Here is a 288,358-nt window from a genome sequence, read left to right as displayed (position 1 = left end):
GCTGCAGCTTCATCAGAAGAAGGGATATAGTTAAGGAGGGAAGATTAACCCCCAAACTGCTTGTGCTGTAGCTATTTCCACAGTCCAACACCACCTTTTCTTTGCAGGAACAGTAAAGGCTATATTTTTGTGCATCAGCTCTGTAGCTTATTAGGCTGCCTTATAAGGCTCCCTTATAGCTGCATTGCTGTTTGAACGCTACTGTGCAAACCAACTGCTTTTTTAAAAGCAAAAATCCTGTTGCTCCTTTCTGCACATTTATCTTGTTTATTTGTCCACACTTTTGTGTGCAGCAGGACTTTTTATTGCTGCCATACTTGTCCTGAGATCATTGTAGGGAGATTGAAATTGTACTACAGTCCTTGTATTTTTTCATATATCTTCCAGCCACTTTCTGCCACTTACATTGTGTTGTTTTATGCACAGGGCCTGAGTTTTGGTTCAGTCTCCCCCAAAAAAGGGAGATTTAAATTCTCACAAAGTGGATATACATCAGTCCTGTTAGTTTGTAGTATATCAGCCAGCCACTTTCTGCCACTTACATAGTGTTGTTTTATACACAGGGCCTGAGTTTTGGTTCAGTCTCCCAAAAAAAAGGGAGATTTCAATTCTCACAAAGTGGATATACTTCAGTCCTGTTAGTGTGTGGTATATCAGCCAGCCACTTTCTGCCACTTACATAGTATTGTTTTATATACAGGGTCTGAGTTTTGGTTCAGTCTCCCCCCCCCCAAAAAAAAATGGAGATTTTAATTCTCACAAAGTGCATATACCTCAGTCTTGTTAGTTTGTGGTATATCAGCCAGCCACTTTCTGCCACTTACATAGTGTTGTTTTATACAGAGGGCCTGAGTTTTGGTTCAGCCTCCCAAAAAGAAAGGGAGATTTAAATTCTCATAAAGTGGATATACCTCAGTCCTGTTAGTTTGTGGTATATCAGCCAGCCACTTTCTGCCACTTACATAGTATTGTTTTATATACAGGGCCTGAGTTTTGGTTCAGTCTCCCAAAAAAAGGGAGATGTAAATTCTCACAAAGTGGATATACCTCAGTCCTGTTAGTTTGTGGTATATCAGCCAGCCACTTTCTGCCACTTACATAGTGTTGTTTTATACACAGGGCCTGATTTTTGCTTCAGCCTCCCCCAAAAAAGGGAGATTTAAATTCTTACAAAGTGGATATACCTCCGTCCTGTTAGTTTGTGGTATATCAGCCAGCCACTTTCTGCCACTTACATAGTGTTGTTTTATACACAGTGTTAGGGCTAGCGGAACGCACTGAGTAAATATAGAAGTTTTACTGCAATAGATGCTTTCGCAGCCCGGGGTCCACCGTGCAGGAGAACCTGCTGCTAGCCAACGGCGGAACTATATGGCGATATGAGCTAACTCTGTTACTTGACAGAGTAGCCATGAAATCAATGCACTGCGCCCTGTTTGACTTCACAGAGGCACAGGCTAACTACCCAAGTGAGAGCAGTCAGTGGTCATGCATGCACACAAAACTCCTTGCCGGAGGTACCAGCATTCTATGGGCTTATTTCAGCCTGGTCCCTGAATAAATACACATAAAATCTCCTCGCCGGAGGTGCCAGCATTCTAGGGGCTTATTTCAGCCGGGTCCCTGAACACAAACTCTCATGACCACACTGGCGCAAAGCACATAACATAGAGAGATACTAGCGCATGGCCGTGCAGCCATACGAGCCTTAAATAGTTGCAGCACATACAGGACCTTCCTAGAAGGACCAATGAGAGGCTGCTACAGAGCCTGCGCACCTACAGGACCTTCCTAAAAGGACCGATAGATTTGGCTGCAGTATCTGAACATGTGACCCTCGATCTCCACTGAGAGATCTTACTCTGGGCATGCTCAGAACGAGAAAAGCAGGACTTAGTCCCAGAAGCGTCTGCTTGCCGCTGCCCAACACTGGCTTCAATGGCAGAATTATTATTATTATTGTTATTATTATACATTTTTATAGCGCCATTTATTCGATGGCGCTTTACATGTGAAAACTGGGCAAATATAGACAAATACATTAAACATGAGCAAATAACAAGGCACACTGGTACATAAGGAGGGAGGACCCTGCCCGCAAGGGCTCACAGTCTGCAGGGGATGGGTGATGAAACACTAGGAGAGGGTAGGACAGGTATTAGTATTTCTATTTAACCCCTTCATGACCCAGCCTATTTTGACCTTAAAGACCTTGCTGCTTTTTGCAATTCTGACCAGTGTCCCTTTATGAGGTAATAACTCAGGAACGCTTCAATGGATCCTAGCGGTTCTGAGATTGTTTTTTCGTGACATATTGGGCTTCATGTTAGTGGTAAATTTAGGTCAATAAATTCTGCGTTTATTTGTGATAAAAACGGAAATTTGGCGAAAATTTGGAAAATTTCGCAATTTTCACATTTTGAATTTTTATTCTGTTAAACCAGAGAGTTATGTGACACAAAATAGTTAATAAATAACATTTCCCACATGTCTACTTTACATCAGCACAATTTTAGAAACAAAATTTTTTTTTGCTAGGAAGTTATAAGGGTTAAAATTTGACCAGCGATTTCTCATTTTTACAACGAAATTTACAAAACCATTTTTTTTAGGGACCACCTCACATTTGAAGTCAGTTTGAGGGGTCTATATGGCTGAAAATACCCAAAAGTGACACCATTCTGAAAACTGCAACCCTCAAGGTGCACAAAACCACATTCCAGAAGTTTATTAACCCTTCAGGTGCTTCACAGCAGCAGAAGCAACATGGAAGGAAAAAATGAACATTTAACTTTTTAGTCACAAAAATGATCTTTTAGCAACAATTTTTTTATTTTCCCAATGGTAAAAGGAGAAACAGAACCACGAAAGTTGTTGTCCAATTTGTCCTGAGTACGCTGATACCTCATGTGGGGGTAAACCACTGTTTCGGCGCACGGCAGGGCTTGGAAGGGAAGGAGCGCCATTTGACTTTTTGAATGAAAAATTGGCTGCACTCTTTAGCGGACACCATGTCACATTTGGAGAGCCCCTGTGTGCCTAAACATTGGAGCTCCCCCACAAGTGACCCCATTTTGGAAACTGGACCCCCAAGGAACTTATCTAGATGCCTAGTGAGCACTTTAAACCCTCAGGTGCTTCACAAATTGATCCGTAAAAATGAAAAAGTACTTTTTTTTCACAAAAAATTTCTTTTCGCCTCAATTTTTTCATTTTCACATGGTCAATAAGATAAAATGGATTCTAAAATTTGTTGAGCAATTTCTCCCGAGTACGCCGATACCTCATATGTGGGGGTAAACCACTGTTTGGGCACACGGCAGGGCTCGGAAGGGAAGGCGCGCCTTTTGACTTTTTGAATGGAAAATTAGCTCCAATTGTTATCGGACACCATGTCGCATTTGGAGAGCCACTGTGTGCCTATGCAGGGCCGGCTCCAGGTTTTTGAGGGCCCCGGGCGAAAGAGTCTCAGTGGGCCCCCCCCCCCCCCCCCCCCCCTTTAACACATACCCGATTTATGATGCACAGATACGGCAGAGAAATGTATAGTACAATGCCAGATTTCACTTCTTACATGAGTGACAGCTATTGTAAATTCTGCAGTGTATATATACAGGAGGAAAGGTGCTGTGCAGTGTATATATACAGGAGAGGTGCTGTGCAATGTATACATACAGGAGGAAAGGTGCTGTGCAGTGTATATATACAGGGGGAAAGGTGCTGTGCAGTGTATATATACAGGAGAGGTGCTGTGCAGTGTCGTGAGCAGGGCGTTGTTGTATCAGAAAATCTTTTCTGTTTTGAGTTTTTCTATGAAACAAAGACTTTTCTACATAAACAACGTTGTTTGGTTTTGCGGCCCTAACAGATCTGTGCTACAAAGTAACATCGCTCGGGCATTAATGATGCTGAATCCTTTCCACAAACCCTAATGACCCAATTAGTGCCCCGTCATTAGAAGCTCATTAAACGCCTCCCTGTCCCGAGCAATCATGTACAGTATGGGGGGATCCTGCAGCCCACCCGTGACTGCTCCATACCATACACTGCCCTCTGTCGCTCTCACTATTATCCTGTGCATTTCTCCTTCATCGTTACCCCATGTTACACTTGTCACCCCCCACTACAGAGTAGCAGGGCAGCCAATGTCACCCCCTCCCGGACCCTAATGGCAGCAGGAAATGTCTGCTCCTCTATTGGGTTGGAACCTGATTTAATCAAGGAATAATGTGGATTTGTTGCCGGTGGCTGCAGGGGAAGGGTTAAGTGATGCCATGTCCTTGGTGGGAGCAGTGGCAGCTGCTGGGACCTGGACAGACACAACCAATGTTGCTGTGACTGCACAGTGTGACCTGGAGGAGAGAAGCTGAGACTCCGGAGCAGAAATCACCCACATGCCAGCACTGGGCAGAGTCCCTCCAGTCACCAGCATGGGGCCACGGGGCCCCAACCTACAGCCCACAGCTCAGATTTATCCATGGCAGCAGCTCCCCTTCCTCCTGGCATCTGGTTAACCCCATTTATGCGGGTCAGATTGTTATATTTAAGGTTTAGCAATAACCTTCATACAGATGGGAAGGGGTTAAGCTTCTTCCTACCCCACTGGTGCAGGTTTGGTGCAGCATGCATGTATTCTGGGGTTCTGGGAGAGCTGGGTGGCTGCAGGCTGCACCCCACCAGCTGCTCCTCCAGACATCACCCACATTTTTAGGCAGCAGAGACATACAGCAGCAGACTGAGCCACAGGACCAACTGCAATTATTGCTGGATACCTTTGCACTCTGGTAGGACTAGCTCCCCCGGAATCTTCCTGATAAGTTCAGCTCAGCAGCACTGTCTGCAGCCACCCAGGGGGGAGAGCAGAGAACTGCTCTCTCCGCCCACAAACAGTCACGCTGGCTGCCTTCTCTTAACCCCTATGTGTGCCTGCCTGGCTGCACTGACTGAGTGAGAAGATGCTTGTATCAGAGCTGGCACATAGGGGGTTAAGAGAACGCAGCCAGCAGTGACTTTGTGGGCGGAGAGAGCATGTTATCTCCTGTTCTGCTCTCCCAGCTGCTAGTGGGCCCCCCTTTCTTCCCAAGGCCCCGGCATTTGCCCGCTGTGCCGGGTGCTGACGCCGGCCCTGTGCCTATGCATTGGAGCTCCCCCACAAGTGACCCCATTTTGGAAACTAGACTCCCCAAGGAACTTATCTAGATGCATACTGAGCACTTTAAACCCCCAGGTGCTTCACAGAAGTTTATAACGCAGAGCCATGAAAATAAAAAATAATTTTTCTTTCCTCAAAAATGATTTTTTAGCCTGGAATTTCCTATTTTGCCAATGGTAATAGGACAAACTGGACAACAACATTTGTGGTCCAATTTCTCCTGAGTACGCAGATACCCCATATGTGGGGGTAAACCACTGTTTGGGCGCACGGCAGGGCTCAGAAGGGAAGGCACGCCATTTGGCTATTTAAATGGAAAATTAGTTCCAATTGTTAGCGGACACCATGTCGCGTTTGGAGAGCCCCTGTGTGCCTAAACATTGGAGATCCCCCACAAATGACCCCATTTTGGAAACTAGACCCCCAAAGGAACTAATCTAGATGTGTGGTGAGCACTTTGAACCCTCAAGTGCTTCACAGAAGTTTATAACACAGAGCCATGAAAATAAAAAAAAAATTCTTCTCTCAAAAATGATTTTTTAGCCCGCAATTTTTTATTTTCCCAAGGGTAACCGGAGAAATTTCACCCCAATATTTGTTGTCCAGTTACTCTTGAGTACGGTGATACCCCATATGTGGGGGTAAACTACTGTTTGGGCACATGCCGGGGCTCGGAAGTGAAGTAGTGACGTTTTGAAATGCAGACTTTGATGGAATGCTCTACGGGCATCATGTTGCGTTTGCAGAGCCCCTGATGTGGCTGAACAGTAGAAACCCCCCCACAAGTGACCCCATTTTGGAAACTAGACCCCCAAAGGAACTTATCTAGATATGTGGTAAGCACTTTCAACCCCCAAGTGCTTTACAGAAGTTTATAACGCAGAGCCGTGAAAATAATAAATACGTTTTCTTTCCTCAAAAATAATATTTTAGCCCAGAATTTTTTATTTTCCCAAGGGTTACAGGAGAAATTGGACCCCAAAAGTTGTTGTCCAGTTTCTCCTGAGTACGCTGATACCCCATGTGTGGGGGTAAACCACTGTTTGGGCACACATCGGGGCTCAGAAGGGAAGTAGTGACTTTTGAAATGCAGACTATGATGGAATGGTCTGCTGACGTCACGTTGCGTTTGCAGAGCCCCTGGTGTGCCTAAACAGTAGAAACCCCCCACAAGTGACCCCATTTTGTAAACTAGACCCCCCAAGGAACTAATCTAGATATGTGGTGAGCACTTTGAACCCCCAAGTGCTTCACAGACGTTTACAACGCAGAGCCGTGAAAATAAAAAAATCATTTTTCTTTCCTCAAAAATTGTTTTAGCAAGCAATTTTTTATTTTCTCAAGGGTAACAGGAGAAATTGGACCCCAGTAATTGTTGCGCAGTTTGTCCTGAGTATGCTGGTACCCCATATGTGGGGGGAAACCACTGTTTGGGCACACGTCAGGGCTCGGAAGTGAGGGAGCACCATTTGACTTTTTGAATACAAGATTGGCTGGAATCAATGGTGGCACCATGTTGCATTTGGAGACCCCCTGATGTGCCTAAACAGTGGAAACCCCTCAATTCTAACTCCAACACACCCCTAACCCTTATCCCAACTGTAGCCGTAACCCTAATTACAACCCTAACCCCAACACACCTCTAACCACAACCCTAACCCCAACACACCCCTAACCCTAACCACAACCCTAATTCCAACCCAACCCTAACCCTAAGGCTATGTGCCAACGTTGCAGATTCGTATGAGATTTTCAGCACCATTTTTGAAAAATCCGCGGGTAAAAGTCACTGCGTTTTACCTGCGGATTTACCACGGATTTCCAGTGTTTTTTGTGCGGATTTCACCTGCGGATTCCTATTGAAGAACAGGTGTAAAATGCTGCGGAATCCGCACAAAGAATTGACATGCTGCGGAAAATACAACTCTGCGTTTCCGCGTGGTATTTTCCGCATCATGGGCACAGCGGATTTGGTTTTCCATATGTTTACATGGTACTGTAAACCTGATGGAACACTGCTGCGGATACGCAGCCAAATCCGCACCGTGTGCACATAGCCTAATTCTAAAGGTATGTGCACACGCTGCGGAAAACGCTGCGGATCCGCAGCAGTTTCCCATGAGTTTACAGCTCAATGTAAACCTATGGGAAACAAAAATCGCTGTACACATGCTGCAGAAAAACTGCACGGAAACGCAGCGGTTTATATTCCGCAGCATGTCACTTCTTTCTGCGGATTCCGCAGCGGTTTTACAACTGCTCCAATAGAAAATCGCAGTTGTAAAACCGCAGTGAAATGCGCAGAAAAACCGCGGTAAATCCACTGCGGTTTAGCACTGCGGATTTATCAAATCCGCTGCGGAAAAATCCGCAGAGGACCAGAACACGTGTGCACATACCCTAACCCTAGCCCTAACCCTAGCCCTAACCCTAGCCCTAACCCTAGCCCTAACCCTAGCCCTAACCCTAGCCCTAACCCTATCCCTAACCCTACCCCTAACCCTACCCCTATCCCTAACCCTAACCCTAGCCCTAACCCTAGCCCTAACCCTAGCCCTAACCCTAGCCCTAACCCTAGCCCTAACCCTAGCCCTAACCCTAGCCCTAACCCTAGCCCTAACCCTAGCCCTAACCCTAGCCCTAACCCTAGCCCTAACCCTAGCCCTAACCCTAGCCCTAGCCCTAGCCCTAGCCCTAACCCTAACCCTATCCCTAACCCTACCCCTAACCCTATCCCTAACCCTACCCCTAACCCTAACCCTAGTTCTTACCCCAACCTTAGTGGAAAAAAAAAATATTTATTTTATTATTGTCCCTACCTATGGGGGTGACAAAGGGGAAGGGGGGGTTATTTACTGTTTTTTTTATTTTGATCACTGTGATAGGTTTTATCACACTGATCAAAATTCACTTTGGAACGAATCTGCCGACCGGCAGATTCGGCGGGCGCACTGCGCATGCGCCCGCCATTTTGGAAGATGGCGGCGCCCAGGAAAGAAGACGGACGGACCCCGGGAGGCTCGGTAAGTATGAGGGGGGGGGGGGAGATCAGGGCATGGGGGGGCATCGGAGCACGGGGGGGTGGATCGGAGCATGGGGGGTGGATCGGAACACGGGGTGGGGGATCACTGTGCGGTGGGGTGGATCGGTTCACGGGGGCGTGGATTGGTGTGCGGGGGGGTGGATCGGTGTGCGGGGGGATCGGAGCGCGGGGGGGTGGTATTGGAGCACGGGGGGTGGGATTGGAGCACGGGGGGAGCGGACAGGAGGATGGGGGAGCGGAGCACAGGACGGAGGGGGGCGGACCACCGATCGGAGGGCTGGGGGGGAGATCGGTGGGGTGGGGGCACATAAGTGTTTCCAGCCATGGCCGATGATATTGCAGCATCGGCCATGGCTGGATTGTAATATTTCACCAGTTTTTTAGGTGAAATATTACAAATCGCTCTGATTGGCAGTTTCACTTTCAACAGCCAATCAGAGCAATCGTAGCCACGGGGGGGGGGGGGGGGGGGGTGAAGCCACCCCCCTGGGCTAAACTACCACTCCCCCTGTCCCTGCAGATCGGGTGAAATGGGAGTTAACCCTTTCACCCGATCTGCAGGGACGCGATCTTTCCATGACGCCACATAGGCGTCATGGGTCGGATTGGCACCGACTTTCATGACGCCTACGTGGCGTCAAAGGTCGGGAAGGGGTTAAAGAAAATTATGGTACATGAGGGATTTTCATTCTTGACAGATGAGAGTATTTGGATGATTGCAACTGGTCAGGGGGAGTGGTTTTCGGGGGCTATGCTATCTATTGCATGCAGGATAGTTTGAGGAAAAAGAAAGGAAAAGAAAAGATTAAGGGATAGCAGGGAGGGGAATTTTTCTCCTAATGAAAGGAGAGTGGCGTCCGGCATGTCAATGTAGAGAAAGCGAATAGGATCCGGAGACCAAACAGAACGTTTAACTCTGAGATGTCTGAGTGCCTAAATATTCAATAAGAATTTTAATTGTTTATAATATTTAGGTACCCGTCGCTAATTTGGAAACATTTCCAAGGGGCCCAGGTTGTGAGGAATTTATCTTGTGAGAAATAGGTGTATGCGGTTATTTCTTCAATATAATAGAGTTGATCTACCTTGTGTGCCCAGTCCGAGAGGCTCGGACAACTTTTGGCCAGCCAAAGAGAGGGGATAAGAAGTTTGGCTGCCGCCAGCAGAAACGCTAGTAAGGATTTATTTTTATGTTTGGAGTTGTCTCCTGTCCAGTTCAGGAAAATAAGTGTCAACGACTGAGGGTGTCGTAGTTTGCAGATCTTGGACGTATATTTTAGTATTTCTTTCCAAAAGACTTGTATTTTGACACATGACCACCACATATGAATAAAAGTCCCAGTATCATTAGAGCATCTCCAACAGGTTGATGTAGAGTTAGGATACCATAGGTGGGATAAGGTCGGGGTGGTATACCATCTGGTGATAATTTTGTATGAATTTTCTTGTACTCTGATGCAACTTGATGGTCCGTGTGAATTTTTATAAATTTGTTCTACTTCCCAGTCTTGTAATTCAAGACCTAGGTCTTTTTCCCAATTAGAAAAGTAAGCCTGTTTAATTGGGGTTGTGTTAATTATGATTTCTTGATATATTTTGTTCAGGACTCCTTTTGGAGGTTTCTGTTGGGTTAGGAGTAGTGTTGAGCATTCCGATACCGCAAGTATCGGGTATCGGCCGATATTTGCGGTATCGGAATTCCGATACCGAGATCCGATATTTTTGTGATATCGGGTATCGGTATCGAATCAATAGGGATGTGGAAAATAAAGAATTAAAATAAAAAATATTGATATGCTCACCTCTCCGGCCGCCCCTGGACTTCACGCTGCTATCCGGGAGGCTTCTTTGTTTAAAAAGCGCGCCTTTCGGACCTGTGAATGACGTCCCGGGCTTCTGATTGGTCGCGTGCCGCCCATGTGACCGGCACGCGGCCAATCAGAAGCCGCGACGTCATTCTCATTCACAAAACTGCTAATTATAGGAATTGAGGACCTGCGAATGACGTCGCGGCCTCTGATTGGTCGCGTGCCGGTCACTTGGCGGCACGCGACCAATCAGAAGCCGGGACGTCATTCACAGGTCCGAAAGGCGCGCTTTTTAAACAAAGAAGCCTCCCGGATAGCAGCGTGAAGTCCAGGGGCCGCCGGAGAGGTGAGCATATCAATATTTTTTATTTTAATTCTTTATTTTCCACATCCCTATGGATCCCAGGGCCTGAAGGAGAGTTTCCTCTCCTTCAGACCCTGGGAACCATGAGAATACCTTCCGATACTTGATGTCCCATTGACTTGTATTGGTATCGGATATCGGTATCGGCGATATCCGATATTTTTCGGATATCGGCCGATACTATCCGATACCGATACTTTCAAGTATCGGACGGTATCGCTCAACACTAGTTAGGAGTTTCTCAAAAGTTTTTAGTTCCCTGTAGAAGGAATCTCCACTAAGGTAGGATTTTACCGCAGTCCTGAGTCTGCTGTATTAAAGAAAATTTAAGTGGTATTGCGGAAATCTTGATTGTAACTCTAGTAATGGAGGGAGGCTGCCATCAAACATCAGACACTCTAGGATTACCTCTCCACCAGTCAATTATTAGAGAAAGTGTTGCCGCGGTGTGACATTTTTGGGGATCTGGAGCTCCCAAGCCTCCTTTTAATTTGGGGAGCGAAAGTGTCGTGTAATTAAGTCTAGGTCTATAGTCTCTCCAGATATATTTCCCAAAAATTGAGCGGACTCTTAAAAAGAAAGCATTGGGGACCGATACTGGTAACATTCTTGAGATATAGCTGAATTTTGGAAGAATGAAACCTTTTAACAAATTTTTCCTCCCCATCCAAGAGACAAAGGGGGCTTTCCACAATCTTATTAGTTCTAGTGTGGCATTGAGTAGTGGGGTATAGTTGAGTGAATAAAGTAAATGCCAGTGTGGACTCAGTTTGATCCCTAAGTATTTAATAAATCTCGAGTTCCACTTGATGGGAAATTTAGATTTAACATCAAGGATGATCCTATGATCTACATTTATGCTCATTGCTTCGGATTTATCTAAATTGATTTTGAAGTTCGAGAGATTTCCAAATCTCTCGAATATTTCTAAGACCACTGGGATTTCTTTATTAGGGTTAGTCAGTGTCAATGATAAGTCATCAGCAAAGGCTGCTGCTGTGTGAGCAGTCCCCTCAATTCGAACTCCTATGTCTGGATGCTGTCTAATGTTTTGGATTAGTGTTTCAATTGATAAGATAAATAGTGCAGGAGATAGGGGGTAGCCCTGTCGCGTACCATTTTTAATTTCAAAAGGAGAGGAAAGGTCTCCATTCACTCTCACCTTTGCGGTGGGGGAATTTTATATTTGGAAAATGGCAGTAGTCAAAATTGGGGGGAATCCAAAGCGCTCGAGGGTCGCCTGCATAAAAGTCCAGTCCACCCTGTCAAACGCCTTCTCGGCATCTATGCCCATCAAAACTAATGGCTTGTTGTGGGTGAGGGCATGTTGCAATAAGTATAGTATTTTCAGCGACATTGAAGAGATTTAATTTCTCACAAAGTGGATATACCTCGGTCTTAAGCTGGTTTCACATTTGCGTTTTTTTTTTTTTGCGCTTTTGTGCCAAAAAAACGCATGCGTTTTCCCCCCCCATACTTAACATTAAAAACGCATGCGGTTTTTTGGCATGCGTTTTGATGCGTTTTGACGCGTTTTGACGACGCATGCGTTTTTTTGCACAAATCCGAAGTGGCATTGGACAGAGGGATTTTATGACCAGGTTGTGGAGTGATTTCGCAATGACCACTGACACGACAGGTACTGCTGCATCGATTCAATGTGACAGGAGACAGCATATGTATGAACCCTGTACCTAGCTATGCCACCTGTTTATTTATGAACAATTTTTTGGCAGACATTTAGCCCACTTTATTATTTGGGCCTACTAACTGTGTCTGCCACTCATTACAGTTTTCCTCCACTGAACAAAGCAATGTCGCCTGTTTGGTCCTGTTACCAATTTTGAACTGCATTTAGCCTACTTTAGTATTTGGGCCTACTAACTGTGTCTGCCACTCATTGCAGTGTTCCTCCACTGAACAAAGCAATGCCGCCTGTTTAGTCCTGTTACCAATTTTGAACTGCATTTACCCTTCTTTATTATTTGGGCCTACTAACTGTGTCTGCCACTCATTACAGTTGTCCTCCACTGAACAAAGCAATGCCGCCTTTTTAGTCCTGTTACCAATTTTGAACTGCATTTAGCCTACTTTAGTATTTGGGCTTAATAACTGTGTCAGCCACTCATTACAGTGTTCCTCCACTGAACAAAGCAATGCCGCCTGTTTAGTCCTGTTGCCAATTTTGAACTGCATTTAGCCTACTTTAGTATTTGGGCCTACTAACTGTGTCTGTGACTCAGGGGTTTTATGACCAGGTTGTGGAGTGATTTTGCAATGACCACTGACACGACAGGTACTGCTGCATCGATTCAATGTGACAGGAGACAGCATTTGTATGGTTACGAACTACTTTTCCTCCCTTATCGATGTTCTTCCTCACAGGTCATTCCCCTTTGATTACTGGGCCTACTACCACTGGCTGCTACTCAGCAGAGGAGCCCACCCCTGTACCTAGCTATGCCACCTGTTTATTTATGAACAATTTTTTGGCAGACATTTAGCCCACTTTATTATTTGGGCCTACTAACTGTGTCAGCCACTCATTACAGGAACAAAGCAATGCCGCCTGTTTTAGTCCTGTTGCCAATTTTGAACTGCATTTAGCCTACTTTAGTATTTGGGCCTACTAACTGTCTCTGCCACTCATTTTAGTTGTCCTCCTCTGAACAAAGCAAGGCCGCCTGTTTAGTCCTGTTTCCAGTTTTGAACTGCATTTAGCCTACTTTACTATTTGGGCCTACTAACTGTGTCTGCCACTCATTACAGTTGTCCTCCCCTGAACAAAGCAATGCCGCCTGTTTAGTCCTGTTACCAATTTTGAACTGCATGTAGCCTACTTTATTATTTGGGCCTATATCTGTGTTTCCTCCTCATCCTGCCCATTGCCCAGCCACTGCTAGATGAGTCTGCTGGTACATTGACCCAGACCACTACATTCCCCTTGCACTCTACACAGCCAGAATCTGACCCTGCTGAAAATCAGGTTCCCCTTCATGCATACTATACCACCTTACACGGGGACAAAGACGAAGGTGCAGATGAAAGTGCTGGTTCCTGCATCAGGAGGGGGGGGCATACTCGTTGGCGACGTCACTGCCACAGGACCCCTCATAGTATGCAAAAGTGTCTCTGGCAGTGGGAGGCGCCACCCGCCGTCAAACACACCGCCGTACTATGAGGGGCCTTGTGCCAGTGCCAACGAGTGGGCCCCCCTGCTTGCTCAGGATCACAGCACTTGCAATGTTGAAATACTTACCTGATGATGTATTCTGCATTTCCTGGGCCCACGAAAATCTTGAGCCAGCCCTACCCCCCCACAACTTTAGCCAAATGACCCCCAGTTTTCAATGCATAACTATTACTATAAAGGAAACCCGACTCAATCCGAAAAAAGCAAAAGTCGCTCAACTCTATCCATCTCCATTACTCCATTTTTATCTGTTTACACCCCAGTATATACATATACTGTATCTGCTTTAAGATACAAAGATGGTTATATTATTTTTTTTTAAAATAAGCATCATCTGGACCCCTGCATTTCATGACTGTCTGCTATACAATGCTTGTAGGCCAAAACAAGCAACTCATCAAGGACTTGTTTTTTATTCTGATGCATTTTTAACTAATGCCAACTTCATTAGATTTAATAGAAATTGTTAAAATCATCTAGTCAACATATTGAGATGAGCAAAACTTTAAAAATTTCAATTTGGCAACTTTGACACATTTTTCCCAAATAAATACTCCAAAATTTCCAATTGCCCTGTTTGGGAGCATCTTCAGGTTTATTTACCTTGAGCAGCAGGTGTGCCAGCAGCAGGGCCGGTTTTAGGCAAAGTGGGGCCCTAGGCAAAAGTTTAAAATGGGGCCCCAAATGCTAACATATTGCACATCACAAAAAAAGCATTTCTGTTGTATTTACATGCACTGAGTTCAGGCCACTAAACGAGTGTGATTGACAATATTGAAGTCGTTTGCTTGTTTCCCGGCCTCTTTACACCAACTGAGACTGATGGGAACATAACAATCACTATTTGATCAATATGTCCCCATACAGTATCATGTTATCAGCAGCACATCTACAGTTTACACCGGCAATGTGCTGCTGAGAACAATGATTTTTGTTCCCGCATAAACATTTGTCACTCGATGAATATGCAGCATTTTGCTTGTTTAGTATAATACACCCCATAGTCCTCCATATATTATAATGTGCACCACAGTCCTCCATATTGTAAAATGCACACCCCATAGTCCTCCATATAATATAATGTGCCCCATAGTCCTCCATATAGTATAATACACTCCTCATAGTCCTCCATATATTAAGATACACTCCTTAGTCCTTCATATAGTATAATATACTCCTCACAGTCCTCCATATATTAAAATACACTGCTCCATATTGTATGAAAAATATTTACTGTCTGACTGTCTGTGCCTGATGAAGAGACCTGAGTAGTCTCGAAAGCTTGCAATTTGTTACCATCTTTTCAGTTAGCCACTAAAAGGTATGAACCACTGAGAACTCTCAATTCTAAATATTTTTCTATCTACTGGCTAATACGGTACCAAGAAATTTATCTTTCCTGTACCACATTGTATGATACTCTCCATAGTCCTCCATATAGTGTAATACACTCCTCATAGTCCTCCATATATTAAATTACACTCAGTCCTCCATATAGTATAATACACTCCTCAGTCCTCCATATAGTATAATACACTCCTCATAGTCCTCCATATATTAAAATGCACTGATTAGTCCTCCATATAGTATAAGACACTCCTCATAGTGCTCCATATAGTATAATACACTCCTCATAGTCCTCCCTATACTAAAATACACTCCTCAGTCCTACATACAGTATAATACACTCCTCATAGTGCTCCATATAGTATAATGCACCGCCATAGTCATCCATGTAGTACAACTCACTTCCCATAGTATAATGCACCCCATAGTTCTTCATATAGTATAATGTATTCCCCTTACTCCTCGATACAGTATAATGCAGCCCACATATAGTATAATGATGACACCCCACAGAGTATAATGCAGCCACCTCACAGAATGTAATGTAGCCCCCTGAGTATAATGCAGCCCCGCCATACAATATAATGTAACCCACAATAGAATATAATGCAGTCCCCTCATATAGTATAATGCAGCCCCTCCATAGAATATATGGTAGCCCTCTCAGAGTATAATGCAGCCCCCCATAGAATATAATGCAGCCCCATAAAATATAATGTAGCCCACAGAGAATATAATACAGCCCCCCATAGAATATAATGTAGCCCCCGAAAATATAATACAGCCCACCTCACCATAGAGTATAATGTAGCCCCATCAAAGAGTATGAAGCAATCCTCCCTCCTAGAATATAATAAAGCCCCCCGTAGAATTTAATGTAGCCCAGAGAATATAATACAACCCCCCATAGAATATAATATAGCCCCCATATAATATAATGTAGCCCCCAGAGAATATAGTACAGCCCCACATAGAATATAATGTAGCCCCCCAGAGAATATAATACAGCCAACCTCCCCATAGAATATAATACAGCCCCCATAGAATATAATGTAGCCCCCAGAGAATATAACACAGCCCCCACATAGAATATAATGTAGCCCCCCAGAGAATATAATACGGCCGACCTCCCCATTGAATATAATACAGCCCCCCAAAGAGTATGATGCAATCCATCCCCATAGAATATAATACAGCCCCTCATAGAATATAATTCAGCCCCTATAGAATATAATGTAGGCCCCCATAGAATATAATACAGCACTCCCCCATAGAATCTAATAGTCCTTCCCCAAAAATCCAACACAGCCCTCCCCTGTAGAATATAATACAGCCCTCCCCCATAGAATATAATACAGCCCCCCATAGAATATAATACAGCCCCTTATAGAATATAATGCACTCCCATAGAATCTAATACAGCACTCCCCCATAGAATATAATACAGCCCTCCCCCATAGAATATAATACAGCCCCCTATAGAATATAATACAGCCCTCCCCCATAGAATATAATGTATCCTAGCATTCACATGGTATGTTCATGCGCCCAGCTCTCCAGCCTTGTCTGTCTATGAAGTGAACATAGTACATCACCCAACTTTCCACACAGACTTTCCTCTGCTCCTAGCATTCACATGGTATGTTCATGCGCCCAGCTCTCCAGCCTTGTCTGTCTATGAAGTGCACATAGTACATCACCCAACTTTCCGCACAGACTTTCCTCTGCGCCTAGCATTCAAATAGTATGCCTTTCAGCTAACCCCAGTGTTATTTATGACATTGTTTACTCAATGCTTGATTGTATGCATCTGGTCCACCCTTAATTCTCTGACCAAGATGAGCAGAGACCACTCCTCTGCTTCACACCTGAATGCACTTAGTTGTACATATATTGCATAGAACAAGTCTGCAATGACTTTAGTTTTTAAATCAAGAAACAGCTGACCGCACCACCAAGAAACTGAGTAAACGAGCACATAAGCTGTCACTCTATAACCCAAAAGAACTCATAAGGAAGTAAAACGCCCAATGTAAAATCAATCAAATTTTATTCCAATATAATCACATAACATTAACATACATATAAGAAGGAACATAGACAAAGAAACTGCCAACACTGGCATGCATCAGAAAATACCACCTTTACAATATAAGTTGATGTTCAGTATACATAAAAAAAAAACTGTATTGTAAATAAATCTACCACTATTATGTCAAACAAGAATAGGAACAATAAAGTGCATAAAATGCTACAAAATTCCATAAATAGCCATCATGCTTAAATATAAGTACACAAGCCAAGTGCTTCATAAATAGTTTATCTACATGGGTATAGTAACTTATTGAAAATACATAGGTGGGTAGATATAATTAAAGGTTCATTATATGTAGATCAAATATTCATTAAGGCATATATACCCAATATAGCATTGTCCTGCCTAAGTCTGCCAAAGTGCTTAGTGCTCCTATAAGTGTTTTCTACTAACCTGCAAGGTGTCTAGTGCATACGTGCTTTATAGCCTCACAGCGATAACAAGTGCTTAAGTGCAAGATATAATAAGGAGCAAGTACAGGCATACATACATGGCGTGACTAGTAAAACAGAGGGCTTAAAGGGCCACTGTCACCCCCCTCCAGCCGTTATAAACTTAAAGAGCCACCTTGTGCAGCAGTAATGCTGCAGTCTAACAAGGTGACTTTTAGTTTTTGTTGCTGATATTCCCACAATAAAGGTATTTATAATTTTGCTCAAATACCTGTCTTTGTACCTGGAGGCGGGTCTGAAGCCTCCTCTTTGAAGCGCCCAACTGCCACCGTCAGTCATCTCTTCTGGGGCGATTGTCGCCGCCCCCTCAGCACTGTTATTGTCCGAAATCCGGCGCCTGCGCTCTGCTCTTCTGCCTGGAGCAGGAGCATAGGGCAGCGGCCGTCCTAGCTCTGATGCCGGGTTCCGGTCTGCGCCTGTGAGGGCAGTGCGGCCACCCTGTTACTGAATCCCCGCCCCGCACTGTGTTATGCATTATTCACAGTGCGGGGCGGGGATTCAGTAACAGGGTGGCCGCACAGGCGCAGACCAGAACCCAGCATCAGAGCTAGGACGGCCGCTGCTCTATGCGCCTGCTCCAGGCAGAAGAGCAGAGCGCAGGTGCCGGATTTCGGACAATAACAGTGCTGAGGGGGCGGCGACAATTGCCTCAGAAGAGATGACTGACGGCAGTTGGGCGCTTCAAAGAGGAAGCTTCAGACCCGCCTCCAGGTACAAAGACAGGTATTTGAGCAAAATTATAAATACCTTTATTGTGGGAATATCAGCAACAAAAACTAAGAGTCACCTTGTTAGACTGCAGCATTACTGTTGCACAAGGTGGCTCTTTTAGTTTATAATGGCTGGAGGGGGTGACAGTGGCCCTTTAAGGTGCCAAACAATACTTGACCTGTGCATGCAGCTGATCCCCGACGTGCGTTTCGCGACTTGCTTCTTCCTGGGGGTTATCGTATAAAGACTGGTGACCCTTGTGCGCTTTATATTTATGCTCCAGCTCATTAGCCACAGCGGCATGATGACGGCGCTTCCATTGTGCTGTTCCGGATGTGAAGTCTCTTCAGCTCGGCGTCCCACGCGGCAGGTCCATTCCCCCCTCTGACGCGCCAGAGAGAGGGCGGAGTCTGCAGCGCTTACACGCGTTGCCAAGGAGATCCACAAACCGGGAGACTCGGGAAGCGCTCAGCCACTGTGGTATAGATGGCCTGGCGGACTCATTATTTTAACCCTACATGCCCCTGATGTATTTTAAATAGGAGACTATGTAACCACATATGGAGATAATAATCTTATTACCCCTAATGGGTAAACTAAATAATAAACTGACTGTGCTAGTGTGCTTTTGTTATCCTATATTTTATGTGCAATGTTTAGAAAACAGTTACATTAATATTAATATGTGATATACGTAATAGGTGAACTGCTATATATACTACTAAACAATTAACATACATTTAATAGTGTAAACTATTATGTGACTCGTATCAGATATAAACCAGGGTCTGAATTTATCTTTCAGGCCAATCTTTTTATATATTATTTATGACCCAAAGTGTTTTTGTGATAACCTATCTGCCATATATTAAACACTACACACCAAGATATATACAAACAATACTGAGTAAAAGTGATGGGACGTGAGCCCGAGTCCAATTCATCCTTCACGCCATTGAAGACCAAGCCATCCAGAGTAGGCAAAGAGCAGGATACACAGAACTAAAAAAGCTAAAACATAACATTGATTAAAACATGAACAAAAGACCACACACACATCTAAAAAACTTTAAAAGTACTGAGAAGGACATAAAAGAAAAACATCAAAGAAATGGGGCAAAACTCAGAACTTCATTCAGCCCATATGGTTGAACCGAATTAATTTTGAAAATCCATTTTGCCTCTAACTGGGCCAGATTTTTCCGCCAGTTTCCTCCCCTTTGATCTATATAGACCTTGTCGATTCCTGTTATTTTTAAGAGCTTCGCATTACACTCATGCTTAAGTTTAAAATTTCTTGCAACAGGTTTTAATGTTGCGACATCACTGATGTCCTTGGAGTTGAGTATATCTCTATAATGCTCTCTGACGCGTATCTTCAAAGGTTTTGAGGTTAGGCCCACGTAAATATTGTTACAAAGACATTTGGCGTAGTATACTACACCAATGCTGTTGCATGTGATATTTTGTGTGATGGTATACACATGCTTTCCATCACTGGAATCAAATGTGGATACCTTGAACATATTAGGACAAGCTATGCAGTCATTACAGGGGAAGAAGCCCCATTTGGGACCTCTTGATCCAAATGCTCTCCCTGGGGTCTGTCCAGCATGGTAGGTATGGACCAATAGGTCCTTTAGATTATGAGATCTTCTATATGTGATAGATGGCTGCTCATTGAGATATATATTTCTCCAGTGACTGTCTCACTAAATATAAATCTCACCTTGGAGTCCACAGGAGGTTTACTTTTTGGTTTCAGCAGATCTTCTCTTCTTGTCGAGTTTGCTTTCTCCATCCTCTTTTTATACATCGTTTTGAATAGCCTCTGTCCACAAATCTATCCGAAAGAACCTCAGCCTGTGCTTTAAAAGAATCATGATTAGCGCAAATCCTCTTAATTCTCAAGAACTGGCCGGTTGGTATACCATTAATTAATGGCTGAGGATGTGATCATGAAGCATGCAATAAAGCATTAACGGCCGTCTCTTTCCGATGCACATTGGTCTCAATCCGATCATTCATTCCTTTATTAATGACGACATCCAGAAATTCAACACTTGTTTGACTGTATTTGCATGTAAGTTTGACATTTATCTTGTTGTCATTCAAGATATCAAGGAAAGCAAGAAGGTCCTGTTCTGTACCCTGCCATAACAAAAAAAATCAATAAATCATGTCCAGAACAGGACCTTCTCAATGAACGCAATGGGTCTAGTGAAAAAGATACTTCTTTCCCATGACCCTAAAAATAAATTAGCATATGAGGGGGCAAACGCCGCCCCCATAGCCGTACCCTGATTTTGTAGATAAATTGTCTCCTTACAAATAAAATAATTGTGGGTCAGGCAGAAATCAAGAAGAGTGATCAAAAAATCTATGAATTCTGTACTATGGTTTGTCATAGCCAAACTAGAAAACCTTGTACTTAGCCGATACTGAATAAAACTACATTTTTATTTCTTCACTTAAAGGGAACCTGTCACCTGAATTTGGCGGGACAGGTTTTGGGTCATATGGGTGGAGTTTTCGGGTGTTTGATTCACCCTTTCATTACCCGCTGGCTGCATGCTGGCTGCAATATTGGATTGAAGTTCATTCTCTGTCCTCCATAGTACATGCCTGCGCAAGGCAAGATTACCCTGCGCAGGCATGTACTACGGAGGACAGAGAATGAACTTCAATCCAATATTGCAGCCAGCATGCAGCCAGCAGGTAAGGAAAGGGTGAATCAAACACCCAAAAACTCCACCCATGTGACCCAAAACCAGTCCCGCCAAATTCAGGTGACAGGTTCCCTTTAAAATACTGAACACACTCACCATACAGACAACCGTGCTTAGCTAAAACATAACCCTCACACTGTAAATATTCTAAATTTCCCTGCCTATGCAGCGGAGGTTGGCACCCTAAGATTATTTGAGATTGGCGCCCCCGCTCAACGGTGGCTGTCCCTCTTACTCCTGTCCAGCCCCTAATAATAATGTGATACAGTTGAACTCCAATCTAACATGACAGGAAAAAATGAAAAAGACAGTGATTGCCTTTAAACGTTAGTCATCCATGGCAATCATATAGACAGTGTGAGGTAGAGTGAATGACAAACTTAACCAGATGCAGCATTGCACTTTAATTATCTAAGCCTCCTGATGATCCAATCGGTGAAACGCGTTGAGGCATGAGGAACTTATCCTCAGAACATCACAAAACGATGAGTACCCTATTTGGCTTAACTGGCATCTTTTTTATAATATAACATGAGTGCACAGTGTTCATCCAGACTGTGCTCTTCTCTGTTGATATAGATGAAATCTATCTTGTGTCTATAACTGTGGTTGGAAATTGGCTATATGTCCATTATATTATATACAGTTTATTTATAGGGCCACTGGTAGGGTGAGCCGTCGAGGAGTGGGGCTGCCGTTTCCGCTGTACAGCAGGGTGCCAACCTCCACAGTTAGGTAGGCTGCCAGAGCAGGGAACAGTTATAGAGAGGTACTCTTTGTATGTTATGCACTTTTTTGCACTTTAATTAAGTTTGTCATTCACTCTACCTCACACTGTCTATATGATTGCCATGGATGACTAACGTTTAAAGGCAATCACTGTCTTTTTCATTTTTTCCTGTCATGTTAGATTGGAGTTCAACTGTATCACATTATTATTAGGGGCTGGACAGGAGTAAGAGGGACAGCCACCGTTGAGCGGTTGCGCCAATCTCGAATAATCTTAGGGTGCCAACTTCCGCTGCATAGGCAGGGAAATTTAGAATATTTACAGTGTGAGGGTTATGTTTAGCTAAGCACGGTTGTCTGTATGGTGACTGTGTTCAGTATTTTAAGTGAAGAAATAAAAATGTAGTTTTATTCAGTATTGGCTAAGTACAAGGTTTTTTGGTTTGGTTTTCTTGATTTTGAGCCTTGAGTGTCCAATCAAAAAATTTTCTGTCTATGGTTTGGCATAGCCAAGAAAATCTTGACTGCTTCAATGCCATCATTGTGATGGATGGACGTGTACAGAGATTCTACGTCCATTGTTACAAACCATATATCACTCTCCAATGGTATGCCTTCAATTTTTGACAAAAAGTCTCCTGTGTCCCTGATATATGATGGCAATGTACAGACCAAAGGTTTTAAATAAAAATCCAAGTACTTACATATAATTTTGCAGAGGCTGCCATTTCCCGAGACGATAGGGCGTCCAGGTGGGCTGGTCAAAATTTTGTGAATCTTCTTAATGAAGTATATGCATGACATCTTCGGGTATACAGGAATTAGGTTGTCTCTAAGTTGTTTGGTGATAATACCCTTGGTAAATGCTTGTTCCAAAATCTCCTGTAATTCACCAGAATAGGTTGAAGTGGGGTTGAAGATAAGCCTCTTATAGCATATAGGGTCTCTTAACTGTCTATGAGCTTCCTTTTCGTATTGTTTTGTTGGCCACACAACTACGTTGCCCCCCTTGTCTGCTGGCTTTATTACTATTTCTTTTAAATCCTTCAGTTTTTTCAATGCCTTTCTCTGATCTCGTGTGAGGTTATCATTCCTCAGTTGGTGAAATTTTCTGAAGCTCATTACCCACCATTTTAACAAAAAGTTCTATATTTGGGTATAGATTTAATGGGGAAAATTTCTTTGAGGTGGGAGGAACACATTTTTTTATACTCACAGATGAATCCTGTTCATTACTCAAATCCTCCAGGATGGCTATAGACTCCAATTCTTGTTCTGTCCAATCTTCTCCAGAGTTTGGTTTTTCATGGAGTTTCTTCAGTACTAATTTACGTGCGAATAAATTTAAATCCTTCGTTACTGAAAAAAGATCAAATGAAGCAGTTGGTGAAAAACTTAGCCCCAAACTTAACACTTCAATCTGTGATTCAGTTAGTACAATGTCCGACAAGTTTATCACCTGTAGTTTCGAAGTGGAAGGATTGGCTGTACGTTTTTCCTTCTTTTTGTAGTTATTACCTCTTTTTCTATCAGAATTATATCTGAGATTGTAAAAGCGGCCTCCCATTCTACTGTAATTTTCTTCCTCTCTAGAGGATACTGATGAGAGGGAGGAAGACCTCGTCACGTCATGATTTCTACCAGTGGTCTGTTGCCATCTATAGACCGTCCCATTGTTAAAATCTTGGAGGTCTCTTTGAGATTTTCTCATTTCTGTGTCTTTGACCTCCTTTTCCCAAATAACAAATTGATTGTCTATCTCCTTGTTCAGAGTCTCCATCTCTGCTGATGTCAAAGTCTCAGATAATTTTTTCCTTGTACTCTCAATTTCACTATCGAATTTATCCAGGCTCTTCTTGTTGTTACCAATTAACAGTTCAATGAATGATTTGGAACAGAGGCTACACGCTTCTTCCCATTTTGTTTTAAAAGGGATATCCTCCACCACTTTTCTGATAAGCTGTCACTCTGCTGTATATGCACCCCGAGCCGTGAAGATTTTACTGCAATAAAGTATTACCTGCTTTGAAGATTGGTGAGTGCTGCCGTCGTCTTATCTACTCGCAATGACTTTAGTCTGCTGTGTGATTCCTATAAGTGTGTCCTAGAAGTGTGAAGATTAATTTTAGAATTAAAACCAGAATTGAACCAGAAGGGAACTGAATGTAACTGGCCAGTCACTGTAAACAATGTTTCTGTTTGTTTTCACTTTCACCCCTATAATTCTTCACTTTCTGCAAACTCCCCTAATCCCTACTCCTAGTAAAGAACTGTTCATCTCCTCTTCAATCCTCCCCATCCATCTACGATCTTTTTGTTACTACCAAACTTTCCTTCCTCGCCATCATTGAAATCTGGCTCACCCCTTCTGACACAGCCTCTCCTGCTGCACTTTCCTATGGTGGCTTCCACCTTTCTCACACACCCCACCTCAGCAGCAAGCATGGCGGAGGAGTTGGTTTTCTCCTATCAGATAACTGCTCCTTCACCCCAATCCCACTGCTACCCTCTGTTACCCTCCCTTCCTTTGAGGTGCACTCTGTGCACATCTATGCCCCGACTGTTGTGAATTCTGTGGCTGAATTCACTCCTGTGGTCACAAGTGGTACTGCAGCTTCTGAGCTTCCTCCCTCAGGTGTTCTGGTGAGCTCGTTAACTGCTTCATTACTTAACTCCGCCTGATGCTGCTATCCTTGCTCCTTGTCAATGTTTCAGTGTTGGATCTGAGCTTCTCCTGATTGTTCCTGTGACCTGCTGCTCTGTATAGCTAAGTGCTTTTTGCTTTTTTGTTGCTTTTTTTCTGTCCAGCTTGTCTTTTGTTTTGCTGGAAGCTCTGAGACGCAAAGGGTGTACCGCCGTGCCGTTAGTTCGGCACGGTGGGTTTTTTTTGCCCCCTTTGCGTGGTTTTGCTTTAGGGTTTTTTGTAGACTGCAAAGTTCGCTTTACTGTCCTCGCTCTGTCCTAGAATATCGGGCCCCACTTTGCTGAATCTATTTCATCCCTACGTTTTGTCTTTTCATCTTACTCACAGTCATTATATGTGGGGGGCTGCCTTTTCCTTTGGGGAATTTCTCTGGGGCAAGTCAGGCCTATTTTTCTATCTTCAGGCTAGCTAGTTTCTTAGGCTGTGCCGAGTTGCCTAGGTAGTTGTTAGGCGCAATCCACAGCCGCTTTTAGTTGTGTTTAGGATAGGATCAGGTGTGCAGTCTACAGAGTTTCCACGTCTCAGAGCTCGTTCTTGTATTTTTGGGTATTTGTCAGATCACTGTGTGCGCTCTGATCGCTAAGCACACTGTGTTTCTGGATTGCCTTCATAACACCTGTCATTAGCAAACATAACAGTACAAGGAGCCCAAACTAATGATTCTCAATAGAGGGAAAGAAAAAGTTCTGACATCATTTTTTTTTTTTCTGCTCTGTGTTCACTTTTTTTTTTTCCCCTAGACATTTGGGTGATTCTGGACACAGGTGTGGACATGGATATTCAGGGTCTGTGCTCTTCAATGGATAATCTCGTTATAAATGTACAAAAAATTCAAGATACTATTGATCAGAAATCTATGTTAGAACCAAGAATTCCTATTCCTGATTTGTTTTTTGGAGATAGAACTAAGTTTCTAAGTTTCAAAAATAATTGTAAGCTATTTCTGGCCTTGAAACCTCATTCTTCTGGTAATCCTATTCAACAGGTTTTGATTATTATTTCTTTTTTGCGCGGCGACCCTCAAGACTGGGCATTTTCTCTTGCGCCAGGAGACCCTGCATTGAGTAGTGTCGATGCGTTTTTCCTGGCGCTCGGATTGCTGTACGATGAGCCTAATTCAGTGGATCAGGCTGAGAAAAATTTGCTGGCTTTGTGCCAGGGTCAGGATGATATAGAAGTATATTGTCAGAAATTTAGGAAATGGTCAGTACTCACTCAGTGGAATGAATCTGCGCTGGCAGCTTTGTTCAGAAAGGGTCTCTCTGAGGCTCTTAAGGATGTCATGGTGGGATTTCCTATGCCTGCTGGTTTGAATGAGTCTTTGTCTTTGGCCATTCAGATCGGTCGACGCTTGCGCGAGCGTAAATCTGTGCACCATTTGGCGGTACTGCCTGAGGTTAAACCTGAGCCTATGCAGTGCGATAGGACTATGACTAGAGTTGAACGGCAGGAATACAGACGTCTGAATGGTCTGTGTTTCTACTGTGGTGATTCCACTCATGCTATTTCTGATTGTCCTAAGCGCACTAAGCGGTCCGCTAGGTCTGCCGTCATTGGTACTGTACAGTCCAAATTCCTTCTGTCCATTACCTTGATATGCTCTTTGTCGTCGTTTTCTGTCATGGCGTTTGTGGATTCGGGCGCTGCCCTGAATCTGATGGATTTGGATTATGCTAAACGTTGTGGGTTTTTCTTGGAGCCTTTGCGGTGTCCTATTCCATTGAGAGGAATTGATGCTACACCTTTGGCCAAGAATAAACCTCAATACTGGGCCCAGCTGACCATGTGCATGGCTCCTGCACATCAGGAAGTTATTCGCTTTCTGGTGTTGCATAATCTGCATGATGTGGTCGTGTTGGGGTTGCCATGGCTACAAACCCATAATCCAGTAATGGATTGGAATTCCATGTCGGTATCCAGCTGGGGTTGTCAGGGGGTACATGGTGATGTTCCATTTTTGTCGATTTCGTCATCCACCCCTTCTGAGGTCCCAGAGTTCTTGTCTGATTATCAGGATGTATTTGAAGAGCCCAAGTCCGATGCTCTACCTCCGCATAGGGATTGTGATTGTGCTATCAATTTGATTCCTGGTAGTAAATTCCCTAAAGGTCGATTATTTAATTTATCCGTGCCCGAACACGCCGCTATGCGCAGTTATGTGAAGGAATCCCTGGAGAAGGGACATATTCGCCCATCGTCATCACCACTGGGAGCAGGGTTCTTCTTTGTAGCCAAGAAGGATGGTTCGCTGAGACCGTGTATTGATTACCGCCTTCTTAATAAGATCACTGTTAAATTTCAGTATCCCTTGCCATTGTTATCTGACTTGTTTGCTCGGATTAAGGGGGCTAGTTGGTTCACTAAGATAGATCTTCGTGGTGCGTATAATCTGGTGAGAATCAGGCAAGGAGATGAATGTGAAGGGATCAAAGTGTCTCTTCGGTGTGCAGAAAGTTTCATTTTTGGGGTTCATCTTTTCCCCTTCTACTATCGAGATGGATCCAGTTAAGGTCCAAGCCATCCAGGATTGGATTCAGCCGACATCTCTGAAAAGTCTGCAAAAGTTCCTGGGCTTTGCTAATTTTTATCGTCGCTTCATCTGTAATTTTTCTAGCATTGCCAAACCATTGACCGATTTGACCAAGAAGGGTGCTGATTTGGTTAATTGGTCTTCTGCTGCTGTGGAAGCTTTTCAGGAGTTGAAGCGTCGTTTTTGTTCTGCCCCTGTGTTGTGTCAGCCAGATGTTTCTCTTCCGTTCCAGGTCGAGGTTGATGCTTCTGAGATTGGAGCAGGGGCGGTTTTGTCACAGAGAGGTTCTGATTGCTCAGTGATGAAACCATGTGCTTTCTTTTCCAGGAAGTTTTCGCCCGCTGAGCGTAATTATGATGTGGGCAATCGAGAGTTGCTGGCCATGAAGTGGGCATTCGAGGAGTGGCGTCATTGGCTTGAAGGAGCTAAGCATCGCGTGGTGGTATTGACTGATCATAAGAACTTGACTTATCTCGAGTCTGCCAAGCGCTTGAATCCTAGACAGGCCCGTTGGTCGTTATTTTTTGCCCGCTTCGACTTTGTGATTTCGTACCTTCCGGGCTCTAAAAATGTGAAGGCGGATGCTCTGTCTAGGAGTTTTGTGCCCGACTCTCCGGGTTTATCTGAGCCAGCGGGTATCCTCAAGGAAGGAGTCATTGTGTCTGCCATCTCCCCTGATTTGCGGCGGGTGCTGCAAAAATTTCAGGCGAATAAACCTGATCGTTGTCCAGCAGAGAAACTGTTCGTCCCTGATAAGTGGACTAATAAACTTATCTCTGAACTTCATTGTTCGGTGTTGGCTGGTCATCCTGGAATCTTTGGTACCAGAGAGTTAGTGGCTAGATCCTTCTGGTGGCCATCTCTGTCACGGGATGTACGTACTTTTGTGCAGTCCTGTGGGATTTGTGCTAGGGCTAAGCCCTGCTGTTCTCGTGCCAGTGGGTTGCTTTTGCCCTTGCCGGTCCCAAAGAGGCCTTGGACACATATTTCGATGGATTTCATTTCTGACCTTCCCGTTTCTCAAAAGATGTCAGTCATTTGGGTGGTCTGTGATCGCTTTTCTAAAATGGTCCATCTGGTGCCCTTGGCTAAATTGCCTTCCTCCTCTGATTTGGTACCTTTGTTCTTTCAGCATGTGGTTCGGTTGCATGGCATTCCTGAGAATATTGTTTCTGACAGAGGTTCCCAGTTTGTTTCAAGGTTTTGGCGAGCCTTTTGTGGTAGGATGGGCATTGACCTATCCTTTTCCTCGGCTTTCCATCCTCAGACTAATGGCCAGACCTAACGAACCAATCAGACCTTGGAAACATATCTGAGATGTTTTGTTTCTGCAGACCGGGATGATTGGGTGTCCTTTTTGCCGTTGGCTGAGTTCGCCCTTAATAATCGGGCCAGCTCGGCTACCTTGGTTTCTCCATTTTTTTGCAATTCTGGGTTCCATCCTCGTTTCTCTTCAGGACAGGTTGAGTCTTCGGACTGTCCTGGTGTGGATTCTGTGGTGGATAGGTTGCAGCAGATCTGGACTCAGGTAGTGGACAATTTGATCTTGTCCCAGGAGAAAGCTCAACTTTTCGCTAATCGCAGACGCCGTGTGGGTCCCCGACTTCGTGTTGGGGATCTGGTTTGGTTATCTTCTCGTCATATTCCTATGAAGGTTTCCTCTCCTAAATTTAAACCTCGTTTTATTGGTCCGTATAGGATTTCTGAGGTTCTCAATCCTGTGTCTTTTCGTTTGACCCTCCCAGACTCCTTTTCCATAGATAATGTATTCCATAGGTCGTTGTTGCGGAGATACGTGGCACCTATGGTTCCATCTGTTGAGCCTCCTGCCCCGGTTTTGGTGGAGGGGGAATTGGAGTATATTGTGGAGAAGATTTTGGATTCTCGTGTTTCTAGACGGAAACTCCAGTATCTGGTTAAATGGAAGGGTTATGCTCAGGAAGATAATTCCTGGGTTTTTGCCTCTGATGTTCATGCTTCCGATCTTGTTCGTGCCTTTCATGCGGCTCATCCTGGTCGGCCTGGGGGCTCTGGTGAGGGTTCGGTGACCCCTCCTCAAGGGGGGGGTACTGTTGTGAATTCTGTGGCTGAATTCACTCCTGTGGTCACAAGTGGTACTGCAGCTTCTGAGCTTCCTCCCTCAGGTGTTCTGGTGAGCTCGTTAACTGCTTCATTACTTAACTCCGCCTGATGCTGCTATCCTTGCTCCTTGTCAATGTTTCAGTGTTGGATCTGAGCTTCTCCTGATTGTTCCTGTGACCTGCTGCTCTGTATAGCTAAGTGCTTTTTGCTTTTTTGTTGCTTTTTTTCTGTCCAGCTTGTCTTTTGTTTTGCTGGAAGCTCTGAGACGCAAAGGGTGTACCGCCGTGCCGTTAGTTCGGCACGGTGGGGTTTTTTTTGCCCCCTTTGCGTGGTTTTGCTTTAGGGTTTTTTGTAGACTGCAAAGTTCGCTTTACTGTCCTCGCTCTGTCCTAGAATATCGGGCCCCACTTTGCTGAATCTATTTCATCCCTACGTTTTGTCTTTTCATCTTACTCACAGTCATTATATGTGGGGGGCTGCCTTTTCCTTTGGGGAATTTCTCTGGGGCAAGTCAGGCCTATTTTTCTATCTTCAGGCTAGCTAGTTTCTTAGGCTGTGCCGAGTTGCCTAGGTAGTTGTTAGGCGCAATCCACAGCCGCTTTTAGTTGTGTTTAGGATAGGATCAGGTGTGCAGTCTACAGAGTTTCCACGTCTCAGAGCTCGTTCTTGTATTTTTGGGTATTTGTCAGATCACTGTGTGCGCTCTGATCGCTAAGCACACTGTGTTTCTGGATTGCCTTCATAACACCTGTCATTAGCAAACATAACACCCGACCAACCTCCAACTGGCTGTCATTTACTGCCCCCCAGGGCCAGCCACCACCTTCTTTGACCACTTCACCACCTGGCTACTTCATTTCCTTTCTGCGGACATCCCCACTATCATCATGGGCGACTTCAACATACCCATTGACACTTCCCTTTCAGCTGCCACTAAACTTCTATCTCTCACTTCCTCTTTTGGCCTCACTCAATGGTCTTCTGCAGCCACTCACAAAGATGGTCACACATTGGACCTCATCTTCACCCGCCTCTGCTCCCTATCTAAACTCTCTAACACACCTCTTCCTCTTTCTGACCACAATCTACTCACATTCTCTTCCCTCTCCACTCCTTGTCTACAATCCTCACCCCACAAACTTGCACACCCTTGCAAAAATCTTAAACACCTACATTCACTCTCTGAATCCCTCCTCCCTCTCACAGACATAAGTTCCCTACACAATGCGGATGACGCTGCCGCTCTATATAACACCGCAATAGCTGCAGCTTTGGAATCTCTTGACCCTCTCACACATACCAAAGCTTGCCAAATCAACAGACAGCCCTGGCACACCAGCCTGACCAAAGAACTGAGGCGAGCTTCCAGGGCTGCAGAGCGGAGATGGAAAAGATTCCACTCCAACGAGCACTTTATCACATTCAAACAGTCCCTCACTACTTTCAAGACCACACTCGCCACAGCTAAACAAACCTACTTCTCGTCTCTCATATATTCCCTGTCTCACAACCCTAAACAGTTATTTAACACCTTCAACTCTCTCCTCCGTCCCCCAGCACCTCCTCCCTCCCCACTCATCTCAGCTGAAGACTTTGCCTCATTTTTCAAGCAGAAGATTGAGAACATCAGAGACAGTTTTAGTCGACAACCCCCAGAGCCCTCCACCTCCAAAACCAATTTCCCAATAGGGATTATATACATTAGATAGGACTGCTCTATTATTGGTATACCTTGGCGATTGGTGGAGCAGCTTAATATACATTTTTTTGCAAAAAAACGTATTAACTAAATACCCTGTATTGTTTTAATTTTTTGACTAGCACTTGCTCATTTACTGTGACTTCTTTACAACAGAGTATTTTTGACCTCGCTGTGCTCTTTTTGTGTCTTCAAGCTTTAAACATGCCTCAATCGCACCTATCCTTAAAAAGCCCTCTCTTGACCCATCCTCTGTATTTAGCTATCGCCCTATATCACTTCTCCCCTATGCCTCAAAACAACTGGAACAACACGTCCATCTTGAACTGTCCTCCCATCTATCTTCCTGTTCCCTTTTCGACCGCTTACAATCAGGCTTCCGGTCACACCACTCCACTGAAACTGCCCTAACTAAGGTCACCAATGACCTATTATCCACCAAGAGCAAGCGACACTACTCTAACCTCCTCCTCCTGGACCTGTCCTCTGCCTTTGATAAAGTGGACCATTCCCTATTACTACAGACACTCTCATCCCTTGGCATCACAGACTTGGCCCTATCCTGGATCTTATCATACCTAACTGACCGAACATTCAGCATCTCCCATTCACACACCACCTCCTCACCTCGCCCCCTATCTGTCAGAGTCCTGCAAGATTCAGTTCTAGGGCCCCTGCTCTTCTCCATTTACACTTTTGGCCTGGGACAGCTCATAGAATCTCACGGTTTTCAGTATCATCTCTATGCTGATGACAAACAGATCTACATCTTTGGACCAGATATCACCACCCTACTAACCAGAATCCCTCAATGTCTATCCGCTATTTCATACTTCTTCTCTGCTAGATTTCTAAAACTTAACATGGACAAAACAGAATTCATTGTCTTCCCCCATCTCATGCGACCCCCCCCCCAAACGAACCTATCCATTACAGTAAACGGCTGCCCACTCTCCCCAGTCCCACAAGCTTGCTGTCTCAGGGTAATCCTTGACACTGATCTCTCCTTCAAACCGCATATCCAAGCCCTTTCCACTTCCTGCCGCCTTCAACTCAAAAATATTTCACGGATCCGTACATTCCTAAACCAAGAATCTGCAAAAACGCTAGTCCATGCCCTCATCATCTCCCGCCTCGACTACTGTAACCTCCTGCTCTGTGGCCTCCCCTCAAACTCTCTCGCACCCCTCCAATCTATTCTAAACTCTGCTGCCCGACTAATCCACCTGTCCCCCCGCTATTCCCCAGCCTCTCCCCTCTGTCAATTCCTTCACTGGCTCCCCATTACCCAGACACTCCAGTACAAAAGCCGAACCATGACAGACAAAGCCATCCACAACCTGTCTCCTCCATACATCTGTGACCTCGTCTCCCAGTACTTTCCTGCACGCAACCTCCGATCCTCACAAGATCTCCTTCTCTACTCCCCTCTTATCTCCTCTTCCCACAATCACATGCAAGATTTCTCTTGCGCATCACCCCTACTCTGTAACTCTCTACCACAACATATCAGACTCTCACCTACCATCGAAACCTTCAAAAAGACCCTGAAGACCTACCTCTTCCGTCAAGCCTACAACCTGCAGTAACCACCGATCGACCAAACCACTGCACAACCAGCTCTATTCTCACCTACTGTTTCCTCACTGGTATTGAGCATTCCGATACCGCAAGTATCGGGTATCGGCCGATATTTGCGGTATCGGAATTCCGATACTGAGTTCCAATACTTTCAGTATATCGGATACTGGAATCGGAAGTTTCCCTAATTCTAAGAGCCCGAATTCAGCCAATGAGGATTGATTAGAAGTGTGGGCACATCCTGTTCTGCATGGTTGGCATGTAACTACTGACATGGCTGTGATTGGCTGTTGAAATGATGTCATGATGCACTATAAAAGTCGCTGCCGCCATTTTGGGCTCACACTGCTGTGAATTCAGTTAGGGACAGGACACTGTGTTCTGACTGAGGGCCAGTTTAGAGATAGCGATTTGCTTCATTGTGCTTTACCCAGGCTAATTTAGCAACCGCTGTGTGAGAACCTTGCTTTTGCCTTGCAGCGCTGTTCACAGCTGTCTGCAAGGTCTCTGTGGGTGTGAGTGCAGCTCACTCTGTAGTCTGTCCGCAGCCACCGCTGGTTGTAGTCAGCTCATGGTGCGTCACTGCCTCATACTGTTCAATCCATTGTCCTTTTTTGCAATTAGTGCAGCCTGCTGCACATTTTTTTCAAATTTATCCTATTAGTGGCTTTCCATCCGTATCCTGCTAGATTGTGGAAAAACACTATATAGGATTACATAGAGGAGCTTGTTTTGGCCTTGCAGCCCTGTTCGCGGCTTTCTACACGATCTGTGTGTGAGTGCAGCTCGCTCTGTAGTCTGTTCTACTGCCACAGCCGGTTGTAGTCAGCTCAGGGTGCGTCACTGCCTCATACCATTCCATTGTCCATTTCTCAATTAGTGCAGCCTGCTGCACATTTTTTCAAATTTATCCTATTAGTGGCTTTCCATCCGTATCCTGCTAGATTGTGGAAAAACACTATATAGGATTACATAGAGGAGCTTGTTTTGGCCTTGCAGCGCCGTTCACGGCTGTCTGCACGGTCTGTTTGTGAGTGCAGCTCACTCTGTAGTCTGTCATGCAAAAAAAAAAAAAAATTATAAAGGTTACCAAACACCACTTTACAGTTGTGTAGGCCACATTAGCTCATATAAAAGTCTAGTCCACACTTTAGAAAATTAGTGTTTCTTACTCCTGTTAGGAGCTGTTCAGGAATAAGCACACTAAGCCCTTAGTACTTTTCTGCCTATCTTTATCAGTCTACAAAGATGAAGACGGCAGGGAGTAAGGCACGTGGGTGTGGAGCAGGGAGAGGATGTGGGGATTCTGAGCTTGCTGCGGGCACCAGTGACTGATCATCACCCAGTTTCAGCAGGGAACAGTCCTTCATGCGCAGCTTTGTAGGAGATCGCTGTACCCCGCTGCTGCGGGAAGAACAAATTGAAGCCATTGTCGGATGGATGGCAGCTAACGCATCGACTTCAATTAGTGCCACATCCTCTCAGGCACAGAGCACTGAAGAGCAACCATCTGTCTCTTCACCACCTGCCAAATTGCCCAGGCAGTCAGAGAGCCCAGGACAGGAGCCATCTCTACTTCTGTTCTCTGAACCTCTTGGCTTGGAAAGAGGGGGCCAGCCAAGCAGCATTGGAGAAATGGAAGAAGAGGCAGTATGCGGTGATGCCCAACAGCTTTGTCTCTCTGACTCTGAAGAGGCGGGTGGGCCAGTGCCTCCGGTCAGCACACCTCAGTATGCATCTGATGATGAAACTCAGGTGCCACTTTCTGGTGCGTACTGTGCTGCCGAGACTACCCAGGAAAAGCAGTTGGTGGAAGAGGGTAGTGTAGATGATGAGGTCCTCGATCCATTGTGGCATGAGGTACAGGAAGGTGGTGGGAGCAACTCTGAGGAAGAGATTCCTCGAACGGCCCAAAGAGGGAGGGGGAAAGACTGTGGTACCTGTAGCCTCCACTTCAGCACACATTAGGAGCATGCCTCCTCCAAAAACAAAACAGGCGCTCCCAAGACTTGCAGTGCCTGGTCCTTTTTTGACACAGTTGCAGATGACATTTGCTTAGTCAAATGCAAGGTGTGTCACCAGAAAGTCAAAAGAGGGAAAAGTGTCAGCAACCTCAATACCACAAATATGTGGAAACATGTCCGGACCAAGCACGCGGTGGAGTTACAAAAACACACTAAAGACCTAGGCCAACCTACAGTGGTACCTACCACCTCTTCAGCTCATGTTGTTGCCTCTTCCTCCAGCTCACACACAGCTGGTTCGGCTTCCTCACAGGATCGCCATGGAAGAACCTCTGGCATTGTTGTCCAGAGACCCAGTGTAATTCCACCAACATCACCTTGTTCTTAGTCATCCTCACACTCCCAGACCAGTCTACAGCCATCTACAGCACAGGCATGGGAGAAAAGGCGACCATTCTGGGCAAACCACCCCCAAGCTCAGGCTCTGAATGCTGGCATTGCAAAACTACTGTCCCTTGAAATGCTGTCATTCAGGCTGGTGGAGACTGACACCTTCCGTAACTTAATGGCATTGGCAGTCCCACAATACAATGTGCCCAGCCGCTTTTATTTCAGCAGGCAAGCCGTCCCTGCCCTGTAAAAGCATGTGGAGGGACAAATAAAACACGTGCTACTGAACACCGTCAGTAGCAAGGTCCACCTCACCACCGATGCGTGGACCAGTCACCATGTACAGGGGCGATAACTTTCCCTCACTGCCCATTGGGTTAATATTGTGGAGCTGGGTACAGATCGTGCGAGTGGCGCAGGACATGTTCTGCTAACTCCAAGGATTGCAGGAATCCAGTCTGTACACATTGCCTCCTCCTCATACTCCAGTTCCTCAGAATCATCGCTGCAGGAGCCGTCATGGTCTACCTCCACCTTGACCCGTGAACGCTTACCTGTTACGACCGATATGAGCACAGCCGTGGCCAAATGTCAACAGGCTGTACTGAAATGAATTTCTTTGGGGAATTGAAGCCACACAGCGCAGGAGCTCTGGAATGCCATCAAGCAGGAGAGCGACGTGTGGTTTGTGCCAGCGAATCTCCAGCCAGGCATGGTAGTGTGTGACAATGGCCGAAATCTGGTGGCAGCTCTGGCCCTAGGCAACCTCACTCACATCCCATGTCTGGCACATGTGCTCAACTTGGTCATGCAGAGTTTTTTGAGGGACTATCCGGATCTTGATGCACTGCTGCACAAAGTCTGCCTAGAGTGTTCTCACTTGCGGCGTTCAAGCATGGCAAGATCGCGCATTGCAGCTCTGCAGCGCCGATTCCGCCTTCTGGAACATCGCATCATATGTGACCTACCCACCAGGTGGAATTTCACGTTACATATGTTGGAGCGGTTGTGTGAGCAGCAGCAAGCAGTAATGGAGTACCAGCTGCATCAGGCGCAAAGAAGTCGCACTGCGCGCCGTTCAGACTTCACAACCACTGAGTGGGCCACTATAAAGGACGTCTGCCAGGTTTTGCGTGCCTCCGATGATTCCACGCGGATGGCAAGTGCAGATGATGCAATAGTCAGCATGACTGTCCCCCTTATCTGCCTGCTTGAAAGAACACTGCAAGCGCTAAGGGATGATGTTGTGGAAGAGGTGGAGGATGAGGAGTCACCAATTCCATCTGCTTCTGGACAGTCAGCGCAAGTGGTTCCTCACAAAGGCCTAGGCAGGGGACACTTTGTGAGGAGAATGAGGAGGAGTCAATGGAGAAGGAAGACATCTTTCCAGAGGAGGGAGTAACACAATTCTCAAGTAGTCAGTGTGTAGAGCGAGGGTGGGGTGATGCAGAGCATGCAGAGATCATACCTCAAGCAGGGGACAGTATTTCTTGGCCAGTTGGCAGTCTGCAGCACATGGTTGATTTTATGCTGCAGTGCCTGAGAAACGACCGCCGCATCGCCCACATTCTCAACACGGCTGATTATTGGGTGTACACCCTCCTAGATCCGCGCTACCAGGACAACTTACAAACCCTCATAACGCCGTTGAACCGGGAGCGTAAAATGCGGGAGTACCAAGACACACTGGTGCATTCCATCATCTTCTCCTGTCCAACTGAGAGCAGTGCTGCTAATGCTTTACAAAGCAGCTCAGTGCATCGAGGCAGTGGAGGAAGGTCAGCACAAACAGGGATCAGAAGCAGTGCCTCAGCACAAGGCAAGACCAGTATGGCCCAACTGTGGCAAACTTGTGTGCCTGCCAAAAATGTCTACACCATCACAGACGGCTCCAGTCAGTAGAAGGCAGTGCAGCGCCCCAGAGTCCTGGTCATTGCAGTAATGTCGTTCTTCCACCTGGGGGAGCGATGTTACGTCTGATGGCACCAAAGGAGTTCACCCTGCCAGTTATCACAGCTACACACACACACTTCACACGCCAGCCACCAGGGGGAGCAAAAGGTTCTATTAGGCCACTCCTCACACTTGGGTAAAACTGTGGGTTTGGTTAGGAAGTTAGGCAGTTGGAGACGGAAGGAGAAGCTGACTGGAGGGAGAAGAAGACAGTCAGGAGGAGAGGAGAGGAGCAGACTGGGCTCGGCCCAGGAAGGGAAAGAAGGACACGGAGCTGCGGCTGCAACCCATGCGGCAGCCTCCAAGGAAAGGACAAGAAAGGAAGTGTGCCATAGTGAGTGAGCACAGAAGTCGTAGCAACAGGAGTATAACACCAGTAGGAGACCAGCTAGAAGCAGGCTGCCTCCCACTGAGCGCAGATCTGGTAGCCGGAATACCGAGGGAGTAATAGACTCTATGCTTTACTTCAGAGACCGGCAGGACAGTCGATTCCAAGTTGGCTGCCCGACCTAAGAACCTAAGCAGACAAGGTGGCAACGCGGAGGAGGGGTGACGCTAGGGTCCCTATAAAATAGCCTCAGGCCACCACCGTCATACGGGTTGGTCCTATCCATCTGGGGGACCGAGAGAAGAGTAACAAGAGTGAGGACTAGGGTTGAGCGAAACGGATCGTTCATTTTCAAAAGTCGCCGACTTTTGGCACAGTCGGGTTTCACGAAACCCGACCCGACCCCTGTGTGGGGTCGGCCATGCGGTACGCGACTTTCGCGCCAAAGTCGCATTTCAATGATGCTAAAAGCGCCATTTCTCAGCCAATGAAGGTGGACGCAGAGTGTGGGCAGCGTGATGACATAGGTCCTAGTCCCCACCATCTTAGAGAAGGGCATTGCAGTGATTGGCTTGCTGTCTGCGGCGTCACAGGGGCTATAAAGAGGCGTTCCCACCGACCGCCATCTTACTGCCGCTGATCTGAGCATAGGGAGAGGTTGCTGCCGCTTCGTCAGAAGCAGGGATAGCGTTAGGCAGGGTCCATTAACCACCAGACCGCAGTCGCCCAACCACTCCATCCGCAGCTGCCACTGTTGCACACCAGGTGTCCCATTATGGGGCAGCTACTGGCAAGCGTCAGCAGGCTGTATTGGCTATGAAGTGTTTGGGCGACAACAGACACAGCGGAAGTTCTGTCCGAGTTCTTGCAGAAAGAAACGCAGTCGTGGCTGAGCACTGTAGATCTTGAGGCAGGCAAGGTAGTGAGTGATAACGGAAGGAATTTCATGGCTGCCATCTCCCTTTCCCAACTGAAACACATTCCTTGCCTGGCTCACACCTTAAATCTGGTGGTGCAGTGCTTCCTGAAAAGTTATCCGGGGTTATCCGACCTGCTCCTCAAAGTGCGCGGACTTTGCTTGCATATCCGCCGTTCGCCCGTACACTCCAGCCGTATGCAGAACTATCAGCGGTCTTTGAACCCTTCCCAGCATCGCCTAATCATAGACGCTGCAACAAGGTGGAACTCAACACTGCACATGCTTCAGAGACTGTGCGAACAGAGGCGTGCTGTTATGTATTTGTGGGAGGATACACATACACGGGCAGGCAGTAGGATGGCAGACATGGAGTTGTCAGGTGTGCAGTGGTCGAAGATACAAGACATGTGTCAAGTCCTTCAGTGTTTTGAGGAATGCACACGGCTGGTTAGTGCAGACAACGCCATAATAAGAATGAGCATCCCCCTAATGCGTCTGCTGATGTAAAGTTTGACGCACATAAAGGAGCAGGCGTCTGCAGCAGAGGAAGAGGAAAGCCTTGATGACAGTCAGCCATTGTCTGGTCAGGGCAGTGTACAGGACGAGGTAGCGGGCGAACAGGTGGAGGAGGACGAGGAGGATGATGGGGATGAGTATTTTTTTTAATGAGGAAGCTTTTCCGGGGCCACTGGAAATTGGTGGCATGGCAAGGCCGGGTTCTGGGTTTTTGAGGGACACAAGTGACGTAGATTTGCCTGAAACAGCCCCTCAACCCAGCACAACCGCAGATTTGACAACTGGAACTTTGGCCCACATGGCGGATTATGCCTTACGTATCCTCAAAAGGGACACACGCATTACTAAAATGAACGATGACGATTACTGGTTGGCCTGCCTCCTTGATCCTCGCTATAAAGGCAAATTGCAAAATGTTATGCCACATGAGAACTTGGAACTAATGTTAGCAACCAAACAATCAACTCTTGTTGACCGTTTGCTTCAGGCATTCCCAGCACACAGCGCCCGTTATCGTTCTCACACGAGCTGCAGGGGCCAGCAGACCAGAGGTGTTAGAGGTGCACAAATCAGAAGTGGCGTTGGACAGAGGGGTTTTCTGACCAGGTTGTGGAGTGATTTTGCTATGACCGCAGACAGGACAGGTACTGCAGCATCAATTCAAAGTGACAGGAGACAACATTTGTCCAGTATGGTTACTAACTATTTTTCATCCCTTATCGATGTTCTCCCTCAACCGTCATTCCCATTTGATTACTGGGCATCCAAATTAGACACCTGGCCAGAATTGGCAGAATATGCATTGCAGGAGCTTGCTTGCCCGGCAGCTAGTGTCCTATCAGAAAGAGTATTCAGTGCTGCAGGTTCAATATTAACCAAAAAAAGGACTCGTCTGGCTACCCAAAATGTTGATGATCTAACCTTCATTAAAATGAACCACAACTGGATTTCGAATTCTTTTGCCCCACCTTGCCCGTCTGACACCTAGCTTTCCTATGAAAAGGTCTTGCTTGTGGACTACTCTGACTGACTTTTCCAATCGCGTAATTTGCAGCAGCTGATTGTCCAGCATACGACATGTTTACACCTCCCTAAATGGCCAAACTCCCCCCACGGGGCCGTGGTCTCGCCACTTGGCGCAAGCACCCGTGAGAGTGCCGTTTGTCTGAAGAGGTGGGTGTGCCCGCTTTTGGTCGACGGCACTGCCACTGGGTCCCTCATAGTACAATAAAGTGTCTCTGGCGGCGGTGGTGCGCACCCAACGTCAGACACACTGTTGTAACATGAGGGGCCCTGGGCCTGTACCGCCGGCCACAAGAGAGTTCCCCCCCCAGCTCAAACATTGCTCTACCACTTGCACAATTATCTCACAGTTCCACCAATGTTTAGTCTATGGGCTGACATCATTCAATGCCTGGCACTGACTATACCATTGTGTTGACATGTATGATGGTACTTAACATAGTCAGGGGCAGTGTCCTATATTTACACCAGTAAATAATTAGCACCAAATTACTAGGTCTAAAACTCAGTAGAGGAGCCCACCCCTGTACCTAAGTATTCCACCCTTTTGTGTTTTGGTTTTGTTGTAATGCGAGACATTAACATCTATTTATTTTTTTGGAGTACTAACTGGCAGACACTCATTACAATCGGCCTCCGCTGACAACACCAATGCTGCCTGTGTACCCCTGCAAGAGAATTGCAAGTGCCTACAGCCGAATTTTGTTATGTTAGGCCTACTACGCCTGTCTGCGGTCCCTCCTTCCACTAGTCCTCCAGTGACCTGTCCACTGCTGCCCGTGTACCCTTGGAACCAATTTAAAAGTGCCTACAGCCAAATTTTGTTATGTTAGGCCTACTACGCCTGTCTGCGGTCCCTCCTTCCACTAGTCCTCCAGTGACCTGTCTACTGATGCCCGTGTACCCCTGGAACCAATTTTAAAGTGCCTACAGCCAAATTTTGTTATGTTAGGCCTACTACGCTTGTCTGCGGTCCCTCCCTCCACTAGTCCTCCAGTGACCTGTCCACTGCTGCCCGTGTACCCCTGGAACCTATTTAAAATTGCACAGAGCATCCTTTTTTAATAGTAGGCATACAATCTCTGTCTGTGGTCCATAATTGAAATTGTCCTCCACTGAACAGACCAATGCTGCCTGTGTACCCCTGTAACCTTTTTTAAACTGCATTGAGCCAAATGTTGTGTTTAAGGCCTACTACCTGTGTCTGTCTGCGCCACTCAATACAGCTGTCCTCCTTTTAAAAAAGCTGAGCGTCAATAGTCTGGTTTTCAGCCTAAAGGAATTTGAAAACTGCATTGGGGCTACTACTACTACTTCGGTAGGGCCTACTAACGGTGTCTGCCGCTCCAAGGTGTTACCCAGGTTTCCTCTCCATAGCTTAGAGCTTCTAGCTCTCGTTTAGTAGTTGTTGAAAACAACACTGCATTCGGCCTACAAGTTGGGTCTGGGGTGTAGAGACGGTGTGTTCCACTCCAAGGTGTTCCCCAGGTTGCCTCTCCATTGCTTCAATCTTCTGGCTCTCGTTTAGTAGTTGTTGAAAACAACACTGCATTCGGCCTACAAGTTGGGTCAGGGGTGTAGAGACGGTGTGTTCCACTCCAAGGTGTTCCCCAGGTTGCCTCTCCATTGCTTCGATCTTCTGGCTCTTCTTAAGTAGTTGTTGAAAACAACACTGCATTCGGCCTACAAGTTGGGTCGGGGTTGTAGAGACGCTGTCTTCTGCTCCAAGGTGTTCCCCAGGTTGCCTCTCCATTGCTTCAATCTTAAAGCTCTTGTTTAGTAGTTGTTGAAAACAACACTGCATTCGGCCTACAAGTTGGGTCTGGGGTATAGAGACGGTGTGTTACACTCCAAGGTGTTCCCCAGGTTGCCTCTCCATTGCTTCAATCTTAAAGCTCTTGTTTAGTAGTTGTTGAAAACAACACTGCATTCGGCCTACAAGTTGGGTCTGGGGTATAGAGACGGTGTGTTCCACTCCAAGGTGTTCCCCAGGTTGCCTCTCCATTGCTTCAATCTTCTGGCTCTTGTTTAGTAGTTGTTGAAAACAACACTGCATTAGGCCTACAAGTTGGGTCTGGGTCGTAGAGACGTTGTCTGCCGCTCCAAGGTGTTCTCCAGGTTGCCACTTAATCGAAGCTGCATAGAGCCTATTTTGTAATTTTACGCCTACAAAGTCTTTCTGCGGTCCCTCCTTCCAATTGTCCTCCACTGCGCACAACAATGCAGAACGTGTACCCATGTAACCTTTTTTAAACCAGCGTCGAGCCAACTTTGTGGTTTAAGGCCTACTTGTAGTGTCTGGCTGCGCCACTCAATACAGCTGTCCTCTTTACAAAAAATGACCTACAATTATCTGGTTTTCAGCCTATCGGAATTTTAAAACTGCAGTGGGCCTACTAGTTGGGTTGGGGCCTTCTATCTGTGTCTGCCGCTCCTTGCTGTTCTCCTACAGTGAACAAAGCTGTGCCGCCTGTTTACTACTCTTGCCAATTTTGAACTGCATTTAGACTACTTACAGATTTGGGCCTACTCTGTGTCAGCCTCTCATTCCAGTTGTCCTCCACTGAACAAAACAATGCCCCCTGGTTAGTCCTGTTACCAATTTTGAACTGCATTTAGCCCACTTTATTCTTTGGGCCTATATCTGTGTTTCCTCCTCATCCTGCCCATTGCCCAGCCAGTGATAGATGAGTCTGCTGGTACATTGACCCATAACGCAACATTCCCCGTGCACGCTACACTGCAAGATTGTGACCCTGCTGAAAGTCAGGTCCGCCTTCCCGCATACTTTGAGGGGCCCTGTGCCAGTGCCAATGCCAACGAGGGGGCCCCCCCTGCTTGCTCATTATCACAGCACTTGCAAAGTTGAAATACTTACCTCTCCCTGCTCCACTGCCGTGACATGGTCCAGATTTACTGGGCCCACTAATTACTTGAACCGGCCCTACCCCCCACAACTTTAACCAAATGACCCCCAATTTCAAATGACTTACAATTATTATAAGCTAAATTAAGATTGACAAGCTTCAGTAACAAGAATGGGTGTTTTTGCCATTAAAATGGGCTCTGTACATGTTTTCCTGTCCTCTACTCACTGCCGACTATGCTCCCCCATTGACTTGCATTGGGTTTCGTGTTTCGGTCGATCCCCGACTTTTCGCGATAATCGGCCGATTCCACTCGACTCGACTTTTGAGATAGTCGGGTTTTGCGAAACCCGACTCGACTCTAAAAAGGTCAAGGTCGCTCAACCCTAGTGAGGACCCTATGGGAGCTAATGCACGTAGGGACCTACTCCGTTACTGTACGCAAGGGGAAGGCTACTGATTTCCACCTGGATAAGGGGACTCTGGAAGTGCCATCAGACTGGCCGGATTCTGGCTTCCCTGTCATCCGGCACCCTGGACTGTGGATGCTGAAGCCTTCAGTAAAGGTAAAGAGACTGCACCCATTGTGTCCTCATTATTCACCGCGCCTTGCACCATCCACCATCACCATCTACACTTCTTGGAAGCCATGGGGACATACTTCACCTGTGGGAAGGTATACCATCTAGCTGCCATTCCATCACCCCAGCGGACCCCTAAGCAGCATCGGTCACCCTGACTGAATACCACAGGTGGCATCACGAACACTACCATTATCTACAAACTCTAACCCCTTTTATTGGGCGCCCCTCATAGGGCCACGGTCCGGGTCGGGCCACCGTGACATCCCAGCTGAGGGAACTGAAGGACCCGGTACCGAGTACCCCATTGCCCTTACGTAGGGGCGATCCAACTTTTAGCGTCACGAACAGGATCTACTTAAGCCTGAGAATTCGGGTCATGTGTGCCTTAGGACTGTGTCAGAATTGTGCTTGAACTGTGATCTGCTTAAGAACTGTGTATTGCTGGTTACCGGAAAGATTCCTGACAAAACCGCCGCCATTGCAGCACCATGTGGTGTGCTGGAGGAGTGGGGCATGTCATCGTGGGCGTCGCATTGAAGAACGGCGCGAAAGTCAAGTCGGCCCCTCACAGATACTACTATGTCCGGGAAATATGCCCGTCAATGGAGAAGATCCGCCTCTTAGTCTGGGATGGCGGGGGACGAGGAAAGAACCGCCCTCTGGAGGAGGAGGAACAAGAACCGCTGGACACCATTCGGCAGAACCAGGCTGGCATCATGGCGAGTGGAGGTTGTCCGGAAGAGGGGGAGAACACCCGTCACTGCTCCAGCCAATGGGAGCCGAGTGGAACCCTGCCAGGACGTACAAACCAGGAGGTTCTGGGAGCGGAAGTCGATGAGCTGTGTCGGCAGCTCCGGAACCTGTACCAGCGTGCAACCGCCGGCCCTGAGAAGCAACCATGCAGCCAACCATCCGAGCCCCAGGAGGAGATCAGCACTGGAGACGCCACGAAGGCAGGTAACGACACCGACCCTGCCCCGGTAGCCGAGGGATCCCTGCTAGTGGACATAGATTCACCCCCGATTTGTAGTCGCTTTGAGTGGGAGAGGCCATGGGAAACTATGAAGACCTCGGACCTTCCGCTGCAGCCCCTCAGGCAACAAGTGGACATCCAGGGGGAGGTGATGACCTTCAAATGGACCCGCGCCACCACCAACCTGATCGGGTTCCCTGGGGGGGGACCAGTCAAAGGAGAAGAGTCTGGCAGAGATCGCCCATGAGGAATACCGCCAGCGGTTGCGTCAGCAGGAGGAGGAGTGGGCCAGAAAGAAGGAGATCCGACGCCAGGCTGAGCGGGAGAAGGATCTGCAGGCCAAAGCGAAGGCCAGGCAGGTGGCTGAAGAGGAAGTCTTTGTGAATCGGCGTGATGTGGAGTCGCACCTCATTGAAGGACACCCAGGCTGGGATTTGTATCCAGGCGACCGAGTCAGGTACACCCGACATTGGGTAGATAAGGGGTGGTACGCCCTCCACGTCTGGAAATATAAACCGGAGATCACCATTTTGTCACCCTACTACCCCACACCAGAATCGGTGACCCCTGCACCGACCACCACGTGCTCCAAGTGTACTCAAACCTTCATTGCCAGGAGAACTGTGAGTACACAGACCCCCATTTAAAGTGCAGATGCGCTTTATGTAGTACCCAGTGGCAGCCGGTACCCAACAGGCCTGCCCCCACCGGTGCTACCCCCTGAGTTACAGCATTAAACCTCGAAACCCCGAAAACTGTACATAGTTAACTGTTTCTTTCTTTGCTGCTTTGAACCTGTTCAGGGTTAATTCTTAAAGGGATCCCTTAGTTTACCCGGGATCCCTATTTTGTTCCAGTTTTGCACAAAGTTCATCATGGTTTTAAAGGAATATTGGAATCATGGATGGTGAATGGTTCCCGAGCTGTCCTCTGTAAATAGTTAACACCTTCTTAAAGGTGCTCTCTACTGGTTTTACAAAAAAAGTCTTTGCAAATAAACTGTTCCTGATAACGACGTGAAAGTTTCTATGGTCTTAAAGTTTATAACTGATTTGGTTATTTGCACTACCTCAGAAAAGACTGAGTTTTCCTCTTAAAGGGAATGTTTACTTGTTGCACTTTGATAATGTTTACGTAGCTGATAATATGTAGTTAGATAGTGATAGAATGTTTATGACGTACTTTAGATAAAAGTAAGGTTTTAGGAAGAAAAATGCAGTAGGCCCGTAGGGGTAGACAGATAGTTCTGCATGTTAAGAAGAAGAATAAAGAAAAGGTTATTGCTGCACAAGGTGGCTCTTTCAGTTTCAAACGCCTGGGGGGGGGTTAAAGGTTCCCTTTCAACTTGCTTCAATTAGGCCTCTGCCTACACTCTGCTCCTCCTGGATTCCCTGGGCTCCAATACTGCCAGTTGGTGCTCGGAAATGCTGGCTGCACAGAGAAAAACACTCACCACTGTGTCAGTGGGGTTCAGTAATGCCAGCTGTTCCCCTGCTGTGTAGTCGGTAACGTGTCCTGCAACCACCACGCAGACACAACAACAGACATCTGCTTCCAGTGCAGGCCTCGGCCTACACTCTGCTCCTCCTAGATTCCCTGGGCTCTAACACCACCAGTTGGTGCTCGGAAGTGCTGTCTGCACAGAGAAAAACACTCACTCATGTGTCAGTGGGGTTCAGTAACGCCAGCTGTTCCCCTGCTGTGTAGCCGGCAATGTGTCCTGCGACCGCCATGCAGACACAACAGACATTAAACTGCCTCCAGTGCAGGTCTCGGCCTAAACTCTGCTCCTCCTGGATTCCCTGGGCTCCAATACTGCCATTTGGTGCTCAGAAGTGTTGGCTGCACAGAGAAAAACACTCGCCCCTGTGTCAGTGGGGTTCAGTAACGTCAGCTGTTCCCCTGCTGCGTAGCCGGCAATGTGTCCTGCGACCACCACGCTGACACAACAACAGATATTAAAGGGAACCTGTCCCTCCCAAGGCGTTTGTAACTAAAAGAGCCACCTTGTGCTGCACTAATGCTGCACAAGGAAAAGGTGCCTCCTGCTTAATGACCGGGTTCCAGTAACACCAGCTGGTCCTCGTTAGTTCCATTAGCTCTTGTACCTTCGGCTAGCCATCCGGGTTCCAGTACCGTCTGCTGGTTCTCGGCAGTGTCTTTTGCTCTTGTACCTTCTGCTACATTTCCAAGTTCAAGACCCTAAAGATGACGACCCTGAAGACCGAGAAGCAGAAGAACAAGAAGCTGCAGAACAAAAAGCTGAAGAACATTAAGCATAAGACTAAAAATCAGAGCAAAAGATATTAGTGAGTTTGTTCCTCCTCGTGGTGCCCCTGAAAAAAACCTGCTGCTGCAGGCCAAACTGAACGCGGACAAATCCTGTTGTAAATCTTTTGTGACAGACAGAACAGAAGGTGTAATCTTCAAACTTTTATAGATAACAACTACAGGAAGGCCTGGCTGTCACAAATAGGAATATGATGAAGAAGAAGAAGATGAAGAAGTTGATTATGAAGAATAATAATAGTTGAATAAAAAGAATATGGAGAATGTGAAAAAAAAATAATACGAAGAAGGTGAAGAAGAAGAAAAGAAGAAGATGAATAAGGTGAAGGAGAAATGATGGAAAAGATGATGCTGCTGAGGATGATGCAGAAGTGTGGGAGAAGTTAAAAAGGTGAACAGCATGGAAGTAGTGAAACATAAATATCTGACTAAATATAAAAAAATCGTAACAGTCAATAGCTTTGTAACTCCGAATGTCTTAAAAAAAATAATTCCTGCTATTCCATTTGATTGGGCTAAACCTCTATGCCTTTAATGTCTCCTCCACTTCGCCCAATACATCCTACATTATTCTTAGTCGTTTTCCTTCATGTAGAATTAACCTACAAGGAAAGAAAGGGTTTATTTGAATTACGATATTTTGGTCCCATTGACTTGCATTGGTATCGGCGATATCCGATATTTTTTGAATATCGGCCGATCCAATCCGATACCAATACTTTTGGAAATCGGAAGGTATCGCTCAACACTAATCCTCACCCATCCCTTGTAGATTGTGAGCCCTCAGGGGCAGGGTCCTCTCTCCTCCTGTACCAGTTGTGACTTCTATTGTTCAAGACTATTGTACCTGTTTTTATTATGTATACCCCTCCTCACATGTAAAGCGCCATGGAATAAATGGCGCTATAATAATAAATAATAATGATAATGTATCCGAACCCCCATCCTGGAGAATGGCCCCACAGTCCAGTAGTCACTCATTGATATATAAAAAAAACACACAATCCTCACCACTCCTCATTCCCTGCGCTGCTCCCGGTGCTCCAGGCTCGGCTCCTGTCTTAGTGGCTGCAGTCTGCCCGACACACAGCGGGTACGCGATGATATGATGTCATCGTGCACTCGCAGTGCCAGAGGCAGAGGGGAATGATGGGAGAGTGTTATGATTCGGTGACCTTGGAGCAGCATGAAAACTGATCCTAACACTGCAACTAGAAGTAGCCGTGGAGTGTACCTAACAATCCTAGACACCTCGTCACAGCCGGAGGACTAAATACCCCTAAAGATGGAAATAGGAATACTATCTTGCCTCAGAGCAGAACCCCAAAGGATAGACAGCCCCCCACAAATATTGGCGGTGAGTCGGAGAGGAAAAAACATACACAGGCAGAAAAACAGGATTTAGCACAAGAGGCCACTCTAGCTAAAATAGGACAGGATAGGACAGAGTTCTGTGCGGTCAGTATTAAAACCCTTCAAAAATATCCACAGCAGAATATACAAAAACTTCCTCCATCTAACTAAAGACGTAGGAGCGTATATCTGAAACTCCAGCGAATCCTACATACAGAGCAGGAATACAATCAAAAACAAGCACACAGCCTGTGTGCCACAGAAAAAGAAACAGACACTTATCTTTGCTGAAATGGCAGCCAAGCAGGAGAAGCCAGAAAGAGATCCATCATATCCCAAAAAAACAATGACAACTGGCAAGGACTAATGAGTCCTGCAAGCCTAAATACCCCAGTCAGAACTGCAATTAGCAGATACACCTGTCCAAGACTGCAGCCCAGGAACAACTGCATTACCATCTGCTACCACCAGAGGGAGCTCAAAAGCAGAATTCACAACAGTACCCCCTGTTGTGAATTCTGTGGCAGAGTTCACTCCTGTGGTCACAAGTGGTACTTCGGCTGATTCTCTCTGGGATCTTCCGTTTGTGGAGGAAAGTGGTACTGCAGCTTCTGAGTTTCCTCCCTCAGGTGATCTGGTGAGCTCGTTAGCTTCTTCTCTACTTAACTCCACCTGATGCTTTGATCTATGCTTCCTGTCAATGTTTCAGTGTGGGACTTGTTTTTTCCCTGGATCATTCCTGTGGCCTGCTGCTCTGCAAAGCTAAGTTTTGCTTATGTTATTTTGTTGCTACTTTTCTGTCCAGCTTGCTTTATTGGTTTTTCTCGCCTGCTGGAAGCTCTGAGACGCAGAGGGACCACCTCCGTACCGTTAGTCGGTGCGGAGGGTCTTTTTGTCCCCTCTGCGTGGTTTTTTTTATAGGTTTTTGTGTTGACCGCAAAGTTATCTTCACTATCCTCGTTCTGTTCAGCTAGTCGGGCCTCACTTTGCTAAATCTGTTTCATCTCTATGTTTGTGTTTTCATCTTACTCACAGTCATTATATGTGGGGGGCTGCCTTTTCCTTTGGGGAATTTCTCTGAGGCAAGGTAGGCTTATTTTTCTATCTTCAGGATTAGCTAGTTTCTCAGGCTGTGACGAGGCGCCTAGGTTCTGGTCAGGAGCGCTCCACGGCTACCTTTAGTGTGGTTTGATAGGCTTAGGGATTGCGGTCTGCAGAGTTCCCACGTCTCAGAGCTCGTTCTATTATTTTGGGTTATTGTCAGTTCACTGTATGTGCTCTGACGTCCATGTCCATTGTGATTCTGAATTGCCTTTCATAACAACCCCCCCCTTGAGGAGGGGTCACCGAACCCTCACCAGAGCCCCCAGGACGATCAGGATGAGCCAGATGAAAGGCACGAACCAAATCAGCAGCATGGACATCAGAGGCAAAAACCCAAGAATTATCCTCCTGGCCATAACCCTTCCATTTGACAAGGTACTGAAGCTTCCGCCTCGAAAAACAGGAATCTAAAATCTTCTCAACAACATATTCCAACTCCCCATCAACCAACACAGGGGCCGAAGGATCAACAGAGGGAACAACGGGCTCCACATATTTCCGCAATAAAGATCTATGGAAGACATTATGGATAGCAAAAGAGGCCGGAAGTGCCAGTCGAAAAGACACCGGATTAATAATCTCAGAAATCCTATAAGGACCAATAAACCGAGGCTTAAAATTAGGAGGAGAAACCTTCATAGGAACATGACGGGAAGACAACCAGACCAGATCCCCAACCCGAAGCCGGGAGCCAACACACCGACGACGATTAGCAAAATGTTGAGCCTCCTCTTGAGACAACACCAAATTGTCCACCACATGAGCCCAAATCTGCTGCAACCTGTCCCACACAGAATCCACACCAGGACAGTCAGAAGGCTCAACTTGCCCAGAAGAAAAACGAGGATGAAAACCAAAATTACAAAAGAAAGGCGAAACTGTTATGAAAGGCAATTCAGTACCACAATGAACATAGCGGTCAGAGCACATACAGTGATCTGACAATAACCCAAAATCATAGAACGAGCTCTGAGACGTGGGAACTCTGCAGACCGCAATCCCTAATCCTCTCCAAACAACACTAGAGGCAGCCGTGGATTGCACCTAACTCTGCCTATGCAACTCGGCACAGCCTGAGAAACTAACTAGCCTGAAGATAGAAAATAAGCCTACCTTGCCTCAGAGAAATACCCCAAAGGAAAAGGCAGCCCCCCACATATAATGACTGTGAGTTAAGATGAAAAGACAAACGTAGAGATGAAATAGATTCAGCAAAGTGAGGCCCGACTTTCTTAACAGAGCGAGGATAGGAAAGATAACTTTGCGGTCTACACAAAACCCTAAAGAAAACCACGCAAAGGGGGCAAAAAGACCCTCCGTACCTAACTAACGGCACGGAGGTATACCCTTTGCGTCCCAGAGCTTCCAGCAACAAAATAAGACAAGCTGGACAGAAAAAATAGCAAACAAATAGCAAAGAAGAACTTAGCTATGCAGAGCAGCAGGCCACAGGAATGATCCAGGGAAAAACAAGTCCAACACTGGAACATTGACAGGAAGCCAGGATCAAAGCATTAGGTGGAGTTAAGTAGAGAAGCACCTAACGACCTCACCAGATCACCTGAGGGAGGAAACTCAGAAGCCGCAGTACCACTTTCCTCCACAAACGGAAGCTCCCAGAGAGAATCAGCCGAAGTACCACTTGTGACCACAGGAGGGAGCTCTGCCACAGAATTCACAACACGAAACCAAGGTAGCCGAACTAGCCCGATTATTAAGGGCAAACTCGGCCAATGGCAAGAAAGCCACCCAATCATCCTGATCAGCAGACACAAAAACATCTCAAATACGTCTCCAAAGTCTGATTAGTTCGCTCGGTCTGACCATTTGTCTGAGGATGGAACGCAGAAGAAAAAGACAAATCAATGCCCAGCACAAAAGGCCCACCAAAACCTAGAAACAAACTGGGAACCTCTGTCGGACACAATATTCTCCGGAATACCATGCAAACGGACCACATGCTGAAAAAACAATGGAACCAAATCCGAAGAGGAAGGCAATTTAGGCAAAGGCACCAAATGAACCATCTTAGAGAACCGGTCACAAACAACCCTGATAACCAACATCCTCTAGGAAACCGGAAGATCGGAAATAAAATCCATAGAAATATGCATCCAGGGCCTCTCAGGGACCGGCAATTGCAAAAGCAACCCACTAGCACGGGAACAACAAGGCTTGGCCCGCACACAAGTCCCACAGGACTGCACAAAGGAACGCACATCACGCGACAAAGAAGGCCACCAAAAGGACCTACCAACCAAGTCTGTGGTACCAAAAATGCCAGGATGACCAGCCAACACGGAACAGTGAACCTCAGAAATGACTCTACTAGTCAATCTGTCAGGAACAAACAATTTCCCCACAGGACAGCGGTCAGGTTTATCAGCTTGAAATTCCTGAAGAACCCGTCGTAAATCAGGGGAAATGGCAGAAAGGACCAACCCTTCTTTCAAAATACTGACCCGTTCCAAGACTCAGGAGAATCAGGCAAAAAACTCTTAGAGAGGACATCAGCCTTAATGTTCTTATAACCCGGAAGGTACGAGACCACAAAATCAAAACGGGAAAAAAACAAAGACCATCGAGCCTGCCTAGGATTCAGCCGTTTAGCAGACTCGAGGTAAATCAAATTCTTATGATCAGTCAAGACCACAATACGGTGCTTAGCTCCCTCAAGCCAATGTAGCCACTCCTCAAACGCCCACTTCATAGCCAACAACTCCCGATTGCCGAAATCATAATTGCGTTCAGCAGGCGAAAACTTACGGGAAAAGAAGGCACACGTTTCATTAAGGAACCAACAGGATCCCTCTGAGACAAAACGGCCCCTGCCCCAATCTCAGAAACATCAACCTCAACCTGAAACGGAAGAGAAACATTCGGTTGGCGCAACACCGGAGCAGAAGTAAATCGACGTTTAAGCTCCTGAAAGGCAGAGACAGCCGCAGAGGACCAATTCGCCACATCCGCGCCTTTCTTCGTCAAATCGGTCAAGGGTTTAACCACGCTGGAAAAATTAGCAATGAAACGGCGATAAAAATTTGCAAAACCCAAAAATTTCTGAAGGCTCTTCACAGATATGGGCTGAATCCAATCATGAATGGCCTGAACCTTAACCGGATCCATCTCTATAGACGAGGGAGAAAAAATAAAGCCCAAAAAAGAGACCTTCTGCACCCCAAAGAGACACTTAGACCCTTTCACAAACAGGGCATTGTCACGAAGGATCTGAAATACCATCCTGACCTGTTCCACATGAGACTCCCAATCATCGGAAAAAATCAAAATATCGTCCAAATATACAATCAAGAACTTATCAATATTAGTCCGGAAGATATGCATGAAGGACTGAAAAACAGATGGAGCATTAGTGAGCCCGAATGGCATCACAAGGTAATCAAAATGGCCTTCGGGCGTGTTAAACGCAGTTTTCCATTCATCACCTTGCTTAATACGAACAAGATTATATGCCCCCCGAAGGTCAATCTTCGTAAACCAACTAGCTCCCTTAATCCTAGCAAACAAATCGGTAAGCAAAGGCAAAAGATATTGAAACTTGACCGTGAATTTATTCAAGAGGCGATAATCAATACAGGGTCTTAAGGAACCATCTTTTTTAGCAACAAGAAAGAACCCCGCTTCCAACGGTGAAGAAGATGGCCAAATATGCCCTTTCTCCAAAGACTCCTTAACCCCTTCATGACCCAGCCTATTTTGACCTTAAAGACCTTGCCGTTTTTTGCAATTCTGACCAGTGTCCCTTTATGAGGTAATAACTCAGGAACGCTTCAACGGATCCTAGCGGTTCTGAGATTGTTTTTTCGTGACATATTGGGCTTCATGTTAGTGGTAAATTTAGGTCAATAAATTCTGCGTTTATTTGTGATAAAAACGGAAATTTGGCGAAAATTTTGAAAATTTCGCAATTTTCACATTTTGAATTTTTATTCTGTTAAACCAGAGAGATATGTGACACAAAATAGTTAATAAATAACATTTCCCACATGTATACTTTACATCAGCACAATTTTGGAAACAAAATTTTTTTTTGTTAGGAAGTTATAAGGGTTAAAATTTGACCAGCGATTTGTCATTTTTACAACGAAATTTACAAAACCATTTTTTTAGGGACCACCTCACATTTGAAGTCAGTTTGAGGGGTCTATATGGCTGAAAATACCCAAAAGTGACACCATTCTAAAAACTGCACCCCTCAAGGTACTCAAAACCACATTCAAGAAGTTTATTAACCCTTCAGGTGCTTCACAGCAGCAGAAGCAACATGGAAGGAAAAAATGAACATTTAACTTTTTAGTCACAAAAATGATCTTTTAGCAACAATTTTTTTATTTTCCCAATGGTAAAAGGAGAAACTGAACCACGAAAGTTGTTGTCCAATTTGTCCTGAGTACGCTGATACCTCATATGTTGGGGTAAACCACTGTTTGGGCGCACGGCAGGGCTTGGAAGGGAAGGAGCGCCATTTGACTTTTTGAATCAAAAATTGGCTCCACTCTTTAGCGGACACCATGTCCCGTTTGGAGAGCCCCCGTGTGCCTAAAAATTGGAGCTCCCCCACAAGTGACCCCATTTTGGAAACTAGACGCCCTAAGGAACTTATCTAGATGCATAGTGAGCACTTTGAATCCCCAGGTGCTTCACAAATTGATCCGTAAAAATGAAAAAGTACTTTTTTTTCACAAAACAATTCTTTTACCCTCAATTTTTTCATTTTCACATGGGCAACAGGATAAAATGGATCCTAAAATGTGTTGGGCAATTTCTCCTGAGTACACCAATACCTCACATGTGGGGGTAAACCACTGTTTGGGCACATGGTAAGGCTCGGAAGGGAAGGAGCGCCATTTGACTTTTTGAATGAAAAATTATTTCCATCGTTAGCGGACACCATGTCGCGTTTGGATAGCTCCTGTGTGCCTAAACATTGGCGCTCCCCCACAAGTGACCCCATTTTGGAAACTAGACCCCCCAAGGAACTTATTTAGATGCCTAGTGAGCACTTTAAACCCTCAGGTGCTTCACAAATTGATCTGTAAAAATGAAAAAGTACTTTTTTTTCACAAAAAAATTCTTTTCGCCTCAATTTTTTCATTTTCACATGGGCAGTAGGATAAAATGGATCATAAAATTTGTTGGGCAATTTCTCCCGAGTACACCAATACCTCACATGTGGGGGTAAACCACTGTTTGGGCACTCGGCAGGGCTCGGAAGGGAAGGCGCGCCATTTGACTTTTTGAATGGAAAATTAGCTCCAATTGTTAGCGGACACCATGTCGCGTTTGGAGAGCCCATGTGTGCCTAAACATTGGAGCTCCCCCACAAGTGACCCCATTTTGGAAACTAGACCCCCCAAGGAACTTATCTAGATGCATATTGAGCACTTTAAACCCCCAGGTGCTTCACAGAAGTTTATAACGCAGAGCCATGAAAATAAAAAATAATTTTTCTTTCCTCAAAAATGATTTTTTAGCCTGGAATTTCCTATTTTGCCAAGGATAATAGGAGAAATTGGACCCCAAATATTGTTGTCCAGTTTGTCCTGAGTACGCTGATACCCCATATGTGGGGGTAAACCACTGTTTGGGCGCACGGCAGGGCTCGGAAGGGATGGCACGCCATTTGGCTTTTTAAATGGAAAATTAGCTCCAATCATTAGCGGACACCATGTCACGTTTGGAGAGCCCCTGTGTGCCTAAACATTGGAGATCCCCCAGAAATGACACCATTTTGGAAACTAGACCCCCAAAGGAACTAATCTAGATGTGTGGTGAGGACTTTGAACCCCCAAGTGCTTCACAGAAGTTTATAACGCAGAGCCATGAAAATTAAAAAAAAAAATTATTTTCTCAAAAATGATTTTTTAGCCTGCAATTTTTTATTTTCCCAAGGGTTACAGAAGAAATTGGACCCCAAAAGTTGTTGTCCAGTTTCTCCTGAGTACGCTGATACCCCATATGTGGGGGTAAACCACTGTTTGGGCACATGCCGAGGCTCGGAAGTGAAGTAGTGACGTTTTGAAATGCAGACTTTGATGGAATGCTCTGTGGGCGTCACGTTGCGTTTGCAGAGCCCCTGATGTGGCTTAACAGTAGAAACCCCCCACAAGTGACCCCATTTTGGAAACTAGACCCCGAAAGGAACTTATCTAGATGTGTGGTGAGCACTTTGAACCCCCAAGCGCTTCATAGAAGTTTATAATGCAGAGCCGTGAAAATAATAAATACGTTTTCTTTCCTCAAAAATAATTATTTAGCCCAGAATTTTTTAATTTTCCCAAGGGTAACAGGAGAAATTTGACCCCAATATTTGTTGTCCAGTTTCTCCTGAGTACGGTGATACCCCATATGTGGGGGTAAACTACTGTTTGGGCACATGCCGGGGCTTGGAATTGAAGTAGTGACGTTTTGAAATGCAGACTTTGATGGAATGCTCTGCGGGCGTCACGTTGCGTTTGCAGAGCCCCTGATGTGCCTAAACAGTAGAAACCCCCACAAGTGACCCCATTTTAGAAACTAGACCCCCCAAGGAACTTATCTAGATATGTGGTGAGCACTTTGAACCCCCAAGTGCTTCACAGACGTTTACAACGCAGAGCCGTGAAAATAAAAAAATCATTTTTCTTTCCTCAAAAATTATGTTTTAGCAAGTATTTTTTTAGATTCACAAGGGTAACAGGAGAAATTGGATGCCAGTAATTGTTGCGCAGTTTGTCCTGAGTATGCTGGTACCCCATATGTGGGGGTAAACCACTGTTTGGGCACACGTCAGGGCTCGGAAGTGAGGGAGCACCATTTGACTTTTTGAATACGAGATTGGTTGGAATCAATGGTGGCGCCACGTTGCGTTTGGAGACCCCTGATGTGCCTAAACAGTGGTAACCCCTCAATTCTACCTCCAACACTAACCCCAACACACCCCTAACTCTAATCCCAACTGTAGCCATAACCCTAATCACAACCCTAACCGCAACCCTAATTCCAACCCTAACCCTAAGGCTATGTGCCCACGTTGCGGATTCGTGTGAGATATTTCCGCACCATTTTTGAAAAATCCGCGGGTAAAAGGCACTGCGTTTTACCTGTGGATTTTCCGCGGATTTCCAGTGTTTTTTGTGCGGATTTCACCTGCAGATTCCTATTGAGGAACAGGTGTAAAACGCTGCGGAATCCGCACAAAGAATTGACATGCTGCGGAAAATACAACGCAGCTTTTCCGCTCGGTATTTTCCGCACCATGGGCACAGCGGATTTGGTTTTTCATATGTTTACATGGTACTGTAAACCTGATGGAACACTGCTGCGAATCCGCAGCGGCCAATCCGCAGTGTGGGCACATAGCCTAATTCTAAAGGTATGTGCACACACTGCGGAAAACGCTGCGGATCCGCAGCAGTTTCCCATGAGTTTACAGTTCAATGTAAACCTACGGGAAACAAAAATCGCTGTACACATGCTGCGGATTAACTGCACGGAAACGCAGCGGTTTACATTCCGCAGCATGTCACTTCTTTGTGCGGATTCCGCAGCGGTTTTACAACTGCTCCAATAGAAAATCGCAGTTGTAAAACCGCAGTGAAATGTGCAGAAAAAAACACGGTAAATCCGCCATAAATCCGCAGCGATTTAGCACTGCGGATTTATCAAATCCGCAGCGGAAAAATCCGCAGCAGAAAAATCCGCAGAGAACCAGAATACGTGTGCACATACCGAAACCCTAACCCTACCCCTAACCCTACCCCTAACCCTAACCCTATTCTAACATTAGTGGAAAAAAAAAAATTTCTTTATTTTTTTATTGTCCCTACCTATGGGGGTGACAAAGGTCATTTATTATTTTTTTTATTTTGATCACTGAGATATAATCTATCTCAGTGATCAAAATGCACTTTGGAACGAATCTGCCGGTCGGCAGATTCGGCGGGCGCACTGCGCATGCGCCCGCCATTTTGGAAGATGGCGGCGCCCAGGGAGAAGACGGACGGGACCCCAGCTGGATCGGTAAGTATGATGGGGTGGGGGGGGGGGACCACGGGGTGGGGGGTGGGGGGGACCACGGGGGGGGGGGGGGGACCACGGGGGGGGGGGGGGGGGATCGGAGCACGGGGGGGAATCGGAGCGCGGGAGGGGTGGAACGGAGCGCGGGGGGCGTGGAACGGAGCACGGGGGGAATCGGAGCGCGGGAGGGGTGGAACGGAGCGCGGGGGGCGTGGAACGGAGCACGGGGGGGGGGGGGGGGCTGGAATGGAGCACGGGGGGGGGGGGGGGGGTGGAACGGAGCACCGGGGGGGGGGGGGGGGTGGATCGGAGTGCAGGGGGGGTGATTGGAGCACGGGGGGAGCGGACAAGAGCACGGGGGGGAGCGGAGCACTGGACGGAGGGGAGCCGGAGCAGTGTACCGGCCAGATCGGGGGGCTGGGGGGGGCGATCGGTGGGGTGGGGTGGGGGCACATTAGTATTTCCAGCCATGGCCGATGATATTTCAGCATCGGCCATGGCTGGATTGTAATATTTCACCCGTTATAATAGGTGAAATATTACAAATCGCTCTGATTGGCAGTTTCACTTTCAACAGCCAATCAGAGCGATCGTAGCCACGAGGGGGTGAAGCCACCCCCCCTGGGCTAAACTACCACTCCCCCTGTCCCTGCAGATCGGGTGAAATGGGAGTTAACCCTTTCACCCGATCTGCAGGGACGCGATCTTTCCATGACGCAGCATAGGCGTCATGGGTCGGATTGGCACCGACTTTCATGACGCCTACGTGGCGTCATGGGTCGGGAAGGGGTTAATATAGCTCCGCATGGCGGTATGTTCAGGCACAGACAGGTTGAAAAGTCGACCCTTAGGAAACTTACAGCCTGGAATCAAGTCAATAGCACAATCGCAGTCCCAATGCGGTGGAAGGAAACTGGACTTGGGCTCATCGAATACATCTTGAAAATCAGACAAAAACTCTGGAATTTCAGAAGAAGAAGAGGAGATTGACATCAAAGGAACATCATTATGAACCCCCTGACAACCCCAACTAGTCACAGACATGGACTTCCAATCCAACACAGGATTATGTACCTGCAACCACGGAAAACCCAGCACGATAGCATCATGCAAATTATGCAACACCAGAAATCGACAATCTTCCTGATGGGCTGGCGCCATGCGCATGGTCACCTGTGTCCAAAACTGGGGTTTTTTTTTAGCCAAGGGTGTAGCATCAATGCCCCTTAAAGGAATAGGGTTCTGCAAAGGCTGCAAGGAAAAACCACAACGCCTGGCAAACCCAAAGTCCAATAAGTTCAAGGCGGCGCCTGAATCCACAAACGCCATGACAGAAAATAATGACAATGAGCAGATCAAGGACACAGATAACAAATTTAGGTTGTACAGTACTGATGGTAAATGAACTAGTGATCCTTTTTGTCCGCTTAGGACAGACTGAAATGACATGAGAAGCATCACCACAATAATAACACAACCCATTCCTACGTCTGAATCCTTGTCGTTCTGTTCTAGACAGAATCCTATCACACTGCATTGGCTCAGGAGTCTGCTCTGATTACAACGCCACAGCGCGCACAGTTTTGCGCTCCCGCAAGCGCCGGTCAATCTGAATGGCCAGAGACATAGAATCACTCAGACCAGAAGGCGTGGGAAACCCCACCATGACATCTTTAACGGATTCAGAAAGACCCCTTCTGAAAATTGCCGCCAAAGCATCATTATTCCATTTAGTCAACACAGACCATTTTCTGAATTTCTGACAATACAATTCTGCCGCCTCTTGACCCTGAGACAGGGCCAACAAGGTCTTCTCAGCTTGATCCACAGAATTAGGTTCATCATATAATAATCCCAAAGCCTGAAAAAAGGAGTCTATATTAAGCAAAGCTGGATCCCCAGATTCCAGGGAAAACGCCCAATCCTGCGGGTCGCCACACAGCAGGGAGATTATGATTTTTACCTGCTGAATGGAATCACCGGAGGATCGAGGTCTCAGAGCAAAAAACAGTTTACAGTTGTTTTTAAAACTCAAAAATTTGGACCTGTCACCAGAAAACAAATCAGGAGTAGGAATCTTCGGTTCTAAAGCAGGAGTCTGAGCAATATAATCTGAAATACACTGTACCCTACCAGCAAGCTGGTCTACACGAGAAGCTATTTCCTGAACATTCATGCTAGCACAAAGCTCCTCAGTCACCCAGAGATTAAGAGGGAAGAGAACACAAAACAGACTGAAGAAAAAAAAATGGCTCAACACCTTTCTTCCCTTCTTCTGAGAGGCATTTAACTCATTATGGGCCAGTTGTACTGTTATGATTCGGTGACCTTGGAGCAGCATGAAAACTTTCACTGGAGTAGGTGGTCACTATACTGACCGCAATCCTCATCTTAACACCGCAACTAGAAGTAGCCGTGGAGTGTACCTAACAATCCTAGACACCTCGTCACAGCCGGAGGACTAAATACCCCTAAAGATGCAAATAGGAATACTATCTTGCCTCAGAGCAGAACCCCAAAGGAAAGACAGCCCCCCACAAATATTGGCGGTGAGTCGGAGAGGAAAAAACATACACAGGCAGAAAAACAGGATTTAGCACAAGAGGCCACTCTAGCTAAAATAGGACAGGATAGGACAGAGTTCTGTGCGGTCAGTTCTAAAACCCTTCAAAAATATCCACAGCAGAATATACAAAAACTTCCTCCATCTAACTAAAGACGTAGGAGCGTATATCTGCAACTCCAGCGAATCCTACATACAGAGCAGGAATACAATCAAAAACAAGCACACAGCCTGTGTGCCACAGAAAAAGAAACAGACACTTATCTTTGCTGAAATGGCAGCCAAGCAGGAGAAGCCAGAAAGAGATCCATCATATCCCAAAAAACAATGACAACTGGCAAGGACTAATGAGTCCTACAAGCCTAAATACCCCAGTCAGAACTGCAATTAGCAGATACACCTGTCCAAGACTGCAGCCCAGGAACAACTGCATTACCATCTGCTACCACCAGAGGGAGCTCAAAAGCAGAATTCACAACAGAGAGGAGCGTCAGCTGACGCTCTCCTCCATCATTGCTTTGAACTGCTTTCTATCTGCACCTGCAGCAAGTAGAATATGATGAGAAAGCCAAAGAGATGTCCATCTGTGTATGGCCAGCAAGAGTAGCTTACTTAGCAGTCTAGTATAGATAAAGAACACAATGGGCAGGCATTTTATAGCTAATTGTCTGTCTAGTGGCAGCGACAGCACAATATAAAACAGAATGGTCAGGTAGGAGATGTTTATGTTGCAGTATATGTACTACTTGAGGTGGTGTTGTTACATATGGAATTTCTATATTTTATATTACTAGCTATGATGCTCTATTTCCCCCTTCTCTTTTTGAAAACTTTCAAATTGTTACTTACATTCCTTTTTCTTTTATTTTGTTCAGTTTTTTGCCATGCAAAAAATGTTTACAATATTTTTTTCAACACCATGTATTAATTTATGTCTAGTACACTTAAGAAGGTCAAGATATGACCGAAATATTTGTGAAATTGATGAACTAACCGTGGACCATATTAAATTGTTTGATCATTGAAGTTGACTGCCAAGTGTTATTACACTATTTCTCTGTTTTGGGACCCTACTTGTTCACCTACACGATAGTGCCATGTTTTGCCTTATCACAAGTAGGAGATGTGCAGCTGTGTAACCCTTGTACTGGCAGCAACTGTACAGTGTAGATATAATATCATGATAGACAGAAGTTGCTGCAGTAGAGCAGCCTAGAATACAATGGATAGGCAGGTAGATTATACTGCCGATCTAATTATTGGCATCTGCCACAATGATTGATTCCTGATTCATTTTGACAAATGTAGGTTTCCACACTTTTGAAGGATAATCTGGTCTGTGCAGGCATGTTAAAACCACCTATCATTCTGAATACATCTCAATGCAAACTGCTATTGACACTGATTCAATCTGCTGATCCAGAAGTCCATAAGGTCAGGGCTCAGAGTATCTAGCAGAAAAACGACACAGTCCAGGTATGACTGTGGACCACCCCCAGACGCAGGGCCACGGATTACTCAGTACCGGTCCTCTGCTGGCACAGTTCTGGGGATGTCACGGTGGCTGGACCCGGTCCGTGACCCTGCTAAGGGGCGTCCAATGAAAGGTGGTAAGAGTCTGTCAAGGTTTTTGTGACGCCACCTGTGGTGTTCGGTCAGGGCGACCGACGCTGCTTGGGGTCCACTGGGGATGATGTGATGGCAGATAGATGGTGAAACTTCCCACAGATGAAATATGTCCCCAGGGCTTCCCAGTAAGGTGGATGGTGTTAGGTGCAGACAATAACGAGGACACAGGGTTGCAGTCTCTTTACCTCTTTACTGAAGACTTCAAGATCCGCAATCCAGAGTACAGTCAACAGGGCTGTCTGAGACCGGCCGGTCCGAAGGCACATCCAGAGTTCTCTTTACAGGTGGAAATCAGTGCCTACCATTAGCGCCTGTGTGTTGCAGTGCTTCCTTGCTGAGCATTCGGGATAGTCCTCACAACTTCTATTCTCATTCTTTCTAATTTGTTCCAGTTCTTTCTAGTTCTCCATCCCCCAGGTATGTTATGGCTAGGATTCACCCGTTTGACGGGTAGGCTCGGAGCTCTTCCGGGACCCTAGAGATGCCCCTCTCCACGCGTTGCCCCCTATGTTTGCTTAGGTGATGTAAGGTAGACAGCCAACCTATAATTAACTGTCCTACGGAGTTTGAAGTAAGGCATAGAGTCAGTTACTTCCTCGGTGTTCCGGCCACCGGCTACGCGCCTCAGTAGGATGTTGCCGTTCTCGGGGCACAACTCCCACTGGCTCTCCTTTCTGCATGATCTCATTTCTCACTGTTCCACAATATCCTTCGCTTCGTGTCTCTTTCTTAGGATACCGCCGCAAGGTAGTGCAGGCGCGGTTCCGTTACGTTCTGGTCGCTAGGTACCTGCCAGGTTCCCACGGCTGACAGGGACCCCCCTGAATCTTCTCCCTGCAACACCCCCTGCCACGGGATGTTGCCTGAATCCAACCCAGTCAGCTTCTGACTAACTTCCTATCCAACCCCTATTATTACCAGTGTGAGGCGTGGCCCAATAAATAAAGCCTTTTTCTCCCCCTAGTGGCCGGAGTGTGAAGTGTAATGTGTGCTGGTGATACCTGGTCAGAAGAACGCCTTTAGTGCCATCAGACGTACCATCACTCCCCTTAGTGGCAGAGTGACGTTACTGCAACGACCAGATCTCTGGGGTGCTGCAAATGCATCTGTTTGCTGAACTGCGTCAGGTGGGTGCGGTGGCTGATGAAACATCTAGTCCATCATGACATATAATCTATAAGGCTGGAGACACACTAGCGATTTAAAAATTCCGATTTTGATGCAGGAGAGTCGGATGAATTTAATGGAAATGCGAGTGTCATGTGTTTTTTTGTGCAAGTACAATCCGATTTTTCACACCTAGCACCCGCTTTACATCTGAATGCAGTGCGATTGCTATCAGACTGCAATGTGATTTTAACATGAGCATTTACATAGAGAAATTCTTTAAAGGAACTCTGTCACCTGAATTTGGAGGGAACAATTTTCAGTCATAGAGGCGGGGTTTTTAAGTGTTTGATTCACCCATTCCTTACCCGCTGGCTGCATGCTGGCTGCAATATTGGATTGAAGTTCATTCTCTATCCTCCATAGTACACGCCTGCGCAAGGCAAGAGGGCCCCCCTTGGAAGCAGCATTTGCGAAATGCGCATCGGGGCCCCTCTTTCCACGCACGGCCGCAGGTTGGTACTTCTCTTATGTGCCTCTTACTACCACTTAGAAAGCATAAGTATGGCTTTACCCATTTATGTGTATGGGATTTTCCCTTAATATTTGTGCCCATGCACTGAGGGCAGCATAGTTATATGGGGTACCATGCCATATTATATCTGCACTAGGCACTTTATTTGTATTTTTATATATACTTAGTATCTCCCTGCACCTGTTTATTATCTGAGAGCAATTGTCTTATTATTGTTACCATCTGCCCGGTTGGTTACGTGATATCATAACTATTGTTTATACGTATGTTGCACTGCTTTCATTATCGTTGAATGTTATTTTTGTGTATCTATATACACACCCGTGGTATGAGTACACATTGATTTTCTTGCTCTTCAGCTTAGTATAACGTCCGTATGTGGCACTAGTGTCGCCTTTCCGTTTTTTCATTGCATTTTTTTATTCTGATTTCTATTTGCAGTATTTATGTACTTTTAAATGGTCTTTCAATAAAATTGTGAATTTTAGCTCTGGTGTCCATTCTTTTTTGGTTTATACATTTACCCAGGAGGCACGGTGGCAACTTGTGGAGGCCGGGGCGTCGTAGGGTCCCTACAAAAAGCCTCAGGCCAACAGTCATACGGGTTTTGTCCTATCCTATCCATCAGGGGGACAGAGAGAAAGAGACTTAACATCTCTAAGGCCGGCGTCACACATGCGAGTTTTACGGACGTAAGAGCGCAGAATCTACGTCCGTAAAACTCGCAAAAAATACGGCACAATTATTCTCTATGCCCCTGCTCCTATTTGCCGTATTTTACTGATCAGTATTATACGGCTTTCTACGGCCGTACAAAATCGCAGCATGCTGCGTTTGTCACCGTACTGCGCAAGAAATACGCCAATGAAAGTCTATGGAAGCGTGAAAAATACGGATTACACACGGACAAGCAGTGTGACTTGCGAGAAATACGCAGCGCTGTTAGAGAGAAAAGCCGGTAATTCAGTGCGGTGTACAGTAAAATCACACTGACAGCTTACAGTAGAATAGGTAGAATAAATGTGTACACATAGAATAGGTATATATATATATATATGTCAGTGAGACACATATATGTATATATATTAATATTTATTCCAGCGCTAGACAGCTTGAAAGCCGGTAATTCAATTACCGGCTTTTTCCTTCTCCTTCCTAAAACCCGACATGATTTGAGACATGGTTTACATACAGTAAACCATGTCTTCTCTCCATTTTTTTTGCAGATTCCACACTACTAATGTCAGTAGTGTGTATCTGCAAAATTTGGCCGTTCTAGCTCTTAAAATAAAGGGTTAAATGGCGGAAAAAATTGGCGTGGGCTCCCGCGCAATTTTCTCCGCCAGAGTAGTAAAGCCAGTGACTGAGGGCAGATATTAATAGCCTGGAGAGGGTCCATGGTTATTGGCCCCCCCCTGGCTAAAAATATCTGCCCCCAGCCACCCCAGAAAAGGCACATCTGGAAGATGCGCCTATTCTGGCACTTGGCCACTCTCTTCCCATTCCCGTGTAGCGGTGGGATATGGGGTAATGAAGGGTTAATGCCACCTTGCTATTGTAAGGTGACATTAAGCCTAATTAATAATGGAGAGGCGTCAATTATGACACCTATCCATTATTAATCCAATTGTAGTGAAGGGTTAAATAAAACACAAACACATTATTTAAAATTATTTTAATGAAATAAAAACAATGGGTGTTGCAGTATTTTATTCAACGCCCAATCCAGTCACTGAAGACCCTCGTTCTGTGAGTAAAAAAACATAATAAACCAACAATATACTTACCCTCCGCAGATCTGTAACGTCCAACGATGTAAATCCTTCTGAAGGGGTTAAAACATTTTGCAGCAAGGAGCTGTGCTAATGCAGGCTGCTCCTCGCTGCAAAACCCCAGGGAATGAGGCTAAAAATAGATCAATGATCTATATTTAGCTTTATTTGCGGTGAGGCGCCCTCTGCTGGCTGTTCATAGATCGTGGGAAATTACCTAGAAAGCTCCCTGGCTTTCTAGGTAATTTCCCACGATCTATGAACAGCCAGCAGAGGGCGCCTCACCGCAAATAAAGCTAAATATAGATCATTGATCTATTTTTAGCCTCATTCCCTGGGGTTTTGCAGCAAGGAGCAGCCTGCATTAGCGGAACTCCTTGCTGCAAAATGTTTTAACCCCTTCAGAAGGATTTACATCGTTGCACGTTTCAGATCTGCGGAGGGTAAGTATATTGTTGGTTTATTATGTTTTTTTACTCACAGAACGAGGGTCTTCAGTGACTGGATTGGGCGTTGAATAAAATACTGCAACAACCATTGTTTTTATTTCATTAAAATAATTTAAAAAAATGTGTTTGTGTTTTATTTAACCCTTTACTAGTATTGGATTAATAATGGATAGGTGTCATAATTGACGCCTCTCCATTATTAATTAGGCTTAATGTCACCTTACAATAGCAAGGTGGCATTAACCCTTCATTACCCCATATCCCACCGCTACACGGGAATGGGAAGAGAGTGGCCAAGTGCCAGAATAGGCGCATCTTCCAGATGTGCCTTTTCTGGGGTGGCTGGGGGCAGATATTTTTAGCCAGGGGGGGGGCCAATAACCATGGACCCTCTCCAGGCTATTAATATCTGCCCTCAGTCACTGGCTTTACTACTCTGGCGGAGAAAATTGCGCGGGAGCCCACACCAATTTTTTCCGCCATTTAACCCTTTATTTTAAGAGCTAGAACGGCCAAATTTTGCAGATACACACTACTGACATTAGTAGTGTGGAATCTGCAAAAAAAATGGAGAGAAGACATGGTTTACTGTATGTAAACCATGTCTCAAATCATGTCGGGTTTTAGGAAGGAGAAGGAAAAAGCCGGTAATTGAATTACCGGCTTTCAAGCTGTCTAGCGCTGGAATAAATATTAATATATATACATATATGTGTCTCACTGACATATATATATATATATATATATATATACCTATTCTATGTGTACACATTTATTCTACCTATTCTACTGTAAGCTGTCAGTGTGATTTTACTGTACACCGCACTGAATTACCGGCTTTTCTCTCTAATATATGTGTCTACTGACACACACATATATATATATATATATATATATATATATATATATATATTATATTATATATATATATATATATATATATATATATATATATATATTATATTATATATATATATATATATATATATATATATAGACAGTATATATATATTTTCTTTTCTTTTTGGGACACATGGATCACTTCTATAGCGGTATGTTGGTTTTGCTAGCCTGCGAGAAAACCACGCAGTACGGATGCCATACGGATTACATACGGAGGATGCCATGCGCAAAAAACGCTGACACACCCTGCCTACGGAGGAGCTACGGACCACTTTTTTCGGGACTTTTCAGCGTATTACGGCCGTAATATACGGACCGTATTGTTTTACGCTGTGTGTGACGCCGGCCTAATAGTTGTGAGGACCTTACCGAGAAGCTCTGCAGGGAGGTACTACAGCACACAGGCGCTGGAGGAAGGCTACTGACTTCCACCTGGATAAGGGGACTCTGAATTTGCCTTCAGACCGGCCTGACTCTGCCTACCCTGTGGTCTGTACCCTGGACTGTGGACGCTGAAGCCTTCAGTAAAGGTAAAGAGACTGCAACCTTGTGTCCTCGTTATTCAATGCGCCTTACATCATCCACGATCCACCATCTACACCTCTGGGAAGCCCTGGGGACATACTTCACTTGTGGGAAGGTATACCATCTAGCTGCCATAACAACACCCCAGCGGACCCCTAAGCAGCATCGATCACCCTGACCGAATACCACAGATGGCGTCACGAACATTATCCCTTTAAAGACATTTCCCCCCATTTATTAACAGACGTCCCCTAGGGCAATGGACCAGGTCAGCCACCGTGACATCCCCGAAGAGAACCGAAGGGCCCGGCTCCGAGTACCCCATAGCCCTACACGGGGGGTGATCCATAGGCTTTGAACATAAGCCCTCAAGTCACCAACTGTCGGTGTCAACAGATCTTTATATGCAAATTGCCTCTTCTGAGAAAAAGAGGACTTAAACTCTATATCTCCACCTGTGGGAAGCAGCGATCCTACAAGTACAATCAACTCTTTAACGAGTCGTGCAATATGACTTAGGATAAAAGCCAAATCAGTATCTCCATTCACAGACACGGTGTTTCGGGCTGTTGGCCCTCGTCAGTGCGAAGCATGAGAACTAATTTGGCTAGGTGAGAGGCTCTGGACTGGGGTCTAAGGGGTATCGTTTCTCCTTATGGAGAGTGACTTACCATCTCTGGCTTGTCAAGGTAAGGAGGCTTATTCGCTGTGCAATGCTCGTCTGGGAAATATAATATGCAAATTGCCTCTTCTGAGAAAAAGAGGACTTAAACTCTATAGCGCCACCTGTTGGAAGTACAGATCTTTAGTCACCACATTTTTTCTCCAAGGTCTTCCACCTATGTCACTCATCCCTGAGTCAACTGAGGTGACACTACTTCTTTCATTAGGCTGTGCACTTTTACCCCTTTTTCTGTCCACATTTCGGGTCAAACGTGGCAGCTCTCTTCCATCAACTGAACGCAGCAGTCCTGTAAGGCGCTGTCCTTCAACTCTTAGCTGCTCAACTTCCTTCAAATGTACCATACGATATTCCAACACAGTCCGAATTTCGCCAAGACTCTCCTCTGTTCCCACAACGAAGAAGGGAACCATACCCTTTATCCGAGGCAACTGTACTTCGTGGACACCAGGTATTCTTAACCTCACAACTCCAGATTTATTCACCATTTCTTGTATGGCTTGACCATTTCTTCCAATGACTCTTTTTACCATAGATATGGGTACCTGTATTACAGTTTCCTGAAGACTCCGAGCTTTTCTTACATGCTCCAGCTGTCTAACAGAGTCTTCATTCCGCAATTGGATCATCCACTTTGTGCGCACATATCTCCAGTGCATGTCACTCAGGGTAGCTACTTTCTTTGCTGTGACATCAGTTGTGGACAGTATCACTAACTGACTTGTTTCCGGGGTCCTGCTCACCTTACACGCCTACACAGCCTTCTCGAACTCTTTATGCATAGACTTCCTGGCACATGCCTCTCTCAGGTCTTCAGGGACGTCTATCATGCACTTGAACAAGGAACTCTCCTTCTCTTCTGCTGTCATTAGACACCTGTCTTGTTCAGCTTTCGGAGCCAACTTCCTCTGAATATCACCAGTTTCCAGATGTTTGGCCAGGATAGACACCTGCCGCTCCACCTTCTCCCAGGCTGCTTTATGCATTGACTGGCTTTCTTCCAGGCGTCCTCTGAGCTCCGCCGCCTCTTTCTCTAAGGCACTTACACGGCACTCAGCAGCCTGTCTCCAAAGCTCCTCTTGCTTTAACCGGGTTTCTACTTCAGGCCCCCCTCCTTTGGTGGCCTCCTCCACTTCTTCACAAGGTGCAACTGGTACAATTTCTTTGCACCCTTTATGTCTCCAGCGACGGGAAGACTTTTTCTTTTGGTGGGGCTCTTCTTTACTGTACTCCCTAACTTCCTCAGAGTTACAGTCACCCGCATAGTCTGTCATACCCCACAGTATGGTGAACCCCTAAGTCACACTCTTTCTGGGCGTCAGCTCCACACGTTTTATCTACCACATCACAAACAGTCATATTGTGGAACACGTCAGGTGACATCATGTCCGTAAGTTTGGACAGTCCACCATTTTCCTTGGTCATGCCTAACTTAACTTACACACTCTTACGAGGTGCTTGCCCCACATACACTTTCCCTTTTATCCACCAGTCCCACAGGGTTTCCAAGTCTCGCCCTATTACCATAGTGTAAGTCCGGGACTACCCTTACTTCGTGGTACATGGACCCCTCTGTCATGTCAATGTAGAGGCAGGCTGTCAAATGTCGTTTAATGTTCCCAACTGTGTCATTCACTCTTGTCCCTAACCCAGGTGACACAGTGCATTCAGAAGGGGTTCTCAGTAAAGTCACTTCACACCCTGGGTCTATCAGTCCCATGACACTTTTGCCATCCAAAGAAAAGGAGCACTGTCGTGACAAAACATTAGCTGAGCAATTCACAGTACAGCATGGGTCTACATAGCACAACTGCCCCTGGGGCCCACCGGTCTGCGCCACCCCTTTAACTTCAGGAGGCTCCGCCCTTTTTTTGGATTCCACCCCTTTAGGGTCGCCACCCCTTTTTGGGCCTCTACTACCTTTTGGGATACCGTCCCCTTTTTGGACTCCGCCCCTTTTTTGGCAACCATCCCTTTTGGGGTTTTCAGCACCATTTTTGGGACACTACCACCTCTTCCCTGGGGTACACCTCGTGGACTCCCCACGGTACTCTCTCCAGCACCAGTTCACACAGTACAGAAAAAAATCTCTCTTTGGGTCCCACTGGCCCTTTAAGAGTCGGCACAATCTGGAACACAAAAAAAAAAATTTTTTTCAACACTTCACCAGCTCCTGCTGGCAACCACAAGCCGCTGCTGCTGAACCTCTTGCTGCAACTGCAGCTGCACTCCACAATGCTCTGTATGGCTCCACTGCAGACCTCGTGGACCTGCTGATCCACAGCAAGACGCTTGTCACCTTCGAACCCTGCCGAGTTACAGCAAGACGCTTGTCACCTTCGTAACTCCGCCGAGTCACAGCAGAAACACAGTTTCTCACTGATCCCGATCAGTATAACATACGGTTGTCAGACCGTCGACTCCTCTAGCACTGCACATGTGCTTCTTGGGGCGTTGCCCGCATTCGAAACGCCAATTGTAGCGTTTCCCTTACTTCGGGTCTTGGGGGACACTCGCTTTGCACGGGAATAACGCATACAGGCACGATTTCTCACACAAATTAAGTCCATTCCGGTTTATTAAAGCATCATAAACCGCACCGTAAGCCAGGTTACACACAGTCTGTTACTTTAACACGTGTGGCTTTACAAAACATTCGGTAGTCACATCTTTTCTCTCCATTACAGTTCATTACATGCATCAACGGAACATATTAAACCCCGACAGTCTGTTCCAATGGCAGGTACGTCTCTGCCGTAAATTACACGATTTTCCCATACCAGGGGTTACCTCTCAGGAGCTTCGGCTCCACACACTGACTCCTGCCAGTGCTGGTTCACAGGGAAACTGAGTCACTGGGATCACCGTCCTTCTGACCAGGGCACCTCAGATAGTCCAGACCCACAGTAGGAACTGTAGCTTCCCCAAACACAGAAACCGTCTCAGGCTCTGTAGATGCAGTCTTTCCATGCGCTTCCAGGAAGGCCAATCACAGGCACTTCCAACACACAGGCTATCAGTCCATGATCTTACCAAGTGCTTACAGGACTCCAGTTCATCCGAGGACAATCCAACACTCTGACCATTCCAGGACTCACACTCTTACCAGGTGCTTGCAGGACTCCAGTCCATCCCAGGACAATCCAACACCCTTGAGCATTCAGTCCATAGCCTCAGCAGTGCTTCCAGGACTCCAGCCCTCTTCAGGACAATCCAACACTGACCGTCCACTAGGTCCACGGTCTCAGGTGCTTCCAGGACTTCTCCAATGCCAGGAGACTCCAACACCAACCGTCCAGGACCTTGCACATGGAACAAGCAGATCTACACACAGGAAACATGTGACCCACACCCTGGTCACATTATCTAGGTGTAACCACTCCCCTGGGTGGGAGTGTGGGTGTGTGTGGCTAGTTTGACCCTCCCATCTCTCATAACTAGCCCTGCCAGTCTCCCATTAGAACTACACCATTACTTGACTACAGGTCCCAGAACACCAACCAAACTTCAGACTGACAGCGCAGAGTGTCTTCCTCTGCAACACACACCAGCCATTTACACTCCTGCCGGACTTTGTCTCATCACATTTATGCCTCACACAGCGCCCCCTGGCTGTAACGTGGGTCACCGCACCAATATATATATATATATATATATATATATATATATATATATATATATATATATATATATATATATATATTTATATACTAGCTATTGAACCCGTTCTACGCCCGGGTGGCGAGCATTTATATTGGTATATGGTCTCCATCCTGGTATGTGCTGCTCCATCCTGCGTCCCCATCCTGTCATGTGCTGCACCCATCCTGCGTCCCCATCCTGTCATGTGCTGCACCCATCCTGCGTCCCCATCCTGTCATGTGCTGCTCCATCCTGCGTCCCCATCCTGTCATGTGCTGCACCCATCCTGCGTCCCCATCCTGTCATGTGCTGCACCCATCCTGCGCCCCCATCCTGCGTCCCCATCCTGTCATGTGCTGCACCCATCCTGCATCCCCTGTTGTGAATTCTGTTGTCGAACTCCCTCCTGTGGTCGTGAATGGTACTTCGGTGAGTTCTGTCCATGGACTCCCTCTGGTGGCTGTGAGTGAAGCTGCTGCTTCTGAGGTTCCTTACACAGGTGACGTGGTTTATCCTTTGGTTGGCTGCTCTATTTAACTCCACTCAGATCGTTACTCCATGCCAGCTGTCAATGTTCCTGCATTGGTTCAGTTCGCTCTGGGATCTTTCTGGTGACCTCTCTTCTCCAGCAGAAGCTAAGTTCCTGATAGTTATTTGTTCATTGTTTCTTTGTCCAGTTGGTTATCATGATTTTGTCTTGCTAGCTGGAAGCTCTGGGATGCAGAGTGGCATCTCCGCACCGTTAGTCGGTGCGGAGGTCTTTTTGCACACTCTGCGTGGTCTTTTGTAGTTTTTGTGCTGACCGCAAAGATACCTTTCCTATCCTCTGTCTGTTTAGTAAGTCTGGCCTCCCTTTGCTGAAACCTGTTTCATTTCTGCGTTTGTGACTTTCATCTTTACTCACAGTCAATATATGTGGGGGGCTGCCTTTTCCTTTGGGGAATTTCTCAGGCAAGGTAGGCTTTATTTTCTATCTCTAGGGCTAGCTAGCCCTTAGGCTGTGAAGAGGCGTCTAGGGAGAGTCAGGAACGCTCCACGGCTATTTCTAGTTGTGATAGGATTAGGGCCTGCGGTCAGCAGAGTTCCCACTTCCCAGAGCTTGTCCTGTGTGAGTCCTAACCACCAGGTCATAACAGTCCCCATCCTGTCATGTGCTGCACCCATCCTGCGTCCCCATCCTGTCATGTGCTGCACCCATCCTGCGTCCCCATCCTGTCATGTGCTGCACCCATCCTGCGTCCCCATCCTGCGCCCACATCCTGTCATGTGCTGCACCCATCCTGCGTCCCCATCCTGTCATGTGCTGCACCCATCCTGCGTCCCCATCCTGTCATGTGCTGCACCCATCCTGCGTCCCCATCCTGTCATGTGCTGCACCCATCCTGCGTCCCCATCCTGCGTCCCCATCCTGTCATGTGCTGCACCCATCCTGCGTCCCCATCTTGGTATGTGCTGCACCCATCCTGCGTCCCCATCCTGCATCCCCATCCTGGTATGTGCTGCAACCATCCTGCGTCCCCATCCTGTCATGTGCTGCACCCATCCTGCGTCCCCATCCTGCGTCCCCATCCTGTCATCTGCTGCACCCATCCTGCGTCCCCATCCTGGTATGTGCTGCACCCATCCTGCGTCCCCATCCTGTCATGTGCTGCACCCATCCTGCGTCCCCATCCTGGTATGTGCTGCACCCATCCTGCGTCCCCATCCTGTCATGTGCTGCACCCATCCTGCGTCCCCATCCTGGTATGTGCTGCACCTATCCTGCGTCCCCATCCTGCATCCCCATCCTGGTATGTGCTGCACCCATCCTGCATCCACATCCTGTCATATGCTGCACCCATCCTGCGTCCCCCATCCTGGTATGTGCTGCACCCATCCTGCGTCCCCATCCTGCGCCCCCATCCTGGTATGTGCTGCACCCATCCTGCGTCCCCATCCTGTCATGTGCTGCACCCATCCTGCGTCCCCATCCTGGTATGTGCTGCAACCATCCTGCGTCCCCATCCTGCGTCCCCATCCTGGTATGTGCTGCAACCATCCTGTGTCCCCATCCTGGTATGTGCTGCAACCATCCTGCGTCCCCATCCTGCGTCCCCATCCTGGTATGTGCTGCAACCATCCTGTGTCCCCATCCTGTCATGTGCTGCACCCATCCGGGGGCCTGAGCAGGCGGGGACACCGGCGCGCTGTGGGGGTCAGGTGCCGGTATCGCCGCCAGCTCAGGCCCCCCAGCACTTACTATACTCACCTGTCTGTCCCGTTCCAGCACTGCGCCGCCATCTTCCCGGTCTCCTAGCTGTGACTGGTCAGTCAGAGGGCGGCGCCGGCGCGCATTAAGCGCGTCATCGCGCCCTCTGAACTGAAGGTCACAGGCCGAAGACCGGGAAGATGGCGGCGCTCAGCGGTGGAACGCAGGACAGGCGAATATGGCCGATACTCACCCTCCTGGCGGTCCCTGCTTCTCTGTTGGAGATCGCGGTGTACGTTCAGTGTGAACGCATACCGCGATCTCCCGGGAGCGTCACTCTGTGAGGCCCAGACTGCGCCGGTGCTTGCGCCGGCGCAGTCTATAAAGGCTTCGGACAGAGTGACGCTCCCAGCGTTATATTATACAGGGCCGGCTCCAGGTTTTTGAGGGCCCCGGGCGAAAGAGTCTGTGGGCCCCCCCTTTAACACATACCCCGATTCATGATCGCATATAAACATAGCCATGTAGTATATAACACTGCCCACGTAGTATATAGCAGCCCACGTAGCATATAGCAGCCCATGTAGTATATAGCACAGCCCACGTAGTATATAGCTGCGCAGCCCACATAGTATATAGCAGCGCAGCCCACGTAGTATATAGCAGCGCAGCCCACGTAGTATATAGCAGCGCAGCCCACGTAGTATATAGCAGCGCAGCCGAGCCCACGTAGTATATAGCAGCGCAGCCCACGTAGTATATAGCAGCACCACTCACTCAGGCACTGGTAGGACTAGGAGCTCCTCCTGAATCTGCCTCATAACTTCAGCAGCACAACAGCCAGCCAGGGGCGGAGAGCAGAGCAGAGAACATGCTCTCTCCGCCCACAAACAATGTCACACTGGCTGCCTTCTCTTAACCCCTATGTGTGCCTGCCTGGCTGCACTCACTGAGTGAGAAGATGCTTGTGTCAGAGCTGGCACATAGGGGTTAAGAGAACGCAGCCAGCAGTGACTTTCTCCTGCTCTGCTCTCCCAGCTGTATCTATGACAGCGTGAGTGGGCCCCCCTCTCTCCCCAGGGCCACGGCATTTGCTCGGTGCGCCGGGTGCTGACGCCGGCCCTGATATCATAGATATATATATTGTGGCGATATAGCTCATCAGGGATCTCTGCTTTGGCACAAGCAGGTGGCTATGGAGTCACAACGAACAATAGCAGGCTAGCGAGTTCCACACAGGTATGTGTCAGGTGTATTTATTGTAAACATTTGCCATACAATGTTACACGTGCCAAACATGAAATAAAATGTCTAAGGCCGTCTGGCCACTAACTAACAACAAGATACTAACTGCAAAATAAACCTACACAACATGAAAGAAGTTTGTGCAACCTTACTGTGTCAGCTTCCCAGACCAGCAGATGAGAGACTGAGATCCCAGCAGTTCCTGATTATATCAGCTGAATCAGCCAGGAGACAAAAGCTGGATTGTATGTGTGGAAGGGAAGCACCAGTCCTTTCAGGCTGATCACTAAAGAAAACCAGGACCGGATTACAGTGAAATAAACAGCTTCACAATCAATACCGTGATACATATGAAATGAAACGGGGAGAAACATATCTGTTTTCTAGTACTTCTCCCCTTGGCACCTCACAATATATATATACACACACTGCGCAAAAATATAAAGGGAACACTAAAATCCCACATCCTAGATATCACTGAATGAAATATTCCAGCTGTAAGGGTATGTGTCCACGTTCAGGATTTGCTCAGGATTTGACGCAGGTAAAATCTGCACCAAATCTGCAGCTGAGGTTACTGGTAGTCCACCTGCGTTTTTGATGCTTTTTTACATGCTTTTTTCATGCGGTTTTTTTTCATGCGGATTTGTGTATTTTTGTAAGCTAAATAAATACAAAAAAAAAAGAATTGTGATGTCATTTCTTGTCCAACCTCTTCATTTACATACTCCATTGAAGAATAATGTATACACACACAGATAGATAGATAGATAGATAGATACGATAGATATTTATCTATCGTATCTATCTATCTGTAAAAAAAGAAAAATTGGAGGCAGCACACCGTTTGTAGTGAATCTTTTTCTTTATTCTAGCGTTAGTGCCAATTGTTTTAAAAAACTGTTTTCCTTTTTTTGAAAAATGTGAATATAATCAAATATTATGATCCATGGCTTGCCCCATTCAGATAGATTGGCAAGGTGTTTTTTATTATTTTTTTTTCTTTTTCCTTTTTCTTTTTTTGTTTTGTTGAAAATTGAGATCGAACAATAACATGTAGATACAGTATATATACTCTTAGCACAAGGGACCTTCTGTGATTTTGGGATAATTCCCTCTATTGAAAAGATTTAAGATGTGGCTTTAGAGGAGTATATTATCCATTTGAGTATTTGGGGTTGAGACACATTTCTTTAGCGAGGCTTGTGTCTCCCCCATTCTTTGTGTGGTGAGTTGCCAGCCTCAGCTAATGGGGGGTGTTCTCACCCTTATGGATTTTTCCCAGGCCTTCTAATATCTAATTTTAGTGGGAATCCTCTTTGAAACATGCTTGAAAATGAGTCTTATATGTATGGTGCGATTTGATCTTATTAGAATTATACTTATTGAACAATATTTGTGTCACTATATCAAAGTGCTACTATATTAAAACTCTATGTGCTTTATAGTGTTGAGCGATACCTTCCGATATTCGAAAGTATCGGTATAGGATTGGATCGGCCAATACCGGCAAAATATCGGATCTCGCCGATCCCGATACCAATGCAAGTCAATGGGAGAAAAATATCGGAATTAAAATAAACCCTTTATTTCCTTGTAGCCTAATTCCACATGAAGGAAAACAACTAAGAATAACGTAGAATGTATCGGAGGAGGTGGAGGAGACATTAAAGGCATAGAGGTTTAGCTCATTCAAATGGAATAGCAGGAATTATAAATTTTTTAGGACGTTCGGAGTTACAAAGATTTTGACTATGTTTAGATTTGTTAGATTTTGTCAGATATTTATGTTTCTCTACTTCCATGCTCGGCACCTTTTTTTTTACTTCTATCACACTTTCTTCTTCATCATCCTCAGCAGCATCTTTTTCATCAACTTCTTCTCCACCTTATTCATCTTCTTCACCTTCTTCCTATTATTCTCTTTTCAAAAAATCTTCATATTCTTCTCATTCAACTCTTCTTCTTCATATTCAACTTCATAATCTCATTCATATTCTTCTTCTTCATCAAAATCTTATGTGTGACAGGCATTCCTGTAGTTATCTATCAAAGTTTGAAGATTACACCTTCCGTTCTACCTGTCACAAAAGATTTTAAACTGGATTTGTCCGCGTTCAGTTTGGCCTGCAGCAGCAGGTTTTATCCAGGGGCACAACGAGGAGGAATGGACTCACCCCCATACATTGCTTAGTCTTCTTCTGCTTATAATTTAGATAATATCTTTTGCTCTGATTTTTAGTCTTGTGCTAAATGTTCTGCTTTTTGTTCTGTAGCTTCTTGTTCTTTTGCTTTTTGGTCTTCAGAGTCGTCATGCTTAGGCTCTTGAACTTGGAACTGTAGCAGGAGGTACAAGAAGGCCGAGGAACTGCCGAGAACCAGCTGACGGTACTGGAGCCCGGATGCATTGTCCAAGTGTGCAAGAGCCAATGGCACAACCGAGGACCAGCTGACGGTGCTGGAACCCGGTTACTAAGCAGGAGGTACCCGTGCTACAAAGCACTACCAAGGACCGCCTGACGTTGGCGGAACTCGGATACCCAGAAGGAGGCACCTAAGCCAAAGGCTCTGCCCGGAACCAGCTGATGGTACTGGAACCAGGATGGGGAGCAGAAGGTATAAGAGCAAAAGACACTGCCGAGAACCAACTGACGGTACTGGAACCCAGATGGCTACCCGAAGGTAGAAGAGCCAATGGCATGACCGAGGACCAGCTGACGGTGCTGGAACCCGGTTACTAAGCAGAAGGTACCCGTGCTACAAAGCACTACCAAGGACCATCTGACGTTGGCGGAACTCGGATACCCAGAAGGAGGCACCTAAGCCAAAGGCTCTGCCCGGAACCAGCTGACTGTGCTGGAACCAGGATGTGGAGCAGAAGGTCCACAGGAGAAGAAATAACAGCTAGGCCGTGAGGCTGCCGCAGTTACCGAACACCAACAGTCCTATAGGGGGAGCTTGTCCTATTGGCACTACAGAACCAGCCTTGATTGCCACTTCCCGCAGCCCACAGGAAGCTCCTAAACTGGAGGCACCATGGAGTCGGCTAACCCGACCGCAACACGACAGGACAACGTATAGGAGTCTAAGTAACCTTGACACTACCCGGAACCAGCTGACGGTGCTGGAACCAGGCTGGGCAGGAGAGAGTACCCGTGACAAAGACACTGCCGAGAACCAGCTGACGGTACTGGAACCCAGATGCGTTGCTCAAGTGTGCAAGAGCCAATGGCATGACCGAGGACCAGCTGACGGTGCTGGAACCCGGTTACTAAGCAGAAGGTACCCGTGCTACAAAGCACTACCAAGGACCGCCTGACGTTGGTGGAACTCGGATACCCAGAAGGAGGCACCTAAGCCAAAGGCTCTGCCCGGAACCAGCTGACGGTACTGGAACCAGGATGGGGAGCAGAAGGTATAAGAGCAAAAGACACTGCCGAGAACCAGCTGACGGTACTGGAACCCAGATGGCTACCCGAAGGTAGAAGAGCCAATGGCATGACCGAGGACCAGCTGACGGTGCTGGAACAAGGTTACTAAGCAGAAGGTGCCCGTACTACAAAGCACTACCAAGGACCGCCTGACATTGGCGGAACTCGGATACCCATAAGGAGGCACCTAAGCCAAAGGCTCTGCCCGGAACCAGCTGACGGTGCTGGAACCAGGATGTGGAGCAGAAGGTCCACAGGAGAAGAAATAACAGCTAGGCCGCGAGGCTGCCGCAGTTACCAAACACCAACAGTCCTACAGGGGAGCTTGTCCTATTGGCACTACAGAACCAGCCTTGATTGCCACTTCCCGCAGCCCACATAGGAAGCTCCTAAACTGGAGGCACCATGGAGTCGGCTAACCCGACCGCAACACGACAGGACAACGTATAGGAGTCTAAGTGACCTTGACACTATCCGGAACCAGCTGACGGTGCTGGAACCAGGCTGGGCAGGAGGGAGTACCCGTGACAAAGACACTGCCGAGAACCAGCTGACGGTACTGGAACCCGGATGCGTTGCCCAAGTATGCAAGAGCCAATGGCATGACTGAGGACCAGCTGACGGTGCTGGAAGGTCCACAGGAGAAGAAATAACAGCTAGGCCGCGAGGCTGCCGCAGTTACCGAACATCAACAGTCCTACAGGGGGAGCTTGTCCTATTGGCACTACAGAACCAGCTTTGATTGTCACTTCCCACAGCCCACATAGGCAGCTCCTAAACTGGAGGCACCATGGAGGTGGCTAACCCGACCGCAACACGACGGGACAACGTATTGGAGTCTAAGTGACCATGACACTACCTGGAACCAGCTGACGGTGCTGGAACCAGGTTGGGCAGGAGGGAGCACCCGTGCCAAAGAGACTTTTGAGCAGCAACTGGCGGTGTTGGAGCCCAGGGATTGAATGACAAACAGAGTGTAGGTAGAGGCCTCATTGGAGCAAGATGAAAGGGAACCTTTAACCCCCCCAGGCGTTAGTAACTGAAAGAACCACCTTGTGCATCATAAGGAAAAGGTGGCTCTTTTAAATTATGCTCCTTGCACACGCTGAACTAAACACTTATAAAATGTGAAACCACGAAACCGTGAAACCGTAATGACACGCAGCACAGCCGGCATTCATACCCCTTTGGCACCAGGTGCTGCCTCCTCAGCGTTGTTTGAATCTGTCACAGAGCCCGCGCTGTTGTGTTAAACCTTGGCCATGCGCAGTTAGCGCTACCCATTTTCTGACATCTTTTGGTGTCAGGATGACTGCGCCTGTGCGGCCGCGCAGCCCGAGATCCCGCCACGCAGTGTCTTCTGATTTACTCACACTGTGGGGCTGGGATTCATGGCCATGCGCAGTGCATATCTTTGCCTCTCACTCCTCTACATCTGCCTTTTTCAGAGTGTCTGGCGTCAGCTGATCCCTAATCACATGCCACGGCCGTGATGCCGCACAGTCAGAGGAAGGCGGAAGGAGATGATAGAGAGGTGATTGGCGAATATATGCACAGCGCATTCCCATGAATCCCAGCCCCTCAGTGTGAGTAAATCGGAAGACACTGCGGGGCTGGTATTCATGGCCTTGCGCAGTGCCTGTCTTCGCAACTCACTCATCTCCTTACGCCTTCCTCAGAGTGGGCGGCGTCAGCTGAGCCCAAATCACATGCCACGGCCGTGACACCGCAGTCAGAGGAAGGCGGAAGGAGATGATAGAGAGGCGATTGGCGAAGATATGCACAGCGCATTCCCATGAATCCCAGCCCCGCAGTGTGAGTAAATCAGAAGACACTGCGTGGCGGGATCTCAGGCTGCGCGGCCGCACAGGCGCAGTCCTCCTGACACCAAAAGATGTCAGAAGATGGGCAGCGCTATCTGCGCATAGCCAAGGTTTAACACAACAGCGCGGGCTCTGTGACAGATTCAAACAGTGATGAGGAGGCGGCGCCTGGCGCCAAAGGGGTATGAATGCAGGCTGTGCTGCGTCTCATTGCAAAGGAAAGTCCCACGGTTTCACGGTATGAGGGGACACATATTTTATAAGTGTTAAGTGCAGCGTCTGCACGGAGCATAACTAAAAGACCCATCTGTTCCTTGTGCAGCTTTACTGCTGCACAAGGTGGCTCTAAGAGTTACAAACGCCTGAGAGGGGGGGACAGGTTCCCTTTAATTGCTGTTATTGTGCCAGCGTGGCGGTCGCATGACACGTTGCCGAATACACAGCAGGGGAGCAGCTGGCGTTACTGAACCCCACTAACACATTGGCGAGGTGTTTGGCTCTGTGCAAACAGCACTTCCGGGCAGCAGCCAGCATTGTTGGAGCCCAGGTACAGCAGGCGGAGCAGAGTGTAGGCCGAGGCCTAATTGGATCAAGTTTAAAGTGAACCTTTAACCCCCCCCATGCGTTAGCAACTGAAAGAGCCAACTTGTGCAGCACTAATGGTGCACAAGGACAAGGTGGTTCTTTTCATTATGCTCCTTGCCCACGGTCATAGCTCCCAACCGTCCCTCATTGTGTGGGATTGTCCCGGTTTTGAACCTTTGCCCTGCTGTCCTGCACAGGACGCTCTGATCCCACAGACAGCAGGACCGACACGCCCCCCTTGTGTAAGCCATGCCCTGGGCCCTTACTCTTCCGTATGGCTGCCTGCTTTCTGTGCACAGAACCTGTGATGAAGTCACAGGAGGGGAGGAGTCAGCGATCACATGATCAGGACCTCCGTGCATTGCAGGACTCGGCTGTCTGTGCTGAATTGATTGCCAACATGGTGCTGCAGCCGCAGGATGAGGTAAGTATGCTGCCTTCTGTAGGGTCAGGAGGTGTACAGTGTGGATGTAGCAGAGCCGTGTGTGTGCGAGGTGTACGGAGCGGAGCCGCGTGTGTGCGAGGTGTACGGAGCGGAGCCGCGTGTGTGCGAGGTGTACGAATCAGAGCCGTGTGTGTGCGAGGTGTACGGAGCGGAGCCGCGTGTGTGCGAGGTGTACGGAGCGGAGCCGTGTGTGTGCGAGGTGTACGGAGCGGAGCCACGTGTGTGAGAGGTGTACGGAGCGCAGCCGTGTGTGTGCGAGGTGTACGGAGCGGTGCCGCGTGTGTGCGAGGTGTACGGAGCGGAGCCGTGTGTGTGCGAGGTGTACGGAGCGGAGCCGCGTGTGTGCGAGGTGTACGGAGCGGAGCCGCGTGTGTACGAGGTTCTATGTGACGCCATTATATGGTACGAGGTACTATGTGTCGCCATTATATGGTACGAGGTGCTATGTGTCGCCATTATATGGTACGAGGTGCTATGTGTCGCCATTATATGGTACGAAGTGCTATGTGTCGCCATTATATGGTACGAAGTGCTATGTGTCGCCATTATATGGTACGAAGTGCTATGTGTCGCCATTATATGGTACGAGGTGCTATGTGTCGCCATTATATGGTACGAGGTGCTATGTGTCGCCATTATATGGTACGAAGTGCTATGTGTCGCCATTATATGGTACGAAGTGCTATGTGTCGCCATTATATGGTACGAAGTGCTATGTGTCGCCATTATAAGGTACGAAGTGCTATGTGTCGCCATTATACGGTACGAAGTGCTATGTGTCGCCATTATACGGTACGAAGTGCTATGTGTCGCCATTATACGGTACGAAGTGCTATGTGTCGCCATTATACGGTACGAAGTATCATGTGTCGCCATTATACGGTACGAAGTATCATGTGCGGCCATTATACAGTATGGTGTGTTATGAACAGGTAATTCAGAACCACAATGGACCTTGAAGTTCAGAGCACACAAGGTGACCTGACATTTACAAAAAAACATAGGACGTGCTCTGAGACGTGGAAACTCTGCTGACCGCAATCCCTAATCCTAACACACCACACTAGAGGTAGCCGTGGATTGCGCCTAACGCTCCCTATGCAACTCAGCACAGCCTGAGAAACTAACTAGCCCTGAAGATAGAAAAATAAGCCTACCTTGCCTCAGAGAAATTCCCCAAAGGAAAAGGCAGCCCCCCACATATAATGACTGTGAGTTAAGATGAAATACAAACACAGAGATGAAATAGATTTAGCAAAGTGAGGCCCGACTTACTGAATAGACCGAGGATAGGAAAGATAGCTTTGCGGTCAACACAAAAACCTACAAACAACCACGTAGAGGGGCAAAAAGACCCTCCGCACCGACTAACGGTACGGAGGTGCTCCCTCTGCGTCTCAGAGCTTCCAGCAAGCAAGAAAAACAAAATATAGCAAGCTGGACAGAAAATATAGCAAACAAAAAATAACACAAGCAGAACTTAGCTTATGCAGGATAGAGAGGCCACAGGAACGATCCAGGAGGAAGCAAGACCAATACTAGAACATTGACTGGAGGCCAGGATCAAAGCACCAGGTGGAGTTAAATAGAGCAGCACCTAACAACTTAACCTCATCACCTGAGGAAGGAAACTCAGAAGCCGCAGTACCACTCTCATCCACCAAAGGAAGCTTATAGACAGAACCAGCCGCAGTACCACTCACGACCACAGGAGGGAGCTTGGCCACAGAATTCACAACAGTACACCCCCCTTGAGGAGGGGTCACCGAACCCTCACCAGAGCCCCCAGGCCGACCAGGATGAGCCACATGAAAGGCACGAACTAGATCGGCAGCATGGACATCAGAGGCAAAGACCCAGGAATTATCTTCCTGACCATAACCTTTCCACTTAACCAGATACTGGAGTTTCCGTCTCGAAACACGAAAATCCAAAATCTTCTCCACAATATACTCCAATTCCCCTTCAACCAAAACCGGAGCAGGAGGATCAATAGATGGAACCACAGGTGCCACGTATCTCCGCAACAATGACCTATGGAACACGTTATGGATGGAAAAAGAAGCCGGAAGAGTCAAACGAAAAGACACAGGATTAAGAACCTCAGAAATCCTATATGGACCAATGAAATGAGGCTTAAATTTAGGAGAGGAAACCTTCATAGGAATATAACGAGATGACAACCAAACCAAATCCCCAACACGAAGTCGGGGACCCACACAGCGCCTGCGGTTAGCGAAACGTTGAGCCTTCTCCTGGGACAAAGTCAAATTGTCCACTACATGAGTCCAAATCTGCTGCAACCTATCCACCACAGTATCCACACCAGGACAGTCCGAAGACTCAACCTGCCCTGAAGAGAAACGAGGGTGGAACCCAGAATTGCAGAAAAACGGCGAAACCAAAGTAGCCGAGCTGGCCCGATTATTAAGGGCGAACTCAGCCAAAGGCAAAAAGGACACCCAATCATCCTGATCAGCAGAAACAAAACATCTCAGATATGTTTCCAAGGTCTGATTGGTTCGTTCAGTCTGGCCATTTGTCTGAGGATGGAAAGCCGAGGAAAAAGACAAATCAATGCCCATCCTAGCACAAAAGGCTCGCCAAAACCTCGAAACAAACTGGGAACCTCTGTCAGAAACGATGTTCTCTGGAATGCCATGTAAACGAACCACATGCTGAAAAAACAATGGCACCAAATCAGAGGAGGAAGGCAATTTAGACAAGGGCACCAAATGGACCATCTTAGAGAAGCGATCACAAATCACCCAAATGACCGACATTCTTTGAGAGACGGGGAGATCCGAAATAAAATCCATAGAGATATGTGTCCAAGGCCTCTTCGGGACCGGCAAGGGCAAAAGCAACCCACTGGCACGAGAACAGCAGGGCTTAGCCCGAGCACAAATCCCACAGGACTGCACAAAAGAACGCACATCCCGCGACAGAGACGGCCACCAAAAGGATCTAGCCACCAAATCTCTGGTACCAAAGATTCCAGGATGACCAGCCAACACCGAACAATGAACCTCAGAGATAACTTTATTCGTCCACCTATCAGGGACAAACAGTTTCTCCGCTGGGCAACGGTCAGGTCTATTAGCCTGAAATTTTTGCAGCACCCGCCGCAAATCAGGGGAGATGGCAGACAAAATTACCCCCTCTTTGAGAATACCCACCGGCTCAGACAAACCCGGAGAATCGGGCACAAAACTCCTAGACAGGGCATCCGCCTTCACATTTTTAGAGCCCGGAAGATACGAAACCACAAAGTCAAAACGGGAGAAAAACAGCGACCAACGAGCCTGTCTAGGATTCAACCGCTTGGCAGACTCGAGATAAGTCAAGTTTTTGTGATCAGTCAAGACCACCACGCGATGCTTAGCTCCTTCAAGCCAATGACGCCACTCCTCGAATGCCCACTTCATGGCTAGCAACTCTCGATTGCCAACATCATATTTCGCTCAGCAGGCGAAAATTTCCTGGAAAAGAAGGCGCATGGTTTCATCACCGAGCAATCAGAACTTCTCTGCGACAAAACAGCCCCTGCTCCAATTTCGGAAGCATCAACCTCAACCTGGAACGGAAGCGAAACATCTGGTTGGCACAACACAGGGGCAGAAGAAAAACAACGCTTCAACTCCTGAAAAGCTTCCACAGCAGCAGAAGACCAATTGACCACATCAGCACCCTTCTTGGTCAAATCAGTCAACGGTTTAGCAATGCTAGATAAATTAGCGATGAAGCGACGATAAAAATTAGCAAAGCCCAGGAACTTCTGCAGACTCTTCAGAGATGTTGGCTGAGTCCAATCATAAATGACCTGAACTTTAACAGGGTCCATCTCGATAGTAGAAGGAGAAAAAATGAACCCCAAAAATGAAATCTTCTGAACACCAAAGAGACACTTTGACCCCTTCACAAACAAAGAATTAGCACGCAGGACCTGGAACACCATTCTGACCTGCTTCACATGAGACTCCCAATCATCCGAGAAGACCAAAATATCATCCAAGTATACAATCAGGAATTTATCCAGGTACTCTCGGAAGATGTCATGCATAAAGGACTGAAACACTGATGGAGCATTAGAAAGTCCAAATGGCATAACCAGGTACTCAAAATGGCCTTCGGGCGTATTAAATGCTGTTTTCCATTCATCGCCCTGTTTGATACGCACAAGATTATACGCACCACGAAGATCTATCTTGGTGAACCAACTAGCCCCCTTAATCCGAGCAAACAAATCAGACAGCAGTGGCAAGGGTTACTGAAATTTGACCGTAATTTTATTTAGAAGGCGGTAATCAATACAAGGTCTCAGCGAACCATCCTTCTTGGCCACAAAAAAGAAACCCACTCCCAATGGCGACGATGACGGGCGAATATGACCCTTCTCCAAAGACTCCTTCACGTTACTCCGCATAGCGGCGTGCTCAGGTACAGATAAATTAAACAGTCGACCCTTAGGAAACTTACTACCAGGAATCAAATCGATAGCAGAATCACAATCCCTATGCGGAGGTAGGGCATTGGACTTGGGCTCATCGAATACATCCCGGTAATCAGACAAGAACTCTGGGACCTCAGAAGGGGTGGATGACGAAATTGACAGAAATGGAACATCACCATGTACCCCCTGACAACCCCAGCTGGACACAGACATTGATTTCCAATCTAATACTGGGTTATGGACTTGTAGCCATGGCAACCCCAACACGACCACATCATGCAGATTATGCAACACCAGAAAGCGAATATCCTCCTGGTGCGCAGGAGCCATGCACATGGTCAGCTGGGTCCAATACTGAGGCTTATTCTTGGCCAAAGGCGTAGCATCAATTCCTCTCAATGGAATAGGACACTGCAAGGGCTCCAAGACAAACCCACAGCGCCTAGCATACTCCAAGTCCATCAAATTCAGGGCAGCGCCTGAATCCACAAATGCCATGACAGAATAGGAAGACAAAGAGCAGATCAAAGTAACGGACAAAAGAAATTTCGACTGTACCGTACCAATGGTGGCAGACCTAGCGAACCGCTTAGTGCGCTTAGGACAATCAGAGATAGCATGAGCGGAATCACCACAGTAGAAACACAGCCCATTCTGACGTCTGTGTTCTTGCCTTTCAGCTCTGGTCAAAGTCCTATCGCACTGCATAGGCTCAGGTTTATGCTCAGATAATACCGCCAAATAGTGCACAGATTTACGCTCGCGCAAGCGTCGACCAATCTGAATGGCCAAAGACATAGACTCATTCAGACCAGCAGGCATATGAAATCCCACCATGACATCCTTAAGGGCTTCAGAGAGTCCCTTTCTGAAAATAGCTGCCAGCGCACCTTCATTCCATTGAGTGAGCACGGACCACTTTCTAAACTTCTGACAATAAATCTCTATCTCATCCTGACCCTGACACAGAGCCAGCAAATCTTTCTCTGCCTGATCCACTGAATTGGGTTCGTCGTACAGCAATCCGAGCGCCAGAAAAAACGCATCAATATTACATAATGCAGGATCTCCTGGCGCAAGGGAAAATGCCCAGTCTTGAGGGTCGCCACGTAATAAAGAAATAATGATTATAACTTGTTGAACTGGGTCACCAGAGGAGCGGGGTTTCAAAGTCAGAAACAGTTTACAATTATTTTTAAAATTCAAAAATTTAGCTCTATCTCCCGAAAATAACTCAGGAATAGGAATTTTAGGTTCTAACATAGGATTCTGAACCACTAAATCTTGAATGTTCTGTACTCTTATAGTGAGATTATCCATCAAAGAGGACAGACCCTGAATGTCCATGTCCACACCTGTGTTCTGAACCACCCTGATGTATAGGGGAAAAGAAAGACAGAACACAGTGCAAAGAAAAAAAATGGTCTCAGAACTTCTCTTTTCCCTCTATTGAGAAGCATTAGTACTTTGGGCCTCCAGTACTGTTATGAACAGGTAATTCAGAACCACAATGGACCTTGAAGTTCAGAGCACACAAGGTGACCTGACATTTACCAAAAAACATAGGACGAGCTCTGAGACGTGGAAACTCTGCTGACCGCAATCCCTAATCCTAACACACCACACTAGAGGTAGCCGTGGATTGCGCCTAACGCTCCCTATGCAACTCGGCACAGCCTGAGAAACTAACTAGCCCTGAAGATAGAAAAATAAGCCTACCTTGCCTCAGAGAAATTCCCCAAAGGAAAAGGCAGCCCCCCACATATAATGACTGTGAGTTAAGATGAAATACAAACACAGAGATGAAATAGATTTAGCAAAGTGAGGCCCGACTTACTGAATAGACCGAGGATAGGAAAGATAGCTTTGCGGTCAACACAAAAACCTACAAACAACCACGTAGAGGGGCAAAAAGACCCTCCGCACCGACTAACGGTACGGAGGTGCTCCCTCTGCGTCTCAGAGCTTCCAGCAAGCAAGAAAAACAAAATATAGCAAGCTGGACAGAAAATATAGCAAACAAAAAATAACACAAGCAGAACTTAGCTTATGCAGGATAGAGAGGCCACAGGAACGATCCAGGAGGAAGCAAGACCAATACTAGAACATTGACTGGAGGCCAGGATCAAAGCACCAGGTGGAGTTAAATAGAGCAGCACCTAACGACTTAACCTCATCACCTGAGGAAGGAAACTCAGAAGCCGCAGTACCACTCTCATCCACCAAAGGAAGCTTATAGACAGAACCAGCCGCAGTACCACTCACGACCACAGGAGGGAGCTTGGCCACAGAATTCACAACAATGGTGCATCATGTGTGGTCATTATACAGTATGGAGCATCATGTGCGGCTAATATACAGTATGGAGCATCATGTGCGGTCATTATACAGAATGGAGCATCATATTATACAGTATGGTGCATCATGTGTGGTCATTATACAGTATGGAGCATCATGTGCGGCCAATATACAGTATGGAGCATCATGTGCGGTCATTATACAGAATGGAGCATCATGTGCGGTCATTATACAGTATGGAGCACTGTGTGGCCATTATACAGTATGGAGCATCATGTGGGGCCATTATACAGTATTGAGCATCATGTGCGGCCAATATACAGTATGGAGCATCATGTGCGGTCATTATACAGTATGGAGCATCATGTGCGGTCATTATACAGTATGGAGCATCATGTGCGGTCATTATACTGTATGGAGCATCATGTGTGGCCATTATACAGTATGGAGCATCATGTACGGTCATTATACAGTATGGAGCATCATGTGCGGTCATTATACAGTATGGAGCATCATGTGGGGTCATTATACAGTATGGAGCATCATGTGCGGTCATTATACAGTATGGAGCATCATGTGCGGCCATTATACAGTATGGAGCATCATGTGCGGCCATTATACAGTATGGAGCATCATGTGTGGCCATTATACAGTATGGAGCACTGTGTGGCCATATTTTTTTGTTTATAATTATTGTATATGAAACAGTGTGATCAGCAGTGCTAAATGGGTGTGGTTGAGTCGTGGATATGGGTGTGACTAATTATGAATGGGTGTGGTCAGGGCGTGGCCTAAAATTTGCAGCAAACTTTATCCCTCTTTCACATCTTCAAAAGTTGGGAGGTATGCCCACGGTGAACTAAACACTTATAAAATGTGTCTCCTGATACCGTTACACCGTCCCACAGGTGGTACTTTCCGCCGTGATGAGACGCAGCACAGCCGGCATTCATACCCCCATGCCGACGGGCGCCGCCTCATCAGCGTTGCTTAAATCTATCATGGAGCACGTGCTGTTATGTTAAACCTTGGCCATGCGCAGTTAGCGCTGCCCAGCTTCTAACATCATTTGGTGTCGTGGTGGCTGTGGCTGTGCGGCCGCGTTGCCAGAGATCATGCCACGCTGTGTCTTCTGATTTAGTCCCACTGCAGGGCTGGGATTCTGGGGCCTGCGCAGTGCATATCTTCGCCTCTCCCTACTCTACATCCGCCTTCTTCGGAGTGTGCAGCGTCACGGCCGTGGCATGTGAATTGGGATCCGCTGACGCCACACTGTCTTTAGAAGGCGGAGGGAGAAGAGGGAGAGGCGAAGATATGCACTGCGCTGGCCCATGAATCACATCACCACAGTGTGACAAAATCAGAAGACACAGCGTGGCGTGATCTCTCGCAGCGCGGCCGCACAGGCACAGGCACCATGACATCAAATGATGGCAGAAGATGGGCAGCGCTAACTGCATGCCCAAGGTTAAACATTACAGCGTAGGCTCTGGGACAGATGCCAACAACGCTGAGGAGGCGGCGCTCGGCCCCATGGAGGTATGAATGCCGACTGTGATGCGTCAAAGGAAAGTCCCACCTATGGGACAGATTAACGGTATGAGGGGACACATCTAATATATAATTGCCTAGAATACTACTTCCTGCAATTTGTGCCAACTTCCTGTCCGGAGCTAATGTCCGGAGCTAATGTCCGGAGATAAGTGACGTCAACAGTGTCTGATTGGTTGCCGCCTGCTGCGAGCGACCAATCAGAAACGTGCCGTACTGTGACACACTCCGCCCGCCATTTTGGTGTGATTTTTGAATTTTTACCTCACAGCAAGTTTCTACTGCGTGGAGGCGGGCCCAGTGACGTTACTCTTCAAGCTCCTGCCGAATTTCGTCAAAAAAATGATAATACCATTTACCAAAACTATATATATTTAGTTGTGAAGTGGTTCAGTGACATTTTCACACCAATTTTGAACTTTTGTTTGGTGTTTTCTCCATATACTGCCTATTATTCACTGACTGTTATACTGAGAGACTGCCGTTTATTAACCTCTTCTTTGCCACATTGGGTATATTGCTCTATTATTTGCCACATAAGGACATTGTCCATTATTGCCCAGCAATTTCTTAAATAACAAGAATTGTCAAGAGCTGGTAAGTGCAGCCATTTTTTGTTCTTTCTTACTATTATTTATTAATTGTGTTATTCTTACATTTGAATAAATAAAGTATATATGGATTCTAGACTCCCGATTCTTTAGAATCGGGCTGCCATCTAGTATTTAATAAGTGTTAAGTGGAGCATGTGCAAGAAGCATAACAAAAAGAGCCACCTGTTCCTTGTGCAGCATTACTGCTACACAAGGTGGCTGTTTAAGTTACAAACGCCTGGGGGAGGGGACAGGTTCCCTTTTATTTGCTGTTATTGTGCCAACGTGGCTTGTGCTGGACATGTTGCCGGCTACACAGCAGGGGAACAACTGGCGTTGCGGAACCCCACTGACACATGAGCGAGTGTTTTTTCTGTGTAGCCAGCACTTCTAGGTTACAACTGACAGTGTTGAAACCCAGGGAATCAAAGAGATGCAGTGTAGGCCGAAGCCTGCACTGGAGGCAGGACAATGTCTGTTATTGTGCCAGCGTGGCTTGCGCTGGACACGTTGCCGGCTACACAGCAGGGGAACAGCTGGCGTTGCGGAACCCCACTGACACGTGAGCGCGTGTTTTTTCTGTGTAGCCAACACTTCCAGGTGACAACTGACAGTGTTGAAACCCAGGGAATCAAAGAGGAGCAGAGGGTAGGCCGAAGCCTGCACTGGAGGCAGGAAAATGTCTGTTATTGTGCCAGCGTGGCTTGTGCTGGACACGTTGCTGGCTACACAGCAGGGAAACAGCTGGCGCTGCTGAACCCCACTGACACGTGAGCGCGTGTTTTTCTGTGTAGCCAACACTTCCAGGTGACAACTGACAGTGTTGAAACCCAGGAAATCAAAGAGAAGTAGAGTGTATGTTGAAGCCTGCATTGGAGGCAGGAAAATGTCTGTTATTGTGCCAGCGTGGCTTGTGCTGGACACGTTGCCGGCTACACAGCAGGGGAACAGCTGGCGCTGCTGAACCCCACTGACACGTGAGCGAGTGTTTTTTCTGTGTAGCCAACACTTCCAGGTGACAACTGACAGTGTTGAAACCCAGGGAATCAAAGAGGAGCAGAGTGTAGGTCGAAGCCTGCACTGGAGGCAGGAAAATGTCTGTTATTGTGCCAGCGCGGCTTGTGCTGGACACGTTGCCGGCTACACAGCAGGGGAACAGCTGGCGCTGCTGAACCCCACTGACACATGAGCGAGTGTTTTTTCTGTGTAGCCAACACTTCCAGGTGACAACTGACAGTGTTGAAACACAGGGAATCAAAGAGGAGCAGAGTGTAGGCCAAAGCCTGCACTGGAGGCAGGAAAATGTCTGTTATTGTGCCAGTGTGGCTTGTGCTGGACACGTTGCCGGCTACACAGCAGGGGAACAGCTGGCGCTGCTGAACCCCACTGACACGTGAGCGAGTGTTTTTTCTGTGTAGCCAACACTTCCAGGTGACAATTGACAGTGTTGAAACCCAGGGAATCAAAGAGGAGCAGAGTGTAGGCCGAAGCCTGCACTGGAGGCAGGAAAATGTCTGTTATTGTGCCAGCGTGGCTTGTGCTGGACACGTTGCCGGCTACACAGCAGGGGAACAGCTGGCATTGCGGAACCCCACTGACACGTGAGCGAGTGTTTTTTCTGTGTAGCCAGCACTAACAGGCACCAACTGACGGTGTTAGAGCCCATGGACAGCAGGAGGAGCAGATTTGAGGTATTGCCACACACACAGCTAGGGAAAAGCTGACGTTACTGAACCCCCATAACAGAGGAGCCACTGTTGACTGTGCGGACAGCACTTCCAGGCACCAACTGACGGTGTTATTGCCCAGGTACAGCCGGAGGAGCAGATAGGAGGTTTTGCCAGATACACAGCTGGGAATCAGCTGACGTTACTGAAACCCAAGAACACAGCAAGTGTTAACTGTGTAGCCAGCACTTCCAGGCACCAACTAGCAGTGTTAGAGCCCAGGGACAGCAAGAGGAGCAGATTTGAGGTATTGCCGCACACACAGCTGGGGAACAGCTGACGTTACTGAACCCAATAACAGAGGAGCCAATGTTGACTGTGCAGACAGCACTTCCAGGCACCAACTGACGGTGTTAGAGCCCAGGGACAGCAGGAGGAGCAGATAGGAGTTTTTGCCAGATACACAGCTGGGAATCAGCTGGCGTTACTGAAACCCAATAACACGGCAGCAAGTGTTAACTGTGCAGCCAGCACTTACAGGCACCAACTAGCGGTGTTAGAGCCCAGGGACAGCAGGAGGAGCTGAGTGTAGGCCGAGGCCTACTTGGATCAAGTTGAAAGTGAACCTTTAACCCCCCCATGCGTTATCAACTGAAAGAGCCAACTTGTGCAGCACTAATGGTGCACAAGGACAAGGTGGTTCTTTTAATTATGCTCCTTGAACACGGTGAACTAAACACTTATAAAATGTGTCCCCTTATACCGTGATACCGTCCCACAGGTGGTACTTTCTGTCGTGATGAGACACAGCACAGCCGGCATTCACACCCCCATGGCGCTGGGCGCCGCCTCATCAGCGTTGCTTGAATCTGTCACGGAACCCGCGCTGTAATGTTAAACCCTGGCCATGAGCAGTTAGCGCTGCCTGTCTTCTAACATCGTTTGGTGTCATGCTAACTGTGCCTGTGCGGCCGCACTGCCCAAGAAACCGGCTCACAGTTTCTTCTGATTTAGTCCCACTGCAGGGCTGGGATTCCTGGGCATGCGCAGTGCATATCTTTGCCTCTCACTACTCTCCATCAGCCTTCTTCAGAGTGTGCGTCGTCACGGCCGTGGCATGTGAATTGGGATCAGCTGACGCCACACTGTCTGTAGAAGGCGGAGGGAGAGGCGAAGATATGCACTGTGCATGCCCAGGAATCCCAGCCCCACAGTGTGACAAAATCAGAAGACACTGCGGGGCGTGATCTCTGGGAGCGTGCCTGCTCAGGCACAGTCAGCATGACATCAAATGATGGCAGAAGATGGGCTGCGCTAACTGTGCATGCCCAAGATTAAACATAACAGCGCAGGCTCTGGGACAGATGCAAACAACGCTGAGGAGGCGGTGCTCGGCACCATGGGGGTATGAATGCCGGCTGTGCTACGTCTCATAGCAAAGGAAAGTCCCACCTACGGGACGGTGTCACGGTATGAGGGGGACACATATTTTATAAGTGCAGTATGGAGCATCATGTGCGGTCATTATACAGAATGGAGCATCATGTGGGGCCATTATACAGTATTGAGCATCATGTGCGATCATTATACAGAATGGAGCATCATGTGGGGCCAATATACAGTATTGAGCATCATGTGCGATCATTATACAGTATGGAGCATCATGTGCGGTCATTATACAGTAAGGAGCATCATGTGCGGCCAATATACAGTATGGAGCATCATGTGCGGTCATTATACAGTATGGAGCATCATGTGGGGTCATTATACAGTATGGAGCATCATGTGCGGCCAATATACAGTATGGAGCATCATGTGCATTCATTATACAGTATGGAGCATCATGTGCGGTCATTTTACAGTATGGAGCATCATGTGCAGCGTGTGCAAGAAACAGAACTAAAGGAGCCACCTGTTCCTTCTGCAGCATTTGTGCTACACAAGCTGGCTCTTTCAGTTACAGGCGCCTGGGGGGGGGGGGACAGGTTCCCTTTAATTGCGGTTGTAGTGCCAGCGTGGCGGTCGCTGGACTCGTTGCCGCATACACAGCAGGGGATCAGCGGACGTTACTGAAGCCCAATAACACTGGGTCATGTGTTGTCTGTGCAGCCGGTACTTTTGGGCAGCAACTGGCGGTGTTGGAGCCCAGGGATTAAAGTTCAGGTGGTTGAAACATGAACACAGCTGGAGACCTGGATACTGTTGGCAACCAATTATTTAATGGGTAAGAGGAGTGGCAAATTCCTGTGAGATCCAGGCCTTGTTCATTTTCAAAAACGTAAGCCGGTCAACGTTATCGGATGATAGTCGCATGCGACGGTCTGTTAGTATACCACCTGCAGCACTAAAGACGCGTTCCGATAATACACTGGCAGCAGGGCAAGCCAGCACTTCCAATGCATACTGGCTAAGCTCTGGCGATGTATCCAGCTTAGAGACCCAAAACTTGAAGGGGGAAGAGCCGTCTGGGAGTACGTTGAGAGTGCAAGACATGTAGTCTGTCACCATCTGACGGAAACGGGGCCTCCTGCTGACTGGATCCGTCACCGTCAGTGATGATGTAGATATTTGTGGCGGGCACACAAAACTTTGCCAGTGTTGGAACAGACTGGTCTTGGCTTGTGCTGGGCCACTGCTCCTGCTACCTTTTTGTGCAGAGATTCCTCCACTGCCTCAGGCGCAGCACTTCTCTCGATTGGACTGGAGAAGATGATGGACTGCACCAGTGTGTCTTGGTACAGCCACATTTTACGCTCCCGCTGCAACGGTGGTATGAGGGTTTGCAAATTGTCCCTATAACGTGGGTCGAGGAGGGTGTAAACCCAATAATCAGCCGTGGTAAGAATGTGGGCGATGCGGCGGTCGTTTCTCAGGCACTGCAGCATGAAATCCACCATGTGCTGCAGACTGCCAAATGGCCAAGAAACGCTGCCCCCTGCTTGAGGCGTGATGTCTGCCAGCTCTGCATCACCCCACCCTCGCTCTACATACTGACTACTGGAGATTTGTGTAACTCCCTGCTCTGGAAAGATGTCTTCCTCCTCCATTGACTCCTCCTCATCCTCCTCACCAAAGGTCGCCTGCCTAGTCCTTTGTGAGGAACCACGTCACGCTATTAGGAGCAGTGCCTAGTAAAAAGGCTATAAAGGCACAGATGATTGGCCTCGGGGAGACCAAAACATCCAACACCGCGGAGACACCATCACGTGGGATCTGCATATTTCCCATAAGGGATGGGGGCAGTGTTCTGGAATCACTGCGTTGAGAAACACGTGATGGTGTCTCCGCGGTGTTGGATGTTTTGGTCTCCCCGAGGCCAATCATCTGTGCCTTTATAGCCTTTTTACTAGGCGCTGCTCCTAATAGCCAGATTCCTACTCCACACTGATGAGGGGCAAAAACCCCGAAACAGCTGTCTGTGGATGGATACCATGCTTGGCATAGGTGGCTTTCCTTCATAGGATGCTGCCATTCCCGTGGTTGTTCCTTCCCGGGGAAAGGCCTGGCTATTCACTGCTTGCGTCGAGAAACACGTGATGGTGTCTCCGCAGCTTCTTTACATGCAACTGTATGTGCTCTGACCTCTATGTCCATTGTGGTACTGAATTACCTTATCATAACAGTACTGGAGGCCCAAAGTACTAATGATTCTCAATAGAGGGAAAAAAGTTCTGAGACCATTTTTTTTTCTCTGCACTGTGTTTTGCCTTTTTTTTCCCCTAGACATTTGGGTGGTTCAGGACACAGGTGTAGCGATGGACATTAAAGGTCTGTCTTCATGTGTGGATCAGCTCACGGCAAGAGTACAAAATATTCAAGACTTTGTGGTTCAGAATTCTATGTTAGAACCGAGAATTCCTATTCCTGATTTTTTTTGGAGATAGAACTAAATTTCTGAGTTTCAAAAATAATTGTATACTATTTCTGGCTTTGAAACCTCGCTCCTCTGGTGACCCAGTTCAACAAGTTAGGATCATTATTTCTTTTTTACGTGGCGACCGTCAGGACTGGGCATTTTCTCTTGCGTCAGGAGATCCTGCATTAAGTAATATCGATGCGTTTTTCCTGGCGCTCGGATTGCTGTACGATGAACCTAATTCAGTGGATTAGGCAGAGAAAAATTTCCTGGCTCTGTGTCAGGGTCAGGATGAGATAGAGGTATATTGTCAGAAATTTAGAAAGTGGTCCGTACTCACTCAATGGAATGAAGGTGCGCTCGCAGCTATTTTCAGAAAAGGTCTCTCTGAAGCCCTTAAGGATGTCATGGTGGGATTTCCTATGCCTGCTGGTCTGAATGAGTCTATGTCTTTGGCCATTCAGATCGGTCGACGCTTGCGTGAGCGTAGATCTGTGCACCATTTGGCGGTATTACCTGAGCTTAAACCTGGGCCTATGCAGTGCGGTAGGACTTTGACCAGAGTTGAACGGCAAGAACACAGACGTCTGAATGGGCTGTGTTTCTACTGTGGTGATTCCACTCATGCTATCTCTGATTGTCCTAAGCGCACTAAGCGGTTCGCTAGGTCTGCCACCATTGGTATGGTACAGTCAAAATTTCTTCTGTCCGTTACCTTGATCTGCTCTTTGTCATCGTATTCTGTCATGGCATTTGTGGATTCAGGCGCTGCCCTGAATTTGATGGACTTGGAGTATGCTAGGCGTTGTGGGTTTTTCTTGGAGCCCTTGCAGTGTCCTATTCCATTGAGAGGAATTGATGCTACGCCTTTGGCCAAGAATAAGCCTCAGTACTGGACCCAGCTGACCATGTGCATGGCTCCTGCACATCAGGAGGTTATTCGCTTTCTGGTGTTGCATAATCTGCATGATGTGGTCGTGTTGGGGTTGCCATGGCTACAAGTCCATAATCCAGTATTGGATTGGAAATCCATGTCTGTGTCCAGCTGGGGTTGTCAGGGGGTACATGGTGATGTCCCATTTCTGACTATTTCGTCATCCACCCCTTCTGAGGTTCCAGAGTTCTTGTCTGATTACCGGGATGTATTTGATGAGCCCAAGTCCGATACCCTACCTCCGCATAGGGATTGTGATTGTGCTATCGATTTGATTCCTGGTAGTAAATTCCCAAAAGGTTGACTGTTTAATTTATCTGTGCATGAGCACGCCGCTATGCGGAGTTATGTGAAGGAGTCCTTGGAGAAGGGGTATATTCGCCTGTCATTGTCGCCATTAGGAGCAGGGTTCTTTTTTGTAGCCAAGAAGGATGGTTCACTGAGACCTTGTATAGATTACCGCCTTCTAAATAAGATCACGGTTAAATTTCAGTACCCCTTGCCATTGTTATCTGATTTGTTTGCTCGGATTAAGGGGGCTAGTTGGTTCACCAAGATAGATCTTCGTGGTGCGTATAATCTTGTGCGTATTAAGCGAGGCGATGAATGGAAAACTGCATTTAATACGCCCGAGGGCCATTTTGAGTATCTAGTAATGCCATTCGGACTTGCCAATGCTCCATCAGTGTTTCAGTCCTTTATGCATGACATCTTCCGAGAGTACCTGGATAAATTCCTGATTGTGTACTTGGATGACATTTTGATCTTCTCGGATGATTGGGAGTCTCATGTGAAGCAGGTCAGAACGGTGTTTCAGGTCCTGCGTGCTAATTCTTTGTTTGTGAAGGGATCAAAGTGTCTCTTTGGTGTTCAGAAGGTTTCATTTTTGGGGTTCATCTTTTCCCCTTCTACTATCGAGATGGACCCTGTTAAGGTCCAAGCCATCCATGATTGGACTCAGCCGACATCTCTGAAAAGTCTGCAAAAGTTCCTGGGCTTTGCTAATTTTTATCGTCGCTTCATCTGCAATTTTTCTAGTATTGCTAAACCATTGACCGATTTGACCAAGAAGGGTGCTGATTTGGTCAATTGGTCTTCTGCTGCTGTGGAAGCTTTTCAAGAGTTGAAGCGTCGTTTTTCTTCTGCCCCTGTGTTGTGTCAACCAGATGTTTCGCTTCCGTTCCAGGTCGAGGTTGATGCTTCTGAGATTGGAGCAGGGGCTGTTTTGACGCGGAGAAGTTCTGATTGCTCGGTGATGAAACCATGCGCCTTCTTTTCCAGGAAGTTTTCGCCTGCTGAGCGAAATTATGATGTGGGCAATCGAGAGTTGCTGGCCATGAAGTGGGCATTCGAGGAGTGGCGTCATTGGCTTGAAGGAGCTAAGCATTGCGTGGTGGTCTTGACTGATCATAAGAACTTGACTGATCTCGAGTCTGCCAAGCGGTTGAATCCTAGACAGGCTCGTTGGTCGCTGTTTTTTGCCCGTTTTGACTTTGTGATTTCGTACCTTCCGGGCTCTAAAAATGTGAAGGCGGATGCTCTGTCTAGGAGTTTTGTGCCCGACTCTCCGGGTTTATCTGAGCCGGCGGGTATCCTCAAAGAGGGAGTAATTGTGTCTGCCATCTCCCCTGATTTGCGGCGGGTGCTGCAAAAATTTCAGGCTAATAAACCTGATCGTTGCCCAGCGGAGAAACTGTTTGTCCCTGATAGGTGGACGAATAAAGTTATCTCTGAGGTTCATTGTTCGGTGTTGGCTGGTCATCCTGGAATCTTTGGTACCAGAGAGTTAGTGGCTAGATCCTTTTGGTGGCCATCTCTGTCGCGGGATGTGCGTACTTTTGTGCAGTCCTGTGGGATTTGTGCTCGGGCTAAGCCCTGCTGTTCTCGTGCCAGTGGGTTGCTTTTGCCCTTGCCTGTCCCGAAGAGGCCTTGGACACATATCTCTATGGATTTTATTTCAGATCTTCCCGTCTCTCAAAAGATGTCAGTCATTTGGGTGGTCTGTGATCACTTCTCTAAGAAGGTTCATTTGGTACACTTGTCTAAATTACCTTCCTCCTCTGATTTGGTGCCATTGTTCTTCCAGCATGTGGTTCGTTTACATGGCATTCCAGAGAATATCATTTCTGACAGAGGTTCCCAGTTTGTTTCGAGGTTTTGGCGAGCCTTTTGTGGTAGGATGGGCATTGACTTGTCTTTTTCCTCGGCTTTCCATCCTCAGACTAATGGCCAGACCGAACGAACCAATCAGACCTTGGAAACATATCTGAGATGCTTTGCTTCTGCTGATCAGGATGACTGGGTGTCCTTTTTGCCTTTGGCTGAGTTCGCCCTTAATAATCGGGCCAGCTAGGCTACCTTGGTTTCGCCGTTCTTCTGCAACTCTGGGTTCCATCCTCGTTTCTCTTCAGGGCAGGTTGAGTCTTCGGACTGTCCTGGTGTGGATACTGTGGTGGACAGGTTGCAGCAGATTTGGACTCATGTAGTGGACAATTTGACCTTGTCCCAGGAGAAGGCTCAACGTTTCGCTAATCGCAGACGCTGTGTGGGTCCCCGACTTCGTGTTGGGGATTTGGTTTGGTTATCTTCTCGTCATATTCCTATGAAGGTTTCCTCTCCTAAGTTTAAACCTTGTTTCATTGGTCCGTATAGGATTTCTGAGGTTCTTAATCCTGTGTCTTTTCGTCTGACCCTTCCAGATTCTTTTTCCATACATAACGTATTCCATAGGTCATTGTTGCGGAGATACGTGGCACCTATGGTTCCATCTGTTGATCCTCCTGCCCCCGTTTTGGTGGAGGGGGAGTTGGAGTATATTGTGGAGAAGATTTTGGATTCTCGTGTTTCAAGACGGAAACTCCAGTATCTGGTTAAGTGGAAGGGTTATGCTCAGGAAGATAATTCCTGGGTCTTTGCCTCTGATGTCCATGCTCCCGATCTTGTTCGTGCCTTTCATATGGTTCATCCTGGTCGTCCTGGGGGCTCTGGTGAGGGTTCGGTGACCCCTCCTCAAGGGGGGGTACTGTTGTGAATTCTGTGGCAGAGCTCCCTCCTGTGGTCACAAGTGGTACTTCGGCTGATTCTCTCTGTGAGCTTCCGTTGGTGGAGGAAAGTGGTACTGCGGCTTCTGAGTTTCCTTCCTCAGGTGATGTGGTGAAGTCATTAGGTGCTGCTCTATTTAACTCCACCTAGTGCTTTGATCCTGGCCTCCAGTCAATGTTCTAGTATTGGACCTGTTTCCTCCTGGATCGTTCCTGTGGCCTGCTGCTCTGCATAGCTAAGTTCCGCTTTGCTATTTTGTTTGCTGCTTTTTTCTGTCCAGCTTGTCTATTTGTTTTTTCCTGCTTGCTGGAAGCTCTGGGACGCAGAGGGTGTACCTCCGTGCCGTTAGTTCAGTACGGAGGGTCTTTTTGCCCCCTTTGCATGGTTTTTGTAGGGTTTTTTGTTGACCGCAAAGTTACCTTTCCTATCCTCGCTCTGTTCAGAAAGTCGGGCCTCACTTTGCTAAATCTATTTCATCTCTACGTTTGTCTTTTCATCTTAACTCACAGTCATTATATGTGGGGGCTGCCTTTTCCTTTGGGGTATTTCTCTGAGGCAAGGTAGGCTTATTTTCTATCTTCAGGCTAGCTAGTTTCTCAGGCTGTGCCGAGTTGCATAGGGAGCGTTAGGCGCAATCCACGGCTGCCTCTAGTGTGGTTGGAGAGGATTAGGGATTGCGGTCAGCAGAGTTCCCACGTCTCAGAGCTCGTTCTAAGTTTTTGGGTTATTGTCAGGTCACTGTATGTGCTCTGACCTCTATGTCCATTGTGGTACTGAATTACCTTATCATAACAGCAGACTGTCCAGAAGCCGATGGCATTTCTGACTCCTCATCCTCTTCCACCACCTCATCCCTTAGCGCTTGCAGGGTTCTTTCAAGCAAGCAGATAAGGTGGACAGTCACGCTGACTAGTGCATCATCTGCACTAGCCATCCGTGTGGATTCATCAAAGGCCCGCAAAACCTGGCAGATGTCCTTCATAATGGCCCACTGAGTGGTTGTGAAGTCAGAACGGTGCGTACTGCGACTTCTTTGCGCCTGATGCAGCTGGTACTCCATTACTGCTGGCTGCTGCTCACACAACCGCTCCAACATATGTAACGTGGAATTCCACCTGGTGGGGAGGTCACATATGATGCGATGTTCCGGAAGACGGAATCGGCGCTGCAGAGTTGCAATGCGCGATCTGGCCATGCTGGAACGCTGCAAGTGAGCACACTCAAGGTGGACCTTGTGCAGCAGTGCATCAAGATCCGGATAGTCCCTCAGAAAACTCTGCACAACCAAATTGAGCACATGTGCCACGCATGGGATGTGAGTGAGGTTGCCAAGGGCTAAAGCTGCCACCAGATTTCGGCCATTGTCACACACTACCATGCCTGTCTTGAGATTCGCTGGCGCAAACCACTTGTCGCTCTCAGAATTGATGGCATTCCAGAGCTCCTGCGCTGTGTGGCTTTGATTCCCCAAAGAAATTAATTTAAGTACGGCCTTTTGACGTTTGGCCACAGCTGTGCTCATATCGGTTGTAACAGGTAAGCGTTCACGGGTCAAGGTGGAGGTAGACCGTGACGGCTCCTGCAGCAATGATTCTGAGGAACTGGAGTATGAGGAGGAGTCAATGTGCACAGACTGGACTCCTGCAATCCTTGGTGTTGACAGTACACGTACAGCGCCACTCGCCATGTCTGTACCCGGCTCCACAACATTGACCCAATGGGCAGTGAGGGAAAGGTATCGTCCCTGACCTTGCTACTAACGGTGTTTAGTAGCGCATGTTTGATGTTTGCCTCCACATGCTTTTGCAGGGCAGGGACGGCTTGCCTACTGAAATAAAAGCGGCTGGGCACATTGTATTGTGGGACTGCCAATGCCATCAAGTTATGGAAGCTGTCAGTCTCCACCAGCCTGAATGAGAGCATTTCCAGTGACAGAAGTTTGGCAATGCCTGCATTCAGAGCCAGTGCTCGTGGGTGGTTTGCCGAGAATGGCCGCCTTTTCTCCCATATCTGTGCTACTGATGGCTGTAGACTGGGCAGGGAGTGTGAGGATGACTGGGAACGTGGAGCTGTGGGTGGAATTACACTGGGTCTCTGGACAACAGTGCCAGAGGTTCTTCCATGGCGATCCTGTGAGGATGCTGAACCAGCAGTGTGTGTGCTGGAGGAAGAGGCAACAACATGAGCTGAAGAGGTGGTAGGTGCCGCTGGACGTTGGCCTAGGTCTTCAGTGTGTTTTTGTAACTCCACCATGTGCTTGTTCAGCATGTTTCCACATGTTTGAGGTATTGAGGTTGCTGACATTTTTACCTCTTTTGATTTTCTGACTACACAGCTTGCATTTAAAAAAGCAAATGTCATCTGCAACTGTGTCAAAAAAGGACCAGGCAGTGCAAGTCTTGGGAGCACCCACTTTGGATTTTGGAAGAGGCATGCTCCTAATGGGTGCTGAAGTGGAGGCTCCAGGCGCCGCAGTCTTCCCCCTCCCTCTCCCAGCTGTTCGGGGAATCTCTTCCTCAGAGCTGCTCCCACCACCTTCCTGGTCCTCACGCCATGATGGGTCGAGGACCTCATCATCTACGCTACTCTCTGCCACCAACTGCTTCTCCTGGGTATTCTCGGCAGCACAGTATGCACCGGAAACTGGCACCTGGGTCTCCTCATCTGATGCGTACTGAGAAGTGGTAACCGGAGGCACTGTCCCACCCGCCTCTTCTGATTCAGAGAGACAAAGCTGTTGCGCATCACTGCATACAGCCTCTTCTTCTGATTCTCGAATGCTGCTTGGCTGGCCCCCTGTTTCCAAGCCAAGAGATTCAGAGAACAGAAGTAGAAGATGGCTCCTGTCCTGAGCTCTCTGACTGCCTGGGCAATTTGGCAGGTGGTGAAGAGACAGATGGTTGCTCTTCAGTGCTCTGTGCCTGAGAGGATGTGGCATTAATTGAAGTTGATGCATTAGCTGCCACCCATCCGACAACGGCTTCAATTTGTTCGTCCCGCAGCAGCGGGGTACGGCGAGCTCCGACAAAGCTGCACATAAAGGTCTGCTCCCTGCTGAAACTGGGGGATGGTGAGTCACCGGTGCCCGCAGCTGGCGCACAATCCCCACGTCCTCTCCCTGCTCCACGCCGACGCCCACGTGCCTTACTCCCTGCCTTCTTCATCTTGGTTGACTGATAAAGATAGGCAGAAAAGTACTAACGTCTTAGTGTGCTTATTCCTGAACAGCTGCTAACAGGTATAAGAAACGCTTATTTTCGGGAGTGTGGACTAGACTTTATTATGCGCTTATGTGGCCTACACAACAGTAAAGTTGAGTGTTTGGTGAACTTTGGGTTTGTTTTGTAGAACAGACACTACAGAGTGAGTGCAGTACTCGCACACAGACCGTGCAGACTGCCGCGAACGGCACTGCAAGGCCAAACAAAGCTCCTCTATCTAATCCTATATAGTGATGTTCCACAATCTAGCAGGATACAGATGGAAAGCCACTAATATAGGATATATTTGAAAAAATGTGCAGCAGGCTGCACTAATTGCAAAAAAAGGACTATGGATTTAGCAGTATGAGGCAGTGACGCACTCTGAGCTGAACACAACCGGCTATGGCTATGGACAGACAGCAGAGTGAGCTGCACCTACACAGACCGTGCAGACAGCCGCGAACGACGCTGCAAGGCCAAACAAAGCTCCTCTATCTAATCCTATATAGTGATTTTCCACAAACTAGCAGGATACAGATGGAAAGCCACTAATATAGGATATATGTGAAATAATGTGCAGCAGGCTGCACTAATTGCCAAAAAAAAAAAAAGGATTAAGCAGTATGAGGCAGTGAAGCACCCTGAGCTGACCACAAGCAGCTATGGCTATGGACAGACAGCAGAGTGAGCTGCACTCACACACACAGACATTGCAGACAGCTGTGAACAGCGCTGCAAGGCAAAAGCAAGGTGAACACACAGCGGTTGCTAAATTAAAGGGCACCTGTCACCCCGAAAATCGCGGGTGAGGTAAGCCCACCGGCATCAGGGGCTTATCTACAGCATTCTGTAATGCTGTAGATAAGCCCCCGATGTTACCTAAAAAAGGAGAAAAAGACGTTATATTATACTCACCCAGGGGCGGTCCCGCTGCTGGTTAGGTCGGATGGGCGTCTCCGGTCCGCTGCGGTGCCTCCTATCTTCTTTCCATGACGTCCTCTTCTGATCTTCAGCCACGGCTCCGGCGCAGGCGTACTTTGCTCTGCCCTGTTGAGGGCAGACAAAGTACTGCAGTGCGCAGACGCCGGGCCTCTGACCTTTCCGGCGCCTGCGCACTGCAGTACTATACTCTGCCCTCAAGAGGGCAGAGCAAAGTACGCCTGCACCGGAGCCGTGGCTGAAGATCAGAAGAGGACGTCATGGAAAGAAGATAGGCGCCGCAGCGGACCGGAGACGCCCATCCGACCTGACCAGCAGCGGGACCGCCCCTGGGTAAGTATAAACTAACGTCTTTTTCTCCTTTTTCAGGTAACATCGGGGGCTTATCTACAGCATTACAGAATGCTGCAGATAAGCCCCTGATGCCGGTGGGCTTACCTCACCCGCGATTTTCGGGGTGACAGGTTCCCTTTAACCTGGGTTAAGCACAATGAAGCAAATCGCTATCTCTAAACTGGCCCTCGGTCAGAACACAGCGTCCTGTCCCTAACTGAATTCACAGCAGAGTGAGCGCAAAATGGCGGCGGCAACTTTTAAAGGGCGTTGTGACATCATTTCAGCAGCCAATCACAGCCATGCCAGTAGTTACATGCCCACCATGCAGAACAGGATGTGCCCTCACTTCATATCATTCCTCATTGGCTGATTCATAAAAATCCGGGAGTTTGCATGATGGGAATTTCCGATTCCGGTTTCCGATACACTGAAAGTATCGGAACCCGGTATCGGAATTCCGATACCGCGAATATCGGCCGATACCCGATACTTGCGGAATCGGAATGCTCAACACTAGTGCTGTACATTAAGTTTTTCTGTTTATAAACAAAGATGTTGTAGCTTATCAGTCATTATATGCATATATTGAAGTGCTGAGGTTTCGTTCCTTTGTAACATGCTTGATAATGATAGATTTATGACTTTGGTGTTTTATATTAACACAAGATGAAAACTGAATTATAATCATGCTATAACACCTCGTACATTTATTTTTTTGTTTATATGGGTATATATTTTTTCTTTAAAAAGCGCTGTGACTTAGTAGCACTGAGGTTTCGTTCCTTTGGGACAAGTCATGGATGTGATTAACAAGGCTATACACCTATTTTATCATTACCAATTGTTGTCTCTAAATGCATATTCTTCAATGCCTTCTTTATTTATATCTATGCACTGCACTTTATGTGATGATGAATAATTCCTGTATCACTGCCTGCACTTTATGCATGTCAATTATAATGTAAATACATGCTCTTACAATGATGATTAATGCAAATGATTATAATCATGTATACTTTTTATATACCTGGCACTTTCATATGTTCACTGCTTGAGAAAGGTTCCTGTTGGGACCGAAACATCGCTTTCTGGGCTGATTAAATAAGCACTTTTTCACTACAAACGGTGTGCTGCTTCCAAGTCTCTCTCTTCATGTATTTCTATTCAGCAGCACGCTCCGGTCCCGAGTGCTGGCGCCAGTGCTGGGTATTAAGATGCGAGACTCGTCCACGTTTCTCGCATGTGTGATCCCTGCCTTAAATAAAGACACATACACCCATGAAATCTGCGTTAGGCCGGGGTCACACTTGCGAGAAACCCACACAAGTCTCTCGCTTCAATACCCGGCACTGCCACAGGCACACGGGCCCGGATTGTGCGGCTGTACGTATTTCTATGCAGCTGAACGCTCCGGTCCTGAGTGCCCAACGGCAGTATCAGGTATTTACCCTGGCCTTAAATGCAATATGTTTAATTTAAAAAAAAATTGGCATGGGCTCCCGTGCAATTTTCTGCCCCAGAGAGGGAAAGCCAGCAACTGGGGGACTGATATTTGTAGCCTGTGAGGGGGTTAATACCCATGGAGCTTCCCAGGCTATGAATATCAGCCTGCAAACCCCCCCCCCAAAAAAAAATGATGTGGGGTTCCCCTATAATTTATAGCCAGAAAGGCTACTCAGACAGCTGCGGGCTAATATTTAAAGCCTAGAGAGGGAAAATGGATATTGGCCCCCCGGCTACAAATACCAGCCCCCAGCCGCCCCAGAAATGGCGCATTGGTAAGATGTGCCAATTCTGGCGCTTAACCTCTCTCTTCCCACTCCCGAGTAGCAGTGGAATATGGGGTAATAAGGGGTTAATGACACCTTTGGTGACATTAAGCTTGTTTAATAATGGCGAGGCATCAATAAGACGCCTATGTATTATTAATCCTAGTAAAGTGTAAATGGAGTGCCCCCAGATGCAGGGCCGCGGGTTACTCGGTACCGGTCCTCTCTGTCTCAGTTCTAGGGCTGTCACGGTGGCTGGACCCGGTGCGTGACCCTGCTACGGGGTGTCCAATGAAAGGGGGTGATGAAAGTCGGCTAAGGTTTCGTGACACCACCTGTGGTATTCGGTCAGGGTGACCGACGCTGCTTGGGCTCCACTGGGGTGATGTGATGGCAGCTAGATGGTATACCTTCCCACAGGTGAAGTATATCCCCAGGGCTTCCCAGTAGTGTAGGTGGTGATGGTGTGAGGCGCAGTTAATAACGAGGACACAGGGTTGCAGTCTCTTTACCTTTTACTGAAGACTTCGGGATCCTCAATCCAGAGCACTGCTAACTGGGCTGTCTGAGACCGGCCGGTCCGAAGGCACAGCCAGAGTTCCCTTTGCAGGTGGAAATCAGTGCCGACCACTAGCGCCTGTGTGTTGTAGTTCTTCCCTGCTGAGCATTCGGGATAGTCCTCACAACTCTCGTGTTCGTTCTTTCTCTCTCTCTCCCTCCGTCCCGCAAGTTTATCTGGATAGGACGCACCCGTTTGACGGGAAGGCTCGGAGCTATTCTGGGACCCTAGAGATGCCCCTCTCAACGCTTGCCCCCCTATGTCTTCTTAGGTGATGTATGGTAGACAGCCAACCTATAATCAACTGTCCTGCGGTATTTGAAGTAATGCTTGGAGTCAGTTACTTCCTCGGTGTTCCGGTCACTGGCTACGCGCCTCAGTAGGATGTTGCCGTTCTCGGGGCACGACTCCTACTGGCTCTCCTTTGTGCTTTGATCTCGTTGCTCACTTTTCCACAATATCCTTCTCTTCGTGTCCTTTCTTAGGATACCGCCGCAAGGTAGTGCAGGCGCGGCTCCGTCACTTTCTCCTCTTTCTGCTAAGCCCCTGTCAGGAACCCACCCCTGACAGGTCCTCCCTGTACTCTCCCAGGCTGCGTTCTCCTCTAACTTCCTATCCGACCCCTAGTTTTACCAGTGTGAGGAGTGGCCTAATAAATAGTGCCTTTTGCTCCCCCTAGTGGCCAGAGTGTGAAGTGTAATGTGTGCTTGTGATACCTGGTCAGGTGAACTCCTTTAGTGCAATCAGACATAACATCACTCCACTTAGTGGCAGAGCGACATTACTGCAACGACCAGGACTCTGGGGCGCTGCATAAATAAAACACAGACACTAGAAAAAAGTATTTTAATGAAATGATTACACACATTTTTTGACCATATCTTTATTGTACGCTCAATCCTCTTGAAGACCCTCATTCTGCAAAGAAGCAAAGCCAAGCAAACCAAATTCATACTCCCTGTCTGCAGATATCCCATAATGAGTGTCCCCCGACGAGTCCAGCTCTGCTATATCTGGATGTCTGACATCTCTGGATGTCTGATAACTCTCCAGCGATCACCTACAATCTAGTACTCATGGTCAGCTGACCGTGAGAACCAGCCTACTGTGACCGGAGATAACCCCCGGTCACGTGCATGGCAGTTCTCGCGGTAAGCCAAGTTAAAGAGAGAACTTATCTTCCCGCGAGAACTGCAGTGGACACGTGGCTTCCGGCGGCGGGACAGGTAAGCCGGCATGTGATATGCGTAGTAAGCTGCATTAACGCAGTTACTACGCATTTCACTAAAACCGCATCTAATGATTATCTAAGGGAAATTTACGGCGCCGCACTGTAATCAGATATGCTGCGTTCTGAAAAGACGCGCCGCATGTCCGTTAATGCGGGTCTGCGTGTTTTACCGCATAGTGGAGATGGGATTTCATGAAATCCCCTTCACTATGCTGCAACATCTGGACACTGCATGTTTGACGCTGCGGCTCTACACTGCATCAAACACGCAGCGTTTCCTGAATGTGAACACATACCCTAAATCTTTATTCATTAAATAGTGGAATGTGTTAAGAATAATAAAACCTAAAAATGATCACCGTAAATCACAACTAATATCCCACGGAGGTCTGGAGTTGGAATGATGCTCAAAATCAAAGTTGAAAATGAAGTTACAGGCTGATCCAACTTCAGTGGAAATGCCTCAAGACGAGGAAATGATGCTCAGTAGTGTGTGTGGCCACCATATGCCTGTATGATATCCCTACAACGCCTGGGCATGCTCCTGATGACGCAGCGGATGGTCTCCTGAGGGATCTCCTCCCAGACCTGGACTAAAGCATCCGCCAATTCCCGGACAGTCTGTGGTGCAATGTGACGTTAGTGGATAGTGCAAGACATGATGTCCCAGACGTGTTCAATCAGATTCAGGTCTGGGGAATGGGCAGGCCAGTCCATAGCTTCAATGCCTTCATCTTGCTGGAACTGTTGACACAATTCAGCCACATGAGGTCTGGCATTGTCCTGCATTAGGAGGAACCCAGGGTCAACCAAACCAGCATATGGTCTCACAAGGGGTCTGAGGATCTCATCTCGGTACCTAATGGCAGTCAGGCTACCTCTGGCGAGCACATGGAGAGCTGTGCGGCCCTCCAACAAAATACTACCCCACACCATTACTGACCCACTGCCAAACTGGTCATGCTGAAGGATGATGTAGGCAGCAGATCACTCTCCACGGCATCTCCAGACTCTGTCATGTCTGACACAGGTGCTCAGTGTGAACCTGCTTTCACCTGTGAAGAGCACAGGGAGCCAGTGGCGAATTTGTCAATCCTAGTGTTCTGTGGCAAATGCCAATCATCCTACACGGTGTTAGGCTGTGAGTACAACCCCCATCTGTGGACGTCGGACACTCAGACCAACCTCATGGAGTCGGTTTCTAACTTTGTGCAGATACATGCACATTTGTGGCCTGCTGGAGGTCATTTTGCAGGGCTCTGGCAGTGCTCCTCCTGTTCCTCCTTGCACAAAGGCTGAGTTAGCGGTCCTGCTGCTGCGTTGTTGCCCTCCTACGGCCCCCTCCACATCTCTTGGTGTACTGGCCTGTCTTCTGGTAGTGCCTCCAGCCTCTGGACACTATGCTGACAGACAGAGCAAACCTTCTTGCCACAGCTCGCATTGATGTGCCATCCTGGATGAGTTGCACTACATGAGCCACTTGTGTGGGTTGTAGAGTCTGTATCATGCTACCACGAGTATGAAAGCACAACCAACATTCAAAAGTGACCAAAAATATCAGCCAGAAAGCATTGGTACTGAGATTTGGTCTGTGGTCCCCACCTGCAGAACCAGTCCTTTAATGAGTGTCTTGATAATTGCCAATAATTTCCATCTGTTGTCTATTCCATTTGCACAACAGCATGTGAAATTGATTGTCAAACAGTGTTGCTTCCTAAGTGGACAGTTTGATTTCACAGAAGTTTGATTTACTTGGAGTTATATTCTGTTGTTTAAGTGTTCTTTTTATTTTTTTGAGCAGTGCATATATTTGCATGCTGGGATTTTTTTCCAGTCCGATCATGATCCAATCCGAGCTGGAAAAAAATGCAGATGAGCATACAATCATAGATTAACATTGGTCCGAATTAAATCCGATTTTTTATCGGATTGAATTTGTCCGATTTCATCGCAAGTGGGCATATGAGCCCTATTCTATAATTGTTGTTGCCTTGGCTATTTGTTGCAGCGGCAGCACTGGAATGGGCACAGTTGAACATCGTAACAATGGAAATTAGGTAGCAAACTAATTGGCCTGTAGTGGGTGTTTCGTCATGAAAGAACAGTTAAAATGTCCACCACATCTTTTCTTTAAAAAATTCAAATTTAGAACATGTACCTTGCATAGAGCATGGGATGCCTTGCCCAAATGAAATGCATCCACATTGTTCTAGGGATTTTCAATTACAACAATGCCGAGTTGAATTTGAGAGGGGTACCCTCCAGCGTCCACTGTATGGCTTTTGTTGCCCGTGCTCATTAGCTGTAAAGCAGCTGGGTGATGTTTAGGCTAACATGGAAAGAATAAAAGTGGGGAGTGGATGCAATGCGTGACCTTTTACTGTTAGGGATAGGCTAATGTTTATTGAAATTATGCAGAGGTAATGTAGGAGGAGGTGGATAAATGCCACCTAGCTTTGTAACCAGACGTTGCACCTCAACTCTGGAGGCTTGACCACATGTTCTGGTTGTGGTGATGCATAGTTGTGTCAGCTGTGCTGTACACTTTCAAGATCAATGTCAATCCTAGTAAGTAGATCTTGTTTCCCTGCATATGAGATCACAGAATAACCACCCCTTTCTGAAAGAAATATTGTTGGCTGAATATCTTTTAGCAAGGCTGAGTGCACAATACCATTTTGTGAAAGGCAATGGATTGTACTAAGAGGAACAACAGTATCTGCACCACCAGAATCTTGAATAGGTTAAAGTTGAGTTGGGTTGAGAGTGTACAATTGATTCTTGGCCAAGAGTCTGGTATCAATTTCTGACAATGCAACAGGGATGGAAGATTAGTAGTTACTTTATAATAAGTAGAAGATGATGATTACATCAACCAGGTACAACTTGAGTTGTGGCTACTAACGATATCAGCTCAAGGAAAAAGGGTAGGGGGACAGTTGAGTCTTTCCCATATAATTGCTTGCTTTTTCCACTTGAGTAGGTGATGACGCTTCACGTTTTACCGGCGGTTTACCCGCGGATTTACCGTGGATTTTTTTGTGCAGATTTTACCTGTGTTTTTACACCTACAGCTTCCTATTGAGGAGCAGATGTAAAACGCTGTAGAATCCGCACAAAGAATTGAAATGCTGCGGAAAATAAACCGCTGCGTTTCGACGCGTTTTTTCTGCAGCATGGGCACTGCGGATTTGGTTTTCCATAGGTTTATATGGTACTGTAAACCTGATGGAAAACTGCTGCGAATCTGCAGAGGCAAATCCGCTGCAGATCTGCAGCCAAATAAGCAACATGTGCACATAGCCTTTCTGTGCTGACTGCAGAATAAGCAAATCTACCCCCAGAAACCTCCAACACAACAAGACAATTTTAATCATGTGCTTTATCTCCGCAACTTATTGAGTCCAAATACATGCTGTTCATCTCAGTCAATATGTTAGTGCTGCTGCTTGCAGTCTCTACATTCGTATTGCCAGATGCCATGGTATGGGGTTTTCTTTTACCGTATATACTCGAGTATAAGCCGACCCGAGTATAAGCCGACCCCCCTAATTTTGCCGCAAAAAACTGGGAAAACTTATTGACTCGAGTATAAGCCTAGGGTAGAAAATGCAGCATTTACCGGTGAATTTCAAAAATAAAAATAGATGCTCCATACCGTTCATTATTGCCCCATAGATGCTCCATATACAACTGTGCTATATAGAATGCTCTGCACCGTTGATTATGGCCCCATAGATGCTCCTTATAATGCTGTGCCATATATATGCTCTGCACCTTTATGGCCCCATAGGTGCTCCTTATAATGCTGTGCCCCATATATGCTCTGCACCTTTATGGCCCCATAGGTGCTCCTTATAATGCTGTGCCCCATATATGCTCTGCACCTTTATGGCCCCATAGGTGCTCCTTATAATGCTGTGCCCCATATATGCTCTGCACCGTTGATTATGGCCCCATAGATGCTCCTTATAATGCTGTGCCATATATGCTCTGCACCTTTGATTATGGCCCCATAGGTGCTCCTTATAATGCTGTGCCCCATATATGCTCTGCACCTTTATGGCCCCATAGGTGCTCCTTATAATGCTGTGCCCCATTTATGCTCTGCACCTTTATGGCCCCATAGGTGCTCCTTATAATGCTGTGCCCCTTATATGCTCTGCACCTTTATGGCCCCATAGGTGCTCCTTATAATGCTGTGCCCCTTATATGCTCTGCACCTTTATGGCCCCATAGGTGCTCCTTATAATGCTGTGCCCCATATATGCTCTGCACCTTTATGGCCCCATAGATGCTCCTTATAATGCTGTGCCCCTTATATGCTCTGCACCTTTATGGCCCCATAGATGCTCCTTATAATGCTGTGCCCCTTATATGCTCTGCACCTTTATGGCCCCATAGATGCTCCTTATAATGCTGTGCCCCATTTATGCTCTGCACCTTTATGGCCCCATAGGTGCTCCTTATAATGCTGTGCCCCTTATATGCTCTGCACCTTTATGGCCCCATAGATGCTCCTTATAATGCTGTGCCCCTTATATGCTCTGCACCTTTATGGCCCCATAGGTGCTCCTTATAATGCTGTGCCCCATATATGCTCTGCACCTTTATGGCCCCATAGGTGCTCCTTATAATGCTGTGCCCCATATATGCTCTGCACCTTTATGGCCCCATAGGTGCTCCTTAGAATGCTGCTGGTGCTGCCATAAAAAAAAAAAAAAAATCACATACTCACCTCTCTTCTCAGGACGCCGGCGCTTTCAATAATTACCTGCTCCTCTGCGGCTCCGTCTCCAGCACTGACGCTCAGCAGAGGGCGCGCACTGACTACGTCACAGCGCCCTCTAAATTGAGCGTCATTGCTAGAGGACGCTGCAGACGGAGCCGGAGCGAGGAGCAGGTAATTATAGCGCTGCGCTCCCCTTACCTGCTGCGGCGCGGTCCCTGCAGTCCCTGGCTTCTCCGGCGCTGCAGCTTCTTCCTGTAATTGAGCGGTCACATGGCACCGATCATTTACAGCAATGAATATGCGGCTCCTCCCCTATGGGGGTGGAGCTGCCTATTCATTTCTGTATTGAGCGGTGCCATGTGACCGCTCAGTGCAGGAAGAATCTGCAGCGCCGGAGAAGACAGGGACTGCAGGGACTGCGCTGGGAGCAGGTAAGTATAATTACACAGCCCCCGCTCCCCCTCACCTGCTGACACCCGGGTATATGACTCGAGTATAAGCCGAGAGGGGGACTTTCAGCCCAAAAAAATGGGCTGAAAATCTCGGCTTATACTCGAGTATATACGGTATTTTAAATTTCATTTGCCACCTTTCCTTTTACTATACACTTTATATACTACACTTGAATGAACTGTTTTCAACTGCAATTTCCCCACTTCCCAAAAATGGACTGAAATAGAAATGCTAGGTACTCGTCTAAGAAACAGCAGAAATAACAAGCTGTAGTATAAGTGTGGTGTGGAAAGATATAACATTTCAATAATACAATATGTGTACACCAAAACTGTCATGTGTGACATCCACATGACAGTAGCTGTTAAATATCTGGATTTTTTTACAACTATTTTTTATTTTATTTTTCTTACAGAATTATTCACCCCTTCCAAAAATTGACAAAATAAAGAATACCCAAAAAACAGCAACAACAACAGTATTGATGTGGTGTGAATGTCAAATTTGTCTGGGGTGTGAAAGGACTCAGGACAGTAGTTTTTGATAAGCACACTTTGACTGGCATTGGCAGACACTCAGTTTAGAAATTTTCTTTTCTTTCGGCAATATTGTTTGCTTACTTCTGCTTGAATAATGAAAAGAAAATGTGAAATTGAAATGCAGCAGTTACCAGCTACACTGTGTCTCTGTAATCGATCATTGTTGCCAGCTCTGTCTCTCTCCTTATCAACTGAATCTCTGTTAAAAAATACATAGCACAACTGTTGTGCCACAACACATTCTAGCAATAGACATTTACCATTCCCATTTGGAGACACAAAATAAAACATAACAGCAAGATATAATGTGTACAATTAAAAAACACTAGTGAGAATTTTAAAACGAATATCTAAGACTAGTCATATAAGTATGAAAGTGTATAAACCCATTCAGGACATTAGACATAATGGTACATCTTATGTTGGGTCCCCAGGTATTGAGCAGGCTCAGGAGCAGAGCCCACACCGTACCAGGCAAATGAAAGCTGTAATGCATAGCTGGCATATGCCTGTAACTACAGCGTCCGGACTGTGCAACAATTGCTGTAATTTTACCACTTACATGCTGCTGTCAATCTCTGATAATGGCATTTAAATAAAGTTAAAGCTGGTATGTGCATTCACCAACTTGTATCAGCCTCCCCAACACACAATTGTGGAAAACCGATGTGTTATCATGGCAGCTGAGAAGCCTGCTGAAGGTCCCCATCGCTGCCATTTTGATCCTTCTATGCCTTCTCACTGGACTTCATAGAGGAACATCCTTTTCACGATATACTGAAATTCTGTGGTATTGCAGAGTATCATATGTGAGCGACTGAACGATTGCAGGTGAAAGTCCCCTATAGGGACTAAAGAATAAAACTTCTTTAAAATATGAAAAAAATAATCCCATTTAAAATAAAGAAAAGAAAATGAAAAACATATTTGGGATTGCAGCATCCATAAAAGTCTGGTTAATTCATTTTAAATTTTGATAGATCAATCAGAAACACAGCAAAAACTGGAATGGAAAAGATGCCAGACAAAAGAGTAGAAAACAGATTCTTTTTTGTTACATAATAATTTTTAATGCCTTAAGACATTACTTTACTGGCATTTGCCTTGTAGGATTACAATCAGAACCATAGCAAAGAGGAAAAAATGAAACACTGGGATTGTGCAGGCTTTAGTGCCAATAATGCTGGAAAAAAATGCAATAAGAAGCAATCAAACTGTCGTATCTACTCCAAAATTGTATCAATAAAAACGTGAACTTGCCATTCAAAATCAAGCCCTCACACAACGCCATCCTCCTCATCCCTGGCAAACACCACCTCTTCTTTCTTGATGAATTGGATGATGTCTCCTACATCATCCACACAGTGCTCAAAGCCTGCGCAGTTGAATCAGACACCTATGCAGGCGCGCCTCGCTCTCCCTACTGAGCATCCAGCAGTTCATCAGAGAGTTGATGACATGCTAGTGAAGGCAGCTCACTTCAGGACTTTGCTCTGCCTTCAGTAGAGAAGAGCGACGTGAATCTGCTTAGGTCAATGATTCTACTGCGCAGGCGCAAGATGAAGAGTATCACCCATGTTTGTCAAGAAAGAAAAGGAGGTGTTTCCTGGGACTAAGGAGGCCCTGAATATGGTCTGGAGACACTCATCCAGCAGGACACAGCAATTTGAATGTAATTTAGGACATGAATAAAATACTTTTTTGTAGGTGTCCAGTGCCCCATTGATGGAACTCAATTTACACATTTGGTGATGGCCAGAGTTTAGAAGATAAAAAAATGGTGACAAGTTTTTTTTAAATAAAAAAAATTAATTATACAAATATGGTATTGCCGTGAACATAATGACCTGGAGAATCTTATAGCAAGGCTATTTTAACCACATATTGAATGTCATAGGACATGAAAACAAAACCTAAAATTGCTGAATTGTATTTTTAGGCAATTTCAAAGCACCTTTTTTTTTCCAATAAATTGAATAGTAAAATGAATGGTGGCATTCAAAACTACAACTTGTCCTATACAAAAATAAGATACCATAAGGTCATATCAAAAGAAATATAAAATTTATAAAAAAAAAGGGGAAGAAAAAATGACAGCTCAAAAATCCAAAATTGTTCAGCCTGGAGGGGATTAAATCAACTCTGATACCATAAATGTGATAATTTCTTGGTCATCAATTCAGCAATTTATGATGTATGTAAAGCGCTGCGAAATTATTGGCGCTATATAAGTGAGTAAAATAAATAAATACAAAAATATATATTCATTTTGTTAATAATTGTGTCATGTTAGATAAAAGAGACAGCTCTCAGCACCCTCCCCTAGGTGGGAGAAAACTGTTTATTAGAAAACTGACATTTTATACTATAAATCATATCGGAAACTAGAAGTGAAAACATTTTTCAAGTCATTCAAGGTTATAAAATTTTGGTTACAGTGTACAATATATATATGGTGTTAATCTTTGGGTCCCTCTTCACTTGATTCACATGGAGTTTTATATTCTATATATTCCACAGCTCCATATAGCAAAATTCCCACCACAATAAAACACATCAAAATATAAAGTTTAATGTACACACATAAAAACGAACTGTATCCAAAGGCAATGGCAAATCCAAGGGATTCCCAGAGGGAGAAATTGGCAAAGGCTGCTTCCTTGTTTTTTTCAAACAAAACACCATATAATGCTGCAAAATAAAACCAATAATAAGAAACATGAGAACCAACAAAACCATTAAAATATGAGCACGAGTGTGTGCCACCGTTTACCAGCAAATTGTCCTCCTTTACTATTTTGAAACTATGCTGTATTTCCACTAAATAAGAACATTAATTTAAAGCATGCTTCAGTCATATGAGCATCATAGTAAAAGGCTGTTAATGGGTGTGTTAAAGTATTTTGTAGTATTTCTAGCATTAAAATACCTTTTTCTTCATTTTTCGCTTTCATGTGTACACCCTGATGAAACTGCTAATTGGCTCTTGACAAAATTGCCTCCATCTTCCCCTGACAGCTTACAATATAGCCACTTACCCAGAAGCCAGAAGTCTTTCCAAACTATGACTGAATGGAGGGTGTCTTCTACTATATTATGTGCTATATGTGTGTAACATTATGTATAGCAAAAATAGTGTTCGCACGTGTGGCATATAACATAATTGGGAGTAGCATACAGTGGGTGGGGGGGGACATAGCGTGTTTGTGTGTCTCACCAGGGGCGTAACAACTGCGGTCATAGGGGTCGCAGCTGCAACCGGGCCCGGAGTGCTTAGGGGCCCGCCCAGTCCAGCAAACAAGTAGCACTAGCCGGGAAACTCAGCAGACAAGTCACGCACCCTGCTGGCCATGCCCACAATGGCCAGCTTAAACTTCCAGCAGTGTGAGGTGAGTGGGCGTGTCCGTGAAGGACATCTGACCTAGCAGAAGGGCTGGGCGTGTCACTGAAGCTTGACAGTGATGGAGGGGGAAACAACAAAGCTGAGGAGCCGGCAGCAACTGTCACAGAGTCCAGGTGAGGCATGAAGACAGCAGCTGGTGAGTCAAGTGCAGTTGCAGCTGTAAAGTGCTGATGTGCGGCCAGTGTGCTGCTTACACCTGTCGTTCACCTACCTCCACCCGCAGAGCGAGCCACACACACACACACGCACACCTGTTCTGTGCGCACAGGACCTGTGATGAGGTCACAGGAGGGGAGAAGTCAGGGGTCACCTGATCAGTGGCCTCAGTGTATGCAGGACTCTGCTGTGCTGGTTGTCTTGGTGCTGAATGAGGGGAAGTTTATGTGTGGGGTAAGGAGGGGTTTACAGCGTGGATGTAGCAGAGTCGTGTTTGTACAAGGTATACAGAGTGGAGCCGTGTATGTGTGTAGTGGAGCAATGTGTACGAGGTGTACGGAGCAAAGTCAGGTGTGTACAAAGTGTACAAAGCTGAGCCGAGTGTGAGAGAGGTGAGCGGAGTCGTGTATGTATGGGGTGTATGGAGTGGTGCTGCGTGTTTGTGAGGTGTACGAAGCAGAGCCGCGTGTGTATGGAGTGTACGAAGCAGAGCCGCGTGTGTACGGAGCGGAGCTGTGTGTCTGAGGTGTACGGAGTGGATCTGCATGTGTATGAGGTGTACGGAGCAGATCTGCAGGTGTAAGGAGCGGAGCCGCGTGTGTACGGAGCAGAGCCGTGTGTGTACGGGGTTCACGGAGCGAAGCCGTGTTTGTACGGGTTGTAAATTTCCAAGTTGGGAAGAATGGCACACGACTGTGGGCAGAGCCCAGCATGTGCACTGTGGGGGAGTATTGGGTGTACTCGCCAGCATCAGAATGTGCAGTGCGTATGCTCCGGAGCCAACCAGTACACCCAATACACCCCCACACTGCACAGGTCTGGAAATGACGCACTGCAGCGTCATACCAGGAAGAAACAGCACACAGATTTCAAACGCCGGGAGTGCGCTTGGAATTAGAGCCAGGGAGGACATGAACGCCCAGAGTCTGCACTTCCTAAGACATCACCCTAATTAGGACATGTTAGTTATAAAATCATTGTTCTCAGCGATTACAGGGCAGTCTTAGGTCAGACTATACAACATTGCAACAAAACTATAGTGTGCGAAATGAAAGGGAAAATGTGAATTTCGGTGGGAAATATTTTGGCTGGGGGGACCCCATTTGAAAGTTCGCACCGGGGCCCCTCACTTTGTAGTTACGCCACTGTGCATCACATACAGTGTGTGTACAGTGTGTGTGGGACATGCTGGGCGTGTTTGTGTGCATAACACGCAGTGTATGTCTGTGTGTAACATGCGGTGTGTGTATCATGGAGTTTTTGTTTAACATACAGTGTGTGTAGCATAGACAGTGTGTGTTTGTAACATGCATGTTTGTTTTGTGTGTAATATACAATGTCTTGTGTTTAACATGGAGTGTGTGTATGTAACATAAAGTGTCTGTAACACGCATGTAGAGTGTGTTGCATACACAGAGTGTGCTAAGAAGCATGTGTTTAGCATACCGTGTGTGTAACATAGAGTACCTGTGTGTAACATATAGTGTGTGTTTAGCATACATTGTGTGTATATAAGATTCATGCAGTGAGTATGTGTTACATACAGTGTGTGTGTAACATATAGTGTGTAACGGCGTGTGCATCATACAGTGTGTTTGTGTGTAACATACACTGTACGTGTGTGTATCATGGAGTGTGTGTAACATACGCTGTGTGTTGTATGTGTAGTGTAAGTGTGTGTAACATACTTTGTTTGTGTTCCATCCACATTTAAAAGTACCAGCATCGCACATGAGCATTTTCATGTGAAAATATGCCAACAATCATACAATGAACAAGCAAAATGCTCATTCGATATGTGACTGGATCGTTTATGCTGGAAAATCATCTTTCTCAGCAACATATTGCCATCATGTAACCAGGAGATGCACTGGCTGCAAGCAAGGTATCGGAGGTCCGGTGCCTAGGTTGGTGGGTTTCTAAGTGTATCACCAAGATGAAGGGGACATTTTTTAATTAACCTACCCTCCATCAGACTACGTACTAAAATGGTTGTTTTCGCAGGGGAGGGCACCTCAATTAATTTGCATTTGTGTCTTTAATACGTAAATGCAAATGAACCACCGAGACAGGGAGCTGATTGACCCCGAAGTGTTGCCAGCACTTCCAGGGTCAGAGGAGTGCCAATCAGCTCCCTGCTCTGATGTCCAGTGGCGATCTAACTTTGCTGTGTAGTTCCAGTGCGATGATGTCACCTCACCACATTGCAGCACTCACAGACCCAAAGATTCATGGGGGCTATTAATATAGACTGGTTGATAGGGCAGCTATTACTGTAGACTGTGGGTTAAGGGGTTATTGCTATTTTGAGAAATAAGTGGGAGTCTCTGGGGCCAGACTCACTCCAAACTGCTAAGAATTAATGGAGCTAAAACATTTAAGATATCTGGCAAAAGTTAAGATACTCTTTAAATGCTTAATATTGCAGCTGTCTGATTGTGTCTAATCAGAACTGTGGTTCCTGTATATTCCACAGTCTAATGATGACTAATAGCCAGTATTTCCTTTCCATTGTTAAAGACATACTAGAAATTGCCGTTTTATGTTATACAATTGTATATGCCAGGGGCTTATCTGACATTGCAATAAGTCACTGTAATAAACTTTTTGCTGTATGCATGTACTAAGGGTAGTTTTGGTGATAGCATCAGTACATGACTACGATTCTGGTGGTGCTGCATTTATGTACTGATGATGGTTCTAGTGATGTAATAGTGTACTAATGGTGGTTTTAGTTAAGCAGTCATGTACTGATGGTGGTCTTGTAATGTAGTCATCTACAGATGGTGGATCTAGTTATTTCTTTATGTGCTGATGTTGTTTATGGTGAAGTATTTATGTAATGATGGTGGTTCCGGTGATGTATGTTATGACCTGGTGGTTAGGAGCACCCGACCTGATAGTTAAACTCATACAGGACGAGCTCTGGGATGTGGGAGCTCTGCTGACCGCAAGCCCTAATCCTATCACACACACTAAAAATAGCCGTGGAGCGCTCCTGACGCTCCCTAGGCGCCTCGCCACAGCCTCAGAGCTAGCTAGCCCTAGAGATAGAAAATAAAGCCTACCTTGCCTCAGAGAAATTCCCCAAAGGAATAGGCAGCCCCCCACATATAATGACTGTGAGAAAAGATGAAAGTCACAAACACAGGAATGAAATAGGTTTCAGCAAAGAGAGGCCAGACTTACTAAATAGACAGAGGATAGGAAAGGAATCTTTGCGGTCAGCACAAAAACCTACAAAAGACCACACAGAGTGTGCAAAAAAGACCTCCGCACTGACTCACGGTGCGGGGGGGGGGGGCACTCTGCATCCCAGAGCTTCCAGCTAGCAAGACAAAATCAGGATAACCAGCTGGACAAAGAAACAATGAGCAAAAATAACAATAAGGAACTTAGCTTCTGCAGGAGAAGACAGGTCACCAGGCAGATCCAGGAGCGAACTGAACCAATGCTAAAACATTGACAGCTGGCATGGAGTAACGATCTGAGTGGAGTTAAATAGAGAAGCCAACCAAAGGATAAACCACGTCACCTGTGTAAGGAACCTCAGAAGCAGCAGCTTCTCTCATAGCCACCAGAGGGAGCCCATAGACAGAACTCGCCGAAGTACCATTCACGACCACAGGAGGGAGTTCGACAACAGAATTCACAACAGTACCCCCCCCCTTGAGGAGGGGTCACCGAACCCTCACCAGAGCCCCCAGGCCGATCAGGATGAGCCAAATGAAAGGCACGAACAAGATCGGCAGCATGAACATCAGAGGCAAAAACCCAGGAATTATCTTCTTGACCATAACCCTTCCACTTGACCAGGTACTGGAGTTTCCATCTCAAAACACGAGAATCCAAAATCTTCTCTACCACATACTCCAACTCCCCGTCGACCAACACCGGGGCAGGAGGATCAACGGAGGGAACCATAGGCGCCACGTATCTCCGCAACAACGACCTATGGAACACATTATGGATGGCAAAAGAAGCTGGAAGGTCCAAACGAAATGACACAGGATTAAGAACCTCAGAAATCTTATATGGTCCAATGAAACGAGGCTTAAACTTAGGAGAGGAAACCTTCATAGGAACATGACGAGATGACAACCAAACCAAATCCCCAACACGAAGTAGGGGACCAACACAACGCCGGCGGTTAGCAAAACGTTGAGCCTTCTCCTGGGACAATGTCAAATTGTCCACCACATGAGTCCAAATCTGCTGCAACCTGTCCACCACCGCATCCACACCAGGACAGTCCGAAGGCTCAACCTGCCCTGAAGAGAAACGAGGATGGAAACCATAATTGCAGAAAAAAGAGAAACTAAAGTAGCCGAGCTGGCCCGATTATTAAGGGCGAACTCAGCCAAAGGCAAGAAGGACACCCAATCATCCTGATCAGCAGAAACAAAGCATCTCAGATATGTCTCCAAAGTCTGATTAGTTCGTTCGGTTTGGCCATTAGTCTGAGGATGGAAAGCCGAAGAAAAAGACAAATCAATGCCCATCTTAGCGCAAAAGGACCGCCAAAACCTCGAAACAAACTGGGAACCTCTGTCCGAGACGATGTTCTCCGGAATGCCATGCAAACGAACCACATGCTGGAAAAACAATGGCACCAAATCAGAGGAGGAAGACAGTTTAGATAAGGGTACCAAATGGACCATCTTAGAGAAGCGATCACAAACCACCCAAATGACGGACATCTTTTGAGAAACAGGGAGATCAGAAATAAAATCCATGGAAATATGCGTCCAGGGCCTCTTCGGAATCGGCAAGGGCAAAAGCAACCCACTGGCACGAGAACAGCAGGGCTTAGCCCGAGCACAAATCCCGCAGGACTGCACAAAAGAACGCACATCCCGTGACTAAAAAGGCCACCAAAAAGATCTAGCCACCAAATCTCTGGTACCAAAGATTCCAGGATGACCAGCCAATACTGAACAATGAATCTCCGAGATAACTCTACCAGTCCATCTATCAGGGACAAACAGTTTCTCCGTAGGACAACGGTCAGGTCTATCAGCCTGAAACTTTTGCAGCACACGCCGCAAATCAGGGGAAATGGCAGACAAAATTACCCCTTCTTTAAGAATACCCGCCAGCTCCGGAACACCCGGAGAGTCAGGCACAAAACTCCTTGACAGGGCATCAGCCTTCACATTCTTAGATCCCGGAAGGTATGAAACCACAAAATCAAAACGGGAGAAAAAGACCGACCATCGAGCCTGTCTAGGATTCAACCGTTTGGCAGACTCGAGATAAGGCAAATTCTTGTGATCCGTCAAGACCACCACGCGATGTTTAGCTCCTTCAAGCCAATGTCGCCACTCCTCGAATGCCCACTTCATGGCCAACAACTCCCGAGTGCCCACATCATAATTGCGCTCAGCAGGCGAGAATTTTCTAGAAAAGAACGCACAGGGTTTCATCACCGAGCCATCAGAACTTCTCTGCGACAAAACAGCCCCTGCTCCAATTTCAGAAGCATCAACCTCCACCTGAAAAGGGAGCTAAACATCTGGCTGGCACAACACAGGGGCAGAAGCAAAACGACGCTTTAACTCCTGAAAAGCCGCTACAGCCGCAGAGGACCAATTGACCACATCCGCACCTTTCTTGGTCAAATCAGTCAACGGTTTAGCAATACTGGAAAAGTTAGCGATGAAGCGACGATAAAAATTAGCAAAGCCCAGGAACTTCTGCAAGCTCTTCACAGATGTCGGCTGAGTCCAATCGTAAATGGCCTGAACTTTAACAGGGTCCATTTCGATAGTAGAAGGGGAAAAAATGAAACCCAAAAATGAAACCTTCTGAACTCCAAAGAGACACTTTGACCCCTTCACAAACAAGGGGTCAAAGTGTCATGCTTCAATAGCATGGGAGGCTAGAAGCAGGCACAGCACGATCGCCTCTGCTACATAGCAGCGATCTTATGTTCGCTGCTATGTAGCAGAAAATCAGGTGTGCTGTGAGCGCCGACCACAGGGTGGCGCTCAGAGCTGCCGGCGATCAGTAACCATAGAGGTCTGAAGGACCTCTATGGTTACAATTCTGAAGCATCGCCGACCCCCGATCATGTGACGGGGGTCGGCGATGACATCATTTCCGGCCGCCCGGCCGGAAGCGGTAGTTAAATGCCGCTGTCTGCGTTTGACATTTAACTAGTTAATAGGCGCGGGCAGATTGCGATTCTGCTCGCGCCTATTACGGGCACATGTCAGCTGTTCAAAACAGCTGACATGTCCCGACTTTGATGCGGGCTCACCGCCGGAGCCCGCATCAAAGCAGGGGATCTGACCTCGGACGTACTATCCCGTCCGAGGTCAGAAAGGGGTTAAATATTGTAGTGTCACTTATGTCACTTTATTTTTAATAACTACTATTCTGATATGGTTTATCAGTATGAGATAATGTATAGAATTATTATGGGGAAAAATAAAATTTTTGGCACTGTAATTATGCACTTTAAAATGTATTAATATCACTATTATGTTATATATCTTAATATGGTTTAGTATTATAAGAAGTTTTATTGTAAGTGGTTTTAATAATTATCTTCTATAATGACTGTGCTTCTTGAGCCAATTGTATAACATATTATCCTATAATATAGGGATGGAGAGCTCTATATATAATGTGCACTTTATTTAATAATGGGGCTGTTATCATAACAATTCTTGTTATGAAGTTGCCTGGTCATGGAATGCGCGCTGCCGTGTGATCTGTCTGTGCACAGACTTCACTGATTCCGGCGTTTAGGACTTAGCTGGCACGCACAGCGCTCATCAGTGAGCACCTGGGTGCTTGCGGTCCACAGTCCGGAAGCGGTGATGTCATTTCCGGTGCGCGGAGGACAATGTCAGCGCTCACTTTGTTTCCTTGAATACGCAGCTTGTGGCATCCATACTGGAGCATTTTTGATTGGAGGAGGTAGCGTTTAAATGTCCGGCGTCCCTCTACCCCGACACGCCCCCTGAGGAAGTGTTACGAAACGCGCGTCGAGGTAAAGGAACGGCGACACGGACAGGGACGGAGTTCACCGAGCTTCCATTTTTTCTATTGGCTGCCTTGTTCAGCTATATGTAGGTTCCTCCTTCATTATGCAGTTGTTAATGTGTGGGCATTTTGGGTATTGATTTTTCATATAGGTTTTTTTCTTATGTTATGTGAATAAATCCGCTCCATTACATTTGGAGGTTGTTCTCTTGAGTATTATGTACCGTTGTTAATTCTACTGTGTGAATTATTAATAAATATTATTGAACTAAATATCACAGGACATTGTATTTTAGTCCGGTTGCGTTTTATGGCAATTTAGGACTTAGTTTTGGATTTAAAATTTGATAGTATAACACAATGATATTATAGGGATCAATAAGTGGTTGATTTGATTTTGGTAATGTAGTCAAAAACTAATGGTGGCTCTGGTGATGTAGTCATCTACTGATGGTGGTTCTGGATATGTATTAATGTAGATGTAGCAACCTTTAATTAATTTGACTTGATACAAGATCATTAACGGTTCAGAGTTGTGAACTAAAAATACAGTTATTAAAATTAAGCCATATACAGTCATGGCCAAAAGTGTTGATACCCTTAAAATTGTTGGAGAAAGGGAAGTATTTCTCCCAGATAATTATTGCATTTACACATATTGTACGTTTATTTTCTTTTGCGTGTATTGGAGCCGCACATAAAAACTGAAAGAAGACAAACTGGACATAATTTCACACAAAACCCCCAAAAATAGGCCAGACAAAATTGTGGGGTGGTGTTGCTGACTGTGTACAAGTCACCACGAAATCTGAAAATTACCAATGAATTGTGGGTCGCATTTTAGTGGCCAGTGTGAGAAAGCTGTATTTCCATCCTAAGTCATGGTTCTTCCAGCAGGACAATGACCCCAAACATACTTCAAGAGGCACCCAGAAATGGATGTAAACACTGCCCTGGAGGTTTCTGAAGTGGCCACTGGCCAGCAATGAGTCTGAAACTAAATCCCGTGGAACACCTGTAGCGAGATCAATTATGAAAAACCTGGAGCAGTTTGCAAAAGAAGAGTGGTCCAAAATTACAGTTGAAAGGTGTAAGAAGCTTGTTGATGGTCATAGGAAGCGATCGATTGCAGTTATTTATTCCAAATTTTAAGTTGAGGGTGCCAATAATTTTGGCTGGCCCATTTCGGGGGTTTGTGAGAAATTATGTCCATATGTTCTTTTTTTACTCAGTTATTTGCGCTGTTCCACGGGAAATAAACAAGTGTACAGCAAAACATGTGAAATTGCAATAATTGTCTGGAAGAAATATTTAATTTTCTCAAACAATATCAAGGGTGTCAACACTTTCGGTCATTGCAGTATGTGTATTTGCATATTTTTTCTTAACATGTTTAGTTTTATTGGATTAAAAGAGGTGTTATTCAAATGGTTACATTTTATTTTTTCCCATATTTCTTTGTATTTGTTTTTTTATTTTTACTGTATTTGTTAGTCAATTTTGAGTACTTGAACCTGCTGTCATCTGTTTTTTTTGTACTATATACAGCCATTCTACAGTATTGAAGTATATTATAAAAATCATGGTTTCTTTTACATATTGACTTTAAATGGAATTTTTCACCACGTTTTTGCCACCCAATCTGAGAGAAGCATGATATAAAGACCATGACCCTGATTCAAGCTTAGTGAGGCAGAATCAGAGACCCTAATTCCACCCAATATCCCTTACTAGGAGGCTTGCTGTAGTTTTGATGAAATTACTGTTTTATAAATAGGAGATTATCTAGAGGACTCGTTATTCTGCTGCTGTGTAATTCTCCAAATTTGTGAGCTTGGAATAACCGAACCCCACAACTAATTGGCAATATTCTGCATATGCACAGGGAACACTGAAAGTTGTCAATTAGTGGTGTGGGCGGGGTTTTACATAGCTCAGCATTCAGAAAACTGACAGATAAAACAGTGATTTCATCAAAACTACAGCAAGCAGCCCTATAAGTGATTGACATCACTTGTCAGGGACTCGCCCTGATATTATACTGCTCTCAGATGGGGTATGAAAATACTGGTGACAGATTCACTCTAAGGTAAACAGATCACTGGTAAAATTAGCATAAAGTATGAAAGAACCATGGTTATAAATTGTGTTTGGTAGTTGTATATAGTTGCAAGCCATTTTATACTCACAGCTTAGTAGTGTCTGCCACACTGCATCTGCAATCCCCCATAGTCCAGACATCACAAAAAACACTGCAAAGTTACCAGTAGCTGGTTTCCATATCAAGAAGCCAATGATACACCCAAGATTAATAGCTGCTCCTATTAAAAAAAATGGACACATCTGTTCAGTAATCTAAAATGTGACATGCATTAGAAAATTGCAGAAATTTCAAATGCAACTAAACTATAACGTAGCAGGGATTTAATGTGACATGGGTGACACAATCTTTATATTTATTATAATGTATCATAATATAATTTATTAGATGATAGAATTTTCTAGTAATCACAAATGCCTAATGTTTTTCTGATCATAATGTTCCTATTTGTTAATTATAGCCTTTCTCATGCAAAATCTCATTGAACCTACATTTCCTATTGGTAAAGAGAAATAATCACTAGAGATAATGAATTTCCTTATTATTTTCATATGTTTTTTTTTCAGTAGCTCTATGGGAACTCTTAAGGTACCGTCACACTTAGCGACGCTGCAGCGATACCGACAACGATCCGGATCGCTGCAGCGTCGCTGTTTGGTCGCTGGACAGCTCTCCAGCGACCAACGATCCCGAGGTCCCCGGTAACCAGGGTAAACATCGGGTAACTAAGCGCAGGGCCGCGCTTAGTAACCCGATGTTTACCCTGGTTACCAGCGTAAAAAAACAAACAGTACATACTTACATTCAGCTGTCTGTCCCTTGCCGTCTGGTTCCTGCACTGACTGCTGGCCGTAAAGTGAAAGTGAAAGCACAGCACAGCGGTGAGTCACACAGCGGTGACTCACCGCTGTGGCTGTGCTCTGCTTTCACTTTACGGCCAGCAGTCAGTGCAGGAACCAGACGGCAAGGGACAGACAGCTGAATGTAAGTATGTAGTGTTTGTTTTTTTACGCTGGTAACCAGGGTAAACATCGGGTTACTAAGCGCGGCCCTGCGCTTAGTTACCCGATGTTTACCCTGGTTACCAGTGAAGACATCGCTGAATCGGTGTCACACACGCCGATTCAGCGATGTCTACGGGGAGTCCAGCGACGAAATAAAGTTCTGGACTTTCTTCCCCGACCAGCGACAGCACAGCAGGGGCCTGATCGCTGCTGCCTGTCACACTGGACGATATCGCTAGCGAGGACGCTGCAACGTCACGGATCGCTAGCGATATCGTCTAGTGTGACAGCATCTTAAGATTTTCAGTTTAATAAACTCAGCAATGATAGGATTTCAATTCAATCACTCATCTGATAAAGAACCCAAAATGTATGTACAGGTTGTAATATGTTATATATTGTGATAGTGTTATATTATGCTTCTCTATCAACTGGAAACTGATTAAGACCGATTAGTCCCAAATAACATCCTAAAATTGATTTGGTCGTCCTCTCTATCGAGAAGGAGCAGAACGTTTCTCGTAAGCAAAAAAAGATGGTCAGCTTATATAGTCCCGCTTTTCTTCTAGTGAACAATTTCTAATATTACTAATATACTGCATGTATGATTTCATAGGCTGTTATCAACTGTATGGTTTGTGTATAGAGCAAGAGGGTTAGACAGCACTCAACAAATTAATTTCTGCTTCAAGGAAGCACTGGACAAACTCTCTGGTTCCAATGGTTTCAGCTTTACAAAGCACGCAGAAATCCACTTGCCTTCCCTATCTGAAAGTGACAGTTTTAACTGTTGCTTTTTTGGAAACTGTAATTAGGCGCTCCATGGCCCTGGGAAACCTGATTTAGAAACACTTACGGTATATAAACTATAATGGCATTCAAAATTATTAATTGGCGAATGCAGTTTTCAACATGTAGCCGAACTGTTGTAGATAATTGGTGGTAATTGGAATACAATTATAGGAATACCATATAGTTAGCATCATAATTAATTGCCATTACCTAGTAAAAACAAAGGTACTCTCCCGGTATATTGCGTCAGTTTTCCAAATACAGCTGCACATACTGAATTTGTAACTCCAAAACAGATGATCACAAAGCCAACATATTTTAACCCCAAGATGCAGGTCACATAAGACTAGAGAATAATAAAAGGAAAAAAAATTGTTTAATATCATGATAAACATTATCAATATTTAATAGCAATATAATCTATATCAAAGAGTGTTCAACAGACCGCCAAGATCCTATCCCTATATGTATTTGCAGCGCCCCAGAGTCCTGGTTGTTGCAGTAATGTTATTCTTCCACCAGGGGAGTGATGTTACGTCTGAAGGCAACGAAGGAGATCTTCTGTCCAGGTATCACAACCACAAAACACACTTCACACTCCAGTCCGCCAGGGGGAGCCATGCTTCTATCTAATAGGGCACTCCTCACACTTAGGTAAAACTGGTGGGTTGGTTAAGAAGTTAGACAGAAGCTGACTGGAGGGAGTAGGAGATAGTCAGTGAGTCCCGACCGAGTTTGGCAGAGGCTGGTTGGAGTGGGTTCCAGCCAGCTCCAGACTGCGGCCTGTGGAAGAGGAAGGTACACGGAGCTGCGCCTGCACCCCACGTGCAGCAGCATCCCAAGAAGGAGACAGTGAAAGGAATTGTGTTGCAGTGAGTGAGCAACGAAGTCATAGCAACAGGAGAGGAACATCAGCGGGAGACCAGCTAGAAGCAGGCTGCCTCCTTCTGAAGCGCAGTATCGGTAGCCAGAACACCGAGGGAGTAAGGATCTCTATGCCGTTACTCCAGAGACTTGCAGGGCAGTTGATTCCATGTTGGCTGCCCGACCATATACCCAGGAGGCAGGGTGGCAACTTGTGGGGGCCGGGGCGTCTCTGGTGGCCTGAGGCTTTTTATAGGGACCCTAGTCATACGGGTTTGTCCTATCCGTCAGGGGGACAGAGAGAAAGAGACTTAACATCTACAATAGTTGTGAGGACCTTACCGAGTTGCTCAGCAGGGAGGGACTACAACGCCCAGGCGCTAGAGGAAGGCAATTGAATTCCACCTGGATAAGGGGACTCTGGATTTGCCTTCAGACCGGCCGGACTCTGCCTACCCTGTGGTCCCTACCCTGGACTGTGGATGCTGAAGCCTTCAATAAAGGTAAAGAGACTGCACCCTTGTGTCCTCGTTATTCACTGCGCCTTACATCATCCACCATCTACACTCTGGGAAGCCCTGGGGACATACTTCACCTGTGGGAAGGTATACCATCTAGCTGCCATAACATCACTCCAGCGGACCCCTAAGCAGTGTCGGTCACCCTGACCGAATACCACAGGTGGCATCATGAACATTATCCCTTTTAAGACCTTTCCCCATTTCATCAACGGACCTCCCGAGGGCCACGGATTGGGTCAGCCACCGTGACATCCCCAACGAGAACCGAAAGGCCCGGCTCCGAGTACCCCACAGCCCTTGGGGGCGCGCCGCATATTAATCCCATAATCCAGAATTAAATTGGCAAACAGCACTTCGATAAACATACAGTGGGGCAAAAAAGTATTTAGTCAGTCAGCAATAGTGCAAGTTCCACCACTTAAAAAGATGAGAGGCGTCTGTAATTTACATCATAGGTAGACCTCAACTATGGGAGACAAACTGAGAAAAAAAAATCCAGAAAATCACATTGTCTGTTTTTTTATCATTTTATTTGCATATTATGGTGGAAAATAAGTATTTGGTCAGAAACAAAATTTCATCTCAATACTTTGTAATATATCCTTTGTTGGCAATGACAGAGGTCAAACGTTTTCTGTAAGTCTTCACAAGGTTGCCACACACTGTTGTTGGTATGTTGGCCCATTCCTCCATGCAGATCTCCTCTAGAGCAGTGATGTTTTTGGCTTTTCGCTTGGCAACACGGAATTTCAACTCCCTCCAAAGGTTTTCTATAGGGTTGAGATCTGGAGACTGGCTAGGCCACTCCAGGACCTTGAAATGCTTCTTACGAAGCCACTCCTTCGTTGCCCTGGCGGTGTGCTTTGGATCATTGTCATGTTGAAAGACCCAGCCACGTTTCATCTTCAATGCCCTTGCTGATGGAAGGAGGTTTGCACTCAAAATCTCACGATACATGGCCCCATTCATTCTTTCATGTACCCGGATCAGTCGTCCTGGCCCCTTTGCAGAGAAACAGCCCCAAAGCATGATGTTTCCACCACCATGCTTTACAGTAGGTATGGTGTTTGATGGATGCAACTCAGTATTCTTTTTCCTCCAAACACGACAAGTTGTGTTTCTACCAAACAGTTCCAGTTTGGTTTCATCAGACCATAGGACATTCTCCCAAAACTCCTCTGGATCATCCAAATGCTCTCTAGCAAACTTCAGACGGGCCCGGACATATACTGGCTTAAGCAGTGGGACACGTCTGGCACTGCAGGATCTGAGTCCATGGTGGCGTAGTGTGTTACTTACGGTAGGCCTTGTTACATTGGTCCCAGCTCTCTGCAGTTCATTCACTAGGTCCCCCCGCGTGGTTCTGGGATTTTTGCTCACCGTTCTTGTGATCATTCTGACCCCACGGGGTGGGATTTTGCGTGGAGCCCCAGATCGAGGGAGATTATCAGTGGTCTTGTATGTCTTCCATTTTCTAATTATTGCTCCCACTGTTGATTTCTTCACTCCAAGCTGGTTGGCTATTGCAGATTCAGTCTTCCTAGCCTGGTACAGGGCTACAATTTTGTTTCTGGTGTCCTTTGACAGCTCTCTGGTCTTCACCATAGTGGAGTTTGGAGTCAGACTGTTTGATGGTGTGCACAGGTGTCTTTTTATACTGATAACAAGTTTAAACAGGTGCCATTACTACAGGTAATGAGTGGAGGAAAGAGGAGACTCTTAAAGAAGAAGTTACAGGTCTGTGAGAGCCAGAAATCTTGATTGTTTGTTTCTGACCAAATACTTATTTTCCACCATAATATGCAAATAAAATGATAAAAAAACAGACAATGTGATTTTCTGGATTTTTTTTTCTCAGTTTGTCTCCCATAGTTGAGGTCTACCTATGATGTAAATTACAGACGCCTCTCATCTTTTTAAGTGGTGGAACTTGCACTATTGCTGACTGACTAAATACTTTTTTGCCCCACTGTATTTTCATAAATTACCTAATTAGATATGAAGTGACACAAGATCAAGCATGCTCGGGTTCTAGCCGAGTATTTGGGTATGCTCAAAAAATATGTTTGAGATCCCGTGGCTCCATGTCTCATTGCTGTTCGACAGCCGCAACACATGTAGGGATTGCCTAACAAAACAAGCAATCCCTGCATATGTTGCGACTGTTGAACAGCTGCGAGACATGGAGCCACAGGGTCTCAAACATATTTTTCGAGCACGCCTAAGATACTCAGTTAGAACCCAAGCATGCTCAGATAACACCTTATCCGAACATGTTCACTCATCACTGCCACTAGCAACCGTCACTATATCAGTGGTTGTACCCATGGATACCTAAGGTCCAGCAATGCCTTCTGTAAAACCCCAGCGAATGAATGGAAACTAGGTCAATGACCTGTAGTTACCTTCATTCGCGGTGATGCGCCCTCTGCTGGTTGTCCTCATATGAACTTGAGCCTGGGAACTTTTCTGATTTTTTCACACGCTCGAGGGACAACCAGCAGAGGGCGCATCACCGCGAATGAAGGTAACTACAGGTCATTGACCTAGTTTCCATTCATTCGCTGGGGTTTTACAGCCAGGACCACAGCTGCATTATAGCAGAGCTCCTGCCTGTAAAAAAAATTAACCCCTTCAGATGGATTTACATCGTGGGACGTGACAGATCATCGGAAGGTATTTATATTGTTGGTTTATTATTTTTTCTTTGTTACAGAGCGAGGGTCTTCAGGTGGATTACCAAGATAATAAAATATTCAAACAACCTGTGTTTTTATTTCATTAAAAGACTTTTTAATAATGTGTTTGTTTTTTTTAACCATTTCAGACTATTGGATTAATAATGGATAGGTGTCATAATTGACGCCTCTCCATTATTAATCTGGCTTAATGTCACCTTACAATAGCAAGGTGACATTAACCCTTCATTACCCCATATCCCACCGCTACACGGGAATGGGAAGAGTGGCCAAGTGCCAGAATAGGCGCATCTTCCAGATATGCCTTTTCCGGGGTGGCTGGGGGCAGATGTTTTTAGCTGGGGGGGGGGGGGCAATAACCGTGGACCCTCTCCAGGCTATTAATATCTGCCCTCAGTCACTGGGTTTACTACTCTGGCGGAGAAAATTGCGCGGGAGCCCACGCCAATTTTTTCCGCCATTTAACCCTTTAATTTAATAGCTAGAGCGCCCAACTTTTGCACATACACACTACTAACATTAGTAATGTGGAATATGCAAAAAAAATTGGGATAAGACATGGTTTACTGTATGTAAACCATGTCTCATATCATGTCGGGTTTAGGAAGGAGATAGCAAAAGCCGGCAATTGAATTACCGGCTTTAAAGCTATCTCGCGCTGGATGAAATATTAATATATATACATATATGTGTCTCAATGACATATATATATATACCTATTCTATTGTAAGCTGTCAGTGTGATTTTACTGTACACCGCACTGAATTGCCGGATTTTCTCTCTAACACCGCTGCGTATTTCTCGTAAGTCACACTGCTGGTCCGTGTGTAATCCGTACTTTTCTGGCCCCCATAGACTTTCATTGGCGTATTTTTTGCGCAATACGGTGACAAACGCAGCATGCTGCGATTTTCTACAGTCGTAGAAGACCGTATAATACGGATCAGCAAAATACGGCTGATAGGAGCTGGGGCATAGAGAAGCATTGTACTGTATGCAATCCATATTTTCAGCACCTCTCTTACGTCCGTAAAACACGGTAGTATGACGCCGGCCTTAAAGTGATATAGCTGCACACAGGGGGTATATTCCTAGAATAGTACTCAGGACTAGCTTAAAGCAGATGGACATGGATAATGTCTCAAAAACAACTTAACAGTCCTTTTTAGAAGGGAAAGAAGGCCCTGATCCAGAAGAATACCCTTAACCCTATAGCAGACAGGTTGTCAGGCATGAAAAATATTTCAAAGGTACAGTAGCAATGAGTCAGATAGTCAGCCATAGGATGCTTGGTTATATTTGGAATCACCACAAGGTGGCAGCCAGGTGTAAAGTGGAAGAAAATATACATATTTTTGGCAGAGCAACAAGGCTTTGGCAGAAAACGAATAGAAAGTATTGCCCAAATGGTGGAAAGGGAGAGAGTATAGGTCTACACACAGGCTGTGTGATTATCTATAAATGGTAAAATGAGAAAGGACTAGTATAAAGTAAAAAGGACACAACACCATCTCAAGATAGTACTTTATAGTCCATTAAATTGCTCAGACCCAAAAACAAATGTTGTAAAGCCAGACCGGGGCCAATATCCATGAGTTCAAGCGCCTTTGAAAGTGCAATGTAATAGCCAAGCAACAAGGCAGCCAACAGAGGGGAGGGAGATGGAATATACACCAAATATACTAAATGCCTTGCTGTCAATGTGCATGGAGGAAATGAAAGCAAGCTGATATTAGGCTAGGTTCACATTGTGTTATGTGAACCCGTTAAACGGACTACGTTACACCGCGGCATAACGCGGTGTAACGTAGTCCGTTAACGCCGCCATTGCTTGTAATGGCGAATGCATTGCTAGCGCACGCCCACATTGGGCGTGCGCTAGCGATGTGGCATCATTTGAGTGACGGACCTCGAATGCTGCTTGCAGGGTTCGCGGTCCGTTCCTCGCTAGCGCAGATCGGGCATCTGCGCTAGCGGAATCGGCAAACGCGATCCCTTTTGGGACATTGCGTTAGCGCAGTCCGTAGCGCTATGCGCTAAACGGACTGCCCTAACGCAATGTGAACCTAGCCTTATCTGGATGCAAGGGATAGAAAGGGTGAGGCAGCATGAAGAGAAGTGGTGTCACCTCCTGCGCCCGACGAGCGCCGTTTCGCGTTACCGCTTCTTCATACAAGGGGGCGTGATCACCTTGAGAAAGTAGGACGGTACCCTTGAAACGCATCTGGATTGGCCCCTTGTTAGTGTCCGTTAGTTGGACAAGTGACGTCACCGTGTTAGCCACGCCCCCAGCACACCACGCTACTGCACGACGGCGCCATTGGCCGAGGCAGCTTGCCGGCACATCCAGCAGCGTGCGCGCAGGGGTTTTAGAGACTGGGAGGACGCTCCCTTACTCTTCTTGTCTCTAAAACGCCGCTTTCAACAGTGTGTAGGGCACGGTTACTACAACAGCTCACTTCCTATATGGTGGTCAAGTCAGCTTCATTCACAAGGTAATATACCTCAGCATTTACCGGTTGTATGTTTTAGGTTGCAGTTACAACTAGTAGCAATTTTCTTGTAGCGCGGCATCCTATATTGTAGTTAATAGTCCTGAGTACTATTCTAGGAATATACCCCCTGTGTGCAGCTATATCACATTAATTGTGTTTTCTTGGTGTCACCTCTTGTTTTCTTGTGGAGGTTCCATTTTTTCCATCGTTTCTGTCTTTTTACCAATTATTTACTATTTTAAACTATTTGTTAATAAAGGAAAATGTTTTTACATACTTGATCTTGCATCACTTCATACCTAATTAGGTAATTTATGAAAATATCCCAATATGTATTAGTTGTAATACTAATAATATTAGCAAATGCCTCCAATTAGAAATGTATTATAGTTTTTCTGATTCACTGTGTCTCTTTCCTTATGTGAAGGCATTGCTGGACCTTAGGTATCCATGGGTACAACCACTGATATAGTGACGGTTGCTAGTGGCAGTGATGAGTGAACATGTTCGGATAAGGTGTTATTTGAGCATGCTTGGGTTCTAACTGAGTATCTTAGGCGTGCTAGAAAAATATGTTTGAGACCCTGTGGCTCCATGTCTCACAGCTGTTCAACAGTCGCAACACATGCAGAGATTGCTTGTTTTGTTAGGCAATCCCTACACGTGTTGCGGCTGTCGAACAGCAATGAGACATGGAGCCACGGAATCTCAAACATATTTTTCGAGCATGCCCAAATACTCGGTTAGAATCCAAGCATGCTCGGATAACACCTTATCCGAACACGTTCGTTCATCACTAGCTAGTAGTCGTAACCATGGATACCTAAGGTCCTGCAATGCCTGCACATGAGGAAAGTGAATCAGAAAAACTATAATGCATTATCTATATATATAATTGTCTAAGGGTTTTTCCGTCTGTCTGTCTGTCCTGGAAATCCCTGCTCTCTGATTGCTCGAGGCCGCTAGGCCTCGACCAATCAGAGACCGGCACAGCATCGACGTAGAAATCCCGCGTCTCTGATTGGTCGAGGCCGCCAGGCCTCGACCAATCAGCAATGGGCACAGCGACGATGATGTCATAATGGTTGCCATGGCGACGATGATGTCACAGTCTGCCGTGAATTCTGGAATCATCATTGTCCATATATTACAGGGACATGCATATTCTAGAATACCCGATGCGTTAGGCCGCCAGGCCTCGACCAATCAGCGACGGCCACAGCGACGATGATGTCATAAAGGACGTAGAAATCCCGCGTCTTTGATTGGTCGAGGCCGCCAGGCCTCGACCAATCAGCAACGGGCACAGCGACAATGATGTCATAAAGGACGTAGAAATCCCACGTTTCTGATTCAACGACGGGCACAGTATCGACGTAGATGTCATAATGGTTGCCATGGCGACGATGATGTCATAAAGGTTGCCTCGACCAATCAGCGACGGGCACAGTCTGCCGCGAATTCTGGAATCATCATTGTCCATATACTACGTGGACATGCATATTCTAGAATACCCGATGCGTTAGAATCGGGCCACAATCTAGTATTTATATAATTATAGGTGTTGCTAATATTATTATTACTCCTACTACATAGTAGGATATGATTTTGGAGATGGGAATACCCCTTTAACAGCCATTAATTATATGCAGCGGGCAGCACGGTGGCTTAGTGGTTAGCACTGAAGCCTTGCAGCGCTGGGGTCCTGGGTTCTAATCCCACAAAGGACAACATCTTCAAAGAGTTTGTATGTTCTCTCCGTGTTTGCATGGGTTTTCTCTGGTTTCCTCCCACATTCCAAAGACATACCGATAGGGAATTTAGATTGTGAGCCCCATCGGGGACAGTGATGATAATGTGTGCAAAACTGTAAAGCGCTGCGGAATATGTTAGCGCTATATAAAAATAAAGATTATTATATGCAGAAGTCCCATTTATTTCTTTGTAGAAAACTGACGTAAATCTCCCGACAGGTACCAATGGTCAAGAGAACACAATGATGTTAATTTGTTTATTCTGCCTCCCAAAGATTGCGGTAATGCTCGGCTCAAAATTTATCCTGCGCTCTACACTGAGAGCCGTACCATGTGACCAAACAGTAGTTTCCAACCACATATGGGGTACCGCTGTACTTATGAAAAATTGCACAACAAATTCTGTGGTCCAATGCTTCTCTTGTGAAAATGAAAAATTTGAGGCTAGAGCAACATTTTTGTGGAAAAAAATTCATTTTCATGCCCCGATGTTATAACATTCTGTGATGAACCTGCTGGCCCTAAATGCTCACTGAACCGCTAGATTCTTTTAGGGGTGTAGTTTCTAAAATGGAGTCACTAGTTGGGGATTTCTGCTGTCTTGGCATATCAAGGGCTCTTAAATTGCAGCATTGCGCATGCAATCTATTCAAAAGCCAAAATGGTGCTCTATAATTCAGATAGCTCTACTTCCCTTCCTGGCCTTGCCATGTGCTCAAACAGTAGTTTCTGACCACATACAGTATAGGGTATTAACACATTCAGGAGAAATTGCACAACATGTTTTCCCTCCACTATTAAGAAAATGAAAAATTTGGGGCTAAAGCAACATTTTGTGAAAAAAATGTAATTTTTCATGTTATGTCTTAATCTTCTAAATTTCGGTGAATCACCTGTGGGACCTATATGTTCACAATACCCATAGATGAAATCACTGAGGCATGTAATTTCCAAAATGGTGTCATGTATGTGAGGTTTCTGCTGTTTTGACATGTCAGGGGATCTTGAAATGCAACATGGTGTCCACAATCTATTCCAGTCAAAATTGCGCTCGAGAAATCAAATGGTGCTTTTTTCCTTATAAGCCATGCCAGGCATCCAAACAGTAGTTTCTGACCAAATAGGTGGTATGTTCATAGTAGTAATGGCACAAGAAATTGTGCAGTCCATTTTCTGTTACGCTTGTGAAAATGAAAAAAATTGAGGCTACAGAAATATTTTTGTGGAATAAAATATTTTTTGAAATTTCACATCCCAATGTTTTAATGCACTTGTATGTTGTATATGCTCACCACACTCCTTGTTAAATTCATGGAGAGGTGTAGTTTTCAAAATGGGGTGACTTATAGGTGTTTTGTACTGTTTTGGCACATCTGGGGCTCAGCAAATGCAACATCGTGTCCGTAATCTATTCCAAAATTGTGTTCCAAACTTCAAATAGCGCCCTTTCAATTTGGAGCTGTGTGCTGAAACAGTAGTTTCAAACCACATATGGGGTATTGTCGTGGTCAGGAGAAATTGCATAACAAATTACATAGTCCATTTTCTCCTGTTACATTTGTGAAAATGAAAATTTGTGGCTAAACCAACATTTTGTGGAAAAGAATTCATTTTTCATTTTTATCTAAATATGTTTTAATTCTTGTGAAGTAAACTGAAGTGACCCAAGTTAAAAAGGTTTTGTAATTTTGATGGAAAAATGAAAAATAGCTGCTAAACCTATTACTTTTCTACATTTTTAACAAAAAATATGTTTAAAAAATGATCCTGATTTAAAGTAAACTTGTGGCAAATGTTATTTATTAATTATTTTTAGTGGTATCACCATCTGTTTTTTTCAAAATCTATTTATTGAGAGTAAACTTATAGCAATAAATAGTTCAAATAACATCAGTAGTATGATGACCACCTGTTTTAAGGACATAAAGATTCAAATTTAAAAAATTTGGAAATTTTTCAAAATTTTCAACAAGCTTGCTACTTTTTCATAAACACCAATCATATCAGTCTAAATTTACCACCAATATGAAGTACAATGTATCTTGAAAAAATGCTGCGATATTATGAAGCATTTCAAATTTATTTTAACAAAAAGTAACAATGCTTGGAATTGAAAAATTTTGCCTGGTCAGAAGGTGAAACAGGCTTCTGCGATAAGGGGTTAAAGACAAAGAGAGCATTTTCTATTTTGCGACAAATTCTTGAACCACATGCACCACTTTGAAGAATTTGACTCAAATAAAGACAGAGAATACCACAAGCCTAAAAAAGAAAAGCGATTTTACTAAATCTCAAATTATAATGCTGTTTATTAATTGTAGAAATATTTGAGAAAATAAAGATGCATACCTTTGTAAAATCACTGGCAATGAAGCCTTGTTCAAAGCCGCTAAACATAGTGAGTGGAATAAGAAGACATTGTCGTTTATCTCGGAGATGCTTAAATGCTAAGAGAAGTGTGGAACCACAGTTAATGTCTTTTTCGTCTCTGTCTCCTTGTATTTGATCCAAAAATATGATGATCAATAACACAGCTAAAACTCCACATGCTAAAAGGGAAGCAAACAGATATTAATTATATTTTATATGTTGTATATTGCAAGGACATACAGCATGGACAACACAAATCCACAAAACAGGATGCTTTACTGACCATCTCATATACACCTTTGACTTTAAATGCTGAGATTCGTGTCATGTTCTGATAAGTTTGAATACACAGAAGTTTACTATCACCACACAAACATAACATCTATGTCATGAGCAAATAACTATGAAACATAGATTGTACATTTCTCAATGCAGTGTTAAATGAATTTGATAGTGTTTTTGGAGAATGTACAGACGTTATATATAGTAGAATCATAGAATGGTAGAGTTGGAAGGGATCTCCTGGGTCATCTGGTCCAACACCCTGCTCAATGCAGGATTCACTAAATAATCCCAGACAGATGTCTGTCCAGCCTCTGTTTGAAGACTTCCATTGAAGGGGAACTCGCCACCTCTCATGGCAGCCTGTTCCACTCATTGATTACCCTCACTGTCAAAAGTTTTTTTCTAATATCTAATCTGTCTCTTCCCATTCAGTTTCATCCCATTGCTTCTATTCTTTCCTTGTGCAAATGAAAATAAAGTTGATCCCTCCAATGTGACAGCCCTTCAGATATTTGTAGACTGTGCTTTCCTTTTTGCTGCTGCATCACACTGTTGACTCATGTTCAGTCTGTGATCTATTAGTACACCCAAGTCTTTTTCACATGTGATGTTGCTTAGCTCTATTCCTTCCATTCAGTATATGTGTCTGTCATTTTCTTGCCCAGATGTAGGACTTTGCATTTCTCCCGGTTTACAACCATTCTGTTAGTTGCTGCCCACAGTTCCATTTTGTATAGATCTTTCATCTCTAGTATTAGCTATCCCTCCTAACTTTGTCATCAGCAAATTTAATCAGTTCACCGTGAATCCCTTCATCAAAACCATTGATAAAGATGTTGAACAACACAGGGTCCAGGACAGAGACCTGTGGTACTGTAATGCTTGCGCCCAAGCTGAATGGTGCAAGCAGGGATTGTGGCCCGACTGCGCTACAAACCAGACTTACCCTGGAGGGGCCTGGCTAAGCAGCAACCTTGGTGTTCACTGGAGCCTCTAGTGGTGAGATCAGGTTTGTGCGGCAGGCATGTTCCAGGTACCACTCCAGGGCGGTGTCTGGCTGTAGCAACTGATCCCCTAGAAAAAGGTAGCTGGGGCAGCCCGAGGAAATGTCCAACAGATGCAGGCAGGCAAAGTAAGATGACAAGTACCATAGATGCAGACAGGACCAGCTGACGGAGAGATGAGCTATGGTAAGTGCAACTGGATCACTTGATGTAGAGATGAGCGCTGGCAGGTGCAATTGGAGCGGCTGATGTTGAGATGAGCCCTGGCAGGTACAACCGGACCGGCTGATGTTGAGATGAGCCCTGGCAGGTGCAGCAGGATTGGTTCAGACTGGAGGGGCAAGAACAGTTTTTGGAAGGACTGGGACACAGTCAGGTACCAGTGTGGTAGAGGGATGGGTAGGAACTTGTATTTGTCTGCGTCCCAGTCCTTCCTGAAACTGTCCCAAGTCTGTACATCTTGAATACGGGAACAAATAGGACCCAGTTTAGACTGTACAGACAAGAAGCCGAAGGTGCAAAGCAGGTGCAGACCCACAGATGCAGCTCAGATACAGAGCCACAGATGTGGTGCAGAAGCAGAGCCACAGGTGCAGAGCAGAAACAGAGCCACAGGTGCGGAGCAGAAGCAGAGCCGCAGGTGCACAGCAGAAGCAGAGTCGCAGGTGTAGTCAAGCATAGTATAGTTACAAGGAAAAGTACATAGGATAAACAGTACCATGTATGCACAAGAACGATACAAGGACAGGAACAAGCAGGATAGACAGCTTCACACAAGGTATTTACAATGAAGTATACTCAAACTCACAGAGGAGAACATGGGTCCCGTATAATACAAAATAAATGTCGGATTGACTTAATATACATACCCATATATTAAAGGACTAGTAAGTGTATACTCCCAAGATACAGTTTAACAGAAAAAATTGGAGTTCCATACACGGAGAGAGTTTATAAAAAGTTTTTGTACACTTTATTGAAAATACCATAAATACATTGAAATGACAACAAATTTATAAAAAGGACGAAAAACCTAGTGAGGAAACAAGTAAATCCTCGGCATCACCAATGAGTAAATATGGACTCCCACCATGGTATTGGTATGCACTGCTCTATAATAGTATAGATTATGTTACACCCAGTTCATATGACAACAGTGTGTGTAAAAATCACTGAATGCCTACAGATAGATGTGTGCCCCAATGCCTGTCATAGTGACCTGCACACAAATAGAGAGGTAGAGCGGTAACACTATATCTAATGAAAAATCATCTTACCCATGGTGGAAATAAATCAGATGCCGAGGTACCAAGTCGACCTCCCTGACGCACGTTTCGCGTATGCTTGTTCACAAAGAGGGAAATGTAAGGGGGGTCGACTTGGTACCTCGGCATCTGATTTATTTCCACCATGGGTAAGATGATTTTTCATTAGGTATAGTGTTACCGCTCTACCTCTCAATTTGTGTGCAGGTCACTATGACAGGCATTGGGGCACACATCTATCTGTAGGCATTCAGTGATTTTTACACACACTGTTGTCATATGAACTGGGTGTAACATAATCTATACTATTATAGAGCAGTGCATACCAATACCATGGTGGGAGTCCATATTTACTCATTGGTGATGCCGAGGATTTACTTGTTTCCTTACTAGGTTTTTCGTCCTTTTTATAAATTTGTTGTCATTTCAATGTATTTATGGTATTTTCAATAAAGTGTACAAAAACTTTTTATAAACTCTCTCCGTGTATGGAACTCCAATTTTTTCTGTATTTACAATGAAGTAGCAAGTGTACACAAATATCACTAACGTTGTACAGAGACAACAGAATAGGGATAGGTGCTGGTACAGATACTGCAGGTTTATGGAGTAGGAACAAGGACAGACACATCAGGGAAGGGAAACATCCAGACTTGGATACAAACAGATACAAGGATAGGTCCTAATGCAGACAAGGACAGAATCAGGGTACAGGTTCAGAATACAGGATTCAGGCCTGGGTACTCAGCCCTCAGAGTAACAGAGACAAGACATGTAACGGGACAGGACCTGGCAACTCAGTAGTTGCCCATAAACTGAAAGAGAATGTTTCTCCCATTGGTGGAGATGCCTTAAGTATCAGGTGCCTCTTGACAATAGGCTGGGGACACATTAGGAAGGCGCACATGGTCTCTTTAAGAAAGAAGGAAGGGTGAGTGCAGCCACCCTAAGCACACAGCTAAGAAGTATACACACAGCAAGCAGAGGACACGTGATTTACAGCTTACAGCAAGCAGAGGAAAGAACTCACTGCACGGCCAAGAGTGGTAAGTCGGTATGTCTGCCTGGTGGCGGATGGGAAGTCATGCAGTGATGCTGGCAGGGATGTTACAGGTGCCCCACTTGAGACATTCTTCCAATTGGATGTGCAGCCATTTATTACCACTGTCTGGGTCCGATCACTAAGCCAGTTATGAATTCACCTAACCGTAGCCTTGTCAATTCCACACTTGGTCATTTTATCAATAAGGATGGTATGAGATACTTTATCAAATGCTTTGCTGAAGTCAAGATATACTATATCTACTGAGTTTCCCTGATCCACCCAGTCTGTGATTCTGTCACACAAGGAAATTAAGTTGGCTCTGGTTAATCACTTGATTCTCATCCAGGCGCTTGCATACATGTTGTTTAATAATTAGTTCAAAGATCTTTCCTAGTGATTCAGCAAATGCTTGTTGAGAAAGCGTAATCCTGATAGACTCATGTAGTTACTCAAAATCTTCATTGGCTTGTAAACTAGTGCTTCATGTTTCCAATTTTGGGGAGATTAATGAAACAGGAAAAGATCCCAAATGATGCTTTACACACGTGGTCAAAATTGTTGGTACCCCTCGTTTAATGACAGAAAAATCCACAATGGTCCCAGAAATAACTTGAATCTGACAAAAGTAATAATAAATAAAAAATCTATGAAAATGAACAAATGTAAGTCAGACATTGCTTTTCAACCATGCTTCTACAGAATTTTAAAAAAATAAATAAAACTCATGTAATAGGACTGGACAGAAATAATGGTACCCTTAGCTTAATATTTTGTTGCACCACCTTTTGAGGCAATCACTGTAATCAAACGATTCCTCTAACTGTCAATGAGACTTCCGCACCTCTCGACAGGTATTTTGGCCCACTCCTCAAGAGCAAACTGCTCCAGTTGTCTCGTGTTTGAATGTTGCCTTTTCCATATGGCATGTTTCAGCTCTTTCCAAAGATGCTCAATAGGATTTAGGTCAGGGCTCATAGAAGGCCACTTCAGAATAGTCCAATGTTTTCCTCTTAGCCATTCTTGGCTGCTTTTAGCTGTGTGTCTTGGGTCATTATCCTGTTGCAAGACCCATGACCTGCGACTGAGACCAAGCTTTCTGACACTGGGCAGCACATTTATCTCTAGACTCTCTTGATAGTCTTGAGATTTGATTGTACACTGCACAGATTTTAGACACCCTGTGCCAGATGCAGCAAAGCAGCCCCAGAACATCACAGAGCCTCCTCTATGTTTCACACTAGGGACAGTGTTCTTTTCTTGATATGTTTCATTTTTCCATCAGTGAACATAGAGCTGATGTGCCTTGCCAAAAAATCCATTTTTGTCTCATCTGTCCATAGAACATTCTCCCAGAAGCTTTGTGGCTTGTCATCATGTAGTTTGGCAAATTACATTCTGGCTTTTTTATGATTTTTTTTCAACAATCAACAAAATTTTTCTGTCATTAAACGAGGGGTACCAACAATTTTGACCACGTATGTATAAGCCGTAAGTTGAGACAATATGGAACAGTAATTCTTACACTGCACCTTCAATGCTGATAGTGAAATTACAGTAGAACTATCTGGAATTCAGGCCGGGGTTAGACAAGTGTATGAAGAATCAATTGATTTTACAGAAACCCCAAAGGATTTTGTTTTGTATTGTCATCCATTTTCCAAGCATGTGCAATCTATGTATCTGTATTTTCCATCCTTGTGTCATCTGTGTGACATCTGAGTAGCAGCCGTATTTATACATCATTGTTTTAAAAAGCACAAATGCAGCACAAATCGGATGCTATATGGATGGTTATTGATGCATCATATGGGAATTAATTTTTTTTCTTCACACCTATAGACTTCAATGGACATGTCGAGTCTCATCTGAAATGCGGAAGAGACTAGCGCATGCTGCAATTTTTCAATACACTTCTCATTGACATCAATGTTAAACGAAAACTGATGAAGACTCATGCACCGCGTGACCCTTAAAAATACGTACTGTACATAGGATCCATTATTACCATTCTTTTTATTCAAAAACATACTATGAAGAACAAAGGTGAAACGCAAAGACATTTAACCTTTCATAACTGTGTGGAAATGTAATGGTTTGTTAATGTATAGCTACTTACCAGTATAAGATCCAAGAAGAATGTAGATAACAGTGTTAGATGGCCGGCCAGATGTACTGTTTCCAGTTTGAGTGCTATCAGCTGGGCAGTCACCTGCTCCACATATCGTTTGATTTGGCGCTTCCAGACCTGAAAACAAGATTTCAAATATTTAATCTATTAAGGGTCTTGTCATACAGCAATCTCTCTGAATATACCATATTACGATATACAGTATGAATGTCAAAGCAGTGATTCCCTGGTTTGGATCACCCTGTATCTGCCAAAATGATACAAGGTGTCTATGCATTACATGGACATCCATTCATTTGACTATTCTAATGAGGCTTTGTCAGTGGTTACTTGGAAGCTCTAAAAATGGCTACCACCACAGGGTAGGGACTAGTTACTTTATTAATAAGATCCAAAGGATTGCCCTGGCCTTTACTCTTTAATCCCTATACAAGGATTTGGACTTACACAGGGAACCCTGGGTTGGAACCATGGCATCAGCTGCTGGCCGATGGTGCAGACTGGCAGAAGTGGTCAGGTCGCCAGGTCAGAACTAGGAAGGCAGTCAATGTGGAAAATGAGAAGATGAAAGAATAATCAGGAAATGGGCCTAAGTAAATAACAGGGGGAAATAAGTATTTGATAAACTCCCAATTTTGAAAGTTTTCCCACCTAAAAAGAATGGAGAGGTCTGTAATGTTATCGTAGGTACACTTCAACTGAGAGAGACAGAATCTAAAAAAAATTGAGAAAATCACATTGTATGATTTTTGCATAATTAATTTGCATTTTATTGCATGAAATTAATGTTTGATACAATAGAAAATCAGAACTTAACATTTGATACAGAAACCTTTCTTTGCAAATACAGAGATCAGACATTTCGTGTAGTTCTTGACCAAGTTTGCACACACTGCAGCATGGATGTTGGCCCACTCCTCCATTCAGATCTTCTCCAGATCTTTTAGGTTTTGGGACTGTCACTGGCCAAAATTGAGTCTCAGCTATCTCCACAGATTTTCTATTGGCTTCAAGTCTGGAGACTGGCTAGCCCACTCCAGGACCTTGATATGCTTCTTACGGAGCCGCTCCTTAGTTTCCCTGACTGTGTGCTTCAGGTTATTTTCATGCTGGAAGACCCAGCCACAACTCATCTTCAATGCTTTTACTGAGGGAAGCATCTTCCCTTCAATATGGTGCAATTGAGCTGTCCACCTTGCAGAAAAGCACCCCAAAGTATAATGTTTTCCCCACCATGCTTCACTGTTGGGATGTTGTTCTTGGGGTAGTACTCATCCTTCTTCCTCCGAACATGGCAAGTGTAGTTGATACCAAAAAGTTCTATTTTGGTCTCATCTGTCCACACGACCTTTTCCCATGCCTTCACTGGATGATCCAGATGGTCATTGGCAAACTTCAAATGGGTCTGGACATGTGCTGGCATGAGCAGGGGCAACCTTGCATGCCCTGCAAGATTTCAATCCATGACGGCGTAGTGTGATCCTAACGGCAATGTTTAAGATTGTGAATTTTTGGAATATGGAAAAAAAAGGACATTTAACTTTTTTCACAAACATGTACTTCAAATCCAATTTATTTTTTATTTTGACAAGGGTAACAGGAAAAAATTGACCGCAACGTTTGTTGCATAATTTGTCCTGAGTACGCTGATACCCTATGTGAGGGAGAAAACTACTGTTTGTGCAGATGACAGGGCTAGGAAGCGAAGGAGTGTCATTTGACTTTTTGCATGTAAAATTTCCTAGAATCATTGGCGGAAGTCATGTCCCGTTTGGAGAGCCCCTGATGTGCCTAAACAGTGGAAACCTCCCACAAATGAACCCATTTTGGAAACTAAACCACTCAAGGAATGTATTTAAATGTGTCATGAGCACCTTGAACCTCCAGGTGCTTCACAGAAGTTTATACCATTGAGCCATGAAAATAAAAAAATCACATTTTCCAGACAAAAATGTTATTTTCGCCCCAAATTTTGCAATTTCATAATGGTAACAGGTGAAATTGCACTATACAATTTGTTGTACAATTTCTCCTGAGTACGCTGATACTTCATATGTGGAGGAATACTACTTTTCAGGCACAGTGCAAAGATCAGAATTTAAGAGGCGCCATATTGGAGTTCAGATTTTGCTGGAATGGTTTGAGTGTGGCATGTCACATTGACAGAGCCCCTAAGGTGCCAGAGCAACCCAAACCCCCTATATCTGAACCCATTATACAAACTACACTCCCCAATGAGTTAATCTAGGGGTGCAGTGATTATATTGACACCACATATGCCTCACAGAATTTTATTACACCATTGAGCGGTGAAGAAAAAATAATTACATTTCTTCCACTAAAGTGTTGCTTTATCCCCAAATTATTATTTTTTCCAAGGGCTATTATGACATTTTTTACAATAAATTGAGGTCCATTTTTTCATCAGTGCACCAGTACCCTACATGTAATCTGGAAATATTTTTCAGGCACTGTGCAAAGATCAGAAGGCAAAGAGCGCCAGATTGTACTGTTATTGTTTGCAGGTGCCATAACCCACTGGGAGAGCCTGTGAGATGCCAGAACAGCAGAAGTGTTGTGAATTCTGTTATCGACCTCCCTCTGGTGGTCATGAATGGTACTTCGGCGAGTTCTGTCCGTGGACTCCCTCTGGTGGCTGTGAGTGGAGTTGCTGGTTCTGAGGTTCCTTCCACAGGTGACCTAGGTTATTCTTAGGCTGGCTTCTCTATTTAACTCCACTCAGATCGTTACTCCATGCCAGCTGTCAATGTTCCTGTACTGGTTCAGTTCGCTCTTGGATCTTTCTGGTGACCTGTCTCTTCCTGCAAGAAGCTAAGTCCCCGATCGTTATTTTCTGTTCATTGTTCTCTTGTCCAGCTTGCTTTCATGATTTCGCTTTGCTAGCTGGAAGCTCTGGGATGCAGAGTGGCACCTCCGCACCGTGAGTCGGTGCGGGGGTCTTTTTGCACACTCTGCGTGGTCTTTTGTAGTTTTTTGTGCTGACCGCAAAGATACCTTTCCTTTCCTCTGTCTGTTTAGTTAGTCTGGCCTCCCTTTGCTAAAACCTGTTTCATTTCTGTGTTTGTGACTTTCATCTTAACTCACAGTTAATATTTGTGGGGGGCTGCCTTTTCCTTTGGGGAAATTTCTCTGAGGCAAGGTAGGCTTTATTTTCTATCTCTAGGGCTAGCTAGTTCTTAGGCTGTGTCGAGGCATCTAGGCCATGTCAGGTACGCTCCACGGCTATTTCTAGTTGTGTGATAGGATTAGGGATTGCGGTCAGCAGAGTTCCCACTTCCCTGAGCTTGTCCTTTATCGGTTTAACCATCAGGTCATTTCGGGTGCTCCTAACCACCAGGTCCATAACACAGAAGCCCCCATAAATGACCCCATTTTACAAATTACACCTCTCAACGAATTCATCTAGGGGTACAGCGATCATTTTGACACCACGGGTGTCACTGAATTATATACCATTAGGCAGTGAAGAAAAAATAACTACATTTTTACCACCAAAATTTTTCATAAGCCCCAGATTTTACATTTTCACACAAGAAGTGGGTAAAAATTGCACCAAAATGTGTCCCACAATTTCTACTGAACGTGACAATTCCCCATTTGTGACTGTACAGTAGTACTTAGCCATACGGAGGGACTCTGGAGCACAGATTTTCCTAGAAATGTTTGCAGACTCAATATACAGAGCCAATAATTGCTAGAAAAGCAAAATTCCCCCTCAAGTGACCCTATTTTGGAAATTATACACCTTTGGGAATTTATCTACAGGTGTAGTGCCTATTTTGATTCAATGGGTATTTTCCAGAAACAAGCAGCAATGAATGTTACCCAGTGAAAATTGCAAACTGCCATTGTAATGACCAGTACGATGTAGTGACCAGTACATTGCAGTCATCAGTATTTTATGCCTAGTCCGTGCTTCCGGAGACATACACCCGTAAGTTAGGCTGGCTCTCATGCTTCAGAAATGCCAAACATGTGGATTCTATATGTTGTTTAGGTACAGTGTGGGGCTCAGAAAAGAGGCATTTGCAGAGAATTTTTCTGCATTTCTTTTGGGGGTGAGGAGCCATGATGCTTTTCCACGTATTTCAGAGATTTACATGGAAACCCTAGTGTAAGTGGTCAGAGTAGAGTGCAGGATAAATGTGCGCCAAGCCTTACTGCGATCTTTGGGAGGCAGAATGAAAAAATCAACAGCAGGTGAAGAATTGGTTTTATTTACTTTTTATACCGTTCCTCATGCGGTATATTTTTCTGGTTGGTGCGATTACAGCGATACCAGATTTATAGCGGGTTTTTATGTTAGGCTGCTGCCACACACTAAAAGACGCTTTGTATTGCAAAAACTAGTATTTTGCATCATTATATTTTGAGAGCTATAAGTTTTCTTTATTTTGGCTGACAGTCATGCCAGGGCTTGTTTTTTGCGGGCCGAGTTGACGTTTTCATTGGTACCATTTTCAGACACATGACATTTTTGATCGCTTTCTATTCTGTTTTTGGGAGGCAGAATGTACAAAAGCCAGCAATTCAGGAATTTTTTTGGGAGGGGTTATGTCATTCCACGTGTAGTAAAATTGATAAGGCAGTTTTTTTCTTCATGTCAGTACAATTACAACGATACCACATTTATATCATTTTTTATGTTTTAACACTTTTACACAATAAAAACTACAGAAAAAAATACTATTTTTGCATCGCTTTATTCTGAGAGCTATAACTTTTTCTGCTGATGGAGCTTTATGGCAGCTTGTTTCTTGCGGGACAAGATGACATTTCCCACTGCTACCATGTTTATTTATAGCCTTCTTTTTTATCACGTTTTATTCCACTTTTTGTTCAGCGGTATGATGATAAAGCATTGTCTTCTGCCTTGGTTTTTATTTATTTTTTATGGTGTTCACTAAAGGGGTTAACTAGTGGGACAATTTTATAGGTCAGATCGTTCCCCATGCTATGCAAAACTGTCAGCTCTGCACTGACAAAGAAAGTTGATGATCAAGCGATTTTCCTAGCTCTGGTGACCCGCATGTCGTCATGATGCTATTGGGTCACCATGGCAACGATTGGAACCCCGCTTCACGTCAGGAGCAGAGGGGATGTCATCCCTTTGCCTGCTCCTGGGATGCTGCAATCGTGTTCAATTGGAGCATTTAGGGGGTGCGGGATCGGTGCGTGACCACTCATGACACTTAGTGCTGGGTGTCTACTTTATAAAGCAGGCAAACTTGTTTTTAAAGTTTAGAAAAGAAATAATTGACTTCCGGGAGGCGGAGCTAGCGAACGGCCGCTTTTTAGCAGAGCTCCCGGACCTGGGGCGCTAATTGCATCTAAAGCGCTGATTTATCCCACCCAGAGTCCAGGATAAGGACCGGACAAGGAGCACCGGCGATAGCCCCAGCTCTTCAGCTCTCCGGATCCCCGGGAGTCAAGAGGCGCAGGCAGCGCCACGCTCACTGCAGCACACGGAATCGCTCCAGACCAGCAGGGTCGGAAGCGGTAAGGGGACCGAAGGAAGAGAGCGCTCGGCATGCAGAGGCACCGATCCAGGTCGGTGAGGAGGGCAGAAGTCGCCGAAGAGGACGCGAGGAGTGCAGGCGCGGTGAACGGCTCCAGAGAGACGCAGAGGCTCAGCGCGGGAAGAGGAGGTGAGCCGGCGCCATTTTGTTAGAAAGCGCGCCAGTTCCCACAGCCCGCCACGCACCGCCAGAGAGGAGAAGTGAGCCAAACCACAACTATAATAGCCGCTGCCAGGACAAGGTGAGCGGCACAGGCGACACATATATTATCCGGGCACAGGGGGAGCTGGTGAAGGCTACGATCTTAAAGTACCCTAGAGAATGGAGCGCCAGACCCTTCATCCCCCATATTGAGGGCACTAACCTGTGAAGTCTCATAGCAGAAAGCATCGCTGGTACAGGAGAGTGTACGTGGCACCCCTGATCCAGGTTAATCATAAGGAGAGAGACATTTCTGCAGGATTACAGGAGACACCTGGTACAAGGTGATTTGCACAAACTGCATAGCAAGAGCACAGAACCGGCTTTTATCATATCTCCATAGTAACTACAGTGTTGTTGTAGTATATTGGACAGCACTGTGTTGTAAGTGAAGGCTCACCTATTGTGATAACGTAAAAGACATTTAGACTCATCCTCAGATGTAACTACCAAGCACAAAGATATCACTAATAACTTAACAAATATCTCAGGCTTCCATTTCACCATGGACAAATTTGTGGGTAAAGGTGCCAAGGCCGGCAGAAGTTCTACACGCATTCAGGCAGGCACATCTCCGGTATCACAAAGCGCTGATACCAATACAGATAATCCACAGTCAATTGCAACCGCTATCATAGAACGGCTGATGCCTGAGATAGACAATCGTTTGGCGGCTTTCCAAACTTCACTGGACACAATAGTCTCACAAGTTAATACCCAGGGCGCATGCTTAACAGACGCGGAACAAAGAATATCAGACCTGGAGGATTCTACCATAACTCTCTCAGACAAACTAGATGAGAAAGAAAAGATTATATCGAATTTAATAGATAAAGTAGACGACCTTGAAAACAGATCCCGTCGTAATAATCTGAGGCTTATAGGCCTCCCAGAGTTGATCCCTCCCTCGAAGCTAGTAAAAATCACATCTGAGTGGCTGCCTAAAGCTCTTGGGGTATTGCCAACATCGGGAGTCGTGGCCATCGAAAGAGCACATAGACTAGGACCCCTGAGAGGAGGAGAAGGGGACAGGCCACGTCCGGTCATTTTTAAAATCCTGGACTTCCAGGATAAAATTCGTATTCTGGCAGCATTCAGAAAACAACGTACTCTGATGTATGAGAGCCACAAATTATTACTGTTCCAGGATTACTCGGCCGCCATGGCAGCCAAACGCAAAGCTTTTAATCCTGTTTGTAAAATGTTGGTGGAAAAAAATATTCGCTTTAACCTGCAGTATCCTGCGATTCTGCGCTTTGTCATGGAGGGGAAAAATCGGTCCTTCAGCGACCCAGGAAAGGCCCTGGAATTCCTTCGGGAAGCACCCTGGGCTCACTCTAACTCTAATTCTGTTAAGTCCTGAATAAGAAAGCTACTTTAAAATGTCATTATTAAGTGATATCATGCTCATGCTAACGTGCTTATGCCCACAAGTGGCATGATTACTTTCTATGTTATGTTCACTTTAAGGTTGAGTACACTTGTTATTATTGTTATAGAGTTAAATTGGGGAGGGAACTTGGAAGGGGGGATGGGCTCCGCTTATGTACACTTAAATCTTGGGTTTGGGGAGATCTTAAGCTCACTTGCTGGGATGGGTGGGGATCTCACTTACAACTTATACAGGTGGGTCTGGTGGTCACCCGAAAAGGGATAGGTTAATGACTGATCAGGCAGACACCAAAGATACCACTATCCGCTCCCTACAATGGTGCTCATGGAATGTCAATGGACTTAATTCCCCAGTCAAGAGGAAAAAGGTTGTTAATTTTCTACAAAAACAGAATTTCCACATTATATTTCTCCAGGAAACACATTGGGTTAAAGGTAAACACCCCTCTTTGTTAAGTAGAAAGTATACACTTTGTGCTGAGGCCTCATATACAAAAAAACAACGAGGAGTGGCTATATTGGTATACAATGGCCTCAACTATGAGATACTAGACACTCTAGAAGATCCTCAAGGCAGATTTCTGCTGGTCAAAATTATGATTGAGGGAATGTGTTTCAGTCTAGTTAACATTTACGCTCCAAATGTGCCTGAGGTTCAGTTTCAAGTTAAACTAAGAGAGAAACTGGCGGGATGGGATACGTCACGGGTGGTCATGGGAGGTGACTTCAATGAGGTAGCAGACATATCCATGGATAGATCTAACCCTAGAGAAACTCATCGTGTAATGCAAGATAGTAGCATCCAATCACTAATGGATCACTTTGATTTAATTGACATATGGAGACTACAACATCCTTTGGAGAGGGACTACTCTCACTACTCCCATGTACACGATTCACACGCCAGGATTGATTGCTGGCTGTTACACAAATCATTGTTACCCTTAGGAACACAATCAAAAATACAAAACATTCATATTTCGGACCATGCCCCAGTGACATTTCAATCAAAATTAGTATCCCCAATACATCAGGAACGGAGGTGGCGCTTCCCATCATACCTATACCAATCAGACGATTTTAGAAAATACCTACAAATGTCATGGGGAGTATATAAAAATGATAATCAAATCCATTGTGATGACGCACACTTGTTCTGGATGGCCTCTAAGGCTGTGCTGAGGGGTCAAATTATTTCCTATGTTAGTCATAAAAAAAAGACATTATGAATAGAACTAGGAAAAAGCAAAAATCAGTAACCCAGGCCTACAAAGATTTTAAATTAAATAACACTCCATTGACAAAGGAAAAATTTCTGAGGGCTAAGGAAGAGGCAGACACTTTAGCACATGAATTGGCTCTATTCAACTTAGACTATCAAAAACAAAAATACTTTAAATGGGGAAACAAGCCAGGGAAGGTGTTGGCGTCTCTCACAAGACCATATAGGAAACCAACGAGAATACACAAAATACAACAACGCGATGGTCACATTTTAACTAAAAATGAAGAGATAGTGGATGAATTCCGTTCCTTTTTCAGCGAGTTGTATAGGTCAGAGACGGGGTGGAAGCGAGGAGTTTCTCAAAGACCACCTTGCCCCAACGCTCACAGAGGAGGAGAGGGAGACCATTAACTCCCCAATAACACCTTCAGAAATTGTACAGACTATTATTAAACTTAAAGTATCTAAAGCACCTGGTCCAGACGGATTCAGCAATGAACACTATAAGATTTTAGGTTCATGTATAGCTCCCCACTTGTGTGAGTTATTTAATAAGATAGTTGGACACGGTCACATGCCAGACCGATTTAATGAAGCGGTGGTTATTGTTCTCCCAAAGCCGGGCAAAGATCATACTCGAGTTGAGGGATATAGACCTATTTCATTATTAAATTCAGATTTTAAAATTTTCACAAAAATTTTGGCAGACAGACTACAGAAAATAATGCCAAAATTGATATCGCCACAACACACCGGGTTTATTCATGGGAAATCCATTACATACAACATTAGGACAGCGGTGAGCGCCATATCTTATAGTAGAGCAAATAAACATATGAAAACCATTGTGGTAAGCCTAGACGCGGACAAAGCGTTTGATAGAGTAGCATGGAACTATCTATATGATTTGCTATCATTCAGAGAGTTTGGCCCATGGTTTAGTGAAGCAGTTAAATCAATTTACAGAAAGCCACTGTCCAGGATGTCCGTAAATAATGTTCTATCCAAACCCTTTGAGATTCAGAGGGGGACCCGACAGGGATGCCCTCTATCCCCACTAGTGTTCGACATAGCTCTAGACCCATTCTTGAGAATGTTACAGAATGAGGTGGCCTTTGAAGGGGTGAGGGTGGGAACTACATCGGTAAAGATATCAGCCTTTGCTGATGATGTTCTTTTATTTATTGCTAACCCGGTTAGGGCAATCCCAGCCATCATGCATATCCTAGAGAGTTTTGGTAAGTGTTCTGGATTCAAAGTTAATTACAGTAAATCTGAGGCCCTGGCAGTTTTTAGATCTGGGAGGTTGAGTGATCCCAAATTCCCATTCCACTGGTGCCAAGAGTCTATTAAATACCTGGGGATAAGGCTACCTGCAGACCCTTCTATTTTATATAGAACGAACTACAAACCACTAATCTCCTCCATAATTGATCTTCTCCAATCCTGGAAACATTTCGCACTGTCGTTCTCTGGCAGATGCCATTTAATTAAAATGATAGTTTTTCCCAAGTTGCTATACGCTTTTCAGACTCTGCCCCTTCTCTTGACTCGATCAGATCAGAATCTGTTGAACCTAAACTTTAGAAGATTCATTTGGGGGGTTGGAGGTAGATCACGCATAAGTCTCGCAAGACTACAGGCGACCAAATTAGAGGGTGGTGTTAATTTTCCTGATCTGGGAAGATATAATTTAGCGGCTAATCTCAGATATGCAATTGACTGGATTAGGGGTATTTCTCATTTTGCAAATGTTGAAATAGAGCAACAATTTTACCCACACATTTCGCTACCAGCTTTATTGCATTTGGGTGGGGAAGACCTCCCAATGGGAATAAATGACCACCCGTCACTATGGCAAACGATGCAAACTTGGAGACTATGTAGGAAGATTTGTAATTTAAGATATAATCTATCCCCGTTCCAGACCTTTTTGGGAAACCCGAGGTTCATGGGGGGTTCAGCACCGTCTTTCTATAGGATTTTGGCTTCTCAGGGATGCGGGCAGGTAATAGACCTATTAGATCTTAACTTCTCAATAATATCCTTTGAAACGGCATCACAACAATATCCATTATTTAATAATAAACCGTTTTTATTTCTCCAAGCACGTAGCTTAGTACAGAAATGTCAGACATTGGGGGGGACGGCAGAGGGGAGGACCAATTTGGATGGGTTTATCAGAAATACAAAAGCCCACCCGGCTTCTATAAGTAACATCTATTCAATATTGTGTAGGAAATGGGTGGGGGAAGGAAAAACCATGGGCGTGGCGAGGTGGTTGAGAGATATACCAAACTTGGAGGTGAGTGACCTTTTTGAGGCTACCATAACACAAAGAAAGATTCTACCATATAGTAGTTATACTGATATGGCACTTCTAATTTTACATAGAGCCTATATCACACCATGCTTGCAATCTAAAATGTCCCCATCCATCATCTACCTATGCTCTAAATGTAAAGCCCGTAACACTGACATTTATCATCACTTATGGAGCTGCCCGCAAATTCGGAAACTTTGGGGAGAGGTACATAATGAATTGCAAACAATTTGTGGAGTGGACTTCACACTCACTCCGCAATGGGCCATTTTTAACATCCTAGACGAAACATCTCGAAAACTACCCAAACACGTCAAGGCAACACTTACAATATGGGCTTCAGCAACTAGGAAGAGTATTTTACATCAATGGTTGAGTCCCTTAGTCCCTTCACTCCCTTTCATTCGCACAAAAATACAGTTCATATTTAGAATGGCGTGGTTAGACACATTAACTAACAAAGAAAAACAAGTAAGCAAATTTTTTTCCACATGGGATACTTTTATTCCATCACTTCCTTTGGAGACTAGGGAGAAACTGAGGGCACAGTTTGAAAATACCCAATGGTATTTATTGCAGCGGATAGGTGGTAACTCACCAATTTCATGAGGTACTTTTTTGGTTAAGTGTACGCAAAGTATGGAGGTTCATATTTTTGGTTTATGTTGGGGTGGGGGGATAAGGGATACAATATCATTATATTGTCACATTATCACATTACCATATCATCAACTTTGGAAATGTATATTTTGTACGTTTTTGTATTATATTATAAAATTCTAATAAACAGATTTTCAAAAAAAAAGAAAAGAAATAATTATTTCTGAGTCTTTGGAGCAAAGTACATGCATTTGAGACTGACTTAATGTCAGTTGAAAATATCAGACTAGCTCCTTGGATCGACATCTCCTCGGAGTTTTTAGTGTCCATAACCTGTAATATCATATTTTTCAAGACAGGCATCAAAGGCATAGTTTGACAGGACCGATTCCTTCATAAACCCATGCTTATATTGGGTCATGAGTTTATTCTTATTGAGATATTCCAATATATCACCTCTTAGAAAACCTGCAAGGATTCTGCCCACCCAGCCAAATCAGATCTCATACTTAGTACTAACGAGGGGCAACACTATGTGTGTACAAATTGAGATTCTGATTTGGCCATTATTCTAAATAATAGTTCAAGGATTATTAAAGGGTTGATAATGACTTGTATGATTGCTACTTCTAATAGATGGCACTAAAATTCAAGTCCTCTTCCTCTCTAAAGAGACAATTTGCATATTTAAGTTCACACTTTTACAATACATCTGTCTATCCTTTTGTATGTGTTTTCTTCCCCAGCTGTGTAACTAGAAAACTGTTCATATTAGGGTACTTTCACACTGGCGTTTTTTGTAATACGTCGCAATGCGTCGTTTAGGGGAAAAAACGCATCCTGCAAAGTTGTTTGCAGGATGCATTTTTGCCCCATAGCGTAACATTACCGACACATTGCGACGTATTGACACACGTCGCAACCGTCGTGCGACGGTTGCGCCGTGTTGTGGCAGACCGCCGGGAGCAAAAAACGTTAAATGTAACGTTTTTTGCTCCAGACAGACCGCTTTTTCTGACCGCGCATGCGCAGCCGGAACTCCGCCCCCACCTCCCCACACCTCACAATGGGTCAGCGGATGCGCCGGAGAATGCATCCGCTGCACCCGTTGTGCAGTGCTAACCACGCTAGCGTCGGAATCTCGGCCCGACGCAATGCGACAGGCCGAATTCCGACGCTAGTGTGAAAGTAGCCTTAGCTATTAGCTTGTCTCATGTAATTCAACCCCTCGCTTTGATTCACCCTGTGGCACCTCTCTTCTGTTCACTGATGGTATCTTTTATGTGCAATTAAAGGTGTGTAAAATTGGAAGCATAGGTCTATGCTGACTGTGGTCTATGCGTGCAGCTCCATTTAAGTGCAACTTATTATGTGCAATTTATTAACTGCACATTAGACATAAAGAAATTAACCAGAATTGTATCAGAAGTGACCAGAAGGTAAAAGCTAAAAATGCTTACTAACTGCCCTTAACTTTTCATTTTCCCACAATTAATCTTTCATTATGCTTACATATGCTCTTACAGTCATTGCTCCACTAATCTTCACTCTACTTCACTATCCCCAAACTCTATTACTTTCCAAACAAATATTAACTCCCTTTCCCTCTTACCTTCGCACCTAATGTCTTCTACTAAACCTCAGATCCCTACCATCTAAAATACAAAATAAGCCACTCTTCTCCCTCTTGTTTGCTCTCGCTTTGTTTCTCCTTGCAGCTTTGTTTCTCATTATTGATATAGCAAAAAGGGGTTAAAATATAACTTTTACTAGTTCAATTAAAATTAGAAAAAAACACTACCAAGAAAGTGCAAGTGCATAACTATCGTGAAAAACAACAGCATAAACTTTGTAAACCACACCTAACAGATATAGGTATTATGCAAAGGGATTAAGGCACATCCAAAAACTAATATACAAAAATGGGTTAGATATCTGACAGAATAATTGATACGTCCCGTGTGTGATAGTCAGACCCAAAAAAATGCTTATCCTTATTCTTCTTTTGAAGTATACTCTGTCCGTATCCACTCTCCATCCAAGTGATGGTTATATACCAACCCCCGGGTCTGACTACTGCATTTAAAGACCACTTCTTCGTCTGGCTTCTACACTGTCTCTCTGCTGCCATTCTCATCATCGTTATGGGTAACTGCAACATCTCCACTGATACCCCCGAGTAGGAGCCTTCAAACTCCTGTCACTTGCTTCATTCTTTGTTTGTACTTATTAGGCCTCCACCGCCACCCACACAGATGGATATACAATACATTAGACCTTATCTTCACCTGCCTTTGCTCCCTATCTAACCTGACAACCTCATCCTATTTGACCACCATCTACTCACTTTATCATCCCTGTCCTCCTCACCAGCCCCTCATGTCTAATAACTAGCACACCCCGGCAGAAACCTTGTACATCTAGACAATAACACACTCTCTGACTCTATTCTATCACAGTCTTCCATATTTTCACTGCACGACACAGGCAATGCTACCGCTTTCTACAGCCCCACTCTCATCAGCTATTGACTCGCTTACCCATCTCGTGCATGGCAGAGTGCGATGAATCAATAGATAACGCTGGCACAACAAACTCACTAAAAAGCCTAGGCAAGTGCCCAGGGCTGCTGAACGATGCTGGAAGAGAACAAACTTGCTGGAAGATCTTACCACATTCAAACAACCAACTTTCACATTCAAGTCAGCTCTCAACTCTGCTACAGTTATTCAACACTTTCAACTCCCTCCTCCATCCAACATTGCTCCCTCTAACCTCTCTCATCTCTGCAGAAGACTTCGCAGCACATTAAAAAAAACAATTTACCAAATTAGGCAAGTCTTTACTGATAAACCACCACAACCATAACAGACCACTGCAGGCCCCCCATTATATTTTATAATCCTCCCCACCATCATTGAAGGAGAGCTTACTCATCTTCTCTCCAAAACCCACGTCAACAATTCTGCACTTGAACCCTTCCCACCTCCTCCCCAATCTCACTACCATGCTTTTCCTGGCCTTAACCTCTCTTCAATCTATCATTAACCTCTGGTACTTTCCCTTCTGTTTACAAACATGCCACAATCACACCCATTCAGAAGAAAACAGCTGGACATAGAGGTCTAGTCAAGGGATATTATCCCATATTGCTGCTCCCGTTCATCTCCAAACTCACACACAGCATGTACATGCTGAACTTTGCTCTCACTTTTCAGTTACCGTAACTCATTATTCAACAACCTGCAATCCGGCTAGACCTATTCTCTGCCTTCGACACAGTCGACCAGTCTCTCCTATTACTTTTTTCCCTTGGTGTTAAAGAACTTGCCCCTCCTGGATCTCCTCATACCTCACTAACCTCACATTTTGCATTTCTCATTCCCATATGACCTCCTTAATCCACCCTCTCTCGGTTAGTGTACCCCAAAGGTTCTGTCTTGGGACACTTACTCTCTTCCATTGATAACATTGGCCTGGGACAATTGATAAAGTCCCACTGCTTACAGTACCACTTATATGCAGATCTACATTTCCGATCCAAACATCACTACTCTGCTGTCCAGAATCCCAGAATGTCTTTCAGCCATATCCGCCTCCTTCTCATCATGCTTCCTAAAGCTCAATGTGGACAAATCGTAACTCATCATCTTTTCTCCATCTCATCTAACTCCTTTACCCAATCGATCTATTACAATAAATGCCATCACACTCTCCCTGAACTCTGTCCTGTCCTTCAAACCTCACATCCAAGCTCAAAACTATCTCAAAACTCTGTCCTTTCCTCATCCCTGAATCTACTAAAATTATTGCATGCTCCCATCATCTCTTGCTTTCAATATCCTCTTCTGTAGTCTCCCTCCTTACAGTAATGCACCTCTCCAGTGCATCCTTAACTCTGCTGCCCATTTAATCCACATCTCACCTTGCTATTTTTCCTCTTCACCCCCTGAAAATCATTTCATTGGCTACCAATTCGGCAATTTATCCTGTTCAAACTAATAACTTTGACCTACAAAGCTGTCCATAATCCGTCTCCTTCATATATCTTCTAACTAATCTCCCGATACCTACTGTCATGACTCTGTTGCTGGGTGTCCCTGGACCAGGGGCTCCTTTCCAGTCCCTAATGCTAGGGGCACCTTAGCTCACCCTATTAGCTGGATTACTTCTGATGGTGAAGATGCCGGGGCCACATACCTTGCCTTAGCTCCTTTATTCACCCTCAGTCTGTACCCTTACCCCACCCAGGAAAGAGGAGAGTAGTAGTGTACCATAGTACACCAACCAGACTAAGCAGGTAATACGAAGAGGGTTAATGAAAAATACCAAACATACAAATATACACACATATATAACAGAGGAAGGCACTGGGGAGTGAAGGATGGGGTTAAACCAAAGTAGGAGAAGAAATGGAATTATCATCCACTCAGAACCTAGCAACAGTCACAGATAAATCCACCAACCACCTTCTCCATTAACCACCAACAACAACCTCCAGCCATGCAGCATAAACTATCTCTGACAATGAGTCCTACCCAAGGTCTGGTTTAATTATGATCTTTATTATAATAATCTTTATTTTTATATAGCGCTAACATATTCCACAGCGCGTTACAGTTTTGCACACATTATTATCACAATCTAAATTCCCTATCAGTATGTCTTTGGAATGTGGAAGGAAACTGTAGTACCCGGAGGAAACCCACGCAAACACTGGGAGAACATACAAACTCCTTGAAGATGTTGTCCAAGGTGGGATAAGAACCCAGGACTCCAGCGCTGCCTGGTTTATATAGGAGATGGGAGTGGCTAACAGTGCACAGCTGAGAGCCTAAGCTCTCCAGGAGCTCTCAACAGAGCAGATTAACATCTTCACTGCCAAAATAAATTTACACCGTTTAATAAAAAGGTGAAGTGCTTCTAATCAGTGTAGGGGTAGGAGAAAGCAGATGCTTCAGTTTTCTGGTGTTGGCACCACTCCGGATCCCTGCTCTGACAGGCAGGGTCTCTGGCGTGTCACTTCACTCACCCGTGCTGCAGTCAGTACTTCTCTCCCCCATGCTCTGCATGCTTCCAGCCAAGCTTCCAGCCATGTCCTTAGGACAAGCACGCGCGCTCCTGCCCTTTCAAAAGGGCCAGCGCATGCACTTGCTATTTCTTCCCCAGTCAGTGGCTGTGGGACATTATATATTGCTTCCTCCCCACTGGGGAGGTGCCTGAGCAACCTTTCTGTTCCGCAGTTTATGTTGTGTAAGATTGTGCACCAGTCCTGCTTGCTTCACTTTGGTGCAGATCCTGCCTGCTGCACTCTGGTGCAGATCCTGCCTGCTGCACTCTGGTGCAGATCCTGCCTGCTGCACTCTGGTACAAATACTGCCTTCTGCACTCTGGTGCAGATCCTGCCTGCTGCACTCTGATGCAGATCCTGCCTACTACACTCTGAAATGAACTCTGCCTGCTGCAGTCTGATGCAGATCCTGTCTGCTGCACTCTGATACGAACTTTGCCTGCTGCACTCTGATACAAGCTCTGCCTGCTGCACTCTGATACCAACTCTGCCTGCTGCACCATCCAGTCTGTCCTACTGGGTCCAGCTGCTGTGTGTTCATTGGTCTGTCCTGGAGTGGCACCTGGCGTTCATCGGGAGCCAAGCCTAACCTCACCATCTGAGGCTCCAGTGAACAGTTCGGTGATAGCTTAGTCACGCCCCTCCAGGCTCTCCGCAGTCCGTGGCACAATGGTTCCACAAACCACGTCTGTGACATCTAGCTCCTCTCTGGTGTGGTAAACCCGTGACAGCGGCCCTCCAAATCAATGTCTCTCCACATCATTACTGACCCACTGCCAAACCAGTCATCCTGGATGATGTTGTAGGCAGCAGAATGTTATCCATGGCATCTCCAGACTGTCATGTCTGTCTCATGTGTTCAGTGTGAACCTGCTCTCTTCTGTGAAGAACATAACGCCAATGTCGAATCTGCGAATCTGCCAATCTCAGTTTTCTCTGGCAAACATGTATCGCCCTGCACGGTGTTGGGCAATAAGCACAACACCCAGTTGTGGACGTTGGGCCCTCATACCACCCACATGGAGTCTGTTTCTGACAGTTTGAGCAGACACATGGATGTTAGTGCCTTGATGGAGGTCATTTTGCAGGGTTCTGGCACTCCTCCTCCTGTTCCTCTTTGCACAAAGGATGAGGTAGCGGTCCTGCTGCTGGGTGTCGTGGGTGTGTCAGATGCAACAGACTGTCACTGTGCATCTGGCTGCAGAAAGTCTCTGCATTTGGCATTACAGACGCCTCCTTAATCCTTCTGACTCTTGGACCCAGCGGCAACCTCCCTCCGGCTCTAGTTTACACACTTGGACCTGGATGTTTATAAATAAGATTATGAGGCTTCATGGGGTTTCCTCCGAAGTGGTGTCAGATTGGGGGACTCAGTTTGTTTCCAAGTTCTGGTGGGCGTTCTGTTCTCATCTGGGGGTGCAGCTGTCCTTTTCCTCTGCCTTCCATCCCCAGTCAAATAGACCGAGCGCATTAATCAGAATTTGGAGGCTTACCTCAGGTGTTTTGTCTCTGAAAATTAAGAGGATTGGGCATCCTACTTACTGCTGGCAGAATTTGCTATAAATAATCATTGTCAAGAATCTACTGGCAGGTCACCGTTTTTTGGTGCATACGGTTACCATCCACAATTTGGTACTTTTAGAGGGGGGAGGGGCTATGGGAGTTCCTGAAGAGGAACATTTTGCTTCATCGCTCTCCTCAGTGTGGCGGGAGGTTCTGAGTAATTTGAATATCATGGGAGACAGGAATAAACATATTGCTGACAGAAAGCGCTTGACAGGTCCAGACCTGAATGTGAATGGCTTTGCGTGGTTGTATACCAGGAATCAGGAATATCAAGTTAAAGGTTCCGTCCTGGAAGTTGTGACCTATATATATATATATATATATATATATATATATATATATTAACCGCAGTTATTAACCCAGCAGAGATTCATCTTGAGCTACCTCAGGTCCTTAGGATCCACAATGTCTTTCACATTCAATGCTCTAGAAATGTGTGGAACCTCTTGATTTCTCACCCCTACCACCTCCCCCAATAATGGTTGATGGTAATCTGGTATTTCAGATTTCAAGGATTGTAGGTACTCATCTCCAATGTCGTTCCCTACAGTACTTGGTGCACTGGTTATGGTCCAGAGGAAAGGATGTGGGTTTCAGCATAAGAGGTTAATTCCCACAGACTGGTTCATTCAATCCACACTTCTTATCCTGAGAAACCTGATCCTGAGTGTCCGGAGGCCACTCGTAGAATGGGGGATACTGTCACGGGTGTGTCAGATGCAATAGACTGTTGCTCTGAATCTGGTTGCAGAAGGTGTCTGCGTTTGGCATTACAGACACCTCTTTAATCCTTCTCACTCTCGGACACAGCAGCAACCTCCCTCCAGCTCTAGTTGACACACCTGGACCTGGTTGTTTATAAACCCCAGTCTACTGCAGAGAGTCGCCAGTGATGTTCACATTTTTCCCTTGCGAAGGCTTGGAGCCATAGCAGTCAGCTAACTTTCTCTTTGGAGCTGTTTGAGGATGTTTGGTGTTACCTCTCTGAGTCTACTCAAGCTAAGTTCATTCTCCTTGTCTGTCTACCTTTTTGTCTTTAGTTTACAGTGGGACTGACCAGTGCAGATCCCACCACCTCCCACTCCAGAGCTTAGCTCTAAGGAGATACAGGGCTTAGGTTTCCTGCTCGGCGATTGGTGAAGAACCAATTTAAGGATGGCAGGGGAGGTAGGGTGTTATTATATCTGCCTATAGGTCTCCATTCACCCTTTCCCTTGTGTCTGGGCTTCCTTCCCTTATCTCTTCACATTGCACTTATTCTTTCCCACACTGTGCGTGACACTGGGTTGTTGCCCTCCTACGGCCCCCTTCACATCTCCTGGTGTACTGGCTTGTCTCCTGGTATCTGCTCCATGCTGTGGACACTGTGCTGACAGACACAGCTACCCTTCTTGCAACAGCTTGCAAGGATGTGCCATCCTGGATGAGCTGCACTACCTGAGCAGCTTCTGTGGGTTGTACCGCTAGGGGTGACAGCAATGGCAAAATGCAAATTGAAGTCACCCCCTGCAGAACCACTCCATTATAGGGTTAGTCGTGATAATTTCCTTTAATTTCTACCTGTTGTCTGTTCCATTTGCTCAACAGCAGGATAAATTGATTCACAATCAGTGCTGCTTCATAACTGGACAGAATGATTTCACAGAAGTGTGATTGACTTGGAGTTATATTGTGCTATTTCAGTGTGTCCTGTATTTTTTTGAGTGGTGTATATATATATATATATATATATATATATATATACATATAAAGCTGGATGTATCCTTTAGTCCGAAGCAGGTATAGGCAATGCCTGCCCCTTCGTGGTGTGACCGGAGTCAGAAGGAAGGACACATCTAGTGTTAGTAGACCAGGAGGAGGACGAGGCTGGAGGAGGAGTGTGGCACCAGAGATTTAAGCGCTAACCGTATACCGCTGTCTCTGGCGCCATGAGGACATACCGCGAGGCAGGAGGAGGAGCGTGGCACAAGAGTCAGTGCCTGCACATAGTAAAATGGCACTGGATAGCGTGGTATGCGCACATTTTATTTAAATATGTAATGCAGACAATGCGCTGCAGGGGAGCGGGTAAGGTGAGTAGGAGTGGGTTTATTTGTATGCATGTATGGAACAACAGCAGCATAGGCAGGATGGGGAGCATTTAATAGGATGGGGGACCAGGATGGGGTAGCATATACTAGGACGGTAAACCAGGATGGGGGAGCATATAATAGGATGGGGGACCAGGATAGTGGAGCATATAATAGGATGAAGGACTAAGGTGGGGTAGCATATACAAGAATGGGGGAGCATATACCAGGACTAGCTATTGAACCCGTTCAACGCCCATGGGGTGAGTATTTTTATTGGTACATTTTTGTGCTACATTAAAGGGAACCTGTCACTAGAAATAACACTGTTAACCTGCATATATGTGGTTAATCTGCAGGTTAACAGTGTTATTATGCTGCCCAGCGCCTGCACACAGCTGAATGCAGTGGGGAGTAAATGAACTTTATTCTCCCCGGCAGCATTCGATTTCAGTAATGGGGCAGGGGCACTGCAAGTTCAGTAATTCCTCTGAGAATACAGAGTGGCCGCTGTAACCGCAACCCCTAGCTCTGACTGACAGACCTCAATGTAGAGCCAGTGTCAGTCAGGCACTATGACCGAATCAGTACTGCCCTATTTTCTTGACAGTGCCTTGATATAGCACCGGAATCAGTGCGTACACCTACCGCCATATCCGATGCCATTTTTTCATTTTTTTAAGACATTGAGCATATACAGTGTTTTCAAAAAAATGATGCCGAAGATCACGGTATGCACACACGCTAACTCTGGTGCCATTTTATAGAAGTAATGTACTACAATGTCAACATAGCACCACCCATCGCCATCATCTCTATGGCCGGCGCGTGCCCACTGCTATGTTGACGTTGTAGTACATTACTTTAATAAAATGAGGCTGGAGTCAGCACATGCACTTACCGTGATCTCCTGCGCCATTTTATTGAAGACACTGTATATGCAAATTCGCAGAAATGTACCAATAAAAATGCTCGCCACCAGGGCGTAGAATGGACTCAATAGCTACTATATATATGCAAATTGTTTTCACTCTCAAATATACCATGAATATACTATATGAAGCCTATCTCTGCAATAGCTAAGCCAAAAGTAAAAAGAAAATATCAAAATAAAATTCATCTAATTAAAGTAAGGTGAACTAATATGACAAAACTATGATCATAATAGTAATAAATCTTAAAGGTGAAATTCTTATATATATATATGCCATTAGATGGTTTTCTTTTTCCCCTTCTGTGTCTTCGCTTTTAGAGTACCATTTAACGGGAGATATATAAATGCTTATGAGATCCATTGGGGTGGGCTATAGTTCCATTGTTGTCATTCACATCGCCAAATCTTTGTATCAGGGTTTATTCGGTTTATGTTGTCTGGTGCACTTATTCTCACATTAAAATAATTTTTATCTCACAATATTTATGTATCACTCTTTTTTATATGCATCATGATATATTTATATTTCATTCCCACCCTCTCTCACTTTGTCTTTTTCACTATATTTCACAATATTGTCTTCGCTGCTGGCAGTTAATTTGCTCTATTTGGAGGTTAATTTATGATTAACGCACTTTTATTGTGTGTTTTTGATGCATTTCATACGTTTCCTTTAACATTATTATGTGTATACATCAATATGGATTGTACTAATGCCACTTTATTACCTAAGTTATTACCTCACACCCCTTTTTAAGATTATTACCTATGTACTCCCCTATGGAACACATACGGTAAGTGCCCTCCACTGCATGCTTTTACTATCATGTGCGTTCCAGCTTGAAGAACACAAACACACCCATTTTGCATGTTATCAGTCATGTATTCTCTTAGCATTATCACATGTGCGCTCCAGCATGGAACAAACAAATACGCCAGCCCTGCACATTATCATGTGTCCTCTTCATATTAATATTGTCATACAGTCATGGCCAAAAGTATTGACACCCTTGCAATTCTGTCAGATAATACTCAGTTTCTTCCTGAAAATGATTGCAATCACAAATTCTTTGGTACTATTATCTTCATTTAGTTTGTCTTAAATGAAAAAACACAAAAGAGAATGAAGCAAAAAGCAAAACATTGATCATTTCACACAAAACTCCAAAAATGGGCCAGACAAAAGTATTGGCACCCTCAGCCTAATACTTGGTTGCACAACCTTTAGCCAAAATCATTGCGACCAACCGCTTCCGGTAACCATCAATGAGTTTCTTACAATGCTCTGCTGGAATTTTAGACCATTCTTCTTTGGCAAACTGCTCCAGGTCCCTGATATTTATTTGAAGGGTGCATTCTCCAAACTGCCATTTTTAGATCTCTCCACAGGTGTTCTATGGGATTCAGGTCTGGACTCATTGCTGGCCACCTTAGAAGTCTCCAGTGCTTTCCCTCAAACCACTTTCTAGTGCTTTTTGAAGTGTGTTTTGGGTCATTGTCCTGCTGGAAGACCCATGACCTCTGAGGGAGACGCAGCTTTCTCACACTGGGCCCTACATTATGCTGCAAAATTTGTTGGTAGTCTTCAGACTTCATAATGCCATGCACACGGTCAAGCAGTCCAGTGCCAGAGGCAGCAAAGCAACCCCAAAACATCAGGGAACCTCCACCATGTTTGACTGTAGAGACCGTGTTCTTTTCTTTGAATGCCTCTTTTTTTTCTCCTGTAAACTCTATGTTGATGCCTTTGCCCAAAAAGCTCTACTTTTGTCTCATCTGACCAGAGAACATTCTTCCAAAACGTTTTAGGCATTTTCAGGTTAGTTTTGGCAAACTCCAGCAAGGCTTTTTTAAGTCTCAGGGTAAAAAGTGGGGTCTTTCTAGGTCTCCTACCATACAGTCCCTTTTAATTCAGACGCCGACTGATAGTACGGGTTGACACTGTTGTACCCTCGGACTGCAGGGCAGATTGAACTTGTTTGGATGTTAGTCTAGGTTCTTTATCCAACATCCGCACAATCTTGCGTTGAAATCCCTTGTCAATTCTTCTTTTCCATCCACATCTAGGGAGGTTAGCCACAGTGCCATGGGCTTTAAACTTCTTGATGACACTGCACACGGTAGACACAGGAACATTCAGATCTTTGGAGATGGACTTGTAGCCTTGAGATTGCTCATGCTTCCTTACAATTTGGTTTCTCAAGTCCTCAGACAGTTCTTTGGTCTTCTTTCTTTTCTCCATGCTCAATGTGGTACACACAAGGACATAGGACAGAGGTTGAGTCAACTTTAATCCATGTCAACTGGCTGCAAGTGTGATTTAGTTATTGCCAACACCTGTTAGGTGCCACAGGTAAGTTACAGGTGCTGTTAATTACACAAATTAGAGAAGCATCACATGATTTTTCGATCGGTGCCAATACTTTTGTCCACCCCCTTTTTTATGTTTGGTGTGGAATTATATCCAATTTGGCTTTAGGACAATTCTTTTTGTGTTTTTTTTTTCATTTAAGACAAATTAAATGAAGATAATAATACCAAAGAATTTGTGATTGCAATCATTTTCAGAAAGAAACTGAGTATTATCTGACAGAATTGCAGGGATGTTAATACTTTTGGCCATGACTGTATGTGTGCAGCGCCACTATCAGGCCATTACTGCCATTACTGGTGTATGGGGCCCGGTGAGCAGAGGCAAAGGGGGGGAACATGGACTAGGTGAGACATGCGGAGTAGCCTGTGCTGAGGCAGCACAGCCAAGCCACTGTATAAATGGCCTAGCAGACTGCGTGGCACTCTGGAGCCTGGGCTAATTAATTTACTTTGCTTTATTAAGCTACGGGACCCCAGACTCTCATAGCTGCAGCTACTTACATTGCATGGCTGCAGCAGTGGGGGCCAGCTGTGTCTGACATCAGTGATGTCACATCCTGCCAGCACGTCCTCTGTCCTAAGCTACCAGCGCACCCTAGGCCCTTGAGGCACATTATATGGAGGAGTTGAAGGCACAAAAGTGATCAGAAGTATGTGCTCGCCCGATCGCACGTCCACGGGACCGCCCGATCTCCCATTTCCCCATGCATCCTCTGATTCATCCACTCGCTGGCCCACCTGCCCGCTACTCTTCTTGTGCCCCCCTTCCTGCTCGTGCAGTGTGAAGTTAAAAGCCGTCTGTGTGTGCTGCCTGCCTGCAAACTACTAAATACTAAGTTCAACCCTAATGACTACTGTCTGTCTGCCTGCAATTAGGTACAGTCACCTATATCACCGTAAAAGGGATAATGTGTTAACCTAACACTTATCCCCTATGCACAACATATGGGATAATTATTAGGGCCAGTTCACCTGGCGGTTCTTCAATTAGAAGTTTTGCATTGACAGCCATTCTGACATTCTGCTGACTATCCATGGCGCAGTTTACGTCATGCCTCCCATTTAGCTCTATGGGAGACAGTGATGAGGATTGTGGAAGGCCGAAAAAGCACCTGTCCCCACGAAAATTGTACTTGAAAATCTTCTGTGTGAGCTTACCCTTACAATCAAGTGGCTGCAGGCATGCTCATTCAGCTCATTTTAGGGGGCAATGAAATTTACGGGGGCCCCCTTTTTTCGTGATCAGTGGGGATTTGCAGAAGTAAATCCTCTAACTGCCTCTTGAAATGAATGGAACAGCTGGTCAGACATACCTGCAGCTGCTCAATTCATTTGACTGAGATTTCCGGAAAGAGCTGGAACTCCCATTGAAATTAATAAAGCAGCCACATGCATGTCTGACCAGCCGCTCCGTTCATTTCAGGATGCAATCGTGCATTTTATTTTTGTAATTTCTCCATCGTCATATTTCAATAGCTATAACTTTGTTGCCATTGATGTAGCTGTATTGGTCTTGTTTAATGCAGGACAAGTTGTAGTTTTTAATGCCACCATTTTGGGGTACACATAAATTACAGATTAATCTATTAACTCTTTCTGACGTTGGGAAAAACAGCAATACTGCCACTGATTTTTCACATCGCAAATTTTGCATCATCAGCTTATTCTCTGGGTCTGTATGATTGTAGTAATAACAAATCATTTTTTTTTACATTATACTACTTGTGCCCCCTTCAAAAATCAGTAATTGTCTTTTCTTCATTGCTGCCTCTCAAGATCCATAACTTTACTTGTCTTTCTATGGAGCGATGTAAGGCTTGATTTGGGTGGGACAAAAAGTGACAAAAAGGGAAAAAATGGCAATTCTGGCAGTGATTTTGCTGTTGCTGTTTTTAACTTTAAATGTCAGTATCTATATAAAAAAAATACATAAAACCATGGAGTTATCGCACTGGTATTCATACATTTAATAATTGGGGCCACTTCTTGGTCTGTACAAATCAGTTTGCTGCACTTGTCTGATATTATGACAAGTAGGATTAGAATGAGAGCTATCAGCATTGTGTATAAATACTCAAATACCGAAAAACAGTCAAAAAATCTATTCACAATATCGTCGTTTTATTCAAAAGACAGATATACAAAAAATTATGTAAATATAAGTAGACAAAGTCAATAGAAAAGCTCAGGTGATACAAGACTAGCTTATCCAAAAATTCAGAGTAGTGGGTAAGGGATATAAGCCAAGAAAAAATATATATATTTAAGAAAGATAATCATAGTAAAGTGCTAGTGCCTTAGGGGTGGAGCTGCATATTCATTACTGTAAATGAGCGGCCCCACGTCACCGCTCATACAGTAGAAGATGCGGCCATACAGGAAGCAGCGCCAGCCAGCGAGGGAGTCGGGTGAGTATTTTAATAACAGCGTGGGAGCGCACAGGGGGTGGGAGGGGGGGTCATGGATCTTTATTTTAAACACGATTATTCATATCTTCTCTACAGCAAACGCTGCTGCAGGGAAGATATAAATCGCGGCTTCAGCACCAGATGCAGGGGACAGCGCTAAACTTTAGTGCTGTCTCCTGCACGGTGCGTGTGGTACCCAGTGGGCACACGGGTGGCCGCTTGTGGGCCACACTGATGTGCCACAGAAATGCACCGGCACACAGACACGGATAATTCCGGTACCGATTTTTCCGGTACCGGAATTATCTGGTCGTGTGAGACTGCCCTAATGCAGTTTGGAGTATCTCAGTGGAGAAAAAACCCACACTGTTCCAAGCTAATTTCCCAGATAAATTTTAAACAAGCTCAAAGATGCATAAAAACAAAGGAGAAAGTGGTCATTCAAGGCTCTTGCCCATATTTCCCACCTAGATAGGCTAGTCTCCAGCACAAATGCATGCTTTGCCCCTTCGTCAAGGAACTGGTGAGGACGTGGTACAGAAGTGGAGATTTTCAAAGAGAGGGCGGTGGGACTGTGGAAGGTTCGAGGGGTGGAGAGGGAGCTGGAATGGAGGCGGAGCTGGGGTGGAGCTTGGGTGGAGTCTCATGGGGGCCCGAAAAGTCTGCCAGTATGGGGCCCTGAAATTCCTGGTGGCAGCTTTGTATGTATGCTCCAGCCTGAAGCCCATAAACACTATGGAAACATACAAATATGACTGCCCTGCATGCTGTCAGTCAAGAGTCCTCTTAATATTGTCACATGTTCGTCCACTCCAGCTTGAAGCACATAAACTCTGCGGAAATACCTTGAACTACTGCTTCCTCCTACCTCATGCATCTCAGTCTGGAATGCTTATCATGCCTTCCAGCTTGTAACACATCATGTATCATCCCAGTGCACCTACCTACTGGGACCCCGCTCCACCGCAGGCTCCACCCACGGTAAGGTACCATAAAAGTGTACTATAAGATGCACCACCACTTTATTAAAAAAAAATCCTATCTTCCTCCCCAAAATTGGAGGTGTGTCTTACGGTCTTGTGCATCTTGTAGTCCGCAAAATGCGGTGATTTCCACAGGTGGATAAAAAACATGCAAAGATAAATTGCGGATGTCCATATGAAATGGAGCAAGAGGCTCGGAGCATGAAATGTAATGAACATCGATAATGCAGGTTCTGTGTACTGGTAATATGAAAAGTACTTTAAAGCCTTTATCAACTATTTTAAGTTAACAATAAGAAAGTTGTACATATCAATAGGAATTTGACAAAGAAGACTGAGGAAATATGTTAATTTCACCACCATGTGAGTCAATATAATTATAATATATTACTGCTGTTATAACATGTACATTTTACCTGCATTTGGTGTTAGATGAAATATCAAAGAAGAAATAAGATTTCCCCAAACACGGCAAGTTTGGCAGATTAAAAAAAATATCCCAAAATACTGGTTTACAACATCTTTGGATAATTTTCCACACGTTTCTGCATATTTGGTTCCAGTTATTGTTATATAAGTACTCTTGCTTGCCCACAGGGGTCCACCTCCTAGGCCAACAAGTATTGAGGAAATAATAAGTGTAGGCCTAAAAGAGAACATATACACTTTCAAATTAGTTGTTTAGCGTCATATTATCATCTTTCTTATCACCCTTCTGAAATGTTCATTACAAAATTATCACTATATGATGAATCAACTAGTAAGATCGTCTACTAGGAAATAAGAAGGACCTATACTGGACCTATGTGGATACATGTTTATGCCATCACCATATGTCGTAATACTCAGGCCAGGTGTTTCACTGTGTAATTAGCTGCCATGTGTAGGCCAACATAGCACATGGTGTCTTCTTGTCCCTCAGGTAGTGTAAGTTCAAAGGGCAGCAAGTATGGCTAAACACCCCGAGTGGTCAGTGGGGGTGGAGTGGTGAGCCAGGGACTGTTTGAGTAAGTAGGTCACAGTTTAAGCAGTCCTGGTATAGAGATGGGTTTGACTAACTAAAGTGAATTGTAAAGGCTGATTCCAGTCAAGGGCATGTGTATCAGATGCAAAGAAGGCTAAATAGCTTGATGTTATCTATTGTCCTGTATAATAAGAAGGTGTTGACCTGCTACCTGTGATTAAAATTGTTTGATTCTGTGCCAGAGAGAACTTACTACAAATCTTGTATTTCAAGTTGACAAAGTTGTCTGTTGCCAGCAAACTTGGTGTTGCGCTTCTTTTCGACAACTAGAGCTACATCTGCACTTTGGGAGGACTTTGCAGTTATACCAGAGCACCATTAAAATGTACTTCTATTTTGTGTAAAGGATAAACGCTAGTAGACCAAAACAGTTTGGCCTAAATATTCAATTTTTAAATACACTCAGATTCTTTCACATTTTCGTGATTCCTTGATTTGACTAATATAAAATACACTTTATGTTTTTGTAATTGAGTGGCTCCTCTCCTTTTTCCCATTTGTACCTTCTGGCTATCCTTTTTTCCTCCCCAAATTTAGAATACGGTAACTTATAGCTGGGTAGTGTCACCTAGTCTGTCAATCTTCCTCCCTTTGTATTGTTTTTAGCCTACTACTAAAAAAAGCAAATAAAGAAGTTTTACAAAGAAAAATTACCAGCTTGGGTAGAAGTTGCAAAGACTGTAGGAAATGAAGCAAAACATTGATGCTACAATCGTCCATTTGCATCCAATTTTCTTTATAAGTAGAGGAGGTAGCAGTAGGGAAGAAAGACTGAGGGACACATACATTACACTTAGTGATGCAACACCAAGTCCTTGTATATTATTGAGACTGCTCTGTAACAGAAGAGAAAATAAATACATATAGCAAGAAAATCCAACTTATACGTTATTTAGTATACTGAAAAATTCTAGATTTTTATACATTTGCAGGAAAAGTGTAGGGACACTAAACTCTATAGACTTCAGTAGGTTTTTACTACAACATAGACAAAATGCCTGTAAAACATGTGAATAAAAATGACATGTAATTTTACATACAGACTTAATTACAACTTTAAAGGAAATGTGTCATCAGAAAATGACCTATTGCTTGAATCAGGTTTTTGCGCAAAATATAAATAAATAAATATATCTTGAATTTCCATGTCACAATCTTTATTCAACATAAACAAATTGGAAGTCTTGCAAGTTTGACACTGGCCACTGTAGATTTCTAGAATCTAAGATACTGTTATTTTCGAAAATCCACAATGAACATATTCTCGCCCTATCTTTTCCATTGAAGCATCTAATTAACCTGTACAAAAGTCATTGTGAAGGGAGAGGGAGCTTCCGTGACATTACCTATAGTGATTGATAATACACAGTTAATAACACATAATCTACCAGTCACTGTAACCCTGACTCTGATGATAAGAAGCCTGCCGAGAACTCTTCCCAAAAGGACAGGTAGCATAAGTCTAAGGATGCTTTCAAATTACGTCTAGGATGATATTTGCTGGACCCATCGGGGCATACCTCCAAACCCCCAGCAAAACGGGTTCCAAAACCATGTGCCTACGGAAACATAGACTGTAATGGTGATGTGCATCATTTTCGGGAGTACACACCTACTAGAGGGCAGACACTCAGACGTTGTAGACGAACACTTTCGAAAATGATGCACGTCATAGGACACATTATCTCTGCCATCACCATTACAGTTTATGCCCCTGCCGATGCATACATCCAGTTCCCACTTTTATGGGGGTTTGGATGAATGCTTCAATGGGACCAGCTAACGTGACCCTAGATGCAATGTGAAAGCACCATTTGTAATTGTTAAAATTGCAACATTCCTAATTTCATTTTTTTAATAAAAATCAAAATATGAAAAAATGAAACGTAGTGTCTCGAGCGTGTCATGTCCCCCTGGAAGACCTGAAGTTGGGAGGTAACGTCAGGTAATGAATCGCAGGTCTTATTTAGAGATGTGTGATTTGTGTCCATATTAAATGGATTTCGTTTCTTCTGGCGCTGAAGAGGTTAATGAGCCTTTCTATGCTGGTCATAAACATGCAGCTCCATTTCATTTGCTTCTGATCTGGTCATTACCTCTTCGTACATAAACTGGTCAGACCTTCTTGTAAAACGGTGAAAGATTTCTATTCCTGTGCTGTGTGCTAAAGCTAAGTGGTTGGAATAGAGTTGTTGTAGAAGTGTTCTGTGGTTTGCTGTAGTACGTGTGTGTTTATCTCCTTGTCCCTGTTCTCATTTAGTTTATTCATCCCTGTCCCTATCTTCCCTTTTGTTGGTTAGTGCTTTTGTATGTGTAAGGAGGTTGCTTTCCCTGCTCCTTACCCGGAACCACTTAGTCAGACAGCTGGGTTGTCGGGGGAAGACTTTCTGCCCTGGACAGAAGGGACCATGTGGCGGCTGGGGCAGGGAGGAAGAGACGGGGGTGTGGTCAGAAAAGTGCGGGAGAGCAGAGCGCGCCAGACAGAGGGGACAGCTGCACAGAGAGAAAGCAGGCTGCAGCGCCATGCTCCCCATGACAGAGTGCTCCCCGTGAGGGCACTAAGGCTGGAGTGAGAGTGGGGACTTGTAAGCCTCCATAATCTGAGACGACGTATCCCCCTACAGTGACCTGAGCGCGCAGCCCCATTTACCAAACTGACAAGCCAGGACCCCTGAGTGTGACTAAGGAACTGCTCAGTGTGTGTGTGTTCGTGCTGCAGAGAGAGAGAGACTGTCGGCCTGATATCCAGAGACTCACAGCAGAGTGGCTGTGTGACTTCTTGCTTCCAGCTGCACAGGGAGAACAGGCTGCAAAGGCTTAACCCCATAGTTTCCAGGAGACAGAGAAGAGACTTCTATCCCCTGGTCTCCGCAGTATCAATACAGAGACTGTGATTCCTGGTACAGAGACTTAACAGTGCAGAGCCCCTGATTCCTGGCTGTGCTGTAAAAGCTAAAGGCTCAGAGCCTGTGCATAACTCCCGAAACCCCAGGAAGCAGGCTCCTAGAGACTAGTCAGCCCACGGACAACAGAGGGACGACAAGTGCCGCTTTTTCTCTGCGCCTACGTTGGAGAAGACGACCCTTCAAGCAAGTCCTCATCAGACTGATAAGTGTTCTTTTCTCAAGAAATCTTACTTTCTCCGGTTACATCGTTTGACTGCCATATTTTTGCACTGTTTTATTGCTAGTTATTTCCCACTGCTTCCTCCCTGCGAGGAGAACCTGATTCCTGTTAATAAACCCCTCAACTGTTGGTCTGTCTGTTCCGTGGTGACATACTCAGCACCTGCATACTATTACATATGATAGAGGTTTTCTGTTATCCCTGTTTTGTCTTTGAGCCTTGTTTACATTACATGCCTTATGGGGTGGGGGAAGGGACAGATCAGGGTGTAACAGTAGCATAGTAAGGATGGAGATTCAGGCCTCTCTACCTTCAAGAATACAGTGGAACAGGGATAGTTAGGGTCCCAGTTCCAGGGATAGTTTGAGGTGACTCTTAAGGTACCGTCACACTTAGCGACGCTGCAGCGATACCGACAACGATCCGGATCGCTGCAGCGTCGCTGTTTGGTCGCTGGAGAGCTGTCACACAGACCGCTCTCCAGCGACCAACGATCCCGAGGTCCCCGGTAACCAGGGTAAACATCGGGTAACTAAGCGCGGCCCTGCGCTTAGTTACCCGATGTTTACCCTGGTTACCAGTGAAGACATCGCTGAATCGGTGTCACACACACCGATTCAGCGATGTCTGCGGGGAGTCCAGCGACGAAATAAAGTTCTGGACTTTCTTCCCCGACCAGCGACAGCACAGCAGGGGCCTGATCGCTGCTGCCTGTCACACTGGACGATATCGCTAGCGAGGACGCTGCAACGTCACGGATCGCTAGCGATATCGTCTAGTGTGACGGTACCTTTAATTACCAAAGAACATCATAGTGTGACGCATACATGTAACACAAAAGCCTGAGTTAAACAATAGCTAAATAGGTTTTCTAATGACATATTCCCTTTAACAGCATAACAATATCACTGTGTATCACTGTGTAACTCCAGAAACATTGTCATGTATTCCAGGTTTCCTATTCTATGGAAAGCATGTTGTTTAGTACATACATTTGCATGTTAGAAGCAACTACTATCATATATAGTTTTCCCTTGATAAATATTAAGAAACTTTCACTATGAAAAGTATTTTACTACTGGTGTGCGGTCAGTAATTTATCTAGTGAATTGTTTTCACTATTTCCTGTAAACCTAACCTAGTAATTAGAGCATGCATAATAGTTTGTCCTCCATTTAACTCTGAAGGAAACAGATGATCATTAGAAGGGAGGAACCAAACACACCTTTGTGACACAGATTTTTTTTTTTCATGTAACACTTTCTAAATGACTAAATGTTCCAGTAAAATGCACTGCTTGTTGTATCCTACACAAGTGATCATGAAGTATCCGTTTATACTGATACGTCTGCAAATAAGGTTTTATGGTAGACATTTAGCCAGGGTCACAAAGGATGCTAAGGTATTATGAATGCTGAGCGCTAGAGGCATCATTCTGTATCAAAAAGAAGGTGGTTAGGAAATTATTATTACTAAAGAGCACCATAATGTTTTCCACGCCTTTATGAATTAAATGAGTAAAGCTCCATTACTTGTCTAATAAAAGCATGAGAAAGCCTCTTATAACCATTTAAGTCGGCACATCATCTAACTAGGCTTTAATACAAGTTATTGCTATCTTATATATTATGTTCCATTTTTGGCACTTTGGAGTGTGAATTGACTGACTTCTTTGACCTGGCATGTCTGAATTTGTTCATATGTTGCAATGCTATTTATTTTTTGCACAGTGCAAACAATATGTTGTGGATATATTTTTCAGTTTTAATATAATTTGTGTGTGATTTCAGAAGAGGCGGGCATGGGATTTGCTGCTTGGCTGGCAGTTACAGTAAAATCCTGGCTCTGTACAATTACAGCAACTTTCAATTTTCTAGATATGTAGTATTGCTGCAAACCACTTGGACAGAGGTGGCGAACCTATGGCACACGTACCAGAGATGGAACGCAGAGCCCTCCTGGTGGGCAATGCGCGCCATCTCAGCAGTAGCACCACTGCCACTCTCCTCTGCATGAGTGCCGTCTCCTCAGCCTGCGTGCCATTGCATTAGGCCATGTGCGTGCTGAAGAGGGTGAGAGTGGAGGCGCTAATGCTGAGGAGGTGGTGTGCTTACCCACAGGTATGACTGTGATATATGAAGAGACTGCAGTAGCTGGGAAGCGGGCAGAGATGAGTAGTTATTCTTTTTTTAATGTGGGGCCATTATCCTGTATGGAGCATCATGTGGGGCCATTATACTGTTTAAAGCACTACGTGGGGTCATTAAACTGTGTATAACATCATGTTGGGCTATTATCCTGTATGGAGCATCATGTGGCATCATTATACTGTATAGAGCAACCCTCAACCTATTGTCTCCATCCCCACCATCCTCTAGAATGTAAGCCTGCAAGGGCAGGGTCCTCGCCCCTCTGTATCAGTCTGTAATTGTTAGTTTGCTTACTGTAAGCGATAACTGTAATTTGTATGTAACCCCTTCTCATGTACAACACAATGGAATCAGTGGTGCTATATAAATAAATAATAATAATAATAAAATAGAGCACTATGTGTGGCCATTATACTGTATGTAGCATAATGTGGGGCCTTTAAACTGCATGGAGCACTATGTAGGGCCATTATACACTGTGTGCAGAATTATTAGGCAAGTTGTATTTTGATCACATGATACTTTTTATATATGTCGTCCTACTGCAAGCTGTTCAGGCTTGAGAGCCAACCAGTGGCGTAACTACCGCGGTCGCAGCGGTCGCCAGTGCGACCGGGCCCGGCAGGTCAGGGGCCCGGGCCCGGCACGCAGGCTCGGACTGGCAGTGCCTCCCCCCGCTCCAGGGCCTCCCCCCCTTCTCCGCCGCCGCCTTGAATACTGACCCTGCTCCAGCGATGGTCTCGGCGTCTGCACTGCAGCTCGTTCCTGCTTGAGCGGTCACGTGACACCGCTCATTAAGATCATGAATATGCGCATATTCATGATCTTAATGAACGGTGTCACATGACCGCTCAAGCAGGAAGAAGGTGCTGCGCCGGCACCGCCGTCTGGAGTCGGGACAGAGCGCGAGGGATGTCGGCACGGCCGTGCAGTGGGAAGACAGGTGAGTATGAGGGACGGGGGGACGGGGGGGGGATGAAGGAGGACATAAGCCGGCGCGCCGAGCAGGAGCGGAGAGCTAAGCCTGCATACAGGGGGGAATATGAGCCATGCAGGGGGGGATATGAGCCATGCAGGGGGGAATATGAGCCATGCAGGGGGGAATATGAGCCATGCAGGGGGGAATATGAGCCATGCAGGGGGGAATATGAGCCATGCAGGGGGAATATGAGCCATGCAGGGGGGAATATGAGCCATGCAGGGGGGGATATGAGCCATGCAGGGGGGAATATGAGCCATGCAGGGGGGAATATGAGCCATGCAGGGGGGAATATGAGCCATGCAGGGGGGAATATGAGCCATGCATACAGGAGGGGTAATATGAGCTATGTATATGGGATAGGAGGGAGATGAGCCATGCATACAGGAGGGGGGTCATTATACAGTATTGAGCATCATGTGTAGCCGTTATACAGTATGCAGCATCATGTGTGGCCATTATACAGTTTGGAGCATCATGTGTGGTGGCCGTTATACAGTATTGAGCATCATGTGTGGCCATTATTCTATGGGGGTTACATTGAGTTGTATGGCAGGGCTGCAGGGGGGGGGGCCCCATTTGGAAGTTCGCACCGGGGCCCCTAACTTTGTAGTTACGCCACTGGAGCCAACTACCAATTAAGTAAATCAGGTGATGTGCATCTCTAATGAGGAGGGAGGGATGTTGTCTAATGACATCAAAACTCTATATAAGGTGTGCTTAATTATTAGGCAACTTCCTTTCCTTTGGCAAAATGGGTCAGAAGAGAGATTTGACAGGCTCTATCAACCCCAAAATTGTGAGATTACAGAGAGATGCAGCAGTCTTGAAATTGCCAAACTTTTGAAGGGTGATCACCGAACAATCAAGCGTTTCATGGCAAATAGTCAACAGGGTTACAAGAAGCATGTTGGGCAAAAAAAAGGCGCAAAATAACTGCCCATGAAATGAGGAAAATCAAGCATGAAGCTGCCAAGATGCCATTTGCCACCAGTTTTGCCATATTTCAGAGCTGCAATGTTACTGGAGTAACAAAAAGCACACAGTGTGTGATGCTCAGAGACATGGCCAAGGTAAGGAAGGCTGAAAAACGACCACCTTTGAACAAGAAACATAAGATAAAACGTCAAGACTGGGCCAAGAAATATCTCAAGACTGATTTTTCAAAGGTTTTATGGACTGATGAAATGAGAGTGACTCTTGATGGGCCAGATGGATGGGCCAGAGGCTGGATCAGTAAAGGGCAGAGAGCTCCACTCCGACTCAGACGCCAGCAAGGTGGAGGTGGGGTTCTGGTATGGGCTGGTATCATCAAAGATGAACTTGTGGGACCTTTTCGGGTTGAGGATGGAGTGAAGCTCAACTCCCAGACCTACTACCAGTTTCTGTAAGCCAACTTCTTCAAGCAGTGGTACAGAAAGAAGTCGGTATTGTTCAAGAAAAACATGATTTTCATGCAGGACAATGCTCCATCACATGCCTCCAACTACTCCACAGCGTGGCTGGCCAGTAAAGGTCTCAAAGAAGAAAAAATAATTACATGGCCCCCTTGTTCACCTGATCTGAACCCCATAGAGAACCTGTGGTCCCTCATAAAATGTGAGATCTACAGGGAGGCAAAACAGTCCACCTCTCGGAACAGTGTCTGGGAGGCTGTGGTGACTGCTGCATGCAATGTTGATCATAAACAGATCAAGCAACTGACAGAATCTATGGATGGTACGCTGTTGAGTGTCATCATAAAGAAAGGGGGCTATATTGGTCACTAATTTTGGGGGGTTATGTTTTTGCATGTCAGAAATGTTTATTTCTAAATTTTGTGCAGTGATATTGGTTTACCTGGTGAAAATAAACAAGTGAGATGGGAATATATTTGTTTTTTATTAAGTTGCCTAATAATTCTGCACAGTAATAGTTACCTGCACAAACAGATATCCTCCTAAGATAGCCAAATCTAAAAAAAACCACTCCAACTTCCAAAAATATTAAGCTTTGATATTTAAGAGTCTTTTGGACTGATTGAGAACATAGTTGTTAATCAATAATAAAAATAATCCTCTAAAATACAACTTGCCTAATAATTCTGCACACAGTGTATTGTATGGAGTATCACGTGAGGCCATTATGCTATATGGAGCATCGTGTGAGGCCATTATACTGTATGTAGCATCATATGGGGCCATTAGACTGTATGGAGCACTATGTGGGGCTATTATATTGTATGGAGCATCATATATCATGTGGGGCCATAATACTGTTTTGAGCATCATATGGGGCCATTAAACTGTATGGAACACTATGCAGAGCCATTATACTCTTTGGAGCACTATGTGAGGCAATTATTCTGTATGGAGCATCATGTAGGACCGTTGTACTGTATGGATCATCATGTGAGGCCATTATACTTCATGGAGGACTATGTGAGGCCATTATATTATACGGAGCACCATGTAGGGCCATTATACTGTAGGAAGCATCATGTAGGGCCATTATGCTGTATGGAGCAATATGTGGGCCATTATACTGAATGGAGCACTATATAAGGCCATTATGCTGTATGGAGAACTATGTGGGGACATAGTACTGTATGAAGCACTATGTGAGGCCATTATACTATCTGGAGCATCATGTGGGGTCATTATACTGTATGCAACAGTATGTGGGATCATTATACTGTATAGAGCACTATATGGGACCATTATATTGTATGGAGTATCACGTGAGGCTATTATACTATATGGAACATCGTGTGAGGCCATTATACTGTATGTGGCATCATATGGGGCCATTAGACTGTATGGAGCACTATGTGGGGCCATTATATTGTCATGTGGGACCATAATACTGTATGGAGCATCATATGGGGCCATTAAACTGTATGGAGCACTATGTAGGATGATTATACTGTATGTAGCACTATGTGGGGCCATTATTCTGTATGGAGCATCATGTAGGGTCATTATACTGTAGAGAGCACTATGGGGGCCATTATGCTATATGGAGCATCATGTCGGGTCATTACACTGTATGGATCATCATGTGAGGCCATTATACTGTATGTGGCATCATATGGGGCCATTAGACTGTATGGAGCAATATGTGGGGCCATTATATTGTCATGTGGGACCATAATACTGTATGGAGCATCATATGGGGCCATTAGACTGTATGGAGCACTATGTAGGACCTTTATACTGTATGGAGTACTATGTGGGGTCATTATTCTGTATGGAGCATCATGTAGGGCTATTATGCTGTAGGGAGCACTATGGGGGCCATTATACTATATGGAGCATCATGTGGGGTCATTACACTATATGGATCATCACGTGAGGCCATTATACTTTAGGGAGCACTATGTGAGGCCTTTATACTATAAGTAGCATCATGTGGGGTCATTATGCTGTATAGAGCACTATGTGGGCCATTATACTGTATGGAGCACTACGTAAGGCCTTTATACTGTATGGAGATCTATGTGGGGACATTGTACTGTATAGAGCACTATGTGAGGCCATTATACTATCTGGAGCATCATGTGGGGCCATTATATTGTGTGAGGCATTATATGGGGCCATTAGACTATATGGAGCACTATGTGGGACCATTAAGCTGCATGGAGCATCATTTGAGGCCATTATACTTTATGGAGCATCGTGTAGGGCCATTATACTGTATGTAGTATCATATGGGGCCATTACACTGTATGGAACACTGTGTGGGGTCATTATATTGTATGGAGCATCATGTGGGGCCATTATTCTGTATGGAGCACTATGTGGGGTGATTATACTGTATGGAGTATTATGTGGTGCCATTACACTGTATGGAGCATTATATGGGACCCATTATACTGTATGGAAGGCAATTCAGGGCCAGGTGAAACTGTATGGAGCACTATGTGGGACCCATTATACTATATGGAGGACTATGTTCGGCCCATTACACTGTATGGAGGACTATGTGGGGCCCATTATACTGTACAGAGCACTATGTGACGCCCATTAGACTGTATGGAGGTCTATATGGGGCCATTATACTGTATGGAGCACTAAGTGCATCCCATTACACTGTATGGAGGACTCTGTGGGGCATATTACACTGTATGGAGGACTATGTTGGACCGTTATAGTTTATGGAGGACTTTTTGTAGCCATTATACTGTATGGAGGACTGTGTGGGGATTACAGTTAGAAATCATAGTGTGATGAGGTCAACATTCTTTGTTGGGGGGTTGGGGAAGGTGGGTGCAGTAGGGACATCATATTTTGCATGTGGAGGATAATGTGGAGGAATTCACTGTGGGAGTATCATAAATCTGTTTTATTCAAGGGTTTTTTTTATCCTTTATTACATATTTAAATTAGGCCATTGGGCCATATGCTTTTTACTGCTCTTAGATAACATATTATATTATTCCAATATAATTCCAAAAGTTGATAGTTATATTTGACAAGGAAAAACATCAATTATAGAACTTTTTTTAACAACTATCAAGGCTGGCCCACGACTTTGTCCAAGGTTTTAATTTTGGCCTTTTGTGTATTTACATTGAAATCCTTTGCTTAAAGTGTTATAATTGCAAAAAGATTGTAATATCAAACAACTTTGTAATTTTACTTTTGATTAAAAATCCTCTCCATTCTAAAGAACAGACCTCCACTGAAATCAGTGGCTAGTATCTTAGGCTTGGAGTGCAGTGCTTACAAGCTCTTTGCTATAGACTCTATAGCTAATGTACAAGTGGTTTTTCTAAACTAAAACCTCAGTATTCAGGTTAAATTGCCGTGTTGGCACTTTGCGATAAATAAGTGGGATTTGGATTGCAGTTTGGGCACTTGGTCCCTAAAAGGTTTGCCATCACTGCACTAGGACATGTCAAAACGTACTCATGAATTGAGGATTGACATCTGGAAGCACAATCAATCTCTAAAAAGGTGGAGCCATTGTGCTTTTTCTCTGTCACTTGCAGGTTTTAGTATCCAGAACGCTGCAACTCAAGTTAATTGGGAATTGTTTTACTGCCAGGATAGTGGAGGTGCTGTACAGAAAAAAACAGAGGGTTGTTTGTGCTCTACTAGAATAGTGAGTGACCACTTTGCTCTAGTGATCAATAAGATTTCCAGCAGTTAGACACCCCCATGAATCATTGTTGAAATTAATAGTGCATGCTAGTAGTAATATGTGATAATTTTGTTAGGTTTTTCTTTGAAAAACTATTTATTTGTTGTTGTAGAATTATAATTTTTGTATGTCTTTGTATTATACCTTTAAAGTGAGTCTGTCACTCTAGACTTACATAATAAAGTAAACACAATGCCTTGTATAAAAAATATACCTTTACTTTTAAAATCACCATTATCCATAAAATACACTTTATTTCTTAGGCTAATTAACAAAACACTCCCACTAACATTATTTATTAAATATGTGAAAATATGCATGCAATGTGCTGTGAATGTATTAAAATACTCATCTACCGTTGCTGTCTCCGATGTCCAGCGTCGTTCCTCCCTGCTTCTCAGTGATGTCACTATTCTTCAGACTCTCCAGGTCTCTCCATTCTCTATGCATGAGTTAGAAGTCTCTTTTAATCCCTTTTTGACATCAGGCGTAATTACACGCCAATGTCGGACTCCCCATGTTTGGTGTGGGCTCCAGCGCTGAGCATGCACCTTTCCGGGCACATGATCGCTGATCTATACAGCTGTGCCCACAACAGCCATGGGTGGAATCGCGATCCACCTGGGGCTGTTAACTAGTTAAATGCCGCTGGCAATCTCTGACAGTGGCAATTAACTCGCGCTTACTGGAAGCACATCATAAATCCTTAGGTGACCCCGTCACATGATCGCGAGTCACCAATGGGTTGGCATGACAACCAGAGGTCTCCAGCAGACCTGTATGGTTGTCATTGCCAGGTTGGTCGGCGTTCATAGCAAGTGAGCATTTCTGCTGCACACAGGTTATCTGATCATCGCCTGTATGTAGCAAAGCCGATCATACAACTGCAGATTCTAGTCTCCCATGGAGACTATTGAAGCATGTAAAAAGTTTTTAAAAAGTTTTAAAAAATATTTAAAAAATAAAAAATAAGTAAATGTTCAAATCACCCCCCTTTCGCCCCATTCAAAATAAAACAATTAAAAAAAATCAAATATATACATATTTGGTATCTCTGCTTTCAGAATTGCCTGATCTATTAATATAAAAAAAGAATTAACCCAATCGCTGAACAGCGTAATGAGAAAAAAATTCAAAATGTCAGAATTACGTTTTTTTGGTCTCCACTACATTGCAATAAAATACAATAACGGGTGATCAAAAGATCATATCTACACCAAAATGGTATCGATAAAATTGCCAGCTTGGTTTTGAAAAAAAAACCCCTCACCCAGCCCCAGATCACCAAAAATGGAAACGCTACAGGTTTTGGAAAATTGCACCATTTTTTATTTTTTTTTTACCAAAGTTTGGATTTTTTTTCCACCACTTAAATAAAAAAGAACCTAGACATGCTTGGTGTCTATGAACTCGTAATGACCTGGAGAATCATGTTGGCAGGTCAGTTTTAGCATTTAATAAACATGAAAATAAAACAACTGTGGAATTGCACTTTTTTTGCAATTTCACAGCACTTTGAATTTTTTCCTGTTTTCCAGTACATGATATGGTAAAACCAATGGTGTTGTTCAAAAGTCCTGCAAAAAAACAAGCCCTCACATGGCCCTTTTGACTGACAAATAAAAATGTTATGGGTCTGGGAAGAAGGGGAGCAAAAACGAAAACCGCAAAATGGAAATACCTCTGGTCATAAAGGGGATAATATGCCTAATTGTAAAATATTGTAAAAGTCACTTCCAGGTCACTCAGAGCTTGAAATTAACCCAGAGAGTTTGTAGAGGGGTGAGAGGGGCAGGAGAATGTCACTGGATTCCACGGAGAGCAGTGGTGGGTGAGAATATTAACACACTCACACTACATTACATACACATACACACACTCAATGGATAAAGAAGTCATTGGGAACTTTTCTTCAAGGTGTTTTGTGCACCCTTGTGTTGCCAAGTGGCTGTTATTTGCATGAAACCTCTCATCATTGACAGTAGATGCTTGCCCAGAGTGAACCCTGTCTGTAAGGCCGCCGTCACACTAGAGAGTTTTACGGACGTATGAGAGGCGCAAAAACTACACATTGCACACGGACCAATGATTCTCTATGGGGCAGCTCCTATCTGCCGTATATTTCGCAGCTGTATTTTACGGACATAGAAAATCGCAGCATGCTGCATTTGCCAGCGTATTGCGCAAAAAATCCGCAAATGAAAGTCTATGGGGCGAGAAAAATACGGATTACACACGGACCATCAGTGTAACTTGCGAGAAACACGCCACGGTGTTCTAGAGAAAAGCCGGCAATTCAGTGCGGTGTACAGTAAAATCACACTGACAGGTTAGAATAGAATAGATCAAATAAATGTCTACACATAGTATAGGGGTATATATCCCCTTTCTGCCAGCTGACGGAATAGTACGTCAGCTGGCAGATCCCCTGCTTTGAGGTGGGCTCCGGCGGGGAGCCCACCTCAAAGCCGCGACATGTCAGCTGTTTTGTACAGCTGACATGTGCGCGCAATGAGCGCGAGCGGAATCGCGATCCGCCCGCGCCCATTAACTAGTTAAATGCCGCCGTCAAGCGCTGACAGCGGCATTTAACTAACGCTCCCGGCTGCGCGGCCGGAACTGCTCGCACTGCGGACCCCCGTCACATGATCGGGGGTCAGCAGTGCATCGCCATAACAACCAGAGGTCTCCTTGAGACCTTTATGGTTGTTGATGGCCGATTGCTTTGAGCGCCACCCTGTGGACGGCGTTCAAAGCAACCCTGCATTTCTGCTACATAGAGGTGATCTGTACTTCACCTCTATGTAGCTGAGCCGATCGAGTTATGCATGCTTCTAGCCTCCCACGGAGGCTATTGAAGCATGCCAAAATTTAAAAAAAAAGTGATTAAAAATATAAAAAAAATAAAAAATATATAAAAGTTCAAATCGCCCCCCTTTCGCCCCAATCAAAATAAAACAATTAAAAAAAATCAAACACACACATATTTGGTATCGCCGCGTTCAGAATCGCCCGATCTATCAATAAAAACAAAGGATTAACCTGACTGCTAAATGAAGTAGCGAGAAAAAAAATCAAAACGCCAAAATTACGTTTTTTTGGTCGCAGCGACATTGCATTAAAATGCAATAACGGGCGATCAAAAGAGCGTATCTACACCAAAATGGTATCATTAAAAACGCCAGCTCGGCACGCAAAAAATAAGCCCTCACTTGACCCCAGATCACGAAAATTGGAGACGCTACGGGTATCGGAAAATCGCGCATTTTTTTTTTTTTTTTTTAGCAAAATTTGGAATTTTTGTTTCACCACTTACATAAAAAATAACCTAGACATGTTTGGTGTCTATGAACTCGTAATGACCTGGAGAATCATAATGGCAGGTTAGTTTTAGCATTTAGTGAACCTAGCAAAAAAGCCAAACAAAAAACAAGTGTGAGATTGCACTTTTTTTGCAATTTCATCACACTTGGAATTTTTTTCCCGTTTTCTGTTACATGGCATGGTAAAATCAATGGTATCGTTCAAAAGTACATCTCGTCCCGCAAAAATTAAGCCCTCACATGGCCATATTGACGGAAAAATAAAAAAGTTATGGCTCTGGGAAGGAGGGGAGCAAAAAATGAAAATGAAAAAGCGGAAAAAGCTCTGGGGGTGAAGGGGATATATATATATATATATATATATATATATATATATATATATATATATGTCTGTGAGACACATATATATACATTTATATTTAATACAGCGCTAGATAGCAAAAAAGGCGATAATTCAAGTACCGACTTTTGCTATCTCCTTATCAAACTCGACAGGATATGAGACATGGTTTGCATACAGTAAACAATTTCATATCCCTTTTTTTGGCATATTCCTCACTAATAATTTTAGTAGAGTCTGTGTGCAAAATTTGGGGGGCTAGCTGTTAAAATAAAGGGTTATATCGGGAAAAAACTGACATGGGCTCCCGCGCAATTTTCTCCACCAGAGTGGGAAAGCCAGTGTCTGAGGGCAGATATTAATAGCCTAGAGAGGGACCATGGTTATTGGCCCTGCCCCGGCTAAAAACATCTGCCCCCAGCCACCCCAGAAAAGGAACATCTGTAAGATGCGCCTATTCTGGCACTTAGCCTCTCTCTTCCCACTCCTGAGTAGCAGTGGGATATGGGGTAATAAAGGGTTAATGCCACCTTGCTATTGTACGGTGACATTAAGCCTGGTTAATAATGTAGAGATGTCAATAAGACACCTATCCATTATTAATCCAATAGTAGTAAATGGTTAATAAAACACACACACATTAGGAAAAAAGTATTTTATTGAAATAAAGACACAGCGTGTTGTAATAGTTTATTATACTCTTAATCCAAATGATTACCCTCGTTCTGTAAAAGAAAAAAAGAAAAAACCAACAATATCCCATACCTTTCTGGCGCTCAGTCATGTCCCATGCTGTAAATCCATCTGAAGGGGTTAAATAATTTTACAGCCAGGAGCCTGCTAATGCAGCTGTGCTCCTGACTGTAAAATCTGGGGAATGAATTGAAAGCAGGGGAACGTAGCATCGTCGACTTGCGGTGCTGCACCCCCTGCTGGTATAAACTCATATGAACTCGAGCATGAGAAAATATTCAGAAAAATTCCCACGCTCGAGTTCATATGTGTTTATACCAGCAGGGGGCGCAGCACCGCAAGTCTACGATGCTACGTTCCCCTGCTTTCAATTCATTTAAACCATGTCTCATATCATGTTGGTTTTGGGAAGGAGATAGCAAAAAGCCGGCAATTGAATTGAACCTGGTTTTCTGCTATCTCGTGCTGTATGAAATATAAATATATATATGTGTCTCACTGATATATATATACACACATATATATATATAGAGAGAGAGACTATATATATGTTTTCACGAATATTTGAGCCCATGGATCCATTCTATGTCCATTTTGCAAGCCGGTGAGAAAATATCGCTGTACGGATGCCATACGGATTACATACGGAGGTTTACATGCACAAAATAATATGCAGCCACACCCTGCCTACGGATGACATACGGATCACTGTTTTGGGATCATTTCTGCGTATTACGCCTGTAAAATAAGGACCGTATTTCCCTACGCTGAGTGTGACGCTGGCCTAAAGAATACTGTTCATGCGCCTATTGCATGAAGGGTCAAAGTACTTTTCTCATCATAACAAGGTTAAAATTTGCAGAGATCACAGATTACTCTAATCCAAACTATTGAACAAGTGATCAATAAATATATGATCAGTACATGGTTAATATAGTAAACTTTTTATGAAAATGTTGTTTGATTCATATAAGGTGGTACTTTACCTGAAGAGTCTGAAGTCCCATATAAGCAGTGTATAGGAGTAAGATTCCAAATGACAGAATAAGAATATTTTTGAGATGTGAACATTGCATTCTTTAACCTTTATTTTTGCAGGTTCTGATATCTTGTCAGTCTTGTTAATGCTGTAGGTAAGCATGAAGAGTTATTACAATGTTGTAGATAAATTCATATAGTATATAATTACTTAAATGACTTATATATATAATTGCACTAATTTATTTCCTTGGGGGCAAAATAATGATTTTCTTTGAAGTTTGAAATGTCTTTAAAGAGGTCGGCCACTGTATCTTTAATTTAACAGCTGTGATGATGATATGATTTTGTAGCAGTTACTATTCAATAAGGGTTGCCCACCTTTGAGGACAATTTTTTCTTCCTTACTTAAATTTCTGCACTTGGGGCTAAAATGATTTTTGCTATTGAGTCTCTTTAAAAATATTGCAGTTTTGCCGTGCATAGCTTAGTTTTGCACTGTACGTTGCTGACTGTAGAATCAGTGAACAGGGCTGGCCATATTACTTGTATTGCAACAGCTGTGTGGGGGACATTATGGATGTTGATGGAGGTGACAAAAGTGACAAAACAAGTCCATTAGTCTCCTCCAATTGAAAGAACACGTCACATAGGAAAACTGCTTTCCTATAAGAGGCTGACTTCCTATTAGACAAAGCTGATGGAAGAATCTTGTCACATGATCCTTCTCTAGCAGCCATTGTATGGACTGGAGAGCTGAGCTGTCTGTGGGGCAAACTGCCCTAACAAGAACAGGAGGAGGAGTACCATTTCTGCCTTTTAATTAGTGATGAGCGAGCATGCTCAGATAAGGGGTTATGCGAACACGCTCGTGTGCTGAGTGTCTGCGGCGTGCCTAACAAACAGGCAATCCATGCATGTGTTGCGGTTGTCAAACAGCCATGAGTCACGCAGCCATAGTGATTAGAACTTATTTTTCAAGCACGCAGAAGACACTTAGCACACGAGCATGCTAGGATAACCCCTTATCCGAGCAATCTTGCTCATCACTACTTTTACTATTACTACGTCTAAAGGCCTCAATGCACATAAAAGTATTCCATGCTGATTTCAAGCCCATCTAATGTGGGCGTCCCGACTCTCCCCCAACAGATTTACTGAAAGGAAAGTTGTCTTTAAGTATACACAGAATGGTATTAAATTATGCATTCTAAGCCATGATAATGCAAAACCCCTGATACACACTTTTTTAAAATCAAATTTAGATTAAAAAGCAAAATTATAAATACAATTCATTCAAAATCAGTGATCTACAACTATTTAGAACCATGAATCCAATATCACCAGAGTTATAGTAACCAAAAGGTTTTCTTTGTGGATTTACCCTTAACTACTTAACCCTTTACCCTTTAACTCCTTTAGCCCTTTACCCTTCTAAGGGGCTACGTAAAAAGAAACAATAGTCCATCATTATTTTAAGACATGAAGGTCATTGAAATGTGTATTTTAAGAAATGAAGGTCATTGAAATTTGGAAAATTGCTAGAACCTTGAAAATATTTTCAAGTGCTATCATGAAAATTATCAGTCGCTATGATGAAACTGGTTTTCATGATTGCTTCCTAGGAAAAGAAGATCACTAATTATCTCTGCTGCAGAGGATAAGTTCATCAAAGATACCAACTTTGCCTCAGAAACTGGAAATTCACAGTACCGCAGATAAGTGTCCTTATAGATTATGCAAAGATATCAAATATCAGATATGTCTCAACATTAACTGTCCAGAGGAGACCAGAAGTTGCAGGCCTTTACAGTGAAATTGATGTGAAGAAGACACTATTGAGGACCACAAGCAAGAATAGGAGATTTGCTTTGGCCACACAACACAAGGATTCGACATTAGATCAGTGGAAATCTATACTGTGGTCTGATTTGAGATTTTTGGTACCTACAATATCTTTGTCAGTGGTTGAAAAGGTAAGGAAATGGTTTCTAGATGTGTGGTGCTCTAATGTGAAGCACGGTGGGGTGGGGGAGGTGTAATGTTGTCTGAGTGCATTGCTTGTGACTCTGATGGTGATTTATTCAAAATTCAAGGTACACCTAACCAGCATGGCTAAAATGCATTCTGCAATAACGTACCATCTTATCTAGTTTGCACTTAGTGAGACTGTCATTTGTGTTGCAACAGAACTATGACTCAAAACCCAACTCCACACTTTGTAAGAGCTGTGTTGCCAATGAAGGTGACATAATAAAGTGAAGAAGGGATGGATTGCTGCATCAGATGACATGTTCTCCACAAGTGCCCAGCCACAATCCAATTGTGATGGTTTGGGATGAGTCGGACCTCACAGTGAAGACATAGGAACAAGTATTCAGCAACTCTGTGAATGCATTCAAGACTGTTAGGAAGTCGGTCCTGATGAGGCTGCTTGTGAGATTCCTAAGAATGTGTAACACTATCATAAGAGTGAAATGGGGGTACTTTGAAGAATACAAGGTGGAACACATATTATGACTTGTTTCACACATATTTCTTTACTCCTTGTTTCCAAATTGTGTTCTTTCATAGTTTTGCTGCCCTCAGTCTCTACATACAACATGCACATTTCAATTTGGACAAGGAAAAGTACCGCACGAACAAGTATGTCAATAGCTGTATATTTTATAAACGAGAATTATTGTTATAATTCTAGTAAAAATAAGCACTCATTAGAATAGCGTAAATAAAAAAGTATAAAGAATAAAATAATACATTATTACCATTTATTTAATTTAACACATAAACAGTATGGATGCCCTCTATTTTGTCCTACAGCATTGTATTCCTTGTAGATTATGCAAAATAAATACCTCTACTATTAGCAATTGGATATAAATATAAAACTTAACCTTTAATAGGTATGTATAAAAAGTCAATTCACATACAACACATAAAAAACAGGGGGAAAGATCCTTGTGCATTTGTGAACCCTAACCAACACAGAATAAGGGGAGGGAAGAGAAAATACAAAAAATTCAAAAATTGCTGACAGTGCTAAATGGTCACTGTGTATGTGACCCTATGTATTTAGCTAGTAGCCTTATATAGTGGCAAATGCCATACCAGAAACAGTGCTATGAACATGCCGAATGTTCAGGGCGGGCAGTAGATATAGCGACCTATAGTCTTCTTTGTTATTGTGAACCATATATGGATATACCCCGCCTGTAAATTGCCCATACAGAATGAAATGCTCTTGTGTCGTTTTGACCTACCTAAGGTACAGCAACTCTTTCTACCAAGGGTTATTTATCCAGCATATGTATTCCTGATCACCTATGGTCACAGGCACAGTGACCATTTAGCACTGTCAGGAATTTTTGAATTTTTTGTATTTTCTCTTCCCTCCCCTTATTCTGTGTTGGTTAGGGTTCACAAATGCACAAGGGTCCTTCCCTTTGTAAGAGGGTGAACTGTAGTCCCACTGAGAGGGCACTAGGACCCTGTGGTTTTTGCCTGTTGCAGCAGAGGACAGACCTCCCAGAGACAATGTGTGCTGCGGGGTGGGGTCTAGTGTCTCGAGTGTAAAGTGAAAGTAGGAAGTGAGAGCTGGGAGAGAAAAGGCGGGAAGAAAAGGAGAAGCTGCTGTGAGATCTTAAAAAGAGACTGTGTGGATTTACTGCAAGTGTTTTTGGAGGAAAAGAAGCTTTTGAGAGACTTTTTGTTGCTAACGTTCCCCTGGAGAAGAGCTAACCTTTTGTTTAACTCTGTGAGAGACTTGTGTTGCTAACGTTTCCTGGAGAGGAGCTAACCCTTTATCTAAGAAAAGACGGAGACTTTGCTAAGAACCCAGTACGAATTTGGAAGTCTGTGGATTCCCTGTGCATTGAGTGGAGGAACAAGTCTGGACAGACTGCTGATACAGAGACGGACGGATTGTCGTGGAACCATTCCTAGGAGCTACAGAAGCAGAGACTACATCGTGAGACCACTAACTAAGTCCCCGGCGTTTGGGCTCGGCATCGGCCGACAAGACAAGAGGAGCTTGCTGTAACTTATTGGCGCTGAAGATATGAACTGGCTACAGCCTCTGCGGATTCCTGCCTGAGAGGAAATCCATCTCAGGATACGGTACCATAGTTATAGATACCCGGGTATCTCTGCTCAGAGTGTTAAATTGTTACTTTAGAGGTGTATCTTATATTAGAGTTGTGTAAGTTATACTCAATGTGCCATTCCAGGGGCTCCCTTAATAACACTACATTCAATTTACACTTGTTCCTGTTTTTAGTTGCCTGTTAGGTAAATTTCTTACTAGTCTGTTGTAGTACACAGTTCTCAGGAGACCTTTGAGTGGCACAGTGATTTCAGCTGCTGCTGAATTAGTGTATCTTTGGGGTGCATCTGCCTTAATATTCTCCATATTACCTTGATTAATTTGCCTTTGAGTAAATACCGTTGGAGATTTCTGCCTTGGTCTTGGTTTGTGACTCACTGGATCTTATTCGGACCTCTGGTCATTACATTTTTGGCGTAGTCGGCAGGATCCAGTGTTTGTCATGGACGAGGGCGAGGGTGGAAATGACCCCGCTGTATTCGCATCCTCCTCGGGGGTTGGGGTTCCCCTGGCAGCCGCTGCGACTCCGGGAGGGTATGTGCCTGTAGGAGCTTTACTTCAGCACATGCCGAAATACGATGGGCGCAATATGGCGTTGCAAGATTGGGCTGAGAGAATCCGGAGTATTCTGCGCATGTGTAATTTGACCCCCGCGTTACGCGCTGAGCTGGCATTAAATGCACTGGAGGGTGATATTAGGCGTATGGTGATGGTGCGCCCAGAATCAAAGAGGGATACATTAGAAAAGATTTTGGAACTGTTAGAGGGGAGTTTGGGGGGCCGAGCGCGTGTGGCCCAGCTTCGGTCCCTATTCTTTAATCGTCCCCAGAGAGAGTGTGAGTCCCTGATGCAGTACTCTAATATTTTACAAGAGATGTTGAATGAGATGCAGCGACTAGACCCGGGGGCCATGGGGGCGTTCCGGGAGGTAGACCGCTTGCTCCGGGACCAATTCATCACTGGTTTAGCCCATAGACTTCTCCGGGACAAGCTGTTGGAAATGGCCCGGGTTGCACCAGAGTTATCTTTCTGGCAGATTTACCGAGCTGCAGTGGAAAGGGAAGAGAAATCAGCCTATGTTCCCGAGGGATCAGTGAACAGTGCCCAGCTGGAGGAAGGTGTGTCATCAGGGTCGGGGGGAGAGGGGCTTGTAAGCGTGGTAGAAGCTTTGCGTGCTGAGGTGAAGGAGTTGAAGCTGAAATTGTCTCAACTGACAGTTGATCCCGCCTCTACCACCTCACGGGAACCTCCTGCCCCACCCCCTGGAACGGTGACCCCGCAAATGGCCAGGTCGTCCTATCAGAATGAGTCAAGCCCTCGCCCACGAGGAACAATCACCTGCTGGAAGTGTGGCCGCCAGGGACACATCTCGCGTTACTGCCGGGCGCTTACAGCCCCAGAAACCCCGTCGCCGGCTTTAAACTTCCGGCCGCTGCCATGAGAGGGCAAGCAGCAGCGGTCCCACCCACACAAAGCCCTCGACGGAATGAACAAGATTTGTTTGCATGTAGTCCAGTGATAGAAGCAGAGTTTGAAGGGCGGAAGATGAGGTGCTTGGTTGACACGGGATCCGAATGTACTATAATGCCTCTAGAAGTATATGAGAGATACTTCAGTCGACTAGTGATTCCAGAGGATGGCCGAGTGATACGACTGACCGCCGCAAATAATGGTCAATTGTCAGTCAAAGGGATCGTGTGGATGCAACTAAAAATGTTTGGTCAAGAGCTGGGGCAGAAAGGGGTAGTACTGGTGGATCACCCCCCTAGAAGAGGGATGGAAGTGACGCTCGGAATGAACATGCTGCGAGATTTGAATCACCAGATGTATGCCAGTGAAGGACCCCGATACTGGACCCGTGCGACAAGACACCGACCCACACAGAGAATTCTACACCGTCTAGTGCTGAGTTGCGACTTGCTGAAAAGTGCGGTCCCAGGTGGCCGGGTGGGCCGGGTCCGAGTGACTTCGAGGGCCCCGATCCTGCTGGGACCCAGACAAGAGGAACTCTTAATGCTGCCTGTGGGAGCTGCACAGAGATTGAATGGGCTTGAAGTGCTACTTGAGCCCGCCCGAGAGGGTTCCTCATTTGCCAAGGTACATGTGGCCCGGTCTTTGGCGATTGTGAAGAATGGACGAGTGCCGGTCCGATGCATCAATGTTTTAGATGAAGCTGTTGCAATTCCCGCTGGGACCATACTGGCTGAACTGTTCGTGCCGGCAGAGAAGGTGCCGGAAAATGCAGGGTTCGAATTGCGACCAGACCAACAGTCATCCTGGACATTCGCGGTCGAGGTAGGCCGGACTGAACCTCCTACGGAGGAATGGAATGTTCATGTGATCATGGAGCAGATGGGAGTGGATCGGGAGAAGCTGACCCCCGTGCAGTTGGAGCAGTTGGAGAGAGTTTTGTGGGAACATCAAGAGACATTTTCCCGACATGGAGAGGACTTCGGGTGTACCCAGACGATTGAGCATGAGATTCCAACGGGGGATACTCCACCCATTAGAGAAAGATATCGTCAAATTCCTCCGGCGCTCTATCAAGAGGTGAAGAGCATGGTGGCCAGTATGCTGGACAACCAAGTGATCCGAGAGAGCCGGAGTCCCTGGGCGGCCCCTGTAGTCTTGGTCCGCAAGAAGGATGGGACACTCCGATTTTGTGTGGACTATCGGAAATTGAATGCCCACACAGTACGGGACGCATATCCTTTACCCCGTATTGAAGAATCCCTGTCGGCCCTGGGTCGGGCCAAGTATTTCTCAACGTTGGATTTGGCAAGCGGATACTGGCAGGTCCCAATGGCTGAAAAAGATCGGGCCAAGACGGCGTTTGTCTTGCCAATGGGGCTCTTTGAGTTCAACCGGATGCCCTTTGGCCTCGCTACCGCCCCAGGAACCTTCCAACGCCTGATGGAACATTGCTTGGGCGATCTAAATTTTGAATCAGTCCTGATATATCTAGACGACATTGTGGTGTTCGGAACCTCATTTGAAGATCATCTGGAGAAGCTGCGTCAAGTTCTCCGGCGGCTCAAGAGCTACGGCCTGAAAATAAAGCCAAAAAAATGTCAACTGTTACGAAACCAGATTGAATATTTGGGGCATCTGGTGACCCCAGACGGGGTACTACCTTTAGCCAGTAAGATTAAGGCGGTACAAGAGTGGCCACCTCCTTGTGACCTGCGTGAAGTGCGGGCCTTCCTGGGCCTAGCAGGATACTATCGGCGGTTTGTGCCTAAATTCTCACAAGTGGTGAGTCCCTTGAATGAACTTTTGAGAGGGACAGCGCTGGGTCCTCGAAATCGCCCCATTCCATGGGGGCCCCTACAGAAAAAGGCATTTGATGGAGTGAAAACCGCCCTAACGAGTGCCCCATTGCTGGCCTACGCCCGGTTTGACACCCCTTTTTTGTTGTATACCGATGGTAGTCTTCATGGGTTGGGGGCAGTACTAGCACAGGTGCAGGACGGCCGAGAACGAGTGATTTCTTATGGCAGCAGATCTTTAAGAGACTCCGAGCGAAATACGGCTAACTACAGCTCATTCCGGCTGGAATTGCTGGCCCTGGTGTGGGCAATGACAGAACGCTTCGCCGAGTATCTAACAGGGGCTGAGGTGCTAGTCATGACAGATAACAACCCGCTAGCTCACTTAGAGAATGCAAAACTGGGGGCGTTGGAGCAGCGGTGGGTCGCCAGACTGGCCAAGTTCAATTACCGCATTAAATTTCGCTCTGGTCGAGAGAACGGCAATGCAGATGCATTGTCAAGGGTGCCCCTTGGGTCATCCGGGGAAGATGTTGACGAACAACTTGAGGATACTGAAACTCCAGCTTTGGGGCAGATACCTATCTTTCAAAGTGTGGTACACTCAAGTGGGGTGGCCACCGGGATGCCCTGTGTCCTGGGTAAAACACCCTCAGATTGGACAAGAGTCCAGGATGAGTGTCCGGACATTGCACTTGTGCGCCGTTGGGTACAAAACAAGGCCTGGCCCAGTGCAGAGGACAAGGCTCAGTTGTCCATGGAAGGAATGAAACTCATTCGACAATGGGATAAATTGTGTGTGGAGCAAGGTCTTTTGTATCGTAAGGTGTACCTGCCATCGGAGCTGCAGCATCGGTACCAACTGATAATTCCTGTGGGGATGGGGCCAGTGGTCGCTCGTGAGGCGCATGAGAAGGGGGCCCATTTTGGAAGTGAAAAGACACTTCAGTGGTTGCAGCGAGTCCTCTACTGCCCTGAGTTGGGAGGGATGGTGGCCGACGCGTGTCGGCAGTGCCGAATTTGTGGGCTCAACAAAAGCCCTGAGCAGCGGGCTCCCACACAGTCTATTAAGACTTCAGCTCCACTGGAGCTACTCATGATTGACTACGTGTTGATAGGGTACTCTACGTCAGGGTACTCCTATTGCCTGGTGATGACAGATCACTTTACCAAGTATGCTGTAGCGGTGCCGACAAGAGATCAGACGGCCAAGTCGGCGGCTGAGGCAGTGTGCCGACATTTCTTCCAAGTGTTCGGGTGTCCGCAGAGAATACATTCAGATCAAGGGGCCTGCTTTCAGGGGACGCTGATGAAAGAGTTGCACCAGCTCTATGGTATCGAGCAGTCGAGAACAACGCCTTACCACCCTCAGGGTAACGGGGCGTGTGAGCGTTTTAATCGGACCCTGTTGCAAATGTTGAGGTCCTTAGAGAGTCAGCAACAGACATGCTGGCCTGAGTATCTCCCCGAATTGATGTGGGCTTACAATAACAGGGTGCACAGTACTACTGGTTACTCACCACACATGTTGATGTTTGGTAGACCTGGCCGAGACATTGAGGATTTGAACATGCCAGATCCCTCCTCCGCCCCCCTTCGGACTGCATCCGAGTGGGTACGAGAGCATCGGCGGCGGTTGAGGGTGGTGCATCAGGTGGTGGGCGACCGCCTTCGACAGGTGGTCCATAAGGACACGCGACCTGTACAAACAGAGCTGTTCTCTCCGGGGGACAGAGTGTTGGTGAGGACAAAACGACGGTCAGGAAAGCTGAGTGACCGATGGGAGGCGATACCGTATCTGATAAAAAAACAGGTGAACCCTGAGATTCCAGTGTACGAGGTCGAACCGGTGGGGACAGGGGGGCCAACCCGTAATTTGCATCGTAACATGTTACAACGGTGCTGGTTTGAAGATTTGGCGCCTACCCCCCTAGAGCCAGAGGCCATGTTCCAAGGGGCGGAAGCTCTGAATGATCTTGAGTTTGATGGTGTGCTTACTCCTGCGCCTGCTTATTTGCCCCCTGTGACCGATCTGGCCTCGGGTGATGATAATGTTGGGGATATGGAGGATGTTGTTGAGGAGAGTGCATCAGGTCAACTGCTTGGTCCTGACTCTGTATCACAGGATATCGAGCCGCAGGAGGAGACAACTCCACTTACGCCCACTAACACGACCACGGAAGAGACTCTAGCTCCCTCTAAGGTCGCACCTGTTGATGTAGGACTCAGGAGAACTACACGATCTACGGCAGGAATACCGCCTCAGCGATATGCTCAAGATGAATTTGAGTGGGAAGGTATGTCGAGGACGCCAACCTCTAGTGGGGTGGCATGTAAGAGGGTGAACTGTAGTCCCACTGAGAGGGCACTAGGACCCTGTGGTTTTTGCCTGTTGCAGCAGAGGACAGACCTCCCAGAGACAATGTGTGCTGCGGGGTGGGGTCTAGTGTCTCGAGTGTAAAGTGAAAGTAGGAAGTGAGAGCTGGGAGAGAAAAGGCGGGAAGAAAAGGAGAAGCTGCTGTGAGATCTTAAAAAGAGACTGTGTGGATTTACTGCAAGTGTTTTTGGAGGAAAAGAAGCTTTTGAGAGACTTTTTGTTGCTAACGTTCCCCTGGAGAAGAGCTAACCTTTTGTTTAACTCTGTGAGAGACTTGTGTTGCTAACGTTTCCTGGAGAGGAGCTAACCCTTTATCTAAGAAAAGACGGAGACTTTGCTAAGAACCCAGTACGAATTTGGAAGTCTGTGGATTCCCTGTGCATTGAGTGGAGGAACAAGTCTGGACAGACTGCTGATACAGAGACGGACGGATTGTCGTGGAACCATTCCTAGGAGCTACAGAAGCAGAGACTACATCGTGAGACCACTAACTAAGTCCCCGGCGTTTGGGCTCGGCATCGGCCGACAAGACAAGAGGAGCTTGCTGTAACTTATTGGCGCTGAAGATATGAACTGGCTACAGCCTCTGCGGATTCCTGCCTGAGAGGAAATCCATCTCAGGATACGGTACCATAGTTATAGATACCCGGGTATCTCTGCTCAGAGTGTTAAATTGTTACTTTAGAGGTGTATCTTATATTAGAGTTGTGTAAGTTATACTCAATGTGCCATTCCAGGGGCTCCCTTAATAACACTACATTCAATTTACACTTGTTCCTGTTTTTAGTTGCCTGTTAGGTAAATTTCTTACTAGTCTGTTGTAGTACACAGTTCTCAGGAGACCTTTGAGTGGCACAGTGATTTCAGCTGCTGCTGAATTAGTGTATCTTTGGGGTGCATCTGCCTTAATATTCTCCATATTACCTTGATTAATTTGCCTTTGAGTAAATACCGTTGGAGATTTCTGCCTTGGTCTTGGTTTGTGACTCACTGGATCTTATTCGGACCTCTGGTCATTACATTTTTGGCGTAGTCGGCAGGATCCAGTGTTTGTCATGGACGAGGGCGAGGGTGGAAATGACCCCGCTGTATCCGCATCCTCCTCGGGGGTTGGGGTTCCCCTGGCAGCCGCTGCGACTCCGGGAGGGTATGTGCCTGTAGGAGCTTTACTTCAGCACATGCCGAAATACGATGGGCACAATATGGCGTTGCAAGATTGGGCTGAGAGAATCCGGAGTATTCTGCGCATGTGTAATTTGACCCCCGCGTTACGCGCTGAGCTGGCATTAAATGCACTGGAGGGTGATATTAGGCGTATGGTGATGGTGCGCCCAGAATCAGAGAGGGATACATTAGAAAAGATTTTGGAACTGTTAGAGAGGAGTTTGGGGGGCCGAGCGCGTGGCCCAGCTTCGGTCCCTATTCTTTAATCGTCCCCAGAGAGAGTGTGAGTCCCTGATGCAGTACTCTAATATTTTACAAGAGATGTTGAATGAGATGCAGCGACTAGACCCGGGGGCCATGGGGGCGTTCCGGGAGGTAGACCGCTTGCTCCGGGACCAATTCATCACCGGTTTAGCCCATAGACTTCTCCGGGACAAGCTGTTGGAAATGGCCCGGGTTGCACCAGAGTTATCTTTCTGGCAGATTTACCGAGCTGCAGTGGAAAGGGAAGAGAAATCAGCCTATGTTCCCGAGGGGTCAGTGAACAGTGCCCAGCTGGAGGAAGGTGTGTCATCAGGGTCGGGGGGAGAGGGGCTTGTAAGCATGGTACAAGCTTTGCGTGCTGAGGTGAAGGAGTTGAAGCTGAAATTGTCTCAACTGACAGTTGATCCCGCCTCTACCACCTCACGGGAACCTCCTGCCCCACCCCCTGGAACGGTGACCCCGCAAATGGCCAGGTCGTCCTATCAGAATGAGTCAAGCCCTCGTCCACGAGGAACAATCACCTGCTGGAAGTGTGGCCGCCAGGGACACATCTCGCGTTACTGCCGGGTGCTTACAGCCCCAGAAACCCCGTCGCCGGCTTTAAACTTCCGGCCGCTGCCATGAGAGGGCAAGCAGCAGCGGCCCCACCCACACAAAGCCCTCGACGGAATGAACAAGATTTGTTTGCATGTAGTCCAGTGATAGAAGCAGAGTTTGAAGGGCGGAAGATGAGGTGCTTGGTTGACACGGGATCCGAATGTACTATAATGCCTCTAGAAGTATATGAGAGATACTTCAGTCGACTAGTGATTCCAGAGGATGGCCGAGTGATACGACTGACCGCCGCAAATAATGGTCAATTGTCAGTCAAAGGGAACGTGTGGATGCAACTAAAAATGTTTGGTCAAGAGCTGGGGCAGAAAGGGGTAGTACTGGTGGATCACCCCCCTAGAAGAGGGATGGAAGTGACGCTCGGAATGAACATGCTGCGAGATTTGAATCACCAGATGTATGCCAGTGAAGGACCCCGATACTGGACCCGTGCGACAAGACACCGACCCACACAGAGAATTCTACACTGTCTAGTGCTGAGTTGCGACTTGCTGAAAAGTGCGGTCCCAGGTGGCCGGGTGGGCCGGGTCCGAGTGACTTCGAGGGCCCCGATCCTGCTGGGACCCAGACAAGAGGAACTCTTAATGCTGCCTGTGGGAGCTGCACAGAGATTGAATGGGCTTGAAGTGCTACTTGAGCCCGCCCGAGAGGGTTCCTCATTTGCCAAGGTACATGTGGCCCGGTCTTTGGCGATTGTGAAGAATGGACGAGTGCCGGTCCGATGCATCAATGTTTTAGATGAAGCTGTTGCAATTCCCGCTGGGACCATACTGGCTGAACTGTTCGTGCCGGCAGAGAAGGTGCCGGAAAATGCAGGGTTCGAATTGCGACCAGACCAACAGTCATCCTGGACATTCGCGGTCGAGGTAGGCCGGACTGAACCTCCTACGGAGGAATGGAATGTTCATGTGATCATGGAGCAGATGGGAGTGGATCGGGAGAAGCTGACCCCCGTGCAGTTGGAGCAGTTGGAGAGAGTTTTGTGGGAACATCAAGAGACATTTTCCCGACATGGAGAGGACTTCGGGTGTACCCAGACGATTGAGCATGAGATTCCAACGGGGGATACTCCACCCATTAGAGAAAGATATCGTCAAATTCCTCCGGCGCTCTATCAAGAGGTGAAGAGCATGGTGGCCAGTATGCTGGACAACCAAGTGATCCGAGAGAGCCGGAGTCCCTGGGCGGCCCCTGTAGTCTTGGTCCGCAAGAAGGATGGGACACTCCGATTTTGTGTGGACTATCGGAAATTGAATGCCCACACAGTACGGGACGCATATCCTTTACCCTGTATTGAAGAATCCCTGTCGGCCCTGGGTCGGGCCAAGTATTTCTCAACGTTGGATTTGGCAAGCGGATACTGGCAGGTCCCAATGGCTGAAAAAGATCGGGCCAAGACGGCGTTTGTCTTGCCAATGGGGCTCTTTGAGTTCAACCGGATGCCCTTTGGCCTCGCTACCGCCCCAGGAACCTTCCAACGCCTGATGGAACATTGCTTGGGCGATCTAAATTTTGAATCAGTCCTGATATATCTAGACGACATTGTGGTGTTCGGAACCTCATTTGAAGATCATCTGGAGAAGCTGCGTCAAGTTCTCCGGCGGCTCAAGAGCTACGGCCTGAAAATAAAGCCAAAAAAATGTCAACTGTTACGAAACCAGATTGAATATTTGGGGCATCTGGTGACCCCGGACGGGGTACTACCTTTAGCCAGTAAGATTAAGGCGGTACAAGAGTGGCCACCTCCTTGTGACCTGCGAGAAGTGCAGGCCTTCCTGGGCCTAGCAGGATACTATCGGCAGTTTGTGCCTAAATTATCACAAATGGTGAGTCCCTTGAATGAACTTTTGAGAGGGACAGCGCTGGGTCCTCGAAATCGCCCCATTCCATGGGGGCCCCTACAGAAAAAGGCATTTGATGGAGTGAAAACCGCCCTAACGAGTGCCCCATTGCTGGCCTACGCCCGGTTTGACACCCCTTTTTTGTTGTATACCGATGGTAGTCTTCATGGGTTGGGGGCAGTACTAGCACAGGTGCAGGACGGCCGAGAACGAGTGATTTCTTATGGCAGCAGATCTTTAAGAGACTCCGAGCGAAATACGGCTAACTACAGCTCATTCCGGCTGGAATTGCTGGCCCTGGTGTGGGCAATGACAGAACGCTTCGCCGAGTATCTAACAGGGGCTGAGGTGCTAGTCATGACAGATAACAACCCGCTAGCTCACTTAGAGAATGCAAAACTGGGGGCGTTGGAGCAGCGGTGGGTCGCCAGACTGGCCAAGTTCAATTACCGCATTAAATTTCGCTCTGGTCGAGAGAACGGCAATGCAGATGCATTGTCAAGGGTGCCCCTTGGGTCATCCGGGGAAGATGTTGACGAACAACTTGAGGATACTGAAACTCCAGCTTTGGGGCAGATACCTATCTTCCAAAGTGTGGTACACTCAAGTGGGGTGGCCACCGGGATGCCCTGTGTCCTGGGTAAAACACCCTCAGATTGGACAAGAGTCCAGGATGAGTGTCCGGACATTGCACTTGTGCGCCGTTGGGTACAAAACAAGGCCTGGCCCAGTGCAGAGGACAAGGCTCAGTAGTCCATGGAAGGAATGAAACTCCTTCGACAATGGGATAAATTGTGTGTGGAGCAAGGTCTTTTGTATCGTAAGGTGTACCTGCCATCGGAGCTGCAGCATCGGTACCAACTGATAATTCCTGTGGGGATGGGGCCAGTGGTCGCTCGTGAGGCGCATGAGAAGGGGGCCCATTTTGGAAGTGAAAAGACACTTCAGTGGTCGCAGCGAGTCCTCTACTGCCCTGAGTTGGGAGGGATGGTGGCCGACGCGTGTCGGCAGTGCCGAATTTGTGGGCTCAACAAAAGCCCTGAGCAGCGGGCTCCCACACAGTCTATTAAGACTTCAGCTCCACTGGAGCTACTCATGATTGACTACATGTTGATAGGGTACTCTACGTCAGGGTACTCCTATTGCCTGGTGATGACAGATCACTTTACCAAGTATGCTGTAGCGGTGCCGACAAGAGATCAGACGGCCAAGTCGGCGGCTGAGGCAGTGTGCCGACATTTCTTCCAAGTGTTCGGGTGTCCGCAGAGAATACATTCAGATCAAGGGGCCTGCTTTCAGGGGACGCTGATGAAAGAGTTGCACCAGCTCTATGGTATCGAGCAGTCGAGAACAACGCCTTACCACCCTCAGGGTAACGGGGCGTGTGAGCGTTTTAATCGGACCCTGTTGCAAATGTTGAGGTCCTTAGAGAGTCAGCAACAGACATGCTGGCCTGAGTATCTCCCCGAATTGATGTGGGCTTACAATAACAGGGTGCACAGTACTACTGGTTACTCACCACACATGTTGATGTTTGGTAGACCTGGCCGAGACATTGAGGATTTGAACATGCCAGATCCCTCCTCCGCCCCCCTTCGGACTGCATCCGAGTGGGTACGAGAGCATCGGCGGCGGTTGAGGGTGGTGCATCAGGTGGTGGGCGACCGCCTTCGACAGGTGGTCCATAAGGACACGCGACCTGTACAAACAGAGCTGTTCTCTCCGGGGGACAGAGTGTTGGTGAGGACAAAACGACGGTCAGGAAAGCTGAGTGACCGATGGGAGGCGATACCGTATCTGATAAAAAAACAGGTGAACCCTGAGATTCCAGTGTACGAGGTCGAACCGGTGGGGACAGGGGGGCCAACCCGTAATTTGCATCGTAACATGTTACAACGGTGCTGGTTTGAAGATTCGGCGCCTACCCCCCTAGAGCCAGAGGCCATGTTCCAAGGGGCGGAAGCTCTGAATGATCTTGAGTTTGATGGTGTGCTTACTCCTGCGCCTGCTTATTTGCCCCCTGTGACCGATCTGGCCTCGGGTGATGATAATGTTGGGGATATGGAGGATGTTGTTGAGGAGAGTGCATCAGGTCAACTGCTTGGTCCTGACTCTGTATCACAGGATATCGAGCCGCAGGAGGAGACAACTCCACTTACGCCCACTAACACGACCACGGAAGAGACTCTAGCTCCCTCTAAGGTCGCACCTGTTGATGTAGGACTCAGGAGAACTACACGATCTACGGCAGGAATACCGCCTCAGCGATATGCTCAAGATGAATTTGAGTGGGAAGGTATGTCGAGGACGCCAACCTCTAGTGGGGTGGCATGTAAGAGGGTGAACTGTAGTCCCACTGAGAGGGCACTAGGACCCTGTGGTTTTTGCCTGTTGCAGCAGAGGACAGACCTCCCAGAGACAATGTGTGCTGCGGGGTGGGGTCTAGTGTCTCGAGTGTAAAGTGAAAGTAGGAAGTGAGAGCTGGGAGAGAAAAGGCGGGAAAAAAAGGAGAAGCTGCTGTGAGATCTTAAAAAGAGACTGTGTGGATTTACTGCAAGTGTTTTTGGAGGACAAGAAGCTTTTGAGAGACTTTTTGTTGCTAACGTTCCCCTGGAGAAGAGCTAACCTTTTGTTTAACTCTGTGAGAGACTTGTGTTGCTAACGTTTCCTGGAGAGGAGCTAACCCTTTATCTAAGAAAAGACGGAGACTTTGCTAAGAACCCAGTACGAATTTGGAAGTCTGTGGATTCCCTGTGCATTGAGTGGAGGAACAAGTCTGGACAGACTGCTGATACAGAGACGGACGGATTGTCGTGGAACCATTCCTAGGAGCTACAGAAGCAGAGACTACATCGTGAGACCACTAACTAAGTCCCCGGCGTTTGGGCTCGGCATCGGCCGACAAGACAAGAGGAGCTTGCTGTAACTTATTGGCGCTGAAGATATGAACTGGCTACAGCCTCTGCGGATTCCTGCCTGAGAGGAAATCCATCTCAGGATACGGTACCATAGTTATAGATACCCGGGTATCTCTGCTCAGAGTGTTAAATTGTTACTTTAGAGGTGTATCTTATATTAGAGTTGTGTAAGTTATACTCAATGTGCCATTCCAGGGGCTCCCTTAATAACACTACATTCAATTTACACTTGTTCCTGTTTTTAGTTGCCTGTTAGGTAAATTTCTTACTAGTCTGTTGTAGTACACAGTTCTCAGGAGACCTTTGAGTGGCACAGTGATTTCAGCTGCTGCTGAATTAGTGTATCTTTGGGGTGCATCTGCCTTAATATTCTCCATATTACCTTGATTAATTTGCCTTTGAGTAAATACCGTTGGAGATTTCTGCCTTGGTCTTGGTTTGTGACTCACTGGATCTTATTCGGACCTCTGGTCATTACACCTTCCCCCTGTTTTTTATGTGTTGTATGTGAATTGACTTTTTATGCATACCTATTAAAGGTTAAGTTTTATATTTATATCCAATTGCTAATAGTATTTGATTCTTGTTGGATCAGTTACCCAGCTTTATAGAAGAAAATAAATACCTCCTATATTCAGTGATGTAACATATCTGTGAGTCATAGGTGTCATCAAAATAGCATTTTGACGATAGATGCTATTTAAAATAACATTCTGGCCTTTTGTACTTTTTGCGAAATAACAAAAAAGATAGTTCTTAATATTTGTTGCAATGAAAAATTGTACTTGAATGGAGAAATGTAACATATAAATTGTAAAACTTTATATTCTCACAAACAAATTAGTCATTTGAAAGTGGTGTAATAGTTAACACCAGAGGAATTAAAATACAGTTAAAAGCTATGCAAGGATTTGATGAGTAATCACATTTAGCAACCATTATGCCTTATTAACTGTTTCATTAAACATTTTAATCCTGTCATTTAAGCATCCAGACATTTTATAGCTCTGAATAATCATATTTTATGACAGAAAGACAAATAATTATTTTTTCTTTCACTTTTAAGAAATGACCACACAAGCAACTAATCAGACAATTAAAAAATAAATATTTTTTTTACACTTTGACATCAAATATAATGCATATGCAATAATTATTAGTTCTAATCATATATAGGTCAGCTGAAAATGTTTACACAGTGACATAATATAAATTCAGGAGGGTTTTTAGTGCATTCACCTTTTACAAAATATCATGAGCTGAAAAGTTTTAGTCAGCGCTGGCATGAATAATTCACTGCCACAATTACAGTAATAGCTGTGTAGGCTATATGGCACTTCTGGTTTTTCATGTATGCCTGATTTGGTTTCCAATCCGTATACAAATTTGTGCTAATGAAATTAACACTCATATGTGACAAGTAGTTGCAAGCCTTTATGAAATCCAAAATTAAACATATGTTTTACGTTTGGGTCCACAATCCCTGTGATAGAACATGAGTATACTGAGCAAATGAGCAAAAGTAAAGATATATATGTTGTGACAGAGTCAGTGGTGAAGTGATGTAGGGGAGATACATGTCACTGTGCATAATAGCATCAGTGATGTAAAACCAGAGTAGCACACTATGTGTTGTGAGTATGAATGAGAGGTATGCTATGGGCTGGTGTTAGTAGACCACCATAGAGCGGGTGGGAGGGGGTCCGCCGTATCTCTACATGCAGTGTCCTGACAGGACCTGTGTGATGTCAGTGTCATGTGAGCAGTCACATGAGGAAGGGGTCACATGGTCTGGCCTTAAATAGCTGAACTCCAGGGTCAGTCAGGGGCTGTTGAAGGCCTGGAGAGGAAGATGCCAGGAGAGTGTTTAGGCACATAGTGCTTGTGCAAGGACATTGTTAACCCTGAGTGGGCTGACCCCCCACTAGTGCAAGGACTGCATGAAGTGGTACCATTTTGTTTTGTTTTGCTCTTTTGCCCAAAGGGCCGTGTTTATTTTTGTGCTTGACCTCTTAACAACCGCCGATACGCCTTTTAACGGCGGCAGTTAAAGGTACTTATGTTATGATCCGGTGACCTTGGAGCAGCATGAAACTTTCTCTGGAGTAGGTGGAAACTATACTGACCGCAAATCCTGAACTGACACCGCAACTAGAAGTAGCCGTGGGGTGTGCCTAACAAATCCTAGACACCTCGACACAGCCGGAGGACTAAATACCCCTATAGATGGAAATAGGAAATCTACCTTGCCTCAGAGCAGAACCCCAAAGGATAGGCAGCCCCCCACAAATATTGACTGTGAGTAGTAGAGGAAAAGACACACGCAGGCAGGAAACAGGATTTAGCAAAAGAGGCCACTCTAGCTAAAATAGGAAAGGATAGGACAGAATACTAAGCGGTCAGTATTAAAACCCTTCCAAAAATATCCACAGCAGAAAATACAAAAAATTCCACCATCTAACTAAAGATGTGGAGCGCATATCTGCAACTCCAGAGAATCCAACAAGACTGAGAAAACACTGACACAATCTAAGCTGGACAAGAGAAAACAAATGAATAGCACAGAATTATTAAGCACACAGCATGTGTGCCACAGAAACAAAAACCAGACACTTATCTTTGCTGAATAGGCAGCAAGGCAGGAGGAACCAGACAAAGATCCAAAACACACCCAGAACCATGGACAACTGGCAAGGAATAATGAATCCTGCACACCTAAATATCCCAGTCAGAACTGCAATCAGCAGATATACCTGGCCAGGACTGCAACTCAGGGACAACTGCATTCCCACCTACAACCACTGGAGGGAACCCAAAAGCAGAATTCACAACAACTTATTCCTCAGCGCTGCTTTTTAACAGCGCTGAGAAATAAGGGTATAGTGCCCCCCAGCTTTGGAAAATTTCCAGGGTCTCGGTTACTGGGGATAGCTGAGACCCTGGATAGAACATGATTCGGGTCGGTTTTTACCATCCCAGGTAATGCAACCACAAAAAAAAGTCTAATTTCCCATTTATTTATTTCTCCTCTGATATGATCGAGCACATCAGAGGAGAGGGAAATGGGGTCCCCCGAAACCTCCCCGATACCTCCAGCACCTCCTGCATCCCTGTCCTGTCCCCAGGCCCTTGGCGTCATCTGCCGGCCAGCACCTGGCAACAATAAGAGATTTTTCCTATTGATTTATTTTGATCACTGTGATAGACAATATTACAGGGATCAAAATAAAAAAATAGTAAATCAAATCCCTTTTATCGCCCCCTTAGTTAGGTATAAAAAATAAAATAAAGAAAATGTATTTTTTTCCATCTTTCCATTAGGGTTAGGGTTGGGTCTAGGGTTAGCATTAGGGTTGGGGTTAGAGCTAGGGATAGGGTTGGGCTAGGGTTAGAGTTGGGGTTAGAGCTAAGGTTAGGGTTCGGCTAGGGTTAGGGTTGGGGCTAGGGTTAGGGTTGTGTTGGGGTTAGGGTTGTGGTGTTTAGGTTATGGTGGTGTTGTGGTTAGGGTTGTGGTTAGGGTTATGGTTAGGGTTGGGATTAGAGGTGTGTTGGGGTTAGGGTTGCAATTAGGGCTGTGTTAGGGCTGGAGTTAGAAATGGGGGGTTTCCACTGTTAAGGTACATCAGGAGGTCTCCAAACGTGACATGGTGACCGCCATTGATTGCAAAAATTTTGCATTCAAAAAGTCAAATGGTGCTCCCTCCCTTCTTAGCTCTGCCATGCACCCAAATAGTGGATTTCCCCCACATACTGGGTATCGGCATACTCAGAAAAAATTGCACAACAAATTTTATGGTCCATTTTCTCCTGATACCCTTGTGAAAATAAAAAAGTTTGGTTCCAAAGTAAATTTTTTGTGAAAAAGCAAAATTTTCATAATTTTTTTCCACATTGCTTTAGTTCTCGTGAAGCACCTGAAGGGTTAATAAACTTCTTGAATCTGGCTTTGCGCACCGCGAGGGGTGCAGTTTTTAGAATGCAGTCAATTTGGGGTATTTTTTGATATATTGACCCCCAAACTCACTGAAAATGTGAGGTGGTCCCTAAAAAAATGGTTTTGCAAATTTTCATGGAAAAATGAGAAATCGATGGTCAACTTTTAACCCTTATAATGTCCTAACAAAAAAATTATGTTTCCAAAACTGTGCTGATGTAAAGCATACATGTGGTAAATGTTATTTATTAACTATTTTGTGCAATATGACTCTCTGATTTAAAGGCACAAAAATTCCAAAACTTTAAATTTTTTGCCAAATTTCCTTTTTTCATAACTAATCGCAAGTCATGTTGAAGAAATGTTACCACTAACATGAACTGCAATATGTTACAAAAAAATCTCAGAATCAATGGGATCTTTTGAAGCATTCCAGAGCTATAACCTCATAAAGAGGTCATAATTGTAAAAATTGGCTTGGTCTTTAAGTACAAAATTGTCTCTGTCACTAAGGGGTTAAAACCTTGTACTAAATAAACCAAGTGCACCCTTAAAGACGCAGTGTTCCATTTACTACCTCCGCGTGCAGCCGAGTGAGACGATCTACCACAGGTGGTGTTAGAAGTGCGGCAGCGCTTCCAGCGAACACGTGTGACAGCCACAAGCCAGCAGACGACATTAGGCAAGATGGAGGACCTGCGTTAACAGCTTCTATAAGCACAGCAGCTACAACATCAGCAGCAATTACAGCAACCACAGATGGTGCCACACAAGTCAAGTGAGCTGCCTATACAGCAGATGCAGCAGCACCAGCAACATCAGTAGCAGATTGACTGCTCCCAAGTCCAGGTGATGACACGTACATCCGGAAAACGGTAAGATGAGCCATGCAAAAAATAACCCCGGGTGATGATGTGGAGGCATTTTTTACTGTTCAAGCAGGTATCGGAGCATGAGAAGCTACAGCCAGAGCAGTGGGCGGAGGTGCTGGCCCCCTATTTGACTGGTGAGCCCCAGAAGGCATATTATGATTTAGCTTTACAGGATGCGCAGAGGTATGCCAAATTAAAAGGCTGAAATTTTGGCACACGCAGGAGTGACTATGTCGGTCAGAGCATAACGGGTTCACCACTGGGTGTATTATGGGGACAAAGTGCCTTGGTCTCAAATGTTTGACCTACTGCATTTGGTGCAAAAATTGTTGCAGCTGGAATCCTCCACTCAAGCCAAGATGGTTGAGCAGATTGTCATGGACAGGTTTGACCACTCCTAGGCCGCTGCAGACCTGGGTTGCCTAGGGAGATCTACAAAATGCAGACAAACTGGTGGGCCTAGGGGAACGGTTGCAGGTGGTTGAGAGGTCCCTAAGAAAGCCAGGGGGTGGTGCATCCTCATGTTGGGGTACTCAGCAAGAATCTGAGCCCCAAAAGAGGGGTAGTAAAGCCACCACTGAGGGGAGTCCTAGATCCTAAGGGGTCACTGAGGGGTTGTCAGAGGCTACAGGGAAAAGACTTGCTTTGCTGGAGATATCACGGTCCTGGACATTTAGCAGCTCACTGTCCCTTTTCCTCCGAAAAGATGGACTGTAGACTGCTCCTACTGTGACAACCCCACAGTGTGGACTTTCAGCCTGGTGAGGGGCCGCAGGCATGTCCCGTGTCAATAAATGGGGTGCTGATGACAAGTCTCTTCGACTCAGGGAGTTTGGTGACCCTGGTAAGGGCCACACTTCCCCATCAGTTAATCCCAGGGAAACACGTGGGTGTACGCTGTATCCACGGAGATGCCAAGGACTATCCTGTCACCAGAGTGTTGGTTAAATCAAGCTGGGGTATGGAGTCCAATGAGGTCAGGGTGGTCAAAGGTTTGCTGCACCCTTTGATAATTGAGAGGGACTTCAGTCTTTTCTGGGACTTATGGGGAAAGACGGAGGTATCAAAGGATGCAGACAGTAGCCAGCACAATTCTGTCGAAAGCCCATCACAGTTGGAGATGGATGAGTTCCCCTTGTGTGTCCTGGCTGGTGTTGAGGACGAGATGGTGGCCAGTGAAACTGAAATTCCGGAACTGGGGGTTTCTGGTGGGAATTTTGGGACTGCCCAAATCCAGGACTTGACTTTGAAAAATGTATGAAAAAATGTGACGGTGATAAATGCGGTTGCTCAAGAGCCAGAGGCCGACACCAGGTTCCCGTACTTTGCTATATCTGGTCACTAAACAGAGAGGGGAAGTATAAGTGCAGCGATTAGTCTTGGAACCCTATAGACATAGGGTATTAGATCTGGCACAAACTCATGTCTTGGGGGGACCTAGATGTAGATAAGACCCAAGAATGAGTCCCTCAGAGGTTTTACTGGCCTGGGTGTTGTGATAGGCAATTCAGTATCACAATGGACATAGCGGTCAGAGCACATACTGTGATCTGACAATAACCCAAAATAATAGAACGAGCTCTGAGACGAGGGAACTCTGCAGACCGCAATCCCTAATCCTCTCCAAACAACACTAGAGGCAGCCGTGGATTGCGCCTAACTCTGCCTATGCAACTCGGCACAGCCTGAGAAACTAACTAGCCTGAAGATAGAAAATAAGCCTACCTTGCCTCAGAGAAATACCCCAAAGGAAAAGGCAGCCCCCCACAGGTTTACACAGTAAAATATTGATATTTGCAGATGATACAAAACTATGTAAAGCAGTTAATACAAGAGAAGATAGTATTCTGCTACAGATGGATCTGGATAAGTTGGAAACTTGGGCTGAAAGGTGGCAGATGAGGTTTAACAATGATAAATGTAAGTTTATACACATGGGAAGAAGGAATCAATGTCACCATTACACACTGAATGGGAAACCACTGGGTAAATCTGACAGGGAGAAGGACTTGGGGATCCTAGTTAATGATAAACTTACCTGGAGCAGCCAGTGCCAGGCAGCAGCTGCCAAGGCAAACAGGATCATGGGGTGCATTAAAAGAGGTCTGGATACACATGATGAGAGCATTATACTGCCTCTGTACAAATCCCTAGTTAGACCGCACATGGAGTACTGTGTCCAGTTTTGGGCACCGGTGCTCAGGAAGGATATAATGGAACTAGAGAGAGTACAAAGGAGGGCAACAAAATTAATAAAGGGGATGGGAGAACTACAATACCCAGATAGATTAGCGAAATTAGGATTATTTAGTCTAGAAAAAAGACGACTGAGGGGCGATCTAATAACCATGTATAAGTATATAAGGGGACAATACAAATATCTCGCTGAGGATCTGTTTATACCAAGGAAGGTGACGGGCACAAGGGGGCATTCTTTGCGTCTGGAGGAGAGAAGGTTTTTCCACCAACATAGAAGAGGATTCTTTACTGTTAGGGCAGTGAGAATCTGGAATTGCTTGCCTGAGGAGGTGGTGATGGCGAACTCAGTCGAGGGGTTCAAGAGAGGCCTGGATGTCTTCCTGGAGCAGAACAATATTGTATCATACAATTAGGTTCTGTAGAAGGACGTAGATCTGGGGATTTATTATGATGGAATATAGGCTGAACTGGATGGACAAATGTCTTTTTTCGGCCTTACTAACTATGTTACTATGTTACATATAATGACTGTGAGTTAAGATGAAAAGACAAACGTAGGGATGAAATAGATTCAGCAAAGTGAGGCCCGACTTTCTTAACAGAGCGAGGATAGGAAAGATAACTTTACGGTCTACACAAAACCCTAAAGAAAACCACGCAAAGGGGGCAAAAAGACCCTCCGTACCGAACTAACGGCACGGAGGTACACCCTTTGCGTCCCAGAGCTTCCAGCAAAACAATTAGACAAGCTGGACAGAAAAAATAGCAAACAAATAGCAAAGAAGAACTTACCTATGCAGAGCAGCAGGCCACAGGAATGATCCAGGGAAAAACAAGTCCAACACTGGAACATTGACAGGAAGCCAGGATCAAAGCATTAGGTGGAGTTAAGTAGAGAAGCACCTAACGACCTCACCAGATCCCCTGAGGGAGGAAACTCAGAAGCCGCAGTACCACTTTCCTCCACAAACGGAAGCTCCCAGAGAGAATCAGCCGAAGTACCACTTGTGACCACAGGAGGGAGCTCTGCCACAGAATTCACAACACCTGGGTGTCACAGGGGCATTGTTAATTTCTGCCCCTCCTATCCTATCCATCAGCTAACTGCCCCTTTATCCCACTTGCGTAGGTCCCTAGTTCCATTTCCCATAATTGAAGTCCCATTCGACCAAGTTGCCATGGACCTGGTCAGGCCCTTAGTTAAGTCTGCCAGGGGTCATCAATACATCCTCGTGGTAATGGACTACGCTACATGGTACCCTGGAAGCGGTACCCCTAAGAAACTCCTCCACATGGACTATAGCATGAGAGCTAGTCCATATTTTCTCCTGGATGGGCCTGCTGAAGAAGATCCTGATGGACCAGGGGACACCGTTTATATCCAAGGTAATGAGGGAGTTGTGCAACACCCTCCAGATTACCCAATTTAGGCCATCGGTGTACCATCCGCAGACAGACGGCCTGGTTGAGAGATTCAATAAGACTTTGCGGACCATGCTGAAGAAGGTCATGGAGAAGGATGTTCAAGATTGGGATTGCCTCCTACCAAACCTACTGTTCTCCATCAGGGAAGTCCCACAGGCCTCTATGGGGTTCTCATCGTTCGATCTGTCCCCAGGGACTTCTAGATATTGCACTGGAGACTTGGGAAGCAGAAGTTTCACCTCATCGGAGCATCATCCAGCATGTGGCCCAAATGCAGGGCCGAATCACAAGGGTGATGCCAATTGTGAAGGAGAGTTTCCTTCAAGCACAAGAAGCCCAGGCGAGGGTCTACAATCGGGCCGTGAGGTTGAGACAGTTTAGCCCTGGGGACCAAGTGTTCTTGTTAATCCCCACCATGGAAAGTAAATTCCTGGCCAAGTGGCTAGGACCATACAAGGTGGTCGAGAAGTTGAGTTATGTCTACTATAAGGTCCACCAACCAGGGAGAAGGAAACTGTACCAAGTGTACCACATTAACCTGCTGAAACCGTGGTGAGACAGGGATCCGATAGAAGCACCAAGGGTCCCATCCTGAAGCCGATGTCGAGGATATGACAGTAGCAGAGACACTGTCGCCGGCTCAGAAACACAGTGCTATGAGCTGCTTTAGTGGAACCGAGACCTGTTTTCGTAGTTACCAGGATGTATGCAGGTGGTGGACTACTTGATCCTGACTGAACCATGTGTGAGGGTGAACCAAAGACCGTATCGGATTTCTGAACCTCGCCGTGAGGTAATCTCCCAGGAGGTAAAGAGAATGTTGAGCCTGAGTGTCATCGAGGAGTCAAAGAGCGGCTGTTACCTATTGTCCTGGTGCTGAAGCCGAATGGAGCCGATGAGTATCCAATGCCCTGTGTAGATGAGTTTATTGAGAGGTTAGGGTCAGCCAGGTACATCAGCACCCTGGATGTAATGAAAGGGTACTGGCAAATTCTCCTGTCTCCAAATGCCAAGGAGAAGACTGCCTTTTCTACACCTGACAGGTGCTTTCAATATATAGTAACGTGACATGATGCTAAACATGTAACATGATTCAATAAGATACTAGTAACGTGAGATGATGCTAAACATGTAACATAACTCAATAAGAGTTATGGAGGTGCCATACTTGTCATTTTTTGAAATAGGGTGCCAACCTCTGCTGTGAGGCAGGGACAGGATAGGGTCAGAAAAACTATTGGCCCCTAATCTTTAATCAGATTACTTCGTTATCCTCCTCCCTCCCAGTGGTCCACATTCAACCATTGTATTAAGGCTTTTTCACCCTTTTCCCACAGGGTTTACTAACGGTTAGAAGGGACAGTGAGCGGGAGTGCCATTGTGCAGGATTAATGGCGCCAACCTCCGCAGCCATGTAGGGTGTTCTTGATTTTTAGAATAGGGCCAGGCACCAGCCTTGGCCTTTTCTATTTAGTATTTTTTTTTGTCTTTTGGTGATAGTATTGTGTTTTGTGTGCACCAGTATTTTAGTTTATATTAATAAAGGTTATACATTTTTTATATAGCACAGTTTTTTTTCTATGAAACTAAACATGTAACGTGTCTCAATAAGATACTAGTAACGTGAGATGATGCTAAACATGTAACATAACTCAATAAGAGTTATGGGGGTGCCATACTTGTCATTTTTTGAAATAGGGTGCCAACCTCTGCTGTGAGGCAGGGACAGGATAGGGTCAGAAAAACTATTGGCCCCTAATCTTTAATCAGATTACTTCGTTATCCTCCTCCCTCCCCAGTGGTCCACATTCAACCATTGTATTAAGGCTTTTTCACCCTTTTCCCACAGGGTTTACTAAGGGTTAGAAGGGACAGTGAGCGGGAATGCCATTGTGCAGGATTAATGGCGCCAACCTCCGCAGCCATGTAGGGTGTTCTTGATTTTTAGAATAGGGCCAGGCACCAGCCTTGGCCTTTTCTATTTAGTATTTTTTTTGTCTTTTGGTGATAGTATTGTGTTTTGTGTGCACCAGTATTTTAGTTTATATTAATAAAGGTTATACATTTTTTATATAGCACAGTTTTTTTCTATGAAACTAAGCATGTAACGTGTCTCAATAAGATACTAGTAACGTGAAATGATGCTAAACATGTAACATGAATGAAAAGGATAGTAGTAACATAACATTTTGCTATACATGTAACATGACTCAAGATGTCAAGATGCCCCTGAAACCCACCCCCCTGCTCCCTCTCTCTGGAGCACTCTGGAATTCCCGCTCAATCTGCAATAAGCTTCATGTGATTCATGACCTTTTTCTCTCTCACAAGTTTGCCTTCCTTGGCCTCAAAGAAACATGACTAACACCCTCTGACACCGCCTCCCCTGATGTGCTGTGTTATGGTGGCCTTCACTTCACCTACACCCCTCGTCCTGGCAACAGACATGGGGGAGGAGTGGGTCTTCTCCTTTCTTCTAACTGCTCCTTTAGCCCAATCCCACCTCTACCCTCCCTTACCCTCCCCTCTTTTGAAGTCCACTCTGTCCGCATCTACTCTCCCTCCAACCTCCAAGTGGCCATCATATACCGACCTTCAGGTCCGGCCACTGCCTTTATTGACCAATTCTCCACCTGGCTTCTTCACTTTCTCTCTGCTGACATTCCCACCATCATTATGGGTGACTTCAACATCCCCACTGATACCCCTCAGTCAACAGCCTCCAAATTTCTGTCCCTTACTTCATCGTTTGGACTTACTCAATAGCCACCCACACAGACGGATATACCCTATACCTGGTCTTCACCCGTCTCTGCTTTCTATCTAACTTCAACACCTCCCCACTCCCTCTATCCGACCACCATCTGCTCACTTTCTCATCCCTGTCCTCCTCACCGGTCACCCATGTCCTGCAACATGCGCACCACCGCAGAAACCTTTCACACCTAGACTCCCACACGCTCTCTGTCTCTATCCTACCACTGACATCCGTATCCTCACTCCACAACACAGACACTGCCACTGCTTTCTACAATGCCACTCTCGCATCAGCTAATGACACGGTCGCCCCTCTCGTTCATGGCGGAGTGCGACGTATCAATAGACAATCCTGGCACAATAACACCACTAAAGAGCTCCGGCAACTGTCCAGGGTTGCAGAGCGGCATTGGAAGAAAACACATTCGCAAGACGACTTCACTGCATTCAAACAGGCAACACTATCTTTTAAATCTGCTCTCACCTCTGCTAAACAGGCCTACTTCACAACCCTCGTATCCTCCCTATCCTATAACCCCAAACAGTTATTCAAAACCTATAACTCCCTCCTCCACCCCCCACTGCCCCCTCCAACCTATCTCATCTCTGCTGAGAACTTTGCCGCTCACTTTAAAAATAAGACCGTCCAAACAAGGCAAGTCTTCATTGTTCAATCACCACAACCCCTTTGTATACCTGACCAATGCCCAAACCTCATAACCTCCTTCTCCAAGATCACTGAAGGGGGGTTTAATTGTCTCCTCTCCAAATCGCACCTCACCACCTGTGCGCTTGACTCCATCCCATCCCACCTCCTCCCCAACCTCACCACCACTCTTATCCTATCCCTAACCCACCTCTTCAACCTATCACTAACTTCTGGCACCTTCCCTTCTGCTTTCAAACATGCCACAATCACACCTATCCTTAAAAATCCAACCCTCGACCCAATGTCCAGCTATCACCCAATATCGCTGCTCACATTTGCTTCCAAACTCCCGGAGCAGCACGTCCATGCTGAATTTTCCTCCTACCTCTCATCTAACTTGCTCTTTGACAATCTACAATCTGGTTTCTGCCCCATCACTCAACTGACACAGCACTGACCAAAATCACTAATGACCTACTTACAGCCAAAGCTAACGGACAATACTCTTCTCCTCCTTCTAGATCTGTCCTCTGCTTTTGACACAGTTGACCACTGCCTCCTACTACAGATCCTCTCCTCCTTTGGCATCAAAGACCTCGCCCTATCCTGGATCTCCTCATACTTTTCCAACCACACATTCAGCGTCTCCCACTCCCACACTACCTCCTCATCCCACCCTCTCTCTGTTGGAGCCCCCAAGGCTCTGTTCTAGGACCTCTACTCTTCTCAATCCACACACTTGGCGTGGGACAACTCATAAAGTCCCATGGATTCCAGTACCACCTTTATGCTGATGACACTCAGATCTACCTTTCTTGCCCGGACGTCACTGCTCTGCTGTACAGAATCCCGGAGTGTCTATCAGCCATATCCTCCTTCTCCTCTCACTTCCTCAAACTCAATGTGGACAAATATGAACTCATCATCTTTCCTCTATCTCATAGATCTTCCATACCTGACCTATCTATCGCAATTAACGACATCACGCTTTCCCTCATACCAGAAGAACCCTTGACTCTGCCCTGTCCTTCAAACCGCACATCCAAGCTCTTTCCACCTCCTGTCGCCTCCAGCTCAAAAATATCTCCAGAATCTGTCCTTTCCTCAACCGTCAATCTACTAAAATGCTTGTGCATGCCCTTATCATCTCCCTCCTTGACTACTGCAACATCCTTTTCTGTGGTCTCCCTGCTAACACCTTTGCACCTCTCCAGTCCATCCTTAACTCTGTTGCCCGACTAATTCATCTCTCTCCTTGCTACTCCTCCGCTTCCCCCCTCTGCAAATCTCTTCACTGGCTCCCATTCCCTCAGCGTATCCAGTTCAAATTACTTATACTGACCTACAAAGCCATACATAACCAGTCTCCTCCATATATCTCTGAACTAATCTCACGATATCTTCCCTCATGTAATCTCCAGTCCTCCCAAGACCGCCTTCTTTCTTCCATACTTATCCACTCCTCACCCAACCATCTCCAAGACTTCTCCAGAATATCCCCCATCCTCTGGAATTCTTTGCCCCAACACATCCGACTATCAACCACATTTTGATCCTTCAGGCAGAACCTGAAAACCCCCCCCTCAGGAAAGCTTACAGCCTGCACTGACCCCGCTGCCTCCTTACCACTACTGAAGCTACCGCCTCACCAACACCGGAGCTCCTACAACCCTCAACCTATTGCCTTTATTCCCACCATCCTGTAGAATGTAAGCCCACAAGGGCAGGGTCATCACCCCTCTGTATCAGACTGTAATTGTTAGTTTGCTTATTGTAAGTGATATCTGTAATTTGTATGTAACCCCTTCTCATGTACAGCACCATGGAATCAATGGTGCTATATAAATAAATAATAATAAACATGTAACAACTCAATAAGATACTAGTAACGCAACATGATGCTAAACATGTAACATGATTCAATAAGATACTAGTAACGTAACATGATGATAAACATGTGACATGACTCAATAAGATACTAGTAACGTAACATGACACTAAACACGTAGCATGATTCAATAAGATACTAGTACCATAACATGATACTAAACATGTAGCATGACTCAACAGGATACTAGTAATGTAAAATTATACTAAACAAGTAACATGACTCAATAAGATATTAGTAACGTAACATGATACTAAATGTTTAGCGTGGTTCAATAAGATATTAGTAACGTGACATGATACTGAACATGCAACATAACTCAGCAGGATACCAATAATACCCATATCCACTTTCGGGGTACAAAAAGCCAGAAGACATAAATAAAATAAGTACTACAAAAAAGCTGCCAGCTATGTTAGGTATAATATCAACAAGGGTAAAAAAATGTAATTCTAAACCGCAGTGAGAAACAAAGGCATATTTATATAAATATGCATATATTCTATTCTCTCCTTTAGCGATCTGGTAAGCGTGTTTTGGTACAACAGCTTCTTTACTCATCTATTGTAACATTTACCTTCAGCATTGTTCTTTGTACATGTTTTCCTATCTTATATTATATGATGACGGGACAGGCTCCTCCATAATAGGCAGAATATATATGAGGCTTGTACACATATATGCATATCTTTTCATACAGATTTTAGCTACCATAATTATTATAATGTAGGCAAACACCCTACAATCAGGGCACCTAGTGGGCTGCTTCACAATTCCATGTCAATTTACATGGAAGTATCAACTGAAAAATAACTAAAGGTACCGTCACACTAAGCGACGCTGCAGCGATACCGACAACGATGTCGATCGCTGCAGCGTCGCTGTTTGGTCGCTGGAGAGCTGTCACACAGACAGCTCTCCAGCGACCAACGATGCTGAAGTCCCTGGGTAACCAGGGTAAACATCGGGTTACTAAGCGCAGGGCCGCGCTTAGTAACCCGATGTTTACCCTGGTTACCATTGTAAAAGTAAAAAAAAAAAACAGTACATACTTACATTCCCGGTGTCTGGTCATCTCCCTCGCCTTCAGCTTCCCGCACTGACTGAGCGCCGACCGTAAAATACAGCGGTGACGTCACCGCTGCACAGCGTGCTTTACGGCCGGCCGGCGCTCACCAGTCAGTGCGGGAAGCTGACGGCGGGGGACATGACCAGACACCGGGAATGTAAGTATGTAGTGTTTGTTTTTTTTACATTTACAACGGTAACCAGGGTAAACATCGGGTTACTAAGCGCGGCCCTGCGCTTAGTAACCCGATGTTTACCCTGGTTACCAGTGACAACATCGCTGAATCGGCGTCGCACACGCCGATTCAGCGATGTTAGCGGGAGATCCAGCGACAAAATAAAGTGCTGGACTTTCCCCAGCGACCAACGATCTCCCAGCAGGGGCCTGATCGTTGGTCACTGTCACACATAACGATTTTGTTAACGATATCGTTGCTACGTCACAAAAAGCAACGATATCGTTAACGATATCGTTCGGTGTGACGGTACCTTAAGGGTCCATTTACACAGACCGACTGCGCTAAACAACTGTCGGTTGGTAAAATTTAACTGATTGGCCATCATTTATTAACCTGTTTACATAGGCAGACAAAAGTAAATATTGTGCACTGAGCTAACCATAATAGATTGCTCTGAACACCAAGGCTGCCATAGTTCTCGGCACAGTGAGTCCTTTTTACATAGGACAATTCACCGCTGAGAACAATGATCTTTTCCGTTTGTCTCGTTCATCAGGAGATCATCAGCCTGTTTACACTGAAAGATGGTCATAAAATGAATATTTTTAAGAACACTCATTCACGATTATTTATCAGTGTAAATGCAGATCAAGCCAACACAATACTATGAAACATTAAACCTGCTTAAGACATTGGAAAACACAATAATGCCAAAGCTGGCCATATATTTTACAAGTCTGGGAGGAGTGTAAACTAAGATTTTTTGTTAAGCTATTACTGCTTTCTGTTCTACCAGATACATATGTAAATGTGTTTTTCACACTTGCAGGCACATGTCCCTACAGCCAGAAAGTGATCTGCACAAACCTGCTTTGTTCATCCTATTCTCTCTTATGGACATGTGGCAGCTGCAGTCTATCACTATCCATAGTGGACATGATTGGTTGCAGCATTGGTTGCACCACTGAAAGGAGAACTGAGGCTAGCGTGTATCTAGGGCTCAGTTACAAAAGAAGTTGCTGCCTTCAGAAAGGTGACTATGCTTTATTTTTATTAGAGTCCACTGAATGCTATAACAAAAAATTAGAGATGGAAAACCCATGTAATTAAAAAAAAAAACTTTTTGCAAGAGGTTAAAAGACAAAATAATGATCAAGTTCACGAAGCAAGTCAAGTATTAACTTGTATAGTAACATAGCTTTAACTTTTTCACATTAATGTTCAGTAACCTTCAAGCAATATGGAACCAATGAAGTTCATTAGCACCCTTCTAACAGTGTTATTCTCTTTTATGGCTATCTGGCCTCTTGAACCCTAGGTCACTAGCTACACCTTCCACCTGGGTACTGGGTGAATAGTATTCAATGCATTTCTGTGACTATTCCAAACTATTTGAATATCTATCAAACTGTCAGTTGTCAGTACAATATTATTTCAACACATAATAGTTAAGTAAAATAATCTAGTTACATTTAAAAAAAAAAACAGCCACATTAATTTAATATCACTGATGTAGTAAATATGTAAAAGCATAACATAGACCAAAAAGAAAGGAAAGAAGCACTCACTTTTACTCCAGAATGGATTCTTGGTTAGGATATTGCACGTGAATTAATGATTGGCAGTTTTCAAAAAATATGTATTGCTCTGTCAGACACAAGCTCAGTTCTGCATCATGAAGTCAGCTTTTATAGTCAAAGCATTGTGACGCACACCTTTAAATTATAGCAATATATGCTCTAGGTTACACCTTTCCTTGTCTCAGTCAACACTTTCTTGGAAAGCTGCTTCACACTACTTCAACTCATGTAAGCATACCTTCAATCGTGTATAATTGCTAGCATTTATGTATCATATTTCATCTCATGTGAATAGAAGATCTCTGTAAATCTATTCAAATTATAAAAAATATATTATAAAAAATGCCAAAAAAAAAAAAAAACACATAGCTGTAAAAGAGACACCTTTGAACTAATATCCACTTACAGGTTTCCTTTGTCTGGTGGTTTTTCACGTGACCGCATTATTCAGCAGTGAGTCTTAATTGATGTCTTCATCTTCCTGACAGTCATCAGTCTCTTACATCCCTTTCTTATGTCTTGATTAAATCTGTATTATATCTTCCTTTGCTCTCTTTTGCTTTCTCCTTTCATCGTGGATCGCCCCCAGACACAGGGCCACGCGTTTCGGTACCGGGCCTCTCTGGTTCGGTTCTGCGGCTGTCACGGTGGCGAGACCCGGTCCGCGACCCTGCTAAGGGGCGTCCAATGAAAGTAGTAGAACAGTCTGTCAGGGGTTCGTGACGCCACCTGTGGTGTTCGGTCAGGGTGACCGACGCTGCTATGGGGTCCGCTGGGGTGATGGAATGGCAGCCGGATGGTATAACTTCCCACAGGTGAAGTATGTCCCCAGGGCTTCCCAGTGGTGTAGGTGGCGATGGTGTGAGGTGCAGTCAATAATTAGGACACCAGGTTGCAGTCTCTTTACCTCTTTACTGATGGCTTCAGGATCCTCAATCCAGAGTACGTTTAACAGGGCTCTCAGAGACCGGCCGGTCCGATGGGCACATCCAGAGTTTCCTTCACAGATGGAAATCGTTGCCTACCAATAGCGCCTGTGTGTTGTAGTCCTATCCTGCTGAGCATTCGGAATAGTCCTCACAACTGCTGTTCTCGTTCGTTCGTTCGTTCTCTACAGCTCTCTCTCTCATTCTTTGGTTCCAGATGTAACTAGTTTCTAACGTCCCCCAGGTATGTTATGGCTAGGACGCCACCTGTATGATGGGAAGGCTTGGAGGTCTTCTGTGACCCTAGAGACGCCCCTCTCCCAATGTTGCCCCCTATGTCTTCATAGGTGTAGTAAGGTAGACAGCCAACCTATGACTAGCTGTCCAGCGGAGTTTGAAGTAAGGCCTGAAGTCAGTTACTCCTACGGTGTTCCGGCCACCGACTACGTGCCTCAGTAAGATGTTGCCTCTCTCTATCTTGGCACGACTCTTACTGGCTCTCCTTTGTGCTTGATCTCGTTTACACGGTTCCACAATATCCTTCCCTTCGTGTCTCTTTCTTAGGATACCACCACAGGGTGTGCAGGCGCAGTTCTGTTACGTTCTGTTCTGTTCGCTAGGCACCTGCCAGGTTCCCACGCCCGACAGGGGCCCCCCTTTGCCTTCTCCCTGCAACACCCCCTGCCACGGGATGTTGCCTGGTTCCAACCCAGTCAGCTTCTGACTAACTTCCTCCTCAGCCCCTAGTTTTACCAGTGTGAGGAGTGGCCCAATAAATAAAGCCTTTTTCTCCCCCTAGTGGCCGGAGTGTGAAGTGTAATGTGTTCTGGTAATACCTGGTCAGGAGAACTCCTTAGTGCCATCAGACGTACTGCTACTCCCCTTAGCGGCAGAGTGCCATACTGCAACGACCAGGTCTCTGGGGCGCTGCACTCGCATAGAGTACTTTCGGATGGAGATACTGTACGCCATCTGCTGTATCCAAAGATTATGATTGCTACCCTGGTAGTTATGCCCATTACATATACAGTACAGACCAAAAGTTTGGACACATCTTCTCATTTAAAGATTTTTCTGTATTTCCATGACTATGAAAATCGTAAATTCACACTGAAGGCATTAAAACTATGAATTAACACATGTGGAATTATATACTTAACAAAAAAGTGTACAACAACTGAAAATATGTCTTATATTCTAGGTTCTTCAAAGTAGCCACCTTTTGCTATGATGACTGCTTTGCACACTCTTGGCATTCTCTTGATAAGCTTAAAGAGGTAGTCACCGGAAATGGTTTTCACTTCACAAGTGTGCCCTGTCAGGTTTAATAAGTGGGATTTCTTGCCTTATAAATGGAGTTGGGACCATCAGTTGTGTTGTGCAGAAGTCTGGTGGATACACAGCTGATAGTCCTACTGAATAGACTGTTAGAATTTGTATTATGGCAAGAAAAAAGCAGCTAAGTAAAGATAAACGAGTGGCTATTATTACTTTAATAAATGAAGGTCAGTCAGTCCAAAAAATTGGGAAAACTTTAAAAGTGTCCCCGAGTGCAGTGGCAAAAACCATCAAGCGCAACAAAGAAACTGGCTCACATGTGGACCGCCCCAGGAAAGGAAGACCAAGAGTCAACTCTGCTTCTGAGGATAAGTTTATCTGAGTCACCAGCCTCAGAAATGACCAGGTCAATGCCACACAGAGTTCTAGCAGCAGACACATCTCTAAAACAACTGTTAAGAGGAGACTTTGTGCAGCAGGCCTTCATGGTAAAATAGCTGCTAGGAAACCACTGCCGAGGACAGGCAACAAGCAGAAGAGACTTGTTTGGGCTAAAGAACGCAAGGAATGGACATTAGACCAGTGCAAATCTGTGCTTTGGTCTGATGAGTCCAAATTTGAGATATTTGGTTCCAACCACTGTGTCTCTGTGCGACACAGAAAAGGTGAACGGATGAACTCTACATGCCTGGTTCTCACCGTGAAGCATTGAGGATTTATTCAAAATTGAAGGCATACTGAACCAGCACGGCTACCACAGCATCTTGCAGCGGCATGCTATTCCATCCGATTTGCGTTTAGTTGGACCATCATTTATTTTTCAACATGACAATGGCCCCAAACACACCAGAGTGATGGGGTGCTACACCAGATGACCTGGCCTCCACAGTCACCACACCTGAACCCAGTCGAGATGGTTTGGGGTAAGCTGGACCGCAGAGTGAAGGCAAAAGGGCCAACAAGTGCTAAGCATCTCTGGGAACTCCTTCAAGATTGTTGGAAGACCATTTCCGGTGACTACCTCTTGAAGATCATCAAGAGAATGCCAAGAGTGTGCAAAGCAGTCATCAAAGCAAAATGTGGCTATTTTGAAGAACTTAGAATATAAGACATATTTTCAATTGTTGCACACTTTTTTGTTAAGTATATAATTCCACATGTGTTAATTCATAGTTTTGATGCCTTCAGTGTGAAAAATTATTATGGAGCAGAGAACAACCAATTTCCCTATACTATCTGTACATGACACCCACCTATCAGAGGCCAGCAGAATCAAGAGACATTGCAGACAGCACAATGAAGTGAAATAATTGCACCTGTGATGATGGGTGGAGGAAAAAGAGGGAGTTGCTTATCATGGCAGCAAGGACAGATGAATAGAAACGATACGTGCATGTTATACAATGTGTGTGAATGTGATGTAGAAATGGTGCAGTAGTACAGCACATGGTCACTTTTAGTAAAAGGACCAAAAATCGGAAAACAACCGATGCCCCGATAGAGAAAATGATAGCTATAGCAAAAAAGGGGGCTACTAATGAAAAAAAACTTTTAAAATCTAACTTTTATTCTTACAAGTTTAAAAACAACACACAACACATCATAACATACAAAATGATCAAAAGACCATGTAGCTATAAAAGTACCTTAAGGCTGAAAAGAAGAATAAATATTACTCCCTACAAACAGCTATGAACGGCACAGAAAGCAGTAGGTGAAAAGTGAACAGTAGGGTTGAGCGACCTTTACTTTTATAGGATCGGGTCGGGTTTCACGAAACCCGACTTTTGAAAAAGTCGGGTCGAGTGAAATCGGCCGATCCTATAAAAAAGTCGGGGTCGGACGAAACCCGAAACCCAATGCAGTGCATTGGGTTTCCATGGTTCCCAGGGTCTGAAGGAGCGGAAACTCTCCTTCAGGCCCTGCGATCCATATTTTAGTGTAAAATAAAGAATTAAAATAAAAAATATCACAATACTTACCCTCTGACGCGCCCTGGTACTAACCGGGAACCTTCCTTCCTTAGAATCAGCCTTCCAGGACCTTGCGGTGACGTCGCGGTGACGTCGCGGCTTGTGATTGGCCGCGCGGCCGCCCATGTGACCGCTCGCGCGGCCAATCACAAGCCGCGACGTCACCCGCGACGTCACCGAAGGTCCTGGAAGGGCTGATTCTTAGGAAGGAAGGCTGCCGGAAAGAAGCAGGGCGCGTCCGAGGGTGAGCCTCACCGCGACTTCACCGCAGGGTCCTGGAAGGCTGATTCTAAGGAAGGAAGGTTCCCGGTTAGTACCAGGGCGCGTCAGAGGGTAAGTATTGCGATATTTTTTATTTTAATTCTTTATTTTACACTTAAATCTGAATTCCGATACCAATTCCCGATATCTTAAACATATCGGGAATCGGTATCGGAATTCCGATTCTAGATTCAAAAGATCGCCGACTTCATGGCCGACCCCACACTGGGGTCGGGTCGGGTTTCATGAAACCCGACCTTGCCAAAAGTCGGCGACTTTTGAAAAATTTCGACCCGTTTCGCTCAACCCTAGTGAACAGCAGAAAAAAACTCTCAATTACCATAGTGGTCACATAAAACATAGAGCAAAAAATGTGATTCTATTTGCTTATAAGTAGACAACCCAAAAGTGGTATGAAGCTGTAGTCATAATCATGGAGATTCTTAAATAAATAGAACAATCTCACCCATAGATCACTTTCAACTCCTACATACACCCTATATTCCGCCCATCAGGACATGGAGACCAACACCATCTCCTATACTTAGTCCATTCATAAGGGCCATGCAAAGAAGCTTGAGACCACCAACCGACGCGTTTCTTCCCATATAGGGATTCATGAGGGGATCAAAAGTAGTTTATCAAGGAGGTCTCTCTTTGTGGAGAATGCTAAGCTGGTGTCAGTATCCACCCTTTAACAAGCCTTGGCACATAACTTAACCCCTTCGCACCAAGCCTTTTGTCACCTTCATGACTAAGCCACATTTTACAGTTCTGACCAGTGTCACTTTATGAGGTAATAACTCTGGAATGCTTCAATGAATCCCACTGATTCTCATAATGTTTTATCGTGACATATTGTACTTCATGATAGTGGTAACATTTGTTCGATATATGACTTGCATTTATTTGGGAAAAAAATGGAGATTTGGTAAAAAAAAAATGTGAACATTTTGCTATTTTCAAACTTTTAATTTTTATGCCCTTAAATCAGAGAGTTATGTCAAACAACATAGTTAATAAATAACATTTCCCACATGTCTACTTTACATTAGCACAATTTTTTAAACATATTTCTTTTATCAGGAAGTTATAAGGGTTAAAAGTTGATCAGTGGCTTCTCATTTTTCCAAGATAATTTACAAAACCTTTTTTTAGGGACCACATTACATTTGAAGTGACTTTGAGGGGTGGCAGAAAATACCCAAAAATGACACCATGACAAAAACTGCACCCCTCAAGGTGCTCAAAACCACATTCAAGAAATTTAATAACCCTTCAGGTGCTTCACAGGAATTAATGTAATGTGGAAGGAAAAAATGAACATTTATCTTTGTTTTACAAAAATGTTAACTTGGACCCAATTTTTTTATTTTCACAAGGGTAACAGGAGAAAATGGACCATACCATTTGTTGTTCAATTTCTCCTTAGTATACCGATACCCAATATGTGGATGAAAACTACTGTTTGGGAGCACGGCAAGGCTTGGAAGGTAAGGAGTGCCAATTCACTTTTTTAATGCAAAATTTGCTGGAATAATTAGTGGATGCCGTGTCGCATTTGGAGAGCCCCTAATGTGCCTAAATGATGGAAAGCCCCAACAAGTGACACCATTTTGGAAACTAGGCCCCTCATGGAACTTATCTAGTTGTGTGATGAGCACATTGAACCCCCAGGTGCTTCACAGAAGTTTATAACATTGAGCCATGAAAATAAAAAAATCTAATTTTCCCCTCAAATTTAGCCCTATATTTTTCATTTTCATAAGGGTAAATGGAGAAATTGCACCATACAATTTGTTTTGCAATTTCTGCTGAGTATGCTGATACCCAATATTTGGAGTAAAACTACTGTTAACCAACACAAGTAAAGAGAGTGCAAAAATGGGTCTCATAAAAAGTAACATTTTATCTTAAAATAACTAAAAATATGTAAATCTGAAAAACATATATATAACAAAAACAGAGTATTCCTGAAACTGGTGCCAGTACATATGTACAATGTATTTTTTTGAAAAAACACTAAACAGGTGAGGACCCTACCACTAGTCAGTGAGCATAGTGCTATGACTATTAGTAAATGATTTAGTGAAAAATAAAAGATAAGTAATTACTTATGTCTAGATGGTATGTCAATAGAAGGGGGTAGAGTACGTGTGGCATGGCCTACAAGCCCCAATGCATGTTTCATCCAAGGCTTAGTCCGAGGCCTCACAGCAAGGCTTGGAAGGGAAGGAGCGCCATTTGACTTTTTGAATTAAAAAAATGGAATAATTAGCAGATGCCAAGTTGAGTTTGCAGAGTCCCTGATGTGCCTAAACAGTGGGAACCTCCCACAAGTGACAGAATTTTGGAAACTAGACACCTCAGGGAACTTACCTAGATGTATGCAATTAGAAAAAATATAGTATACTTACTCCATTGAACCTGTGACCTCAAGTCGTATTGTATTTGGTGTGGTGTGTGGTTTTGTTACCTGCATCCGTTGTTCACATAGTAATCCTATATGGATTATATGTTCTTGTACTATCAGTTTATCTGATTATCTTAATACATGATGTTATTTAATAAATGTTACAAATAAGTTTTATCTACTAAAATTGGCAGCTTGTGACTCCTTTTTTCTAATTGCATATATATTGTTGGGAGTTTTTCTGTCCTTGAGAGGATTCATATGTGCCTCTGATCTAATTAATTATAACTTACCTAAATGTGTGGTGAAGTGAAGATTATAACAGAGTCGTGAAAATAGAAAAATCACATTTTTCCCACAAAAATGTTCTTTTAGTCCCAATTTTTAATTTTTACAAGTGTAATGGGAGAAACTTGACCTCAAAATCTGTTGTGCAGTTTCTCCTAAGAACACAGATACCCCCATATGTGGGGGGAAACTACTTTTTCGGCACACAACAGGGCTCAGAAAGGAAGGAGTGACGTTTTGGAACGGAGACTTTGATGGAATGGTCTGCTGGGGGTCATGTCACATTTGGAGAAGCCCTGATGTGCCTAAACATTGGAAAGCCCTCACAAGTGAACCCATTTTGAAAAGTAGACCCCTCCATAAAAGTGTTTAGATGTGTGGTGAGTACCTTGAATTCACATGTGCTTTACAGAATTTTGCAACGTTGATCTGTGAAAAAGAATTTTTTTTCACAAGAATAGAAGAAAATGGACCCCAAAATGTGCTGTTCAATTTCTACTTAGTATGCCGATACCACATATGCATAAACTACTTTTGAGGTCCAGTGCAAACCTCACAAGGGACAAAGCGCCGTATTGGACTTCAGATTTTTCTGGACTAGTTTGAGGGTGCCATGTCACACTGGCAGAGCCCCTGAGGTGCCAGTGTAGCAGAACCCTCCATAAGAGACCTCATTTTACAAACTACACCTCTCAATGAATTTATCTCTGGGTGCAGTGATCATATTGACACTACAGGAGGGTCACAGAATTTTATACAATTGGGCACTGAAGAAAAAAATAACTACATTTTTGCCACCAACATTTTGTTTTAGGCCCAGATTTTATATTTTTTCACTGGAAAGTAGGTAAATATAGCTCCAAAATGTGTTCCACAATTTTTGCTGAATGCAGAAATACCCCATATGTGGCTGTACATTACTGTTAGTCAAATGGTATGACTCGGGAGGAAGGAGCGCTATTTGCCTCCTGGGGTGCAAATTTTCCTAGAATAGTTTGCGGACTACATATATAGAGCCACTAGGTCCTAGAAGAGTGGAACCTCCCATCAAGTGACCCCATTTTGGAAATTATACCCTTTTTGGAATTAATCTACAGGTGATGATTTTGACTCCATGGGTGATTTTCAGAAACAAGCAGCAATGGATGTTGCTGAGTGAAAATGGCAAACTGCCATAGTGACTAGTACGTTGCAGTGACCAGTACATTGTAGTGCCCATACATTGTGCTTAGCTTATGCACCTGTAAGTTAGGCTGGCTCTCGTCGCTTCAGAAATGCCAATCATTTGGATGTTAACTGCCGTTTAGGCACACTGTAGGGAAAGGGGCATTTGGATTTCAATTTGCTGAATTTGTTTTGGGGGTGAGGAGAGGAGCTATTTTGCTTTTCTAGATTCTTTGTACTACAAGTAACATAGAAGTCCCCTATATTTTCTTTAACAAATAACAGACCTGAGACTCCCCGGAAGAAGATACAGTGCCAAAACGCACGTAAGGAAAGGTGGCACCACATTTACACATGTAACTACGTGGCATGTAATTACTTATGGTTACTCTGGTTGCTCTGTACTTTTTCTGTCCGGTCTTGGTACACAGCCTTTCTGGTTTGCATTTGCATGTTTAGACCCTGTTTAATTGCTCTAATAATTATACACTGCTCAAAAAAATAAAGGGAACACTTAAACAACAGAATATAACTCCAAGTAAATCAAACTTCTGTGAAATCAAAACTGTCCACTTAGGAAGCAACACTATTTCACAATCAATTTCCCTTGCTGTTGTGCAAATGGAATAGACAACAGATGGAAATTATTGGCAATTATCAAGACACACTCAATAAGGGAGTGGTTCTGCATGTGGGGACCACAGACCACATCTCAGTACCAATGCATTCTGGCTGATGTTTTTGTCACTTTTGAATGTTGGTTGTGCTTTCACACTCGTGGTCGCATGAGACGGACCCTACAACCCACACAAGTGGCTCAGGTAGTGCAGCTCATCCAGGATGGCACATCAATGCGAGTTGTGGCAAGAAGGTTTGCTCTGTCTGACAGCATAGTGTCCAGAGGCTGGAGGCACTACCAGGAGACAGGCCAGTACACAGGAGATGTGGAGGGGGCCATAGGAGGGCAACAACCCAGTAGCAGGACTGCTACCTCAGCCTTTGTGCAAGGAGGAACAGGAGGAGCCCTGCCAGAGCCCTGCAAAAAGACATCCAGCAGGCCACAAATGTGCATGGGTCTACACAAATGGTTAGAAACCAACTCCATGAGGATGGTCTGAGTGCCCGATGTCCACAGATGGGGGTTGTGCTCACAGCCAAACACCGTGCAGGATGCTTGGCATTTGCCACAGAACATCAGGATTGGCAAATTCGCCACTGGTGCCCTGTGCTCTTCACAGATGAAAGCAGGTTCACACTGAGCACATGTGACAGATGTGACAGAGTCTGGAGATGCCGTGGAGAGCGATCTGCTGTCTTCAGCATGATCGGTTTGGCAGTGGGTCAGTAATGGTGTGGGGTGGCATTCCTTGGGAGGTCTGCACAGCTCTCCATGCGCTCACCAGAGGTAGCCTGACTGCCATTAGGTACCGAGCTGAGATCCTCAGACCCCTTGTGAGACCATATGGTGATGCAGTTGGCCTTGGGTTCCTCCTAATGTAGGACAATGCCAGACCTCATGTGGCTTGAGTGAGTCAGCAGTTCCTGCAAGATGAAGGCATTGAAGCTATGGACTGGCCCGCTCATTCCCCAGACCTGAATCCAATTGAACACATCTGGGTCATCATGTCTCGCACCATCCACCAATGTCACGTTGCACCACAGACTGTCCAGGAGTTGGCGGATACTTTAGTCTAGGTCTGGGAGGAGATCCCTCAGGAGACCATCCACATCATCATACAGGCATGTGGAGGACACACACACTACTGAGCATCATTTCCTTGTCTTGAGGCATATTCAATGAAGTTGGATCAGCCTGTAACTTCATTTTCCACTTTGATTTTGAGCAACATTCCAACTCCAGACCTCCGTGGGATATTAGTTGTGATTTACGTTGATCATTTTTAGGTTTTATTGTTCTCAACACAATCCACTATGTAATGAATACAGATTTACAACTGGAATATTTCATTCAGTGATATCTAGGATGTGGGATTTTAGTGTTCCCTTTGTTTTTTTTGAGCAGTGTATATATATATTTACTTCAGGGCCATTAAATTGCACCTTTTGCACAAGCACTTTGAGCATACCAGGTCGTTATACTACATCTGTATGCCTATTGTTTTGCCGTGTTTTAAAATGTGGTTCCACCCTTTGGTTTAATTACTGTCATATCTCTAGTTATGTTTTGCTAATTGCTTTTATACTTTTTTCTCTAATAAAGTTTCATACTTCTATTGCCTGGTTCTGAATGGTGCATTGTTCTTTGCTTGGAGAAATGTCAAACATGTGTATGCTAACTGCAGTTTAGGCACACTGTCGGGCTCAGTAGGGAGAGGGGCATTTGGATTTGAATTTGCTGAATTTGTTTTGGGGGTGGAGGCGAGGAGCTATTTCGCTTTTCTAGATTCTTTGTACTACAAGTAACATGGAAGTCCCCTATATTTTTTTAACAAATAATGAACCTGAGTGGAGACTTGCTTTTTTTGTGGATAGAGTAGTGATAAGCGAGTGTACTCGTCACTGCTCATCCCTCGCTCGAGCATCAGTGTGCTCAAGATGCTTGTTACTAAGCAAGGCTCCTCTGGGAAATTTTATATGCAACGCATGTTTGACGCGTCTTAGACAGCCAATAAACATGCAGAGATTACCTGCCAGTTACAGTAATGCCATAGCCATCTTGGTTGTGGAATTACTGTGATTTCCTGGCCGCACAGCATTATCGGGTCTATTAAAGACCCATGACCCATGCTCAACACAGTGTACCAATGGACACAAGCAGAGCAGGGAGAGGTGTTGCGCTGCTGAGATAGGGACAGAGTTGTACCTATGCATAGGCAGGGATTAGACATCTGTAATCTTTTTTCATCTGCAACAATAGCCATTATGAGTGTTAGGTGTCGAGTTTCCACCGCTGCACAGGGGGAATCTCGAACCATGTCTGCTGCGGTCTCCCATTCTCCTCCAGCTGCAGTGGAACCTGCTCAGTGGAGACGTCGGTCTCAGCATCTGGCTCAGGCAGATAATGTGCGCTTGGTTACTATTGATCTTCCAGGCTTAGCAGTTGTAACTAGCACTATTCTTCAGCGGGCAGATGCTCCTGGGACTAAGTCCTGCTTTTCCTCTACTGAGCATGCCCAAGGGTTGACTTTCCATTGGAGGTCCGGGGTCACACGCTCAGGTCCTGTAGCAGCTCCTATTGGATAACTAGGAAGGTCCTTGTCTGCTACAGCTATAAAAGCTTTGCATGGCCATGCGCTAGTATCAACCTATGTCATGAGCTTTGCTACTTTTTGGTCATGCCTGCATGTGGTCAGGGTTGGCTGAAATAAGCCCCTAGAAAACTGGCACCTCCAGTGAGGACTTTTGTGTGTATGAATTCAGGGCTGGCGTATAGCCACTTGAATTCCGGCTCCACCAGAAAGGAGTTGTTTGTGTGTTATGCTGACTGCATGACCACTGTTTGCTTTCTGCTCTGTTAGGTAACTGTGATTCTCTGTGAGGTTAACAGGGCACAGCATTTTCCTCGCGTAGCGATTCTGTGAAGTAACAGAGTTCGCTTAAACCGCCATACAGTGCCGCCAATTGCTAGCAGCATGTTTCTCTCCTGCACAGTGGACCCTGGGTTGCGAACGCACCTATTATAACACATATATTCTCAGTGCGTTCCGCCAACCCTAACATAATATTAGCCCCAGGGTCTGGCTAGTAAATGGCGGACCATCAGCATCAACAGTGGTACATCCAGCAGCAGGAGGGTAGATTGGCGGCTCCTGACGCACAACCTCAGCTGTGGATGTCAGTCGCTGTATAGGCTGCTATCATAGCTGCAGCCAGTTTGTTTTCTGCCACCCCTGCTCCGACCTTATCCTGTCTCCCACTTCCAGACAAGTTTGCTGGTGACAGTAAGCTCAGTCGGGGATTCGTGAGCACCATACATCTAGAGTTTCTGGCTGCACGTTTTCCTACAGAACGGGATAAAGTGGGATTTATCATATCCCTTCTGTCAGGCAGGGCGTTGAAGTGGGCAATGCCGCTGTGGAAGCATGATGATCGTGTGGTACAGAGTGCCCCTTGCTTCCTGGACTCTCTGAGACAAGTCTTTTGGGGACCTCGTGTTACCCACGATACAGCGCTCCAACTGCTGGCATTAACACAGGGTTCGTCCATGGTCAGCCAATTTGCCGTCTACTTCCGGACTTTGGCATCAGAGCTGGAGTGGCCGGATAAAGTCCTTATTCCTGTGTACTGGAAGGGACTGGCTGACCATGTAAAGGACGCCTTGGCCACCAGGAAGATTCCCGCCACACTGGAGGACCTCATAGCTATATCTACCCGCATCCACCACCATTTTAACGAGCAGAGGTTGGACCTGACCCAGTGTTAGGCAGAGGTTTCAGTTGGCTCCTACCTTTGCCAGTCCTCTGGAGTCTCCTATTCAGGTGTCCGACTCCCATGAGGCCATGGAGGTTTCTCAAGTGGGACCTAAGTCCCGGGCCGCTCGAGTACCCGTGGTCTGTAATAACTGCCAGCAGATGGGACATTATGCCAACAAATCTAATAAATGATTTTCAATAAAGCAGAAAAGGAAAAATATGCGGCACTCACCCTTCTTTTGCTGTATATTTGTGCTCTTTATTGGAATAAAATATTCATACATCCATTAGGACATCAGGTGTACAGGAGGGTGCGGGAGTGGAGAGAGGACGACAGCCGTTTCGCACGATAAGTGCTTCGACGGGTCCAGGTGATCGATTACCATACGTCATTTCCTTTTTAAAGGGTTTCTGACGTGCATACAAATACATACTTACAAAAAAGTTTAGTGAAACCATCAGTGATTGTGTATTAATAATAAGTAATCAATATCTAGATGCAGACTTATAACTCTAAATGTTATTTCAGACTTTTTTCATTTTTTATATATATAAATATCACTTTTTCTTTTAGCCTTTAACCTGTTTTAACCTTTTCTCTTGACTATAAAAATACCGACATATCTAGCCTATCGTTTAGGCCAATCAGACCTTGCGCATTGGTGTTCAAAATCCATGTGGCTTCTTTTTGTAATAATAATTTATTCTGATCACCTCCTTGCGGAGGGTATTTTACAATCTCTAAGCCAGCGAAATTCAGCAGATTAGGATTAGCGTTATGTTTCTCTTTGATATGCTGAATTAGCCTTAGGCAACCTTTGCCCATTATTATCCAATTATAATGCTCTTTAAATCTCGTTATTAGTGGTCTTATTGTTTTACTGATATAAAAATATCGGCAAGGACAAAATAGAACGTAAACTCCAAATTTACTCTTACAAAAAATAAAATCCTGAATTTTGTGTGTGATGGAACCAATTTGAATAGGGTTATGCGCTATATGGAGATGACAGAAATTGCAATTACCGCACCTGTAATTTCCAACTGGAGTATTACTAGTTAACCAATTATTATTTGTATGCAAATTTAGGAGTACTAGTATGTATAGATATGAGATCTTTATCTGTTTGTAACACGTGCTAATACTTCCGTATAGAAGAATGTATGATGCTATCTAGGTTACTATGTTTGAAACAAAATGAAAATCTTTCTACATCGCTTTTTACCTCAGTAAGGGGTTCTTTTCCTCTTCTTTTTCTTTTTAAAAAATCTCCTTGTGAGAATTTACTGATGCAGTTTTCAGCTTCTTTCAATATCTGTGGCGGATAGCCTCTATTTAGAAAGCGTGATTTTAATTCACTTATTTGTTCATTAACCCCTTCATGACCGGGGGATTTTTCGTTTTTCCGTGTTCATTTTTCGCTCCCCTCCTTCCCAGAGCCATAACTTTTTTATTTTTCTGTCAATTTGGCCATGTGAGGGCTTATTTTTTGCGGGACGAGTTGTACTTTTGAACGACATCATTGGTTTTAGCATGTCGTGTACTAGAAAACGGGAAAAAAATTCCAAGTGCGGTGAAATTGCAAAAAAAGTGCAATCACACACTTGTTTTTTGTTTGGCTTTTTTGCTAGGTTCACTAAATGCTAAAAATGACCTGCCATTATGATTCTCCAGGTCATTACGAGTTCATAGACATCAAACATGACTAGGTTATTTTTTATCTAAGTGGTGAAAAAAAATTCCAAACTTTGCTAGAAAAAAAAAATTGCGCCATTTTCCGATACTCGTAGCGTCTCCATTTTTCATGATCTGGGGTCGGTTGAGGGCTTATTTTTTGCGTGCCGAGATGACGTTTCTAATGATAGCATTTCGGTGCAGATACGTTCTTTTGATCACCCGTTATTGCATTTTAATGCAATGTCGCGGCGACCAAAAAAACGTAATTCTGGCGTTTCGAATTTTTTTCCCACTACGCTGTTTAGCGATCAGGTTAATACTTTTTTTTAATTGATAGATCGGGCGATTCTGAGCGCGGCGATACCAAATATGCGTAGATTTGATATTTTTTTATTGATTTATTTTGATTGGGGCGAAAGGGGGGTGATTTAAACTTTTATGTTTTTTTTATTTTTTTCACATTTTTTTAAACTTTTTTTTTTAACTTTTGCCATGCTTCAATAGCTTCCATGGGAGGCTAGAAGCAGGCACAGCACGATCGCCTCTGCTACATAGCAGCGATCTGCTGATCGCTGCTATGTAGCAGAATTGCACGTGTGCTGTGAGCGCAGACCACAGGGTGGCGCTCACAGCGACGGGCGATCAGTAACCATAGGACCTCTATGGTTACCATCCAGACGCATCGCCGACCCCCGATCATGTGACGGGGGTCGGCGATGACGTCATTTCCGGCCGCCCGGCCGGAAGCGGTAGTTAAATGCCGCTGTCTGCGTTTGACAGCGGCATTTAACTAGTTAATAGGTGCGGGCAGATCGCGATTCTGCCCGCACCTATTACGGGCACATGTCAGCTGTTCAAAACAGCTGACATGTCCCGGCTTTGGTGCGGGCTCACCGCGGAGCCCTGCATCAAAGCAGGGGAGCCGGCATCGGACGGTATAGTACGTCCGATGCCGGTAAGGGGTTAAACATTTTATTATTACTGTTGATTTTCCATAATCTAACCATTTGGCTATAAGGAAGCCCTCTCTTGGTATGAGCCGGGTGCGCACTATCAAAATGCAACAAATTGTTTGTTGCAGTTTGTTTTTTGAAGACTTTTGTCTGATTGGCCTAAACGATAGGCTAGATATGTCGGTATTTTTATAGTCAAAAGAAAAGGTTAAAAAAGGTTAAAGGCTAAAAGAAAAAGTGATATTTATATATATAAAAAATGAAAAAAGTCTGAAATAACATTTAGAGTTATAAGTCTGCATCTAGATATTGATTACTTGTTATTAATACACAATCACTGATGGTTTCACTAAACTTTTTTGTAAGCATGTATTTGTATGCACGTCAGAAACCCTTTAAAAAAGGAAATGACGTATGGTAATCGATCACCTGGACCCGTCGAAGCACTTATCGTGCGAAACGGCCGTCGTCCTCACTCCACTCCCGCACACTCCTGTACACCTGATGTCCTAATGGATGTATGAATATTTTATTCCAATAAAGAGCACGAATATACAGCAAAAGAAGGGTGAGTGCCGCATATTTTTCCTTTTCTGCTTTATTGAAAATCAAGCTATTTGCTCATATTGCAGAGCACCAGACACCCAGAGCTTTCGTGACACCTGCAAACCGGTTTCTTATAAGAAGTCCCAGTCCACAAGAGTTTGTACTCCTCTAGTGCCGTCCCTCTCTTTATTTCTTTTTTTGACTTTTGGAATTGTACTATATACCTGGACTGAGCACAGAGTATATAAAAAGAGAAACAGTACATAGACACTCTTTTTAAATAAGGACTGTTTTCAATTGCAATGGTTGAAAACATGGACTCAACCGATAATGCAGGATTGGATAAGCAAGGAATACTAGCAGGTCGAGAGGGTGCGGTGGAGTTTTTTGCAGACTGTAACCTAAAAGACGAACTTCAAATAATTAGCACAAAAACCTTGGAAACCAAAATTCATACGCTTGCCGAAAAGGAGATGCGTTTATTTTGGACTATCAAAGTTGCTAAAATCATATATAGACTGTGACAGAGTTCCTAGAGGCTTACGAGTGTTTAAAGAAATTTCCCAATTTCAGCATGATACTTCCTTTCAGGAAGAATGGGAAAAAATACATCTGCAATGTTCTCGTAGCCTATTGCTCTTAGTGACTGCCCAAAATGAAAAAGAATATTATCAGTTATGCCAAGAATTAGATAAAGCAAAGACAGAATTATCAACCAGATTAACGGAAAGTCAAAATAAGAACTTTGTAAATAAATTGGAAAGAAAATTTACTTTGCTACAAATAGAAATCAAACAACAAAAGAAAGAAAAATTTCTGAGAGATAAAAATGATTTTGACATGGGGCAAGTGTTTACGTGGAATAAAAACAAAAGACAATTCACATTTTTTAATAAAAATCGTAGCCATAAAGGAAACAAGAGCTATAAGAAAAAGAAACAAGACGGCTGGATTACTGATTCTGAATCAAGTGCCGCAGAAGATTCAGGTGAAGCCAGTTTCATTCCTTTGGTAAAAGCAGGTCCGTCAATCCCTTTAGAAAGAAAATCAGACGAGGGAGAGGAAAGCGCAACCATCAGGAGAAAGCGCAAGCAAGTTTCATGGAAGAAATAAAAACGGAAAAAGACGAACTGCAAATATTAAATTTATCAAAAAGAACTTTGAGCGCTGATCATATCTCTCTGCTATCCAAAGGACTTAACTATTGTCTACCAGAGACTTTTGACTTAACAGGCTTCAAAATAGACCTATTTAAAAGTGTGAGAAAGCTTCATCTCCATAAATATTTCCATAAAGATAAAAAACAAACTTCTAATATCCCCAATTTTCAAATAGATCTGGACAATTCTCCTATGTTAGAGAATAAGATAGGCTCGTTGGGCTTTATGGTGTATTCATCCCAGGATACTACAGATATAGATGAATCAACATTGTTGCTTAGTATAAATGATCCTTCTCTGTCGCAATTGACTGGTGGAGAAAGTATACCTAGCCCTCAGATAAAACCATTTAGAGGAGGTATTCCGTCGCGTTTTATGCCCCCTGTCTCTCCAGGTAACGTTATCGACCTTTTTCAAGATCTAGTGATAAAGGATGTAGAAGCAATTTTTTACCAGACACCTAGTAAAATTTTAAGTAATAAAGAATCACTAGCATTAAAAGAATTACAGAAGTGGGACGATATCGTTATCAGGAGAGCAGATAAAGGAGGCAATATTGTGGTATTAGATAGATTATATAAAAGAAGCCCTCACACAATTAAATGATCAAACCACCTATTGTTTACTGTCAAATAACCCTACCCAAAATTATAAAATGAAACTAAGAACTTTATTAAGAAAATTTGTAGAGAAGGGAGTATTACCGAAAAGGCGTGCAGAAAGTCTCTTACCCGAATATCCGCAATATCCATGTTGGTATAGTATACCTAAAGTCCATAAATGTATGAAAGAACCACCAGGGCGACCTATAATCTCCGGGATTAATTCAGTCACAGAATCTTTATCCCAATATATCGATTGGTTGCTGAAACCGCTTTTACAAACCATTCCTTCGTATATTAAAGATTCAGGAGATTTGGTGTTAGCCCTTAAAGAGATAGACTGGCAAAGCACATTCTCACTGACATCAATAGATGTGGTGAATTTATATACCAGCATTCCGAAAGAAAAAGGTACCGTATATACTCGAGTATAAGCCGACCCGAGTATAAGCCGACCCCCCTAATTTTGCCACAAAAAACTGGGAAAACTTATTGACTCGAGTATAAGCCTAGGGTGGAAATGCAGCATTTACCGGTGAATTTCAAAAATAAAAATAGATCATTATTTCCCCATAGCTGTGCCATATAGCGCTCTGCACCGTTCATAGTTCCCAATAGCTGTGCCCCATATAGTGCTCTGCACCGTTCATTATTTCCCTATAGCTGTGCCCCATACAGTGCTCTGCACCGTTCATTATTTCCCTATAGCTCTGCCCCATATAGTGCTCTGCACCGTTCATTATTTCCCTATAGCTGTGCCCCATATAGTGCTCTGTACCGTTCATTATTTCCCTATAGCTGTGCCCCATACAGTGCTCTGCACCGTTCATTATTTCCCTATAGCTGTGCCCCATACAGTGCTCTGCACCGATCATTATTTCCCTATAGCTGTGCCCCATACAGTGCTCTGCACCGTTCATTATTTCCCTATAGCTGTGCCCCATACAGTGCTCTGCACCGTTCATTATTTCCCTATAGCTGTGCCTCATATAGTGCTCTGCACCGTTCATAGTTCCCCGTAGAAAGCTCTGCCATTGTCGCTGCTGCTGCAGTAAAAAAAAAAAAAAACATACTCACCTCTCTTGATTGCAGCTCCCCAGCGTCCGGTCCCGGCGTCTCTGCGCACTGACTGATCAGGCAGAGGGCGCCGCGCACACTATATGCGTCATCGCGCCCTCTGACCTGAACAGTCAGAGCGCAGACGCCGGGAAGATGGAGGCGCCGGGAAGATGGAGCGGCGCCTGGCGGCTGGAACGCGGACAGGTGAATATTACATACTTACCTGGTCCCGGCGTCCGCCTCATTCCCCCGCACAGCTGTCTTCGGTGCCGCAGCTTCTTTCTCTAATCAGCGGTCACCGTTACCGCTGATTAGAGAAATGAATAGGTGGCTCCACCCTATGGGAGGTGGAGCCGCCTATTCATTTCTCTAATGAGCGGTCCCACGTGACCGCTGAAGAGGGGAAGAAGCTGCAGCACAGAAGACCGTGGGATGGCAAGGGGAGCACCAGGATCGCTGGGACTAGGTAAGTATACCTCAGCGCCCTCTCCCCCTCACCCGCCGACCCTGCCACCCACCTTGACTCGAGTATAAGCCGAGAGGGGCACTTTCAGCCCAAAACTTTGGGCTGAAAATCTCGGCTTATACTCGAGTATATACGGTATACAAGCAATTAAAAAAATTCTACTAAGCAGGGATTTAGATCCAGATACAATTTTTATTCATTCTAGAAAGTTTAGAATTTATTCTATCTCACAATCCTTTCAAATTTATGGACAAATGGTATAAACAATTCATTGGGACTGCAATGGGTACGCCCACCTCATGTACTTATGCAAATCATTTCTTGGCAGTCTTTGAAGACACATATATTAATAACATAAATAACCCATTTTTGAAACATATTCGTCTCTTCACAAGATTTGTAGATGATATTATGATAATTTGGGATGGGAATGAAGCCGAATGTAATGAGTTTGTAGAATATCTGAATGTCTCTAATACAGACAACATGATGTTCACATCATGTTATGGAGCCAATAGTCTTGACTAGGGTTGAGCGACCTTGACCTTTTTAGAGTCGAGTCGGGTTTCGCGAAACCCGACTATCTCAAAAGTCGAGTCGAGTGGAATCGGCCGATTATCGTGAAAAGTCGGGGATCGACCGAAACACGAAACCCAATGCAAGTCAATGGGGGAGCATAGTCGGCATTGAGTAGAGGCCAGGAAAACATGTACAGAGCCCATGTTAATGGCAAAAACATCCATTCTTTTTACTGAAGCTTGTCAATCTTAATTTAGCTTATAATAATTGGAAGGCATTTGAAATTGGGGGTCATTTGGCTAAAGTTGTGGGGGGTAGGGCTGGTTCAAGTAATTATTGTGCCCAGTAAATCTGGACCACGTCACGGCAGTGGAGCAGGGAGAGGTAAGTATTTCAACTTTGCAAGTGCTGTGATCCTGAGCAAGCAGGGGGGGCCCACTCGTTGGCATTGGCACTGGCACAGGGCCCCTCAAAGTACAGCGGTGTGTTTGCACAGCGGGGGCGCCTCCCACCGGCAGCAACACTTTTGCGTACTATGAGGGGCCCTGTGCCAGTGACGTCGCCAACGAGTATTCCTCCCCCCACCTGATGAAGGAACCTGCACCTTCATCTGCACCTTCCTCTTTGTCCCCGTGTAAGGTGGTATGGTATGCGGGAAGGGGGACCTGACTTTCAGCAGGGTCACAATCTTGCAGTCTAGCGTGCATGGGGAATGTTGCATTATGGGTCAATGTACCAGCAGACTCATCTATCACTGGCTGGGCACTGGGCAGGATGAGGGGGAAACAGATATGGGCCCAAAGAATAAAGTGGGCTAAATGCAGTTCAAAATTGGTAACAGGACTAACCAGGGGGCATTGTTTTGTTCAGTGGAGGACAACTGGAATGAGAGGCTGACACAGAGAGTAGGCCCAAATCAGTAAGTATTCTAAATGCAGTTCAAAATTGGCAACAGTAGTAAACTGGCGGCACAGCTTTGTTCACTGTAGGAGAACAGCAAGGAGCGGCAGACACAGGTAGAAGGCCCCAACCCAACTAGTAGGCCTAATGCAGTGTTGTTTTCAACAACTACTAAACAAGAGCCAGAAGATCGAAGCAATGGAGAGGAAACCTGGGGAACACCTTGGAGTGGAAGACACCGTCTCTACACCCCAGACCCAACTTGTAGGCCGAATGCAGTGTTGTTTTCAACAACTACTTAAGAAGAGCTTTAAGATTGAAGCAATGGAGAGGAAACCTGGAGAACACCTTGGAGCGAAAGACACCGTCTCTACAACCCAGACCCAACTTGTAGGCCGAATGCAGTGTTGTTTTGAACAACTACTAAACGAGAGCCAGAAGATTGAAGCAATGGAGAGGAAACCTGGAGAACACCTTGGAGCGGAAGACACCGTCTCTACAACCCAGACCCAACTTGTAGGCCGAATGCAGTGTTGTTTTCAACAACTACTAAACAAGAGCTTTAAGATTGAAGCAATGGAGAGGAAACCTGGAGAACACCTTGGAGCGGAAGACACCGTCTCTACAACCCAGACCCAACTTGTAGGCCGAATGCAGTGTTGTTTTCAACAACTACTAAACGAGAGCCAGAAGATTGAAGTAATGGAGAGGATACCTGGAGAACACCTTGGAGCGGAAGACACCGTCTCTACAACCCAGACCCAACTTGTTGGCCGAATGCAGTGTTGTTTTCAACAACTACTTAAGAAGAGCTTTAAGATTGAAGCAATGGAGAGGAAACCTGGAGAACACCTTGGAGTGGAAGACACCGTCTCTACAACCCAGACCCAACTTGTAGGCCGAATGCAGTGTTGTTTTCAACAACTACTAAACAAGAGCTTTAAGATTGAAGCAATGGAGAGGCAACCTGGGGAACACCTTGGAGTGGAACACACCGTCTCTACACCCCAGACCCAACTTGTAGGCCGAATGCAGTGTTGTTTTCAACAACTACTAAACAAGAGCTTTAAGATTGAAGCAATGGAGAGGCAACCTGGGGAACACCTTGGAGTGGAACACACCGTCTCTACACCCCAGACCCAACTTGTAGGCCGAATACAGTGTTGTTTTCAACAACTACTAAACGAGAGCTAGAAGCTCTAAGCTATGGAGAGGAAACATGGGGAATACCTTGGAGCGGCAGACACCGTTAGTAGGCCCTACCGAAGTAGTAGTAGTAGCCCCAATGCAGTTTTCAAATTCCTATAGGCTGAAAACCAGACTATTGACGCTCAGCTTTTTTAAAAGGAGGACAGCTGTATTGAGTGGCGCAGACAGACACAGGTAGTAGGCCTTAAACACAACATTTGGCTCAATGCAGTTTAAAAAAGGTTACAGGAGTACACAGGCAGCATTGGTCTGTTCAGTGGAGGACAATTTCAATTATGGGCCACAGACAGAGTTTGTATGCCTACTATTAAAAAAGGATGCTCTATGCAATTTAAAATAGGTTCCAGGGGTACACGGGCAGCAGTGGTCTGGTCAGTGGAGGACTAGTGGAAGGAGGGACCGCAGACAGGCGTAGTAGGCCCAACATAACAAAATTTGGCTGTAGGCACTTTTAAATTGGTACCAGGGGTACACGGGCAGCAGTAGACAGGTCACTTGAGGACTAGTGGCAGGAGGGACCGCAGACAGGCGTAGTAGGCCTAACATAACAAAATTTGTCTGTAGGCACTTTTAAATTGGTTCCAGGGGTACACGGGCAGCAGTGGACAGGTCACTGGAGGACTAGTGGAAGGAGGGACCGCAGACAGGCGTAGTAGGCCTAACATAACAAAATTTGGCTTTAGGCACTTTTATATTGGTTCCAGGGGTACACGGGCAGCAGTAGACAGGTCACTGGAGGACTAGTGGAAAAAGGGACCGCAGACAGGCGTAGTAGGCCTAACATAACAAAATTTGGCTGTAGGCACTTTTAAATTGGTTCCAGGGGTACACGGGCAGCAGTAGACAGGTCACTTGAGGACTAGTGGCAGGAGGGACCGCAGACAGGCATAGTAGGCCTAACATAACAAAACTTGGCTGTAGGCACTTTTAAATTGGTTCCAGTGGTACACGGGCAGCAGTAGACAGGGCACTGGAGGACTAGTGGAAGGAGGGACCGCAGACAGGCGTAGTAGGCCTAACATAACAAAATTTGGCTGTAGGCACTTTTAAATTGGTTTCAGGGGTACACGGGCAGCAGTAGACAGGTCACTGGAGGACTAGTGGAAGGAGGGACCGCAGACAGGCGTAGTAGGCCTAACATAACAAAGTTTGGCTGTAGGCACTTTTAAATTGGTTCCAGGGGTACACGGGCAGCAGTAGACAGGTCACTGGAGGACTAGTGGAAGGAGGGACCGCAGACAGGCGTAGTAGGCCTAACATAACAATATTTGGCTGTAGGCACTTTTAAATTGGTTCCAGGGGTACACGGGCAGCAGTAGACAGGTCACTGGAGGACTAGTGGAAGGAGGGACCGCAGACAGGCGTAGTAGGCCTAACATAACAAAATTTGGCTGTAGGCACTTTTAAATTGGTTCCAGGGGTACACGGGCAGCAGTAGACAGGTCACTGGAGGACTAGTGGAAGGAGGGACCGCAGACAGGCGTAGTAGGCCTAACATAACAAAATTTGGCTGTAGGCACTTGCAATTCTCTTGCAGGGGTACGCAGGCAGCATTGGTGTTGTCAGCGGAGGCCGATTGTAATGAGTGTCTGCCAGTTAGTACTCCAAAAAAATAAATAGATGTTAATGTCTCGCAGTACAACAAAACCAAAACACAAAAGGGTGGAATACTTAGGTACAGGGTTGGGCTCCTCTACTGAGTTTTAGACCTAGTAATTTGGCGCTAATTATTTACTGGTGTAAATATAGGACACTGCCCCTGACTATGTTAAGTACCATCATACATGTCAACACATTGGTATTGTCAGTGCCAGGCATTGAATGATGTCAGCGCATAGACTAAACATCGGTGGAACTGTGAGAGATAATTGTGCAAGTGGTAGAGCAATGTTTGAGCTGGGGGGAACTCTCTTGTGGCCGGCGGTACAGGCCCAGGGCCCTTCATGTTACAACAGTGTGTCTGACGTTGGGTGCGCACCACCACCGCCAGAGACACTTTATTGTACTATGAGGGACCCAGTGGCAGTGCCGTCGACCAAAAGCGGGCACACCCACCTCTTCAGACAAACGGCACTCTCATGGGTGCTTGCGCCAAGTGGCGAGACCACGGCCCCGTGGGGGGGATTTTGGCCATTTAGGGAGGTGTAAACATGTCGTATGCTGGACAATCAGCTGCTGCAAATTACGCGATTGGAAAAGTCAGTCAGAGTAGTCCACAAGCAAGACCTTTTCATAGGAAAGCTAGGTGTCAGCCGGGCAAGGTGGGGCAAAAGAATTCGAAATCCAGTTGTGGTTCATTTTAATGAATGTTAGATCATCAACGTTTTGGGTAGCCAGACGAGTCCTTTTTTCGGTTAATATTGAACCTACAGCACTGAATAGTCTTTCTGATAGGACACTAGCTGCCGGGCAAGCAAGCTCCTGCAATGCATATTCTGCCAATTCTGGCCAGGTGTCTAATTTGGATGCCCAGTAATCAAATGGGAATGACGGTTGAGGGAGAACATCGATAAGGGATGAAAAATAGTTTGTAACCATACTGGACAAATGTTGTCTCCTGTCACTTTGAATTGATGCTGCAGTACCTGTCCTGTCTGCGGTCATAGCAAAATCACTCCACAACCTGGTCAGAAAACCCCTCTGTCCAACGCCACTTCTGATTTCTGCACCTCTAACACCTCTGGTCTGCTGGCCCCTGCAGCTCGTGTGAGAACGATCACGGGCGCTGTGTGCTGGGAATGCCTGAAGCAAACGGTCAACAAGAGTTGATTGTTTGGTTGCTAATATTAGTTCCAAGTTCTCATGTGGCATAATATTTTGCAATTTGCCTTTATAGCGAGGATCAAGGAGGCAGGCCAACCAGTAATCGTCATCGTTCATCATTTTAGTAATGCGTGTGTCCCTTTTGAGGATACGTAAGGCATAATCCGCCATGTGGGCCAAAGTTCCAGTTGTCAAATCTGCGGTTGTGCTGGGTTGAGGGGCTGTTTCAGGCAAATCTACGTCACTTGTGTCCCTCAAAAAACCAGAACCCGGCCTTGCCACGCCACCAATTTCCCGTGGCCCCGGAAAAGCTTCCTCATTAAAAAAATACTCATCCCCATCATCCTCCTCGTCCTCCTCCTCCTGTTCGCCCGCTACCTTGTCCTGTACACTGCCCTGACCAGACAATGGCTGACTGTCATCAAGGCTTTCCTCTTCCTCAGCTGCAGATGCCTGCTCCTTTATGTGCGTCAAACTTTGCATCAGCAGACGCATTAGGGGGATGCTCATGCTTATTATGGCATTGTCTGCACTAACCAGCCGTGTGCATTCCTCAAAACACTGAAGGACTTGACACATATCTTGTATCTTCGACCACTGCACACCTGACAACTCCATGTCTGCCATCCTACTGCCTGCCCGTGTATGTGTATCCTCCCACAAATACATAACAGCACGCCTCTGTTCGCATAGTCTCTGAAGCATGTGCAGTGTGGAGTTCCACCTTGTTGCAACGTCGATGATTAGGCGATGCTGGGGAAGGTTCAAAGACCGCTGATAGGTCTGCATACGGCTGGAGTGTACGGGCGAACGGCGGATATGCGAGCAAAGTCCGCGTACTTTGAGGAGCAGGTCGGATAACCCCGGATAACTTTTCAGGAAGCACTGCACCACCAGGTTTAAGGTGTGAGCCAGGCAAGGAATGTGTTTCAGTTGGGAAAGGGAGATGGCAGCCATGAAATTCCTTCCGTTATCACTCACTACCTTGCCTGCCTCAAGATCTACAGTGCCCAGCCACAACTGCGTTTCTTTCTGCAAGAACTCTGACAGAACTTCCGCGGTGTGTCTGTTGTCGCCCAAACACTTCATAGCCAATACAGCCTGCTGATGCTTGCCAGTAGCTGCCCCATAATGGGACAACTGGTGTGCAACTGTGGCAGCTTCGGATGGAGTGGTTGGGCGACTGCGATCTGTGGACGAGCTCTCGCTTCTGCAGGAGGACGAGGAGGAGGAGGAGGGGGTGCGAACGGCTACAGCCAACTGTTTCCTATACCGTGGGCTAGGCAGAACTGTCCCAAAACTGCTGTCCCCTGTGGACCCTGCATCCACCACATTCACCCAGTGTGCCGTGATGGACACGTAACGTCCCTGGCCATGCCTACTGGTCCATGCATCTGTTGTCAGGTGCACCTTTGTACTCACAGATTGCCTGAGTGCATGGACGATGCGCTCTTTAACATGCTGGTGGAGGGCTGGGATGGCTTTTCGCGAAAAGAAGTGTCGACTGGGTAGCTCGTAGCGTGGTACAGCGTAATCCATCAGGGCTTTGAAAGCTTCGCTTTCAACTAACCGGTAGGGCATCATCTCTAACGAGATTAGTCTAGCTATGTGGGCGTTCAAACCCTGTGTACGCGGATGCGAGGCTAAGTACTTCCTTTTTCTAACCAGAGTCTCATGTAGGGTGAGCTGGACTGGAGAGCTGGAGATCGTGGGACTAGCGGGGGTGCCGGTGGACATGGCAGACTGAGAGACGGTTGGAGACGGTATTGTTGCCGCCGGTGCCCTAGATGCAGTGTTTCCTACTACGAAACTGGTGATTCCCTGACCCTGACTGCTTTGGCCTGGCAAAGAAACCTGCACAGATACTGCAGGTGGTGCGGAAAATGGTGGCCTTACACTGACGGAAGGGATGCAGCGTTGCTGACTAGCTTCATTGGCCGAGGGTGCTACAACCTTAAGGGACGTTTGGTAGTTAGTCCAGGCTTGCAAATGCATGGTGGTTAAATGTCTATGCATGCAACTTGTATTTAGACTTTTCAGATTCTGACCTCTGCTTAAGGTAGTTGAACATTTTTGACAGATGACTTTGCGCTGATCAATTGGATGTTGTTTAAAAAAATGCCAGACTGCACTCTTTCTAGCATCGGATCCCTTTTCAGGCATTGCAGACTGAGCTTTAACCGGATGGCCATGCTGTCCTCCAACAGGTTTTGGCTTTGCCACGCGTTTTGTGCCATCTACGGGCCCGGCAGATGGAACCTGTTGCGATGTTGATGCCTGCTGCGGCCCCTCCTCCTCCGCTTCAGAACTACTGCCGCCTGCACCCTGTTCCCCCAATGGCTGCCAATCGGGGTCAACAACTTGGTCATCTATAACCTCCTCTTCTAGCTCGTGTGCAACTTCGTCTGTGTCACCGTGTAAGTCGGTGGTATAGCGTTCGTGACGGGGCAACATAGTCTCATCAGGGTCTGATTCTGGATCAGTACCCTGCGAGGGCAATGTTGTGGTCTGAGTCAAAGGACCAGTATAGTAGTCTGGCTGTGGCTGTGCATCAGTGCACTCCATGTCAGATTCAACTTGTAATGGGCATGGCCTGTTAACTGTTTCACTTTCTAAGCCAGGGACGGTATGTGTAAAGAGCTCCATGGAGTAACCCGTTGTGTCGCCTGCTGCATCCTTCTCTGTTGCTGTTTTTGCTGAAGAGGACAAGGAAGCAACTTGTCCCTGACCGTGAACTGTTATGTTTGCTAATGACAGGTGTTATGAAGGCAATCCAGAAACACAGTGTGCTTAGCGATCAGAGCGCACACAGTGATCTGACAAATACCCAAAAATACAAGAACGAGCTCTGAGATGTGGAAACTCTGTAGACTGCACACCTGATCCTATCCTAAACACAACTAAAAGCGGCTGTGGATTGCGCCTAACAACTACCTAGGCAACTCGGCACAGCCTAAGAAACTAGCTAGCCTGAAGATAGAAAAATAGGCCTGACTTGCCCCAGAGAAATTCCCCAAAGGAAAAGGCAGCCCCCCACATATAATGACTGTGAGTAAGATGAAAAGACAAAACGTAGGGATGAAATAGATTCAGCAAAGTGGGGCCCGATATTCTAGGACAGAGCGAGGACAGTAAAGCGAACTTTGCAGTCTACAAAAAACCCTAAAGCAAAACCACGCAAAGGGGGCAAAAAAAAACCACCGTGCCGAACTAACGGCACGGCGGTACACCCTTTGCGTCTCAGAGCTTCCAGCAAAACAAAAGACAAGCTGGACAGAAAAAAAGCAACAAAAAAGCAAAAAGCACTTAGCTATACAGAGCAGCAGGTCACAGGAACAATCAGGAGAAGCTCAGATCCAACACTGAAACATTGACAAGGAGCAAGGATAGCAGCATCAGGCGGAGTTAAGTAATGAAGCAGTTAACGAGCTCACCAGAACACCTGAGGGAGGAAGCTCAGAAGCTGCAGTACCACTTGTGACCACAGTAGTGAATTCAGCCACAGAATTCACAACAGTACCCCCCCCCTTGAGGAGGGGTCACCGAACCCTCACCAGAGCCCCCAGGCCGACCAGGATGAGCCACATGAAAGGCACGAACAAGATCGGAAGCATGAACATCAGAGGCAAAAACCCAGGAATTATCTTCCTGAGCATAACCCTTCCATTTAACCAGATACTGGAGTTTCCGTCTAGAAACACGAGAATCCAAAATCTTCTCCACAATATACTCCAATTCCCCCTCCACCAAAACCGGGGCAGGAGGCTCAACAGATGGAACCATAGGTGCCACGTATCTCCGCAACAACGACCTATGGAATACATTATGTATGGAAAAGGAGTCTGGGAGGGTCAAACGAAAAGACACAGGATTGAGAACCTCAGAAATCCTATACGGACCAATAAAACGAGGTTTAAATTTAGGAGAGGAAACCTTCATAGGAATATGACGAGAAGATAACCAAACCAGATCCCCAACACGAAGTCGGGGACCCACACGGCGTCTGCGATTAGCGAAAAGTTGAGCTTTCTCCTGGGACAAGATCAAATTGTCCACTACCTGAGTCCAGATCTGCTGCAACCTATCCACCACAGAATCCACACCAGGACAGTCCGAAGACTCAACCTGTCCTGAAGAGAAACGAGGATGGAACCCAGAATTGCAAAAAAAAATGGAGAAACCAAGGTAGCCGAGCTGGCCCGATTATTAAGGGCGAACTCAGCCAACGGCAAAAAGGACACCCAATCATCCTGGTCTGCAGAAACAAAACATCTCAGATATGTTTCCAAGGTCTGATTGGTTCGTTCGGTCTGGCCATTAGTCTGAGGATGGAAAGCCGAGGAAAAGGATAGGTCAATGCCCATCCTACCACAAAAGGCTCGCCAAAACCTTGAAACAAACTGGGAACCTCTGTCAGAAACAATATTCTCAGGAATGCCATGCAACCGAACCACATGCTGAAAGAACAAAGGTACCAAATCAGAGGAGGAAGGCAATTTAGCCAAGGGCACCAGATGGACCATTTTAGAAAAGCGATCACAGACCACCCAAATGACTGACATCTTTTGAGAAACGGGAAGGTCAGAAATGAAATCCATCGAAATATGTGTCCAAGGCCTCTTTGGGACCGGCAAGGGCAAAAGCAACCCACTGGCACGAGAACAGCAGGGCTTAGCCCTAGCACAAATCCCACAGGACTGCACAAAAGTACGTACATCCCGTGACAGAGATGGCCACCAGAAGGATCTAGCCACTAACTCTCTGGTACCAAAGATTCCAGGATGACCAGCCAACACCGAACAATGAAGTTCAGAGATAAGTTTATTAGTCCACCTATCAGGGACGAACAGTTTCTCTGCTGGACAACGATCAGGTTTATTCGCCTGAAATTTTTGCAGCACCCGCCGCAAATCAGGGGAGATGGCAGACACAATGACTCCTTCCTTGAGGATACCCGCTGGCTCAGATAAACCCGGAGAGTCGGGCACAAAACTCCTAGACAGAGCATCCGCCTTCAAATTTTTAGAGCCCGGAAGGTACGAAATCACAAAGTCGAAGCGGGCAAAAAATAACGACCAACGGGCCTGTCTAGGATTCAAGCGCTTGGCAGACTCGAGATAAGTCAAGTTCTTATGATCAGTCAATACCACCACGCGATGCTTAGCTCCTTCAAGCCAATGACGCCACTCCTCGAATGCCCACTTCATGGCCAGCAACTCTCGATTGCCCACATCATAATTACGCTCAGCGGGCGAAAACTTCCTGGAAAAGAAAGCACATGGTTTCATCACTGAGCAATCAGAACCTCTCTGTGACAAAACCGCCCCTGCTCCAATCTCAGAAGCATCAACCTCGACCTGGAACGGAAGAGAAACATCTGGCTGACACAACACAGGGGCAGAACAAAAACGACGCTTCAACTCCTGAAAAGCTTCCACAGCAGCAGAAGACCAATTAACCAAATCAGCACCCTTCTTGGTCAAATCGGTCAATGGTTTGGCAATGCTAGAAAAATTACAGATGAAGCGACGATAAAAATTAGCAAAGCCCAGGAACTTTTGCAGACTTTTCAGAGATGTCGGCTGAATCCAATCCTGGATGGCTTGGACCTTAACTGGATCCATCTCGATAGTAGAAGGGGTAAAGATGAACCCCAAAAATGAAACTTTCTGCACACCGAAGAGACACTTTGATCCCTTCACAAACAAAGAGTTAGCACGCAGGACCTGAAAAACCATTCTGACCTGCTTCACATGAGACTCCCAATCATCTGAGAAGATCAAAATGTCATCCAAGTAAACAATCAGGAATTTATCCAGATACTCACGGAAGATGTCATGCATAAAAGACTGAAACACAGATGGAGCATTGGCAAGTCCGAACGGCATCACTAGATACTCAAAATGACCCTCGGGCGTATTGAATGCAGTTTTCCATTCATCTCCTTGCCTGATTCTCACCAGATTATACGCACCACGAAGATCTATCTTAGTGAACCAACTAGCCCCCTTAATCCGAGCAAACAAGTCAGATAACAATGGCAAGGGATACTGAAATTTAACAGTGATCTTATTAAGAAGGCGGTAATCAATACACGGTCTCAGCGAACCATCCTTCTTGGCTACAAAGAAGAACCCTGCTCCCAGTGGTGATGACGATGGGCGAATATGTCCCTTCTCCAGGGATTCCTTCACATAACTGCGCATAGCGGCGTGTTCGGGCACGGATAAATTAAATAATCGACCTTTAGGGAATTTACTACCAGGAATCAAATTGATAGCACAATCACAATCCCTATGCGGAGGTAGAGCATCGGACTTGGGCTCTTCAAATACATCCTGATAATCAGACAAGAACTCTGGGACCTCAGAAGGGGTGGATGACGAAATCGACAAAAATGGAACATCACCATGTACCCCCTGACAACCCCAGCTGGATACCGACATGGAATTCCAATCCAATACTGGATTATGGGTTTGTAGCCATGGCAACCCCAACACGACCACATCATGCAGATTATGCAACACCAGAAAGCGAATAACTTCCTGATGTGCAGGAGCCATGCACATGGTCAGCTGGGCCCAGTATTGAGGTTTATTCTTGGCCAAAGGTGTAGCATCAATTCCTCTCAATGGAATAGGACACCGCAAAGGCTCCAAGAAAAACCCACAACGTTTAGCATAATCCAAATCCATCAGATTCAGGGCAGCGCCCGAATCCACAAACGCCATGACAGAAAACGACGACAAAGAGCATATCAAGGTAATGGACAGAAGGAATTTGGACTGTACAGTACCAATGACGGCAGACCTAGCGGACCGCTTAGTGCGCTTAGGACAATCAGAAATAGCATGAGTGGAATCACCACAGTAGAAACACAGACCATTCAGACGTCTGTATTCCTGCCGTTCAACTCTAGTCATAGTCCTATCGCACTGCATAGGCTCAGGTTTAACCTCAGGCAGTACCGCCAAATGGTGCACAGATTTACGCTCGCGCAAGCGTCGACCGATCTGAATGGCCAAAGACAAAGACTCATTCAAACCAGCAGGCATAGGAAATCCCACCATGACATCCTTAAGAGCCTCAGAGAGACCCTTTCTGAACAAAGCTGCCGGCGCAGATTCATTCCACTGAGTGAGTACTGACCATTTCCTAAATTTCTGACAATATACTTCTATATCATCCTGACCCTGGCACAAAGCCAGCAAATTTTTCTCAGCCTGATCCACTGAATTAGGCTCATCGTACAGCAATCCGAGCGCCAGGAAAAACGCATCGACACTACTCAATGCAGGGTCTCCTGGCGCAAGAGAAAATGCCCAGTCTTGAGGGTCGCCGCGCAAAAAAGAAATAATAATCAAAACCTGTTGAATAGGATTACCAGAAGAATGAGGTTTCAAGGCCAGAAATAGCTTACAATTATTTTTGAAACTTAGAAACTTAGTTCTATCTCCAAAAAACAAATCAGGAATAGGAATTCTTGGTTCTAACATAGATTTCTGATCAATAGTATCTTGAATTTTTTGTACATTTATAACGAGATTATCCATTGAACAGCACAGACCCTGAATATCCATGTCCACACCTGTGTCCAGAATCACCCAAATGTCTAGGGGAAAAAAAAAAAGTGAACACAGAGCAGAAAAAAAAAAAATGATGTCAGAACTTTTTCTTTCCCTCTATTGAGAATCATTAGTTTGGCTCCTTGTACTGTTATATTTGCTAATGACAGGTGTTATGAAGGCAATCCAGAAACACAGTGTGCTTAGCGATCAGAGCGCACACAGTGATCTGACAAATACCCAAAAATACAAGAACGAGCTCTGAGACGTGGAAACTCTGTAGACTGCACACCTGATCCTATCCTAAACACAACTAAAAGCGGCTGTGGATTGCGCCTAACAACTACCTAGGCAACTCGGCACAGCCTAAGAAACTAGCTAGCCTGAAGATAGAAAAATAGGCCTGACTTGCCCCAGAGAAATTCCCCAAAGGAAAAGGCAGCCCCCCACATATAATGACTGTGAGTAAGATGAAAAGACAAAACGTAGGGATGAAATAGATTCAGCAAAGTGGGGCCCGATATTCTAGGACAGAGCGAGGACAGTAAAGCGAACTTTGCAGTCTACAAAAACCCTAAAGCAAAACCACGCAAAGGGGGCAAAAAAAACCCACCGTGCCGAACTAACGGCACGGCAGTACACCCTTTGCGTCTCAGAGCTTCCAGCAAAACAAAAGACAAGCTGGACAGAAAAAAAGCAACAAAAAAGCAAAAAGCACTTAGCTATACAGAGCAGCAGGTCACAGGAACAATCAGGAGAAGCTCAGATCCAACACTGAAACATTGACAAGGAGCAAGGATAGCAGCATCAGGCGGAGTTAAGTAATGAAGCAGTTAACGAGCTCACCAGAACACCTGAGGGAGGAAGCTCAGAAGCTGCAGTACCACTTGTGACCACAGGAGTGAATTCAGCCACAGAATTCACAACAGTGAACATCCACTAACGACGCGCTGCTTTTACATTTACCAGTTTCAGAAGAGGAGGCAAAAGAGCTAGAGGCTGAGTCAGCAAGGTAAGCCAAAACTTGCTCTTGCTGCTCCGGCTTTAAAAGCGGTTTTCCTACTCCCAGAAAAGGGAGCATTCGAGGCCTTGTGTAGCCAGACGACGAACCTGGCTCCACAGCTCGAGACTTAGGTGCTATATTGTTTTTCCCACGAACACCCGATGCTCCACTACCACTACCATCATTACCAGCTGGCAATGAACGCCCACGGCCACGACCTCTTCCACCAGACTTCCTCATTGTTTTAAAAACGTCACCAAACTAACGGTATTTGTTACTGTCAAACAACTTACAAGGTGAACTCTAACTTCTGTATGATTTAGATATCCCTTTATAGGTGGGTGAGACCGCAAGGAAAATCAGGCATGATGTTACACACTGTTTTCTGTGGCACCAAATGAGAGAGATGCCACACACGCAGGACTGTCACTCAAGCACAAAGGCCAATATTAATCTCCCACTGTTTTTTTTTATTTTTTCAGGGAGAATTTAGATACCAAATTTAAAAAAAAACAAACTTGGCTTTCTATGGCCCACTATTTAAGAGAGATGGCACAATCAGGACTGGCAGACAAGCAGAAAGGCCAATATTAATCTCCCACAGGTTTTTTTTAAATTTTTTCAGGGAGAATTTAGATACCAAATTAAAAAAAAAAAAATAGGCTTTCTATGGCCCACTATTTAAGAGAGATGGCACAATCAGGACTGGCAGACAAGCAGAAAGGCCAATATTAATCTCCCACAGGTTTTTTTTTTTCAGGGAGAATTTAGATACCAAATTTAAAAAAAAAAAACTAGGCATTCTATGGCCCACTATTTAAGAGAGATGGCACAATCAGGACTGGCAGAAAAGCAGAAAGGCCAATATTAATCTCCCACAGGTTTTTTTTTATTTTTTCAGGGAGAATTTAGATACCAAATTTAAAAAAAAAAAAACTAGGCTTTCTATGGCCCACTATTTAAGAGAGATGGCACAATCAGGATTGGCAGACAAGCAGAAAGGCCAATATTAATCTCCCACAGGTTTTTTTTATTTTTTCAGGGAGAATTTAGAAACCAAATTTAAAAAAAAAAAACTAGGCTTTCTATGGCCCACTATTTAAGAGAGATGGCACAATCAGGACTGGCAGACAAGCAGAAAGGCCAATATTAATCTCCCACAGGTTTTTTTTTATTTTTTCAGGGAGAATTTAGATACCAAATTTTTTTTAAAAAAACACTAGGCTTTCTATGGCCCACTATTTAAGAGAGATGGCACACTCAGGACTGGCAGACAAGCAGAAAGGCCAATATTAATCTCCCACAGGTTTTTTTTTCAAGGAGAATTTAGATACCAAATTAAAAAAAAAAACTAGGCATTCTATGGCCCACTATTTAAGAGAGATGGCACAATCAGGACTGGCAGGCAAGCAGAAAGGCCAATATTAATCTCCCAATGGTTTTTTTTTATTTTTTCAGGGAGAATTTAGATACCAAATTTAAAAAAAAACAAAAAACTAGGCTTTCTATGGCCCACTATTTAAGAGAGATGGCACAATCAGGACTGGCAGACAAGCAGAAAGGCCAATATTAATCTCCCACAGGTTTTCTTTTAATTTTTTCAGGGAGAATTTAGATACCAAATTTAAAAAACAAAAAACTAGGCTTTCTATGGCCCACTATTTAAGAGAGATGGCACAATCAGGACTGGCAGACAAGCAGAAAGGCCAATATTAATCTCCCACAGGTTTTTTTTTTATTTTTTCAGGGAGAATTTAGATACCAAATTTAAAAAAAAAAACTAGGCTTTCTGTGGCCCACTATTTAAGAGAGATGGCACAATCAGGACTGGCAGACAAGCAGAAAGGCCAATATTAATCTCCCACTGTTTTTTTTTTTTTCAGGGAGAATTTAGATACCAAATTTAAAAAAAAAAAACTAGGCTTTCTATGGCCCACTATTTTAGACAGATGGCACACTCAGGACTGGCAGACAAGCAGAAAGGCAAATATTAATCTCCCACGTTTTTTTTACATTTTTTCAGGGAGAATTTAGATACCAAATTAAAAAAAAAAAAAAAAAAAAAAAGGCTTTCTATGGCCCACTATTTAAGAGAGATGGCACGCACAGGACTGGCACTCTAGCAGAAATGCCAATGTTAATCTCCCACAACTTATTTTTTTAGGGAGAATTAAAAGAAAAAAAAAAAAAAGGGACTGTCCTACAATTATCTCCCTGCAGTAATCTCATCCAGGTATGGCAGGCAGCAATAAGAAGGAGTGGACTGATGCACAAATTACATCAAAAGTGTGGACAAACAAAAAAGATAGCTGTGCAGAAAGGAAGGAACAACAGGATTTGTGCTTTGAAAAAAGCAGTTGGTTTGCACAGCGGCGTACACACAGCAATGCACCTATCAGGGAGCCTTCTAGGGCAGCCCAATGAGCTACAGCGCTGAGGAAAAAAAATGTAGCTTCCACTGTCACTGCAAACAAAAGGTGGTGTTGGACAGTGGAAATCGCTACAGCACAAGCGGTTTGGTGGTTAATGGTCCCTGCCTAACGCTATCCCTGCTTCTGACGAAGCGGCAGCAACCTCTCCCTAGGCTCAGATCAGCAGCAGTAAGATGGCGGTCGGCGGGAACGTCTCTTTATAGCCCCTGTGATGCCGCAGACAGCAAGCCAATCACTGCAATGCCCTTCTCTAAGATGGTGGGGACCAGGAGCTATGTCATCACGCTGCCCACACTCTGCGTCCACCTTCATTGGCTGATAAATGGCGCTTTTAGCGTCATTGAAACGCGACTTTGGCGCAAAAGTCGCGTTCCGCATGGCCGACCCCACACAGGGATCGGGTCGGGTTTCGTGAAACCCGACTGTGCCAAAAGTCGGAGACTTTTGAAAATGAACGATCCGTTTCGCTCAACCCTAGTCTTGACTATCTGGACGTGAAGATAGAAATCGTTGAGGGTGAAATAATAACAAAAGTCTTCAAAAAACAAACTGCAACAAACAATTTGTTGCATTTTGATAGTGCGCACCCGGCTCATACTAAGAGAGGGCTTCCTTATAGCCAAATTGTTAGATTACGGAAAATCAACAGTAATAATAAAATGTTTAATGAACAAATAAGTGAATTAAAAGCACGCTTTCTAAATAGAGGCTATCCGCCACAGATATTGAAAGAAGCTGAAAACCACATCAGTAAATTCTCACAAGGAGATTTTTTAAAAAGAAAAAGAAGAGGAAGAGAACCCCTTACTGAGGTAAAAAGCGATGTAGAAAGATTTTCATTTTGTTTCAAACATAGTAACCTAGATAGCATCATACATTCTTCTATATGGAAGAATTGGCACGTGTTACAAACAGATAAAGATCTCATATCTATACATACTAGTAGCCCTAAATTTGCATACAAACGTGCTCACAATTTGTCAGATATGCTAGTACATAATAGAATTGCAATGCCCAGGAATAATTGGTTAACTAGTAATACTCCAGTTGGAAATTACAGGTGCGGTAATTGCAGATTCTGTCATCTCTATATAGCGCATAACCCTATTCAAATTGGTTCCATCACACACAAAATTCAGGATTTTATTTTTTGTAAGAGGAAATTTGGAGTTTACGTCCTATTTTGTCCTTGCCGATATTTTTATATTGGTAAAACAATAAGACCACTAATAACGAGATTTAAAGAGCATTATAATTCGATAATAATGGGCAAAGGTTGCCTAAGGCTAATTCAGCATACGAAAGAGAAACATAACGCTAATCCTAAGCTGCTTAATTTCGCTGGCTTAGAGATTGTAAAATACACTCCGCAAGGAGGTGATCAGAATAAATTATTATTACAAAAAGAAGCCAGATGGATTTTGAACACCAACGCGCAAGGTCTGATTGGCCTAAACGATAGGCTAGATATGTCGGTATTTTTATAGTCAAGAGAAAAGGTTAAAAAAGGTTATAGGCTAAAAGAAAAAGTGATATTTATATATATAAAAAATGAAAAAAGTCTGAAATAACATTTAGAGTTATAAGTCTGCATCTAGATATTGATTACTTGTTATTAATACACAATCACTGATGGTTTCACTAAACTTTTTTGTAAGTATGTATTTGTATGCACGTCAGAAACCCTTTAAAAAGGAAATGACGTATGGTAATTGATCACTTGGACCCGTCGAAGCACTTATCGTGCGAAACGGCCGTCGTCCTCACTCCACTCCCGCACCCTCCTGTACACCTGATGTCCTAATGGATGTATGAATATTTTATTCCAATAAAGAGCACAAATATACAGCAAAAGAAGGGTGAGTGCCGCATATTTTTCCTTTTCTGCTTTATTGAAAATCAAGCTATTTGCTCGTATTGCAGAGCACCAGACACCCAGAGCTTTCGTGACTAGGGTTGAGCGAAACGGGTCGTTCATTTTCAAAAGTCGCCGACTTTTGGCAAAGTCGGGTTTCATGAAACCCGATCCGACCCTTGTGCGGGGTCAGCCATGCGGTACGCGACTTTCGCGCCAAAGTCGCGTTTCAATGACGCGAAAAGCGCCATTTCTCAGCCAATGAAGGTGAATGCAGAGTGTGGGCAGCGTGATGACATAGGTCCTGGTCCCCACCATCTTAGAGAAGGGCATTGCAGTGATTGGCTTGCTGTCTACGGCGTCACAGGGGCGTTCCCGCCGACCGCCATCTTACTGCTGCTGATCTGAGCTTAGGGAGAGGTTGCTGCCGCTTCGTCAGAAGCAGGGATAGCATTAGGCAGGGTCCATTAACCACCAAACCGCTTGTGCTGTAGCGATTTCCACTGTCCAACACCACCTTCGGTGTGCAGGGACAGTGGAAGCTACATTTTTATTTTTTTTTTCTCAGCGCTGTAGCTCATTGGGCTGCCCTAGAAGGCTCCCTGATAGCTGCATTGCTGTGTGTACGCCGCTGTGCAAACCAACTGCTTTTTTCAAAGCACAAATCCTCTTGTTCCTTCCTTTCTGCACAGCTATCTTTTTTGTTTGTCCACACTTTTAATTTAATTTGTGCATCAGTCCACTCCTTATTGCTGCCTGCCATACCTGGCTGAGATTACTGCAGGGAGATAGTAATTGTAGGACAGTCCCTGTTTTTTTTTTTTTTTGTGGAAGATTAAGATTGGCATTTCTGCGAGAGTGCCATCCCTGTGTGTGCCATCTCTCACTCAGTGGGCCATAGAAAGCCTATTTATTTTTTTGCTTGATTTGGGTTCTAAAATCTACCTGAAAAAATCACTACATCAATCAGTGGGAGAAAATTATTGGCCTCTGGGCTTGTGTGCCACTCCTGACTCCTGTGTGTGCCATCTCTCACTCAGTGGGCCATAGAAAACCTATTTATTTTTTTGCTTGATTTGGGTTCTAAATTCTACCTGAAAAAATCAATAAATCAATCAGTGGGAGATAAATATTGGCCTCTGGGCTTGTGTGCCACTCCTGACTCCTGTGTGTGCCATCTCTCAATCAGTGGGCCATAGAAAGCCTATTTATTTTTTTGCTTGATTTGGGTTCTAAAATCTACCTGAAAAAATCACTACATCAATCAGTGGGAGATAAATATTGGCCTCTGGGCTTGTGTGCCACTCCTGACTCCTGTGTGTGCCATCTCTCACTCAGTGGGCCATAGAAAGCCTATTTTTTTTTTTTCTTGATTTAGGTTCTAAAATCTACCTGAAAAAATCACTACATCAATCAGTGGGAGAAAAATATTGGCCTCTGGGCTTGTTTGCCACTCCTGACTCCTGTGTGTGCCATCTCTCACTCAGTGGGCCATAGAAAGCCTATTTATTTTTTTGCTTGATTTGGGTTCTAAAATCTACCTGAAAAAATCACTACATCAATCAGTGGGAGAAAAATATTGGCCTCTGGGCTTGTGTGCCACTCCTGACTCCTGTGTGTGCCATCTCTCACTCAGTGGGCCATAGAAAGCCTATTTATTTTTTTGCTTGATTTGGGTTCTAAATTCTACCTGAAAAAATCAATAAATCAATCAGTGGGAGATAAATATTGGCCTCTGGGCTTGTGTGCCACTCCTGACTCCTGTGTGTGCCATCTCTCACTCAGTGGGCCATAGAAAGCCTATTTATTTTTTTGCTTGATTTGGGTTCTAAATTCTACCTGAAAAAATCAATAAATCAATCAGTGGGAGATAAATATTGGCCTCTGGGCTTGTGTGCCACTCCTGACTCCTGTGTGTGCCATCTCTCACTCAGTGGGCCATAGAAAGCCAATTTTTTTTTTTTTTTTTGGTTTCTAAATTCTCCCTGAAAAAATCATTTTATTTTATTTGGTTTCTAAATTCTTCCTGAAAAAATCATTTTATTTTATTTTGTTTCTAAAGTCTCCCTGAAAAAAAAAAAAAAAAACAGTGGGAGATTAATATTGCCATTTCTGCTTGTGTGCCAGTCTTGACTCCTGGGTGTGCCATCTCTCTCTCTCTCTCTCTCAAATAGTGGGCCATAGAAAGCCTATTTATTTTTTTGCTTGATTTGGGTACTAAATTCTACCTGAAAAAATCAATAAATCAATCAGTGGGAGATAAATATTGGCCTCTGAGCTTGTGTGCCACTCCTGACTCCTGTGTGTGCCATCTCTCACTCAGTGGGCCATAGAAAGCCTATTTATTTTTTTGCTTGATTTGGGTTCTAAAATCTACCTGAAAAAATCACTACATCAATCAGTGGGAGAAAAATATTGGCCTCTGGGCTTGTGTGCCACTCCTGACTCCTGTGTGTGCCATCTCTCACTCAGTGGGCCATAGAAAGCCTATTTTTTTTTTATTTGGTTTCTAAATTCTTCCTGAAAAAATCATTTTATTTTATTTTGTTTCTAAATTCTTCCTGAAAAAATCATTTTATTTTATTTTGTTTCTAAAGTCTCCCTGAAAAAAAAAAAAAACAGTGGGAGATTAAGATTGCCCTTTCTGCTTGTGTGCCAGTCTTGACTCCTGGGTGTGCCATCTCTCTCTCTCTCTCTCAAATAGTGGGCCATAGAAAGCCTATTTATTTTTTTGCTTGATTTGGGTTCTAAATTCTACCTGAAAAAATCAATAAATCAATCAGTGGGAGATAAATATTGGCCTCTGGGCTTGTGTGCCACTCCTGACTCCAGTGTGTGCCATCCCTCACTCAGTGGGCCATAGAAAGCCTATTTATTTTTTTGCTTGATTTGGGTTCTAAATTCTACCTGAAAAAATCAATAAATCAATCAGTGGGAGATAAATATTGGCCTCTGGGCTTGTGTGCCACTCCTGACTCCTGTGTGTGCCATCTCTCACTCAGTGGGCCATAGAAAGCCAATTTTTTTTTTATTTGGTTTCTAAATTCTCCCTGAAAAAATCATTTTATTTTATTTGGTTTCTAAATTCTTCCTGAAAAAATCATTTTATTTTATTTTGTTTCTAAAGTCTCCCTGAAAAAAAAAACAAAACAGTGGGAGATTAATATGGCCATTTCTGCTTGTGTGCCAGTCTTGACTCCTGGGTGTGCCATCTCTCTCTCTCTCTCTCAAATAGTGGGCCATAGAAAGCCTATTTATTTTTTTGCTTGATTTGGGTTCTAAATTCTACCTGAAAAAATCAATAAATCAATCAGTGGGAGATAAATATTGGCCTCTGGGCTTGTGTGCCACTCCTGACTCCTGTGTGTGCCATCTCTCACTCAGTGGGCCATAGAAAGCCTATTTATTTTTTTGCTTGATTTGGGTTCTAAAATCTACCTGAAAAAATCACTACATCAATCAGTGGGAGAAAAATATTGGCCTCTGGGCTTGTGTGCCACTCCTGACTCCTGTGTGTGCCATCTCTCACTCAGTGGGCCATAGAAAGCCTATTTATTTTTTTGCTTGATTTGGGTTCTAAAATCTACCTGAAAAAATCACTACATCAATCAGTGGGAGAAAAATATTGGCCTCTGGGCTTGTGTGCCACTCCTGACTCCTGTGTGTGCCATCTCTCACTCAGTGGGCCATAGAAAGCCTATTTATTTTTTTGCTTGATTTGGGTTCTAAATTCTACCTGAAAAAATCAATAAATCAATCAGTGGGAGAAAAATATTGGCCTCTGGGCTTGTGTGCCACTCCTGACTCCTGTGTGTGCCATCTCTCACTCAGTGGGCCATAGAAAGCCTATTTTTTTTTTTATTTGGTTTCTAAATTCTCCCTGAAAAAATCATTTTATTTTATTTTGTTTCTAAAGTCTCCCTGAAAAAAAAAAAAAAAAATCAGTGGGAGATTAATATTGACATTTGTGCTTGAGTGACAGTCCTGCGTGTGTGGCATCTCTGTGATTTGGTGCCACAGAAAACAGAGTGTGTAACATTGTGCCTGATTTTCCTTGTGGTCTCACCAACCTGTAAAGGGATATTGAAATCATACTGAAGTTATAGCTCACCGTGTAAGTTGTTTGACAGCAAGAAATAAAGTTACTTTGGTTCAGTTTTTAAAACAATGAGGAAGTCTGGTGCAAGAGGTTGTGGCCGTGGGCGTTCATTGTCAGCTGGTAATGATGGTAGTGGTAGTGGAGCATCAGGTGGTCGTGGGAAAAAAAATATTCCACCTAAGTCTGGAGCTGTGGAGCCAGGTTCGTCGTCTGGCTACACAAGGCCTCGAACGCTCTCTTTTCTGGGAGTAGGAAAACCGCTTTTAAAGCCGGAGCAGCAACAGCAAGTTTTGGCTTACCTTGCAGACTCAGCCTCTAGCTCTTTTGCCTCCTCTTCTGAAACTGGTAAATGTAAAAGCAGCGCGTCGTTTGTGGATGTTCACGGTCAGGGACAAGTCGCTTCCTTGTCCTCTTCAGCAAAAACAACAACAAGAGAGAAGGATGCAGCAGGCGACACAACGGGTTACTCCATGGAGCTCTTTACACATACCGTCCCTGGCTTAGAAAGTGAAACAGTTAACAGGCCATGCCCATTACAAGTAGATTCTGACATGGAGTGCACTGATGCACAGCCACAGCCAGACTACTATGCTGGTCCTTTGACTCAGACCACAACATTGCCCTCTCAGGGTACTGATCCACAATCAGACCCTGATGAGACTATGTTGCCCCGTCACGAACGCTATACCACCGACCGACACGATGACACAGACGAAGTTGCACACGAGCTAGAAGAGGAGGTAATAGATGACCCAGTTGTTGACCCCGATTGGCAGCCATTGGGGGAACAGGGTGCAGGCGGCAGTAGTTCTGAAGCGGAGGTGGAGGAGGGGCCGCAGCAGGCATCAACATCGCAACAGGTTCCATCTGCCGGGCCCGTATCTGGCCCAAAACGCGTGGCAAAGCCAAAACCTGTTGGAGGACAGCGTGGCCATCCGGTTAAAGCTCAGTCTGCAATCCCTGAAAAGGGATCCGATGCTAGGAAGAGTGCAGTCTGGCATTTTTTTAAACAACATCCAATTGATCAGCGCAAAGTCATCTGTCAAAAATGTTCAACTAGCTTAAGCAGAGGTCAGAATCTGAAAAGTCTCAATACAAGTTGCATGCATAGACATTTAACCACCATGCATTTTCAAGCCTGGACTAACTACCAAACGTCCCTTAAGGTTGTAGCACCCTCGGCCAATGAAGCTAGTCAGCAACGCAACATCCCTTCCGTCACTGTAAGGCCACCATTTTCCGCACCACCGGCAGTATCTGTGCAGGTTTCTTTGCCAGCCAAAAGCAGTCAGTGTTAGGACTGGCGGAACGCACCAAGAAAGGTGATATAGATGCGTTCGCAGTCCGGGGTCCACCGTGCAGGTGAAAACCTGCTGCTAGTAAATACAGACTATATGGCGGTACACTAAAGTGTATACACGTGGGTTCAACCTCACCCAGCGTGAAGGGAGCAATCCTGTTGCGTCACAGGATCGCGGTACCGCACCTAAAGCGCGAGCGAGTAGTCAGCGTACTTAACCCCAACTGGGATTGAAGTCCGATTAGACCCTCGCTGGCACTACACCACAACTGGGTGTGTAAGGAAACTAAGTATAAATATATAAATGCACAGGAGTGCGAGCAATGCCGCACTGACGGACGCCACCAACCACACTGGCTTGGGTATGGAAAGCGCAAGGCAAGCGCACGGCGCCGTACAGGCGGACACAGCAAGAGGACGCTGTAATGTGTGTATCGTGCAGATGATTAGTCGGGCGCTAGATAGCTACCAACATCCGCGAGCAGACAACAACTCTAGGGAGGGATATTTAGGAGCTTTCATCCTTCGACATACATTCATCTACACACACTCATATAACATTATGAGACAATACTAGCGCATGGCCGTGCGGTCATGCGCAGTTTATATAGTTGCAGCACAGGAAGTGGCTACAGCACTTTTGCCCTTCCAAGACCTGCCAAGAGGACCAATGGAATGTGCTGCAGAGCCTGAGCACATGACCCTCGATCTCCAACGGGAGATCTTACCCTAGGCATGCTCAGTACGTGCAGACAAGGACTTAGTCCCAGAGAAGTCCGCTCGCTGCTGACCAGCACTGACTTTAATGGCAGAGACTGGAGAAGCAGCAGCAACTCTTCGCACAGAGTCAGACTGAGCGAGACGCTGGGATCGACGTCCCTGCTGAGCAGACTCCACTGCGGCTGGAGGAGAATGGGAGACCGCAGCGGAGACGGATCGAGATTCCCCCTGTGCAGCAGAGGAAACTCGACTCCTAACATTACCGCCCCTCCTAGGGCCCCCCCCTCCTTGGGCCTCGCTACGTTCGAAGGCAGCAATGAGCTGCGGAGCCCGAATGTGCTCAACAGGCTCCCAGGACCTGTCCTCGGGGCCATAACCCTTCCAGTCTACCAAATAAAATTTTTTACCACGCACCACCTTGCACCCCAAAATAGCGTTCACCTCATAATCGTCCGTAGACGAACCCGATGTCCCAGCAGATGACTCGGAAAACCGGGACATATACACGGGTTTCAAGAGGGACACATGAAAGGTGTCGGTGATACCCAGGCGTGGCGGAAGGGCCAAACGATAGACCACAGGATTAACCTGCTCGAGGACCTTGAATGGGCCCAAGTAGCGAGGAGCAAATTTAGTGGACTCAACTCGCAGCCTGATGTTACGGGCGGAGAGCCACACCAAGTCACCAGGAGCAAAGGTCGGAGCGGGGCGCCGATGAGCATCGGCGGAGGACCTCATTCTCTCCTTAGAGGCCCGAATGGCATCCTGAGTGTGGTCCCAAATATCCCGTGCCTCCACGGCCCAGTCTGCCACCCTGGAGTCGGCGGAAGACACGGGCATAGGCACAGGTACCCGTGGATGCTGACCATAGTTGAGGAGGAATGGGGTTTGTCCAGTGGAGTCGGCTACGGCGTTGTTCAGTGCAAACTCTGCCCATGATAGCAAGGATGCCCAGTCATCCTGCCTGGCTGAAACAAAATGTCGCAGGTATGTGACCAAGGTCTGGTTGGCCCTCTCTACCAACCCATTCGTCTCGGGATGATAAGCGGAAGAGAGATTCAACTCAATACTGAGAAGACGACAGAGCTCTCTCCTGAACCGAGACGCAAACTGGGGACCCCGGTCACTGACAATTTTGTCTGGCATACCATGCAGGCGGAAGATATGTCTAATGAACAACGCTGCCAAAGTCCGTGCAGAAGGTAACCGCGGCAGCGGCAACAAATGCACCATTTTTGAGAAATGATCGGTGATGACCCAAATGATGGTACAGCCGCGAGACTTGGGCAAACCCACAACAAAGTCCATCCCGACCATCTCCCAGGGCCTATCTGCCACCGGCAAGGGATAGAGCAAACCAGCTGGCCTTTGACGCGGAGATTTATTTTTGGCGCAGGAGATACACGCCAGAACATAATCCCTGACATCCCGGACCATATGCGGCCACCAGTACGTCCTCGCCAGTAGCTCAGATGTCCTCTTTGTCCCAAAGTGTCCACCCACCCTGGACGAATGAGCCCAAGAGAGAACCTCCGGTCGCAAATTAATGGGCACAAAAGTCTTGCCCGGAGGCACAGACTCTAGCGAAACCGGCGCCACGGTTCTCAGGCTCTCGGAAGGGACAATAAGCCGAGGCTCCTCTTCCTCCTCCTCAGTTGACATAAGGGAGCGAGAGAGAGCGTCAGCACGGATATTCTTCTCCCCGGCGAGATAATGAAGGGAAAAGTGGAAACGGGAGAAGAACAGGGACCATCTGGCCTGGCGAGAATTTAGCCGCTGGGCTGTCTGCAAATAGACCAAATTTTTGTGGTCCGTGTAAACTTGGAAGGGAAACCGCGCACCTTCCAGAAGGTGTCTCCACTCCGAAAAGGCCAACTTCATTGCTAGCAACTCCCTGTCCCCGATGGAGTAGTTCCTCTCCGCTGGCGTGAAGGTCTTGGAGAAGAAGAAGCATGGATGCTTCCGACCTTGAGCATCCTTTTGGTAGAGGACTGCTCCAGCACCAACGGACGAGGCATCCACCTCCAGTAGGAATGGCTTATCCACATCGGGACGATGTAAGATGGGAGCGCTAGCAAAGTGGGACTTAATAGAAGTGAAGGCCTTGGAGACCTCTTCCGACCACAATTTGGGATTCGCTCCCTTCTTGGTGAGGGCTACCAAGGGAGCTACCAGAGTTGAGAAGTGGGGAATGAACTGGCGGTAATAGTTTATGAACCCCATAAAGCGCTGCACCGCTTTAAGAGAATGGGGCTCTTGCCAGTCCATCACAGCCTGTAGTTTGGCAGGATCCATAGCCAATCCCTGGGCGGAGATGATATAGCCCAGGAAAGGTAAGGACTCCTGCTCAAACACACACTTCTCCAACTTTGCATAAAGAGAGTTTGCCCGTAGGAGGTCGAAGACTCTGCCAACATCTCTCCGGTGGGAGTCAATATCTGGAGAAAAGATGAGAATATCATCCAGATAAACTACAACCGAGGTGGAAAGCATATCCCGGAAGATGTCGTTGACAAAGTCTTGGAAAACGGCAGGTGCATTACAGAGCCCGAAGGGCATCACCAGATACTCATAGTGCCCATCTCTGGTGTTAAATGCCGTTTTCCACTCGTCCCCCTCACGGATGCGAATCAGGTTATAAGCACCCCGCAGATCTAGTTTAGTAAACACTCTAGCTCCCCGAAGCCTATCGAAAAGCTCAGATATCAACGGCAAAGGGTACTTGTTCTTAACTGTGATAGCATTAAGACCCCTGTAGTCTATGCATGGACGTAGTTCTCCATTCTTCTTCTGCACGAAAAAGAACCCTGCCCCAGCAGGTGACACTGACTTCCTGATGAACCCTCTTGCCAGATTCTCTTGTATGTACTGCGACATTGCCTCCGTTTCCGGGAGAGATAATGGATAGACTCGACCCCGGGGAGGCTCAGCACCAGGCAAGAGATCAATAGGACAGTCATAAGGGCGATGGGGCGGAAGAGTCTCCGCTGCCTTTTTGGAGAATACGTCTGCATAAGACCAATATTGCTTGAGGAGAGAGGAGAGATCTGCGGGTACCTCTGTAGTAGTAACCTGAACGCACTCTCGATGACACCTGTTCCCACAAGATTCACCCCATCCCAGAATTCTGCCTGAGGACCACTCGATGTGAGGAGAGTGGTACTGTAACCAAGGTATCCCCAAGAGAACCTCATCAATTCCCTCAGGAATGACGAGTAGAGATATAATCTCCTGATGAGATGGTGACATGGACAGAGTAAAAGGGATAGTTTGATGTGTAATCTGTGTGGGCAGTGTCGACCCATTCACCACTCGTACCGTTACTGGTTGAGATAGCATGACCAGAGGAATTGCGTGACGTTGGGCGAAGGCTGAAGACATAAAATTGCCCTCCGCCCCAGAATCCACGCAGAGTTCCACCGAGTGAGAGGATGAGCCCAATGTTATTGTCCCCTTAACCCTGCTGTTGTCTTCGGTCTGGGGAGACAGATTTTGAACTTTGGTATTTTTTGGGGTGTTTAAGATGCGGTTCTGAAACTTGTGGTTGATTGACTTAAATGAGGATGGGTCGGTCGGCCACGGGTTTCAGAGCCGCATCTTGAATATTTTAAAGAATATTGAAGTTCAAGGTCGGTCATTTTTGACCGAAGACAACAGCAGGGTTAAAGGACAATTTGAAGGCAAACGTTGCCGTGTCTAGTGCACCTCCACCAACTACAACTAGACGCTGACGTTTCCTCGACCGCTGGAGACATCTGGAGGCAAGATGTCCAGACTGTTGGCAAAGATGACAAATCTGGAGTGCACGAGCGGTCCGGGACTTAGATCCTGCTCGAGACTCTACCACAGGCTCATGGGGCTCAGGAGCCTGGTCTGGAGATTCCAAAGGTTTGGCGAAGGTGGGAGCCAGTCGAAACCTCTGCCTACACTGGGCTCGCTCTAACCTCCGCTCGTGAAAACGGAGATCAATACGAGTGGATAGAGTAATTAATTCCTCCAGTGTGGCGGGAATCTCCCTAGTGGCCAGGGCGTCCTTAACGTGGTCAGCCAGCCCCCTCCAAAATATTGGAATGAGGGCTTTATCCGACCACTCCAGCTCAGATGCTAAGGTGCGGAAGTGGACGGCAAAATGACTGACCAAGGACGAGCCCTGAGTCAATGCCAACAATTGGAGCGCCGTATCATGGGTGACACGAGGTCCTAAAAAGACCTGTTTCAGAGTGCTCAGAAACAACGGAGCACTCTGCACCACATGATCGCTACGCTCCCATAGCGGCGTAGCCCACTGCAACGCTCTGTCCGACAGAAGAGACACTATAAATCCCACCTTAGCCCGCTCTGTAGGGAAACGAGAGGCCAGAAGCTCGAGATGGATAGAGCACTGACTCACGAAACTCCTACAAGACTTACTGTCACCAGAGAATTTCTCTGGAAGCGGGAGGCGAGTTAGAGTCGGGACAGGAGCGGCAGTGGACAAGGTGGCTGCAGCAACACTAGCAGCCTGAACAGCGACAGCAATGACATCCACAGCTGAAGTTGAACGCTCAAGAGCCGCCAACCTTCCCTCCAGCTGCTGGATGTACCGCTGTGAATGCTGATCGTCCATCATTTACTAGCCAGACCCTGGCGCTAGTATTCTGTTAGGACTGGCGGAACGCACCAAGAAAGGTGATATAGATGGGTTCGCAGTCCGGGGTCCACCGTGCAGGTGAAAACCTGCTGCTAGTAAATACAGACTATATGGCGGTACACTAAAGTATATACACGTGGGTTCAACCTCACCCAGCGTGAAGGGAGCAATCCTGTTGCGTCACAGGATCGCGGTACCGCACCTAAAGCGCGAGCGAGTAGTCAGCGTACTTAACCCCAACTGGGATTGAAGTCCGATTAGACCCTCGCTGGCACTACACCACAACTGGGTGTGTAAGGAAACTAAGTATAAATATATAAATGCACAGGAGTGCGAGCAATGCCGCACTGATGGACGCCACCAACCACACTGGCTTGGGTATGGAAAGCGCAAGGCAAGCGCACGGCGCCGTACAGGCGGACACAGCAAGAGGACGCTGTAATGTGTGTATCGTGCAGATGATTAGTCGGGCGCTAGATAGCTACCAACATCCGCGAGCAGACAACAACTCTAGGGAGAGATATTTAGGAGCTTTCACCCTTCGACATACATTCATCTACACACACACATATAACATTATGAGACAATACTAGCGCATGGCCGTGCGGTCATGCGCAGTTTATATAGTTGCAGCACAGGAAGTGGCTACAGCACTTTTGCCCTTCCAAGACCTGCCAAGAGGACCAATGGAATGTGCTGCAGAGCCTGAGCACATGACCCTCGATCTCCAACGGGAGATCTTACCCTGGGCATGCTCAGTACGTGCAGACAAGGACTTAGTCCCAGAGAAGTCCGCTCACTGCTGACCAGCACTGACTTTAATGGCAGAGACTGGAGAAGCAGCAGCAACTCTTCGCACAGAGTCAGACTGAGCGAGACGCTGGGATCGACGTCCCTGCTGAGCAGACTCCACTGCGGCTGGAGGAGAATGGGGGACCGCAGCGGAGATGGATCGAGATTCCCCCTGTGCAGCAGAGGAAACTCGACTCCTAACGGTCAGGGAATCACCAGTTTTGTAGGAGGAAATATTGCATCTAGGGCACCAGCGGAAACAATACCGTCTCCAACCGTCTCTCAGTCTGCCATGTCCACCGGCACACCCGCTAGTTCCACGATCTCCAGCTCTCCAGTCCAGCTCACCCTACATGAGACTCTGGTTAGAAAAAGGAAGTACTTATCCTCGCACCCGCGTACACAGGGTTTTAACGCCCACATAGCTAGACTAATCTCGTTAGAGATGATGCCCTACCGGTTAGTTGAAAGCGAAGCTTTCAAAGCCCTGATGGAGTACGCTGAACCACGCTACGAGCTACCCAGTCGACACTTTTTTTCCAGAAAAGCCATCCCAGCCCTGCACCAGCATGTTAAACAGCGCATCGTCCATGCACTCAGGCAATCTGTGATGGCCAGGGACGTTACGTGTCCATCACGGCACACTGGGTGAATGTGGTGGATGCAGGGTCCACAGGGGACATCAATTTCGGGACAGTTGTGCCTAGCCCACGGTCTAGGAAACAGTTGGCTGTAGGCATTCGCACCCCCTCCTCCTCCTCCTCCTCCTGCAGAAGCGAGAGCTCTTCCACAGACCGCAGTCGCCCAACAACTCCATCGGTAGCAGACACTGTTGCACACCAGTTGTCCCATTATGGGCCAGCTACTGGCAAGCGTCAGCACGCTGTATTGGCTATGAATTGTTTGGGCGACAACAGACACACCGCGGAAGTTCTGTCCGAGTTCTTGCAGCAAGAAACGCAGTCGTGGCTGGGCACAGTAGATCTTGAGGCAGGCAAGGTAGTGAGTGATAACGGAAGGAATTTCATGGCTGCCATCTCCCTTTCCCAACTGTAACACATTCCTTGCCTGGCTCACACCTTAAACCTGGTGGTGCAGTGCTTATTGAAAACTTATTCTGGGTTCTCCGACCTGCTCCTCAAAGTGCGTGGACTTTGCTCACATATCCGCCGTTCGCCTGTACACTCCAGCCGTATGCAGACCTATCAGCGGTCTTTGAACCTTCCCCAGCATCGCCTAATCATAGACGTTGCAAAAGGTGGAACTCAACACTGCACATGCTTCAGAGACTGTGCGAACAGAGGCGGGCTGTTATGTTTTTGTGGGAGGATACATATACACGGGCAGGCAGTAGGATGGCAGACATGGAGTTGTCAGGTGTGCAGTGGTCGAAGATACAAGACATGTGTCAAGTCCTTCAGTGTTTTAAGGAATGCACACGGCTGGTTAGTGCAGACAACGCCATAATAAGCATGAGCATCCCCCTAATGTGTCTGCTGATGCAAAGTTTGACGTACATAAAGGATCAGGCGTCTGCACCAGAGGAAGAGGAAAGCCTTGATGACAGTCAGCCATTGTCTGGCCAGGGCAGTGTACAGGACGAGGTAGCGGGTGAAGAGGAGGTGGAGGACGAGGAGGATGATGGGGATGAGTATATTTTTAGTGAGGAAGCTTTCCAGGGGGCACTGGAAATTGGTTGCGTGGCAAGGCCGGGTTCTGGTTTTTTGAGGGACACAAGTGACGTAGATTTGCCTGAAACTGCCCCTCAACCAATCACAACCGCAGATTTGACAACTGGAACTTTGGCCCACATGGCTTACGTATCCTCAAAAGGGACACACGCATTACTAAAATGATGAACGATGACGATTACTGGTTGGCCTGCCTCCTTGATCCTCGCTATAAAGGCAAATTGCAAAATATTATGCCACATGAGAACTTGGAACTAATATTAGCAACCAAACAATCAACTCTTGTTGACCGTTTGCTTCAGGCATTCCCAGCACACAGCGCCCGTGATCGTTCTCACACGAGCTCCAGGGGGCAGCAGACCAGGAGTGTTAGGGGTGCACACATCAGAAGTGGCGTTGGACAGAGAGGTTTTCTGACCAGGTTGTGGAGTGATTTTGCTATGACCGCAGACAGGACAGGTACTGCTGCATCAATTGAAAGTGACAGGAGACAACATTTGTCCAGTATGGTTACAAACTATTTTTCATCCCTTATCGATGTTCTCCCTCAACCGTCATTCCCATTTGATTACTGGGCATCCAAATTAGACACCTGGCCAGAATTGGCAGAATATGCATTGCAGGAGCTTGCTTGCCCTGCAGCTAGTGTCCTATCAGAAAGAGTATTCAGTGCTGCAGGTTCAATATTAACCGAAAAAAGGACTCGTCTGGCTACCCAAAATGTTGATGATCTAACATTCATTAAAATGAACCACAACTGGATTTCGAATTCTTTTGCCCCACCTTGCCCGGCCGACACCTAGCTTTCCTATGAAAAGCTCTTGCCTGTGGACTACTGTGAATTACTTTTCTAATGTCTAATTTGCTGCAGCTGATTGTCCAGCATACGACATGTTTACACCTCCCTAAATGGCCAAACTCCCCACACGGGGCCGTGGTATCGCGACTTGGCGCAAGCACCCGTGAGAGTGCTGTTTGTCTGAAGAGGTGGGTGTGCCCGCTTTGGTCGACAGCACTGCCACTGGGTCCCTCATAGTACAATAAAGTGTCTCTGGCGGTGGTGGTGCGCACCCAACGTCAGACACACTGTTGTAACATGAGGGGTTCTGGGCCTGTACCGCCGGCCACAAGAGAGTTCACCACCCCCAGGTCAAACATTGCTCTACCACTTCCACAGTTATCTCTCACACTTCCACCAATGTTTAGTCTATGCTCTGACATCCTTCCATTCCTGCCACTGACAATACCATTGTGTTGACATGTATGATGGTACTTAACATAGTCAGGGGCAGTGTCCTCTATTTACCACAGTAAATACTTTGCGCTAAATGAGTAGGTCTGAAACTACGCAGAGGATCCCACCCCTGTACCTAATGATTGCACCCTTTAGTGTTTTCGTTTTGTTTTAATGCGAAACATTCACATTTATTTATTGTTTTGGACTACTAACTGGCAGACACTCATTACAATCGGCCTCCACTGACCAGACCACTGCTGCCCGTGTACCCCTGGAACCAATTATAAAGTGCCTACAGCCTGTCCAATTTTATTATGTTAGGCCTTTGAAGCCTGTCTGCGGTCCCTCCTTCCACTAGGCCTCCACTGACCAGACCACTGCTGCCCGTGTACCCCTGGAACCAATCATAAAGTGCCTACAGCCTGTCCAATTTTATTATGTTAGGCCTTCGAAGCCTGTGTGCGGTCCCTCCTTCCACTAGGCCTCCACTGACCAGACCACTGCTGCCCGTGTACCCCTGGAACCTATTTAAAAGTGCCTACAGCCAGCCCAATTTATTATGTTAGGCCTTCGAAGCCTGTCTGCGGTCCCTCCTTCCACTAGGCCTCAACTGACCAGACCACTGCTGCCCGTGTACCCCTGAAACCTATTTAAAAGTGCCTACAGCCAGCCCAATTTATTATGTTAGGCCTTCGAAGCCTGTCTGCGGTCCCTCCTTCCACTAGGCCTCCACTGACCAGACCACTGCTGCCCGTGTACCCCTGGAACCTATTTAAAAGTGCCTACAGCCAGCCCACTTTATTATGTTAGGCCTTCGAAGCTTGTCTGCGGTCCCTCCTTCCACTAGGCCTCCACTGACCAGACCACTGCTGCCCGTGTACCCCTGGAACCTATTTAAAAGTGCCTACAGTCAGCCCAATTTATTATGTTAGGCCTTCGAAGCCTGTCTGCGGTCCCTCCTTCCACTAGGCCTCCACTGACCTGTGTACTGCTGCCCGTGTACCCCTGGAACCAATTATAAAGTGCCTACAGCCATCCCAATTTATTATGTTAGGCCTTCGAAGCCTGTCTGCGGTCCCTCCTTCCACTAGGCCTCCATTGACCAGACCACTGCTGCCCGTGTACCCCTGGAACCTATTTAAAAGTGCCTACAGCCAGCCCAATTTATTATGTTAGGTCTTCGAAGCCTGTCTGCGGTCCCTCCTTCCACTAGGCCTCCACTGACCAAACAGCTGCTGCCCGTGTACCCCTGGAACCTATTTAAAAGTGCCTACAGCCAGCCCTGTTAGGCCTTCGAAGCCTGTCTGCGGTCCCTCCTTCCACTAGGCCTCCACTGACCTGTGTACTGCTGCCCGTGTACCCCTGGAACCAATTATAAAGTGCCTACAGCCTGTCCAATTTTATTATGTTAGGCCTTCGAAGCCTGTCTGCGGTCCCTCCTTCCACTAGGCCTCCACTGACCTGTCTACTGCTGCCCGTGTACTCCTGGAACCAATTATAAAGTGCCTACAGCCTGTCCAATTTTATTATGTTAGGCCTTCGAAGCCTGTCTGCGGTCCCTCCTTCCACTAGGCCTCCACTGACCTATGTACTGCTGCCCGTGTACCCCTGGAACCAATTATAAAGTGCCTACAGCCAGCCCAATTTATTATGTTAGGCCTTCGAAGCCTGTCTGCGGTCCCTCCTTCCACTAGGCCTCCACTGACCAGACCACTGCTGCCCGTGTACCCCTGGAACCTATTTAAAAGTGCCTCCAGCCAGCCCAATTTATTATGTTAGGCCTTCGAAGCTTGTCTGCGGTCCCCACTTCCACTAGGCCTCCACTGACCAGACCACTGCTGCCCGTGTACCCCTGGAACCTATTTAAAAGTGCCTACAGCCAGCCGAATTTATTATGTTAGGCCTTCGAAGCCTGTCTGCGGTCCCTCCTTCCACTAGGCCTCCACTGACCAGACCACTGCTGCCCGTGTACCCCTGGAACCTATTTAAAAGTGCCTACAGCCAGCCCAATTTATTATGTTAGGCCTTCGAAGCCTGTCTGCGGTCCCTCCTTCCACTAGGCCTCCACTGACCTGTCTACTGTTGCCCGTGTACCCCTGGAACCAATTATAAAGTGCACACAGCCTGTCCAATTTTATTATATTAGGCCTTCGAAGCCTGTCTGCGGTCCCTCCTTCCACTAGGCCTCCACTGACCTGTGTACTGCTGCCCGTGTACCCCTGGAACCAATTATAAAGTGCCTACAGCCTGTCCAATTTTATTATGTTAGGCCTTCGAAGCCTGTCTGCGGTCCCTCCTTCCACTAGGCCTCCACTGACATGTGTACTGCTGCCCGTGTACCCCTGGAACCAATTATAAAGTGCCTACAGCCTGTCCAATTTTATTATGTTAGGCCTTCGAAGCCTGTCTGCGGCCCGTTCTTTCAACTACTACTACACTGACCTGTCTACTGCTGCCCGTGTACCCCTGGAACCAATTATAAAGTGCCTACAGCCTGTCCAATTTTATTATGTTAGGCCTTCGAAGCCTGTCTGCGGTCCCTCTTTCCACTAGGCCTCCACTGACCTGTCTACTGATGCCCGTGTACCCCTGGAACCAATTATAAAGTGCCTACAGCCTGTCCAATTTTATTATGTTAGGTCTTCGAAGCCTGTCTGCGGCCCGTTCTTTCAACTACTACTACACTGACCTGTCTCCTGCTGCCCGTGTACCCCTGGAACCAATTTTAAATTGCCTACAGCCAGCCCAATTTATTATGTTAGGCCTTCGAAGCCTGTCTGCGGTCCCTCTTTCCACTAGGCCTCCACTGACCTGTCTACTGCTGCCTGTGTACCCCTGGAACCAATTATAAAGTGCCTACAGCCTGTCCAATTTTATTATGTTAGGCCTTCGAAGCCTGTCTGCGGTCCCTCCTTCCACTAGGCCTCCACTGACCTGTGTACTGCTGCCCGTGTACCCCTGGAACCAATTATAAAGTGCCTACAGCCTGTCCAATTTTATTATGTTAGGCGTTTGAAGCCTGTCTGCGGTCCCTCCTTCCACTAGGCCTCCACTGACCTATGTACTGCTGCCCGTGTACCCCTGGAACCAATTATAAAGTGCCTACAGCCTGTCCAATTTTATTATGTTAGGCCTTCGAAGCCTGTCTGCGGCCCGTTCTTTCAACTACTACTACACTGACCTGTCTACTGCTGCCCGTGTACCCCTGGAACCAATTATAAAGTGCCTACAGGCTGTCCAATTTTATTATGTTAGGCCTTCGAAGCCTGTCTGCGGTCCCTCCTTCCACTAGGCCTCCACTGACCTGTCTACTGCTGCCCGTGTACTCCTGGAACCAATTATAAAGTGCCTACAGCCTATCCAATTTTATTATGTTAGGCCTTCGAAGCCTGTCTGCGGCCGTTTTTTTCAACTACTACTACACTGACCTGTCTACTGCTGCCCGTGTACCCCTGGAACCAATTTTAAAGTGCCTACAGCCAGCCCAATTTTATTATGTTAGGCCTTCGAAGCCTGTCTGCGGTCCCTCCTTCCACTAGGCCTCCACTGACCTGTCTACTGCTGCCCGTGTACTCCTGGAACCAATTATAAAGTGCCTACAGCCTGTCCAATTTTATTATGTTAGGCCTTCGAAGCCTGTCTGCGGCCCGTTCTTTCAACTACTACTACACTGACCTGTCTACTGCTGCCCGTGTACCCCTGGAACCAATTTTAAATTGCCTACAGCCAGCCCAATTTATTATGTTAGGCCTTCGAAGCCTGTCTGCGGTCCCTCCTTCCACTAGGCCTCCACTGACCTGTCTACTGCTGCCCGTGTACCCCTGGAACCAATTATAAAGTGCCTACAGCCTGTCCAATTTTATTATGTTAGGCCTTCGAAGCCTGTCTGCGGTCCCTCCTTCCACTAGGCCTCCACTGACCTGTGTACTGCTGCCCGTGTACCCCTGGAACCAATTTTAAATTGCCTACAGCCAGCCCAATTTATTATGTTAGGCCTTCGAAGCCTGTCTGCGGTCCCTGTTGTGAATTCTGTGGCTGAATTCACTCCTGTGGTCACAAGTGGTACTGCAGCTTCTGAGCTTCCTCCCTCAGGTGTTCTGGTGAGCTCGTTAACTGCTTCATTACTTAACTCCGCCTGATGCTGCTATCCTTGCTCCTTGTCAATGTTTCAGTGTTGGATCTGAGCTTCTCCTGATTGTTCCTGTGACCTGCTGCTCTGTATAGCTAAGTGCTTTTTGCTTTTTTGTTGCTTTTTTTCTGTCCAGCTTGTCTTTTGTTTTGCTGGAAGCTCTGAGGCGCAAAGGGTGTACCGCCGTGCCGTTAGTTCGGCACGGTGGGTTTTTTTTTGCCCCCTTTGCGTGGTTTTGCTTTAGGGTTTTTTGTAGACTGCAAAGTTCGCTTTACTGTCCTCGCTCTGTCCTAGAATATCGGGCCCCACTTTGCTGAATCTATTTCATCCCTACGTTTTGTCTTTTCATCTTACTCACAGTCATTATATGTGGGGGGCTGCCTTTTCCTTTGGGGAATTTCTCTGGGGCAAGTCAGGCCTATTTTTCTATCTTCAGGCTAGCTAGTTTCTTAGGCTGTGCCGAGTTGCCTAGGTAGTTGTTAGGCGCAATCCACAGCCGCTATTAGTTGTGTTTAGGATAGGATCAGGTGTGCAGTCTACAGAGTTTCCACGTCTCAGAGCTCGTTCTTGTATTTTTGGGTATTTGTCAGATCACTGTGTGCGCTCTGATCGCTAAGCACACTGTGTTTCTGGATTGTCTTCATAACACCTGTCATTAGCAAACATAACAGTACAAGGAGCCAAACTAATGATTCTCAATAGAGGGAAAGAAAAAGTTCTGACATCATTTTTTTTTTTTTTTCTGCTCTGTGTTCACTTTTTTTTTTTTTTCCCCTAGACATTTGGGTGATTCTGGACACAGGTGTGGACATGGATATTCAGGGTCTGTGCTCTTCAATGGATAATCTCGTTATAAATGTACAAAAAATTCAAGATACTATTGATCAGAAATCTATGTTAGAACCAAGAATTCCTATTCCTGATTTGTTTTTTGGAGATAGAACTAAGTTTCTAAGTTTCAAAAATAATTGTAAGCTATTTCTGGCCTTGAAACCTCATTCTTCTGGTAATCCTATTCAACAGGTTTTGATTATTATTTCTTTTTTGCGCGGCGACCCTCAAGACTGGGCATTTTCTCTTGCGCCAGGAGACCCTGCATTGAGTAGTGTCGATGCGTTTTTCCTGGCGCTCGGATTGCTGTACGATGAGCCTAATTCAGTGGATCAGGCTGAGAAAAATTTGCTGGCTTTGTGCCAGGGTCAGGATGATATAGAATTATATTGTCAGAAATTTAGGAAATGGTCAGTACTCACTCAGTGGAATGAATCTACGCTGGCAGCTTTGTTCAGAAAGGGTCTCTCTGAGGCTCTTAAGGATGTCATGGTGGGATTTCCTATGCCTGCTGGTTTGAATGAGTCTTTGTCTTTGGCCATTCAGATCGGTCGACGCTTGCGCGAGCGTAAATCTGTGCACCATTTGGCGGTACTGCCTGAGGTTAAACCTGAGCCTATGCAGTGCGATAGGACTATGACTAGAGTTGAACGGCAGGAATACAGACGTCTGAATGGTCTGTGTTTCTACTGTGGTGATTCCACTCATGCTATTTCTGATTGTCCTAAGCGCACTAAGCGGTCCGCTAGGTCTGCCGTCATTGGTACTGTACAGTCCAAATTCCTTCTGTCCATTACCTTGATATGCTCTTTGTCGTCGTTTTCTGTCATGGCGTTTGTGGATTCGGGCGCTGCCCTGAATCTGATGGATTTGGATTATGCTAAACGTTGTGGGTTTTTCTTGGAGCCTTTGCGGTGTCCTATTCCATTGAGAGGAATTGATGCTACACCTTTGGCCAAGAATAAACCTCAATACTGGGCCCAGCTGACCATGTGCATGGCTCCTGCACATCAGGAAGTTATTCGCTTTCTGGTGTTGCATAATCTGCATGATGTGGTCGTGTTGGGGTTGCCATGGCTACAAACCCATAATCCAGTATTGGATTGGAATTCCATGTCGGTATCCAGCTGGGGTTGTCAGGGGGTACATGGTGATGTTCCATTTTTGTCGATTTCGTCATCCACCCCTTCTGAGGTCCCAGAGTTCTTGTCTGATTATCAGGATGTATTTGAAGAGCCCAAGTCCGATGCTCTACCTCCGCATAGGGATTGTGATTGTGCTATCAATTTGATTCCTGGTAGTAAATTCCCTAAAGGTCGATTATTTAATTTATCCGTGCCCGAACACGCCGCTATGCGCAATTATGTGAAGGAATCCCTGGAGAAGGGACATATTCGCCCATCGTCATCACCACTGGGAGCAGGGTTCTTCTTTGTAGCCAAGAAGGATGGTTCGCTGAGACCGTGTATTGATTACCGCCTTCTTAATAAGATCACTGTTAAATTTCAGTATCCCTTGCCATTGTTATCTGACTTGTTTGCTCGGATTAAGGGGGCTAGTTGGTTCACTAAGATAGATCTTCGTGGTGCGTATAATCTGGTGAGAATCAGGCAAGGAGATGAATGGAAAACTGCATTCAATACGCCCGAGGGTCATTTTGAGTATCTAGTGATGCCGTTCGGACTTGCCAATGCTCCATCTGTGTTTCAGTCTTTTATGCATGACATCTTCCGTGAGTATCTGGATAAATTCCTGATTGTTTACTTGGATGACATTTTGATCTTCTCAGATGATTGGGAGTCTCATGTGAAGCAGGTCAGAATGGTTTTTCAGGTCCTGCGTGCTAACTCTTTGTTTGTGAAGGGATCAAAGTGTCTCTTCGGTGTGCAGAAAGTTTCATTTTTGGGGTTCATCTTTACCCCTTCTACTATCGAGATGGATCCAGTTAAGGTCCAAGCCATCCAGGATTGGATTCAGCCGACATCTCTGAAAAGTCTGCAAAAGTTCCTGGGCTTTGCTAATTTTTATCGTCGCTTCATCTGTAATTTTTCTAGCATTGCCAAACCATTGACCGATTTGACCAAGAAGGGTGCTGATTTGGTTAATTGGTCTTCTGCTGCTGTGGAAGCTTTTCAGGAGTTGAAGCGTCGTTTTTGTTCTGCCCCTGTGTTGTGTCAGCCAGATGTTTCTCTTCCGTTCCAGGTCGAGGTTGATGCTTCTGAGATTGGAGCAGGGGCGGTTTTGTCACAGAGAGGTTCTGATTGCTCAGTGATGAAACCATGTGCTTTCTTTTCCAGGAAGTTTTCGCCCGCTGAGCGTAATTATGATGTGGGCAATCGAGAGTTGCTGGCCATGAAGTGGGCATTCGAGGAGTGGCGTCATTGGCTTGAAGGAGCTAAGCATCGCGTGGTGGTATTGACTGATCATAAGAACTTGACTTATCTCGAGTCTGCCAAGCGCTTGAATCCTAGACAGGCCCGTTGGTCGTTATTTTTTGCCCGCTTCGACTTTGTGATTTCGTACCTTCCGGGCTCTAAAAATGTGAAGGCGGATGCTCTGTCTAGGAGTTTTGTGCCCGACTCTCCGGGTTTATCTGAGCCAGCTGGTATCCTCAAGGAAGGAGTCATTGTGTCTGCCATCTCCCCTGATTTGCGGCGGGTGCTGCAAAAATTTTAGGCGAATAAACCTGATCGTTGTCCAGCAGAGAAACTGTTCGTCCCTGATAGGTGGACTAATAAACTTATCTCTGAACTTCATTGTTCGGTGTTGGCTGGTCATCCTGGAATCTTTGGTACCAGAGAGTTAGTGGCTAGATCCTTCTGGTGGCCATCTCTGTCACGGGATGTACGTACTTTTGTGCAGTCCTGTGGGATTTGTGCTAGGGCTAAGCCCTGCTGTTCTCGTGCCAGTGGGTTGCTTTTGCCCTTGCCGGTCCCAAAGAGGCCTTGGACACATATTTCAATGGATTTCATTTCTGACCTTCCCGTTTCTCAAAAGATGTCAGTCATTTGGGTGGTCTGTGATCGCTTTTCTAAAATGGTCCATCTGGTGCCCTTGGCTAAATTGCCTTCCTCCTCTGATTTGGTACCTTTGTTCTTTCAGCATGTGGTTCGGTTGCATGGCATTCCTGAGAATATTGTTTCTGACAGAGGTTCCCAGTTTGTTTCAAGGTTTTGGCGGGCCTTTTGTGGTAGGATGGGCATTGACCTATCCTTTTCCTCGGCTTTCCATCCTCAGACTAATGGCCAGACCGAACGAACCAATCAGACCTTGGAAACATATCTGAGATGTTTTGTTTCTGCAGACCAGGATGATTGGGTGTCCTTTTTGCCGTTGGCTGAGTTCGCCCTTAATAATCGGGCCAGCTCGGCTACCTTGGTTTCTCCATTTTTTTGCAATTCTGGGTTCCATCCTCGTTTCTCTTCAGGACAGGTTGAGTCTTCGGACTGTCCTGGTGTGGATTCTGTGGTGGATAGGTTGCAGCAGATCTGGACTCAGGTAGTGGACAATTTGATCTTGTCCCAGGAGAAAGCTCAACTTTTCGCTAATCGCAGACGCCGTGTGGGTCCCCGACTTCGTGTTGGGGATCTGGTTTGGTTATCTTCTCGTCATATTCCTATGAAGGTTTCCTCTCCTAAATTTAAACCTCGTTTTATTGGTCCGTATAGGATTTCTGAGGTTCTCAATCCTGTGTCTTTTCGTTTGACCCTCCCAGACTCCTTTTCCATACATAACGTATTCCATAGGTCGTTGTTGCGGAGATACGTGGCACCTATGGTTCCATCTGTTGAGCCTCCTGCCCCGGTTTTGGTGGAGGGGGAATTGGAGTATATTGTGGAGAAGATTTTGGATTCTCGTGTTTCTAGACGGAAACTCCAGTATCTGGTTAAATGGAAGGGTTATGCTCAGGAAGATAATTCCTGGGTTTTTGCCTCTGATGTTCATGCTTCCGATCTTGTTCGTGCCTTTCATGCGGCTCATCCTGGTCGGCCTGGGGGCTCTGGTGAGGGTTCGGTGACCCCTCCTCAAGGGGGGGGGGGTACTGTTGTGAATTCTGTGGCTGAATTCACTCCTGTGGTCACAAGTGGTACTGCAGCTTCTGAGCTTCCTCCCTCAGGTGTTCTGGTGAGCTCGTTAACTGCTTCATTACTTAACTCCGCCTGATGCTGCTATCCTTGCTCCTTGTCAATGTTTCAGTGTTGGATCTGAGCTTCTCCTGATTGTTCCTGTGACCTGCTGCTCTGTATAGCTAAGTGCTTTTTGCTTTTTTGTTGCTTTTTTTCTGTCCAGCTTGTCTTTTGTTTTGCTGGAAGCTCTGAGACGCAAAGGGTGTACCGCCGTGCCGTTAGTTCGGCACGGTGGGTTTTTTTTTGCCCCCTTTGCGTGGTTTTGCTTTAGGGTTTTTTGTAGACTGCAAAGTTCGCTTTACTGTCCTCGCTCTGTCCTAGAATATCGGGCCCCACTTTGCTGAATCTATTTCATCCCTACGTTTTGTCTTTTCATCTTACTCACAGTCATTATATGTGGGGGGCTGCCTTTTCCTTTGGGGAATTTCTCTGGGGCAAGTCAGGCCTATTTTTCTATCTTCAGGCTAGCTAGTTTCTTAGGCTGTGCCGAGTTGCCTAGGTAGTTGTTAGGCGCAATCCACAGCCGCTTTTAGTTGTGTTTAGGATAGGATCAGGTGTGTAGTCTACAGAGTTTCCACGTCTCAGAGCTCGTTCTTGTATTTTTGCGTATTTGTCAGATCACTGTGTGCGCTCTGATCGCTAAGCACACTGTGTTTCTGGATTGTCTTCATAACACCTGTCATTAGCAAACATAACAGGTCCCTCCTTCCACTAGGCCTCCACTGACCTGTGTACTGCTGCCCGTGTACCCCTGGAACCAATTATAAAGTGCCTACAGCCTGTCCAATTTTATTATGTTAGGCCTTCGAAGCTTGTCTGCGGTCCCTCCTTCCACTAGGCCTCCACTGACCTGTGTACTGCTGCCCGTGTACCTCTGGAACCAATTATAAAGTGCCTACAGCCTGTCCAATTTTATTATGTTCGGCCTTCGAAGCCTGTCTGCGGTCCCTCCTTCCACTAGGCCTCCACTGACCTGTCTACTGCTGCCCGTGTACTCCTGGAACCAATTATAAAGTGCCTACAGCCTGTCCAATTTTATTATGTTAGGCCTTCGAAGCCTGTCTGCGGCCCGTTCTTTCAACTACTACTACACTGACCTGTCTACTGCTGCCCGTGTACCCCTGGAACCAATTTTAAATTGCCTACAGCCAGCCCAATTTATTATGTTAGGCCTTCGAAGCCTGTCTGCGGTCCCTCCTTCCACTAGGCCTCCACTGACCTGTCTACTGCTGCCCGTGTACCCCTGGAACCAATTATAAAGTGCCTACAGCCTGTCCAATTTTATTATGTTAGGCCTTCGAAGCCTGTCTGCGGTCCCTCCTTCCACTAGGCCTCCACTGACCTGTGTACTGCTGCCCGTGTACCCCTGGAACCAATTTTAAATTGCCTACAGCCAGCCCAATTTATTATGTTAGGTCTTCGAAGCCTGTCTGCGGTCCCTCCTTCCACTAGGCCTCCACTGACCTGTCTACTGCTGCCCGTGTACCCCTGGAACCAATTATAAAGTGCCTACAGCCTGTCCAATTTTATTATGTTAGGCCTTCGAAGCCTGTCTGCGGTCCCTCCTTCCACTAGGCCTCCACTGACCTGTGTACTGCTGCCCGTGTACCCCTGGAACCAATTATAAAGTGCCTACAGCCTGTCCAATTTTATTATGTTAGGCCTTCGAAGCCTGTCTGCGGTCCCTCCTTCCACTAGGCCTCCACTGACCTGTCTACTGCTGCCCGTGTACTCCTGGAACCAATTATAAAGTGCCTACAGCCTGTCCAGTTTTATTATGTTAGGCCTTCGAAGCCTGTCTGCGGCCCGTTCTTTCAACTACTACTACACTGACCTGTCTACTGCTGCCCGTGTACCCCTGGAACCAATTATAAAGTGCCTACAGCCAGCCCATTTTTATTATGTTAGGCCTTCGAAGCCTGTCTGCGGCCCGTTCTTTCTACTACTACTACACTGACCAGTCTACTGCTGCCTGTGTACCCCTGGAACCTATTTAAAAGTGCCTACAGTCCAATATTTTTTTATGTTAGGCCTTCGAAGCCTGTCTGCGGCCCGTTCTTTCTACTACTACTACACTGACCAGTCTACTGCTGCCCGTGTACCCCTGGAACCAATGTTAAAGTGCCTACAGTCCAATATTTTTTTATGTTAGGCCTTCGAAGCCTGTCTGTGGCCCGTTCTTTCTACTACTCCTACACTGACCAGACCACTGCTGCCCGTGTACCCCTGGAACCAATGTTAAAGTGCCTACAGCCCAATAACTTTTTATGTTAGGCCTTCGAAGCCTGTCTGCGGCCCGTTCTTTCTACTACTCCTCCACTGACCAGACCACAGCTGCCCGTGTACCCCTGGAACCTATTTTTAATTGCATAGAGCATCCTTTTTTTAGTAGTAGGCGTACAAAGTCTGTCTGCGGTCCACTATTGAAATTGTCCTCCACAGCCCAGAGCAATGCTGCCTGTGTACCCCTGTAACCTTTTTAAAGCTGCAGAGAGCCACATTTTTGGTTTAAGGCCTACTACCTGTGTCTGTCTGCGCCACTCAATACAGCTGTGTTCCTTTGAAAAAAGCTGAGCGTCAATAGTCTTGTTTTCAGCCTCTAGGAATTTTAAAACTGCATTGGGGCTACAACTTTGGTAGGGCCTACTAACGGTGTCTGCCGCCACAAGGTGTGCCCCAGGTTTCGTCCACATTGCTTCGATCTTCCTACTCTCGTTTAGTAGTTGGTGAAAACTACACTGCATAAGGCCTACAAATTGGGTATGGGGTGTAGAGACTGTGTGTTCCACTCCAAGGTGTTCCCCAGGTTTCCTCTCCATTGCTTCAATCTTAATGCTCTCGTTTAGTAGTTGTTGGAAACTACACTTCATTAGGCCTACAAATTGGGTATGGGGTGTAGAGACGGTGTGTTCCACTCCAAGGTGTTCCCCAGGTTTCCTCTCCATTGCTTCAATCTTAATGCTCTCGTTTAGTAGTTGTTGAAACTACACTGCATTAGGCCTACAAATTGGGTATGGGGTGTAGAGAGACGGTGTGTTACACTCCAAGGTGTTCCCCAGGTTTCGTCCACATTGCTTCGATCTTAATGCTCTCGTTTAGTAGTTGTTGGAAACTACACTGCATTAGGCCTACAAATTGGGTATGGGGTGTAGAGAGACGGTGTGTTACACTCCAAGGTGTTCCCCAGGTTTCCTCTCCATTGCTTCAATCTTAATGCTCTCGTTTAGTAGTTGTTGGAAACTACACTGCATTAGGCCTACAAATTGGGTATGGGGTGTAGAGAGACGGTGTGTTCCACTCCAAGGTGTTCCCCAGGTTTCCTCTCCATTGCTTCAATCTTAATGCTCTCGTTTAGTAGTTGTTGGAAACTACACTGCATTAGGCCTACAAATTGGGTATGGGGTGTAGAGAGACGGTGTGTTACACTCCAAGGTGTTCCCCAGGTTTCCTCTCCATTGCTTCAATCTTAATGCTCTCGTTTAGTAGTTGTTGGAAACTACACTGCATTAGGCCTACAAATTGGGTATGGGGTGTAGAGAGACGGTGTGTTACACTCCAAGGTGTTCCCCAGGTTTCCTCTCCATTGCTTCAATCTTAATGCTCTCGTTTAGTAGTTGTTGGAAACTACACTGCATTAGGCCTACAAATTGGGTATGGGGTGTAGAGAGACGGTGTGTTACACTCCAAGGTGTTCCCCAGGTTTCCTCTCCATTGCTTCAATCTTAATGCTCTCGTTTAGTAGTTGTTGGAAACGACACTGCATTAGGCCTACAAATTGGGTATGGGGTATAGAGAGACGGTGTGTTCCACTCCAAGGTGTTCCCCAGGTTTCCTCTCCATTGCTTCAATCTTAATGCTCTCGTTTAGTAGTTGTTGGAAACTACACTGCATTAGGCCTACAAATTGGGTATGGGGTGTAGAGAGACGGTGTGTTACACTCCAAGGTGTTCCCCAGGTTTCCTCTCCATTGCTTCAATCTTAATGCTCTCGTTTAGTAGTTGTTGGAAACTACACTGCATTAGGCCTACAAATTGGGTATGGGGTGTAGAGAGACGGTGTGTTACACTCCAAGGTGTTCCCCAGGTTTCGTCCACATTGCTTCGATCTTAATGCTCTCGTTTAGTAGTTGTTGGAAACTACACTGCATTAGGCCTACAAATTGGGTATGGGGTGTAGAGACGGTGTGTTCCACTCCAAGGTGTTCCCCAGGTTTCCTCTCCATTGCTTCAATCTTAATGCTCTCGTTTAGTAGTTGTTGGAAACTACACTGTATTAGGCCTACAAATTGGGTATGGGGTGTAGAGAGACGGTGTGTTACACTCCAAGGTGTTCCCCAGGTTTCCACTCCATTGCTTCAATCTTAATGCTCTCGTTTAGTAGTTGTTGGAAACTACACTGCATTAGGCCTACAAATTGGGTATGGGGTGTAGAGAGACGGTGTGTTCCACTCCAAGGTGTTCCCCAGGTTTCCTCTCCATTGCTTCAATCTTAATGCTCTCGTTTAGTAGTTGTTGGAAACTACACTGCATTAGGCCTACAAATTGGGTATGGGGTGTAGAGAGATGGTGTGTTCCACTCCAAGGTGTTCCCCAGGTTTCCTCTCCATTGCTTCAATCTTAATGCTCTCGTTTAGTAGTTGTTGGAAACTACACTGCATTAGGCCTACAAATTGGGTATGGGGTGTAGAGAGACGGTGTGTTACACTCCAAGGTGTTCCCCAGGTTTCCTCTCCATTGCTTCAATCTTAATGCTCTCGTTTAGTAGTTGTTGGAAACTACACTGCATTAGGCCTACAAATTGGGTATGGGGTGTAGAGAGACGGTGTGTTACACTCCAAGGTGTTCCCCAGGTTTCCTCTTTATTGCTTCAATCTGAATGCTCTCGTTTAGTAGTTGTTGGAAACTACACTGCATTAGGCCTACAAATTGGGTATGGGGTGTAGAGAGACGGTGTGTTCCACTCCAAGGTGTTCCCCAGGTTTCCTCTCCATTGCTTCAATCTTAATGCTCTCGTTTAGTAGTTGTTGGAAACGACACTGCATTAGGCCTACAAATTGGGTATGGGGTGTAGAGAGACGGTGTGTTACACTCCAAGGTGTTCCCCAGGTTTCCTCTCCATTGCTTCAATCTGAATGCTCTCGTTTAGTAGTTGTTGGAAACTACACTGCATTAGGCCTACAAATTGGGTATGGGGTGTAGAGAGACGGTGTGTTCCACTCCAAGGTGTTCCCCAGGTTTCCTCTCCATTGCTTCAATCTTAATGCTCTCGTTTAGTAGTTGTTGGAAACTACACTGCATTAGGCCTACAAATTGGGTATGGGATGTAGAGAGACGGTGTGTTACACTCCAAGGTGTTCCCCAGGTTTCCTCTCCATTGCTTCAATCTTAATGCTCTCGTTTAGTAGTTGTTGGAAACTACACTGCATTAGGCCTACAAATTGGGTATGGGATGTAGAGAGACGGTGTGTTGCACTCCAAGGTGTTCCCCAGGTTTCGTCCACATTGCTTTGATCTTAATGCTCTCATTTAGTAGTTGTTGGAAACTACACTGCATTAGGCCTACAAATTGGGTATGGGGTGTAGAGACGGTGTGTTCCACTCCAAGGTGTTCCCCAGGTTTCCTCTCCATTGCTTCAATCTTAATGCTCTCGTTTAGTAGTTGTTGGAAACTACACTGCATTAGGCCTACAAATTGGGTATGGGGTGTAGAGAGACGGTGTGTTACACTCCGAGGTGTTCCCCAGGCTTCCTCTTCATTGCTTCAATCTTAATGCTCTCGTTTAGTAGTTGTTGGAAACTACACTGCATTAGGCCTACAAATTGGGTATGGGGTGTAGAGAGACGGTGTGTTACACTCCAAGGTGTTCCCCAGGTTTCCTCTCCATTGCTTCAATCTTAATGCTCTCGTTTAGTAGTTGTTGGAAACTACACTGCATTAGGCCTACAAATTGGGTATGGGGTGTAGAGAGACGGTGTGTTCCACTCCAAGGTGTTCCCCAGGTTTCCTCTCCATTGCTTCAATCTTAATGCTCTCGTTTAGTAGTTGTTGGAAACTACACTGCATTAGGCCTACAAATTGGGTAGGGGGTGTAGAGAGACGGTGTGTTCCACTCCAAGGTGTTCCCCAGGTTTCCTCTCCATTGCTTCAATCTTAATGCTCTCGTTTAGTAGTTGTTGGAAACTACACTGCATTAGGCCTTCAAATTGGGTATGGGGTGTAGAGAGACGGTGTGTTACACTCCAAGGTGTTCCCCAGGTTTCCTCTCCATTGCTTCAATCTTAATGCTCTCGTTTAGTAGTTGTTGGAAACTACACTGCATTAGGCCTACAAATTGGTATGGGGTGTAGAGAGACGGTGTGTTACACTCCAAGGTGTTCCCCAGGTTTCGTCCACATTGCTTCGATCTTAATGCTCTCGTTTAGTAGTTGTTGGAAACTACACTGCATTAGGCCTACAAATTGGGTATGGGGTGTAGAGACGGTGTGTTCCACTCCAAGGTGTTCCCCAGGTTTCCTCTCCATTGCTTCAATCTTAATGCTCTCATTTAGTAGTTGTTGGAAACTACACTGCATTAGGCCTACAAATAGGGTATGGGGTGTAGAGAGACGGTGTGTTACACTCCAAGGTGTTCCCCAGGTTTCCTCTCCATTGCTTCAATCTTAATGCTCTCGTTTAGTAGTTGTTGGAAACTACACTGCATTAGGCCTACAAATTGGGTATGGGGTGTAGAGAGACGGTGTGCTGCACTCCAAGGTGTTCCCCAGGTTTCCTCTCCATTGCTTCAATCTTAATGCTCTCGTTTAGTAGTTGTTGGAAACTACACTGCATTAGGCCTACAAA

General features: G+C 45.6%; 1 protein-coding gene across 1 annotated transcript; it reads right to left on the bottom strand.

Annotated features, from left to right (window-relative positions):
• Positions 1 to 114,486: 114,486 nt before the first annotated feature.
• Positions 114,487 to 220,687, bottom strand: LOC138681719 (protein unc-93 homolog A-like). Its single transcript, XM_069769504.1, has 9 exons — positions 220,565 to 220,687; positions 187,487 to 187,627; positions 171,420 to 171,601; positions 170,158 to 170,387; positions 143,045 to 143,173; positions 137,309 to 137,508; positions 126,837 to 126,972; positions 124,919 to 125,050; positions 114,487 to 114,868 (listed from the first exon to the last, which is right to left on the bottom strand). The coding sequence occupies exons 2-9, from the start codon at positions 187,574 to 187,576 to the stop codon at positions 114,636 to 114,638; spliced, it is 1,332 nt and encodes a 443-aa protein (XP_069625605.1). The 5' UTR covers positions 187,577 to 187,627; positions 220,565 to 220,687; the 3' UTR covers positions 114,487 to 114,635.
• Positions 220,688 to 288,358: the final 67,671 nt, after the last annotated feature.

This window comes from Ranitomeya imitator, chromosome 5 (genome assembly GCF_032444005.1).
Source record: "Ranitomeya imitator isolate aRanImi1 chromosome 5, aRanImi1.pri, whole genome shotgun sequence".
Taxonomy (NCBI): Eukaryota; Metazoa; Chordata; class Amphibia; order Anura; family Dendrobatidae; genus Ranitomeya; species Ranitomeya imitator.
This window is presented reverse-complemented; position numbering and strand designations above follow the sequence as displayed.

Excerpts from the sequence above, each read along its gene's own strand:
- LOC138681719 (XM_069769504.1), bottom strand. The coding sequence starts at position 187,576 with ATGCAATGTTCACATCTCAAAAATATTCTTATTCTGTCATTTGGAATC. Across the intron at positions 171,602-187,486 it reads TGGGACTTCAGACTCTTCAG|AGCAGTCTCAATAATATACA; the intron begins GTAAAGTACCAC and ends CTTCTGTTACAG. Across the intron at positions 137,509-143,044 it reads TCTTCTTGGATCTTATACTG|CATGTGGAGTTTTAGCTGTG; the intron begins GTAAGTAGCTAT and ends CTTCCCTTTTAG.